Genomic DNA, 267557 nt, shown 5'->3' with positions numbered 1-267557 from the left:
TGAGATGGGCTGCTCAGAGATGGCACTGAGTTCTTTGCAGGATACGGTAGCAGGGCCGCTCCTTCCCCCGGTGGAGGGCCGGGGGAGAATCCTTGGTTTTCCCACTCCCGCTGCTCGTCCCAGGACGGGCAGCACCCTAATGTGGTTAAAGAAAGAACTCACTTCCCCATCTCTGAGCACACAGAGTTCTCGGATGACAGTGCGCACCGCTCTCGAACCTCGCCACTCTCGTCCCCCTCTGTCGCCGGACCCCTGCCAGAGCACGCCCCTGTGGGACGTTGGTCCTCCCCTGGCCTCCTCTGGCAGGATGCGGCTAATGACCGTGCCCCCGCACCGGGCCGCTATGCCACCCACGCCTGGGCCGGTCATTCCGCCTCGCTGCACCACCGAGGGTACGTCTGTGGTCCACATGACCCCGCTGGTACAGTTCCTGGAAGCCTGGTTAGAGCTTCCCAGGCTGTCCCGCTGGGTTGCGAGGACCATCAGGCTCGGCTACGCGATTCAGTTCGCGCGGTCTCCTCCCCGCTTCAGGGGAGTCCGCTTCACTATGGTCGGTGGCAATGCCCCTGTTATGAGAGCGGAGGTCGCCACCCTACTGGCGAAGGGTGCGATCGAGACTGTCCCTCCAGCCGAAATGAAGTCCGTCTTCTACAGCCCCTAATTCATTGTACCCAAGAAATCCAGTGGGTTACGACCAATCCTCGACCTGCACGTCTTGAACCGCTCCCTTCACAGGATGCCGTTCAAGATGCTCACAGCCAAACGCATTTTCGAATGTGTGCAGTCACAGGATTGGTTTGCAGCGATTGACCTGAAGGATGCCTACTTTCATGTCTCCATTCTACCTCGACACAGGCTGTTCCTATGGTTTGCTTTCGAGGGGTGGGCATACCAGTACGCGGTTCTAGCCCTGTCTCACTTTAGGGAAGTCAAATTACTCACCGTCCGTCTTACAACCAAAATGACTCGCTGTGGACTGCAGTTTGTGGACACTGCGCAATGCCCCTAGACGATTTTTGGGGGGCGCGGCGACACCCCTTCCGGCAAGGGCCCGTCCCCAAGGGCCCCTGTGAGGTGGTCCCAAGACCCCAGACCTCCCCAGGGGACCCATGGGAGGGCCCCGAATTTCCCTCCCCAAAATCGCAGTTTGGGCCTCAGCCATAAGGTGGCTCACCCACGTCCCACCCGCACAAATGGGGGGTGGGCGTCCACGGAGAGCCTATTTGTCCCTTGACAGCCTAAATGAAGCCAGGGGGCGGGGATTGATCCCGGACACGCCCCCTGTCCACGGACAGCCTATCCGTTCCCCTTACAGCCTATTTCACTCCTACCCGCTCCACGCCATTGGCCGAAGTCGCAGGGTGGGCGGGGCCGTCCACGGAGAGCCTATTTGTCCCCTTCCAGCCTAAATGAAGCAAGGGGGGCGGGGATCGATCCCGGACACGCCCCCTGTCCACGGACCGCTATCAGCTCTATCAGGCAACACTGAGTGTTTCAAAATCCACAGATGCATGAGGGGATTTACAAATGCACAAGAAGAGATTCACAAATGCATGCAGCGATTTACAAATGCACAAAAAAGCGGTTCACAAATAAATGCCAGCCAGAGTTTGTGACATAAAACACATTTGTTAATTTTTTTATTATCTATTTGCAAATCTCATTTTATTTATTTGTGAGTTTTATACATTTTTGTGAAACTCTTACATTTATTTGTGGATCTTAATCTATTTACTTGTGAATTTGATATTTTTTTGTGAATCTCTTCACATTTGTTTGTGAATCTCAATCTATTTATTTGGAATAATACAACAATATCCTAACCCAGTATATCTCCCCTTACCAGGTATGAGATGAGTAAATTGTTGTGGAAATACATTTTGTATAAGACAAGGCTGTGAAAAATGGCAAATGTCATTCTTTGAAGTGTATTAATTGTTCGTATAGAGATGTCTAAAAGTTCGGTTCAAGTTAACCATGTGTGTATCACGTGTTGTACTGTCCTCAACATGGTTTAAACGTTTGACAGTCAGATAAACTCCCTTCCCTCACACGACTCTGAAGACAAGAAGTTCGTTTGCCCACAGGTTTAATGTTCTTGGGTACGGAGTGAAACTACAAATAAACAAATAAACATATTTCAATAATAACGTCCTGGGATTAACAATAATTACAGCATCATACCAACATCCACATTAATATAGTATTCTGAGATATGAAGCTAAAGCACAATGTGGCTAATGCAATAGCCTGATAGAAAATTATGAATAACTATCTTTACATATAACAGTTCACATTTATATGCAAGTATTATGAACATCAATGTAAAACTATAAATACTTACAAGCGATGCTGTTGCAAGGTTAAAGATTACCGACATAAATGGCGATTAAAGAGAGCCATCTTTAGCTGCCGCATGGATCACTCACTAGTTCCTGATTCACGCGAAAACCGGAAAATTACAGAATTAAAGCAACGTCAAACTTGCCACTAGGTGGAGCTCTAAACCATAAATAAAGTGAATAGGAATATTAAAGCCATGAATGACATTAAAGAATTAAATATGTTATCAAATTAAACTAAATATGAAAACATTGTTCCAGCACACTCCCCGTCTGGCATGGAACACGCCACTAACCAAAAGTCATTTGGATTAACCTAATCAAGTTTCTCAGGAGTGAGGAGAAGGATTGTCTTAGTGATAGGCCGTATGAAGACCTTTGGGCCTTCCTTTTTGAAGACCTTGACTTCCACCTTACGGACTTTGTTGTCTTTGCTTGGGAAGACTTGAGTAACAAGCCCCATAGGCCATTCATTCCTTTTTTGCTGTTCATCCTTCAAGAGCACAATGCTTCCTAGTTCAAGGTCAGGCTTACTAGCGTGCCACTTTCTCTTTGGTTGCAAAAGAGTCAGGTACTGCTTTTTCCATTTATCCCAAAAAGTCTGTGCCAAGTGCTGAACCCGGCGCCATTGCCGATTATGAAGGTCTTTGACCCAATCACCAGCTGGGGCAGGAGCAATTGTGACCTTTTGAGTTAGGAGTGCATTAGGTGTGAGTATGAATGGGTCATCTGGGTCGGTTGACACTGGGACAAGAGGTCTGGCATTGATTATAGCTGCAACTTCTGCCATTAGAGTGGAGAGTGTCTCATGTGTTAGTGCTGAAGGTCCAAGCTGTTGGAACATTGCATCTAGTATCCTTCTAGCAAGTCCAATCATCCTCTCCCAGGACCCACCCATATGAGACGCATGAGGCGGGTTAAACTGCCAGATACAGCCCTGGTCCACGAGAAATTTTGTAACAGAGGTATTGTCAACATTAGAGGAAATGTTAAGCTCCTTGCAAGCACCTACAAAATTTGTTCCTCTGTCCGAGCGGATGTGCTTCACAGGCCCTCGAATAGCAAGAAAACGCCGCAGGGCATTAATGAAGCTAGATGTATCTAAAGACTCAATAAGCTCAATGTGCACAGCTCTCACACTCATGCAGGTGAATATCACTGCCCACCTCTTGCTTTGCGCGTGACCACCTCTGGTACGTCGTGCCGCCACACTCCATGGGCCGAAAACATCTAGACCCACATTCGTAAATGGAGGGTCAGTGGATACACGATCTGCTGGAAGATCCGCCATTTTTTGAGTCTGTGGTTCTCTCCTAAGTCTTCGGCATGTAACACATTCATTAATGACGCTGCAAACGCGTCTCTTTCCACCAACTATCCAATAGCCAGCAGCACGCACTGCACCCTCTGTGTAATGTCGTCCCTGGTGTTGCACTTTATCATGATGATGTTTGACTAAAAGTGTTGCAATGTGATGTTTCCCAGGGATAATAAGGGGCTTTTTTACACCAAGCTCAATCTGTGCTTCTGTTAATCGTCCTTCTATTCTTAGCAGGCCGTCTGCATCTATGAACGGGTCTAAGGCTTTAAGCGTACTTTTTCTTGAGAGCTTATCCCCGGTTCCCAAACTCTTATATTCTTGGTCATATGTCTCCTGTTGGACTGCTTTGATGATTATTTTTTCAGCACATACGAGTTCTTCAACTGTTGGAGCATTTGAACAGTAATGCCAGCCCTTGCAACCTGATGTTTCTGTTGTTGAGCTTTTATGAAACTGACAAGATATATGAAGAAGACGTGCAATAGCTTGAGTGATGGACTTCCAAGTGGAAAATCTGGAAAAGCGTTGTGCTCCAAGACTCTTACCCATCATTGTGGTCTTCAATGTGGAGACTTGAGGACGTACTTCTGCATCTGAAGAAGGATTCACAAGCTCATGTGTTTTATCTTCAGGTAGAATTTGAGGGTTGTTTATCAGAAACTTTGGTCCCTGAAGCCAATTGGTGTCTTGGAGATGAGCAGCAGTGACAGACCTTGTTGCTATGTCTGCTGGGTTTACATCTGTGCGCACATACTTCCACTGATTTGGATGTGAAGACTTGCGAATTCGGAGGACTCGATTGCTGACATACACATAGAAGCGTCGCGTCTCATTATATATGTAGCCCAGCACAACCTTACTATCCGTAAAGTAAGTAGTGTCATCCAAGGGTATGTCAATTTCTGAAGTGATGAACTCTGCCAGTTCTACTGCCAGAACCGCAGCACACAACTCGAGACGGGGCACTGTTTGCTCAGGGCTGAGTTTTGCTTTACCCATGATGAAGACGACATGGTTGATTCCACATGAATCTGTCAATCTAAGGTAGGCCACTGCAGCTATTGCTTTTGTTGATGCATCACAGAAGACAAATAACTCCTTTCGTGTAGCTGTAGAAGGTGATATGTTTGTGTAGCATCTTGGAATGTGGAGTTTACTTAATTCCTTAAGTGAAAGTCGCCACATGTCCCATTTTTCCTCCATTTCTTTGGGAAGAGGGGAGTCCCAGTCATGATTCTGTTTATTAAGTTCTCTCATGATTGATTTTCCCTCAATTGTAACTGGAGCAACAAAGCCAAGGGGGTCAAAGATGCTATTAATGGTGGATAAGACACCTCGACGAGTAAAGGGTTTTGCTTCAGTAGCTATCTCGAAAGTAAAGGTGTCAGACTTCAGACTCCAACTCAGTCCCAGACTGCGCTGCGTAGGAAGCATGTCAGATCCAAGATCCAAGTCTTTGAGATCACTGGCATGATCCTCAGGTGGGAAGGCCTTTAGAACCTCTTTGTTGTTTGAAGCGATCTTGTGAAGCCGTAAGTTGGAACCAGCAAGAGTCCTCTGTGTGTTTTTGAGCAGGTCCACTGCCGCCTTAACTGTAGGAAGAGACTTCAGACCATCGTCAACATAGAAGTCACGGTTCACAAAGTTCTTCACCTCAGGATCGCCATCCTTGACCGACTGCCGGAGACAATAGATGGCTACAGCAGGAGATGGACTGTTGCCAAAAACATGGACCCGCATACGGTACTCAATGATGTTTTCAGATGGGTCATTATTTCGGAACCACAGGAACCTTAGGAAATTGCGGTCTTCCTCTCTTACTAAGAAACAGTAGAACATTTGTTCAATGTCAGCTGTTATGGCCACAGCTTCCTTGCGAAATCGCATTAGCACCCCAAGAAGGGTGTTGTTCAGGTCTGGTCCAGATAAAAGAACATCATTCAGTGCGACATCCTCATGACGGGCACTGGAATCAAAGACGACTCTTATTTTCCCAGGTTTTCTTGGGTGATATACCCCAAAGAGAGGCAAATACCAGCACTCTTCTCCTTCCATGAGAGGGGGAGCTTCTTCAGCATGGTTGTTACTAAAAACTTTGCCCATAAAGGTAAAGAAGTGCTGTTTCATCTCTGGGTTTCTCTCTAGATTACGTCTCAGGGCTGACAACCTTTTCATGGCTTGACATCTGTTGTTAGGGAGTCTGCACCTTGGAGCTTTGAAAGGCAATGGTGCTACCCAGCTGCTTCTTTCGTCTTTTTCCAGCTCTTGCTCCATAATGTGAAGGAATGACAGGTCATTGATAGATGGGGCCACTTTGTTGTCATCACAGGTTACCTTAAACACTTCTTGACCAAACTGAACACCCTTGTGATTGTAAACAAGTTGCTCTACAGAACACATCCCATTGTAATTTCTCCAATCACTACTGTTTCTCTCTTTCACATGAAAAACATTTGGACATGGATCAAAGATGGATGGGCGTTGTTCTTTTGTGTTAGTGAAGAATGTACTCACAGTGGTAGACTTGTGAATGCCGTTCAGACAAACATTGCCAACTATCACCCATCCCAGGTCAAGCTTCTGTGCATAAGGAGCATCATGAGGACCATTTACCTGTCTGCGAACCTTATGGACTCTGATAATGTCACGACCCAGAAGAATCATGATAGGAACATCTTGTTCTAACTCTGGTATGAATGGAGCTATAGGCTTCAAGTGAGAGTGATAGAGAGCAGCACTGGGTGTGGGAATCTCTGCCCTATTGTCCGGAATGTTGTTACACTCTAGCAAACTTGGTAGGGTGAGGATTACATTTCCATCTACAGACTCGATTTGGTAGCCAGATGCTTTACGGCCGACGGTCTCTGTCACTCCAGAACAAGTTCTAAGGGTATACGGAGAAGCTGGGCCATCTTCTTTGAAGGCATCAAAGAATTCAGAACGAGCTAATGACCTATTACTCTGCTCGTCAAGGATCACATAGACTTTCAGTGCTTTCTCAGGCTGGCCTTTGGGATAGATTTTCACCAAGCTGATCTTTGAACATGACTTATTAATAAGGTCACCTCTGCAAACTTCAGTGCAATGCGCTTCCACTTCTGTCGGTGGCGTGGAAACTTCCTCCCCGCCATGCTGGGATGAGGAGGCTGCTTCTTGAGCTTTTGGAGCTTGGCCTGGGTGTAGTGCAGAAATGTGTTTCTCACTTCCACACTCAGAACATTTGGTTACAAATTTGCAGTTCTTAGCTGTGTGTGTTGTGGCTAAGCAACACTTGAAACAGATTCTCTTTTCTTTCAAAAATGCAAAACGTTCCTCCAAAGGTTTCTCACGGAAGGAACGACATTTTCTTAGTAAGTGAGGTCTTTTGTGAATGGGACAAAGTCTCTCTGCATCTTCAGTTTTCCATTCATCTTTATCTGTATCAAAATGAACAGGGGAAGACACATTTATCTTGTTAACTGAGACTTCTCTTGATTTGCTTGGCTTCCAGCTAACTTTGTCTGCTTTATGAAGTGAATCCGTTTGAGTAGTAAGATTGAACCCAGGGTCATTCCTTATTCTAGCTTGCTGACTTATGAAGTCAACCAAGACCTCAAAGGGAGGAAATGAAACACCATACCTCTCTTTGTAACCAGATCCATGTGACAGCCACTTTTCTTGTAGATTAAATGGCAACTTCTGAACTATGGGATTGATGCCCCTAGCTGTGTCCAGGTATGACAGGCCTGGAAGGTATCCATCAGCTTTAGCTGACTCTATTTCCATAAGAAGATCGCTCAATTCGTGAAGCTTTGAGTAATCTCTGCTTGAAATTCTCGGAAAATTTTCAACACGCTTGAAAAGTGCTCTTTCGATTACCTCTGGAGCACCATAACACTCTTCCAGTCTAGTCCATATTCTGTCAAGACCCTCCATTGGCTGATTAATGTGTACTGACCTCATGCGTTTAGCGTGTTCAGCTGATTCTTTTCCCAACCATTTGACTAACAAGTCTATTTCCTCACTAGGTGTCAAATTCAAACCACTTACAGCATTTTGAAAGGATCGCTGCCAGGCTCTGAAACTTTCCGGTTGATCATTGAACTGTATTAAACCCGTGTTAACAAGTTCACGGCGAGCAAAATATCTGACAAAATCTGAAATGTCTGTCTTGTCTTGTTGGAAAGATTGAGGTGTGCTACTTTGGGCAAAACGTGTGTATTTTCTGCGCTGGTTATTTTCTGCTGTGTTACCAGAAGGATGATATGTGCCTTTAGTGAATCGTGATGGTTGAGCAGAATCTTTTCTTGATTGCATATGATCAAGTTCAGCGTCGTCTGAGCAACTCTCTGCCTTTAGACGTGTAGCAGAAACAGAATTTCTTACCGATAACTCTGTGTGGGGCTGTATTGTCTCATCTGGAGAGAGTGGCTCTGCTTTTAATGCTGATTCTGTGACTGCATGTAGATTCATCTGTTCAACGTACTCACATGTCCGCTGCATAACATCAACAGGAGCTGTTTCCAGTGGAGGATCATGTCTACTATGGACGCTGGTGTCAACAGCTGCTTCTAGAGCCTCTGCTTCGGCTACGGCTGCAGCAGTTTCTCGCTCTAACACCATTTTATCCATTTTTGCCTCCAATTTGGCTTTCTCCACCTTTATTTTTTCTTCCTCATCTGCATACATTAAACGTGCCTTGGCTGCTTCAGCTTTTGCTCTGGCCATTGCAGCTGCAGCATTTGTAGAGGAGCGGCCCGATCGTGAACACGATAAATGGGATCTGGTTTTTAGTGAGGATGTGGACTCCATTGCGCACACAATACTCGTTCAATCTACTTGAATCTTCACAATCTACTGCTGTAACTTTTCTTGCAGCCGCTTTTTCACTGTACTGTCCTCAACATGGTTTAAACGTTTGACAGTCAGATAAACTCCCTTCCCTCACACGACTCTGAAGACAAGAAGTTCGTTTGCCCACAGGTTTAATGTTCTTGGGTACGGAGTGAAACTACAAATAAACAAATAAACATATTTCAATAATAACGTCCTGGGATTAACAATAATTACAGCATCATACCAACATCCACATTAATATAGTATTCTGAGATATGAAGCTAAAGCACAATGTGGCTAATGCAATAGCCTGATAGAAAATTATGAATAACTATCTTTACATATAACAGTTCACATTTATATGCAAGTATTATGAACATCAATGTAAAACTATAAATACTTACAAGCGATGCTGTTGCAAGGTTAAAGATTACCGACATAAATGGCGATTAAAGAGAGCCATCTTTAGCTGCCGCATGGATCACTCACTAGTTCCTGATTCACGCGAAAACCGGAAAATTACAGAATTAAAGCAACGTCAAACTTGCCACTAGGTGGAGCTCTAAACCATAAATAAAGTGAATAGGAATATTAAAGCCATGAATGACATTAAAGAATTAAATATGTTATCAAATTAAACTAAATATGAAAACATTGTTCCAGCACACGTGTGCAACTGGTGAATGCTAAACTGATGGCAGAGACCATGAGGTTACAGAAATGTGAAAACTAAGTGAATTTATACAATATTATTTGTGTTTTTGATAACTAATGTAACAGTTAAGAGTCAGAAGTTGCAGGTGACAGTACTTAAAAAGGAATCTGTTGTTTCATAAGAGAAAGTGTAATGAACATGTTCATGCTAATGGTGTGTAAAGAGAGATAATTATTTTTGCTGACACATGCTATAATTCCAGAGCTAATTTAAGAAGTTTAAGAGGGTTGAAGACATATGCAATATACAGTACATAGTATTATTAATGTGCATGTAATCCAAGTGTCTATTGAAATTATTTGTTTAATTTGTGGAAACAGTACCTGATGAGAAGCTGTATGTGAGTAATTCTGTATTTTTTTGTAGATAATCTGTTGTTATATGTTTATTGATATGAGAATGCAGAAATATTTGCATTAAAGGATAACTGTCGCCAAAATGCAACCTATGGTCTTTTTGTTAATCTACCCAAGGCAAACTTTAGAATCGAAACGCCACTTTTAAGTTTGACCATATTTTCGTTTTTGGTCAAATTGCCTTTTGAATGGGAGTGCTTGGGGCACTTCTATGATAGCATAAAAAAATCACTATTTTTAAAACACTAAGAAGGCTCGGCACAACATGAAACTTTGCTCAAAGTATCACCAGGGGCTCTACACATGAACTCCAGCATTGAGAACATTGTTTGTGTACACAGAGTTTACTAAAAAGAAAGATTTTGAACATCTCACTGTAGCTGTGTGTCCGCCGGCATTTTGACAGTCAAAAATAGTCGAGATCATCGCCCCCTAGAGGCCAACCATTGAAATTTCAAAACATTTCGAAACAAGTGACGTAATGAAGCCTTGTTTACTCAGATTACATGACTTTAGCAGTTTGATACAATTGGATTGATCTAGACCAAATATAGATCAATCCAAGATTAATGTTTTATGGTAAATACATTGAAGAGTAGACTGTAGACACACTTCATAAACATTAAGATTTCATAGACATGAATTCATAAAGTGATCAGCTGTTTCCTGCCAACCTGCATAAAATTATACTGCAGAATATCTTTTCAAGACAATGAAATTACCTCACATCAGTTTACTGATGGCAAATGTTTCTCAATGAAAGCAATTGGACATGCAACATTGTCGGTTTGCAGCTGAGAGCATCTTTATGATCATACTCTAAAATACGGCAACATAATCATCCATAAACCAATCACCACCAACAAATCTGCAAGATTTATGAACTTTCAGGAATCTGCCAATGTATACAGTGTTCAGTTGAGATCCAGGGGAATGCAAAGTGTTTAAATACAAATACCAACAATGTGTTAATCTTCTAAAAACAGCTTGCTCCATTTCGCAAGTCCTTCTGTAAAAGGATAAGGTAAATCCTATTTTCATGCCCTCAAACCATGCCAACTTGGCTTGACAACTAGGGAACAGTTTGACCGAACAGGAGTTTTTAGCATTGATGTCACAAATTCTTGTCATTTTAAAATAATTTGGTGCATGGAATGTGCTGTCAAGATAAGCAGTAAAAAATATTGTTTGGCAACATCAACCTTTAAAAACAAGCCCTAGGCTAACCTTTAAAGGAGTTTACGAGCATTTCAGCGACTGAAATAGTTCAGTACACAATCAATAACAGATATAATGCAGAAAATTGCACTGTTGCTCAGGGATGGTAACACAAACCTTGCAGGTTTACTCCTTAGAAGGAGGGACTCATGATCTGGCAAGATAAGATAAACTTAACACCCTTCGGCCTCAAGAGGATTTTCACTGTAATTAATGTCACATAATCTTCTGAATGACTAAAGTTGCAATGAAACGGAAGTAGCAGCAGGTCTTTTCTTCTGTGTTGTGACGTACATCCTAATGTAACAGATCACAGAAAATGGTCCTGAAAAAACATATTCACCGTTTTGCTCCTCACGTCAAAAATTAATTGAAGACAAATTTTATCTAGTGAAAACTTTTGGTACTGCAGCCAAACAAAATCTTACTGAAAACATTTTTGAGATATCAGCCTCAAATTTGGAACACAAATTGTTTATATTTATGGCTTTTTGATTTTTGTTTTTGAAAATATATATTTCATATAAAAAAAATATTGTGTTTTTGTGCATTTTTCATAACAATAAACGTAAAATTCTGTAACTTTTTTGTTCACTTTTTTAAAAACTTTTTTCACTTCAGCAATAATCTGCCAAGAGTTGTCTTTGAAAAGAGATCAAACTGCAGTCTGTGCTCTAAAGCATTCAATATTTACGACAGTTTGCTATGCTCGAAAAGTGATTAAATGGATTATAAATACAGCGTAAATTATATTTACGCTGTATTTTTAGAAAAGATTCTGTTCATTTTTGACTGACATGCGAAGAGCACCAGAGGGTTAATGTCACATAATCTTCTACATGACTAAGTTTCATTGAAATGGAAGTAGCGGCAGGTCTTTTCTTCTGTGGTGTGACGTACATCCGAGTGTAACGGATCATAGAAATAGAAAAATGTGGGGTGGGGACTTGGTTCTGTGCATCGGTTGTTGATGTGGGCGTTGTTGCACTCAAAAATGGAGGCAAATGATCACTGTTATAGTCTATGAGGAAGAAGATGAGGGGAAGCGAAACGGATATCATTTGCAGCGTATTTTTATTAAGGCGAGACCTTTATAGGACTTTATCTATTCGTGTAGGCTATGTATATTTCAATTACAGTATATCTTTAAAGGCTGTTTTCTCAAAATGAGGTTTTTTTTCCTACTCTGAATCACTTACATACACCAAACTTGTATTCCTATCTATATTCTTTAGGTTTTTACAGACGGGTTTGGTCATATGTAATTTTCCAGATTTTTATTCAGGAATAAAACATTTTCTTCCTAAAAAAATGGTGAATTTTTTTTTTTTTTTTTTTTTGGGCTGTTGAAAAAAGAGATCCGAAATCCCCTCTGTAAAATCCTTTGAAACTGATATGTTTAGATTGTTGTTCTAGAAATGTTTGCAAATTAGTGCATATTTAATTAGATAATGCCTCGTTTGCATATTTAAACATAACTTTTCAGAAAACTTGTAATTCTTTTTTATTTTATTCTTTGCCATTAATGTACTGGGAAAGTACAGTGATATCTATTAGTTAATCTTTTTACCCTGCTCACCTGGGGTGTCTTGCCTTAAACAAAACAAAAGATCCAAAAATAATTTTTGGTTGAAGTATTTCTTTAATATATCAGTGTATCCTCGTAAACTGCAACGAGATTAAATGGAGAGCAAACAAAGAGCTTAGCTTAAGTTTCCCGCTTCTAGTCTAGAGTTTCATAAAAGATCGTAAGTAAGAATGAAGTTTTCTGTGCAATGAAAGTCCAACCTCCAAACCCATCTTACATATACATTTCAGGAAGTAGGAGATTAACGACATAAATCTCCCCCATGTCACAACAACATACAATAGGGTGAATTCAGGTTAATTGGGACTCTTTTTGCTATTGAGATGACTAGGATGCCCCAAATTTGTAAAATAAATACAAATCCTGTACAGATACAAGTCTTTATCACAAGCTCTATTGTCTTGAAAAAGAGCTTCGGAGAATTGCAGGGAGGTAAAAGCAACTCACATGACGTCAATATAGTCATGCACTGTTTAGACAGTGAGCTCCACATTAGTGCAATACTCCCAACTAAGCCTTACTTAAACCTGCTTAATGTTCCCTGGGGTTTGACCCACAAGTCACCCTGCAAAACAGGAGAGAGGTCAGAAAGGGTTTGAGATATTTCAGACATGTTTGACAGGTATGCACGCTAAACTTTCACTGATGTTCTGCAACGACACGGAGACGTTGTGGTTTATGGGTTTGAAGTGGTGTTCCTCAGAGGCTGTTTATGAAGTATGTCAGGAGACGTGTCTTGTTTTAGGTCACCCGCCATTTTTAGAACACAGTTTTGACCTTAAATTCACGTTATGAGAATGTCTTGCCTCGCTGAACTGCTGGCATACTTTTTCGTCTTTCCTCATTTCAAATAAAAGGGAAGGATACAAAGTGAGCATGGCTTTATGTGGCAAAGACAAAGACTATACTTCAAGGAGTCTAAAGACACCTAAATAAAAACCATCCATGCAACCAAACCAAAAGTACAGTTGCTATGAGGACGTTTAAAGCACGATAACCCAGACAGCAACATAGTGTCGGCCCAGATCCGGTTCACATCTGGTACACGTGGAATGTGTACCAGATGTGGGCCGAATCTGGGCCGTCATGGGAAAGTATATATCGTCACTGTCGTATCTCCATATTTCGTCTTCCCCCCCCCTATAAATCCTTACTAGTGGTAGACACCCTATATGTCTGTGTTAGTTTTACAAATAATGAATCCATTAAAAGTATGAAAAAGAGCTTGTGATTAAACCTAATAACTCAATTGGATCCTCAAACTGTCAGTCAAACCTCATAACTCTGCCCACCTCTATGGTGAATGAAGATAAGCTCCAGTTTGGCATAAAGAGCTCCTTTGAATAAGTACAGCGTTTTCATCGCTCAAAAAAAATCTATATTGGCAATATAAAGGCTGATAGTTTATGTATTGAGAAGCAGAGAAGAGTGTCTTAGTCTAGCATTTCTTGTCAAGTAGCCAATACTGTCTTAAATAGCCTGTGCAAACTCACGTGATTTCAGTAAATGAAGCATTATGTCATAACTGTTTCCAAATGTTTCCAAATTTTAATGGTTCGCCTCTAGGGGGCGATCTGTGAATCCTTGAACCAGTGTCTATGTTTTTTTTGCCTGCTCTCAGATTAGTTTTATAAATCTGTAGACATTTATTGACACATTTGTATAATACAAAAAGTTGCAGCTTAAAGTCTCTTGTTGGTCTGATTAAGCAAGCTCTCCTTAAAACAAACAAACAAGCCCTAAACCAGAGTGACGTTTCTAGCGCTTTTAAACAGTGAATCAAGCAAGTCCCCCTGTAGTCAATCATTTTATCCCTTAAAACTCACCTTTGATCACCAAAATTATTATTTTAACGTTTTTATTCTGTAAAAAAAATGTTTTGTCTTGCCTTAAAATAGCTTGAATGTAACTCTTCATCCTTGCCTCATTTAGTATACGTGGTTCTATGAATATGCAAATGAGCCCCACCTCCACTCACTCACTCAGCTCAGAGATCCACTCATTGACGATCACACAAATTTGTACATGGTTTGTCTTAAAGCATATTAAAAACACCACATAGACATATAAACTACATTAAAAGCTGGATTTTCACCACACGGGGACTTAAACTGATTCAAACGCTGTGCCCAAAATCAAATATATCCCTACTGTATAGTATTTGAATAATAGTTTGTCCGAATTTATCGTATTTGAAAAACAGTAGACAAAAGTCCCTTGATGATCTACTACTTCCGGCGAGATTCTGAAGAAGCGAAGCAACTGACTCTGGTTGGTCACATGACAGTAACAACATGGCAGATGTAGTACATTCAAATTTCATATTAAAAATTTCACTTTATAGAGTGTATTTTTTAAAGGCACAATATGTAACTTTTTTGCTTTAAAAATAGCAAAAATCACTATATATGTTATATATTTTTTTTAGTTGTGTACTTACATTATCCCGACTGTTTCCAACAACTTTCAAACCAGGAGAAATTTGTAATTTAATTCGAAGACACGTCACGTTTCTTTATTTCCGTTTTGTCGCCGTCAATGGCGTCATATCCGCGTTGTCCCTGGTTTCCGCTCGTACTGCCATAGCAACCAGCAACTGCCATAGCAACTCTGATAGTAACCAAGGCGACAGACGTGGACAACTGTGTAGTTCGCAATGTCTATTTGCACGCTGTTGTTGTTTCGTTCAAACATTACGGACCATGGCAAGCAGACTTTGGATAAAAAAGGAGAACTAAAACGAGAATCAATATCAGCGCGGTGTTTTCGAGATGCCGAGAGCTCCCATAGACAGTATATAAACGAGAGCTCCACGTCCTAGACTTCGACCGCTCCTACATGTACTTTATTAAACAGGTGAGCACATTTACATAAAACTAATCAATGTTATATAGTTCAACAATGATAAAATGTTAGAATATGATCTGTATGTTATTCTAATGTTGATCTAGCTTACTGCTAGTCTCATACAGACAAACTAACACATTAATTTCAACACATTCAAATGCAGTTTAGTGTGATAGTGTAATGTTAGACCAAGTGAAACAGCGCTGCGTTACCTCACAAGTTTAATTTGTCTAATAAACTGACCTGTGAGTTGTAATTCTGCACTTGCGTGTAGTTCGGTAGAATGAATTGTCTATATTCCTATTATATCCGTGGGACTCGCGTCGCGTGTGGAGCTGATAGCTGTCTCTTAGCAATCCCGACCTGCTTCATATCACAGTCATGATAAAAACATCGATGTATTCAGTCATCCATAAACAATATTAGATCGGTCGGCTTGATGTTGACGACAAGATCCATAATTCTTAGCAAATGTTGTGTCATCAAACTACGTCTTTGTTATTGTAAATAGGTTAGCGACCCCTAGTGGCGAAAAATTCCATACTGTACGTTTAACGGTCGCAAAATAAATTCAAATTCAAAAGTATACCTACCCAGACAGTGTGCGATTTCGGACGCAGCGATATAAAAAAACTTTGTTTTTCCCAGCGCTAGTTCTAAATACTCATGAAAAGTAATTAGTTTGAACAATTTTTTTAAATTTAAGTTTGCCCTACTCAAACCAATTAATTATTTTGAATGTTAGGGTGAACATGGACCAATGAAACGACAAGACTTCTAACAAAATATCAGAACCAATTAGAAAATGACACATGAAGCAAGGGAAACAATGAAAACAATTAACTGGGGAAGCAGAGATCACATGACATGAAACGCAAGACTCAATTTTTAATTAAACTTTAAATTACTTATACTTAAGTGTACATACTGTAACACTGTGTATTCATATTTTATTTCTCAATTTCTGTCTTATTTCTATTGTATTTTATATCTCTATAGGTTGTCTGATCCAGTCTGTATGGCCAGATTAGTAAAATCTGTCCTGTTGTAAAACCCAGAAAAAGAAATCTCTAGAGTCAGCAGACGTGACTGTATATAACTAACCTATTTTGAAGATGCTTACACTGCATCCATCTATAAAACGATCTATAAATATATATATACTGTGTACAATTAAATGGGCCTTAAAATAGAAAATAAGCTCTAAAAAACTTTTGATATGTGCAATTCACTTTTTAACAGTAATTTTTAAGAAACCAAAAAATTAAAAGCAAATTAGGTTCAAGCATGTTTTTGACTATGATATTCTCAAAAGGCACAAAATTATCTTTAAGCCCTTATTGGGATCAAATCCAAGTGTAACATTTGTTTGACCTTGTATTTGTTTGTCATCTTGAGAAACCAGGTGTGTCCTTGAGCCTGGAAAAATTAACACAACAATAATTTAATAAATTCTAAGCCAGTAATATCATGAGAGGGACAGAAAACAATAACAAGGCATTATACATTTAAGAACATAATAACTTGCTGTTTCAGAGACTCAAAAGTCAAAAGTTATGAACACTCAGTTTACAGAAACAGTTTTATATACGTATATATTAAAACTGTTAATGAAAACCTGATCATCTGATCAACCGTTGAACTTTCTACATATTACAAAGTGGAAATTGCTTTTATTAGAACCTCGAGGAAGACAAAGTTTCGTCTTCATTATCCACGAGTTATACGATACTTTATTTCCCCTCTGAATGAACTATGTGCTATAATTGTCCTCTTCTTTATCTTCCCCCACAATCTGTCAGATTGCTATTCTCACTTTACACTTTCACCCTCTGTCGAGCGCATGGAAGTGAAAATATAAGAACAAGATTTATTCTTTACAGTCCCAGTATTCAGACGAAGAGTGGAGGATATGCTTTCCCTGATGGGGAAAAAAGCTTCTGACTTATATTTTCAGCTAAAACCATCCTGCTAGTAGACCTTCATCTTTCACGTGATTACAGTGTTGTCAACTCCAATTAATATCTTGTATGTTCTCCCGCAGGCATGCATATGATCAGAGGAAACATATGCTGCATACTGAAGTAACTTCAGGAGAACCTTAAATGTTAATGAACAACAGCGAATAATGAACCTAAAACCCTTTTGCATTACTGTGGATTAACATGTTTTTAACATGTTTTTAAAGCCATAGGTTTGCAAATGCACACTTGAATAGAGTTCCTAATCCATCTGTTCATACTTTATCTTACTTTGGGCACCAGAATTTAGAAATTATTAAACTAGAGATCAAGGAATACTTCACATAGTTCAATTGATGTTGTTATCATTAACTCATCCTCATGCCATCCAACCCTTCTGAAAAAGAAGTAGACTTTTTACTTTTAAAAAGAGTACAAAAAATAATAATTGTGTGAACTGAATGTAGTGTTAATTGCATGTTATTTGCAATTCAATGAAAAAGTAGCCTATTATAGTTTAAATTTATATTAAATGTAATTAGTCTCCCTGTAGTCAATAATTGTATCCCTTAAAACTCATCTCTGATCACCAAAATCACATATTTAATCTTTTTTTCCTTGAAAAATATGTATTTATGCCTTAAAATAGCTTGAATGTAACTCGACACTCTTGCCTCATTTAGGCGGTTCTATGAATATGCAAATGAGCCCCGCCTCCACTCACTCACTCAGCTCAGAGATCCACTGGTTGACGATCACACGTTGATCTGATTGGTTACAAGGTAGTTTGTGACGTCAGAAACACCAGCGATTTCAAAGCGTGTTTTTGAGACTGTCTTTGGTTCACTGCAGTTTTAAGGAGGAAATACTCAGCAATGGTGTCGACTTATGAATTTAAACATGGTTTGTCTTAAAGCATATTAAAAACACCACATAGACATATAAACAACATTAAAAGCTGGATTTTCACTGCCAGTGTCTCATATTAGGGAGTAACACAATATTATATAACACATTGCTTTAAAAGTAACTTTTCCCTACATTTTCTTTTATATTTTTATATAACGACTTATATTTTATTTACGACTTTTTATCTCACAATTCTGACTTTTTTTCTCGGAATTTCCTGATATAAAGTCGTAATTGTGAGTTAGGCCTGATAAATTATGAATTGCGTGATATAAAGTCGCAATTGTGTTCCTTAGAATTGGACTTTTTAAGTTTACATCTCACAATTCTGAGAAAATATGTCAGAATTGCGATGTATAAACTAGCAATTGTGAGATAAAAAGTCGTAATTATCTTGTAAAATGTTTTATTCTGCGGAGAAAACAAGCTTTCATACCTCTATAGCCAACATGCCTACAAATAAAGTGGGTGTTGATATTTCCCACTGTAAGCAGCGCCACTGACTGATCGCCTGCAACTGAGTCTCTATTGGTTGCGTGTATAAATACTGCTTTTTCCAACCTCGAAAACTTTCATTGACAGCAGTTTACATCACATGAAGAGCAGCGCGCGACTTTCCCAGATTATCCGACTGTGTTATTTAAAGAGAGACAGCAGATTGACCAACATACTCAGACTCGGAGCTGCTGATACAGTAGATGGCTCGTCTTCTGACTAACACAAGATGAACAGAGATGGACCAAAGCGGACAGGACAACATGAGACATTTATGAAAAGTTCCCCAGAAGAAAAAGCCGTTCTCGCTCGGATCAGGAACGATGTCTGTGAACAACACCTCGAGCTCGAACATCAGCTCTCTTCAACCCGAGGTCTTTACGCACAATGTTCCGGCTCTCGTGTTCGGGGTTTCGCTCATTATTGTGATCATTTGTGGAAATGTGCTCGTCTGCCTTAGTGTTTACAAGGAAAAAGCCCTGAAGACAACGACTAACTATTTCATTGTGAGTTTGGCTGTGGCAGATCTGCTGCTGGCAGTTTTGGTTTTACCCCTGTTTGTCTATGCAGAGGTAAGTCATGCGTTTGCGTTTATAGAAGTTCATTTTGTAACGCGTTTTGTTGAAGTCCACATGATCCAAACATGGTTCCGCGTTAAAACTGTTTTCTTAGGTATAGGCTACTACTTTAGTCTACACTTTTAGTACAACCATTTATCACCATATTTGTAAGGTCTGTTGTATTAGGTTGATGTAGTATGATCACTGAAATCAGTTTTAAATTGTGCAGTGTGAAAGACTAATAATTGAAGATGTGATTGTATTATAATTCATTATATTAATTATTTATTAATTAACTAATTACTTTTTTGAGTAACTTACCCAACACTGTGTATAAATCTATATATGTAGGCCTATATTAGTGTTAAAACGATTAATTGTGAATAATCACATCTAACATAAAAGTTATATAATATATAGCTTATATATACATAGGAGAGGGTTACATTAAAAACATACATTTTAATATTAGACTTTACATTTTATGCATTATGTCTATGCAGGGTTTAATGCAATTACATCATAAGTAACTCTAATTAAATTAAAGAAAAATTAATAGTAATCCCTTACTTTTTAATGGAAAATCAATTAAATTACTGTAATTACTGAGTAATGCATTACACCCAAATATATTTACACACACACACACACACACACACACACACACACACACACACACACACACACACACACACACACATACAGTATATACATGTATTTGAAAAGAGTTACTACATAGGCTTCTATAGGTAACTTCCTCTTTGATTCTCTTTCTCTTTTAGTCCACTGATCTTGTTACCCTCAAGTTGCCCCCACGTTAAATCGGTCTAGTTGTTAGGCTCATTAGATTAGTTTGACTCGTTTAGAGAATCAAGGGCAGTCCGAATGTCATGTGTCTCAATACAATTGCTTTCCTGTTTGAAATGAATTGCAGGAATGAAGATGTAAGGAAGTTTGCAATTGTTTTCCTTAATGTATGCTAAATGCTCATTAATACTCTTTTTGGCATCTGTCTTTCCAGTTTCAAGGTGGTGTCTGGTCACTGGATATGGCTCTTTGCGATGGACTAATGACCATGGATGTGATGCTCTGTACAGCGTCTATATTTAACCTCTGTGCGATCAGTGTTGACAGGTTTGAATTTCCCATCATATTGCATAGCATTGCTTTTCCAGAGGAAAGAGAAAAGTTGCTTTGGGAGCCTTGAGGCATTTTCTCAAGAAAGAATGTGAATTGCATAATCAGTTTTTAGCAAATTATTTTGACCTAATCAGGGTTGCTGACACAGGTCATGCTGGTTCATTCATAAGTTCATTCTTATAGTGCGTAAGACCATGTTTCAGCAAATCAGTGAGTGACTTTATTAAAGAAAGTTGAGATTAGCATTATTCTCTAAACCAGTGGTTGTCAACTGGTGAGTCGTGACCCAAGAACGGACCACAGGTCTGATCTGATAGCAGAAAAATATCAATTCTAAATTTAAATAATAAAATGCATCTAACATAGGATAACAGAACAAATAAGCTTAACATCAAACACAAATTCATTGGCTATTTAGTAGAAGCTAGCCAAATTAGGCAGATGCTAAACCATGGTTGCAAGTTAAAAATTCTAATTTATTTATGTAATTAAAGGGTTAGTTCACCCAAAAATGTAAATTCTGTCAGTAATTACTCTCCCTCATGTTGTTCCAACCCCGTAAGACTTTCGTTCATCTTCGGAACACAAATTAAAATATTTTTTATTAAATCTGAGGTATTTAAATCTGCGCTGTTCACGTAGTTTAACTGCGCAACGTCAGAACGTAGTGAGCCTACGTTCTGACGTTCAACCCAGAAGCGCTGCGCTGTTACACTACGTGAACTCACTCAGAGAAACACAGAAGAAAATCAATAGTTGAATTAAGTGGGTTTTTTTTTTTTTTTTGCACAAAAAGTATTCTCGTCGCTTGATAAACTTAAGGTTGAGCCACTGTAGTCACTTGGACTATATTAACAATGTCTTTACTAACTTTCTGGGCCGGCAAGTTTCAGTTACAGAGAAACCTATGGAGGAGTGAGACAGCTCTCAGATTTCATCAAAAATATCTTAATTTGTGTTAAGAAGATGAACGAAAGTCTTATGGGGTTGGAACAACATGAGGGAGAGTGATTACTGACAGAACTTTCATTTTTGGGTGAACTAACCCTTTAAACCTTTTAAGTTGCAAACATTGTTTGGTGTTGTTAGGTTTATATAATAATGTTGATCATAACATTAACTTAATTTTGTGTGCAATTTAAACTGAAATGTATGTAAATCGGTTTAAAGTTGCAGTTACTTGATGAAATTGTCTTGATAACTTTGGAAAGGACTGGGATCTGAACTGGGTAGTGAGAATAAATGTTGAAATTAAGTGTCATTTTATTAGTTTTTAGTGAAGGGAAAGACCTTCTAGTGTTTAATGCTGTTATGTTTGACATTAAGGGTGTCTTCACACATATATTTCGGTTCTCTTGGTTCTTTTGGTCCGGACCTAAAAAAGAAAATGATACATTTAGTCCTGGTTTGCTTAGCATTCACACGGTCATTTTTAACACCGCACCTAAAAAAAAAAAAAAAAAAAAAAAAAAACTAGAAAAAAAACCTAAATGGCTTTTATGGCACATATTTTGCAAAAACAAACATTCAAACCAATGCTGTGTGCTGGACCAAAAACGTATGTGTGTACATATGATGGTATTTTGACTAGATGAGAACTCGTGAAGAGCTTATGAAATGTGTAACAGAGTCAAAACAGCAGCAAGAATCACTCCATCCTTTTTAGGGTCGCATCTTGTGACATCCTGTTTTTGGTTCGTTTAGATGTGGTCCCTGCTGCATTCATATTTCAGTCAAACCGCACCAGAGTTTGTTTAAAAGTTTAGAGTTTGTTTTAATCCAACCAAACATGCAAGTGTGAACACACCCTTAAAAGTGTGACTTCATGAAGATAAACACTACATTGACTCTATAAGCAATGACTGAGCTAATGCCAGTTGACAAGTAATATCCTAAATTTTACTATGATAGCTGTGGATTTGAACTGAATCTGAAATACATAATTGGATCCAGTGCTACAACTCAAGTAGTTAGTGTGACTTATATTTTTGAGTGATCAACTTAAAAATTTGTGTTTATGTTACAAATGCTTAAGTTCCTCTAGCTCAATGTAGTTTGTTGTTTGAAGTACATAATTTCATTCGAAGCTGTCATGACTCAAAAAGATTGATGCAAACGAACGGTTGCATTATTTTTTTTTTTTGAGCCAACACGTTATTTTTAGAGTGTGGGTCTTAAAGGGATACTCCACTTTTTTTGGAAATAGGCTCATTTTACAACTCCCCCAGAGTTAAACAGTTGAGTTTTACCGTTTTCGAATCCATTCAGCCGATCTCCGGGTCTGGCGGTACCACTTTTAGCATAGCTTAGCATAGATCATGGAATCGGACATGACCATTTGCATCTCTCTCAAAAAAATGACCAAAGAGTTTAGATATTTTTCCTATTTAAAACTTGACTCTTCTGTAGTTACATCGTGTACTAAAACCGACGGAAAATGAAAAGTTGCGATTTTCTAGGCTGATATGGCTAGGAACTATACTCTCATTCCTGCGTAATAATCAAGAAACTTTGCTGCCGTACCATGAGTCCAGCAGGCGTAATGATATGACGCAGCGCCTGAAAATAGTCCCCAGCTCAGTAACTTCCAACGTGACCGGAACTAAGTTTGTCTAACCTATTAGACCTATTTTCAGGCGCTGCGTCATATCATTACGCCTGCTGGACTCATGGTACGGCAGCAAAGTTTCTTGATTATTACGCAGGAATGAGAGTATAGTTCCTAGCCATATCAGCCTAGAAAATCGCAACTTTTCATTTTCCGTCGGTCTTAGTACACAATGTAACTACAGAAGAGTCAAGTTTTAAATAGGAAAAATATCGAAACTCTTTGGTCATTTTTTTGAGAGAGATGCTAATGGTCTTGTCCCATTCAATGCTCTATGCTAAGCTATGCTAAAAGTGGTACTACCAGACCCGGAGATCGGCTGAATGGATTTGAAAACGGTAAAACTCAACTGTTTAACTCTGGGGGAGTTGTAAAATGAGCCTATTTCCAAAAAAAGTGGAGTATCCCTTTAAAGCAAAAACAGTTGAGAACCACTGACTACAGCGTTTGGCTTTGCTGTGATTATGGGTCTTCGGGTATGTTTATACGACAACGATATGCTTAAAACGGAGAAGTTTTCGACGTTTTTCTATTGTCAAAACAATCCCCATTGAACCCATTTTCAAAACCCAAAACGCCGTTGTCGTGTAAACGAACGGCCAAAACGCATAAAAACTTTTACGATTTTAGTTGAAAACGGTGTCGTGTAAACAGCCCCTTAGAAGTCTTTATTTATTTTACATCTTTAAAAATATCTTTACGTCCAGATGGTAAAGTTGAATATGCATCATTTTAACAGGTTCATAGCCGTGTCCATACCGCTTAACTACAACAGAAAGCACGTTGACTATCGGCAAATGGTCTTGCTCTCTGCGACGTGGCTCTTGGCGCTGGCTGTGGCTTCTCCCGTCATCTTCGGGATAAACAATGTTCCTCAAAGAGATCCCAGAGAATGCAAACTGGAAGACGACAATTACGTGGTATATTCGTCCGTCTGCTCCTTTTTCATCCCGTGCCCCATCATGCTCCTACTGTATTTTGGGATCTTCCATGGTTTGCGCAAGTGGGAAGAAGCACGCAAAGCCAAACTGAGGAACAGTATTCATGCTTGCCGTAGTTTACAGCATGCAGCAGTTGCTGCCGCTCTCCCACAATTGGGATCTCTAACAATGTCTCTGCCCCGGGTCATTGAGAGAGATCTGGCCCAGTCCAGTCTTGAGGAGCTTGATGACTTCAAACCGCCCGTTTGCCCTTTCCCACCGGAGTATAAAAACAGCCCCATTCAAACCGTGGCCTACACTGCCATTAAACACGGCCAGCCAACTCAGCGAAAGAAAAGGGCTAAGATCAATGGAAGGGAGAGAAAAGCCATGAGGGTTTTACCTGTTGTTGTGGGTAAGTGTTGAAATAATACTTCTGTGAGTGTTTGTTTGTCTGTCCTGTTGAAGTTTAAAGTACTTACTGTATAATTCATGCGATGTGAGGATAGACTGCAAAAATATGGATGTGACGACAATGACGTCACCCGTAGGTTTCTGAAGAGCATTTTTGAAGCCCAAATTGGGCGGAGCCGGTCGTCGCCATCTTGGCAGCGCGTCATTAATGAAAATGGGCAAAGAGGCGGGATTAGCTGAGGTGACGTGACGCTAACAGACAGTAGGCAAGTGGCAACCTTCCAGTCTCTCTCTTGAATCCAACATGGAAGTGACTTAAACTGCAATCCATCGACTGGCCACTAGAGACCGGCTCCAGAAGAGAGTCAATCCCATAGACCCCCATGTTAAAATGCCCAACTTTACTGCATAAATAAATTTGTTTACAGCCTGGTACAAAAAGTGGTTTTGGTCTATATAGCTAATTTTGCCCTTCATGACAACTGTGAGGGGGGTGAATTTTTTTATAACTCATCCGTTTAAATTATATTAAGTCTTAAAGTTCTGCATAATTAAGGGTGTGGCCACTTGAGTGACAGGTGGATTGCCGCTGATGTCACTACTAGCCGTTTGTCTGCTGTCTGTTAGCATCACGCCACCTCAGCTAATCCGCCTTTTTGCCCATTTCTGGTTATCCGGGAGTGACGGGCTGCCAAGATGGCGACAGCCGGCTCCGCCCACTTTGGGCTTCAATAATGCTCTTCAGAAACACTACGTCCATATTTCTTTACAGTCTATGCAGCAGACAAACGGCTAATAGTGACAGCAGCGGCAATCCACCCGTCACTCAAATGGCCCCGCCCCTAATTATGCAGAATTTAAAGCTTAATATGATTTAAACGGATGAGTAAAAAAAAAAAAAATCACCCCCTCACAGTTTTCATGAAGGGCAAAATTAGCTATATAGACCAAAACCACTTTTTGCACCAGGCTGTAAACATATTTTTTCTGCCCTAAAGTTGGGCAAACTAACATGGGGGTCTATGGGATTGACTCTCTTCTGGAGCCGGTCTCTAGTGGCCAGTCGATGAATTGCAGTTTAAGTCGCTTCCGTGTTGGATTCAAGAGAGACACCGGAAGTTTGCCGCTTGGATGTGAGCAGAATGAAAGATGTCTTTAAAATACAACTTTTGAGCTTTTATCACCAAAGCAGTCTAATTAGTTTGTGGATGTAATTATAAATGTCTAAGCTTTGCATGAAATTGCCACAGAAGTTGAATTTCCCTGGACCGGCGCACAGATAAAACCAACTACAGGCAAATCCCTCTATCCAATTATGATGTCATGGTTCACCTGGTGCCTTGACCTCATTTCTGGGACACCATTCGTTAACATAGATACATTCAGCAAAGACTAGAGTTGCATTTTACAAATCTATTGTTGTTGTTGTTGAAAATTGGTTCACTATATCACGTATTCTGAATATGGAGCGCATTAGTGCCGTTGATTCTGGAAGATTCAGAGACTGACATGTTTTGCTTGTCAAAAATGTTACATTCAGCTGTCGCAAATTCTTGTTTATTTTGAAATTCATAAAAATGCAGATCCTATTGTAAATAATAGTAAAAAAATAAAACTGCTGTTCCATTATTACCCCTTAGCAGATTTTGACTCGTATACAAATATTTACGTATTTTAAGAGCGCAAAAAGATCGTCATTCGCAGTGCTTCATAGGAGTGGGCGGAGCTAAAGAGCTCTTTTGGTGTGTTTTGCCTGTTTCGACTCTCTGATTGGTGGAATTTTCTGTACAGCATCTTGGGTAATGTTGTTTTTCACCACAAATTCCACTATCAAACACAATTGTTTTAAGAATAAGTTGAAATAATGCGGGCTGATGGCATCAACAGAAGAAAATACCATTGATTAACAACTTAGGGCTGTCTTTAAAGGTTCATAAGTTAACTTTAAAAATCAATTTCCCAATGGAGAAAATAAATTGAGTTTTTACTTCTGGAACTGTGTCACTCTATTCTGAATATTAAACCACAGCTGATTCCTATCAAGGGATAAGTATATTTCTATTTCTATAATCACAAATATGATTATATATTATTGTATTAGGCCTATATTATATTACATAGGCTTTCTTTGTTCATAGCAGACATCCTTGAAATATAATTTTACTTAGTTGACCTCATTTTTACTTGATTAGAAGAAAACCTAAATTGATACTTTACTCAAAAATGAAAATTCTGTCATGATTTACTCCAAACCCACATGACTTTCTTTTTCTATTCTGCAGAACATATTTTGATGAATGTTAGCCAACATTGGACCCTATTTACTTAAAAAGAAAAAAAAAGAAAAAAGAAAGTCAAACAAGTTTGGAATGACATAAACGTGAGTACATAATGATGGAGTTTTCAATTTTGTGGGAACTATCTCTTTAAATAAAAAGTGGCACAGCTTACCCTGCTATATTTCTAGGACATCCTGAAATGTTTGTTGTGTTCTGTTAGTCATCAGACAATATATATCATATTCAGACAATGTAAAAAAAACAAGTAATAAAAACTCAGTGAGTGTTTTAGCGCAATTTTCTGACGTCATGGGATCACAACACTAAGAGATAGTAAATCTTTGTATGTTTTTTTTTTTTTTTTTTTTTTGTGCGTTCCCGAGATTAGACCTTCCTTAACATAATGCCGAAAACCCGAAGTCTCTAGGTGGTCTGGTTGAGGAGGAGATAGAAGTGCAAGATTGGTGCGCACAGACAGAACAGAAATCATGAGTTAACAATCGCAATTTTGTCCGTTGGAAAATTGCGCTAAAAAAAGTGCTTTATGTGGTAAAATCCTAATGAACAGTTCCAAGCCGAATTTGGAATGTTATGGAATGTTGGAATGTACACGGTACAAAAAACATGGAGAAACAAGCGATAAAAGCATTGCTAATACATGCTGTAATCTTATTAAAAAACACAATTTTCTCAACTTAAAAAAAAAAAAAAAAAAAATGCAGGGAAAGAGTTAATATCATGTCTGAATATGACCCGGTTACTGGTTACATCAACATGTCAGAAATTATTCCTTTAAGTAACAAGACATTTTCCATATTTTCCGTGTACAGTAGAGGAATGTGTAGGTTTTCACCTCCTCATGAGGATTTAAGGGTTGGGGGAAGTGATAACTTTTCCAAAGATGTAAACATTTCTTGCGTCACAGAAACATGCAGTTATGCTGATGATCTGAAACTTATTTTAACTCCATTACTGGGTATTTATAGAAATACCATTAATATACTTGAATAATTCAGCAGAGCAGAGGCCACTGGAGGAGCACATTAATATCCATAACATACATAGGTTGATTTATATGTGCAGCGTTTGTCCCGCGTTCTTCATAACATTTTACTTAGTTTGGTCGCTTTCGCAAGAGATTCTTATTGCATAATGCAGAATGAATGAGCGTGATTTTGCAGGTTTCTGGGTTATCCTAAGCTTCCCAGAGCTCTTAAAGTCATTCATTCTTGAATGTTTTGAGTCCTGGCTGCTCATTTTTCTTGCTTTATCAGAAAAGAAGCAGGACTCTGACCACAACGTTCATGTTGTCGTCTAACACAGAAAATTATTTTCAATTCCTTCAAGCTTGTAAAAACAAACAAAAAACCCATTTAGAGTAATGGACAAAAGGCATTCCAGTGGGTTTAAAAGCAAAACTGTGCAACACTTTATCTTAAGGTGTCTGTATTACAGTGTAATTATACATTTGAGTACTGAGTATATAATGAATAATGAACTGAGTATATAATGAGTAGTGAATAATGAACTACAAGTACTTACTATAGGGTTATGGGCTGTGGTTTAGTGTTATTTGCATGTAATTATGCACAATTTATAGTTATTGCTACACTGAGGAAAAAATGGTCTAGGATTTAACTTTTTTTTTTAGTGTATAGTAACTACAAGTAACATTTTACAATATACGTAAAATATATTTGTATACACTTTATGTAATGCTAAAAAATGCACCAAATGTCTTGTTTCTTAATTCGACTGATGATAAATATGTAATGCAGTTTTATTTTAGTTTTATTATTATGAATTAGCTTTTATTTTTGTATTTTTAGTTGTCATGTTAATTATAGTTTAATTTTGTGTAATTTCGTGATGTGCTTTTTTCATTTTATACATTTTTTCAGGTTTAATTTCTTTTTATTTCAATTTCACGTGTTTGATTCAGATTCAGTCAGATGGTCAGTTTACACCCAGACGGTGCAACTTACCCATTGACTTGGATCAACTTACCCCTAACCTGGGGTAAATTGAGCCACATAAACACTTTTTTTTATAGGAAAATATAGATGTACTCTGATCATTTAAAAATAATAGGAAACATCCTGAAATTTCTTTAGATACTCTCATTGTACTTATGCCTAATTGTCTCTTATCTTGAGGACTTGAAGTAAAAGATGGCTCATCTTACCCCACTCTCCCCCAACTTTAAATCCTTTTAGTGGGCTCCTCCCATGGGCGGAGTCATGTTTTATATTACAAAATTTACTACACTATTTTATAATCCAAACAAAACACATATTGTCGGAAAGGTCTGAAACTCAAGGTTCCATATTTGGCGACTATTTTGTCATAGAAGTGAGGATGTGACAGAAATTGATTCATTTGTGACAGGACAATGCATCAAAAGAATGTGTGCTTCACCTAGTGGCTATTTTACTTCAGTTTTTGTGACATCAACTTCAAATTTTGAACACAATTTAGTTAGACATGTGGCTTTAATTTTATAGCAATATTAGAGTCTTCACTATTTTATAAAATATATATTGTATTTAAAAAAAAATGTTTAGTACAGTGCATTTGCTTTACAGTAAATTTCAACTTCTTTTCACTTCAGCAATAATCTGCTGAGTGTTTTCTGTCAAAAGAGACCAACCTTTGGGTAGTGCATTTTCACATCAGTGCTCAAAAAGCGACCTGACAGTTAACAGGTTTATATATTTCATTTTATTTCAGCTTTATTTCAAATACCAGAAATGTTTCTAGTAGATTTAGTCTTTAGTTAAAGATAATAACCCTTATGTGATGTGTGATCTCCACCTGCAGGTGTCTTCCTCTTCTGCTGGACACCGTTCTTCGTCGTTCACACGACTCGAGCCCGGTGTGAGTCCTGCCACATCTCTCCAGAGCTGATGAGCACCGTGACGTGGCTGGGTTACGTCAACAGTGCTCTCAACCCAATCATCTACACGGTCTTCAACACCGAATTCAGGAAGTTCTTCCGAGGATTTCTCCCCCACTGCTGCTGACATCCACCAAGCGCTTCATAATGCCATCATTTATGCTAAAGACATTTGTTCTTGAGTGGAACTGTTTTATTTTGTTGTTTTGTGTTAATCCTGCCAGTACTTTCTTTGTGCCTACCATGTACTACATCCATATTTTATACATAGTGGACTTATTTTCAGTAGTGCCTGGAACATTTGTGCATCATTTTATAATGTGCCATTCTCTGTTAAAATATGCCTCAGTCTGAATTAAGCTAAGATTAATGGTATAAAATATATAATGCATTGCATATTTTAGATCTGTGACGTGTTTTAAATAAAAAAAAAAACACAATGTACAAGCCCTCATTCGGCACTGCATATTTTGGTACATTTGATTTTTGGTAAAGCCTTTCAAATATTCTGTAGATACCGTAGAGCTTTGAGTTTGGATTTCATTCATTTGAACTTGGAGCTGAACATTACTATAAACAGAAATGTGTGATAAAACCAAGGTTTGAAACGGGTTAAAGCTTCTCTGTGAAGGTTCAAAAACATCATTAGAAAGTGTCTAATGAAGTTCCAGAAAAGCCCTAAGGATTTTACCATTGGTTTCTAACCTTGTAATCTTCGAGCTCATCATCTGTGCGCAGTGAAAGAAGGATCAGACACCTAGGCAGAATTCTCACTTGTGTCTCTTTTTTTCCCTCTCTTATTGAATTATAAATAAAATGTCTGCATGATCAAGTGCAGCTTCTCCAGTATGCCTGACGCTGGCATTTCTTAGAGAATTAAGAATCACCAAGATCTTGTCCCTTACCAGCCCTGTTGACCTGTATCTTCCACACACACACAAAACACTTTTATTGAGTAAATGTACATGTATAGATTAGACAGAAAACTTGAGATTAGCTGAGTGTCTATCCATCATGGAGCTCTCCTTCCTAACCAAAACCAGTCTATGGTCTTTACTTTTAAAATAAAGCTTCCAAAAAGCAAGGGTCTGAAAGCATGAGAACGTTCATAAGTTCCTTAATTTGCTGTGATGCCATTGTAAAACCTTTCTAAGTTCTAGGGTTCTTTAAGGCCGTGACACACCATCCGACGTCGAAGAACTAGTGGCGACGAAAGCTGAGTGTGTTATCTTTTGAACACATCGCAAAGACTATAGCCCGACTGCCAACTAGCACATGCGTTCGGCGCCTGATGTAAGGAAATAACTGTCTATATCAGCAGGTGTCAATAGTCTATATTTGTTATTCAAAAAGGAACACCGATACTAGGGCTGCAGATATACAAAGCAGCTCTTGCTTACCATTATGAATATCAATAACTCATGTTATGAAAATATTCATGCATTTGAAAATTTTAATGCTCAGCTAAGATGACTTAAAATTAGAACAGCCTTCTATGTCATCTTGACTTTGCTCGCTTTCATCACTTTCGCTTTTTTTCTCATCGCTAAACTGAACTGCCAAACAGAGTTCTCTCTCACACTGACGTCCCGATGCTGATTCAACATGCCAGCCAAATCGGGTGAACTGTTAAGCCAGGGCTTATATGCAGACGCTATTTTTGAGCGTCGGCAGACTTAGTTTTTTCGGTGTGTTCTGCTCTGTTGGATCGAGTCTAGTCGGACTGTTGTTTTTTTTTTTTTTTTTTTTTTTGGCCGATTCAACATGTAGAATCGCTGTCGGTGTGAGAGATAACTCTGATTGGCTGTTCGGTTTAGCGAAAGAGTTAGTTCACGAGAATAAGGGCTGCATTTCCATTACAGATTTGAGCAAAACTTTTGCGATATTTTCTAAATGTCGCTAAAAAACTATTGCGAAATGACGGCGTTTCCATTAACCGATGTTATGTGACTAAAACATCATTTATTTTTCTCGCGACAAGTCATTAAAAATATCATGGCAACAGATATTAGTAAGTTTATGTATATCGCAGCCACCACACTATAGCTATTATTATTAATGGAAGGAGGCGTAGGCGTGTTATTCAAGCATTAATGGCAAGGAAAGACCCTTATACTCATGAGCGGCTCATATGAGGTGTTTCTCTCTCATTTCTGCTTCAAGATCTTAATTGTGGCATTTCTTTATTGTTTAGAATCCAGTATTCCCGTAATTCCTTTGTCTTTTATGAGTTTAATAAAGAACTCCAAACACACCGCGCCTTCTAGAATGATCGACTGTTACGTACGTCAGGTGACCTGTAAATGCGAAAAAACTGTCTCCATTGCAGTTTTGCGAAATATTAATTTTTCAAATTGCCTGAAAAACCACCTCATACGAGCGTAAAAACATTTTTGCGCTATATGGGAGTTTTTGCAAAATTGACGTATTTCCATTGGGCGTATTTTCAATGCGCAATTTGAAGGGTAATGGAAACGCGGCTAGTGATGAAAGCGAGCAAAGAAGTCAAGATGGCACAGACAGAAGGCTGTTATAATTTTACATGAACTTACCTAAGCATTCCAATGCGCAAATATTTTCATAACATGAGCGGAGTGGAATTAAAAACATGATCGGCATAAATGATATTCAAAACGGCAAGTCTAAGTATCGTCTTCCCTTTTTGAATACGAGTACAGATGAAGATATCTGCTTAAATAGACGACTGTCAGCTTGGTGTGTCGGCCCTTACGGCCCCGATATAGGCCTACTCACTGTGAAGTTTCATTTTCGCTCTTCCCTTAGGGGAAAGATAAAGTTTGAAATAAGTAACCAGCGGTTTACTGTTAGCAAACATCCCAGCACCACCTACTCCGCAGAGAGTGCCATTTAGATACGTATGTAAACGTGCCACGCGCTTTCCTTTCCACAACAAAAATGCACACACAACTAAAATGACAGTGGTGAGAAAACAGCAGTTAAGAAAGCATCTGATGTGGATACGTTTGCATGAGCTCTGCGATTCAGCTCTCCAGTCAAGTCAAGTCATCTTCATTTATACAGCGCTTTTCACGAGTTCACACTTACAAACGGTCAGAGAATAAATAGTTATGCATATTTGGCGTGCTGAGTTCGGAAATTGGGCCCGAACCCAGAGTACTCCCCCCGTGTCTCTTGGTTAGGAAGATAACCAGGCAAGTGTGAGGAGATGGGGTGGTGGAGGGATGCTGAAAACTGTTGAGGAATATGGTTGAGTCGACTGTGTGTATTTATAGGCCTTTAATCATGGGTTGAGTCCCAATTCGCCTACTTATACTATGACCTAAAAGTATGTACTTTTTTTGTGATGAAAAAGTACATACTTTTGAGTGTGTAGCAAAAAAGTATGCACGTTCTGGGACATACTTCGATGACGTCATGCAACGTGAACTTGAACGTGGTTGCCTAGTTACGCACAACGCGACTGTTAACAAAACATTTAACATTTCATCCATTCTTATATATCCAATATAATTTTACTTACTATTACCATCTTTTTTTCCACAATACATTTACAATGTGTTTACCAAATTGAGGAGTGAAGCAGGGCGTCGTCGTAGATCAACCAAACGCAGGTCGTTTGTGAGGCGGCTGGTTCTGACGTTCATGTGCAAATGTGTGTAACGAAAGCTAGCGCTACTTATTTTCTGAGTTAAAATATTTAAAGTTTATAGTGTAACTATTGTTTAACGTATTTTATACTTAATCTTATACTTATGTATAATACTTAAAAATACCCCGATGAAAATGAACCATGCTTTTACTATAGTAAAAGTGTAGTAACCATGTTTCTTTGGTTGGACTGATAAAGTTAACATATGTACAGCCACAGTATTACTACAAATAAGTCAGACAGAAACATCAAAAGAAATACATAAAAAAAGACACTTGCATGACACTGTACTAGAGCTTTTTTATTTATTGTTTTGTAGCCTGCAATGAGGCGCTCGGTATCTTCATCGGACCCTACAAGATAAACACGGTACTTTTTTGGCACAACATAAACCCTTTAATATTACGAGACAATAAAATATAACTTTAATTAGGGTTAAACATTTGAATTCTTACACTTAAAAACTGAGGGCGCATCTCCGTTGCTGCATCCGACTGCCAGGTTTACATCACCATCATCACCGCAAAGCTCCTCCCTCCCGCACGCAATGGGTTGTGGGCAATATTAGCCGTTAGAGTGTGCATTGATCTGCACTTCGAATTCTAACCGGAAATAGTAGACATCCGGGTATCTTTGGAATACTCATTTCAACATGCTACGATTTGGGACGTACTAATTCTAGTTTCGCATACTATTTAGGACGGATAGTATGCGAATTGGGACTCAGCAATGCTGATTGAGTGGACCTGTTGATTACTGATTGCTGACAGCTGGTGGAATGACTTTATTATTTGATCATTAGAACGTGTTCCTTCCTTTTTGTTCCAAAGCGGCTTTACATTGATAATAGGAAATTAAAGTAACAGAGATTGTTTGGGCTTTATAGCAGCTCTAGAATAAAGTTATTGTCCAGCTAAAGTTAGTTTTGATTGATTCACTTCCGTCGCAACGATCATTAGTTATTAACTTAGGGGCCGCTAACACGACACCGTTCTAACAGAAAACTCTTAAGTTCTTTCTGCGCAAACTTTAAAAACGCGAACCTGTGAGAACGCTGATGCCGTGCACATGCGTATTACGAGTTCAGTCTATAAGGATGTGCGTTTGAATATAAAACTACTTGTCTGGCCTTAAAATTTATAATACAGAATTGTTATCACTTCAACGTAGCCACACGAACCGGAATTATCCTGACAACGCTTGATCTGAAGAGAGGTAAAGGGAGGGAGGCCTCCACAGGGGAGAGACTAGTTGACACTTCAGGACTGCGTTGTCGTCGTGTTCAGGCGCAGGTCCTTCATCAGATCTGGATACGGCCTGAATCCGGCGTGCTGCGGTAAACCTCGGGATAAACAGAGAGACTAATATTAGCGTAGACGCCATTCTTCTTATGATGTAACGAGTACATCAGGATTTATGGGAAGTGTTCCTAATTCCAGCTGACCTAATCTATGCAGCCTAACATTGAATTATAGAAGTCTATAATGTGTATGTGTTTGCTAGGTCAAAGAGATGTGTCTTTAATCTGGCTTTGAACTGACAGAGTGTGTCTGCTTCCCGGACAATGGTAGGAAGACTGTTCCAAAGTTTTGGTGCTAAATAGGAAAAGGATCTACCGCCAGCAGTAGACTTTGATATTCTAGGTATTATCAACTCTCCAGTCAAGTCACGTGATGTTTATTTATAAATCACTTTATACAGTGTATTGCTTTAAAGCAGCAGATGTACAGTATTAAACATGAAAAACGGTGTCAGTGTCTCTTTCAATAAGAATTACAGCGTGTTTTTACTATAAAGCGTCTCTCCAGTGTGTTCAAGTTTTACTCTCGTCTGACCTCGACAGTCTGAACAGAAGAAATGAATCAGAGAAGATTTCCATGTCAAAGAGGCGGAGCCTCAGAGCCACACCCATCTATTACATCATCACAATGGACCAATCATAGTTCGAAGTTGTTTGCCAGGTGAAGTGAAGTTTTCTGAAAAGTTTTGCATGCTACTTTGAACTCCCAAAACAAACTCCAACTCGAACTTCATTTAGGCCTGATTTTGTTAATTGACGTCACACCACTTCGCTCTTTGATTTTGCCAGAAGTATATCAGGGCCTTTAGAAAAACATCTGTGTACCTGCACTTCTGGAGGGCGATGACAAATGGAACCAACAGATGTTAACTGAAAAGCTTTTTTCATCTCCAAAGAATTATATATAGTAGACAACTCAAGATCCCGATATATAATGTTATACTACAGTTTGTGTGTGGGATAATCATGTTTTGCACCACATTATGACAATAGTCATTCAGGCCCTACTGCTTCATTTGGAAAATAAGGCCATTCTTCAACACTAAGCTATTAAGCTCTTTTGTTCGGGCCACAGCAATCTCATGGCTTTCCTCCATGACAGCCAACCTGCAATTTATACGTGCCCGTAAGTGCATCCAAAATACTGCTGCTCGACTTTTGTTTAACCTCTAGAAGTCCTGTTATATCATCATTATATTATATATATATCTGCTCCGGTCTCTTCACTGCCATCATGTCAGATGATTTTCTTCCTGAAACATGGATTTTTGTTTCTTGGCATCTTGAATTGTCGGATAATTGAGGGCATTGTTTTGCTTCAGACCTTGTATAGTACCGAGCAACAGACCGAACTGAATTAGCTAGACGTAGTGTTTGTCACTTACTTGGCATTCTCAGACATTGACACAATGAACTGAGCAGTTCACCTTCGAAACAGACGAAACAGACAAACAATGAGTCCTCGGCTTCTGAAAAAGTCATTGTCAGCCTCCAACTATTTTACTAATTGTGTGTCAATTCATGGTCGTTTCTGAATGCGACAACCACAGAGCTTTTCTTTTTCCTTCAATCAAGCGTTGTCAAAACCGTCATGCAAGGCGTTACATGTCAAACCAAGCTCGCTAGACATTTATATTTTTACTGCAGAAGTGACACATCTAAATGTGGGCAAGGCCAGTAACTTGAGCTGTGATATTAAAGGGACTATGTGTAGCTTTTTAGGTATTTTATTATCTAAAATCAATATTTTTATTAATAAATATGCCCTCAATGGTGTACAAATACCTATGCCAATGATCAGACTAATCCTCGTAAACGAAGAATTTAGTATCTTTATATACATGGGACGGGTAGGTCCACGGAGGCTTCCATGTAGTTCCGCCATCTTGAAAAACTATAATAGGAGAGAGGGACAAAAAGTACTAGGCCAACGCGTTTCCACAGCGCGTTTCGTTCAGAGCCAGTGTCACGTGACTGAAACCAGCAGAAGCAGAGCAGAGAGAGGCGCTTGTCACTGCCGCGGCAAGTTTAAAAGGATGCACACTGCACGGTTATTTATACACCGTTCATTCATACATATGCTGAGTCACAGGATAAGGAGTCCTCGTCGTCGAAAAAGTATACCGTAAATATACCGTAAATATACCGTAAAAGGAAACGTGACCGGAGATTACAAAAAACAGGGTTAATGTCGGGATAGCTAATGCAGGAGAAAGCTTTCAAAAGAGACCCTGAAGTTGCCTGCTTTCTTCTCGACAGGTAAGTCAATGTTACGGTCTTATTACAAGTTTTTTTTTTCATTGCTTGGTTGTGTACTTTATTATATAGACAGTAGAACATTTATAGTTAAAAGTTAAACAGGCTCTTTGATGAATAGCAGCTATTGAGTAAAGTAATGTTAGAGAAGGCTCTGATGATGATGATATCTAACAATGCACGTACTTCAAAAAATATAACGAGTAAAGAAGGCATTACTACTAATTACCATAGTTAATGTTTTTCACAGTCAGTAATTGATAACTGTAACATTCTTTTTTTCGTTGTTTCAAGTTTCAGTTTGTTTTAAATAACAAACCTGTTCACCCGAAGGAAAACTCGAAGTGCTATTATAAGACATCCTGTCATAGCTTTTTGGTACATAACGGCTACCGTAGATGCAACGCGCATTTGAAAAAGCGAGGCGCTGTAGAGCACTATTCGATTGAATGCAAAATACAATTTCACCACTAGATGGGAGAAATTCCTACACACAGTCCCTTTAAGATAAAGTAAATCAACATCAAGAATGGTTAAAATACTGGAAAATTTACAGGGCAAAGTATGTGAGTACATTGAATAATATTTGGACACTTAAATGTATGAATGACAATACATTAGACAAGGGAACATATCAAACCAATTGTGTCTTTAATCCAATGATGATAGAGCCATTTCTGGAGTTGCCAACTGGTATCAAAGTGGTTTTTAGTGGATGTTTTTATGACTGCATCCAAACTCACAGACTGCGCAATCCTTTAAGATCATTACAAATCACACTGTACAACATGGATCTAATAAACTTGAACGACATGTGTGTAGACTGTACGATGATGACACCTACCAGGCTAGTCTGTCCTTTACAGCCTTGTATTAACCCGTGTAAAATTCATGCCCTGACTAGTGTCTATTGTCAGCTACATTATTATTGTATTTATAATTTTAAACAGTGCTTGTGAATTTTTACATTGCTTACAGTATGTAGAGTATATACTTAACCCTTAAACTCATACTTCGGGTCTTTATTGACTGGGATGCCATTCACTCACTCCTAAAGTTAGATATCAACCTTAGTATTCCTCAATCAATTCATTATAAACAACATAATTTTTGTGTCATTATTTTTTGTTTAAAAAAGTCGATATAGGAGGTATGTAAAAGTGTAAGTATATTTTTTGCCCTACAAAAATTCAATCCCAGACTCAGTAAGAGCAATTCACCTTTATTCCTCAAGGTGGCGATGTCTGATACACAATGATGAGCCAAATGCTGAATGTCAGATACACATATCATGCAGATTCATTTAAAACATTCACGCATTTATGGGTTAATTAGTACACCTAGTCAACAAATGAAACCCACTCCCACATGTGCACTTCTGCTCACTACTGAGAAAGAGTTCAACGAAGGGGTCGACGAACAATCAATCCCATTCTCCGTGTCAAGATGAAATTTGGTTCTTCACTCCTCCTTGTTTACTGAAGCCTATCGAGAAGGACAGAAAAAAACTTCAGATGTTAAGCTTTAAGCTGTTTTGTCAATTGGACTAGTCTTTAAAATTAAGGACATGAAGAACATTCTGGCAAATAATATACAGTCAAACCAAAATTTATTCAGACACCTTCAACATTTCTCACATTATCACAGTTTATTCGCTATACTTTAGAAAATGGTAATATAATATGACAAGGACTGTCAACTGTCAGTTGATATTTGACTGGTTTTGTCCATCCTTCTGTTAGACGGTCTCACACATGAGTTATGTTCAATATCTGTCAGCTGTTTAATTTAACTACACTATTAGATAATACCAATTTAGCTCAACCAATCACCAAGCAATGCTTCATTTTGTTCAGTCTGTGGTGTAAAAAGGTCACATTAGCAATTAAATAAAAAACACTTCAGCAAAACATGTTCATGTCAAAGTGTCTGAATAATTTTAAGTCTCAAAATTGTATAATTTTACTGGTAATCACTGTATGAAGGATTTTTGGGTATAATATGTCACAGTTTACTTGTTTACTTGTTTAGTGTCCTGCACACATTAGTAAAAAAATATATAAAAAATTAGATCTGGTGTCTGAATAATTGGTAACACTTTACAATAAGGTTCATTAGTTAACATTAGTTAGTGTATTAACTAACATGAACTAACAATGAGCAATACATTTGTTACAGTATTTATTCATCTTTGTTAATGTTAGTTAATAATAATACAGCTGTTCATGTTAGTTCATGTTAGTTCACAGTGCATTAACTAATGTTAACAAATACAACCTTTAATTTGAATAACGTATTAGTAAATGTTGAAATTAACATTAACTAAGATTAATAAATGCTGTAGAAGTATTGTTCATTCTTAGTTCATGTTAACTAAGGATGCTAACTGATGAACCTTATTGTAAAGTGTTACCGAATAATTTTTGGGTTTGACTGTATATGAAAGATGACAGCGAGAGGAGCATAAAACATTTATTCCTCCATTATAGAATATAAAATTCCATGAATGTTCAGCTGAGCACAGTTATGATATGATTTATATATGTAAGAACAGAGATTGATTATAACTCACCTTGTCTCCGCCAGCATTCATTAGGGTTTCTAACTCCTGCTTCCAGCCAAGGAGCTCCACCAGTTTTTTTACCCCACTAACTACGTCTCCCAGCTCGGCCACATCAGTGTGACGGGACCCCCAGGAAAACGGCCCCACAAGGTCTCGATTTATTAAAAGCCGTGACACAGAACCACGTACGGCACCGGCCAAGCTGGCGAACGGCTCCACCTAACAATTCACATGAACAGGCCTGTATAAAAGCAGTCACCAGATTAATCAACAGTGACATCTGCTGGTGATGTGTTTCCTTAAAGTCCCCCTGTGGTGTAAATCCAGCTTTTAATGTTGTTTATGTGTCTATGTGGTGTTTTTAATCTGCTTTAAGACAAACCATGTGTAAATTCATAAGTCGACACCATTGCTGAGTATTTCCTCCTTAAAACTGCAGTGAACCAAAGACAGTCTCAAAAACACGCTTTGAAATCGCTGGTGTTTCTGACGTCACAAACTACCTTGCAACCAATCAGATCAACTAATTTTTGCATATTTAAACTTTTTTTCCTTGAAAACAATGTCTTCATGACATAAAATAGCTTTGAATGTAACTCTACACCCTCGCCTCATTTAGTATACGGGGATCTATGAATATGCAAATGAGCCCCGCCTCCACTCACTCACTCAGCTCAGAGATCCACTGGTTGACGTTCACTGACGATGATTGGTTACAAGGTAGTTTGTGACGTCAGAAACACCAGCGATTTCAAAGCGTGTTTTTGAGACTGTCTTTGGTTCACTGCAGTTTTAAGGAGGAAATACTCAGCAATGGTGTCGACTTATGAATTTACACATGGTTTGTCTTATAGACATAGACATATAAACAACATTAAAAGCTTGATTTTCCCCACAGGGGGACATTATTTATTGAATTTGAGTACTTAACTTTGACTTTATATGTCATAATTTTGACTCACTATGTAATAATATTGACTTTTCGTTTAAAAATTGTGACTTAGTATGTCATAAGTTCAACTTTTTATATCCTAATGATTTACCAGAGCATGATTCTGTTCTTGTGTGGCAGAAATGGGCTCCCATACGATCCAGACACGGCCCACAGACACATAAAACACTGATTTTATATGTAAAGTTTGGTCTCGGTCTCACACTGCAGTTCATTCAGAGAGTAATAATCTTTCCAAAGAGCTCATGAACAGACGCCACAGCTTCTCCTCACCTCTAGAGATGTTCCCATGACTATGAGTAGATCTGCTATTGGGAAGTCTCTCAGGTAACTGAAGAACGTCTGAGGAAGCTCCTCGCCGAAGAACACAATGTCAGGCTTGATGACTCCTTTACAAGTGGAGCATTTGGGTATTTTTCCTTCCATGATATCATTCTATTGGGAGACAACCATACGTCAGGAGTAGCTTCACAACCATACCATAATCAAAAATACATTTCCAAATCACAACAAAATATTCAGGTTGTGACTATCTATCTATCTGTGCTGCTAGCAACATGTTAAAACGTGTTAGCAATGTGTTAAATCACGTTACCAACATGCTAGCAATGTACTAAATCATGCTAGCAACATGCTTAAACATTTTATCAACATGCTAAATCATGCTAGCAACATGATAAAACATAGCAATATGCTAAATAATGTTAAAACATGCTAGAAAGGTGTTAAATCATGCTAACAACATGGTAAAACCATAGAGAGAGATATAGAAATAGATATAGATATATACATAGATGCCTCATTAGCGGTTGTTTCTATGGGTCGTTATATGTTAGCCGTCTGCCATATTGGAACAGTCAAAGCCGGTCCGTAAACATTCGAGAGCAAGTTGACTGAGCGTCTGCAACTGTAGTTAGACGCATGTATGAATAGCAGAAGATTTTGTTAAACTAACATAATACAAGATGAAGGTGTCAGCTAACACGGCAGTGTAAGTTACCATAATAAAAATAAAAACATTAAAAAGTACCATAGTAAACGTGTAATATTGAGTTAAAATATATAAAATCGAAACATGCTAGAAATGTGCTAAATAATGTTAGTAGCTTGTCAAAACATGTTACAATGTGCTAAATCATGCTAGCAAACATGATAAAACTATCAATGTGCTGAAACATAGTAGCAACATGCCAAATCATGTTAGCAAAATGCTAAAACAGCAATTAAATCATGCTACAAACATGCTAGCTATGTGCTAATCACGTTAGAAACATGCTAACAAATGGGCTAAATCATGCTAACATGTTAAAACATGCTAGCAACGTGCTAAATCATGCTAACATGTTAAAACATGCTAGCAATGTGTTAAACAATGCTAAAACATGCTAGCTGTGTGCTAATCACACCAGAAACATGCTAGCAAATGTGCTAAATCATGTTTACATGTTTAAACATTCTAGCAATGTGCTAAATAATGCTAACATGTTAAAACATGCAAGCAAAGTGTTAAATAATGCTAAAACATGCTAGCTATGTGCTAATCACGCTAGAAACATGCTAGCAAATGTGCTATATCATGTTAAATAATAATAAAACATGCTAGCTATATGCTAATCACGTTAGAAACATGCTAACAAATGGGCTAAATCATTCTAACATGTTAAAACATGCTAGCAACGTGCTAAATCATGCTAACATGTTAAAACATGCTAGCAATGTGTTAAACAATGCTAAAACATGCTAGCTGTGTGCTAATCACACCAGAAACATGCTAGCAAATGTGCTAAATCATGTTTACATGTTTAAACATTCTAGCAATGTGCTAAATAATGCTAACATGTTAAAACATGCAAGCAATGTGTTAAATAATGCTAAAACATGCTAGCTATGTGCTAATCACGCTAGAAACATGCTAGCAAACGTGCTATATCATGTTAAATAATAATAAAACATGCTAGCTATATGCTAATCACGCTAGAAACATGCTAGCAAACGTGCTTAATCATGCTAAAACATGTTAACAACTTTCTAGCGTTTTAGTAAGTTGACGGTATATTTGAACACATTGTTGACATGTAACAATGTTAAAATATGCTAACAACTTGATAAAAAAATTAAACAATAGGTTAAATCATGCTAGCAACATACTAGCAACGTGTTAAATCATGCTAGCAAATCTTGCTAAAACATGTAAGCAATGTGCTAAATCATGCTAACAACATGATGAAACATTCTATTGATGTGCTGAAACACTAACATGCCAAATCATGTTAGCAACATGGTAAAACAGCAATGTGATAAATCACGCTACAAACATGCTAGCAACATGCTAAATAATGCAAAAATGTTAAAACATGCTAAGAATGTGTTAAATTATGCTAAAACATGCTAGCTATGTGTTAATCACGTTAGAAACATGCTAGCAAACGTGCTAAATCATGCTAAAACATGTTAACAACTTGCTAAAAAATGTAACGTGTTAAAATATGCTCGCAACTTTCTAAAATATAAGCAATGTATTAGAACATGTTAATAACATTTTATTGACAAAATCTCAAAATTCTTTGAAAAAGTTACTTCAAACTTTCAGACAAGGATTTGTCGAGCCAACATCAAAGTTAGTCATCAAACTTTACTAATCTAGTTTAAAAAAGTGCAGTTCCAGGGATAAAATATTCAATACCATAGATCAATGTAGATAAAAAATAAAAATTTGGCAGTCTTGTATCACCCTGAAGAGGTTTCTTCTGCATAACTATCTACTGACTGTACACTGTACATGCCCGCCTTTTAATAACCACTGCCATAGTTCTGCGAAAAATACTTACCCGGAGTTCCTCTCCCTTGTAATCCTTTCGGCAAACTGTGCATGTGGCCGTGGCAAATGTTCCATGTGCCTCCACCAACATGTTTGGGGGAATGCCAGCCACTGAAATCAATGAAAGGTAAATAACATTTATAAATGATTTACACCGATTCCAGGCATGCACATGTGGACGTCGGTGTCACTCACTTCGTTCCAGTCCATCAATGTTTTGCGTGTACATCCTGAGCAGTTGCCCCTTATCGTGAAGCAGGCGAATGAAGTAGTGTGTCAGATTGGGTTGGTAATTACCAGGATAAAGCTCTTTGGCTAGAGCGAAAAAAGGGTTTGGATTGTGATGGAAGTAATTTATTTCAAATATGGCCTCTGCATAGGGCAGATCGTACTGTTGAAGGTTGTCATAAAGGCCGCTGCCAGGCGATCTGTGGGAGAAATACGATTAGAGAAAAGTCGCAACCATCTCAAAGGTGGATTAGGGGTGTAACGGTACACAGAAGTCACGGTTCGGTACGTAACCTCGGTTTTGGGGTCACGGTTTGATATGAGTTCAGTACAATAGATGAGATAAGATGAGCTACATTATCATTATCACATATATCATTACATTATAGCCTATGTAATAATAATACTCTTGCATACAGAGTTGTGTACAGTCATAATAAAAAAATAAACTAAAAAAAAACAGGATGCAGCTTTCCATGAAGTTTAAATTTAAATAAAAATTTAAAAATGAATCGAAACACAGTGTATAGGCTACTTAAATTAGTAACTAAATTAGTAACTAGTTAATAAATAACTAATTCGTTTACTGGATTTACTCAATTGTGCGGACGATTTACAATTTTTTTCCCTTGATTTATAAATTGTGGGCACGATATAACAATTCAAGGGAAAGAAATAGTAAATTGTGCGCATGATTTAGTAAATCGAGGGAACGAATTAGTAAATCATGCACTTGATTTACTTTTTTTTTCTTGTCATGGGCGGGGAACTCGTTTTGAGTTTGAGCATAGATTATCTCTTCTTCTGCTCTTTTTCCTGTTGTGGCGGTTAGCAAACAGCGTTGCATTATCGCGCACGCCCCCCTCTGGATTGGAGTGTGGATTGCCTGTCACTGATTCTATACGTCACTTCACCCACCGCTTCCTCAAATTCGGACGTGGGAGGCCAACCAGCGTTTGTTTTCCGGCTTTCCGGACAAAAGAAAAAGTCAGAAGTAAGCCTATGTCTAAACGGCGTGTACAAGTTTGGTAGAGGCTACATTCTTGCAAGTAAATAAAACGTGATTAGATGGACAAAATCATCTTTTAGGCTAAGTAGCCTAATGACTGCAGGCTGATAGTCATGTTTGTTTATTTATTTTTCTGGTGAAAGTGTCTTGCCTCAGGCTATAATGCAAATCGATTTTTCAACTTTGCAGATTCATCTATGGTAGGCTTGATATTATAATATTGACGATATATGGCTATTACCTACCACACAAACATTGAATTGAAGTAGCATTCTGTAAAAGAGTAGCCAATAGGCTACTATAATGATGCTGGCTTGTAAACGTGAGCTACGCGATCTTTTGGCGTTTGAAAAAAATAAAACCCATGAAATTATATTCATATGACATGCTGAAATATATGCCACTTTACCTGGGATGAAGACATTACACACACCACGCGTGTGACCCCGAGAGCAAAAGTTACCTTGTGTTGCTTTAAAGCAACACTATGGAACTTTTCCTCTGCGGTCCCCCTACAGGTTGGAATTGTCCATTACCACTGTCGTAAATCATTTAGCTACCGCAGTCTACTGTCGCACGCACGCCCACTGTTTAACCAGCACCGGCTTTGGAATGAACGATGTCCACAGACAAGGTAGAGTATTATGCATGATTTTATGGACGTGTGATGTATTGCTACATCAGATACGAAGAAAAACTAAATAATGACTATTGTAACGCTTGCCGTAAAGCAAGTCAAATTTGTAGTTTTCTTATGTCTCATTAGAACTACAGAAACGCTACCCGATCTGGCATCACCATATCAGTTATCAGTGTGGTAATAGCAGATACAGGACCGCAAAGCGGAGGCATAAGTGCCTTTCCCTGTTACGACTTGATGAACCACTGAAACGATTTTGGAAACATTATTTTAAGGTAAAATTTTTTACATAGTGTTGCTTTAATGCACCGAACTGTGACAGTTTGGATTTAATACATGTACCGTTACACCCCAAATTAGGGGACAACAGTCTTTTGAGTCCTACTTTACCTGAAGTCTGGGATCCCACTGGGAGTGCTAATGCCCGCTCCTGCCATCACCACAACTCTTTTGAACTTGCGTTCTCTGACGTTTTCTGCAATATCCTCCAGGGTCTGCTGGTGAACATTGTCACGGCTTCCTCCAAACAGCCCTCGTGTTCCCCCACATGCAGCTCTATCAGGTCAAAATGTTTCAAAAATTCACTTTCACTGAGAAATTTCTGGAAAGAAAGAAAGAAAGAAAACAATACTCACGGACAATAAATGAATTGTGAAAGAAATCCAGCATTCTTCTGTGCATGAGGGAAATGTGTCAAAATCTTTTGATGGGGAAGGTTTGTCCTTGACAGATCTGAGGAAAAGTATTATTGTAAGACTCTGGGTAAAATAAATAAATAACAGCATTACAGACCAACCACCTACAATACTGTGTGTGCACACTACAAAAAATAGCAGTTTTGCTGCTTCTCCGGTAGGTTTACCTCGTTTTAATGATGTTTTTACTCGAAGATAAAGACTAGTGCAGAAATAATCGCAATGTTCTCTATAAATGTGCACGACTGTTACTAATGACATTGCTATTTGAAACATGACTGTACAGCAAAAACATAATGACTTTTAATAACAAGAAAATACTTTGTGTAGTTGACAGTCCTCTTCTCGACAAGAGTTTCTCTGTAAAACAGCATCTGCACACTTTTAAAAGGGAAGGTTTATAATACAGCATAATTGACAGTGGCGAAGCTCGTTGTTTGTCAAAAGGCGTACATTATTTCGGCGAATTTGTAGTAGTAAATATACACATGCAGGAATGGCCAGCGGGTTGCCAGGTCTGCACAACAAAACCCGCCCAATTGCTAAGAAAAACAATCCCAATCACGGCAACAGTGTATAAGTAGCTCGATTAATTCCGTAGGAAAACCACGGACTTGGCAACACTGACGTCAGACTGGTGACGCACTTATTACCGTAACAGATATATCGAGATTCCATCAAATTATGTGTCGGTCGAATAACACATATTGTCCATTCATTGACTTTTATGTATACACTAAAATAAATTCTATCGATAAAACGTGGTTATTTTATGGCTACTGCAGGCATTTAAATAAGCTTAATGTTTGACTGATTTATGTCAAGATTTAAAGTTCGTAAATACTACAGTACTTACGACTGGGAGTTTTTTTTGTATTATTCTTGTTGATGGGATATTGCAATTATGATAAAATGTAAACAAATAAACATTTAAATAGATGAATTGTCAAAAATATTAAATCAAATCATTTTTCATTAAATGCCAATATGTTTGTAGGCTCCCAGCAAACACAGAACGTTCCCCTAACGTTCCCGTTTGGTTCCCATTTGGTTATTTTTTTGGGAACCAAACAAGAACGTTCTGGGAACGTTCCCTGTAGGTTATTTTTAGGATCTTTGTTTATAACATTAAGGGAACGTTCCCAGAACGTTCCCTGTAGGTTATTTTTAGGTTTAAATTTATAACCTAAAGAGAACGTTCTGGGAACATTCCCTGTAGGTTATTTTTTGGATATATTTTTATAACTTTAAGGGAACGTTCCCAGAACGTTCCCTGTAGGTTATTTTTAGGTTTAAATTTATAACCTAAAGAGAACGTTCTGGGAACATTCCCTGTAGGTTATTTTTAGGATCTATTTTTATAACTTTAAGGGAACGTTCCCAGAACGTTCCCTGTAGGTTATTTTTAGGTTTAAATTTATAACCTAAAGAGAACGTTCTGGGAACGTTCCCTGCAGGTTGTTATTTAATAACCTAAAGAGAACCTTCCCAGAACGTTCCCTGCAGGTTATTTTTAGGTTTAATTTTTATAACCTAAAGAGAACCTTCCCAGAACGTTTCCTTGCAGGTTTTAGGTTTTATTTGTATAACCTAAAGAGAACGTTCTGGGAACGTTCTCTGCAGGTTATTATTTTAATATCACTTAGCCTACTATTAACAGGCAGATTACCAACTGACAACGTCGTCAGTACGGTCCCCTAAGGTTATAAGATAACCAACAACGTTCAGATCTATTCGCAATAACTTTTTATTAATGATATTTTAAATTATGTTATATTTTAATTCTATATGTTTATTTAAATGCTGCATGACTTTGAAGTGTTTTAATGCGCATGCGCGTGATCAAACACTGGAGCACGTGCGCTGCTCGAGAGCAGATGGAAACGTCATCGACAACTGACAAACAACAAAACTCCCGTCTCTCGCTGTTGGTTTCACTGCTTTCAGGTAAGTTTAGACAACAAAATCTCACAAATAATACACACAAACGCCCCTGACACATTTCTTACGTGTAATTGACACGCTTCTGTTAAATATTTATTTTAAAGAAATGGTTTTATGTCTTTGAAAAAGTCCGTTAGCATCTACGCTAGCTAACCGGTTTCAAAAGACAACGTTAGGCCTAAGTTACGTTAAGTTGAGGTCTTATTTATGAAAGTTTGGGTTTTTAAACACATATTTAGTGTAGATAACAGTTTTTGATAGTTTTGCTGGTAATTTGTCAATGGGAAGTAAGCTAATTTATTTAGGCTAACCAAAAAGAATGCACTGTATTGTTAACTTAATCAGTGACGTTACTTACCAATATTGCTAAAATGTGATTTCAGAATAGCGAGAGAAAAAATAAAACTCTACAACAAGGGGTGAGTTATTGTTTAATCATGATGATAATTCCATATGCATTTATTTACCCTTAATATATTATCTTAAGATATTATCTTAAGATTTGTATATATTTATCTTTTCTGCATTTCACCTCTGTTCTAGCTTGGTTCCTTGTAATAAACCTATCACATGTAATATTTTTGGCTCTGTGACAAACAGCATGTTATGTTCCTAGATCATCATGCTGTGATGGCCTGCTGCACTCCCTGTCCAAGAAAATCTCTATGAACCATATGACTAGTAAGCAAAACCACCTCAAACATGCAGTGCACTGCTGTCCAAAGGTTTGGGGTCTGTAAGATTTATGCTTTTGAAATAAGTCTCACATTTTAAAATCATTAACCCCAAGTTTTTTCAGTGAGATTGTCCTTGAGAAGCCTGTAAGCTAAATAATCAGCTAAATAATAGGCGACTAATACAATATTATAATGGTCATAGTTATAATAATTCATTTAACTATTATGATAACATGATATCCTGATCATTTAGTATATTTTATTTTATTTCTTTAGGTCTGTTTTGAATTATGTTGGCCAATGAGACTGACAACATACTGTCCAACTCAAAGGTATTTATGTATTTTTTTATTTTTTTTTATTGATCAATACTGAAATTCTTTGTACTTTTAAATGCGGTTCAGGGGGTCGACAACTTTAGGCAGTTATTTTTCACAGATTTATTTATTTAATGTTTATTTGACAGGGACAAATGCATAGAACATTGCTTTATAAAAAATACAAAGTAGATGCCATGCATACAGGTTTATAGCCATGACTAATTTGCAACCCCTAGATATCTTGGGCAGCTGTGGCTCATACTCTTAGCCTTTAAAAATGTTTGAATTGATATCCCCAATGCAATATCAGGGGGTAAATATATCATTAGAGTTCTTAAAGTTATGGCTTTGCTCTTGTTACCAGATGAGATAAAATCCCTATTGTTTGGCCCTGTATTCTTCAGGACAAGACCTTGATGCCATCCACAGTCAGTAGATGAAGAAGGTGAGTTTAGCCGAATTCAGTTCTCTTTCACTTTTTTTTTTTAGCTTAAACAGACACGTGCACGCAAAATGAAGTCAAAATGGCGAGTTTCCTCTTGTCTTGTGTTTTAAACAGAAAGAAAACGGATGCGTGTCATTTATATTAGTTCTGCGCATTCGTCTTAAAGGGACAGCAGCCTAACGTACCCGCAGCTGCTTGTGTCGCCAATGGTGATCAAACATCAAAAGAGAGAATGACTTGTAGCTTTAGCAAAGATACATTAATTTTATAGTTATTTTATTTTTACACTGAAGACTTATTTTACATTTTGATAAATCAATTTCTGTACCTGATAAGTTAGATTTAACTGAAAAACATAATGCACTGCTTATTTCAACTGTGTTTTTCTTCTATTGTATTTATCTATGCTTGTTATCTATTGTAATTTTCTATGCAGGTTCACTCTACAAAATCCCCCCAATAGAGGTTATGCGGAGCGCCCAGCGGTTGAACCGGAAAGAGGTCTAAGCATTTCCGCTTTTCACTTCCGTACACATCTGCAGCGGTAGGTGATCTCTGAGTTTACTGTTAATTTTTGCTTATTACACTAAAATTCTTACTTCTGTTTTAATTAAAATGTCACGAAGGCTAAAATATCAGAAAAGGGAACATCCGAACAGCAGTTTTTGTTGTGTGCCGGTCTGCTCTATGTCGGGGGAAAATGAGTAGTACAAATAGGTTCTGTACTCATAAAGTGACGTCAACATCAGCAGTAGCATTCGCCGTCAGGCAAGTGTTATTTAAATAAACCCCTGATGTACTTACAAACTTTCCAATGCCTCGTTTAATGAGTACAGAACCTATTTGTACTACTGTAGTAGTTTGGTACCATTCTGGGCATTATTAGTGGGGTAATTTACCAGATACAAACCTGGAGCCGTTAGCGCATGCACTAAACCATACGGCTGATATCTCTAAATAAACTCTAAATTTTTCAATATTGTGCAGCACTAATATTGAGCATATCTTAAAGTGAACCTGGAATGATAATTTGTGATACCAGATGAGATGTATGTATGATAGATTTTGAACTGTACTATTTTTTTATTTCAGGTTTTCTGGGATCCCAGCGGAAGGCATCAAGGCATCAGATGTTGGCCTGGACAGATGCACCTGTAAACTACACCGACCTTTGCTTTTGCATGGATGGCTGATTATTACCATGTTCTGTGAGGGTTTCATTATAGCAAAACTGAGCACCTGTGACAGTGGAATTTGTAGGTGTAAAGTCACAGAGATTAAAAAAAAAAAATTGATAGCAGTTTCAAACTTTTTTTCACTTTCTTTCTCATAAACAACACAGCAGTTACAGGTTTTCAAATTCTTCATTGGAGGTGAGACTTATACATAAAAGGTAGAGCGAATTCGCAGGTCAGAGTTCACTAGACTTAAATATTATTTTCTCTGTTTTTTATTTGACTTCAGAGAGAGAGGCTTAATATGGGTATCCTTACCCCTATATAAAACATTCCTTTTTTGATTTGTAGTCTGAAATAATAAATAGTGCAATATAAATAAATGCAATGTAGTGTTTTGAAATATATAAATTTTTCTATACACATTGATGCTGAAATATCTGAATAAATACATGATACCAGCAGCGCTCGTGCTCATATCTCCTACAGCTTGTGATCCCAATTGTGATCCACAATCCCACCTCACTCTTTTCATTTGCTCCAGATGAATATTAATGCCATTACAGGGCTTGAATTTTGGCATGGGATTGTGTGTCCATGTAACGCGTTGTCTTTTAATTTTCTTGTTAAATTTGCAGATGGTGTTGGGAGTTTAAATGTTTTGAGCGGAGTGAAGATTGGCACATTCATGTATATTGTATATAAATGAATACTTTTTCAACTTTATAGCCAAAGTTATAGGCTACAGTTTGCAAAAAGATCGTTTTAATTAAAATGTTTGTGCAGTTTTATTTGAAATATTTTCATGTTTGAAATATTAAATGTAAATTACTGTTCCTGAATACATTTTGCTAACGCTGTTTTTAATGACTTATTTTAGGTTGATAATTAAACAATGAATAAACAAAAACATGGATTGTGTGCTGATTTATTTATTTAATACAAACTGATTGATTTACTTATTAGTGATAGTTTCTGTAAATTCAATTTATTGTAGTAATATATTCATAGGATTCTTAAGTGTTTGAACAATAAACAATGTAGAATATGTTGTTTGTAGACCTACAATTTGTGTACAGGCATATCAGGATGTGTAGACGTTAGGAGAACGTTCCGGGAACGTTCTGGGAACCTTTCGGCAACGTTCCGGGAACGTTCCCCTAACCTTCCGGGAACGTTACGAGAACCTTGCGGGAACCTTTCGGGAACGTTCTGGGAACCTTTCGGGAACGTTCCGGGAACGTTCCCCTAACCTATAGGGAACGTTCTATTAACGTAAAGAAAACTTTCCTGGCTAACCAATAGGGAACGTTCTTGGGAACGTTCTGGGAACCAAAAACTAACGTTCCCAGAACGTTCCCAGAACGTTAAATTGTTAGCTGGGCTAGTATGTGTTTTTTAAGTAGTAGTTGTAGGTCACAGTCCATATTCTAAAAGTTAAATATTTGTTTTTCACCAAAAACATGCGCCCTTTGGTACCCTTGTAGTTGTAGTTGTAGATCATTATTCCTTATGCTTAATGCGATTTTGGCTATATTATCAGCTGAGTAAAAGTCGGACTTTAATTTTGCTTTTTGGGACGCTTGTGCTGTGACGTCACTACGGATGCTCCGCGGACGGTTGGTTGGTTCATCAGTCTGAGGAAGAAAGCGAGGTGAGTATTTTTCAGTGTTTCCAAGTGCATAAATCGACAGAAAACGTTTAAACGTGGTTTAAACTTTTTACAAATGTGCTCCAGCAACACGGCAAAATTAATGAAGCTTTTTTGCTTTTGTAATGTGAAATCAATGTGGAAGTAATATTGCATTGCCAAAGACTAAAAACATTGATGCCTTATAAATAATAACTAGCTCTTTTATTTTTCTTGTATTACCTATTTTCATCAACAATATGGTTTAATTAAAATAATTTAATTATTGTCCATGCGGAGGCTATTCCATTTTATTTATCCGTGGGACTTCTTTTATAAAGAAAGTTGGGCAATTTAATTTTAAAACTTACACTGGTTAAAACTAGGCTACTGTACTGTATATGTTGGATTTATGTTTAAGTGCTTGGGACATGGCTTTTAATGAGGACACTTTTGTTTTTGTAATCAGGCTCTCAAAAATTATATAAACATTTGGATTTAGATTTATCAGCCAATATATTGGTTATCATCTTTCAAATATAAAGAGTTATCGGCCAAAATGTTCATGTCGATGCGTCCCTACATTATTTATTAAATGGATTTCCACTGTAATCAAAAATGAAATAACAAACACAATAATAAATGTAACAATTTAAAATATTTATAAAATATATATTATAGTTTTTGTAGCAAGGGGGCCACCATCTAGCTAGCCTGTGATGTCACGGGGTTGGCTGGCTCTGTTGGATTAATGGAGGTTATTATTTTGATTCTGGCAGTTTATTTTTTTAAATAGGAGTACCATACTCATAGAAACTCCCACATTTACATATCAGCTGCTCTTAGACCTCTGAAACCCATGATGAGCCGCATAAGTGCTTGGATTTCATGTCATTAGTCGCTTTTATGCACCAGTTTTGAGGCCCACGGAGGAGCTCCTGAAGGATAAAAAGAGGAGTGGCGACAGTGGAAGATGAAAGCCTTCCCGCCTTTTTCTTCCCTAAACTTGAACTTTATTACAGCAGTGCCGAAACCCGAGAAGAAGAAGGCGGGAACCAGGATCGCTCCATTCCCACAGCTCTCAGCCCCGCCCTGCTTGCCACAATTACTGTGACAAACAAGTTGGCATACCCACAGGTATTGAAACTTCTCACTGAGGGTTCATGTGTCTCGCTGACACATCTGTTGCTTTTTCTCTCTGTAAAGTCTACATGGCAGCTATCTGCTATTTGCTATCTGCATGCCATGTGGTATTTGAAGTTGGTAAGGGTACAGGACATCCAGTAGTGATTCCTGCGGGAGGTACACAGCATACACTAGGGCTGGTCCGAATACCGTTTTTTGAGCTTCGAAGCTTCGGTCGTAATGAACATCGAATATTCGAAGCTTCGGAGAGAGGGGGCTGAACATATTCTTCTCTCTAATAAAGGCATGAATCTGTGTCTGTATGTCCGTTTGCATTTTGATTATTTCGAGAACCGTTCATCCAATCGACTTCACAGGGAGTGCAGTGTCACATTTGGTGCAATATAGATGGACACGCGAGACGCACACGTTCAGAATTAATAAACTTTTAGTAAACTACAGAACAGCGCGAGCGGGAAGCGGCGCGCCTCACGCGGGCAGGGCTTATGCTCTGAGAACAGACACTGCACTAGTGATATAAAACGCACACACAGGTCTGTTAACTTAAGCAATACTTTTAAGGTTGTCTAAACGAGAAAACGAGATAAAAAAGCGAATACATTTTGTTTCTATTATTATATTTTCCACAATGTCAAAGCAACGCGGCTTAACCCAAAACACAAGCTCAGGCATGCACTTCTGTCCACACACACTCCGCTGTTCTGCGCTCTAGCCAGAGAAGACTCCTGTTGCTGGAACACTTTTAGGCGTCGGTTCTATTTCTAGCATGTACGCGTTTTCCGCGTGGCTCGAGTCGCGCCTGAGACGCGTGTCTCACGCAGGCAGTGTACAAACTCCAACCTGTTAACATGGGAGCCGAAATAAAAACGGACATGCCACGCAGCCATTGTGTCGCCAGCCTTATTCAAGCGCGAATGAGAACCATTTCGCGGGGGAACCCAGGTGTGCAAAAAAAAAAAAAAAAACACGAATATTCGAATGTCAAATTTTCAAATCGAATACCACCCCACCGAACGAATATTCGGGTCCAGCCCTAGCATACACCCTAAGTGTCGTAAGTACATTTACATTACATTTAATTACATTGCATTTCAAGGTACACATTTACATTCTTATCAGTTCTTGCTTTCCCTGGGAATCAAACCCATGACCTTGGCGTTGCAAGCGCCAACACTCTACAGTAACAATGTCATTTGTATGTGACTGCATGTTAACAGTTGGCAGTATAAAATAGGAATTAGTTATTTTTTTCCACAGGTCTGATCCTGTAGTCCTCCATGCCACACAGCAAACACAATATGGAGTGAAGCAACTCCCAGTCCCACCGCAGTTCGCCAATAAATGCTGGAAGTATTCCCTCCAAAGGGGCCAATTTGGTTCAAGCCAGCAAGAATCAAGTCTGGTGTAAAAACACATTCTACGTGACACTGTCCTAAAGATGGAATTTGTTAAAGAGATTGGAGAGATCAATAATGCTGAATCATGCGAAATGAATGATCAAGATGTTGAAGAACAAAGAGGTTGGTGTCCATTTATGATTGCTTAGTAATCACTACTGTGGAGCCATTAATGCCTCGTTCAGACTGTCAGTCCAAATCCGATTTTTGTGCATATCCGATTGAAATCAGATCATATTTACCAAGTGTGAACGGCAAAAAATCTCATGAAATGTGATTTTTACAAGTCCGTTTCGAGCTACATTTACATGTGGTTTACAAATCGCATTTCTGGAAATCCTTTTCAGTCTGACTACTTTGATTGGATTTTGCTTAAATGTGACTTTCTCGTGCCACATAAAACATAAAGGTCAGATGCTGTTATAGGAAACATACTGAAAGTCTCTGCAGGAACAATGCTGCATTGTCAATCATTTAGATCAGTTTCAAATTGGATACACAAATAATCGGATTTGGACTGAGTGTGAACGTAGCCTAATGCTGGGTACACACCAAAAGATAATCGGGCTGATTTTGGGCCGATTTCCCCCATTTCGACAATCCTAGCTATGTCCCTATTATCTTGATGGTTCTACAGTTTATTTTATCAGATTTTCCCTTGGTGTGAGGTGTCCTCCAATCCTCCAATCCAATCCAAATCCTGATGTGTGGGGGGAACTCCGAGGACAAACGCGTGCACATTCTGGAGATTAACACGTGAAACGAAACAATATCCAATCAGAAAGCGAGATGATGGAAGACGGAAGCATAACAAACACAGTCATGGCGCAGCACAAAGTGAAATTGATGTGGACAGCAGAGATGGAGGATCAGCTTGTTGATTTGTGGCAACAGCACAAATGTTTATACAACGTGTTCTGTGAAAATCATTCAAAACACTATCATCGCAGTTTCTTCCTGCATATCGTCCGCCATGCTTATTCAGAGGTCTTGCGAGATTTTGCGAGATTTCCTGTGTTCACAGTCGAGACTCTGGTTGAAAATCTGTTCGTGTGTGGTGTGCTGTCTTTGTCACATCATGGCACACCACACACTATAGGAGCAAAACGCTTAAATCTAGGATTTTTTGTCCTCATGTTTGTGGTCTATCACATTTTGAAAATCTTATAAGATGTAAAAAAAATCTTTTGGTGTGTACCCAGCATAAGGCATGTCTCTAACACTCCTCCTTCATTGTGAAGCTCAGTCAGCACTAAAAAACCTGGCTGGGAGTTTCTTGTAATCCTGAAGACCTTGATTAGCTGGTTCAGGTGTGTTTAATTAGGGTTGGAGCTAATTAGGGTTCTCTTCCAGGAATTGTTTGACAACCTTGCATTAAGGTAACAAAGTTTCAGGCAGTTTACCAGATTTGGTGACTTTAGTTATAAGAACTGTATTACTTGAGCTGCATCAGTTGAATATGTGTTTTTGTTTATTGCTAATAAACTTCCTTTAATTTAGCATTTGTCCTTCTTGAATTGATTATTGATATGAATACTATATTTATTTTAGAACCGATGGAATCGAACGAGGAAAATCAGGCAGAGGAACACTTTCATAAATGGAGAACTCTCTTTTAGTTGTTCACAAACTGAGGTGGGTTTCAATCAAGAAAGCACAGAAGCCACAAATTCTTTCGCATGCTACCATTGTGGAAGGACTTTCTCCCAAAAAGGACACCTGAATTATCACATAAGGATCCACACCGGTGAGAGGCCTTACAAATGCTCTCAGTGTGATAAGACTTTCACACAAAAAGGCCACGTTAGGGCTCATATAATAACACACACCGGTGAGAGGCCATTCACATGCCCTCGGTGTGGAAAGGGTTTCATGAGTAAAGGAAACCTTAACGTTCACATTAAAATTCATACCCGAGAGAGGCCTTCCATGTGCCCGCAGTGTGGAAAGACTTACACATCTAAAGGACACCTTAAGGAACACTTAGAAACTCACAATGGTGAGAGGCCTTTCACATGCCCCCAATGTGGAAAGAGTTTCACACGGAAAGGAAACCTTAATATTCACATTAGAAGTCACACCAAAGAGAGGCTTTACACTTGCCCTCAGTGTGGAAAGCGTTTCATATCTAAAGCACACCTTAGGGAACACATAGGAATTCACACAGGTGAGAGTCCTTTTGCATGTCCTCAATGTGGAAAGTGTTTCACACGTAAAGGAAGTCTTAATATTCACATAAAAGGTCACACTAGTGATAGTCCTTACACTTGCCCTCAGTGTGGGAAGACTTTCCCAACTAAAGGACATCTTGATGGTCACATAAGACTTCACACTGGAGAGAAGCCGTTCACATGCCCTCAATGTGGGAAGAGCTTTACTCAACGAGGACATCTAAAGCATCACATAAGAATTCACACAGGGTCCTTTCTCATGCCATCTGTGTGGTAAAGGTTTCACCCAGGTGCAAAGTCTCAAATTTCACCTGCAGTTTCACTCTGGAGAAAAGTCATTAGGCTGTGGGGAGTGTGGTCAAAAATTTGTTTTGGATTCACTGCTGAAAAGACACCTGAAAACGCACTCAAATGAGCAGCCTTATTTGTGCTTTATATGCGGGAAAATATTCCTATTTCTTGACTATTGTAAACAGCACCAGATAATTCATAGCAGTGTGAAGTCTTGTGTGCTCTGAGTGTGGAAATTCCTTCATGAGAGCCAAAGACTTTGAGCGGCACAAAAGAATCCATACTGTAGAAAAACCTTTCAAATGCTCACACGTAAAGGGGTTCTCTGAGTCTGGAAACCTGAAAAAACATAAAAGAGTTGCACAAAGGAGAGAAGCCGTATCACTGCCTTTCATGTTGGAGGCGATTTAGACATTCGTGTAGTCCACAGGCTCGTATAAAAAAAAAAAACCACTGTCCGGAGGTGGTCACAGTGACCAACTTTCACATTGTGGGAAATTCAGATGAATGGAAAACGTAAAATAGTAGGAATTCAGCCTGTTCACACCAATTCAGATGTTCGGTGTTATAAACATTTCAATTTTAATGAATGGCTGTTAATGCATCTGTTGTAGTCTTTCTACAAATGCCCTGCTTGCTCATTCTCTCTCCGCACCCATCATGAGCGGATACGCCCCCTATTTGAGCATCATGAGCGGATACGCCCCCTATTTGAGCATCATGAGCGTATACGCCCCCTATTTGAGCATCATGAGCGGATACGCCCCCTATTTGAGCATCATGAGCGGATACGCCCCTGATTTGAGCATCATGAGCGGATACGCCCCCTATTTGAGCATCATGTGCGGATACGCCCCCCTATTTGAGCATCATGAGCGTATACGCGCCCTATTTGAGCATGAGCGTATACGCCCCCTATTTGAGCATTATGAGCGTATACGCCCCCATTTGAGCATCATGAGCGGATACGCCCCCTATTTGAGCATCATGAGCGTATACGCCCTCTCTTTGAGCATCATGAGTGGATACGCCCCCTGCGAATACGCCCCCTATTTGAGCATCATGAGCGGATACGCCCCCTATTTGAGCATCATGAGCGGATACGCCCCCTATTTGAGCATCATGAGCGTATACGCCCCCTATTTGAGCATCATGAGCGGATACGCCCCCTATTTGAGCATCATGAGCGGATACGCCCCTGATTTGAGCATCATGAGCGGATACGCCCCCTATTTGACCATCATGTGCGGATACGCCCCCCTATTTGAGCATCATGTGCGGATACGCCCCCTATTTTAGCATCATGAGCGTATACGCCCCCTATTTGAGCATCATGAGCGTATACGCGCCCTATTTGAGCATGAGCGTATACGCCCCCTATTTGAGCATTATGAGCGTATACGCCCCCATTTGAGCATCATGAGCGGATACGCCCCCTATTTGAGCATCATGAGCGTATACGCCCTCTCTTTGAGCATCATGAGTGGATACGCCCCCTGCGAATACGCCCCCTATTTGAGCATCATGAGCGGATACGCCCCTGATTTGAGCATCATGAGCAAATACACGCCCTATTTGAGCATCATGAGCGAACACACCCCCTATTTGAGCATCATGAGCGGATACACCCCCTATTTGAGCATCATGAGCGGATACGCCCCTATTTGAACATCATGAGGGTGTACGCTCCCTATTTGAGCATGAGCGTATACGCCCCCTATTTGAGCATCATGAGCTTATACGCCCCCATTTGAGCATCATGAGCGGATACGCCCCCTATTTGAGCATCATGAGCATATACGCCCTCTATTTGAGCATCATGAGCGGATACACCCCTTATTTGAGTATCATGAGCAGATACGCCCCTGATTTGAGCATCATGAGCAAATACACCCCCTATTTGAGCATCATGAGCGAATATGCCCCCTATTTGAGCATCATGAGCGGATACGCCCCCTATTTGAGCATCATGAGCAGATACGCCCCTATTTGAACATCATGAGGGTGTACGCTCCCTATTTCAGCCTCATGAGCGGATACGTCCCCTATTTGAGCATCATGAGCGTATACGCCCACTATTTGAGCATCATGAGCGGATACGCCCCCGATTTGAGCATCATGAGCAAATACACCCCCTATTTGAGCATCATGAGCGAATACGCCCTCTATTAGAGCATCATGAGCGGATACGCCCCTATTTGAACATCATGAGGGGGTACCCTCCCTATTTCAGCATCATGAGCGGATACGCCCCCGATTTGAGCATCATGAGCAAATACACCCCCTATTTGAGCATCATGAGCGGATATGCCAACTATTTGAGCATCATGAGCGTATACGCCCTCTATTTGAGCATCATGAGCGTATACGCCCCCATTTGAGCATCATGAGCGGATACACCCCTTATTTGAGTATCATGAGCGGATACGCCCCTGATTTGAGCATTATGAGCGAATACGCCTCCTATTTGAGCATCATGAGCGGATACGCCCCCTATTTAAGCATCATGAGAGGATACGTCCCCTATTTGAGCATCATGAGCATATACGCCCCCATTTGAGCATCATGAGCGGATACGCCCCCTATTTGAGCATCATGAGCGGATACGCCCCCTGCGAATACGCCCCCTATTTGAGCATCATGAGCGGATACGCCTCCTGCGAATACGCCCCCTATTTGAGCATCATGAGCGGATACACCCCTTATTTCAGCATCATGAGTGGATACGTCCCCTATTTGAGCATCATGAGCGTATACGCCCACTATTTGAGCATCATGAGCGGATACGCCCCCGATTTGAGCATCATGAGCGAATACGCCCCCTATTTGAGCATCATGAGCGGATACGCCCCCTATTTGAGCATCATGAGCGGATACGCCCCTATTTGAACATCATGAGGTGGTACGCTCCCTATTTAAGGATCATGAGCGGACACGTCCCCTATTTGAGCATCATGAGCGGATACGTCCCCTATTTGAGCATCATGAGCGTATACGCCCACTATTTGAGCATCATGAGTGTATACGCCCCCTATTTGAGCATCATGAGCGGATACGCCCCCTATTTGAGCATCATGAGCGGATACGCCCCTATTTGAACATCATGAGGTGGTACGCTCCCTATTTAAGGATCATGAGCGGACACGTCCCCTATTTGAGCATCATGAGCGGATACGTCCCCTATTTGAGCATCATGAGCGTATACGCCCACTATTTGAGCATCATGAGTGTATACGCCCACTATTTGAGCATCATGAGCGGATACGCCCCCGATTTGAGCATCATGAGCAAATACACCCCCTATTTGAGCATCATGAGCGAATACGCCCCCCTATTTGAGCATCATGAGCAGATACGCCCCTATTTGAACATCATGAGGGGGTACGCTCCCTATTTCAGCATCATGAGCGGATACGTCCCCTATTTGAGCATCATGAGCAGATACGCCCACTATTTGAGCATCATGAGCGTATACGCCCACTATTTGAGCATCATGAGCGGATACGCCCCCTATTTCAGCATCATGAGCGGATACGCTCCCGATTTGAGCATCATGAGCAAATACACCCCCTATTTGAGCATCATGAGCAGATACGCCCCCTATTTGAACATCATGAGGGGGTACGCCCACTATTTGAGCATCATGAGCTTTTTTCGCCCCTATTTGAGCATCATGAGCTTTTTTCGGCCCTATTTCAGCCTCATGAGCGGATACGTCCCCTATTTGAGCATCATGAGCGTATACGCCCACTATTTGAGCATCATGAGCGGATACGCCCCCGATTTGAGCATCATGAGCAAATACACCCCCTATTTGAGCATCATGAGCGAATACGCCCTCTATTTGAGCATCATGAGCGGATACGCCCCTATTTGAACATCATGAGGGGGTACCCTCCCTATTTCAGCATCATGAGCGGATACGCCCCCGATTTGAGCATCATGAGCAAATACACCCCCTATTTGAGCATCATGAGCGGATATGCCAACTATTTGAGCATCATGAGCGTATACGCCCTCTATTTGAGCATCATGAGCGTATACGCCCCCATTTGAGCATCATGAGCGGATACACCCCTTATTTGAGTATCATGAGCGGATACGCCCCTGATTTGAGCATTATGAGCGAATACGCCTCCTATTTGAGCATCATGAGCGGATACGCCCCCTATTTAAGCATCATGAGCGGATACGTCCCCTATTTGAGCATCATGAGCGTATACGCCCCCATTTGAGCATCATGAGCGGATACGCCCCCTGCGAATACGCCCCCTATTTGAGCATCATGAGTGGATACGCCTCCTGCGAATACGTCCCCTATTTGAGCATCATGAGCGAATACGCCCCCTATTTGAGCATCATGAGCGGATACGCCCCCTATTTGAGCATCATGAGCGGATACGCCCCTATTTGAACATCATGAGGTGGTACGCTCCCTATTTAAGGATCATGAGCGGACACGTCCCCTATTTGAGCATCATGAGCGGATACGCCCACTATTTGAGCATCATGAGCGGATACGTCCCCTATTTGAGCATCATGAAGCGTATACGCCCACTATTTGAGCATCATGAGTGTATACGCCCACTATTTGAGCATCATGAGCGGATACGCCCCCGATTTGAGCATCATGAGCAAATACACCCCCTATTTGAGCATCATGAGCGAATACGCCCCCCTATTTGAGCATCATGAGCAGATACGCCCCTATTTGAACATCATGAGGGGGTACGCTCCCTATTTCAGCATCATGAGCGGATACGTCCCCTATTTGAGCATCATGAGCAGATACGCCCACTATTTGAGCATCATGAGCGTATACGCCCACTATTTGAGCATCATGAGCGGATACGCCCCCTATTTCAGCATCATGAGCGGATACGCTCCCGATTTGAGCATCATGAGCAAATACACCCCCTATTTGAGCATCATGAGCGGATATGCCAACTATTTGAACATCATGAGGGGGTACGCCCACTATTTGAGCATCATGAGCTTTTTTCGCCCCTATTTGAGCATCATGAGCTTTTTTCGGCCCTATTTGAGCATCATGAGCGTATACCCTTTTGAGCATCATGAGCGTATTCGCCCCTATTTGAGCATCATGAGCATATTCGCCACTTTTTTGAGCATTATTAGCAGATATTCACAAAATTGTTTGTTTAGGTGATGATAGAATTTTCAACTGCGCTTCTTAGAATTTGCTTTCTGCACCTTTAAGATTGCACTTTTGGTCACATTACCAGAGCCACCGCTATTAAATCAATAAATATTTTTTTAAAAATATATTTGTTTCAGTGCAATGTACATAATTGTCCAAATAAAAGACAATCATTGAAATGTGATGGGCTGTGCTGGACTATTTTGTGTTGTATATCATTGAGAAAACTGTGATAAATATTTGATTATTTCGCCCAACCCCCGTTAGTGGCCTCAAAACCAAGGCCACTAATGTGTAGTATCAATTTACTCAGTGAAGAAAACAAATATATTCAGTGGAGAGTTTCAGTAGTGTATAAACATTGTATTCAGCATGGTCAAGATAACCATGTAGTAATATTCTTGAGGATTTCGGGGCAGTTTCAAATGCTGTCCCCATATAACCTGTTATAGTTTATTACAACATAGCAAACTGGAGCCTGTAAGTCCCTTCTGCAACACCAGGTGGAGCAACTGCAGATTTTCATTGTGTTTTTGCTTAAAGGGATAGTTCACCTAAATATGAAAAATCTTAATTTATTCTCATGCCCTTCTAAACTTGTATGACAGTGTTTTCTTCTGTTAAAAAAAAAAACATACTCTGAGAAAGGTTATTCATCCATACAGTGGATGTCAATAGTCAACAAAACTGTCAACAAAAAGTCCATGTAACTACATGCAGGTGAGGAAATGATTGCAGATTTCTGGCTGAACTATCCCTAAGTCTTTTGATTACTTTTCAGGATTTATCTGGTTGTTTTTAGGTTATTATCAATTTTCTTATCAACCCCGGATTTGAATTATAGCTATCATTTTAATAAACCAATACAAATTCAAATTTGGTCTGTAAGCCTGATCCATTACAAACCAAGACTGACTTGAAATTTAAACCATTTGTTTTATTCACATTCAGAAAGAATTTGAGAAAGAATTTCGGATTCTGATTATTCATGTTCAATTGGTCTGTATGCCAAGAATTTCCACTAACTTAGGAGACTTTTTTTGTTTTTACTTGTTTGATAAATATCTACCAAATGGTCATTATCAAGCTACATATTGATATTTTCAGTTTCTAATGACAAAGATTACTGCCAAGCCCTCTGAGTCCATTTGCCTGCATGTCAGATATTTTATCAGTCATCTGAGCCATTGAGTGTTTGTTGCAAAGTCTCATCCATGTGAAAGCTCTCCCAATCGTAGAAGTCAAGTGAGGCAAGAATACATTGATTGAAAGCCCAATGTCAAATAATCAGATATTTTGTTCTCACACAAACGGCCTACATTGCCAGTCAACAAGTCAAAATGGCATTTTAGAGGCTGTTTAATAATCTTATTTTTAGTGCTGTTTCGGCATATGCATATAACATTTCAATATTGGTTCCCATGAGCATAAATTTGAAGCTGATCCCAGATGCGTATAATCTTTCTTTGTCTGATGAAGGTGAAAGTATCTTTGAAACAAAAAAAGTTATCTGTCTACAGAAAAAAAGTGCCCTACTTCATTTTTTTATATACTAATTTTTCTTAAAAATGACACCCTAGAATACCAGTAAATGAGGTTAAGTCATAACTGTGCATGTCACAGTTTATCCAGCTTTTTTATATTTAATCTAAAATGTATATAAATAAGATATATATAAAAAAAAAAATCATTGAACAAAACAAAATAATAGGGTAACACTTTATTTTACAGTGTCCTTGTTACATATGTTACGTGTGCTTACCATAAGAGTAAATTATGCATTATTACATGCAATTAACCCTATAGTAAGTACATGTTGTTACTAAATGTATAATTACACTGTAACAATGACACCTTAAAGTAAAAGTGTAACTGAAAACAGTCCTCTCTCTCATCAGGGGTTCGCTTTAACTTGGGTTATGCCTGCCAAATGTTACATCGGATCTTTTTATGCAATTATGCACCGGTTATTGCATTTCAAATGCCATGAGATTCTATAATACACTTGCATTTCTAATGTAATATTTGGTGAAGGGCTGAAAAACTAATTCCATTATGCTGTTATCTAGAGAGTGTCATAGGGGGAAATGGATAATTAGGCAAGCCATTGTATGCATATGAGTTTCTTCGCCTCTATCCCTTTAAGAAGAACGAGGATAGCATGAGTGGGGGAGGGGAACGGGTTGGGGTGGAACAGTCCTGTAATGAGCATATTGTACAGACACTCAGCATCATATGGCTTCAGACCATCATGGATACACACCTTTAAAATATGCACATGAACATGGAGGAGAGGACCAAAGAGCAGGACTAAACTGATTTTTGACGCTTTTATCCAGTCTTCCAGGAAAGAAGCTTCACCTCTACACCGCAGAAGGGAAAAAGAGAGCGAGAGCCATTTGGGAAGATCCAGTGGCAGATTGATCTTATTTAACACATAAGCGAGGAAATGCTGTCGAAAACATGATCTAGAGGGAAGGCCGTGACAGCATCCGTGCTTCGAGTCTTCAGATATGCTCTCTCGTATTCCTGTATTTCTGAGAGCGGTGTGTTTGGGGGCCGTGTGATGTCTGATTGAGTGTATCAATGCTGATGCTGCTGTGTGGATCTTTTCGGCTGTGGAAAATAACTAGGCCTTGTTTGCCTGCTGATCTCCACGATCGAGGCTGTGTGTCTCAGCCTGTTGGGAACGAGCGGAGAAGAAGGGAGAAGCTCGCCATCTGCTTTCCCGTTAGCATGCACAATAAAGACGTCCATTACCAAAGGCCGTGCACAAACCGGCAGGAGCTATAACATTAGGATGGTATAGCCTAAAATCTGCTTTTTAACCCCTTTAAAAACGCATGAACTGCTTTTTTTCCGATGCACACAGAATCTACTTGAGGAATATTGGTGCAACACTTCCTGCCAGGTTCATCTAAGTCTTCCTTTTTTCTTTTTTCGTGCATCTTTCCACAAGATTTGGCTAAACCTGTTTCATGCATGTCCACTGGAGGCAGGTTTGACTTTGATGATGGGGGGTCGTACTGTGGAGGGTGGGAGCAGGGCAAGGCTCACGGTCGAGGGGTTTGCACGGGCCCACAGGGACAGGGGGAATACGCCGGAGCCTGGAGCCATGGGTTCGAAGTTCTCGGAGTTTACACTTGGCCCAGTGGGAACAGTTACAGAGGAACCTGGGCTCAGGGAAAGAGGCATGGCATTGGCGTGGAGAGCAAAGGGAGGTGGGAGTATAAGGGCGAATGGACACAAGGGTTCAAGGGAAGGTATGGGAAGTTGGAAAGCACTAGTGGTTCCCGATACGAAGGCACCTGGAGCAATGGATTACAAGATGGATATGGATCGGAGACCTACTCGGATGGAGGTGAGAATCCAATGGCATCCTCTACACTAACCACATATCGGTGCATACAAACAAATAGGCTGTGATTCCTATAAGTTGATCTGAAAGGCTGTGCTTCCAATCACATTCATTTGATAGTTCAATTATTTCTAGCGGTGCTGAGTTGTGGAAACCAACCATATATATCATTTCGCCTTTGGAAAAATAGACATAATAGACATTTTATCATTCAAACATTCAAAAGACAGCTGAAAACTCATCTCTTCTTTTCTTTAATAACGCCCTTGTCTGGCTTAAGCAATATCTGAAACTTTGTATTTTGAGCACTTCTTGCGCTGTTTGCCTCTTCATGATGAATCGCTTGCTGTAAGTCGCTTTGGATAAAGGCGTCTGCTAAATGAAAAAAAAAAAAAAAAAAAAAAGGGTTATACACTATGATTCCTATAAGTTGATCTGAAAGGCCGTGCATCCAATCACATTCATTTGATAGTTAAATTAAGCAGATGCCTGAAGCAAAAGACTAAACTGGGAAGGGTCACAGCACTTATATATTGTTGTCCTATTGTTAGTTTAACTGCTATTGCTCTCCTCATTTGTAAGTCACTTTGAATTAAAGCGTCTGCTAAATGATTAAATGTAATTATATGATCTGTGAGTTGATAATAAACATCTACAAAGTCAGAAGAGAAAACAGCAGTTCAGTATTAGTCAAGTATGAGTTGTCATATGACGGCTTTGGTAATTAATATTCTACAGCATGCTTAAATAACATGCTTTAAAGGATAACATTTCACCATATGAACTGTAATGTACAGCACACACGCCTCTGTACAGTATATTACCATGGAAACCGACCGACAGCGGGTCATTGTGTCACTAGAGACTATTTTCTGTGCTCGCTGATTGGCTGTTTCACATTCTTGTGTAATCATTCCTGACGTGCGACGGAGATCAATGCGGGAAATAGTGGGATACTGTGATTTGGGCATGAATCATGTCGTTTATACACGCGGAAACATAAATAAACATCATGTTTGCATCACACGACAGGCGTCCTCTTTATTTTAAAAGATCGGCTTAGACTACCATCCGAAGCTGAATGCGATCGATGCTGTCCTTAACCATGTCACTCGTTAAACGATCAGGACTCGTAGGCTGTCGGACTTATCAAACAACAGCGAGATAGCGCGCGCCAAACACTTCAGCACCATGGACAGTTCCTGTCGCTCAGAATCCATTAACTGTCATTGTAAGAACACACACACACACACACACACACACACTTCACATTCGTTCGAAAACGGAATCTCACCTTTTCTCGAACGTTCTAAATTATCGTGAACGGTTCAAGCGTTCATTACTGAGCATGAGCTCATTGATTCTGCCTTAAATTGTTACATTGTTTAAGTTAATACATTTTTAGCTAACTGTGATTTTGTATATTTACATTTCTGAGACAGTCTCCTCTGATAACAGATCACGCTAAATTGTAATGTGGACTCATTTTCTGTAAAGCTGCTTTGAAACGGTGTGTATGGTGAAAAGCGTTATACAAATAAATGTGAATTGAATTGAATGAACACAAGTCACTTCTTATATTACACTGATCAATAGAAATGTGTATTAAGGAGTGTGAGTAATTGCAAATGTTAATTAGTTGCTATGGCGATTTTAAGATACTAACTACTGTAATATAAAATAAAAATTCGCCCATTAAAATTTCCATTTTAAACAGAAAATGATATCAAATTAATATTTTTTTTACTTGTTTATTTATGAAGGTTATTTATTATTTATATTATTTTAAAAGGTTAACAATGAACTCATTGGATCATTTTTGTTGATGCAACGAGGTTAAAGTGAAAATTAGCCAATGATTTACTCACCGTCAAGCCATATATGACTTTCTTCTTTCAGCCAAACACAATCGGAGTTATTTAAAAAAATATCTTGGCTCGTCCAAGCTTATGGATGCACTTTTTTGGGGGCTTCAAAATCTAAGGTACCATTCACTCCCATTATAAAGCTAGGAAGAGCCAGGATATCGAGAAACTCGAAAAAAATTGAATGTCGTGCAAAAGTTCATTTATTTCAGTAATTCAACTTAAAAGATGAAATTAATGTATTATATAGACTCATTACATGCAAAGTGAGATATTTAAAGCCTTTATTTGTTATAATTTTGATGATTATGGTTTAATATGGTTTATGTAAGCCATAATCATCAAAATTGTAACAAATAAAGGCTTGAAATGTCTCACCTTGCATGTAATGAGTCTATATAATACATTAATTTCATCTTTTAAGTTGAATTACTGAAATGAACTTTTGCACAATATTCTAATTTTTCGAGTTTCACCTGTAATTCTGATTGTGTCTGGCTGAAAGAAGAAAGTCATATACACCTAGGATAAATGATGGGATCATTTTTATTTTTGGGTGAACTAACCCTTTAAGCCTCCCTTAAAAAATGAACAAATGTAAATAAAATATAGCAACCAGAATCACAGGCACAAAAAAGTTGCAATTAAGTAAATATCTATTCATGGTATCCTATTTCCTATTAACTTCTGGCATTTATCAATATAACACCATCATTTTCACACATTTTCACAATAAAACACTATAAAAAACACCAAATTTTCAAGTAGTTGTATCTCGGCCAAATATTGTCCTATCCTAACAAACCATACATCAATGGAATGGCATCATTTATTGATTGTTCAGATGATGTATAAAAATCGATTGACCCATGTGACTGGTTTTCTGGTCCAGGGTCACATATGTCCTTTGCTCTCTGTTGCTATGTGCATTTGCAATGTTTTAAAACTTGATTGCATGTTAAATCAAATGAGCTTCAATGACCACATGAACCAGGAGGATTTTGCAGTGCAGATAAGTCTTTAGGACAGCACAGTGGTGTTGTTGTCATTTAGTGTTTTCGTGGATGAAAAGGGGCTTGTACAAGTGATATGAGTAATGCTATGATCTTTGCTCTCTGTTGCTTTCGCAGGCACGTACCAGGGCCAGTGGTTGAGCGGGATGCGTCACGGTTATGGAGTGAGACAGAGTGTGCCTTATGGCATGGCAGCCATCATCTTCTCCCCGATGTGCACCTCCATAAACTCCCTACGATCCGATCACAGCGAAGGAGCCCCGACTCCAGAAGATGGCTCCGGTGTCAGTGGCGTATCTGGCAGTCCGGTGGGGCGAAGTGGCTTCGTACTCTGTGCTCACAGTGAAGCCGACAGGCACAGGAAGAGGAAAGGCCGATTTCGACAGTCTATTCTCAGTGGTTTAAAGTTGCGAAGGTCCGAGTCCAAAAGCTCTCTGGCGAGCCAGTTAAGCAAGCAGAGCTCGTTCTGTAGCGAGGCCGGTATGAGCACCGTCAGCTCCGCCGCCTCAGATATTAACTCTAACATCAGTTTAGGTGAAGCAGAGGCAGGGGGAAGTGTAGACGCCACTGTCACCGAAACATACGCTGGCGAGTGGAGGAACGACATGCGATCGGGTTGGGGTGTAAGTCATCGCTCGGATGGGCTTCACTATGAAGGTGAGTGGTTTGGGAACAAGCGGCACGGATATGGATGCACCACCTTTCCTGATGGAACGAAGGAAGAGGGGAAATACAAGCAGAATGTTCTGGTGAGTGGCAAGCGGAAAAACCTTATCCCGCTCCGGACCAGCAAAATCCGGGAAAAGGTGGATCGTGCCGTGGAAGCGTCCGAGAAAGCTGCGGATATAGCCAAGCAGAAGGCAGAGATTGCATTGTCCAGGTAAGAGTCTCTGACAAACAGTCTCTCAAATTTGTGATGATCCAGAACGAGTTACTGAGATTATCATTTGAGCAAGACACATCTGTATAAATCCCAGTCCGAGCTTGCTTATGGTTATAATGGTAACACTTTACAATAAGGTTCACTAGTTAACATGAACTAAGAATGAACAATCCTTCTACAGCATTTATTAATCTTAGTTAATATTAATTTCAACATTTATAAGTATGTTATTAAAATCAAATGTTGTATTTGTTAACATTAGTTAATGCACTGTGGACTAACATGAACATATTAACTAACATTAACAAAGATTAATACAATTAAGAGATTAATAAATACTGTAACAAATGTTTTGTTCATGTTAGTTAATTAGTTAGTTAGTCTCTTGAATCCAACTCGGAAGTGACTTAAACTGCAATTCATCGACGGGCCACTGGAGACCGGCTCCAGAAGAGAGTCAATCCCATAGACCCCCATGTTAAAATACCCAACTTTACAGCAGAAGAAAAAATGTGTTTACAGTCTTGTCCAAAAAGTGGTTTTGGTCAATATAGGTAATTTTGCCCTTCATGACAACTGTGAGGGGGGTAATTTTTTTTATAACTAATCCGTTTAAATTATATTAAGCCTTAAAGTCCTGCATAATTAAGGGCGTGGCCATTTGAGTGACAGGTGGATTGCCGTTGATGTCACTTCTAGCCGTTTGTCTGCTGTCTGTTATCGTCACGTCACCTCAGCTAATCCGCCTCTTTGCCCATTTTCGTTTATCCGGGAGTGACGGGCTGCCAAGATGGCGACGGCCGGCTCAAAAATGCTCTTCAGACCACCCACGGGTGAAGTCACGCACACTACGTCCAATGTTTTTTTTTTTTTACAGTCTATGGTTAATACATTAACTAATGTTAACTAATGAACCTTATTGTAAAGTGTTACCGTTAAATCTACCTTGGAGGAATGGATGTTCCAAAGTGGAGCATCAAAGTGAAATCAAATGCTATTGATCCAGACTTTCTTGCTCTGTTTGCAGGATGAGCCACGCCCGAGGAAAGGCCGAGGCTGGAGAGGGAGTCGCACTGAGAGCCCTGGAGGAGTGTCGACTGGCCCGGGCTATAGCCAAAGAACTGTCCCCCTCTTTCCATCACTATGGGAACGGTCAGTCAAAAAAATCAATAAAAAAAATCAATAAATAAGAAATCCATTCTGTAACATATGGTACTGCCACATACAGTACAAGACATCATTGAGCACTGCATCTGTAATGCACATAAGAATGTGACGCTTACTATATTACATTATACTCAGGGCCTTAACTCTTTCCCCACCAGCGTTTTTGGAAAAAAGTTTCCAGCCATCATTTTCACAACAGTTTCATGGCCCCCTGAATATTTTGTTGTATGAATATCTGAACATGCAATATATCAAAAGAAAGAACAGATACTCTGCCTTTAAACAAAAATCTGTTTTATTCTAACTTCATGCATTCTTTTTTAGCAACACTTGAATGTGGGTAAGTTTAATAAAAAATCAACATTTTGAGCAAAAAGCTGATAAAATCGCATTTCTGTCAAAAACTACGTCTGGATGGGATTCAGAACGATGATCAGAATATAGATGGAGTCCATCAACATCCCAAAGCTTCACAGTCCTAAAGCTCGTCCTGTGTCGACATTTCATTCAGTAATATTAAGCAGTTTTGATTTATATGCTGTTTAATGTTAATGATCACATTATCTTACATGCATCTACATATGCTATCACTTGTTTCTGCTTTTTCTTCACATGTCTTTGATCTGGAGATTATGTACTCTTTCAGAATTTGTGTAATAGCACCCTCCTCCACTCTGTATAACAGTGAAAACACGTAAAGCCACAAAATTAAGTCAATGGCGGGGAAATAGTTAATTACAACAAATGCGAGTAAAAATCGGTTTGGCGAGTATATGAAACGGTGTCAATCGCCAGTAACATTTTTATGAATTCTAGCATTGCATTGTTGTGAGAACATGAATGTGAACAAACATGAACGAGGCTCGGGAAAGGGAGCTCAATTCATTATTCGTGAGCTTTAAATATCCGAAGCGCACCCCCAGAAAGCCGTGTCTCAGACAGTGCGCAAATCCTAAACTGAGCTCTCTTTCATTCCTTCCTGCACTTAAACGGACAAATGAACACAAATTATGTCAAAAATGCCCATCTCTGCGATTAGTCGGTTGTGTGTTATGAACATAAACAGTAAAAAAAGTATCATTATATTGGATGTGTGCATTCGGTCTTAAAGTGACAGCAGCCTAATATTCCTGCCGCTGTCTGTGTTTTTAATGTTAAAACATCACTCACTGCTCTTAACTGAATAACATTTGTAACTTTATAAGGATTAATTTATGTTTAATTTATACAGTGAAGACTATGCAGTGCTATTTTACTTTTGATTAGCCTACTTTATTCAATCTCTGTACCTGAAAAGCACTGTTTATTTCATCTGTATCAATGTATTTATTTATTTATGCTATTGCTTATAATTTGATTACTTGTTCAAAATTCTGTGTGAGGGCAATCTAACTTTGCCAAAACACCTCTGTTGATCGAGATATTATATGAGAATGCATTACTTAATTTGACCATGTCCTATATTTCCGTTTACTAGGACTGGAGTGCCAGAGACCGAAGCATCAGGACCGGAAAGAGAAAGACCTGGAGGGGGTCTCCACTGGGACAGACAGTCTTGAGCTCTGCACACCAGACACAACACCCCCGGCCCAAACGCCTGACCTGAGCCCGGTTCTGAGCAGCCCCTCCTCCCCCCCCTGCAGTCCACCTACTCATCGCACTAGGAACGCTTGTTTCATGCGGCAAAGTGCTGTGGACGAACAAGGAGGGGCAGAGATTCAGGTTCTAGTTGAAGGTAGAGGCATGGACACCATGAGGGCTGGGGCCAACAACTGGACTGCTGAGATGTATCCTCACAGAAGAGGGAGCAAAGGAGAAAGCAGTCGCTCCACAACGCCATCCCTTCTGGAAGAGGAGATCGGCCACATAAATGGACATGAGAACTCCTCAGCTCATCACCCATGGGAGAACGGCTCCTCGAATCACAAGCCCATTGAGCATATGGCCCCTGAGAAGGTCTGGGATCAAATGTCCTCCGGTCAAAAGCCCTGGAAGAAGCATGTTTCCTTAAATCAAAAATCCAAGGAACATACAATTTCCAGGAAACAAGAACGGGAGCATAAACCATCCAATCACAAGTCTGTTGATTGCGACTCTTCCAAGTTCAAACCACAGGTGCACATTTATTCCAATCACAAGTCCGCGGGTCATAATTTATCCAATCACAAGACCAATGAGCATGCTTCCTCCAATCACAAACCAAAGGAGTTTATTTCTGCACACGAAAAACCACACGTTTCTTACCATTATAACCCCCAAGAGCATGTTTCCTCCTATCACAAACAACACGAGCATGTCCACTCCAACCACAAGCCAAGAAAGTCCTTTACTAATCATACGATTGGTGAGTCTAGCTTGAATGCCTACCAGCTGTCAGATCGTGAAGCCAACAACTCCACTCTGGAATGGACTGTTGAAAACAATTCCAAGTGGATCTCTTCCCATTCACATCTGCAGGAGAAAGAAGGGGAAAATGATTATCGGGTTGACATGAGGTTCCAGCCCCTAGACTCCGTTTCCCAACAGAACTTTGGCTCTGGCACGAAATGCTCGGGTCCCCAAGGGCACAATTTGCAGAGACTACGTCAACGAAACCACGAAGGCAAAGAGTGGGGTCTTGCAGCCAGGGAAGGTTCGATGGACTCTGTGCAGATGCTCGACACCTTGAATGTTGGGGTTGACGTGGAGGAATGGCCTTTGCACAGGGACATTACTCTTTCACCCCCTTTAACGTCTTCTCCAGAACCACTGGACCAAGAACTAGAGCATCTGAACCTGATAAAGGCAAACTCAGTAAGTAAACAGACCTCTGGGAACGAAAGGTGACGATGTTCTGTATGCCTTGTACTGTATACCAGTGGCCCAACGCTATCTCACGACCAATTCGTACAAAGTCGTACGATTGATTAAAAGGTGACTAATTCGTACGAATTTGTACGATTTGTCTAAACCCATGTGATGGGTAGGCTTAGGGGCGGGGTCAGGGGTAGGTAATTTGTACAAATTCATATGAATTAGCCTCCTCGTAAAATTTGTACGAATTGCCGTGAAATCAGGTTTGGTGGTCTTAAACTCATCTCTTAGAGGGCCACTGTCCTGCAGATTTTTGCTCCAACCCTAATTTAACACACCTGAACCAGCTAATCAAGGTCATCAAAAAAGTTGTAAAAAATTTAATTGAAAAAAGTTACAAGATTGTATGTTTATTGTTATTAAAAATGGACAAAAATAATATTTAAATTTTTTATATGAAATATATATTTTCAAAAACAATCAAAGCCATAAATCTAAACAATTTGTGTTCCAAATTTGAGCTTGATATCTCAAAAAATGAGCTCTCAGTAAGATTTTGTTTGGCCGCAGTACCAAAAGTTTTCACTAGATGAAATTCCTCTCCTATTCATTTCCAATGCGACCATTTAAACTTTTCAAATGATGTCCATGATTTTTTTTATGTTCACACAGCAAGTGCCAAAACATTTACCAAGTTTACCATTCCGATCAAGTAAAATAATAATAATAAATAAATAACGTTCAAAAAGATTCGTACAAAAACTGAATGAAAAGCACCAAAGGGTTTAGTAGCACATAACATTCAGGTTCTGATAGTAAAAATCACATTCATTTTCCACATAAACCTTTCAAGCCAGACATACCATGAGCTCTGAGGCGTTTAAGTGATGATATATGCTTCTGTAGAAGCCATAATGCAAATGTGACTTAACTTTATTTTTCAAACAATTGTGTTTAGTTTCTGGTGCAGAACTACACTGCCCATAATTAAGAAGAGAGCTCCACCAATCAGAGTCCAGCATAGAAATGCAGTCACTCCAAATACACTCAGAAGTTACCGTTCGCTCCCATAAAGCACTGTAAATGACATAATTTAATCAGTCTGACTATCAAGCTACAATGGAGTTGAATATTTAACAATAATATTGTATTTTTGTATATAGCCTATTAACTGTCAGTGTCCCAGATTGTATTGTATCATTTGAAAGTTTAAACACTCAAAATTCATCCTGTGAAAACCTTTAATGCCTTTCAGTGGGCTAAATTTTAGTGAAGTCCGCTTTAAATTTGGAATACAACATAGTTTTTTTTAATTAGGCTATTTCTGAATATATTATTGTGGTTAATCAGATTTCAGAGCTGGTTGGTTTCGAACTCTGTATTATTATTATTTTTTTAATTCTATTTATTCTATTTGCAGTGTAACATGCATCTTACATGGATCTATGCTTCTAAACATTTTAGAAACTGATGTTTTGAAATGCTACATTTTGTAGTACAAGGAATAAATAAATAAAATGATACTTTTTAATGGTTTAAATTAGTGCTGGGCAACGATTCATTGTTATTAATCGCATGCAAAATTAAAGTTTGTGTTTACATAATACATTTGTGTGTACTGTAACTTTTATTTTGGATGCGATTAATCGTGATTAATCGTTGCCCAGCACTAGTTTAAATACGTTTAAGTTTAATAAATAAAATAAAAAGATACGTTTTAATGGTTTAAACATGTTTAAGCTGGTGATGTGATTAAAAGCCTTTGAATGTGCAATACCATATTTCTAATGGCAACATTTTACTCTCTCTCTCTACAGGGCTCCAGCTCTATCCTGGTGGTCTTGGTGATATTACTCAACATCGGTGTAGCCATTTTGTTCATTCATTTCTTTATTTAATCAAATGGCCTATAGAATGTCAATAACAGCATTGATCAAGAGTAAGATATGCACACAATGCACACTTTAGCACCACTTCTTAATATAAGGAACCCAAAAATTACAGTAGTAAATGTCTGTGTAAGTTGGGCAAGTCCATGTAAATTGTAAACTTCTTTTATGGTTCGATTTATTATATAATTCCATTATAATTGCTTACTTTTTTCCTCCAATCATTCACAATAAAGGTCCATTTACAATATTCCGTAGAACTGAAGTATTACGCACATTTAGGTTTTTAATATACGGCTCGTCTGATATGTTTTACCACAGTTGTTTCACTTTTTTTCCTTTTCAAATGCACTTCAGGCCCGAGACATTATTGAGTAGCGCGACTTTGACGATTAAAGACGGTCTTGTGGTTTTATGTACTATGATATAGTTGATGTAAGGTGCAGTTCACACTAATATATAACCACTCTCCCACTGTATTCCAGGGTACAGCCCTAAATGATCGCTGCACACACTCATTGCATCCTCCATATAAACAACTCTCTCATCTACACACCCAGATTTGACACACACATATAGGTCTGTGGTAACAGCTATCTTCAAGGGCTTCATCATTCTCATTCAACTCACACACTTTTAATCAGACAAGCCTGCAGAATACTTTCCAAACTCACAACAACAATCACTGAATTTCAGCACAATCCAGTCGTGTAGTTCGTTTCGATGCACCAAAAACACATTCACCATTGACACAATGCTATGCTAAAGCAACTTCTGTGTGTTTTCTCGTACACCACATGATGTCACATCTGCTATATGACATAAAAGTACAACAGAGGTGCAGCAGTGGTTGAGTAATCCGGCTAATACTCGATAAAGTTTGAGACTGTTTTCAATATATTATTCTATACTACTGAACATATTTTAACAAGTTTGCAAGATATCATTGATATGCTGAGTGCCTTTTTTAATTGAGAAACCATCCCAGCGAGCAGGTTATGTACAGGTGACCGCTCATACAGAGGTCACGTGACACGGTTTGTCTCTATCCCACCCAACCTTTGAACAAATCAAGTTGGCTTAAGAACTGAGCCTAAGCCTGTGGAGATTTTTACAGCATGTTTGTTAGCCTGTTCTCTTCTGCTGTTACTCTGTGTGATTTTCTGCCTGTCTCTCTGTCCAGCAACTTAGATAACAATTGGGACTGAAAGCAGTGTAAAAATACCAGCTTATGTTTCTCAGTGGGACCTGACTGACATTATCTAAATTAATGAATGATAAACTGCTATTGTATATTTTATACTACTCATCCAGTGATATCATGTTGTGAGATCATTGCATGCCTCAGCATGCCCTTTCTTACGCAATGATTTATGAGATTGTTTCCAAGTTATGTGGAAAATTAATAAAATGTTTGAGGTTATGTTGTGGCTTGTGGTTTTCGAAGAAAAAGTGCATGCAAAAAAACAAAAACAAAAATCAATGAGCGGGTTAATACCGATCCCACCAAAAAGACGAGCTACTTGTGAGTTACCTATATGAACATTTTTATGGAGGCTTAAGTTTCACCTAAGTTAAAGTGCCCTTGCATCAATAATGTTATCCCTTAAAACTCATCAAAATGACATATTTAAAAATAAATATGAAGAAAAAATTCTTCATGCTTTAAATTAGCTTGAATGTAACTCTACACCCTTGCTTCATTTAGTATACGCGGGCTCATGAATATGCAAATTAGCCCCGCCTCCACTCACTCACAGCTGCTCGGATTACCTGATCCACTCGCTCAACTTTAATGTAGTAAACGCTACACAGTGACAATATTGGTTTAATTCAGCCATATGCGTTTGAACCAGAAACTGATTCAGAAGAGGAAGAGTGAATTATACAGGATCGTCTACAAGTCGATGTATCAGAATGGTAAGAGTTTTATGTATCGCTCTCAATGATGTCGGTCACATAACGGTAATTGATATGATTAGTCTTTGGCTTGATTACATTATTTGCACATGATTTGAGTTGATGCTAAAACACCACCTTTCAATCCTTCCACCTTCAAGATGAAGCTTCCTCAGGGGAATTAGCAATATGGTCACCAAGTGGACTGACTGTTTTAAAAGGACTCAAATTCACCTCGCTAACAAATATACGTTCTAAGAATGTTTTGCTAATGTTCTCGTTAAGTTATGAAAACGTTATTTCTGAATGTTCTCAAAACGTCCAGGTTTAAAACCTTTTTTTTTCTTGGTTATGTGAATGTTGTGAATTTGTCCTTTTGCAAATATTATGGGAACGTTACTTTAGATAGATAGATAGATAGATAGATAGATAGATAGATAGATAGATAGATAGATAGATAGATAGATAGATAGATAGATAGATAGATAGATAGATAGATAGTAGGGGTGTAACGATACCCTCATGTCACGTTTCGATACATATCATGATACCAAACTCACGATACGATATTATTGCGATACTCCATGACATATGATAAAAGATTAACAAAAAAGTTACTGTTAATTAAAACGCTAAATGTGGTATTACAATGTGTGTGTAAATGAATAGGCTTGGACTTGGTGCTGAAACCCAAAGCACAGGACAATAGAGACACCAGAATAACAATATTCATGATTCTGAAGATGAAAATACAGAATTATTTTAGACGAATATGTTTACACTCTTTCACTGACTAGATATATTTAATATAATGTAGGCACTTTATACTGGTAACATTTGGCATTATCAGGACCCACAAATATTCCCCCATTGCATTATTATACATTATATTCAACATTATAGTAGTTTAATGTAGTACTGACACTAAAACTCTGAAAACTAGAATTTTTTTTTTTCACACACAGTAATTTTTATTTTGGGTGAACTATAGCCTACACTACACATATTGTCACTATCCACGATAAATATTGTTGCATTTTTGTATTTCGATATATTGTGACATGATATATTGTTACACCCTTAATAGATAGATAGATAGATAGATAGATAGATAGATAGATAGATAGATAGATAGATAGATAGATAGATAGATAGATAGATAGATAGATAGATAGATAGATAGATAGATAGATAGATAGAGGATCTACACACATGTAACGCTAATATATGTACAAGTACAACTGGAGGCGAACAAAAATATTGACAAAATATGTAGGTATATCTAAATTGCACGTGCTATTTACTCTAAACCAGTCCATAATATCTGCACGTTGCAACGCAATGGTGAGGAGACACACTTACTTCATGATCATTTGGTTATTTTAACATTATAAGGCTACTTTACAAGGTCAGACAGAGCGAGCTGGTATAAAATCAGTGATTTTCCATCGCGTTGATTCCGCCCATCTCTTCATCGAGGGGCTGGTCGTAGAGGTCCGATGCGTCACGTTTATTTGGGCCTTCTGCATGATCCCACTGGCAGGGAAGCGCCCGAATTTTTCCTCCCTGCCTTAAAACGTCCTGCACATATTTATTGCAAGTGTGGATCTTCGGGATAACAAGGTATCGAAGGGGAAACCGCGACGCAAAGTAGGTTAAAGCCCGCGAGGTGCGGCTGAGCCTCTTTTAACGCAATAGCTAACGTTACAGTTTAGCGTGCTGGTAAACACACACTTGCATGGGGCTTTGCGTATCATTTGCATGCATATCTGCAGACGCGTTATGAATTGTTGTAGATTACGTCTTTATTGCATGTGGTGTTTGTGATTCTCAGTAAATGTGGCGCTTGCAGAAGGTCAGATTGATAGAGGAGAGCATTAGCATCGCTGGCTAGCTCTGGCTGCATCGAGCAAAGGCTAGCTGAAGTTTTCTTTAACACAAACTGCGATTAAAAAGCGAGGTGGTTTAACGACATGTCTTACGGTATGGCTTTGCATATGGATCTCTGATATCAAAAGCATGGCTTATATTCTGCTCTGGCCGAAGAATTAAAACGATCAAAGGGAATTCCGGATTTCTCCCAATATTATTATTTTTTTCCCTCAGGCCAGCAGGCAGTCGGCTCTACAATTCGTGTATTTAATCTTCAGATTTACATTGTGTGTATTTCATGGCATGATTATTTGTGTTGTATTAATAATGCACTTAAAACAATATATTGATTTTTGTTGTTAAGAGTGTGTGAGCATGTTGTAATGGGAATCTATTTGAAGAATGGTGTATTAAATACTAGTAAGGGCGCCTAGTAAAGTCTTTTTCGAATCATTATTAACAGTATCAAGGGTTCTGTATTTAGAGTCATTGTAAACCTGGAAAGATTAGAGAAATTAATATAAACGTAAAAAGTAATGGAAAGTGTAGGCTATAAGGATTTTTTTTTTAGTTGCAGTTGGCTCATAATTTTATGAGCTTAGAATGATAAAAAGGGGGGAGTGTAATGTATATAAATATAATAACATATACACAAATATATAAGCAAAAACTGTTTTCTTAGATGAGATTAATCGAATTTGACAGCACTAATATATACACACACATACTAATATAGTAATTAACGCAACGACAAACTATTTCAGTGTTAAGTTGTGGATTTTTTCAGCAAAGTTTGCTTCGCACATTCAGTTCAACTGCATTAAAGAGTGCAAATTTTATCATGCAACTGAACTGTGTTTATGCATTTTAAAAGCGTTATGTTTTTCATCCATGCAATAAATGAATGTCCCTGAATGAGCGTGGTTTTAGCCAATTTAAAGGGATAGTTCTCCCAAAAATGTTAATTTGTCATCATTTACTTGCCCTTATGTTGTTCCAAACCCGTATGAATTTCTTTCTTCTGTTGAACACAAAAGAAGATATTTGGAAGAATGTCAGAAATCAAAAAGTTAATGAGCCTCATTGACTTCTATGGTATTAAATACTAGTAGTCAACAAGGCCCATAACTGTCTGGTTACCAACATTCTTTAATATATCATCTTTTGTGTTCAACAGAAGAAAGAAACTCATACAGGTTCGGAACAATTTAATTTAATCATTATTTTTAAAGATTTTATTTCAAATTCACCTTGTGCCGAGGTCCCCTGGTTGATAACCACTGATGCAATGTGATCGTACTCATGTTAGGATTTATACAATTCTTATCCAGTAATTGGACAATGCGTTTAAATTAATTTTTCCAAAAAATGCGGGCGTCTTGAGTAATTCTTGCATGAATGAGCTGCTTTATAATGACATTTACGCACTGTTTTTTTCTCTCTCATTACAGGTATGCAATTGGAGACAATTCTGTGTAGTTTGCAGGAGAAAAATTTCAGACGTTCCCCTCGGATTGGTATTTAACATTAAAAAGAATCCACCCCATTGAACCGTCACACAATGATGAACAAGTTCACCCAAAACTCCTCTACAAGCCCATTTTAGTATCATACATGACTTTTCCAAAGAACTGACCATCACCTGTTGGAACGTTTTTGGTGCATTTTGGTGCAAGTGCTGATTCCTGAAAGCAGAATTCATACATGTACAGTGGAAGAATGACCGAAGCATGGCAACAGCAACATGCAGTGGCCCCTCCTCCCGTCGGGCATCCTCTTCTACAAGGGGCTGAGAATGCATTGGGCACGGCCGCTTATGGGATAGTCCTACAAGCGGATCCTGCGTTACAACAGTCTCAACACGGCCAACATGCACAACAGCATCCGCCACCTCAACTACAGGTGGGCAGTGAAGGTGGCCACAAATGTGGAGCATGTGGCCATGATATTTCGCACTTGGCCAATCCTCACGAGCACCAATGCATGGTTAACCAGGACCGTTCTTTCCAGTGCACACAGTGCATGAAGATCTTTAATCAAGCCACGGATCTCCTAGAGCATCAGTGTGTCCAGGTCGAGCAGAAGCCGTTTGTGTGCGGCGTGTGCAAAATGGGATTCTCGCTTCTCACTTCCCTGGCGCAACATCATAACGAACACAGCACCGGAAACAATCCAATGAAGTGCTCGATCTGTGAAAAAACATACCGGCCAGATTCCTCGTCTAACCCTCAGCAACCTTCAACTGCGGAGACATCCAGCGACGGAGCAGCCATGGGTTCCTCGTCAACGACCGCTTTTCAAGACTCGGATCGTCCTTATAAATGCTCCGTGTGCAATAAGGCGTTTCGTCATCTTTCCGAACTCTCGCGTCACGAAAGAGTGCACACGGGGGAGAAACCCTACAAGTGTGACACCTGTGATAAGACGTTCAGTCAGGCTTCTCATCTGGCACACCACCAGCGCACTCACAGCGCCGATCGCCCTTATAAATGCGCCGTTTGCGAGAAGACCTTCAAGCACAGGCAGCATCTCGTACGCCACATGTACGCTCACTCCGGCGAGCATCTTTTCAAGTGTAATCTATGCGAGCTTCATTTCAAGGAGTCATCCGAGCTGTTGCACCATCAGTGCCAGCCGGTCGGAGAACGACCGTTTCGATGCACCGCGTGCGGGAAAAGCTTCAAACGCCCGTCGGATCTTCGGCAACACGAGCGCACGCACTCGGAAGAGCGGCCTTTCCAGTGTGAAGAGTGTCAGATGAGCTTCAAACAACAGTATGCGCTTGTGCGCCACCGCCGTACGCATAAAAACCCAGCCGATCGGCCTTTCAAGTGCAACCAATGCGACAAAGGTTTCCTTCAACCTTCCCATTTGCTGTATCACCAGCATGTCCATGGGATCGAGAGTCTGTTTAAATGCGCAGCTTGCCAAAAGGGCTTCAGACAATCTGGAGAGCTTCTGAGGCACAAGTGCACCGAGTCCAACTCCGGATCCAACGCCGTGGAGAAGCCCTACAAGTGCGACGTGTGCGGGAAGGGCTATAAAAAGTCCTCGACGTTGCAACGTCACCAGAACTCGCACTGCACCGAAAAGCCGCTCAAGTGTTCGCTCTGTGGCAGACGCTTCCAATCCTCGTCTGATTTCGTGCAGCACCGATGCGACCCGGCTCGCGAGAAACCCATGAAGTGCGCCGACTGCGAGAGGCGCTTTAAATACTCGTCCGAGTTGCAGAGACATCGGAGAGTCCATACCGGAGAGAAACCCTTCAAGTGTCCCACATGCGACAAGGGGTTTAAACAGCGCGAGCACTTGGCGAAGCATGGCATCGTTCACTCGCGTGAAGCCCAGTTCAAGTGTGTGTGGTGCGGAGAGTGTTTCGGAGAGCTTGGCGCCCTTCAGGAACACACAGTTCAACACACTGCAGAAGGAGGAGGTTATCCAGCGTCATCATGCATAGAGTAGTGACCGTCTGCTGTGAGCGAAAATACACACGCAATAGCGATATTTCTTACATGTATATTGTACGTTTTACGTATCCCATTGCAGTACTTGTTGGACTGGTGCATAAAGTGTCAGCTTGTTAAAGGGATAGTTCACCCAAAAATGAAAATTAGCCCATGATTTATTCACCCTCAAGTCATCCTACGTGTATATGACTTTCTTCTTTCAGACGAATACAATCGGGAGTTATATTATAAAATGTCTTGGCAGTGAATGGCCGTTTCTGTCTTGAAGTCCATAAAAGCGCATCTATCCATCATAAAAGTGCATCTGTCCATGTTAAAAGTGCATTTATCCATGATGAAAGTGCATCTATCCATGATAAAAGCGCATCTATCCATGATAAAAGTGCATCTATCCATCATAAAAGTGCATCTATCATCATAAAAGTGCATCTGTCCATCATAAAAGCGCATCTATCCATGATAAAAGTGCATCTATCCATCATAAAAGTGCATCTATCATCATAAAAGTGCATCTATCCATGATTAAAGTGCATCTATCCATCTTTAAAGTGCTCCACACTGCTCTGGGGGGTTTATAAAGGCCTTCTGAAGCGAAGCTATGTGTTTGTGTAAGAAATATATATAATGTATATTCATATTTAAAACTTTATAAAGTAAAATAACTAGCTTTCGGCCAAACGCAGTGTCTACTTGCGACTAATGACTTTTATGATGGACAGATGCACTTTTATGATGGATAGATGCTTCAAAACAGAAACAGCCATTCACTGCCATTATAAAGCTTGGAAGTGTCAGGACATTTTATAATATAACTCCGATTGTATTCGTCTGTAAAAGGAAGAAACTCATATACACCTAGGATGACTTGAGGGTGAGTAAATCATGGGCTAATTCTCATTTTTGGGTGAACTATCCCTTTAAAGTCTTGATGTACCTCTGTGTAGAGATTGGCAACATTGCATCTACTCTACAAGACTCTGCCTCATGTACCGACCGCCCCGACGAACAGAAACGAACACGTAAATGGGCGCAACTCATAAATAAGCTTGTAAAAAAAGAAACATTTTGTCTCGTGTGCAACTCATTATACTTAAGACTGGTGTTTCCAACAAAGAAATCATGTCGTTTGAGTTCTGCTTTGTATCTAAAATCCAGTATATCCAGTAAAACAAGAGGAGAATGTCAGTGACCTGCTTTTCCAGAATGACTTTGATTGGTACGCCATGAGATTGACCGCAACTTAGATGTTTCATTGTCTCTTTTTCTTTCTAATTATTTGGCCTTGTAACTTTCAAATTAACTGCCTTTCTTCCAGTGCTCTCCATATCATGCTTCCATGAACTTGAACACTGTGTGGCCATCTGGACAATATACAGTAGTGATTGTATGTATTCGTAATGTATATCTCCCATCACCTAACCCATGATGTAACAGGGTATATGTATGCATGATTAGCCTAAATAATTTATACAGTTTGTTGTAATCTGTCATGCTAATTTGTAGGCAAATGACTACAAAAAAAACACAAAAAAAAACACATATTAGCCATTCTTTTTCTCTTGTGCATTTTAAATCATCTCTAATGAGTTTGCAAGCAGTTACATTTACAGTAGTACAAAGATTTACAGTTACTTATGAACTGCCAGGCAACTGAGAAAAACAATGAAGTATTTTTGTTTGCAGATTGCAAACAGATGGTGTTGCGTTAGCTAAACAATGCTGTAGAATTTGTAAAGTTATATATACACATGGATGTTTTGTATCGCTTCGACACGAGTACGGTGCTAGGATTTAGTATCTGTTTGTGTTTCTTCATACTGTAGACTGCGTATGTGATAGTTTCCTCTTTGGAGGATACGTTGTTGTTTTTGTTTTAGTGGATTATTCTTTTGCCACGTACAACCTGTACAGTTTCTCTGCCACAGATTCTTTGTTTGCTTTCTGCTTTAGAAACAATATTTCATAAATCGGTTAGCATTTTATTTTGTGCTTGCCTAATTGGATCAGTTGACAATAGAACCTGTTTGGGTTTTTTTTTTTTATTAAACCGCAAAGAAAAATGCAGATTTGGACGCAAAATTACAATGCAGGCAATCAGCAGCTTTTGTAATTAATAATTTGAAACAAATTCAAGTGTACAAATACAGGTAATGTGTTTAAAAGTATCCAACACAGTATTAAGTAGTCGTCAAGTAGTAAAAACCTCCTACGATGCAGTGTCTAAATAGTAATTAAATCCATATTAATAATGATACGTTGTATGATCCTAACAGCTTGAATGTAAACATTGCAAACATTTATTTTTCCCTTTCGATGCCTCTGAAAGCCTTATTAACGTTAATGGCTTATGTGTCAGTATTGTTTGTTCTGTTACAGATATGTGTACTCTTATTTTCATGTGCATTAAATGCAGAGACTGAATGTTGTCGTTGCTTGTGAAGCAATGTTCTTGATGTTGAATCGAGTAAGTTATTTCTTTTTTGTATTTGAGCAAAAACAGGTTTTTCCACCATCTAGCACCTCCTGTATGTCCCTTTAAACGTCTGTGTTTTTAGATAAGGTAGTGAAGAGACTCGAGTTGTAAATATGCCATAATGTGCTGTTTCCCCTCCATTATCACAAAGGTGTGGCATGTCATAACTACAAGGCATTTACAAATTAAATGTTTGTAAACATAGATAACCCGTTGTAATTATTTGTGAACCAAATGGTGAAATGACTACAGGCCATGTGACGCTGATATAAAAGTGAGCAATATAGCGGGAATAATAATAATTCAGCTTAATTTTTAATATACACGTTTGTTTGTTTTTTATTTATTACTGAAGCAATTACATGGTACATTAACATTTGTTATTGTTACACCAATATGATGTACAAGTTTTGTAACAGGTTTTTTCCTCCCAAAATATAATCGAAACGTTCTAGTAATATGTAAAGGGTGTCCAACTCTGTATACGACATGCAGTACAGGTATATAGTATAACTTATGTAATGTGGCATTTGGTGTGTTAGTGCAATTTAGTGCTGTTAAATTGATTAGTCGTTATTAATTGCGTCTAACATAAAAGTTTGCTTACATATGTGTGTATGTATATATAATATGAATGTATATGTCTATATATGTGTGTATATACTGTTATATATGTTTATGTGAGTACACACACACATATACAGTATATAAAAACTTGTATGTTAGATGTGATTAATTGCGATTAATCATTTTGACAGCACTACTTACAATCAATACTAACAAATGATAGAATTAAAATATAATTGTTAAAGCAAAACTGCTGTTCAGAATTCCACATTTTAAACATTCGGTTGCTGTTGTTTAGTGTAAAGCGACACAGCAACAATTCGGGGGCTTTTATTTTGAAAAAGACACCGGAAGTCCACACAGTATTTCCGGTGACTCCATCTAAGAAGCGATAGCAAAATTCGCCAGGAGTGTTCGCTATCTTAGGGCTGATATCCGCCTACCTGTCAGCGGATCCCTCGATCACTTACTGGGTGTAATTGCTGGAGCACTGGGAGGAATTAAAACTCTCAATTTAAAGATTCATCGGATATCTGGAGACGCGCGTGTCGAGGTGGTAGTGGCCAATTAAAGCCATCCATCGATATCGCTAGCTTAGCGCCGTTATCCAGAGGGAACGGGTTTAAAGTGAAGCTGCTGAACCGCTGTAATGACTATTATAATAAACACTGATGATCAAACGCTGTTCGCACTCCAAGATAATCGATCAATTCGGCTGCTTCGCGCTGTTTATGTTCCGTTTAACCGCTTAGCTACATTGGGTGGGCTCGACAGGTATTGTTTTTAATTTTATTTAACGTTACAAACGGACACATCTGATTAGGCTGGTCATGAAATCCTTACTTTAGTTTTTTTTTAATAAACTGGCGGTCCATCAGAAAACAAACCGGTTTCTGCACCGTTTCGGACGCTCTCTGCTTTTTGCTTTGGCTTTTAGTGGCGCGAGCGTCAGCGCGAGGTCATGCGCGCCGCCGCTGAGCAGCTGTCAATCACAATTGCTCGCGAGAGATCGCATTGAACCGGCTTGCTACAGTGTTTTAGGGTACCACAATACTTTTTGCAGTGTTTCACGACTGAGACGGTCGACTTGCAGTCGTTTGGAGAGTCTCGTAGTTGTAGGTGGAGGGAAGAAGGCGTATCGACTGGCCAAGCCCGCCATGCCCGGTCCGGTGAGCAGTAAAGCACGGGTGTATGCTGATGCCAACACTGTGAAGAGCAAGGAATACTGGGACTATGAAGCACATGTGCCTAGCTGGAGGTACAGAGATGAGAGTGTGAATGCAATTTTGGAAAAAGTTAGGGATGCACGATATATCGGTATCGGCCGATATTATGTTCATCGTTATCGGCCCGATAAAATTTGGCCGTTATATTAAAGCTGATAAATAATTAAGCTAAAACACTTCAGATGCACCATCATGGTTTTGAATTGCTTTAAATATGATTGGAATCACTTCAAAAAAGGAAAGTGCAATATCGGTTACATAAAAACTATGATGAGAACATTATAATTGTGTGCTTGTGACATGGCTTTTAATGGTGAGACTTTTGTTTTTGTAATCAGGCTCTCTGAAATTAAATCAAAATTTGGATTTAGATTTATCCGCCAATATATCGGTTGTTAGATATAAAGATTTATCCGTTATCGGTATCGGCCAAAATGTTCATATCAGTGCATCCCTAGAAAAAGTGCTGTGGTGTTACTATTGCATGGTACTTGACTGACTACCATGTTCGTGTACCATAGTACATGCTGTTTTATTACCACAGCCACTTGAATGTATTTAGTCAGTATTCTTGATATCAAGAATTCAATTTCTAGTAAAAACAATATATAATCTATAATTATATTTTCACTAGTGAAATGTCACCATAGACAGCCATTCAAATTTAATTGTTGATATGAAAATTTGATTTATTACTAGTTGAAATTCCGATTTCACATTTCAGGAATATAATTCTTGCTAGTAAAAATCTTTAGATATCAATAATTACATGGTTACTGGTGAAAATGTCTGTTCTTATTATCAACGATTGAATTGCTACTAGGAAAAAGTTTAATTTTTGATATCAATAATTTCATTTGTCACTAGTCAAATTACACTCCTAATTACTGATATCAGAATTAACAATTGTTACATGTTGAAATACATTTACAGATATCAAAAGAATTAACATTTCAACTGAAAATTTAGTTCTTGATATCAGGAGTTTATATTTTTACTATTAACAAAGTAATTTATTTATATCAAAAATGATTTTTACCTGTAAAGAATTGTATTTCTGATTTGTGAAACTGGAATTTGAACTAGTAAGAATGAAATCAATTCTTGATATCAACAATTGAATTTGAATGGCAGCCTATGGTGACATTTAACTAGTGAAAATACAATTACAGATTTCAAGAATTATACTTTTTACGAGTTGAAATTTAATTCTTGATATCAAAATTGCTATTGTTGCTAGTAAGAATCCCATTCCTGATATCAAAAAGTATCATTTTAGCGAGTGAAAATTGAATTGTTCATATTAATCCTGGGAATGATTCAAAGTAAAATGGCTTGCCATGTCAACAAAAACATGAATGTGGTACGTCATGTCAAAAAGTCATGGTGTTACCCCACAGTGCTTGTTTAAAATGTGTGTGTAAGTCATTTTGCACAGTTTTATTGATATGTTGCTTACTCTGATTCAGCAATCAGGATGACTACCAGCTTGTACGGAAGCTCGGAAGAGGCAAATACAGTGAAGTGTTTGAGGCCATCAACATCAACAGCAACGACAGAGTAGTTGTTAAAATACTGAAGGTAAGAACGCCTGCTCTCTCGTCGTGTGACGTCTGAACATCAGGGAGAAGCAAAGGGATAGCTCACCCCAAAAATAAACATTTTGTTATCATATACTTATATATACATTATATACTCACTCTCAAGGTGTTCCAGACAACATCTATTTTTCTCCATCTATTGAAATTGTGTAATTAACACACATGCATAAAGCACTTCAAATATAAACAAAGTCAAATGTGTTTGCTTGGTGAACGAAAACCTTTGACGTTTGTTTTTGTGGGGCAAACATGCATAGCTGAGTTTACCCTATTTATGTGCTTTATGTATTTGAATATGTGAATAAAATACTATATTAAGTCTATTCTTCATATAAAGCGATCAGCCCCACAGTGGGAAATGAAACCATATCCGTACGGGCTGAACCGGATCAGAACGGGATGGAACGCTTAAGAAACGGATTGGCTTTTGATTAGATTGAAAATGTTGAATGCATAGATTTTCAGTGGATGGACAAAAATTATGAGAGAATTATTACAAATATCTTCATTCAGATGAGCGAAATTCATTTTTGGGGAATTGTTGTTTTTGTGTGTGCTAACCCTTGAATTTGCATTCTTTATCTTTGCAAGCCTGTTAAGAAGAAGAAGATTAAGCGTGAGATCAAAATTCTGGAGAACTTACGAGGAGGAACCAACATCATTCGTCTTGTAGACACAGTGAAGGATCCTGTGGTAAATTTGGCTATTTCTGTTTTTGCTAAATTAGTCCCATCTGTATAGTTTTTGCATCATTTTAATACATATATATAATATTATCAGCAGGCCCACACAGAAACTGTGTCTAGAAATGTTGATACAATCAAATTTTGTGACTCGATTTGCAAAGCGTTTTATTAACCCTCTGTTCTTGCTCATGCTCATACAGGGTTTCCCATACATTCATTAATTTGTGGCGGCCCGCCACATATCAACGCTGACCGCCACGGATTGATTCAGATTTTTTAACTATTTAATATGGGTAAAATTGTATTTTATTCGCGCTGCTTGCTCCCCCTCTCTCTCACAAACTGACAATGGAGGCACGACTAGCCCCTCCTTCTCTTACCGCACGATCTGAATCAAAACATGAGCATGTAGAGGGCGGATTGTTGCCGGTGCTTAATGCTTATTCCCCAGATTCCAGAATCAATCCGGAGTTGAATGGTTAGTATAATGAACACTGTTGCTCAACATAACTCTGAGAAGTTGTCTGGATGTTAAGCGCGGTCGCGTTTCATTACAGATTCGCGCAAAACTTTTGCGATTTTTTTTCTAAATATCAATTAACGTTACAACTATTGCGAAATGACGGCGTTTCCATTAACCGATGTTATGCGACTAAAACGTAATTTGTTCCTCTCGCGATCAGTCATTCCAAAAATCATTGCAACGGACGTTGGTAGGTTCATATCACAGCCACCAGACTAGACATGATATTATTATTATCTCCAGGTTCAGGTTGGTGTGTGTTGGTTTTTGTCCACCTCAATCTCCAGGTGTGCGTGTGTGTGTGTCTGAGTCTGTGTGTGTCCACCTCCAGGTCCAGTTTGGTGTGTGTGTGTGAGCCTGTGTGTGTCTGAGTCTGTGTTTGGGTCTGAGTGTGTGTGTGTGTGTGTCTGTGTTTGAATCTGTGTGTGTGAGTCTTTTTGAATGTGTGAGTGTGTGTGAGCCTGTGTTTGAGTGTGTCAGTAAGTTTGTGAGTTTGTGTGTGTGTGTGTGTGTCCAGTTCCAGGTTTGTGTGTGAGCAAAATTTGCAACAAAAAGTCTGTGGAGCAGTCATAGCATAGAATGTAGCAATGGCACAAAAAGTCTTTAAGTTATCTGACACTAAGTGTTGGCAATGGGAATGTGTACTTGTCAATAAAAATATATGATATATATAAACATTATATATATATATATTTAACTTAAACCCCTCCCCGGTCCCCGGTCCCCAAACACCACACCACCGCAAATAGAATCTAATTCTGTGGGAAACACTGCTCATAATTTCAATGAAATTAATGTACTATATTTTTAGTGCGATAATGTTTTTCATTTGACGTTTTTTATTTTTAGGGGATTTTATGGTACTAAATTATATTTATGGAAAATGTATGATCCATTTATGACCTGGTAATCACGTTTTGAGCAACTTAAACTGTCGTAAAGTCTCTTTTTAAAGATTACACTTGGGCAGATTATTTTGTAAAAGTTAAAAAAGTGAAACTAAACTAAATTTATAGAAGGTAAGGTAAAGTGAAAATATAGTGTAAGGCAGGGCTATTCAATTAGCTTCATTCGAGGGCCGGATTATCAAATCGAAAAGTTGAGGTGGGCCGGTGGGTTGGTTTGAGGGTTTAGCTTATTTATTGAAACATAACAGTTTTAATAAATAATTTAAAGTAACCCTAAAAAAGTGTGGTATTTACTTGGAAATGTGTACCCAACAGTATGCAGAAAAATAAAACCATAATAAAAACTTGATAATTTACTATTTTCCTTGGAACAAATAAATTAATTATACAAACTCATAAATGTTGGTGAGAAGTAATAATTATTTTATTTATAATTGTAATGCTTAAATGAAAATATTCTGACAGTGAGACTTGATAACCACAGGCTACTCACTCCCAATGTATAAAAAATGTCTAAACACAAGTTAAAAACTATATGCACCTTTACAAAGACACTGACATAATTTCATAACAAACATTAATTATATATTCCTCTACCCACCTAATAAATCTAATGCAATATAAATCACTATATTTACTATTATACTATATAATATATATATTTACTATATTTATTTATTACTGCATAGTATTCAATATAAATATTGCACATTTCTGCCCAACCCATGGTGAATTACTACAGTACATTCATGGTAAATGTTTGTAAGGGTGATTAGGAGATTTAAAGTTTAAAGTTTCTCAGGTCAATCGGAGCGAGTATCAAACTAAATTGGCCACACCGCCAGAAAAAGAGGAGGAGGAGGAGGGAGGTTGGTGCCGTCGGCCGGATGGAGATGATTGGTGGGCCGCCAATTGAATAGCCCTGGTGTGAGGTTATACTTTTGAAAAAATGCACTGAATTAAATTAAATTAATATTTTCCAAATCATGTTTTACTCTAAAACTGTGAGAAAATCAAAGGCATAAATCTAAACAAGTCCAAATTTGAGGTTGATATCTCAAAAAATGAGCTTTCAGTAAGATTTGTTTGTGTGCAGTACCAAACGCTTCCACTAGACGAAATTCGTCTTCCATTCATTTACAATGCGGCCGACCGCAAGCAATCGTAACTGTTTTTTTCAGGACCATTTAATCTTTTTGAATCATGTCCATGATTTTTTTTTTTTTTTTTTTTTTTTTCACATAGCGAAAAGTTTTGTACCTTTCCGATGAAGTAAAAAAAATCGAAAAAAAACTAAACATACAACGAACAGCACCAGAGGGTTAAATATTTTGCCAAATTCATAAGGCTTTTATCTACCAGTAAGTTTAGTATTCTCAGCTCTAACACATTATGAGTGTTATTTTTGCTCTATACTATGTCATTTTGTAGTATAAAGTGTGAATCGTGTGAATCGTGTCATACTAGACGATAGAGGTACATAGTGCATAATGTATATGTACTGTTGTATGATATTTAAATCCATTCCAGATTCGGCAGTCCAATCATAATATTAGGGTTGATTCATGTCAAAATGCTTAATCAAGGAAACCAACAGGCGGTGTCTATTTTTGAGTGTATGCGTTCCAGCTTAAAATTTGCATTGGTTATAATTTTTTTTTATCCTGTTTAAGTGTTTTTTTTTGTATTTCTGTTTTGGTATTCCACAGTCTAGAACGCCAGCCCTTGTGTTTGAGTACATCAATAACACGGATTTCAAGGTACCACTTTCAATTACTAAAACTATAAAACTTGTTAAACTGAGGATTTTCAACAACAAAAATTGGTCAGCTGAGCCACTTTGACCTGAAATTGTTGACTTAAGTTAATATTGCAAGAATTTAACAACACATTCACTGTTCTCTGATGTCAGTTAAAGGTCACATGACATGTGGGTAAACAAATAAAATAATAAGTTTGAGATATAGTAATTTAAAATGTTTATAGTTTAATTACCGTATTTTCTGGAAAATAAGTAGCACCGGGATAAAATTACAGTGTTGAGGAACAATAAATAATATTTATTATAAAGACTTTGCGTGCCTGATTAGCTTTAGTCTTCTTCATTTCATTAAATATACAATAATTAAATTAATTATTCATTATGCAAATTTGACGATTTAAAACTGTGGGGAAACGCAGCGCTGTTTTACTTGATCAAAACAATCATACTAAAAATACTTTTGAGTGTGTTGCAAGTTATGCTAATGTTACTCCGTGCGTTCGTTCAGTGGCTGTGATGAGGCACTTGTTGAACATCGCAGTAAGCTAGATTGAGAATCAGAATATCATATTAATAAAAGCTGGATGACTCGTGTTGCTCAATGGCATGCAACTCATTTTAAAACATTGAATGGTGAAGAAAATGCTGTATTACTGTAACTACAAATAAAGCTCTTTCTGATTATCTTGTTAGCAACAGAATAGTGTTTTTGGGTACAGACATGTTACTCGTGGTAAACCAATAAAACAAGAGATTCCAATAATAAGACTGACTGAGTTGAGCTATGTAACAGTGATTAGTTTTCTGTCAATAAATGCATCCATCCGTCTAAATGGGCCGTTTAATATCTCACATGATCTTGTTCTGCTTTTTTAGGATCTCTATCAGAGACTAACAGACTTTGATATCCGGTTTTACCTGTATGAACTTCTCAAGGTGAGCATGCTGAAATAAGATAAGATTACGCTCATGTGTTTTCAACAGGAGAGTGTGTTACGTATGTGCTTTGTCTCTTTGCAGGCGCTGGACTACTCTCATAGCATGGGCATCATGCATCGGGATGTCAAACCTCACAATGTCATGATAGACCATCAAATGAGAAAGGTGAAGTGTGATACCAGCATTGTGGGTTTGCTTTTGAATGTGTTGATCAGTGTTGGTGACCTGTTGTGTCTTTTTATTTGTACGTGGTGTAGTTGCGGCTTATAGATTGGGGTCTTGCTGAGTTCTACCACCCTGCACAGGATTACAACGTTAGGGTCGCCTCAAGATCATATAAGGGACCAGAGCTGCTGGTTGACTATCAGGTATGTTGTGTGCTTCGCTATGTTATATCAAATACTTAAAGTCCCCCTGAAGTCAATAATTGTATCCCTTAAAACTCATCTTTGATCACCAAAATGACATATTTAGACGTTTTTTTTTTTTCTCGAAACAATCGTCATACCTTAAAATAGCTTGAATGTAACTCGACACCCTTGCCTCATTTAGTATGCGCGGTTCTATGAATATGCAAATGAGCCCCGCCTCCACTCACTCACTGCATCTCGTTGATGATCAGACGTTGATCTGATTGGTTACAAGGTAGTTTGTGACGTCAGAAACACCAGCGATTTCAAAGCGTGTTTTTGAGACTGTCTTTGGTTCACTGCAGTTTTAAGGAGAAAATACTCAGCAATGCTGTCGACTTATGAATTTACACATGGTTTGTCTTAAAGCACCACATTAAAAACACCACATAGACATATAGACAACATTAAAAACTTGATTTACACCACAGGGGGACTTTAAGAATTACAAAGATGGTGCACTCATATTCTCCTCACTCATACTATGAATGGGAGAAAGTGCAACACGCAATATATTCCCACATTACCATCAAACATTGCAGTTAAATCTCCATGATTTGCAGATGTATGACTACAGTCTGGACATGTGGAGCTTGGGCTGTATGTTAGCCAGTATGATCTTCCAGAAAGAGCCATTTTTCCATGGTCAAGACAACTATGACCAGGTATGACTTATCATTCTTCTGTGAATACTATTGCAGTATGTAGTCTATGCTAACAGAATAATCTTTGCTGTAGTTGGTCAGAATTGCCAAGGTTCTGGGAACAGAAGAGCTGTTCAGCTACCTGAACAAGTATCGCATCGAGCTGGACACGCGCTTCAAAGATCTGCTTGGACAGTGAGTCTGTTAGTTATTTAGATTGGCCACATTTTGAGTTAGTGATGCACATATAGAAATTTTAGATTTCTGTGATAACCATTAATTTATCTGCTATGATCAGTAATCAGTCGGGTGGCTGATTTGATAAACTATCTTGTTTTTGCTTGCTTTAGAAAAAAATCTGTTCCAAAAAGCTCCAATCTAGATTTTGATTAAGTGAGCAACACATAATGTTTAATTTAAAGGTTTGTTCACACATTAGCTGAAAACTATGGAAGCTTGTTTCCGCCACAGAATAAAAAATTAAAAAGGTGCTTGTGACTTTTTAACTCACAATTGTGAGAATTTATAAAGTTCCAATTGTTATAAAGTCAGAATTGTGAGAAATAAATTCGCAATTCTGACTTCATATCATGCAATTCTGACTTTATAATTCCCAATTGTGTGTTATAAAGTCAGAATTGCGTGATATAAACATGCAATTCTGAGAAAAAAAGTCAGAATTGCGAGTTTATTTCTCATAATTCTGACTTTATAACACGCAATTGCGTTATAAGGTCAGAATTGTGACATAGGCTATAAACTGTCATTTTTGCTTAGAAATGGACTTAATAACTCGCAATTGAGTTTATATCCGATCACAATTGTGAGAAAAGATGTCAGACTTTGCGAGATATAAAGTCGCAATTGCGAGAGAGTCACTTTATAACACGCAATTGCAACTTTATATCACACAATTCTTGCAATTCTGACTTTATTTTTCAATTGTGGAATGTAAAGTCAGAATTGCGTGATATAAAGTCGGAATTGTGAGATTGCAATTACATTTTAAAATGTTTTATTCTGTGGCGGAAACAAGCTTACATAGAAAACAGCCTTGACTAAAAGATGAAGATCGATTATAAACGAGAAGCTGAGCTGTTTTAATTTTGTAATCGCCTACATCTTCAGGCAGACACGCAAGCGCTGGGAGAACTTTGTTCAGCCCGAGAATCAGCACTTGGTGAGCCCAGAAGCTCTGGATTTGCTGGATAAACTCCTGCGTTACGATCATCAACAGAGATTGACTGCCCAAGAAGCCATGGAGCACCCCTACTTTTGTGAGCCAACTTACATTCTTCACTATGATTTATTCATTTCTCAAGTTAATATATGTATAAATAGATATAGGTGCATCGATATTTGTTCAAGATCTTGTATTGTCAATGCAAGAGTCCAGCGCTCTGTAAAGTCTCCTCCAGAACATCCCAAAGACTTTCAATGAGTTAAAGGAGCCGATTCATGTGTGGAAATTACTCTTCATGCTCCTCACAACCATTCTTTCACAGTTTGAGCCTGATGAGTCTTGACATTATCATCCTGGAATATGGTTGTGATGTTCTTCATACATGGTTGCTTCTAACCCATCAATTAGGGCTAGAAGAACTGTTACAAACATATAACATGATAGAAACATAATAATCACTGCAATAATGATCCAATCATAGACTTAAGAATGATTTAAATCCAAACAAACACTTTTTTTTTTGGCCGGTCAGTGTATATAATCCTGCATCAAGTGAAATCACACATTGAAAACCACTAGGAAATTGTTTTTTCTGCATTTATTAGTCATATTAATCATGTTGAGACCATTTTTAAACATGCTACCAGCATATAAGGGTTGGACAATGAAAGTGAAACCACAATGATTTATTAGTATGTTGTAGGGCGTCCTTTTACAGCATTATTTCATCTTGGGAATGACAGATACAAGTCCTTCAACAGTGGCCAGAAGGATTTTGAGCCGTTCTTCTTCCGGAACAGCAGCCAAGTCATTACGTAATGCTGATGGAGGAACGTTTTCTGACTCACTCCTCCAAAATCCCCCAAAGCGGCTCAATAATATTCAGATCTGGTGACTGTGCAAGTCCATGGGAGATGTTCAACTTCACTTTCATGTTCATCAAACCATTCTGCCACAAGTCTTGCTGTGTATTGGTGCATTATCATGCTGGTACACGACACTCCCTTCAGGGTACAATGTTTGAACCATTAGGTGCACATGGTTCTCCAGAACGGCTCAGTAATCCTCGCCATTGACACGACCAAGCAAAATAGGGAGTGCCATGATATTGCAGCCCAAAACATCACTGATCCACCAACAATTTGTCCTCTTTTAAACTCATATATATTGTGTGGATTGCAATATTTTATGTACAGCTATGATGGAATGTAAAATCAGTGAAGATTGGCACATATATATCATGAAACCTCCAACAGTGTTTCATTTTCATTGTCCAACCGCTGTATATCACCTATATATCCCTAGTTTCAGTATTGTAGTCTCCTAAAGATGTTGACGTTCTTCTATAGATCCTGTGCTGAAGGGACAGCCTCTGTCAAACTCAGAAGGCGCTCTGGCAATAAGCAGCTCGACCACAACATGATGGGCTAAAAGCAGGTAAGAATGATGTAACATCCGGTTAGGGGTGTGCGATATTGAGACAAAATGATATCTCGAAATATTCAGAGATTTTCTTAATAATTGGACAATATTTTGCTGAGTGTGTTTATTGTGTTGGTAATCTGACTCCATATTCTGTGTGGTGGTCAGTTCATAGCAGTGACAGAAATCATCTTTTCCAATAGGTTTAAATTGATTTTTACCTTTAGAAAGCCATTTGTAACCTAATTAAATGGATCATCTTTTGTGTCAAATTCTTACATTTAATCAATAAATTAAGTTAGAATAATAAGACACTATTGAGCTGTTACAATCAAATGAAATCAGTATCAACAAAATGTATCTTTGTAGTGCAGAGGAAGCACTGAATGTGCATCTGAAGTGGCAATTTGATGCTTTTACACAGTTTAATGCAGATCAGAGGGACATGAATTCATTTGCACATGCATAAATAATGTTTTAAACATTTTAAATGTTGAATATTTTGAAATGAAATATACTTTAAATGTGAAATTAAAACTGCCAGTAGGTGGCATTGTCATTTGAGATTCATTCAAGCTTCTGATTCGTTCAAGAACGAAGCATTGTAGTGAGTCATTGAATCATTCATTCAAACGATTCGTTCATTCGGTAATGAAACAGCCGTGTTGCTCAGAGACACACATCAGTCCTGTGGTTTTGTTTGGAACTATTTTCGTTGGCAAAATGGAGAAAAAAACAGGCAATGTTGTGTCTAAAAAGTAAGTTGCTTAATTTAATATTGGTTATTGAAATGTTGTATAAAACCAATATCACATTTGTAATCATGCTGATATTTGGAGAAAAAACAGCACTCTTCGTGTGATATTGATTAACTATATAAAATGATTTAAATCTAAAATCCTTATCTTGAATATTGAGGGAATTAAAAATGCATTTTAATAGACTAAATCGTGTAGTGTACGCGTGCGCCAGGTGTGTTTTTGTAAAGTGTTGATAATGTCAGATCGCTGAAACAACACGATATTATCATACACTATAGATATCGCACACCCCTACATCTTATCTAAAATGTTTTTGTTTTTTTACTGATATCATTCATTAATTTAGAATCTTTCTTCTAGGAAAACCTTTTTACCTCAACATGTCGTGCAGAGACATGCTGCCTTTCAGGTGTGAAGCTTCAGTTTACTGGAGCAAGAAGTTATTAAGCAACACAAGACTTGTACAGAATGAACACAATGGGCTCTAGTCCTTCTCCTACATTCACTTTGTATTAGTGCTGCTTGCCATCGTTAACTAGGTACCAAACTGGTGTTTTTTTTTTTCTTCCCTATTCCCCCCCCTTTTGAGTTGGACATCTCCATTTCTTTTTTGGAACAACACTGAATTAAGCTATAATGTTATGAGAGGGAAAGAATGCCTGCTCTTTCCCCATGATTCTCAGGCTGTAGATGATTGATGGAGGCTCCCGATCCTGGTTGCATTATGTTCTGGAAGATTGTGTTGTTCAATGACTTGCCCTGCTGATATGAGCTCAGATTATAAACTATAGTATTGTCGGGTATGGAGGCTTCACTGCAATTTATTGAAAATAAGATATATTAAATGAAACTGTTTTTAATCAGTCTGACCTGTTTTTTTTTCATCATCAGCTGTGAATGACTACGTGAAAGGCAGTTATTCTCTATTTCAGTGTCAGTGTTTCTGAACTCTGTGAAACGCATCTATTGTAGTCTCGAGTTTTCTTCCGGAAACGAACACGTCACAATAGTCCTCATTATAATAATTAATACACAGAATAAAGGGGCGGGGCCTGGTTGAGTTAGTTAGTAGTGTGTTGAAACTGGCAGTTATGGTGAGGGGCGGGACAATTCCCAAACACACTCAAAGCGCTCGACCAATCACAACACACTGATCCAGCCGACCAATCAGAGCACAGTGTGCTTTTCAGAAGGAGGGGCTTCATAGATGAACTAAACAGGGGTGTGTTTCTGAAAGCATCGTTAGCCAACTAATGTCGCAAGTTCCATCGTTATCAGAATTTTTAAAACGAGTCAGTGTTTCCCGAAAAAATCGTTCCAACGAACATTCGCAAACAACATAGTCAAGTTGTGTGATTGGAACGACAGCTCTCGACCTGAGTTTGTTGTTTGCATGACGTGGACATTCAGTACAATATATATAATTTATTTCGAATACATATAAATGTCATTTATGTATTTTAGTTTGTCAAGAGATTTAAAGCACGTTTTTTTTAAGAATGCGTACGTGCTCTAGTACGAGCATATGATTGAATCTGGAAATAAAGTAAAGTAACTGGGAAAAAAAGTGAGAAATAATACTCAGATGCCATGTAAGTTTTTGCAAAAAAAATTGGCATTAATTCTATCTCAAACGGATTCATTAAAATCCCCCTGTGGTGTAAATCCGGATTTTAATATTGTTTATGTGTCTATGTGGTGTTTTTAATATGCTTTAAGACAAACCATGTGTAAGTTCATAAGTCGACAGCATTGCTGAGTATTTTCTCCTTAAAACTGCAGTGAACCAAAGACAGTCTCAAAAACACGCTTTGAAATCGCTGGTGTTTCTGACGTCACAAACTACCTTGTAACCAATCAGATCAATGTGTGATCGTCAACGAGTGGATCTCTGAGCTGAGTGAGTGAGTGGAGGCGGGGCTCATTTGCATATTCATAGAACCGCGCATACTAAATAAGGCAAGGGTGTCGAGTTACATTCGAGCTATTTTAAGGCATGAAGAATTTTTTTTTTTTAAAGCAAAAATCATTTAAATATGTAATTTTGGTGATCAAAGATGAGATTTAAGAGATAAAATTGATTATAGGGGGACAAATTTACGACTAGGGTTTTGGGAAACAGTTGTGACTATCGAGTTGATTTCTTCAATGATGCATTGTACGATGGTAGTTCAGCAGTGAGTTACGTCGTCGTACGGGAAACGCATCCCGGAGCATTACTGGGAAGAGCTGAACAATGTCAAATATATGAAAAATATTTTTTTTTTTAACGAATTCAAGCATGAGTTCCTATTCCAGTAGAGCCCAAAAACAAAACAAGACTTTGTAAAAGGGCATATCTTTAATATAGTGAAAAACTGAATATGTTGTACTTAAAATTCAGCACTCAGAAAATGATTCTAGGGTCTTCAGTGTATAATTTTAATAAGATAACAGCAACTTATTGTGAAATGTGCAATATTCGTGCAGTACTGACAATGATAATAAATACAAATGGATATGTAATTTCAAGCATATAACATGACACAACACATGAGTTTTGAACCCAAATAAGGCACATCCACATGACCTCCTACTTTTCTTCCTGAGTCCGTCACAATCTTAACATGCACAGTGTTGAAGCTGGCCAGCTGGACTGCGTTACACAGGTACGAAAGGCTGAGGTTACCTACGAAGGTGTCACGTCACATTAGCATGGGTAATGAAGACCACCAAGGGTGCTCTCAGAAGAACACTGATTATCTGTAAATACAATAGTAGCACTTCATAAGGCCTGATTAGAAATAAAAAAGTGACGACAAGAGGCCATTCCTTTTTATTCATAAGAGATTGTGGAACTGGTGACCTTATGAAGCTCCGCCCCTTTTTCCAGTATCACCTCATTGCAGTACATGAGATCCAGGGGGCGGAGTTGGCTCCAGATATAAGGGGTGGAGATTGGTAGGTTTAGGGGTGGGTTTAGGGATCAGGGGGTGGAGATGGGTAAGTTTAGGGGTGGGTTTAGGGATTAGGGGGTGGAGATGGGTAGGTTTAGGGGTGGGTTTAGGGATCAGGGGGTGGAGATGGGTAAGTTTAGGGGTGGGTTTAGGTATCAGGGGGTGGAGATGGGTAAGTTTAGGGGTGGGTTTAGGGATTAGGGGGTGGAGATGGGTAGGTTTAGGGGTGGGTTTAGGGATTAGGGGGTGGAGATGGGTAAGTTTAGGGGTGGGTTTAGGGATCAGGGGGTGGAGATGGGTAGGTTTAGGGATCAGGGGGTGGAGATGGGTAGGTTTAGGGGTGGGTTTAGGGATCGGGGTGGAGATCGGTAGGTTTAGGGGTGGGTTTAGGGATTAGGGGGTGGAGATGGGTAGGTTTAGGGGTGGGTTTAGGGATTAGGGGGTGGAGATGGGTAAGTTTAGGGGTGGGTTTAGGGATCAGGGGGTGGAGATGGGTAGGTTTAGGGATCAGGGGGTGGAGATGGGTAAGTTTAGGGGTGGGTTTAGGGATCAGGGGGTGGAGATGGGTAAGTTTAGGGGTGGGTTTAGGGATTAGGGGGTGGAGATGGGTGGGTTTAGGGATCGGGTGGAGATGGGTAGGTTTAGGGGTGGGTTTAGGGATCGGGTGGAGATGGGTAAGTTTAGGGGTGGGTTTAGGGATTAGGGGGTGGAGATGGGTAGGTTTAGGGGTGGGTTTAGGGATCGGGGTGGAGATCGGTAGGTTTAGGGGTGGGATTAGGGATCAGGGGGTGGAGATGGGTAGGTTTAGGGGTGGGTTTAGGGATCAGGGCGTGGAGATGGGTAGGTTTAGGGGTGGGTTTAGGGATCAGGGCGTGGAGATGGGTAGGTTTAGGGGTGGGTTTAGGGATCAGGGGGTGGAGATGGGTAGGTTTAGGGGTGGGTTTAGGGATCAGGGCGTGGAGATGGGTAGGTTTAGTGGTGGGTTTAGGGATCAGGGTGGAGATGGGTAGGTTTAGGTACATGTAAGGTGGGAGGAGTTGGATCTGGATCCAACTCCTCCCCCGGATTTCATGTTCTGCAGTGAGGACTTTCTCCCTTTTTCAGCGCTGCGCTCGTTGTCTTCCAGTTTGTAATTCCACAGCGTGAAGGTAAGATCTTACAAAATTTATAAATGAACCGCTCATTTTTTTAAATCTTCCCTCTCTACTGACATTCGTGACATCTGCTTTCAAACATTACAATACCCATGACAACTTTCCTTAACTCTACAATAAGTAAATCCACTTCACCAGCTAATTACTCTTCAACGGCGATGCCATAGAAATATTTCCACAAAAGCGGAAGTTCAAAGACAAAATTAAAAAAATCTTGTTTCTCTGGCGCATAAGGTCTATAGGCCTACTAAGTTGAAAAAAATGCATTTGCTACTGCGTATAAAGCTAATACCACAGACATTCAGTGCTTAACGTGAATACAAGAAGCAAATAATAAATACATAAATAATAGAGAAACTAAAAAGGAATTCACTAGTAGAAGAACCTCAATGAAGTGCTCATAGGTTCATGAGTGAATTCCTATATAAATACTGTCAGGGTGGATTATATGATTAAGTGCTGATATAGTTCCGCCTTGTGTGTAATATAAATACTAGCTAGCGTGATAGAATATGCCCATTACATTATAAATGCAATTAAAATGCTACATGACCATCTTTCAGCTTCTCACGAGTATGCCGGAGTTCGGAGTGGAATACTAGTGTATATTAAAACAGTATGCAATGCAATAGATGTTGCGTCCGATGATCTCTGCATTGTATGTTTTTAAATCGGCACATAACATCCCATTGAAATAATTAGGACTTTTAGCAGTTGCATTATCCTAATTTGTTCAATCTGATCAACTAATGAATCAAGAAAGAAACGACGGTCCCGTCATAACACTGAAAACCGGGTCAAGTCAAGCCCATTGCGTTACAGTACTGACTGTATACTGTACATTTTAGCTTAATGTACTTCATCCTTCATGTACAGTATTCCATGCATTCAGAAAATGTGCATACTGTGCACAGTAGAGCTGCACGATTAATCGTTAAAAGATCTTGATTCAAATGTCTATTAAACCTTTGACGGTATCCACACAGTATCATTATTTCTGTTTTACAATAATTAAAATTATCACAGATAAATGTTTATAGGTCGGATATAAACACTGATGCCGATGGTAGCGATCAAAATCAGTAACTTGACGCTTCAAATAAAAATTTTATCATTACATCGTTACACCAGTAGGTGGCGACAAGTGACCGTTAAAAAATGCGTTTGTCATTGAATCATTCATTCAAGAGATTCGTTCAAAAACACTGAATCATCCAGAAATGAAACAAGTGAGTGAGTCATTGAATCATTCACTCAACCCGATCAAAAATTAAAAAATTTATTAAATTTTTTATTTATAATTAACTGCATTCTAGTAAATTCCGTAATTTTTTTTAGTTGTCTATTCAGAATCGTGGGAGAATCGTAATCTCTATTTTAAACAAATAATTGTGAATATCAATTTATCCAGAATCATGCAGATCTAGTGCACAGTATACTACAAAAAATAGTGAGTATGGTAGTACGCTATTCCGAACATACCTTCGGTTTGCAAGAATCCAAACATGTCTTTCATGCCTGAGATTCATGTTGTTTTTACAAAACAGACAATCATTGTATTTGTAAACAGACTTGCTGAGTAATATGGCACTTGATGCAGCAAATTACTACATCAATCATTGGACACAACCATGCTGTATGTAATACTTTTTTATGGATGATCATCATGAATTACGTTTTCATGATAAACCATCCAAGATTATATCAATCGTACGTTTTAAAAATCCCAGTTTTGCAGACACTTTTTTTTTTTTGGCCTGGGAAAACCTGAAAAAATGGTTTGGTGGATTGTAAATGGTGTCCGATCCAGATCTTCATGGAATGAGCTCTTGAAGCTCCGCGTCACTCAGTTCATTCACTGTGACGATGTGGTCGAGGTGTTGAAGATAGCGCTCTTCATCCTGCATGAAGTGAGGAATCCTGGTTCTCTTTAGTACGGCCAAATGCCGAAGTCTCTCCACGTCTTCATAGGAAACCTAAAAACAGGAATTACAGAAAGTGGTATGTGTACACATTCTTAAAGGGATAGTTGGAGTATTGCATTAAAACAGTTAGCATTAATAGGACCTGCCTTTCCGAGAGCGGTTAATATCTTAAAATCAATGTTCCTCCTGTGGCGTAAAATCCTTAAAATTCCATCAAGGTAGACTTGATCTTTACTAAAGCAACCTGTACACACACATATGCAAAAACATATTAGTTACAAATATAGAGAGGCAATATGAAACCAGAGAGTAAAGTTTGACACACACACACAAAAATGTTTTGCATGTTTTTGCTAACATGTTTCTAGCATGGTTTATTACATTGCTACCATGTTTTTAACATGTTACAGCACAATGCTAACATGTCTAACATGTTGATAACATGCTGCTAATGGATAGATAGATAGATAGATAGATAGATAGATAGATAGATAGATAGATAGATAGATAGATAGATAGATAGATAGATAGATAGATAGATAGATAGATAGATAGATGGAACAATAGATGGAACAATAGATGGAACAATAGATGGAACAATAGATAGAACAATAGATAGATAGATAGATAGATAGATAGATAGATAGATAGATAGATAGATAGATGGAACAATAGATGGAACGATAGATGGAACGATAGATGGAACAATAGATGGAACAATAGATAGATAGATAGATAGATAGATAGATAGATAGATAGATAGATAGATAGATAGATAGATAGATAGATAGATGGAACAATAGATAGATAGATAGATAGATAGATAGATAGATAGATGGAACGATAGATAGATAGATAGATAGATAGATAGATAGATAGATAGATAGATAGATAGATAGATAGATAGATAGATAGATAGATAGATAAATAGATGGAACAATAGATGGAACAATAGATGGAACAATAGATGGAACAATAGATGGAAGAATAGATAGATAGATAGATAGACAGATAGACCGATCGATAGATAGATAGATAGATAGATAGATAGATAGATAGATAGATAGATAGATAGAGACCGATCAATAGATAGATAGATTAGATAGATAGATAGATAGATAGATAGATAGATAGATAGATAGATAGATAGATAGATAGATAGATAGATAGATAGATAGATAGATAGATAGACCGATCGATAGATAGACCGATCGATAGATAGATAGATTAGATAGATAGATAGATAGATAGATAGATAGATAGATAGATAGATAGATAGATAGATAGATAGATAGACCGATCGATAGATAGATAGACCGATCGATAGATAGATAGATTAGATAGATTAGATAGATAGATAGATAGATAGATAGATAGATAGATAGATAGATAGATAGATAGACCGATCGATAGATAGATAGACAGATCGATAGATAGATAGATAGATAGATAGATAGATAGATAGATAGATAGATAGATAGATAGATAGATAGATAGATAGATAGATAGATAGATGGAACGATAGATAGATAGATAGATAGATAGATAGATGGATAGATAGATAGATAGATAGATAGATAGATAGATAGATAGATAGATAGATAGATAGATGGAACGATAGATAGATAGATAGATAGATAGATGGAACGATAGATAGATAGATAGATAGATAGATAGATAGATAGATAGATAGATAGATAGATAGATAGATAGATAGATAGATAGATAGATAGATAGATGGAACGATAGATAGATAGATGGAACGATAGATAGATAGATGGAACAATAGATAGATAGATGGAACAATAGATAGATAGATGGAACAATAGATAGATAGATAGATAGATAGATAGATAGACAGACCTATAGAAAGATAGACCTATAGATGGATGGATGGATAGACAGTAGACTAGAATAGTAATAAAAAGCTTAAATAGTAGATCATAATGTTTGCTTTCTCGAGCAATAATCTTGCATTTCACACATCTCTCCTCAGTTCTATTCTTGGCGATTATCTCACCTGGTTTTGAGGTATCAGTCTGTCCTCGTTTGGCGCGCAGGCAGTATTCCCAGCGAACAGCGGGATCTTGGACGAAGCGAGCGATGTGTCTGAACAGTTGGCTGAAGCTCATGCTAGTGGCGTGATGTACAGTGTAGTACAGCAGCGCGGCGCGCCACAAGAAGGGCTGTTTCCGTAGCAACACACTGTGGAGACTCGCGAGACCCTCTTCGGTGGGATTCGCAGGTTTCAGGCCAAACTGCTTTCTCCCGACAGAAGTGGCCCACGGCTGCAAGCTGTTATTCACACCCCGCAAGTAATGTGTGCCTGCGAGGGAAAGGCATTCAATCGCTGGACCACGAAACCAGTCACAAGGGTATATTTCTTTAAATTGAGATTTATACATCATCTGAAAGCTGAATAAATAAGCTTTCCATTGATGTATGGTTTGTTAGGATAGGACAATATTTGGCCAAGATATGAAAATCTGGAATCTGAGGATGCAAAAAAATCAAAACATTGAGAAAATCTCCTTTAAAGTCCATTTATGTTGACGATTGTGCTGCATTCACTCACAAAAATAAATGTTTTATATATTGACGGTAGGAATTTTACAAAATATCTTCATGGAACATGATCTTTACTTAATATCCTCATGATTTTTGGCATAAAAGAAAAATCAATAATTTTGACCCATTCAATGTATTGTTGGCTATTGCCACAGATATACCCGTGCGACTCGAGACTGGTTTTGAGGTCCAGGGTCACATGTGATTAACACTGAAAAATGATCAATTACCAACTAGATCCTACTAGAAGAAAGTCAATACAATATTACAAAACAACAACAAAATAAAGTGTTTTAGTCAGTCCAAACCAGCTGTGACCCAACAGAAGCAAGCGTTGTCCGTCTAGACCGAAGGCTGAAATGCTGCGCAACGTGACAAAATGAAGCCGATTATAACTGATATTTCATATACTATATATTGCTGCTGTTATGGAGAATTATTGTTGGTCAAAACTTGGAAATGAATTGAGTTTTAGCACTTCTGCTTCCAATGAGCCAAAGCAGTGTGAATTTTGACAGCAAGTTTTGATTTACTTTTCGTCATATTTCAGTAATCTGAATTGCTCTAGTTTTAGTCTAGTTTTAGTCGAATGGGTTCGGTTAAATTGTAATGTAAACTTATTATATACTCCGGGAGAAAACATCTATTAACCTGTTAATATGAATGATAAGGAACATGCAATGAAGACAGATTTAGCCTAACTCCTGTGACATATAACATGTCATTATTTATCTTAAAATTAAATAAAGCCACTTCCCATAAAGAAACAAAAACATGGTCTTCTTTTTAATTAATGATATATGTATTCTTTATGACAACTTGCATACAACATTATTCATTCTTTCAAGCAGACATATTTATTTGCATACATTTCCAATAGATTAATTCTTATTAAAGCTGTTAAAAATATTTAGTCAAGAGCATTAAGTGATTTTCTCTTTTATTGTTGTTTGATTAACATTAATGACGATCATTTTCTAATTCTTAATTTGTCCTTGTGTCTGCTGTATGTTTTGTAGCACGCCTCAAAACTGCGCATCTAATGATGATGACCTTGCTTAATCAACCATCGATAAGTTTTATCAATTAAATTATGAATCAATCGCCGATTAATCGTTAGCATCCCTAGTTAAAGCAACACCAAAGATCTTTTCCTCTTCGGTCCCCCTACAGGTTAGAAGCGGAATTGTCCATTACCGCTGTCGTAAATAATTTAGTCTACCGTCGCACGCTCGCTGTTTATCCTTTAGAATGAACGATGTCCACAGACAAGGTAGAGTATGTTACATGATTTTATGAAAGTATGATGTATTGCGACATCAGTAACGAAGAAAAACTAAATAATGACTATTGTAACGCTTGCCGTAAAGCAAGTAAAATTTGTAGTTTTCTTATGTCTCATTCGAACTACAGAAACGTGACCCGATCTGGCAAACTTGCATAGTGTGGTCATTTGGGCCGCAAAGTGAATGCAGAAGTGCCTTTCACCCTGTTACGACTTGATGAACCACTGAAACCATTTTGGAAACATTATTTTAAGGTAAAAAATAATCTTTAGTGTTGCTTTAAAGGTATGCGACCGCGGTGTAGTTTGTTTATAGCCTACGTTTATCTGTTTACTTCTGGCGACTGAATTTAGGCTTCAAAATGTATAAATGTTGTGTTCATATGTGAAGATTATCATGATGAACAAAACATGTAAGAATATTTTCTGTTGCAATAATCCAAAAGCCAGTCGAAAAACCCAATTAGGATTTTGTCAAGGGACCCAAGATCATGCTAAATTCTGTGTTGGCCGACAAAAATACACCATGTGTATTAATTATGCTCTTAATTATGTCAATCAGGATTTTCGATCAAGTAGATTCCACTTGTTATGTTTACATGCACAACTTTTGTTTCAATCGGGCTGAATTCATTCTGATTGATGAATCTGAATGTAGTGTTTACATGAACGCTAAACGTGATCGGGTGGGTGTGCGCGTTTATGTCACAAGATTCAAATCGGGATATGTTTTTTGACATGCGCACACTGCACGAATATACAGAGTTCCCTGCTGTTTGTGCATAATAACTATTCTCCTACATTGGTTCTTTATTTGTTTTAAACAGCAGACTTAATACTTATCCATTTCTGGTCATAATTTGGATACTATGAGCGTTGTGCCGCTGCTTATATTTATCACGCAGTAAAAATGCCCAAAACCAGTCGTCTGTGGATGAGAATCCGAAACAAGGACTGGTGGGACGTTGTCCTGCTCCACTTCACAGTCTCTGAGGGAAATGAGAATTTTCCCGAATGACGGGATACTAATTAATATGACACCAGAGCCCGTCTACGGAGAGCCTGGCCACTCCCTATTAAGCTCTATTGTACCGAATTTTGGTTGTAGTTCCACCAGAGCTCCACTGGGGGCGATCGCCCATGAGTGCAAAATGAATGGGAGTCTATGGAGCTAGACGGCTAAATTTGTCTCTTTCACCCGATTGCCGTTGAGAAATCTCAGATTTGATTGTAGGTTTTGCAAGTTCAACATGGGTTATAGGTCGAAAGTTGAATGAACAAGTACTTATGTCCTTTCGATTTCTTACAGGTTAAGTTGTTGTTGCCCATAACGCGCTAGCATTCTGCTAATGAACGCTGATTGGTCAGTGAAGGACTGATTATGACCAGAGATACCGCTTGATGGTCTTTTAAAACAACAAAACAAAAACTCTTCCAGCACGTGTGTTTTGCCTGTGTCAGCTGTGTTGTCGATGCCTCGAGAGAAAAGAAAGTGCAGAGCGCGAAAGCACCAAAGTGACTGAAGGATCGCCGTAAAGCAGTATCTCTGGTCGTACGATGTGTATGACGTCATTGACATTTTAAAAGACTTTTTAAAGCAAATAAGTGACTCTAAAAAAATCTAACACCCAGCAATGTGTAATTTCTTTGCATCTCCTTTCGAATACAACATTCAAATTACTAGACAAAAAAATATATCCTGAGAAAAGTGGATTTTGAGGGGTATAGCGCCATAGACCTCCATTCATTCTGTACTCGTCCTGTGAGCGCCCTCATATGGAGCCAGAGTGGAACTGCAACCAGTTCAGAAGCCGGAAGTTTACTGAGAGTGGAAGTTCTCCCCTTATAAGACATTCTCTGATGACACTTTATTCAACAGGAAGAATGGCTCGTTCCGTGCATCAAACGTCATTACGCTAGTTTAACGCCATTGCACATGCGCAGTCCTTTCAGTTTCGGTTTTCAATCCGATCAAGTGTTCACATGTTCTCTCGATCGGATTAGAAAAGGAATAAACCACCCCTTTCAATCCGATCGAAATATCGTTCGGATCGAACTCAATCTGATCGATTAAGGCGTTTACATGAAGGCTTTTCAGTCCGATTGAGCCGTCGATCCGATTACTAACGGATTATTTGGGTTGAATGTAAACTAGAGCTGCACGATATTAATGAAAAATGCGAAATGCGATAACTCATTCAATAATGCAATATTCTATATGTCATACGATAATGCTTAAAGTGTGTAAAATAAACTTAAATTATCTAAAAAATATATTTACAATTATATAACCTACATTCTTTTTGTGACAAGAAAACATCCCTACAGCTTCTGAAGATTTTCAGATTGATGACGCAACATTTGCTAAGAATTATGGATCTTGTCGTCAACGTCAAGCCGACCGATCTAATAATGTTTATGGATGACTGAATACATCAATGTTTTTATCATGACTGTGATATGAAGCAGTTCGGGATTGCTAAGAGACAGCCATCAGCTCCACACGCGACGCGAGTCCGCGGATATAAAACGAATATGGACAATTCATTCTACCGAACTACACGCAGAATTACTACTCACAGGTCAGTTTATTAGTTATTAGAACCATTAGTTTATTAAACTTGTGAGGTAACGCAGCGCTGTTTCACTTGGTCTAACATTACACTATCACACTAAACTGCATTTGAATGTGTTGAAATGTACGTGTTAGTTTGTCTGTATGAGACTAGCAGTAAGCTAGATCAACATTAGAATAACATACAGATCATATTCTGACATTTTATCATTGTTGAACTATATAACATTGATTAGTTTTATGTAAATGTGCTCACCTGTTTAATAAAGTACATGTAGGAGCGGTCGAAGTCTCGGACGTGGAGCTCTCGTTTATATACTGTCTATGGGAGCTCTCGGCATCTCGAAAACACCGCGCTGATATTGATTCTCGTTTTAGTTCTCCTTTTTTTATCCAAAGTCTGCTTGCCATGGTCCATAATGTTTGAACGAAACAACAACAGCATGCAAATAGACATTGCGAACTACAAAGTTGTCCGCGTCAGTCGCTTTGGTTACTATCAGAGGGCTCTGGTTCATAGCTCTGGTTGCCATGGCAGCACGAGCGGAAACCAGGGACAACGCGGATATGACGCCATTGGCAGCGACAAAACGGAAATAAAGAAACGGGACGTTTCTCAAATTAAATTACAAATTTCTCCTGGTTTGAAAGTTTTTGGAAACATTCGGGATAATGTAAGTACACAACTAAAAAAAATATATAACATAGATATAGTGATTTTTGCTATTTTTAAAGCAAAAAAGTTACATATTGTGCCTTTAACATCAGTGTAAACCACGGGGTTCAGGTTATCCTACATTAGGGTTATTTAACAACAGAAACTGAATAATCAAATGTAATAATAAAACACTGCTTAGTTTTTCACTGTATGAATTAAATATATCCTGATTCTTATTAAAGCTATAAAAGTTATTCAGCCAAGAGCAGCGAGTGATTTTCTCTTTGTCTTTTGCTCATGACCCCAGTCGTTGCGATATGCATTTGTGATATTTTGATAATTTCAATATATTGTGCAGCCCTAATGTAAACGTAGCCAATGTGGTCGGGACTACCTAGAATGAAATGACTGACAACATGTCCTGTTGTTCGTCACAGTCAGACTGGTTAGGACATGACTTTCACAGTCAGTTTAGGTTAAAGTTCATACCAATCTCATGTCTAAGCATGCCCTCAAGCCAGTGCTGGCGAGCTCCTGACAAGTTAATAGTTAGTGTTGGTCGACAACTCTCCACCATCATCACCGCCTGGGACAGAAGCTCATCGGAGAGACTTACAACCACCTGTGGACAGAATCTGACATTACTATTCCTGTTATTTGGCAGGACACTAATACACAAGCACGTATTCTCAAATGATATCCACACACCTCACCGACACAGCCCTCCTTCTGTAGGTACTTGCGTGTGGCGGCCCAAACTTGACTCTTTGGTAGCAAGTTTCCCCCTGTGACCTCTTCGAAGTTTTCATAGGTCTCATACTTCCTCAACACACACTCCATAATCCCAACTGCCTAGAAAAAGGCATGAGGTAAGACCAATGGCAATAGTTTAAAGACTCTACCAGCATTATGGCTGCGTTCCAAAACCTAGCAAGCTGCCAACATATGCAACATTTTAAGACATAATTGACCCTTCGCTAAGCCCCGCCCTCCTTAGTTACTGTTGCTACGCCTGTCAAGCTTTTGCGCCTGGCACGTCTATTACAGTATGTATGCACTGGTTTCAGACATTCCCAAGGAGATAATTAGTAATTTTTGGCGAACAGGTGAAATATATGAGAGAGCAAGACTGCAGTATGCATTCGAGGGCTATATCCACGACATAATATGCAAATGATTAGAGAATAATTTCATCAAAATTGAAGCTAAAGCCTATAACGCTAGGTCCCAGCGCAAGCAGCAGCCGCCTCATACGCTGATCATTCAAATGGGAAACACACAAATTGAGGAACAGCTGTTCATGCACAGCCGGGTAAGTGAAATTTGAAAATATTCTAATATTTATAAATCAAACAGCTTATACATAAGTATTGCGGAATAAACACAAGACATTAGCCTGACCACTTTGCAATGATAACATTCTCCCGCTTATATTTTTAGTGCGCCAGGCTAACTTACTGCTCACACGTCGTGGGTCACATAAGTGACTACTGTTATGAACTGATTAAGTTTGCATACCAAACTTTTCCTTGCAGATCTCCGGCAAGCCCCCTAATTTTCCCTCCTTTTACTAACTACCTTTTACTTTTACTAGAACTTACACCGGGAGAGTCGCGATCGGATTGGGGTACTATAGTTTGGCCGTCGATTAACAAAATGCTGAAATATATTTTTAAGTAACGTTTTAAGTAACCGTCTTGCCTTTAATCACACTACTTGATCCACGAGCTGGACAATAACTTTATTCTAGAGCTGCTATAAAGCCAAAACACTTTACTTTTAATTTCCTATTATCAATGTAAAGCTGCTTTGGAACAATCTACATTGTTAAAAGCGCTATATAAATGAAGATGACGCCCGGCATTTCTCCCCTTGGGTTTTAGGTTCGGGAAGGGAACAAAATCCACCACCCCGCCCAAACTTTTAGGATACCGGGTATCAGATTTGCACAATCCATACGCCACAACGCTTCGGCATGTTTCCCTCGCTTGAAAGCTTGCCAGACCTCCCGCGCCTAGTTACGGTTGCTAAGCCACGATTGGCCTGTGGCGGTTTTCGGGCGTGGCTTAATGAAGGGTCAATTGCGTTTAGAAGAAGAAACGCATTCTTTTGAACGGTAAATTAAATTTAGAAAATTTTGAAAAAAATAAATACATTTGAACGGGACGCAATTGCTGTTAATTTACAACCGATTTTCACCACTAAACTACTGTATTATTTATGCATTATGGTTTTGTACTGTTGCTGGCAATGCATTGTGGGCTAGTCTAGTACATTCGAAGAAATATGAAAGCAGATCACCAAAATTAAACAGCATATAAATCAAAACTGCCTAATGTTACTGAATGAAATGTCAACCCAGGACGAGCTACAGGACTGTGAAGCTTTAGGGGTGTTGATGGACTCGATCGACTGCATCTGTGTTTTGATTGCATTTGAATCTGAACTTTTTTCATGAAACTTGCATTCAAATGTTGATAAAAACAGAATGCATGAAGCTAGAATAAAAGCAGAGGATCTATTCTATCTTCTGACAGCCATTTGGCGGCCATGAAACTTTTGTGAAAATTATCAAAAATGCTGGCGGGGACAGAGTTAATTTCCATTTTGGGGTTACCTTTTTGACCCAGGGCTGTGTAACCAAAATTAACCAAATCGGTTTATCTTTAATCCACCTTTTTTTTTTTTTCAGAGTGTATTGTAAATTGAAATAATTTCATTGTCCACAGTCCGACAAGTTGTATAGTGAATCTAGTGATGTATGAAACTCATGTGACCAACTTGAGCAAAATCTGGGAACATTTTCATCTTCACGCAAAACTCCCAAACACACATGGATTCCTATTGAAATGAATGGCGCATTAGAAGGCAATTGACCCTTCGCTAAGCCACGCCCAAAAACCGCCACAGGCCAATCGTGACTTAGCAACCGTAACTAGGCGCGGGAGGTCTGGCAAGCTTTCGAGCGAGGGAAACATGCCGAAGCGTTGTGCTTATGCAAATCTGATACCCGGTATCCTAAAAGTTTGGGGGGGCGGGGGGAGGGGTGGTGGTGGAATTTTTTCCCTTCCCGAAACCTAAAACCCAAGGGGAGGAATGCCTGGCGTGGATCAAGCAGTGTGGGACGCCCCATTCACAACTAAATGTCGACAGGATTAACAAAAACACCTACGTTTGCTCCACAACGTGTGAGCGGTAGCCTGGCGCGCTAAAAATATAAGCGGGAGAATGTTATCATTGCAAAGTCGTCAGGCTAATGTCCTGTGTTTATTCCACAAGATTTATGGATAAGCTGTTTGATTTATAATTATTACATTATTTTCAAATTTCACTTCCCCTGCTGTGCATGAACAGCTGTTCCTCAATTTGTGTGTTTCCCATTTGAATAGTCATCGTATGAGGCGGCTGCTGCTTGCGCTGGGACCTATAGACTTTAGCTTCAACTTTGATTAAATTATTCTCTAATCGGTTGTATATTATGTCGTGGATATATCCTTCACACGCATACTGCAGTCCCTTTTGTCTTGCTCTCGCAGATATTTCACCTGTTCCCCCAAAATGACTAATTATCTCCTTGGGAATGTCTGACACCGGTGCATACACACTGTAATAGACGTGCCAGGCGCGAAAGCTTGTCAGGCGTAGCAACAGTAACTAAGGAGGGCGGGGCTTAGCTTTTCGGGTCAATTGCTTAAGGAGGCAGTTCACAGTAAGGCGGCTCACTAGTTTTTGGAACAGATACCAATTAGTGTTATTTAGACTTAAAATATATACCTGGGACAGAAAGAGACCAGAGCCTTCTCTGTACTTCTCCAAAACACTGATGGGCTCTGGAGGGGCATATTCAAACTGAGGCTCATACTGATAGTCAGACTGAAAAAAGGTCTGACGCTCCTGTTCCAGGTTTGTGGGACGAAGAGCCACAAGGAGACACGGCCCACGAGGTGTTGAAGGCGAAGGAAGGGGTCCGATACCCCTGGCAATATGTGGCAAAGAGGTCGCAGGTCTCATTTGACCCCTGCCAGAACGCAAAGGCATCGTGGAGCTCACCGTACATGTGCTCTCACTCCGTCGAAGCCAGTTTCCCGGCCCTAAACTAAGACTTGTCAGGCTTCGCGTGGGTGGAGAAGGGCCACCGCTTCGCCACGGTGGTTGAATCACCTTCCTAACTGGCTGCGCTGCTCTAATTCGCTGTGGTTTTATTTCCAGACTAAGAGGCCTTCGACACGGTGGCTGTTTGGAAGGTTCCCCAGTTTCTCCTTTATTTCCACCGTCCGTCTTCTGGAGCCTTCGCTGAACCTGGGAGCCGCCGTCCCAAGAGGTACAAGGCTGCGTGTGTGGCCCATTGTGGGTCGATTTGTCTCTTTGGGTGATGCTGCCGGTCCTGGCTCGGACTGGTTTGGGTTTCTCCGTGCTGGGCTCTGGTTCTAACATCTCTGAGGCATTGTTTGCGAGCCCTCCTCCTCCATTAGCCTGCTCCATGCAGTTCTCCCCCAGATCCAGCACCATCGCTACATCCACGCCTCCGTCCAGCAATGCTGCACACCTGAAGAAGAAAACATACCTCCATTTTCTGATTTAACAGCATCAAGCCTGCAATATAAAAAAACAATGGGTTGTTTCATCCCATGTTTGGGTCAAATTTGGACAAACCCAACCATTGGGTTTAAAAATGTAAAGCAATTGTCCATATTTGACCCAAGCATGAGTTGAAACAACCCAGCATTTTTTAGAGTGCAGACACTGAGCGGGACAAGCCCCACCCCTAATATACACAACTGCCAAATTTTCTATGTATTGTTTTCATTATGATCACCACTTTAATGAGATCACTAGCAGATTTAACACAGCAATTACCATAAAATGACCAGAATGAAGAGAAAAACATACCTCCACTTTCTGATTCAACAGTTTCAAGGCTGCAATCTAAAAAATGCTGGGTTTTTTAACCCATGTTTGGGTCAAATTTGTACAAACCCAACCAGTGGGTTTAAAAATAGTCCAATTGTCCATATTTGACCCAAACATGAGTTAAAACAACCCAGCATTTACATTGAGCGGGCCAAGCCCCTATTGTCCATATTTGACCCAAACATGAGTTGAAACAACCCAGCATTTTTTAGAGTGGACATTGAGCGGGCCAAGCCCCTATTGTCCATATTTGACCCAAACATGAGTTAAAACAATCCAGCATTTACATTGAGTGGGCCAAGCAAGCCCCTATTGTCCATATTTGACCCAAACATGAGTTGAAACAACCCAGCATCTCGCTCAATATCTGCACTCTAAAAAATGCTGGGTTGTTTTAACTCATGTTTGGGTCAAATATGGACAAACCCAACCAGTGGGTTTAAAAATAGTCCAATTGTCCATATTTGACCCAAACATTAGTTAAAACAACCCAGCATTTACATTGAGCAGGCCAAGCCCCTATTGTCCATATTTGACCCAAACATCAGTTGAAACAACCCAGCATTTTTTAGAGTGTAGACATTGAGCGGGCCGAGCCCCTATTGTCCAAATTTGACCCAAACAAGAGTTAAAACAACCCAGCATTTACATTGAGCGGGCCAAGCCCCTATTGTCCATATTTGACCCAAACATGAGTTAAAACAACCCAGCATTTACATTGAGCGGGCCAAGCCCCTATTGTCCATATTTGACCCAAACATGAGTTGAAACAACCCAGCATTTTTTAGAGTGCAGACATTGAGCGGGCCAAGCCCCTATTGTCCATATTTGACCCAAACATGAGTTAAAACAACCCAGCATTTACATTGAGTGGGCCAAGCCCCTATTGTCCATATTTGACCCAAACATGAGTTGAAACAACCCAGCATCTCGCTCAATATCTGCACTCTAAAAAAATGCTGGGTTGTTTTAACTCATGTTTGGGTCAAATATGGACAAACCCAACCAGTGGGTTTAAAAATAGTCCAATTGTCCATATTTGACCCAAACATGAGTTAAAACAACCCAGCATTTACATAGAGCGGGCCAAGCCCCTATTGTCCATATTTGACCCAAACATGAGTTGAAACAACCCAGCATTTTTTAGAGTGTAGACATTGAGCGGGCCGAGCCCCTATTGTCCAAATTTGACCCAAACAAGAGTTAAAACAACCCAGCATTTACATTGAGCGGGCCAAGCCCCTATTGTCCATATTTGACCCAAACATGAGTTAAACAACCCAGCATTTACATTGAGCGGGCCAAGCCCCTATTGTCCATATTTGACCCAAACATGAGTTTAAACAACCCAGCATTTTTTAGAGTGCAGACATTGAGCGGGCCAAGCCCCTATTGTCCATATTTGACCCAAACATGAGTTAAAACAACCCAGCATTTACATTGAGTGGGCCAAGCCCCTATTGTCCATATTTGACCCAAACATGAGTTGAAACAACCCAGCATCTCGCTCAATATCTGCACTCTAAAAAAATGCTGGGTTGTTTTAACTCATATTTGGGTCAAATATGGACAAACCCAACCAGTGGGTTTAAAAATAGTCCAATTGTCCATATTTGACCCAAAAATGAGTTAAAACAACCCAGCATTTACATTGAGCGGGCCAAACCCCTATTGTCCATATTTGACCCAAACATGAGTTGAAACAACCCAGCATTTTTTAGAGTGTAGACATTGAGCGGGCCGAGCCCCTATTGTCCATATTTGACCCAAACAAGAGTTAAAACAACCCAGCATTTACATTGAGCGGGCCAAGCCCCTATTGTCCATATTTGACCCAAACATGAGTTAAAACAACCCAGCATTTACATTGAGTGGGCCAAGCCCCTATTGTCCATATTTGACCCAAACATAAGTTGAAACAACCCAGCATCTCGCTCAATATCTGCACTCTAAAAAATGCTGGGTTGTTTTAACTCATGTTTGGGTCAAATTTGGACAAACCCAACCATTGGGTTTAAAAATGTAAAGCAATTGTCCATATTTGACCCAAGCATGAGTTAAAACAACCCAGCAATTTTAGAGTGCAGACACTGAGCGGGACAAGCCCCACCCCTAATATACACAACTGCCAAATTTTCTATGTATTGTTATCATTACGATCACCACTTTAATGAGATCATTATCCCCTTTCACACAGCAATTACCATAAAATGAACAGAATGACTGGTAAATACACAAACATGCCGTTCACACAAGCAACAGCATTCTGGCTTTTTACCGTTAAGAGTAGGGTATCAAGTTCGATACTTTTTAGGCACCCTGACAAGTTAATCTCATCAATGTCAGAGAGCCAATGAGCATGCAGCGTGATTGGCTGTGGCGAGGCATCGAGGAAAAACACTATTTTACACCCAGAAACGTGTCTCACACGTAAGCGTCCCAAACCCCATAGATGGAAAAGATCAAAAGTGTGGCTACATTTCACCAGGCTCGATGCCAACAGCGCGATGCAATATTTGCGACAAGATAATTGCTGCCAAGACTGCACGGAATAACCTTAAAGGTGCATTGTGTAATATTTAGGAGGATCTATTGAAAGAAATCCAATATAATATACATTTTGCGCTGACATGTTTCTACAGAAGCCTTAAACGGACAAACTACTGCAGAGCGCGTTTTGTCACTATGATGTTCTTTATGCAAAGAAGCGAGCTAAAGTCAGCGAATAAGAACAATGATGAACAAGTAACAATAATATTTGCAATAACATATCGTTTTACTGAATAATTAAGTAAACATTATTTCTTCATTTATCTCGGTAAAGAAACCTCATTGCTAAACTGGCTACTGTCTCAGACAACGACATCACTTCCTGTCGGCCACCGTAACTTCTGTTGGTTGCACTTCGCAACCTCACCACTAGATGGCACTAAAAATCACACACTGCACCTTTAAGACCAGAAAGTTGCTCTGTCCTCGACTGCAAGAAGAACTGGAGCGCGTCACAAGTGAACCGAAACTCAGCGTATAGGATACTTGCCTGACAGACATGAGAAACAGGGCTATAGAAAGCTTGAAATGTCTACTTTTAAACGAATCAATTCAAATCGAAAACAAATACGCTCTGATTATGTAATCCAAAGGTGTGTGTTCCTTCACTTTACTGCGAAGGGTCTATTGTTTCTGCCTAAATTAATAGGGGTGAGTCGGGCAACTAACACTGGATAGTTGTAACACAAACGTTTTAAAACTTTTCACACATGTCAGCATGACGAAACTTAGTGTATTTACTAGTTGCCATATCAACACTATATAGAGAAAAAAAATAAAAAAATCTTTGGAAGATATCACTTAAAGGGATAGTTCAGGATTTTAGACATGAATCTCTATAGCTTCCCCATAAGCAGTGTGGTGCATTGACCATGACTTACCCCCGACAGCGTCCTGTGAGCCGAGCTCCGGTCCAGTTTTGGTCAAGATGAAATTAGTCCGGCAAGTTTGCTGGGGTCACGGCAATAAAGCTTTTTTCTTCTCAAATCAATATGTGTTCAAAAGAGTGATATATCCAGCCAGCTGGGAGCCGCGTACGTGTCACTTTGTTTACAGCTCGTAAAGAGAACGATAGTCGCCTCAGAGCAACATCTGCCACAGGAAATCTTTGAAATGTGTGAGGAGAAAGCGCCACATCTTTGTTTGTACAGTCCGGATAGTCACAAGTCCGCACCATTTTCTACAAAGCTTGTACAAACTGATTGCTCTTGGTGAGTAGCTATGTTAGCTCGTTCGTGTAGCTGTTCTGAGCACGTAAACACTGCTGTAAACACTGCCGAACAACTGAAAAAGTGGTGTGCGCCTGCGCAGCTCGCAGCTGGCTGTAGGTAGCGGCAGCGCGCAGTGATATGACATGGGAGAAAATAGTGCCAAGCCATTACGAGGTCTGACCTCTCCATAGACAACGTTTTAGTGACGCAAATATATCACTCTTTTGAACACATATTGATTTGAGAAGAAAAAAGCTTTATTGCCGTGACCCCAGCAAACTTGCCGGACTAATTTCATCTTGACCAAAACTGGACCGGAGCTCGGCTCACAGGATGCTGTCGGGGGTAAGTCATGGTCAATGCACCACACTGCTTATGGGGAAGCTATAGAGATTCATGTCTAAAATCCTGAACTATCCCTTTAACATTTATTTAACCATAGCAAAAGTAAATTTCTTATTTTCTTCCTTGTTAATTTTTCATCTCTGTTTTTTGTGTTTATTTAAAATTAGATATTAGAAATCTGATATTATTTTAATCTTATTATGTTAATGCTGATCTAACCAGCAGAAGACACTCGCCGGGTTTCACACTGCATTACAATGAGCCCCTGTTAGAACTATAATATTGTATTCTATTGTATTCTATTCTTTTATGAATTCTATTGAGAAACCATGAGAAAAAGGTGAATAAAGACCTAGAGTCAATGTTCAGAAATTATTTATCATTATTATGTTTTGAACTATGCTGTGTAGCTGTGTTTTGCGGTGTGTTTATCAAACTCCAAATGACTTTATTTTTAATTGTTAAAAAAAATGGCATTATTTTATATGAAAAAGTTAATAATTGTATTTTATTGAGAAAATATTTTAGTTCGTCTTGTGTATTTTTTTATTAGATCAGATAACATTTTAATTTGTCATATGATCATGTTATAATTTAACCCACCTATGGGGCATGTTGTCACATTTCACCTCCACTCTTTCGGGGTAAATCAAGAAACAAGGCTACGCTGATTTGATCAAAACCACATGATTTTACTAGACATGTGTGAAATTAATGTGGGGGGAAATAAATACTCTGAACCCTAAGGGAATTTACACAAACTAAGAAAGTCAAAAAGTGTTTCTTCGAACTGTACATTTCTGGACATTACTTGGACACAGTCACATCTGATAACATAATTACTCTGAATTGTAATGTAGAAACATGCATTTTCTGTATAGCCGCTTTGAAACGATGTGTTTTGTGAAAAGTGCTATACAAATAAATCTGAATTGAACTGAATATTTGATATTCTTGGTCTGTTTATTTTTAGGATGACAAAAAAACGTTAAAACTTCTTTAGGCTGTTCTGCCTCATCAAAGTCAAAATGATTGAGATAGCCAATCAAAGTGTAGTTTGATTTCAGCTACAAATCTTAATTAAACCTTGTGGGGGAACGTACGTACAACCCAATACAATAAATCAAAATAATCAACTAAACAATTACATATGCAGAAAGCACATGCTCTGTGCTCAAAATGAGCCTAAAATGCTAAATAAGAAGCCTAATAGTAAAGATCAATATCCAAAAGCACAAACATGAATAACATGTAAAAGATTTTTTGGTTACACTTAAGTACTGAGTAATATTAATGAACTACATGCACTTAATATAGTGTTAGGGTTTGGATTAGGGTGTGTTTATCATGTAATTATGCATAATTTATAGGCTAGTTATTACTACAGTAATGTAACGTGTAATAATGACACTAAAATAAAGTATTACACATTTTTTTAAAGTTGTAATTACGGGAAACAGTACAGTTTACCGTTTGTGGAAATAAAAGTGTTAAATACAATTAGATATTTAATACAATTAAATGTTGTTGTTTTTTTTCTATTAACTATTTTTTACAATGTGATTGTTGGTGACCTGTATTAAAACTAATTGAGTTAATACCAGTATCATAATAACTAATTGTAATAATTGTACAATAATTCATAATAACTTAATAATAATAACTTAATAATAATAAAGTTGTATTGTCCCTGTTATTTAACTCATAGATAATAACAATTGCTTATTAGAAACTTCAGAAATCTAAACAGCATTTGGCTGATTTTTATAATTATACATTGTTTTTTTTGTGCTTTTAAAAAAAACACAGCGCCATTTAAAGTACATTCAAAATGTTCAATAAAAACTGTACAAAAAAAACAGTGATCAGTTTAAAACATTGAGGGAAAAACCCTGGAGGAAAGTGAAAGATTGGAGCTAAAACAAATCCTTAAATCCCAGATAAAGTGAAATTAACAGTTTTTTCCCTAAATAAAAGTCTGATCTATCTCAGATCTACTGTTGGGACACCGTCTTGTTATTGGATAATTCAAATAAATTATAATGGGAACTTTTTATGCATTTTAAAATTCTGAGATTTTTATTTATTTATTTATTACATTTTTTTTTTCATTAGCACCGTTTATGTAAACAATACTGTGTTGTAAAAGGTCTCGTTTAGTGCATGATGGAAATAAAACAACAATAATAAAAGTATAACCTTGCGATAGAGATTCCTGTTTCTGGCTCATTTTAAAATGAAAACATCGATGGCTACAGCTTTGTCAGTGCATGACATCAACAGCTCTGACAATAACACTGTTTATCCACAGCGAAGGAGACATTTTTATAAAACAAATAAAGCAGTTTGTATATAAATAGACGCAACACGTACCGCGCAGCGCTTCTTTACAGGCAAACAAATAAAGTTCAGTTCATGTTGGACTTCCACCCATAATATCAGCGCTTCAACTTCAGTTCAGATATGGAGGAATAACGGTACAGGACGCCGGGAATACTGGGAGTTTGGGGTGGGATGGCTGGGATTGCGTTGCAGCAAATGACGCGCTGGCGCATCCGAATGACGTGTTCGCGTCGCGGTCAGTGTGCGTGAGCCTGTGACGTCAACGCGTAGGGGAGACTCGATCTGTCACCACACCGGGGCACCAAAGATTGTTGTTTAATTTGTGATTAATGACATTATATTATTGGCAAAATGCTTTAGACATAAATGTAGATTATTTAAATCTCCTCCTTTGTTTATTATAGTCAGAAATGAAATAAAATGCTTATCAGCTGCCAGAATCCAATAAAACCGTGTAATATGTTTGTATTTGATAATCGAATCTGTATTTTATAATCTAATTATTATTATTTAATTTGATGTATTATTATGTTTATTTTTTTTATTTTATTTTTCTTCTCTGTATAATTGACTGTTTATGCCGTTTTGTAGTATTCGTAAGTATTCAGATTTTGTATTCAATAATAAAAAAAGGTCCCATCGACCCTTCAATAAAAAGTCACCACACTGTGGCAAATTGTCAATAAAAGTGTCTCAAAGTAGATTTAGTTTACAACAGTGATTTATCTTTAAAATTTTGGTCTGATGTTAGTTCTTTTCTTTTTGCCCCGAGAAAGGTGAATTATAAATGATCTCTAAAAGATGTAGAAGCAAAATGTTGTGGTGAACTTCTACATCTTGCATGGTAAATATTACATCCATAAACAAAAATCTGCAAAACGCATACCTAAATGTAATTTATTCTTAATCGAGATGGAATCGCTAAAGTCGTTAAAGTTAATTAAAAATAAAAAGAATGAAATTTTGTTAAACTTTATGGAGAAATTCTTTATATTGTAATGTTAATATAACATGTTATACTATAACTATGTTAACTAAATTCTATGAATCTTGAATGTCTCAATAGGAAAAATCAATTTTAAATCAATGTTTTTTTTAGTCATTTGTTTCAATGAAAGAAAAAGAAAAAAAGTAGATTTAGTTTTTAAAGTCAGTTTAAAGACACACAAAAAGCTGTTGAACATTTCCACCGTTTTTGACCAAGAAAAAAACAGCTAATAAACAAGCCGGCTCAATAGCGGGGCATGTTGTCACAGTGGAAACCAGCTGGTTTAATGACAGTGATCTAACGTTATTTTAATCAATAATGAAACACAAAGAAATCAAAAACAGCATTGTTATTATTAACACAATTCAACCTTTCAGTTAAAATGTACCTTCATATTTAAAGTTGACTTTTTTTTATTGTTCATTTAGGCTATTTACCCAACATAATTTTACATCAATTATTTTAAAAGAATACATTATACAAAGAATACATTATACAAAGAATACATTATACAAAGAATAAATAAAAAATCTTGAGATTCTGTGAAAGAAAAAACAACAACATCCAAACCAAAATAGTAGTTTCTTATATTTATTTTTTGTATGTGTAGTCAAAATCTCAAAATGTAAAACATCATGATTATGAGTGCATCATAACACAACAGATGCGTCAACACATTAAAATGCCCAGATTTTTCTAATAAGTATTACAAATATGACATCTAAAAAAAAAAATCAAAATAGTCAAATAATAATCTATATTTGACAAGTTACTTCATTAAGACACCAAGATGAGTATAAATACTAAAATAACAATAGATATCAGTAAACATAAGAATTATTGATTAGTCACATTATTCAGTTGCTTATTGCTGGTATAATGTTGGTTATATAAGGCATAAATGACAGGCTGATATTATAATCTCAAGCACATTTCTCTTAAAACTTCCTTTATTCTGCTAACGATCCTTTGAACATGTGATTAGCGTTGTCTCGCTGTATCCTTCAGCTCTCCTTAGCTTTGGTCTGGTTGTCTGGAGGAAGAGGTTTTCCTAAATGATGAGCTGTGGAGATGCCGTGAGTGAGAGACACACACTTCTCTCTGACCTCCGGCCGAAGACGAAATCCTCCTTGGAAACTGAGGTCGAAGTATTCGGTGGGAGCGAAGGACAGGGGCTTTTCTGCAAACACGCCGTGGAGCCGTTCCCGCCACGCCTCCAACATCTGACTTCTCACGCTCGCTGGCGAGTGCGCCGGACACCAGAAGATCTGAGGAGCGAGGACCTGAAACCCACAGAAGCGCAGCACTCCATTCTGTGTGCAAGAAAACACAAAAACTCTTTGTAAGCGTCATTTTTCTTAATCATTGTTAAAAAAATTATAATAATAATCTCAAAGATGTCGTATCATATCCTCCCGGGACCCATGAATAGACTTTTGTCCACTGTAGTGGACGTTATATTTTAGTGCATTTCTCTGACACCATTCATGTTAGGGCTGGGTATTGACGCAAATTTCACAATTCGATTCGATTTCGATTCACAAGCTTGCAATTCGATTCGATTCCGATTCAGTATTGATTATTTTGGATATCAGGTACAGTACATGGCAAATTTTCTCAAGGAAAACAAATCTCTTTACTAATGCTGTAAACTATGGGAGTCAGTGTTAGCCTATAGGGTTCATTAGCCTACTATAATAATGAAGATAAAAATGAACTGATTTGTGTACAAACACTTAAATTACACTTATTTATTTATATAATAATAAAGTTATATGAAATATAAACATTTAAATGGTGGCTGTCATAAAAACCTGCCAGATTTATTCAAACATGCATTAAAAATTGAAGAACAATAAAAACTATAATGAATATGTAATATGGTGCATATATTTAGCAAAATGCTCCTCTCTAGAGTTCATTTTTCTAGCTGATTAACGAGTTAATGGTCACTGGATCTGGTTTTTCTGAGGTTAATGTGACGTTACATGACATTGTTTACTGATGTCTTTCCACGGTTGAAACACTGATTGAGCGACTCCATGTCACATGATACGGATTTCGATAAGTTGTACGGTCTTTTAACACACTTTCAGATGCTCATTCATGTTTATTTCAGTCGGTAACTGGTGTTATTAAGCCGGAAGAGAAGATCATGTGCTTCTCTTGAGCGATCTCACGCCACAGCGCCAAGTGTTATTTATGTGTTTGAATTTCATAAGAAAATGCAGGTAATTTGAAATCTGAGACTTTCATATCAATAGTAACAACGCACAAATATTATTGGGATTTATTGGATGGAATGCGCGCTACAATGTTCCATTCATTCATCAACTGAAAACAGGATGACTAGCGTAATCGATTCTTGGGATTTAAGAATCAATATCGGTTCGTAAAAATGAGAATCGATTAAAATCGAGAAATCAATATTTTTTACCCAGCCCAAATACATGTCACAGTTTTAAAGCATAACTGTCGCCAAAATGCAACCTAGGGTCTTTTTGTTAATCTTCCCGAGGCAAACTTTCGTTTAAAACCATAATTAGTATGGAAACGGCACTTTTAAGATTGACCGTATTTTCGTTTAAAGGAGAACTCCGGTCAATTTTAACATTGAGCTCATTTTTTTGTACATTTGGAGTGCTGTCAATACAGAGAACAACGACAAAAATCGGTGTTGCCTACACCGAGTTATTCTATTTTTAAAATTTGCACCCTGTTGACTTCAATGGGGCAAGCACTAAACCTGCTTTTAGCCTCTTAACATCCTTGATGTGTCATTACAAGTGCACAGACAATGTGAGTGATTCCTTCTGAGTGAACACGAGTGGATCTGACTGCAGTAGATGTGAAAGATATGTATAAAAATGATGTTATTTAAGCCAGCGCAAATACCTGTGTTTACATCCTGTTTTTCGGGTGAAGCCCAAAGTAGTCGATTGCCGAGTTCACGCGTGTGATCATAGGTAACTAAACCTATGCGCGTGAACTCGGCAATCGACTACTTTGGACTTCACCCGAAAACGTACTCGGTTACTAACGTAACCTCGGTTCTCTCTAGAAGAGGGAACGAGTACTGCGTAAGATATCTTACGCTAGGGGAAAATCCTTTTCCGCGAGATATTGAAGCCAAAAATTATCCTTAATTTTGTAATAATGCAAAACGCGTTGCAGCAGCAATGCAGACATAGGCGAGACAGCTCGCGCGCCTATTGGCTGCTCTGCGGCAACTGCAGCAGCCTATCGAGCGAGGCCTGGCGTGAAATCCCGCCGAAATGGGCGTGGTCTAGGCCTATAAATATTGCTCGCAGGCAGCTATTATCTGGTTTTTCATCATCGAAGCAACCAGAGCGTGTGCATGCACGGCAAGATACGCAGTACTCGTTCCCTCTTCTAGAGAGAACCGAGGTTACGTTAGTAACCGAGTACGTTCTCTTACGAGAGGTCTCTCGTACTGCGTAAGATATCTTACGCTAGGGGACCCAATGTAAAACGCCGTGTATGCTGAGATCTGACACCAAAGACCCAAGGGCGAAAGCCCGGGGTACATATAGTGCACAATCACTCAGTGAACTCACAGGGAGTCCGGGAAGAAGGAGGGGTGCAGCCTCACTTTTCCACATAAAGTAGCGTCGATGGGACGCGAATTTCATCATACAGACAGGGCGGGGTACGGCCTGAACTGATGGGGAAAAATGTGGGTCTTACACAGTTTGCCCAGCTTTATACTGTCGAACGCTGAGCTGTGCTCAGCAAACGCAGCATTCTGAGCTGAACGCATCAGGTCAGATAATACTGGTAGTTTAGACCGACAGCAGCCTGGCCTGCAGGGCGGGAACCTCTAGGTTATAAAACCTTATAAATGTAGACGGGGAGGCCCAGCCTGCCGGCATACAAATATCTTGCAAGGCAATCCCACTTGACCAGGCCCACGAAGAGGCCATGCCTCTCGTGGAGTGCGCTCTGACACCCAAAGGGCACTGCATGCCCTTGGAGGCGTACGCCAGCGCTATAGCATCAACTATCCATCTGGATAGGCTCTGTTTCGACGCGGCTAGTCCCTTAGAACGTCCGCTAAACGAAACAAATAGCTGCTCCGTCTGTCTGAAAACAGACGAGCAAGACACATAAGCTCGTAATGCCCTGACTGGGCAAAGGAGGCTCGCGTCTCTTTCCTCACCAGATACCGGCAGGGCTGACAGAGAGATAATCTGCGCCCTAAACGGTGTGTTGAGGGATTTTGGAACATAACCGTGCTTAGGTTTGAGTATAACTTTTGAGTCATTGGGCCCAAACTCCATGCACGCCGCGCTCACAGAGAGCGCGTGCAGATCCCCTATGCGCTTCACTGAAGCGAGAGCCAGCAAAAACACCGTTTTGAAAGACAGGTGTTTCAAATCGATTGACTGTAAAGGCTCAAATGGCGCACCTTTCATGGCTTCCAGAACCGTAGAAAGGTCCCATACGGGGACTGAGGGAGGTCTGGGAGGATTCAGTCTCCTAGCTCCTCTAAGGAAGCGGATGACTAAATCGTTCCTTCCTATTGACTGACCAAGCGTTGTTTCTGAGAACGCTGCTATAGCCGCCACATAAACTTTGAGCGTGGAGGGGGCCCTGCCCCCATCCAACAGCTCTTGTAGGAAGGAAAGCACCTCCGTCACATCACAGTTTGTGGGTGACACACCACGGGCTGTGCACCAGCCCGAAAACACTGACCATTTCGAAGAATAGAGTCGCCTTGTAGACGGAGCTCTAGCCTGCGTGATCGTGTTTAATACTCCTTTAGGGAGTCCAACATGTACCCGTTGATGGCCCAGACATGAAGGGACCATAGCTCCGGGTGAGGATGCCAGATCGAGCCGCGGGCCTGTGAGAGGAGATCTCTCCTCACTGGTACTGGCCACGGGGCAGTACTTGCTAACTGCATCACGGCTGGAAACCAAGGTTGGTTTTTCCAGAACGGTGCTACCAGCAGTACTGAGCATCCTTCTTCCCTGATCCGTTCTATCACCTGAGGCAGGAGAGAGACGGGGGGAAAAGCGTAGAGCGGGCGGCGGGGCCACACATGGGCCAGCGCGCTCCTGCTCTTGGAGAAAAATTCTTGACAGTGAGCGTTTTCTTGAGACGCAAACAGGTCCACTTCCGCTCTGCCGAATTTCTTCCACAGCAGTTGGACTGTCTGTGGGTGTAGAGACCATTCGCCGGCCGGAACATTGTTCCTGGACAGTCTGTCCGGTCCTAAATTCAAGATCCCTGGCACGTGCGCCGCTCTGAGCGAGCGCAGGTTGCACTGAGCCCATACCAGGAGGCGTTCTGCCAGCCTGTACAGTTTCTCGGATCTGATGCCGCCCTGGCGATTTATGTAGGACACCACAGACATGTTGTCCGAACGGACCAAGACGTGGTGACCTTTTATTTGGGGACAAAAACGCGTCAGCGCGTTGTCTACTGCCAGCATTTCGAGGCAGTTTATGTGCAGGAGCTTCTCCCGTTCTGACCACTGGCCGAAGAACGGTCTGCCCTCGAGCAGCGCTCCCCATCCCGAGGTGGACGCGTCCGTGGACACCACTTTCATCCTCGAGGGCGTCGGCGAAACTGCAGCGAATAGCCTCTTTCTATAATGTTCAGCACCCACTTCGAGACCCCGGGTAGCTTTGCCCATGCGTCTGCATGGATAGCTAGGGGTCGAATACGAAGCACGCTCCGCTCGCTCAGCGATGGAGAAGCTTCGGTGTGCTGCAACACGAGCGTGTCGCTCGTGACATTTGAGGCATGGGGCGCGCTGATGACAGCGGGCAGATTGCCTGCGCTCGACTCCTCTGCGGTGGTTAACCGCGAGGGGGAGGGCTGGGCGGTTCCCGTGGGAACTGTCATGTCTATGTGTGGATGTGGGCGCGGGACAGCGGGCACATTTATCACACCGAAAACATCGTTCGCTTGCGTGAAGCGAGTGCACGTTGGTTTCGTTTTTACAGAAACCGTGAGACATGCATAACGTGGTGTTAGTGGGCACTGGGTAGTGGGCACGTTCACCATGTTTGAAGCGCAACCGATCTGAGTCGGTTTTATGTGCGCGAGCCCTGTGTGACAGGCTGTGCTTATGTGTAGGGATGGGCACTGGGCAGTGGGCATTCTTACTACACACGAAACACCAACGGCCGTGGCCGGGACACCAGAAAATACACTCTCTTGGGGATTTATCTGGGTAGCCGTGAAAACGGCATTTGTGTGCAGGCAAGCGGGTGACAGAACCGACTTGTTGGCTGCAGAAAACACTGGAACAGTCACATTTTCTGGAACTGGACGAGCGAGTAGCTTTGGTGTGAGTCCGGCCGCAGCGGGACTGGAACACCGTCGTTTTCCTAGCTGTGCTAGGACGACTTCGGGGCCTCGGGCTTCACCGTGATCCTAGGTCGCGGGCCGCGTCCTACTGGGCGGCGACCGGATGAGCGGGAGCGCGGTCTCGCGCTTCTGGCCTGGCGGCGCTGTGAAGTGGAGGCAGTGGACGGTGGCTGTGGCTGTGAGCTCTGAGCAGACGGTTTTGCACGGCCTGCTGCAGAGCTGGAGCGCTTCAGGAGGAAGTGCTTCATAGCCTGAGACGCTTTCTGTACCTCTGCGAATCTCTCCGCGAAATCCTTGACGGAGGATCCAAAGAGGCCTGTAGCGGAAAGCGGGGCGTCGAGGAACGCGGTGCGTTCAGACTCGGCCATTTCCGAGAGCGTCAGCCAGAGGTGTCTCTCAGACACGGTGAGAGAAGCCATAGTCCGTCCAATGGCTTGTGCTGCGGACTTAGTAGCACGAAGAGCGAGGTCCGTGGCACTCCTTAAGTCCGGTACGCAGATCGCGTCAGGTCCTTCCTCGTCCAGCTTACGGAGGAGATCGGCCTGGAAGATCTGGAGCGTTGCCATGGTGTGCAACGCTGACGCAGCTTGCCCGGCGGCGGAGAAAGCGCGGTGGAGCAAGCTTGACGTCGTGCGGCAAGCTTTATAGGGTAGGGCCGGCTTAGCGCGCCGTCCAGCGGAGGGCGGGCATAAGTGGGCCGCTATCGCCTCTTCAACCGGCGGCAGCGAGAGGTATCCTTTGTTCTTGGCATCGTCAACGGTGGAGAATGCCAAAGAAACAGCAGGACGCACTCTAGCAGAATAGGGGGCGCTCCAGGACTTGGCCACTTCTTCGTGTAACTCAGGAAGAAAAGGCGCCGGTCTGGACACAGGCAAAGCGCGCTCCCCAGGCAGGAAAAATCCATCCAGCCGGTTGTGAGCGGGCTGCTCAGGCGAAGACCACTCGAGGCCGAGGCTCGCCGCGGCCTGTGCGAGTACTCGCGTGAGTTCCGTCTCGATGGAAGCTCTCTTGCCTGACGATGAGCGGGCAGGGGGTGCGGGGTCCTCGGAGCCCGCCCAATCCTCACTGCCTGACGCCAGGATAGAGCAGGGATCATCCTCTCCCAGCAGGGCTTCCTCATCCGCGATATCAACGGAAGCGGCGGCAGACGGCGGCCGCTGTCCGTCAGGAAGCGAAACAGAAGAAGCCGGGGAAGCAGGCGGGCGAACCGGCGAGCTTTGGCGGCTGGGGGAGGGTTCCGGGGCCCGCTGGGCACGGCGCTTTTTACGGCGCGACGCCGCGGCGGGCGGGGGAGCAGTCTCGGTGAAGAAGGCTAGGCGAGTCCTCAGAGTCGCCATTGCCATCAGCTCGCAGTGAGGGCATCCGCCGTCAGCGAGCGCGAGAGCTGCATGTTCCTTACCCAGGCAGGAAACGCAGATCAAGTGGCGGTCCCCGTCGCTGAGTGTGGCTCTGCACGAGCCGCAGGAAGGCATCTTAAAAAAGACGCTAGCTCTAAAAAAGACGCGGCGGCGACACACACACACAGAAATACAGTGTAATAAAGAGAAAGGATATGAGCGCCGGAAAGCGCAGCAGGAAGGCAGGAAGGCGGCGCGGCCAGCGACTTCAGTGACTCGTCCCGCTGAAGGTGCTCTCTCTCGACGGCGCGGCTTCTAATCCAGCTCCAGCGATGCGTGTGCTTCGCTTGAAGGATGAAAAAATCAGATAATAGCTGCCTGCGAGCGATATTTATAGGCCTAGACCACGCCCATTTCGGCGGGACGTGACGCAGCGGGCGCGAAGTGCCCTGATTGGGTCTGACGTCACGCCAGGCCTCGCTCGATAGGCTGCTGCAGTTGCCGCAGAGCAGCCAATAGGCGCGCGAGCTGTCTCGCCTATGTCTGCATTGCTGCTGCAACGCGTTTTGCATTATTACAAAATTAAGGATAATTTTTGGCTTCAATATCTCGCGGAAAAGGATTTTCCCCTAGCGTAAGATATCTTACGCAGTACGAGAGACCTCTCGTAAGAGAACAGGATGTAAACAGGTATTTGCGCTGGCTTAAATAACATCATTTTTATACATATCTTTCACATCTACTGCAGTCAGATTCACTCGTGATCACTCTGAAGGAATCACTCACATTTTCTGTGCACTTGTAATGACACATCAAGGATGTTAAGAGGCTAAAAGCAGGTTTAGTACTTGCCCCATTGAAGTCAACAGGGTGCAAATTTTAAAAATAGAATAACTCGGTGTAGGCAACACCGATTTTTGTCGTTGTTCTCTGTATTGACAGCACTCCAAATGTACAAAAAAATGAGCTCAATGTTAAAATTGACCGGAGTTCTCCTTTAAGGTCAAATGCCTTGTGAATGGGGCACGACTATGATAGCATCAAAATCACTATTTTTAAAACACTAAGAAGGCTCGACGCAACATGAAACTGTGCTGGAAGTCTCACCAGAGGCTCTACACATGAACTCCAGCATTGAAAATGTAAATGTAAATGTTTCATCTCTGTTTTTTGTTAAAATTAGACAAATCTGATATTATTTTATATCTGTTATTTAACAGTTCTTTAATGCTGATCTAACCAGCAGAAGACACTCGCCGGGTTTAAATCACAGTTGTGCAGGCGGGGCATGTTGTCACACTGCGTTACAATGAGCCCCTGTTAAAACTACGCTATTATGTTCTATTATTTTATGAATTCTATTGAGAAACCATGAGAAAAAGTTGAATAAAGACTGAGAGTCAATGTTCAGAAATGATTTATCATTATTATGTTTTGAACTATGCTGTATAGATGTGTTTTGCAGTGTGTTTGTTGTCAAACTCCAAAATTAGTTTATTTTTAATAATTAAATAAATGGCATTTTTTCATATGAAAAAGTTAACAATTGTATATTAATTGAGAAAATATTTTAGTTTGTCTTGTATATTTTTTGATTAGATCAGATAACATTTTAAATCCCACATTTCACTTCCCTTCTTTCAGGGTAAATTAAGAAAAAAGTATACACTGTATTAATTAAACAAAACCACATAATTGTACTGGACATGTGGGAAATGAATGTGAGGAAAAAAATAATAATAATACTCTGAACCCCAAGTGGATTTACACAAACTGAGAAAGTCAAAAAGCTCTCCCCTACAGGACGGTTGGCAATCCTAATGACCGACAAATTTGCACAAAGATTTGTTTTCGCAGCATAATTTGAATAAATGCTCTGTCTGGGAGGGATGTTTTAAGCTGTGAAACTAGTACACTGAACAGAAAGGTCAAACAAAAGTCATGATATGAGAAATGTATCTCACCTGTAAAGGCCAAAGGAGAACATTGATGTCTCCGTGAACGGCGTCGGCCAGAAACATGGACTCTGTCGCCCCAGTGGTGAATGAAAGTATGGCCTTCTTATCCTGGTGTGAATGGTGCACGACATTTTAACTAAATATGATCACCATTAGAATCACAAAAACATGAATCAACAATGTCAGGTGCACAAAACAAGCCTTTTTCAAACCTTAAAAATGCCGTTGTCGTACATCTTCTGCAGGGTGAAGGCGAATCCTTGAGTTAAGACTCGGTCTATCCAGCCCTTCATGATGGCAGGAACACTGAACCAGTAGAGAGGGAACTGTGGATATAATCAGATCATGTTATGGTTCTGAGATCGAGGTGAAATATACAGTACTGTGCAAAAGTCTTAGGCATGTTAACATGTATATGAGACGCTTGAAGAAACCTTCCTGCAAAGCTACTGTGAAAAGCACTGGCACTCGTGTTAAAATGCTGTAAAGTGAGAATGCTTTCAAAAATAAAATCACAAATTGAATTTATTTATGATTTAACTTCTATTAACTAATTCAAATCAATATATGGTGTCACGACCCTTTGCGTTTAAAACGTCTTTTGTCCAGGTACACTTGCGCATAGTGTTTCAGGGAGCTTTGCAGGAAGGTTTCTTCAAGCGTCTCGGAGACGTTCCTGCAGTTCTTCTGGTTTAGTCTGTCTCAGTTTCTTCATGTAATAACAGACGGACTCGATGGACACCGGCTGTTGTCCGACTCCTTGTGCAGACACAAATCTCACTGGATTATTACAATTAATGGCAAAAAGAATGTTTGGAAATGTAAACTGATATTTCCAACTGATACACTACAGCAAAAGATATAAATAACTGACTTAAAACTATTTTTTAGGGCGGGGTATTAACATGCCTAAGACTTTTGCACAGTACTGTATGACACTGTACTTTGACATGAGTATGGCAGTATTACCTGAAAGATCACCAGCTCTGCTTGCTCCAGCTTGTGTTGTTCTTCTGAAACGTCGTCACTCAATCGCCCGTCCTGCCATGCCGCCATCATCTCCTCATTGTACACAAAGTGCTCAGGGTTCTTCAGATCACCTGCGATAGTTACAGTAATATAATAATAAATTTATTCATTTATTAATATAATGTTCCTTTCCTGTAGCTCAAACAGTAGAGCATTTGCGCTTGCAACGCCATGGGCATGGGTTCGATTCCCAGGGAAAGCAAGACCTGATAAGAATGTAGATGTGACCCTGGACCACAAAACCAGTCACATGGGTCAGTTTTTTTAAAATTGAGATTTATACATCATCTGAAACCTGAATAAATAAGCTTTCCATTGATGTATGGTTTGTTATGATATGACAATATTTGGCTGAGATATGACTATTGAAAATCTGGAATCTGAGGATGCAAAAAAATCGAAACATTAAGAAAATCTCCTTTAAAGGTGTGCATTTATGTTCGCGAACGTGTTGCATTCACTCACAAAAATAAATGTTTTATATATTTACGGTTGTAAATTTACAAAATATCTTCATGGAACATGATCTTTACTTAATATCCTAATGATTTTTGGCATAAAAGAAAAATCAATAATTTTGACTCATGCAATGTATTGTTGGCTATTGCCACAAATATACCCGTGCGACTCGTGACTGGATTTGTGATCCAGGGTCACAAATGTGTACCTTGAAATGCAATGTAAGTCGCTTTGGATAAAAGAGTCTGCCAAATGCATAAATGTAAATGTAAATGTATTCATTTAGCATTTTATCCAAAGCGACTTACAAATGAGAACAACAGAAGCAGTTAGACAACAATGTGCAAGTGCTATGACCCTTCCCAGTTTAGTCTAACACAGTACATGTACTTTTTGTGTGTGTGTGTGTGTATGTGTGTGTGTGTGTGTGTGTGTGTGTGTGTGTGTGTGTGTGTGTGTGTGTGTGTGTGTGTGTGTGTACCTGTTTTTCTATCCCGGTGGGGACTTCAACCTGAATGCACACAGACTCATGGGGACTCGTGTCACAGTGGGGACCTAAATTGAGGTCCCCATGGGTAAACAAGCTTATAAATCATACAGAATTAGTTTTTTTGGAAATGTAAAAATGCAGAAAGTTTTCTGTGATGGGTAGGTTTAGGGGTAGGGTTAGTGTGAGGGGACAGAATATACAGTGTGTACAGTATAAAAACCATTTGTGTGTGTGTGTGTGTGTGTGTGTGTGTGTGTGTGTGTGTGTGTGTGCGTGTGCGTGTGTGTGTGTGTGTGTGTGTGTGTGTGAATAGATATAGAATAGAAGAGAAAGTGTTAGTATTAATTGATCAAGTGTTGCCGAAAAAGCTGCGTCTATACCATGGTCTGTCTGAATACTCGCTTCTGATTGGCTGGAAGGTGTGAATTAAGTTAGGGATAATCCACGGCTGGCTGTGCATTAAATTAAGTTTTATTTATTTAGGAGCATGTTCAGGTAAACAACCAATCAGAGCAAGAGGAAGCTGGTATATAGTGCATTGAAATGGTTTATTGTTACACAGCTAGCCGTGGATCATCCCGCTTATACCATGGTCATTTACCAGCATTGACAACTTAAACGAACACGCCACCATTTTTTTTTATCACTGCTACTTAGGCGCAGAGATAGCGAATTTCCAAGGGGGCAATCCATCAGCCGGAAACTGAAGCTTCCCCGGGCGCCGCCATTGATGAGCGGACCCCCACCTGCTGTTAGCATTCCATTGAATCCCATTCATTTTGGCGTCACTTTGACAGCGAATAACTTTACATTTGAGGCGTTTAAAGAAGCATAGTTGTAGCTTTTTAATATAAATGCAGTTTATATCTTCCTTACATTTGTACATAAAGTAGATATTTGAGGATGTTACATGACAGCAAATTCCTACCCTTGATATCATCTGCAGTAGCTGAGGATTTAAAGCTCATCGCATAGAGATCCGACACCAGGACTTTATAGCCTTGCTTCGTCAAAGCCTCGACAGCGACATCCCGCGCAGCAGCGTTGAATGAGACGGGACTCTGGTGGGCATAAACTATCAGTGCTGTCTTCTGTGCTGTTTACACACACACACACACACACACACACACACACACACACACACACACACACACACACACACACACACACACAGGGAGAGAGATTGATTTAAAGGAGTAGTTCACTTTAAAATGAGAATTAGCCCATGATTTACTCACCCTCAAGTCATCCTAGGTGTATATGATTTTCTTCTATCAGACGAATACAATCGGAGTTATATTAAAAAATGTCCTGACGCTTCCAAGCTTTATAATGGCAGTGAATTGCAAAAAAGTGCATCTGTCCATCATAAAAGTGCATCTATCCATCATAAAAGTGCATCTATCCATCATAAAAGTGCATCTATTCGTAGCAAATGAGAATTATTATTGAAAATTAAGAATATATTTTGAGATAAAGGTCTTGTTACTGATTTTCAGTTTTGTTCAAGGTAGTTGAAGCAGTTTTTCAATAACAGCAAAAGTGTGGTATTTGGGATAAAAGGCACAATAAATAACAAGTTAATAAATATCTGGCTAACTTTTCCATTTGTTGACATGAGTGCAGATTCAGATGGGAAATATCATATATTAAGTTGGGTTTTCAGCTTAGAGATAATCACCATATTTATAATGAAACCATCATATTTAAAAAAAAAATCTATATTAATCATATCATATGATGAAAATATATTAAATGAATTAATAATTAATTAATAATATTAAATTATTATGGGATCTCCTTCAATGCTCTTTACTTTTTAAAATAATTTTGTTTCTGTATTTTTAAAAGATATTTTTATATTAACATATTTTAATGATGGTATATTTATTGAAACAAAAAATTTATTTGATTTTTAAACAAAATAAACCACTTTTATGATTTATTTTCACACAAAATCTGTAGCTCCATCAATGTTCAATACAAACATATATTTGTTTTCTCCAATCACACACTATGGGAAGAGTGAAAAGCACATTTTTCCTAAGGTGTGCCTTTAGCCCCATTGTATCCTACACAAAATATTCTGGCAAATGCATAGGTTTCACATACTATTTTTAAATCGACTTTAGGTCATACAGTATTTAGATTGGTGCACAATATAGATATTAATATTTCATTCCAAACGTAGCCAAAGAATGTTGAAAACTTGGGAGGGAATTAACAAGCAAAGACTTTCCTTTGATATTTTTTTCTTCCTAATTACTTGGGATTTGCCTTGAGATTATCACTGACCTAGTTACTTCTCTCACTATCCAAACCTGTGTGATTTTCTTTGTTTTGTGAAACATTTTAAGAAATTAATGTTTTTTTGTTGCCAATACAATGTAAGTCAATGGTCACCAAAACTGTTTGTTTTCCAGCATTCATCAAAAACTTTTCTTTTGTGTAAGTATTTTTGTGTGAACTATAACCTTTAACAGATATGATACAAAAATGGTACAATGAATTAGTTATGGTCAAACACTAACTGACTAATCTAAAATAAAATGCATATATATATATATATATATATATATATATATATATGAGTACAGATTTCTCACCCATTTCTCGTTGCATGCAATCCTCAGTTCTGCACCAGTATGAAGAGAGAAAGGTCTTGGGCTTCTGAATGAGCTGGTCTTATAATCCTTCAACGCTCGCGTGCGAAGAAGTGTCCGATCCCGTCTCAGGTTTCAGGCTCTGTGAATGTGTAACCTGTGAGGGTAAGGAAAGGGTTTGACTGATTGGTCAAATGAACGGACATCTTGGTGACAATCTAGTTAAATATGTGAGTCAATGGAATGCAGCTCTGGCACTTTTGCTTCTTCAGGGAGTCATGCACCTTTTAATTGTTTTCTTACTTGCAGCTCTGTGTGAAATATAACACTAACACTTAGCAGTGTCAAATATACATATACATATACATATACATATAAATATACATATATAAATATACATACACATATATACATGCCGTTCAAAAGTTTGGCATCGGTACAATTTTTAATGTTTTAAAAATAAGTCTCTGATGCTCACCAAGTCAGCATTTATTTGATTTAAAAAATAAAAATAAAAACAGTAATATTGTTAAATATTATTACAATTTAAAATAACTGTTTTGTATTTAAAAATATTTTAAACTGTAATTTATTCCTGTGATGAAAGATGAATGTTCAGCATCATTACTCCAGTCTTCAGTGTCAAATGATCCTTCAGAAATCACTCTAATATCAGGATTTGATGCTCAAGAAACATTTATGATTATTATCAGTGTTGAAAACAATTATGTACAAAAAAACATATTTCAACAAATTTCAGGATTCTTCAAAAAGTTCAAAAAATCTTCTAGAAAGTTCAAAAGAACAGCATGAAATAGAAAGCCTTATGTAACATTATTACACTACCGTTCAAAGGTTTGGGGTCAGTAAGAATTATTATTTTGCTTGGAGAAATAAAAGAAATCATCACTTTTATTCAGCAAGGATGCATTCAGTTTATCAACAGTGACAGTAAAGACATTTATAATGTTACAAAAGATTCTAAAAAAATGAAATAGAACTTTCTATTCATCAAAGAATCCTGAAAAAAAATTGTCCACAACTGTTTTCAACATTGATAATAATCATAAATGTTTCTTGAGCATCAAATCATCATATTAGAGTGATTTCTGAAGGATCATGTGACACTGAAGACTGGAGTAATGATGCTGAACATTCAGCTTTGATCACAGGAATAAATTACATTTTCAAATATAATATAATCAAATTGAATTTTCTTTTTTGTTGTATTTTTAATCAAATAAATGCAGCCTTAGTGAGCATAAGAGACTTCTTTTAAAAACATAAAAAATCTTACCAATCCAAAACTCTTGAACGGCAGTGTGTATATATATATATATATATATATATATATATATATATATATATATATATATATATATATATATATATATATATATACAGTACCAGTCAAAAGTTTGGAAACATTACTATTTTTAATGTTTTTGAAAGAAGTCTCTTATGCTCATCAAGCCTGCAGTTGAAAAAAAAATATGAAATATTATTACAATTTAAAATAATGGTTCTCTTTTTTAATATATTTTAAAATGTAATTTATTTTTGTGATGCAAAGCTGAATTTTCATCAGCAAGTACTCCAGTCTTTGGTGTCTTATGATCCTTCAGAAATCATTCTAATATGATGATTTGATACTCCGTTATTATCAATGATGGAAACAGTTGTGCTGTTTAATATATTTTTTGGAATACTTTTTTCAGGATTCATTGATGAGTAAAACGTTAACAGCATTTATTCATAAAAACAGCATTTATTCAAAATAAAAACATTTCTAACAATATAAATCGTTACCATCACCTTTTATAAATTTAACGCATCCTTGTTGAATTAAAGTACTAATTCCTTTAAAAAAAAAAATAGTTATTGTTCCCAAACTTTTGAACGGTAGTGTATATTGTTACAAAAGATTTCTATTCTAAATAAATACAAAAAGTATCTCAGGTTATAAAAAAAATATTAAGCAGCACAACTGTTTCCAACATTGATCATAAATCATCATATTAGAATGATTTCTGAATGCTCATAAGACACCAAAGACTGGAGTACTTGCTGATGAAAATTCAGCTTTGCATCACAAAAATAAATTACATTTTAAATAGAGGTGGGCATAGATTAATTTTTTTAATCTAGATTAATCTAGATTAAAATGGCTAATTTGAATTCTGCCGAAGGCATTCAGAATATGTGTGCTACCCAAATAATGACTATAAAAGTAGGCTAAGTCTTTGAGAACGGGTTTCTCAAGCCAGGTGGCGCATTAGACCAGGGGCTCATCTCCTGTTTCCAAAATGCATCACAAACTGCTTGAGAAAGCTGTTCTACTCATAGACTGTAAAAGGTTACTTCTGTACTGTTACCATCCGTAGGCAACATAGGCCTATGTTATTATCAACTACTATAGGCTATCAATTAGGGATGGGCGATATGGCCTAAAATCCATATTGTGATATACATTGCAGCCTCTTGCGATAACGATATTATAATAAAACCATTTCAGAACAGGTTACACAGACCCTGCTAAACAACTGCTAAATGTTTTTTTTTTTTTGTGCAAAACTGTAAGTATACAACATAATTTTGCAGATAAATAAAATGTAAGTACACTAGCTGCAGAGACTTAAGTAGGTCTAAGGTTTATTATGGCTTGGAGCTTATGAAACCCCAAATTTAAAATTAGAATATTGTCTAACTGATGTCTTTTCAGTTAAAAAGAAACACAACAACGATTCTTAAAATCGGGCGCAGACAGAGATTATGTTCTACACCACTCAGATATATTGGGAATAATACGCGCGCGCTGGTATTCAGTGATATGTTTCGTTTTGAATTTGAGGTGGTAGAACGGATTAGTTCGTGTGTTAACTTACCGAACCGTTACCCCACACAGTCTACGTCGGACGGCTTAAATCCGAACCAAGTCCAAATAATGGATGTTGCACCGATCTTTTACACCAGCTTTCACTTTCAGCCGAGTTTACTTAAAGGGGGGGTACAATGGTGTTTCATGCATTCAGAGTTGTTTACAGTGTTAAAGAGATGGATTCTCATGCTTAACATGGCCAAAGTTTTTTACAAATATTTTGGACGAATAACGGAGAATTTCTGTGCCGAAAATCTTACTTCCGGGTTGGTACAAGTTTCGGCTGTTTTTTTTTGACCGTGGATCTAATGACGTAGACCAGAGTGGAACTCCTTATATGAGCATTTCTCCCGGAAAAGCGCGACCGCGCACCTCAACAGGAAATCATCGGCAGCGCTGCATAGTGTCTCCAAAGTGTTTTTGGTGAGGGAAAGCTTACCAAAGAACCCAGCGTTAGGAACAGTGGATGCAGAAACGAGTTGTGTAGACTGTTTGTTCCCTGCATTTCGACGATGAATGTTTTATAAACAAAGCCCAGATCGACGGATTCTCTCTATGGCTCTGGCTTCGCCCACACGGCCCGCCTCCAGACGCTCGTTTTTTTCCGGAAAGACTCGGTACAGCCTATCTTCTCTTATAAATATAATAAAACTAAAAGACTTTTTGGAGATATGAAGGATGCAATACTACTCTATAGGTACTCAAGATTAACAGGTGATTGAGTGAAAATGAGCCTTTCACCCCCCCTTTAAGATGACGACGAATATGATGCGTTGCAGACGGGTGTACCTCGCGGCCGCGGGTAGATTGCGTCATCATAGCTTGTGTAGCTTGAGCCAGCTCCCAACCCAACTTGGAGAATAGATTAACGGCGATAATTTTTTTATCGCGCGATAAGAGTCTCGCTGCGTTAACGCTGATAACGGCCCAGCACTAATTTTAAAGTATATTAAAAAAGAGATCCATTATTTTAAATTGTAATAATATTTCATAATATTACTGTTTTTTTTGTTTTGTTTTTTACTGCAGGCTTGATGAGCATAAGAGACTTCTTTCAAAAACATTAAAAATAGTAATGTTTCCAAACTTTTGACTGGTACTATATATATATATATATATATATATATATATATATATATATATATATATATATATATATATATATATATATATATATATATATATATATATATATATATATATAATTCTTTTGTATAGTTTTTGTTTCTGCTGGACAAACAAACAAACCCTTTTTGGCCTGAAATAAGCATGCAATAGAAAAAATATAGAAAAAATATATAATTCAAGAGCGCATCTGGTACTCAAAAAAACGAACAAAGAAAAAAAACCTGGGCGCTCCAGAAGGGGAACAAAACGCAAACAATAGTTGGTGGATCCTATTACATAGATCAAATTCCACATCCAGGAACTAGATAGATTTGTATGTTTTTATAAAGCCTTTATTTGCAGGGCAGGGCTACATATAATAATCATGCAATGTTCAAGTCCATTTGTCTCAAAAACCCTAGCAAGACATTTTTGCTTTTAGTGGCTCTGCATTTTAATTGTGGATGTATTGATATACGTCTCGCATAATGAGTTTCATCTGATTAAAGCAAGAAAGTTCCATTATGAGCTGTCAAATATATTCCAGCAAGGAGTGAACATAAGATTTAGATGTAATACTAAAACTACACACGGGTTTGTCAGAGGGCTTTGGGAGTCTTTAGTGCACAAGTGAGCTGAAGATCAGGTCGAGCAGGAAAGACAGACGCCAGATGTAATACTAAAATCAACACACTGGCTTGTCAAGAGGGAGTTATTTCTGAAGATCAGATAGAGCTGAAAAGGTCGACGCCAGGGACGCCGGGTTGTGGCACATTGGCTCACTGTAAATTGATCCTCAAGTGTACATGCATCTGAAATCAGTCCCACAAAGGGAAACAACAAGCGTCACATGAGCCAGAGCCTCATCACGTGATGACAGCGATATTCTGTTGTCATGACCGACAAAGAGAGAAGAGCATCTTTAGGTTTCAGCCTCTTCACTGCCTGCCATTCCTGAGAAAACTTGTTTTATCATTTCATATTTGTCTCACACAGCTGTCAATGCAATAGCCGTGCAATAAAGAATAATACAGGTGAAGATGCACTGTAAATCTATATAAAATTATTATGGGATCTCCTTTGATGCTCTTTAATTTTAAATATATTTTTATATTAACATATTTTACTGACAGTGTGTTAATTGAACAAAAAAAAAAATAGTACAAACTTTGCTAAGTGATTGTTTTGAACAAGTATAAATTTAGACATTATTAAAAGCATATTATTTATCTAATATCCAGTGTGTGGGTAAAAGGCCGTCCTCGCTACCCTTATACATTTATACGATTTTTAAACAAAATAAACCACTTTTATAATTTATTTTCACACAAAATCTGTTGCTCCATCAATGTTCAATACAAACATATATATATTTTTCTGCAATCTTACACTATGGGAAGAGTGAAAAGCACCAATATTCTGATGAAAATGCAAGAACTGCAATTTTTATTTTCAATAAAAATCTGTTTCTTTGTCTTGTTTTTACTATAAAATATCCTTGAAACAAGGTACATTTACTTGTGCATGATAATAATAGACTTTTAGAGGGTGAATACAGGCAAGGACAACTGCTAAAATGGGAAAGAAACAAGGACAATAAATGGCAAAAAATATGTGATATATTTCACATATTTCAAAATATTTACCTTTACCTGTAGGCCCAATCCCAAATTAAATGTATTGTTCTTTGTTTTTTTATTTGCACTTAAAACGAGAGAGAAAAATATGTTTGTTTGTTTTTTCTTTCTTTTTTTTAATATTATATTTAGATATCTACTCGAAAAACAGACATTAATTCATAATAATATTGGTGATCTTCAGTGTTTATTGACAACACACGAGTTGACTGATTTATAGGGATAGTTCACCGGGAAAAAATTTAAATAAAAATCTGTCATCATTTAGGCTACTCACCCTCAAGTTGTTTCAAACCTTTCTTTCTTCTACTGAACAGTGAACACAAAATATATTTTGAACAATATGGGTAACCAAAAAAAAAAAAAAAAAACAGACTATGAAAGTCAGTGAGGTCCATCAACTATTTATTGTTTACTGACAATCTCCTTTTGTGTTCAGCAGAAGAGAGAAACTCACGCAGGTTTGGAACTTGAGTCTGAACTGATGACAGAATTAACAATCCATTTTAATGCCGTACAATACAGAGGTGTTAAGGCAAAACGAACATAATCACATGAAATAAACATTCAAAGTGTAAATTAGTGAAAAGAGAATACATGTAAGCTGTTTGACCTTTGGATCTGGTTTGGACTGCGAGCATGCGCAAACCATGTTGTTTACTTACAGCTTTCATAAACTCCCAACAATAAAAAATGTCATGAACGAAAACTTCAAGAGAAAAACATTATTAAGATATAGCCTAGTATGATATACAAATAGCGATTCATGCATACGTTACCACGCATGCTTAAACATAGCGAAAAAATACATGCAACTATTAGCCTACCTAAAACAAGTATTTAACACTAACTGTGCATTAAGTTAATGCAAACACGCTTGCTTTTGCCTGGTCTCTGCTGTCAGCTCTGAAACCGCAGAGCAGATCGCGTGCGCGAGTAAATACATGCAACTATTGCTAAAACAGTGATTAAACACTTACTGTGATTTACGCAAAGTTGCAAACACCTCTGATATCCAGAGCCGGTTCTAGACATTAGGAGGCCCTAGGCAAAATTCATGTTGGAGGCCCCCCACCCCCAATAAAAAAACACTTGAAACAAATATGATTCCTAACCTTTTTATTTATACAACATTTAATTTTAAAAGCAGTATATTTTTACTTACACAGTACATAAGTTTGGACACATTACTATTTTTAATGTTTTTGAAAGAAGTCTCTTATGCTCATCAAGCCTGGATTTATTTGATCAAAAAAACAGAAAAATAATAAAGTGAAATATTATTAAAATTTAAAATAATGGTTTTCTATTTTACTATACTTTATATTTCTGTGATGCAAAGCTGAATTTAGTGCCACGTGATCATTCTGATTTATTATCAAATGTTAGAAATGGTGCTTAATATTTATTTTATAACCTGTGATACTTTTTTTCAGGATTTTTGATTATTAAAGAGTTGTTTTAAAAAAGTCTTCACTATCACTTTTTATATATTTAACACATATATTTTTTTTTCTGTATTTTTGATCAAATAAATGCAGGCTTGTAGAGCATAATAATAAACTTCTTTCAAAAACATTAAAAATAGTAATGGGTCCAGACTTTTACCGGTACTGTACATATTAATCAAACTTTATCTACGGTAATCTCTTTTTTGTTTAATGAAGATGTTATTGTTGTTGTTGTTATTTTGCTGTTTTATTCAATTTATTCACAGTTCCAGAATCCCACTTCAGTAGATGAGCATAAGTGCTTTTATATTGCATTGCTACCTTAAATATGCTATACACAAATCAAGTGGAAGAGAAAGACACGATCGCTACTGAGCAGAAAAAAATATATAAAGTGAAATTATTGGCGTAATGTCAGGAATCTAATCATCAGCAGAATTTAGAAGATAGACCCATATATATGAGATCCTTTAGACTATTTGAAACATTTAAAAATGTTGTAGTGTGTTGGCTTTTTAACTTAGAATACAGACGTCTTGTCTTTTAATTTTGTAGCTTTTTTACTAGTCAGCTCCCGACGCGATGTTATTCATTGTACGCGCAAATTCAAAGCGTCGCGTCTGGGCACGTTAATGACGCTCGCGCTCTTTTAAACTCGTAATAAAGCGGTGAATGATTTTTCCAGAAATGACGCTGATCTACAGTACAAGTTTATATTTAGAATACATTGCAATCACTCCAAAATAGATGACGACAACTCTCACACCTGCATTATGAGCTGTGCTTCTTTGTGTGCTTATTAGGCTTTAGCCTCGCAGCACCTGATGGATGCGTTCGTTACACATACTTTCAGATGCCGGCACACATTAATTGGTTTAACTGCAGTAATGTAACAGTCTATGGTTAAGATAAACATCGTCACTATTTATAGTGAATTAATAAATATTGAAATAAATTGTAGATAGGACATTTGTACTTTTTTTTTTTTTTTTGTCCCTCTGTCTGGGCCCCATCCCGCCAATCGGGCCCTAGGCACGTGCCTAGTTTGCCTTTGCGTTAATCCGGCTCTGCTGATATCTACTGTAGATTGTGTCTCTCTGTGTCACGGCTGACCGCATGCGGTCACTCTCCGCGCTGATTGGTCTAAACGCGGATTCTGCGTAACTGTTTTTTTCTAGACAAGGCAATGCAAGATAAGTTTTTTTTATACAGCACATATTTTATGCACTATGGCAATCCAAAATGCTTTACAAAAAAAATTATTAAAATTTCACACTATGGCAATTCAAAGTGCTTTGCATAGAACATAAGCACAAAATAAAAGCAAGGGAATTAATTAAAACAGTTATAAAAGGAATTAATTAGAGTAAATTGAATTAAAGCCAGTAAAAAGATGATACATAAACTTCTCATCTGGCAAAGCACAGGTGAATCTTATTTTGCATCTTTCAATTTCCCCAATTAAGTGTTTCTCTCTTACCCAATTCTCAGTGCCATGCCATTTGAGTTCAGTTTAGAATCAAAAGGAAGAATACAGGGCAGTCAGTCGGACGTACAGTGGATACAGTCTGAGATTTTCCCATGATGGTCAGTCTTCTCTGTGGTTTTTCCCTCGGCATGCCTAAATAACTCTCAATTTTCACCTCAATTGAAAAAGGTGAGCACTCACAACTTGCTCACAAATTTGATCATCCAGGCCCTCTGGGTTTCCCCCACTACAATATCGTGAATTAACTAAACCCACCAGACTAGTATCGCCATACTAGTCACCACAGTGTTCCTTTGACCATCATGAGTAAATCCCCCTTGTTGTATAACAAATTTATTAAATGTTTAATTTAGGTTTCCACTACAATAGTATATAAACTGAGAAAGTGATTATTGAGTTTACAGCAAGAGATTCCTGCCAGACCTGTTTTTCCTTTGTAAGTTAAATGAGTCAGATCACGGAGATGCTAACCTATTGTCTTTAATGGCTCTTGGAGCCAGAGCCACAGTCCAGATGTTGAATCGTTACGCTGATTGGATTAGCACATATGCGTTTGAATGGTTATGCTGATTGGATTGAGACTGGTAACACGCTGGAGTCTGGGGCGGGTTCCTTAACCTGTATACTCATTTACATGCTTTATTCAGAGTCTCCACCTCTATGTAATCCCTCCCCTCTTTGAAAAGTATAATTACAATGAATACTGTATTATGAGTTAGACTTGATGAACTACAGACTCGGAAGAATAAATCTCTTCTGCTTATAAGATCCATCTCAAGTCTCCTGGTTTTTGCTTCGATGAAGGAATAAAAGTTCCCAACACCCTCAGGCACCTTTTCACAATTTAGACAGTTATAATTAAAAGAGATAAATTGGCAAAACACAGCTGCTTGTTATACTGTGAGATTATCCCATGTGGATTGTACTGTGTCTGTGGTGATCTTTCAACGCGCCTAAAACAATCTATTTGACATCTCCAAGACCCGATTTTCAAGTCAAGTCACCTTTATTTATATAGCGCTTTTAACAATATAGATTGTTTCGAAGCATTACCCAGCCCCGGGGTCCCTGCCGTTTCACAAGAACATTTCTGTTAACCAGTTCTGCACTCGTCTGGTGTCTGACTGCCTTTGTTCTCTTATTTTCATTAAAACTGGCATTGTACCTGCATTCGCTCTTGGGTCATCTGTTCTCCTTGACCAAAAAAAGTATATTTAATAGGCTACTCGATCAAAAGAGATCACACATAACTACAACCCAAATATACTTTGAATACTTAATTATACTTTTAAGTATATCTCGATCAAAGGATTGAGTACAAGTATAGGCCAAATATTCTCTGACTTTTCTAAAGTACAAGTCAAGTACACTTAAGTGTAATTAAGTATATTTCTGAGAAGTACATAAAGTATATTTTTGAGAAGAATATAAAATGTAGACTGAAAGTATGCTTTCTTCTTTTTAGTTGAAAAGAAATATACTAATAGAACATTTGAATAAACTTATTTTTCGTAAGGGAATTATTATCGCTGTGTACAAGATCAGGTTCAGTTCCATGCTTATTTTATTTACTCTATAAGCTATTCCACCAGAAAGCTTGTTACTATATAAACTTGAACATGTTAGTTTATAAGAGAGTGTGTAATATTATGTTTAAAAAAAAAAGTATTTAATAAGCTACTCAATCAAAATAGTAAACACAAGTACAATCCAAGAATACTTAATTATACTTTTAAGTATATCTCGATCAACAAAGAATAGGCCAAATATACTTAGACTTTTCTGTCAGTATAAGTCAAGTATACTTAAGTGGAATTTGAAGTATATTTCTGAGAAGTACATAAAAAGTATACTTTCTTAATTTTAGTTTTAAAGAAGTATACTAATAGCACACTTGAATAAACTTCTTTTTCGTAAGGGTTGGTGGCTCGAGAACACAAAATTTGAAGGTTCCAAGGTGCAAGTGCTGAAAAATGTTGAAAACTTTATCAGCTCCGTGTAAACTTCAAAAACGTGAATCTGTGAAAACGCTGACGGCGTGCACATGCATATTACGTGCTAAGTCTATAGGTATGCACGTTTGAATACATATGTGCGCTGGCGCGTATTCTTTCTTTACAAATTGACCTCACCAAATTACTTGTCTGGCCTTAAAAAAGTCCAGGCGCAGGTCCTTCATCAGATCTGGATACGGCAGACTGCGGTAAACCTCGGGATAAACAGAGAGACTAATATTAGCATAGACGCCATTCTTCTTACGATGTAACGAGTACATAAGGTGTTATGGGAAGTGTTATTGTATTCCTATTCCCAGCTTTTAAACAAGTATAATATACCTGTCACTCCACGAGTTTGCTATTGTAATGGATGCCATTCCTTACTATAGAATAACTCTTCAATTCACGTTTATTTGTATAGCGCTTTTCACAATACACATAATTTCAAAGTAGCTTTACACCGAATGCATGAGTCCACATTACAATTTAGAGTGATCTGTTATTTAGAGGTGACTGTCTGAGTTATGTATTTCAGAAATGTACAAATACAAAGTCACAGTTAGCTAAAAATGAATTAATTTAATGCAGATACAATGAGCTCATTCAAGTAATAACAAATGATTATGACATTTAGAAAAAAAATAGCATTGGTGCATGTTGATTCAGAGTTTACGTCATCTTAAGTCTTCATAGGTGTTGGGCATCTTAAGTGTTCATAATGGGCTGGATCCAAACTGGACCTGACATATCCTCTAGTTACCTCAGGATGGGCATCCCAAGATAAAACAGAGAAGCAATTGGAAATTAATTAGCGTAGCTGCTGTTCATAACATCAAGAAAGAATAATCATGTGCATTTGATCTGATATAACTGTATAAAGTTAGGAGATTCATTATATGAATGCTAGGCTAAAGAGATGCGTCTGTAATCATGATTTAAACTGGGAGAGCGAGTCTGAGCCCCGAACATAATCAGGAAGGCTATTCCAGAGTTTAGGAGCCAAATGTGAAAACGCTCTCCCTCCTTTAGTGGACTTAGATATTCAAGATACTACCAAACGACCAGAGTTTTGTGACCTTAAAGAGTGTGATGGATTGTAAGGCGATGGAAGATTAGTTAAATACACAGGAGCTAAACCGTTTAGGGCCTTATAGGTCAGTATCAATACTTTGTAATTGATTCGGAACTTAATAGGTAACCATAATAACATTGGTGTTATATGATCATATTTACTTGACCTAGTAAGGACTCTAGCAGCTGCATTTTGGAGTAATTGTAGCTTGTTTATTGAGGATGTAGTAGGACAACCAACCTGTAATGCATTACAGTAATTTAATCTAGAGGTCATGAATGCATGAACTAACTTTTCTGCATCAGAAACAGATAGCATATTCCGGAGCTTAGCGATGTTTCTGAGGTGGAAAAAGGCTGTTTTTGTAACATTTTAAATATGATTTTCGAAGGATAAGTTGCTGTCTAATACAGTACAACATTACAGGTCATCCAATATTTTATATCTTTAACACATTCTGTCAACTTAGACAATTTAGAGAATTCATCTGGTCGTGAAGAAATATAACTGAGTATCATCGGCAGTGGAAATTAATTCCATGTTTTCTTATAATATTACAAAGTGGCAGCATATATATTGAAAATAGCAGAGGGCCTAACACAGAGCCTGTCCCTGAATACCAATGTAATTTTGTAATCGATCTAAGAGTATTTTATGATCTATAGTGACGAACGCAGCACTACTGCGTATTCGTAAAACCTCACAAAAGCTCACTGAGATGATACAGACGGAAAAATAAATAATAAAGTTATTGCGTAATTCTTCTGACAGGACAATTTTATTTAGCAAAATATCTCATCATTCATTGCGTCCAGGTCGCACTCACATACTTGGTTACTAACGTAACCTCGGTTCCTTGAGAGATGGCAAACGCATTGGGAAAACTCCTTTTCTCGAGAATATTGAAGCCTTTATTTTAAAACGCAGTGCAGCTGCACAGCGAGCTCAGTGCAGGCTATCTAAACATCGTGGTTGGCTGTGCTGGGGCAACTGATGTCCGGGGCGAGACCCGGGACTTATAACAGAGCTAGTCAGGAACCACCGGGGACCAGATGGGTCAGGCCCCTTAGATGGAATAGAGCTGTTCACAGAGCTAGTGATTATAATTCAGAGAGTATAAGGGATCCTCGAGGAAGCACATTGGTTTGGACCCACAGGGGCCAGTGCACTTTAAACAGAGAGGACCTCCAAATTATAAAACCTCACAAATGTGGATGGTGAGGACCACCCGGCCGCCACACAAATGTCTTTGATAGGAATCCCACTGGACCATGCCCTAGAAGAGGCCATGCCTCTTGTGGAATGAGCCCTGATGCCTATGAGGCAAGAAAGGCCCATAGAAACGTAGGCTAGAGAGATAGCGTCCACTATCCAACGTGACAGTCTTTGTTTCGTGACCGGAAGCCCCTTGGTGCGGCCACCGAAACATACAAAGAGCTGTTCTGACTGCCTGAACAGGGCAGAACGCTCTAGATATACTCTAGTAGACTTAAATCTCTATCGTCTTCCGACGGGGGAAGGGCTGATAGTGAAATAACCTTGGCTTAGAACGGAGTTGAGAGCACCTTGGGTACATAGCCATGTCTTGGTCTGAGGACGACTCTGGAGTCATTGGGCCCAAACTCAAGGCAAGACGTGCTCATGGAGAGCGCTTGCAAATCACATACTCTCTTAACCGATGCTAGTGCTAGCAGTAGTGCAGTTTTGAGCGAGAGAGGGTTTAGGTCAGCCGACTAAAACGGCTCGAAGGGGAGTCCCCAGAGGCCCCTAAGAACCATGGACAGGTCCCAGGCAGGGACAGAAGGTGGTCGAGGCAGGTTGAGCCTCCTGGCTCCTTTAAGGAAGCGAATGATAAGGCCGCTTTTTCCCAAGGATAGACCGGCCACCGGAGTGTGGAAGGCTGCTATGGCCGCCACGTATACTTTGAGCGTGGAGGGGGAACGACCCACATCCAACAGCTCTTGGAGAAACAAAAGCATGTGTGGTAATTCACATTTGTATGGGTCTAGGTTCTTAGCTAAACACCAGCTGCTGAACACTGACCACTTAAGATTGTAGAGGCGCCTAGTGGACGGAGCTCCATATGTCGGAACCATATCTTGGTCCGACAGAGGGGGGCTATTAGGAGGACTGCACACTTGGTGTCCCTGATCTGTTCGATGATCTGAGGGAGCATCGAGACCGGAGGCAAAGCGTAAAGAGGAAGGCTGGGCCATTCGTGGGCCAGTGCATCCTTGCTCTTTGAAAAGAAGATTGGGCAGAGAGAGTTGTCTTCTGAAGCGAAGAGGTCAACCTCTGCCTTGCCGAAGATGCTTCACAACAGAAGAACCGTCTGGGGGTGGAGAGACCATTCCTCGGGGGGAACGTTGTCTTGAGATAGCATATCTGCCCCCTGGTTCAATATCCCCAGCACGTGCGCCGCTCTGAGCGCTCCATGACCGGAGCTGTTTGGCCATGGTATACAGGTTGTATGACCTGAGACCGCCCTGGCGATTTATGTAGGATACCACTGCCATGTTGTCCGTTCGGACCAAGGTTTTTAGGGCTAGAAAAAACGCTCTCATTTCAAGGCAGTTGATATGTCAGTTGATAGCCAGCCGCTGAATCGAAAGAGCTCGGTCTGGCGTGGGCCAAGCTCTCATCTGAACAAAGTCGAGAACTGTTCCCAGGAACGTTATACGTTGGCTGGGGGACAGAATACTCTGGAAAAGTTCGAAATTCCGGGTTCGAATTCACTGTGAGACACCAATGTGTCCCTGAGCAAGACACTTAACCCCTAGTTGCTCCAGAGGCGTGCAACCTCTGACATGTATAGCAATTGTAAGTCGCTTTGGATAAAAGCGTCAGCTAAATGAATAAATGTAAATGTAATGTAAATGTGTTGACTATTGCGTGTAAACACAAGGGTCTGCGAGCTAACTGAAGCGAGTAGCCTTGCTTTATAGTATTAATTACCCAAGCTGACACTCTGGGGAGAGCTTGCCAGGCCTCGGCCCGAGTGGCTAGGGGTTGAATGAAGTCTTGGGGGCGGGTCGCCAATACTCAGAGACCCAACCTCCAAAGTATTTGGGCGAAATTTGCTTTATGCTTATGTGGGTCGCTGTTAAAACAGCGTTTTATTGCAGGGGTGCGAGAAGAGAGACGGGCCCGTGTTCTGCAATTAATACATCTCCAGCCGTCTGAACTGAAAAGGGAGCTGTGAGAAGCACTCGAGCGATCTTCGGGGGTTGTCTGACCACGGTGAGACATGGCCCCCTCCTTTTTCGTTGCCAAGAGTGTCTTCCCCTGCAAAAAAAATTAAAAATACTCCAGCACAGCCTGCTCTACTGTGTCCGCCACAGGAGGATGACAAGGTCCGTCTCAGCCGCTGTTAAGTGTTCGGTGAAACAATCACCCGAGACGGTTGACCCGGAGATGGGTGGAGCTGCTCTCTCCCAGTGGAGGGCCGGGAAACTAATCTTTTGAGTCAAAATTCTGTTCCACCACTGGAGTCACAGTGGTACACAAATTCTCAAAAAAAAAAAAAAAAATAGCAGTTCCTCTATCCCTGGGTCTGAAGAGGGCCTGGAGAGCAGTGGGAGGAGAGAATCCTCACCACTCTCATCTCCCTCTTCTATCACCAGCGTGCAGCAGCATGCAGTTCGAGAACGCAACCAAGCCTCCTCCTGCGCCTCCTGCCCCGTGGAACCAGGTAAGTGTTGCACAGCACACTCAAAACCCCGCTATGGGCCGCCTCCCAGAGAGAGCCTCCCGAGCTGCATCTTTGCATTCCACCTCGCTGCCCCACTGCGGGTACGCCTACGGTCCCTCTGGTCCCGCTTGTACAGTCTCTGTGAGCCTGGTTAGCGCTCCCCAGTCTGTCTCGCTGGTTCATTCGCACCATCAGGCTCGGCTATGCGATTCAGTTCGCCCGGCGTCCCCCCAAGTTTCGGCCCAACTACTCCACTACAGTGAGAGCAGCCGATGCCCATGTCTTGCGGGTGGAGATCGCAGTCCTACTGGCAAAGGACGTGATATAGCCGGTCCCTCCAGCCGATATGAGGTCAAGGTACTACAGTCCCTACTTCATTGTACCCAAGAAAGGCGGTGGGTTACGACCGATCTTGGACCTGCGAGTTTTGAATCGGAATCTGTTCAAGCTACCATTCAAAATGCTCACTCATAAACGCATTTTCGAATGAATCCATCCCTGAGATTGGTTTGCAGCGATCGACCTGAAGGACGCGTACTTTCATGTCTCGATTCTTCTTCGATACAGTCCGTTTCTGTGCTTTGTGTTAGAAGGTCGAGCATATCAGTACAAGGTCCTGCCCTTCGGGCTCTCCCTGTCTCCCCGTGTCTTCACGAAAGTCACAGAGGGGGCCCTTGTTCCCATGAGAGAACAGGGTGTTCGCATCCTCAACTGTCCCGATGACTGGCTCATACTAGCACAACTCTGGACTGATCGTTAGAATGAATTCGCTTACTCGATCATGGACTGAAAACATACCTGGAATTTAGCAGAGAACAGAGAAGCAAAATTGGGTTAAAGGGTTAGAATAGAAACTTCCACGTACCAGGGTTACAGGTGCTTGTAGAGGTTCAGTGTGATAAACTCCCAACTTCTAAGGCAATACATACTTTACCCAGACAGCATGGTAACATTGATTCAATGTTGAATTTTGATCCAAACCATCATTTTGGTTGACATCAAAATTTCAATGTTTAAGTGTGTAGGATCAGCATTGAAATTTTGATGAAAGGGAACAGCACACATGGTTGAAGACAGTGACATTGAACTAACAGTGAGTCTTAGTTTATGAGCACAAGATCTTTCAGGCATGTATCTGTGCAAAACACTACTGGGTGTTTCCCAATCAGTGGGGCGTTTCAGTTCATGGGCACTTTCAATGGTGTTACCTCATTTGCTCTAATACACTGGGGGTTTGGTTTAGGGCTGGGCCCTCATGATATTAGCAAGTCTTTTGAAAAATAGTTGAAAAACACCAATTGTAGTTTGAAAATTGGCACTAATTGGTATATGCCCATTTTGGTTTTGCATGTGGGCTTCTCAGTAGTTAATTGATGCTTCCTTATTAGAGAGAAAACACAAGGGGCATCCTATACGGAAGTCTTGTGTGATTGACATGCATGAACTGCATGAACATGTATTTCTGTTTTTAGCATGCTTTTCAATTGCATTTTATTTATTGTTACTAAATCTACTAAGATACATTAATTTTCAAAGTAAGTAAAGTGTTGAAATAATTCGCACAGGTAGCATGGGGACATTGATACAATGTTGAGTTTTGATCCAAACCATAATTTTGGTTGAGATTGACATTTCAATGTTTAAAGTGTGTTGGATCAGCATTGAAATTTTGATGAAAGACAACAGCACACGTGGGTGGAGACAGTGACATTGAACTAACAGTGATTTGTAGTTGATGAGCACAAGATCGCTCAGGCATGTATCTCTGCAGAACATCAGTGGGGCGTTTTCAAACCACAATGGGCATTTTCAACCGCTTTACCTGATTTGCTCTAATCCAGTGGGGGCTTGGTTTAGGGGTGGGGTGGTTTAGCAAGTCTGTTGAAAAATGGTTGAAAAACATTTATTGTAGTTTTGAAATTGGCCACTGATTGGTAAACGCCCATTTTGGTTTTGCATGCGCACTTCTCAGTAGTCTAATGGTGCGTTCACACCGGACGCGAACAGCGCGTCAGGCGCGAGTGATTTCAATGTTAAGTCAATGCAAAGACGCGTTACGCGCGTAAAAAATTCCTGCGGCGCGAATGAGGCGTTTAGCGCGGCGCGGTAGACGCGAATTCGCCTCATTCGCGCGAACTTGACGCGAATTGAGCGTCTGGTGCGTTAAGTGCGTTACGCGCGAATGATTTTATTAGTGCTTTTTGTGCATTCACGCGTTTGACGCGAATTCGCGTCTGCCGCCCGAGTTGAAAAATCTGAACTTCTGCGTCAATTCGCGCCGCGTTAACCAATCAGGAGCCTGCTTGCTGCATCACGTGGTGAACTGACAGTTTATAATGTTATTTTATGTTTGGCCTCAATACATTATTTTGTAATATGACTAAAATGCACAAAAAAGCAAATCTTTCACATAAAAACTCGATTTCAATATGAGAAATACTCATTTTTTTATTGAATGCTATTTATTCCATATCTATTCTAGATTATATGAAACTTTATTAATCTAATGTAAAGACAACAATCACAATTTAGTGTATAAAAACTAAAAAAAAAAAAATCACAGGACAGGTTTCACTTTTGGAGGCTGGCTCCATTTATTATCAAAACAAAAATAAATGACAGATTAGGTGGGTGCGGGCGAGGGTGAACCTCGCGCCGGGCTGTACAGCGCGGGCTCGTCAGGCAGTGACCACCACTCGAGGCCGAGGCTTATACGGCCTACGCTGTCCTCGTCAGCGTCCTCATCGTTAGGTCCACCAAACCTACCTCCTGGAGCAAATTGTGAAACTCCTGAAACCCTCCGGAGGGTTTGGTGGACCCGAGTACAGCCACGATGTCCCCTACGCTGCTGTTTCTGCTCTCCAGAGCATATACGAGCGGTGACTCTCTCGATTAATGCTAATGCTAATGCTCGATAAACATCTAAAAAAAGATGGCCGCCAACAGGTTTCGAACTGACGCGCGTGACGCGCGTAAATTTCGATTCAAACTTTTGATTTTACGCGCGTCAATTTCGCTCTTGACACGCGAATGCACACAAAGTGGTCAAGCGTATAACTAGATGCGGCAGGCGCGAATTTGACGCACTGTTCGCGTTCGGTGTGAACGCACAGTAATGCTTCCTCATTAAAGAGAAAACATAGCTGCGTCCTATACAGAAGTCTTGTTTGTTGAAGCACCTGACATACTTACATGACTTCTCTGGCACAGTTTCAAACATTGGTGCATCTACATTCTTAAAAAGTGCACATTGCTTTACTAAAGTTTATTACAAATTTCCTGAATAAAGTTCTAATGTCATTTAACACATTTCTTGAAGTACAGGAGACATGAACATGAGCAAGAAAGTTAGACTGCAAACATAGCCCATGCCTTGCATCCGTCAGTGCTTGCATGCAGAGCACATTGCTCCTTTAGTAGGAATGAAGGCAGACGAAGATGGACAATAAAAAAAAAGAAGCACCCTCCTGATAATGCTGACATTGATTATACACCAAGTTGTTGTCGACAGCATAATCACCTGACCTGGGACTTGATGATATCCTGTGCCTTATCACTGCTTAATCAGGTAATCATTCATATTCCTGAATCTTGACCGAAGATCATATTCCTTGACCATAGACCGAAGTTGTGGCGCCGCCCGAGTGGCAGCCTGTTGCAGCAGCTCCCGTTAAATTTGTGTTTTTAATGTATTTATTTTATAGTGTTATAGTGTTTAAACTGCAAAATGGACACCAACAAAGTCACAGAGTTTGCTCTGCTTTTTCTGCTCCTTTGGACTTTGTTTACAGTCGCGTTTGGAAATTCTGTTCACAGCTGCGGTCCTATTGTTTACACCAGGGATCAGCTGTTAGCATTCCGCAACACGCCGATGCTACTAGAAGGAAAAAAGGATATTCCCCGCGAGCTAAGAAGGAGAAGACGGGGGAACCGTGCTGGAGCTTTGTGTCGGAATAAAAGGAGACGTTACAGACCAACTTTTCCGTCCATCGTTATGGGAAATGTAAGATGTTTAACCAACAAGATGGACGAGCTAACGGCTCTTACACGGCATCAGAGGGAATTCCAGGAATGTAGCATCATGCTGTTCACGGAGTCATGGCTAACTAAGCTAACACCGGATACGGCCGTGGCTCTGGATGGATTTGATTTACTGCGCGCGGACAGAACGATGGAGAGTGGTAAGGGAAAGACTGGCAGTGTTTGTGAATAATAAATGGTGTAAAACTGGACACATCACTATTAAAGAACAGATTTGTTGTAAGGACATTGAGCTGTTAGCCGCTAGCATGAGGCCGTACTATCTGCCCAGGGAATTTTCGCATGTTATAGCCATTGCTGCGTATATTCCCCCCTCTGCTGATGGTGAATCGGCGTGTGATGTCCTGCATTATGTTGTTAACAGACTGTTAACACAGAGCTCAAATGCACTTCTCATTATCTCTGGAGATTTTAATCATGCCCCTACATCCTCCACTTTGCCCACATTTACTCAGTATGTTTCATGCCATACCAGAGACAATAAAATACTGGATTTATTTTATGCCAACTCAAAGGAGGCTTATACATCAGCACCCCTTCCCCCCTTGGGAAGATCGGATCACAACCTGGTTCATCTTCTACCTATGTACAAACCCCTTGTATGCAGGCAACCAGCTTCCATCCGCACAGTGACGACATGGTCGGATGAGACCAGTGAGGCTCTGAAAGACTGTTTTGAAACAACTGTGTGGGAGGAATTGTGTAGTCCACATGGGGAGGATATTGATAGTCTAACAGACTGTATTACGGACTACATTAACTTCTGTGTGGAGAATACTGTACCCACCAGGATTGTACGGTGTTTTCCCAACAATAAACCGTGGATTAACCGTGATATAAAGACTCTACTTAAAGAGAAGAAGAGGGTGTTTGGATCAGGAAACAATGAAGAGCTAAAAACTGTCCAGAGAGAACTGAGAAAGAAGATCAGGGTGGGAAAAGCATGCTACAAGAGGAGGATGGAGGATCAGCTACAGCAGAACAATGTCATCGGTGTGTGGAAGGGGCTCAAAACCATCACGGGTCATAAGGTGTCCAGTTTCCAGGCTGAGGGTGACCAGAAGTGGGTGAATGATCTCAATCTATTTTTTTAACAGATTCGATCAGCTACCCTCCCCTGCCCCATCCAGTCCCCCCTGCTGCAATCCCCACTCTCTGCCTCCACAGCAGGCAGCTCCAGCCCCACCTCTCTCTGCACAGCCATCAGCTCGCAGACAATACACAATACACCTAACTTCTCCCCCCTGTCGATTCCCTCTAGTCAACACTCCATCCAATACACTCTGCCCCTTACAGAAGCCCAGGTGAGAATGGAGCTCAGGAAGATTAAGGCGAGGAAGGCTGCAGGTCCAGACGGTATCAGCTCCAGGCTTCTTAAGACCTGTGCAGACCAGCTGTGCGGCATATTGCTGTACATATTTGACCTTAGCCTGAAGCTGGGAAAAGTGCCACAGATATGGAAAACATCCTGTGTGGTGCCTGTTCCGAAGACGTCGCGCCCAAAAGACTTCGGAGACTATCGACCAGTAGCACTGACCTCGCATCTGATGAAAACATTGGAGAGGCTGGTGCTTACTCATCTCCGACCTCTGGTGAGTCCATCAATGGATCCACTTCAGTTTGCCTATCAACCTGGCATTGGAGTGGAAGATGCAATCATCTTCCTCCTAAATCGGGCCTATTTCACACCTGGAAAAGGCTGGGAGCACTGTGAGAGTCATGTTCTTTGACTTCTCTAGTGCTTTTAACACTATCCAACCTGCGCTCCTGAGGGATAAGATGGTGTGCATGGGAGTGGACCATCATCTGTCTGCCTGGATTCTGGACTACCTCACAGACCGACCACAGTATGTGAGGACTCGTGGCTGTGAGTCTGACATGATTGTCTGTAACACTGGAGCCCCGCAGGGTACGGTTCTTGCCCCGTTTCTCTTCACCATCTATACAGCAGACTTCATGTTCAGCTCAGCAACCTGTCATCTACAGAAGTTCTCTGATGACTCTGCCATCGTGGGTCTGATTACGGATGATTATGACAGGGAGTACAGAGGACTTGTTCAGAGCTTTGTGGACTGGTGCCAACGAAGCTGCCTCCAGATAAATGCGGGGAAAACGAAAGAACTGGTAGTGGATTTCCGTAGGCACAAACAAACTTTATCACTAGTGAACATTCAGGGAAAGGACATTGGGAGAGTGGACTCTTACAAATACCTGGGTGTTCACCTAAACAACAAACTGGACTGGACAAACAACACAGAGGCAATTTATAAGAAAGGGCAGAGCAGACTCTTTCTGTTGAGGAGATTAAGGTCTTTTGGAGTGCAAGGAGAGCTACTGAAGACTTTTTTTGACTCTGTAGTGGCCTCAGCCATATTCTATGGAGTGGTCTGCTGGGGCAGCAGCATCTCTACTGCAGACAGGAAGAGACTAGACAAGTTGATCAGGAAGGCCAGCTCAGTCCTGGGGATTCCCCTGGATACTGTACAGGAGGTGGGAGAAAGGAGGATGGTAGCAAAACTATCGTCATTGCTGCAGAATGCCTCTCACCCCCTGTATGTAACCGTTACATCACTGAGCAGCTCCTTCAGTCACAGACTGATACATCCTAAGTGTCTGAAGGAGCGGTACAGAAAGTCTTTTCTCCCTGCTGCTGTTAGACTCTACAACCAAAACTGTTCTCAGTAGACCCAGTAGGGGGCTCTCCCCCCCCACCCCCCCTTTTTTGTATTTATACATTCTACTGTGTATATACTGTATATACTGTTATTATAGTATGTGTATATTCTCTTTTTTATTTATTTGTATTTATTTATTTTTATTTTTAAATTTTTTGCTGCTGTAACACTGAAATTTCCCCACTGTGGGACGAATAAAGGATTATCTTATCTTATCTTATCTTATCTTATCTTATCTTATCTTATCTTATCTTATCTTATCTTATCTGTATTAAATTTGAGAAATGTAACTGATTTCCATTCAGTTTAGCTTGTTTCCACTGAAACACAATAACAAAAACATCTTGTGTTTATTAAGAAAGTGACTGACATGGCTATTTTGTGATATTTAAAGAGATTACATAACGTGAATCTGCAGCTTCAGCCCGAAATGAAAATTCTGTCATCATTTATTCACCCTCAAGTTGTTCCAAACCTGCATGCATTTCTTTCTTCTGCTGAACACAAAAGAAGATAGAGTGAAGAATGTTGGCATCCAGACAGTTGATGGTAGCCATTGACTTCCATGGTATTTATTTTCTACTATGGAAATCCGTCAACTTTCTGGTTACCAACATTCTTTAAAATATCTTCTTTTGTGTTCAACAGAAGAAAGAAACTCATACAGGGTTGGAACAACTGGGTGAGTAAATGATGACAGAATTTTCATTTCGGGCTGAACCATCCCTTTAAAGAAATTTTCATTGAAAAATACCTAAGCTCTTTTATTCTACAAAATAAACTTGTTACTTGAATGCTATGTTGTTTCACAGAAAATGAACTGAGATATAGTTAATGGCTATAGCTCAGAGGTGTTTGTTCCTCTTCACGAAGAGTTTAGCTCCAACACCTGGCTGGAAGTGTTCATTGATCCTAATGACCTTGATTAGCTTGATTAGCTGCCTCAGGTGTGTTTAATTAGGGCTGGAGATAAAATCGGACAACCTTGCCATAGTGCTTGCTTTTGATATTGAAGCATTAATAGATTTTAGAAAAATAAATGAAATAAACAGATTTTAATGATACTTTAATCGTAGTTTGAATATTTTGTGTTCAGCAACTTTTTTTAAAGTGAATTATATTGTGTTTAGTTATTCTTGAATGTGGCAAGTGAATTGACTTGTTTTTGAGTAACATCATGCTTTCTTTTTCAGATTTCAGAGAACCCAAAGGAAAAGAGGCAGTAGTCTGATGTAAGACAGATTTTTAAAAACCTGAACCGTTGGACCACCTGTAGTTGACATCAGGGGCCGTATTCACAAAGAATTGTAAGGCTAAAAGTAGCTCCTAACTGGCGAATTTAGGAGCAACTCCTAAAAATAATGGGCGTGTCACTCGTAACTTTAGGACTCCTAATTTTTTTTCACTGAGTAATTCACGAAGCATTTTAGCCCTAAAAGTAGCACCTAAGTCTGGGACAGCTTAAAATAAGTCGAGAGGACACTAAGACCTATTCACAAAACGCTTTTTGTGGCATTTCACGTTGCGATGTTTTGCGGCGGTTACAGGAGCTTCCAATCGCGAGGGAACAATTTTGTGTTGTAGGCATAACAAGGGATGCAATAACGCCACCAACAACAACCAAAACTAGGCTACTCATTGCATGTAAACTAATTGTAATGTTTCATTGTGACTCAAATTAAAATGTTCTTCTCTTTGCAAACGTAGGCAGAGGCATATAGTGACAGATTAATTCAATAATGTTGCAAAGATATTGCATCAATCTGTTTCATTAGGCTATAGGCTATTTGTTTTGCCTTACTCTTTATTCATTTAGGCTATTTATTCAGTTATTCATCATCTTCCGTCCTTCGCATTACTTGTGTAGCGCACGCATTCTCAGACCTGTCACTCATCATCATAGGGGAGGTGTTTGGAATCATTCCTGCGTTACAATCATCAGCCAATCAAGGTGGTCACTTCAGTCAAGCTCGTGCATGAGTAATGACGTCATTCATAGCAACGAAGACTCACTCTTAGTTTAGGAGTTGTCATTTTTCTTTACTAAGAGTAGGTCTGAAAGGCGTTGTGAATAACTTTTAAGAGAAAACTCCTAGCTAAAATCTTTTAGTGTGATTTAGGAGTACTCCTAGACTAGTGGTAAGATAAAATGCTTTGTGAATACGGCCCCTGACTTCTGAAGCCAATTTTATTTTTAAAGGTTGAAATGCTTTTGTCCTATTTCTCCCCCTTTCTTTTTTAAAGAATGATTTTTTAATATATTTTTGTCATTGATTGATTGAATAAAATAAATTGACTCAACTGCTGGAAAGGTGTAATTTATATTTTAAGAGGTTTTTGCCAAATTTTTAAATGGTCAGGAATTTGTTGACGCATCATTGAAGTGTAGTTGAAATATTAATGTTGTTTCAACATTAACTTGGTACATTAGATGGCAACATTGGTTGACATTCCTTTTCAGTTTGGAGTGGAGTAGTATTTTTAGTGTTTCAACAAAATGTATTTAGAATCAACATCACATTGTAACATTGATCAAACCATATTACCAAAGATTATTTCTGTTAATTTCAGTGTTAATTCAACAGCAGTGATAGTTTCAACATCTTAGTGTAACGTTGATTCGATATTACCATTGATTATTTTAGTTAATTTCAGTATTGATTCAGCAATAATGTTGATGCAATAATGTAATGTTGATTTTTTATTCAACAGTTTCAACATTAACTGAGGATGCAAAAGTAATGTTGATAAAATATCACTTTGTAATGTTGAATCACTATTAACACCATTGATTTGTGATTGAAATCTGAACATTATTTCAATATTAACCGAGGGTGCAAGAGTGACGCTAAAGCAACATCACTTTCTAACGTCATTTCAATGTAATCAGCGTTGACACATCAATACTGACTCAACATTGCTTCAATGGTTACATGCTATCTGCGTATAGGGCAAGTGTGTTCTGAACACCTCTGAAGTAACCTAACCCTGAAACATGAGCTTCTCTGGAGCAGATAATGTTCTGAGAATAAGCTAGTATGGCTATTTACTTACCAGGAAGTTCCCTATGTGGCCTGCTTTCTGGAAAACCTGTCAGGCTGACTATATACAGCCTGACTTTATATATAAAAAACATGGTAGGCCTAATAATGTGTAATTTTTATCCTATTGTTTTAATATTGTATATTTATATGCTTGGTAAGTGTCATTATGGGTTTTGGTTCTTTTGCTGTGAGGACCTTTGAAATGACTGAAATCACTACTTTAGCTGTGTGTTTCCCTGAAAATAATTGCACTTAGAACGTTCATAAACCAATCAGATTCAAGCATTCGACAGCCGCGTAGTATAAGTGATTTTAAACAAGGAAGATATAGTGTGAGACACTGATAGTTGTAAATAGCTCTCTGATATGAACATCATTTTGAGAAGTTCATTTTGGCATCTATGGTTCCATGAAGTACCTTTAACATTAATGGAACCTTTTCAACCTATAAAAGTTTTATTTTTGTAATTTAAAAAAATATATATATACATGTTCTTCTTTTAAGAACTGAAAGGTTCTTTGGGGAACCAAAAATGGTTCTCCTACTACATCATCGCTGCTAAAATCCCCTTTTAGAACTTTTATTTTTAAGAGTGTAGTAGTTTTTATAACCATAAAATCAATTATGTATGTGTGTAAATGTATTGGTCAACAATTAGCATTAAATGGGAGTTTAACTTATTATCAAAGAGTTGAAAAACCAATGAAGAGTTCCTTTAAAAAAAATTATCTGTGGCATTTATTTACTTATTTACATGCATTTTTGACTTCACAACAACATGAACACAATATAAACTAAAATATAAACAGAGTGCAGCCATTGAAAGCTTTATTAATTCTATCACTTTCTTTCAAAACCATAGCAATACATTTTGTTTAACAAATATCTTAGCCCCTCTATGGCATCTTCTTTGCATACAGATTTTGCTCTATTTTTTGACTAGCTGACCTGGGCTGCGTTTCTCAAATGCATCGTTGGCCAACAATGATCTCTATACGATCAACTTGGATCACAATGCTTTTGAGAAACGCAGCCCAGGCCCTTGATTATGAAATAAGAATGTAGGAACAATGAGCTGTCATTTATGACAAAATATTGACAAGATGTTTTTTACTAAAATGGACATTATAGTTCTGTTCACATCCATTAAAAAATATTATAAACAAATACATGTAACAGCAACAACAGCAAAATACTGAAAAAAGTAGCCTAACTCATGTTAGTCTAGTTTAAGTTATTTACTTCTCTTTTTAGTCGTTTTTAATCATATTTAATTAATTTTGGTCTTAAATCATTTATTTGGCTGTTCCTCATATTAGATCTGACTTTCAATGAACCCAGGTTTTGTGTTTTTGGTGTTTCATTCATGACAAATGACCGACAAGCCTTGTTAGTCACATGTACAGTCAAACCAAAATGTATTCAGACATCTTCAACATATCTCACATCCATAAATTATCACAATTTATTCCCTAAGTTTTAGAAAATGGTAATAAAATATGACAAGAACTCAAAGTGATCAAATCACTTGATATTTCACTGGTTTTGTCCATCCTTCTGTTAGACTGTCTCACACATGAATTATGTTGAATATCTGTCAGCTGTTAAATTTAACTACACAATTAGATAATACCAGTTTAGCTCAACCAATCAAGCAATGCTTAATTTTGTTCAGTCTGTGTGTAAAAAGAGCATTAGCAATTAAAGAAAAAACACTTCAGCAAAACATGATCATATCAAAGTGAGTAGGCTAATTTTTGGTCCCAAATATTTCAACATTTTACTATCTGGTGTCTGAACACTTTGGTTTGACCAGGGCCGGAGTGGGGCCACTTTTCAGCCCAGGAGTTTCAGGCCCAAGACCGGCCCACTTTTTCCATGGTGGAATTCTAAATTACCACTTTTTCTAAATTGGATAAATGAAGCAACAGTTCAGCTCTTACTATTGTGTAGTTTGTATTAATAACAAATAATGTAAAGGTTAAATAATAATTAACTTAGACTTTATAAGCAATTGCGACTTTATTTCACACAATTCTGACTTTATAACACGACTTTATATCACAATTCTGACTCTATATCTTGCAGTTCTGACTTTATAAGCAACTGCAACTTTATTTCACGCAGTTCTGACTTTATATCTCGCAATTCTGACTTTATAACACACAATTGCGACTTTATATCACACAATTCTAACTATATATCTTGCAGTTCTGACTATAAGCAATTGCGACTTTATTTCACGCAGTTCTGACTTTATATCTCGCAATTCTGACTTTATAAGAAGCAACTGAGACTTTATTTCACACAATTCTGAATTTATATCTCGCAATTCTGACTTTATAACTCACAATTGCGACTATATCACGCAATTCTGACTTTATATCTCTCATTCTGACTTTATAACTCTCATTCTGACTTTATAACACGCAATTGCGACTTTATTTCACGCAATTTTGACTTTATATCTCGCAATTCTGAGAAATAAAGTCAGAATTGCGAGATGTAAACTCGCAATTGTGAGATAAAAAGTCGCAATTATCTTTTAAAATGTTTTATTCTGTGGCGGAAAAAAGCTTCCATACCTCCTGGCCTCTTCCTCCCATCCATCCTCCCTGACGCGTTACGGTAGGGCCGGCCCAGCTATCGGTAGGCGCCGGCGGTGCCGCGGTAGCCTACCTGAGAAAACGTTTTGAAAAAGACGGACTATGGACCCAACCAACTCTATAGGAGGGGAGGGGAGAACTCCCTCACATGGTACAACCCATGCAGAGGCTGCGCGCTGCGGTGTCAGAATGTGAAACGTGTGTAGCCTATGTAACTAACGTGACCATGGATATCATATAAAGGCTAGATGTCTTAAGGCGGAGTCACTTCCGGCATCACCGGCGGCCATCTTACCACAGGGCTCTGTGAATTAAGGTGAGTGATCAGCACGCACACAAATCCTCTTATCTCGCTGAAATCTGGACGGATTTACAAACGGTTTGGTTTCTTACAAACGTTATTAACGTGGCTATAATTCTGAATGCTTACACATTTTGAACATAATTATTCATATGTATGCAGTATAATAGCTACATCTCTGACGTTTATAACAAACCAAACTAGGGGTGTAAGAAAAAATCGATACACTTGAGTATCGCGATATTTTATTTTGCAATACTGTATCGATTTTCAAAAACGCAATATCGATTTTTTTTTTTTTTTTTTTTTTTTACGTCCAAAAATATTCATGGTAAGACCGTAAGACAGTGGTTCACGTTTATGTTGTTTAAATCCCTACCACTAGATAGCTATGCTGAGACGCACCACTAGTGTCCTCGCCAGGCTCGCCTATAACGGTGCGTGTCCACTGGACATTTTAGGATTGACAGCGGACCGGAGAAAGCGTTGAGAGCGACCGAGAGCGTCAAAAAGTTGGGCAGTTCCTTTATACAAATATCAAGCGAAAAACGCAGTCGGCAGCCAATTGCTGTGAGGTTCGGGATGTGACGTCTACCTTGAGAGTTTAAACATATGCAAATTGTGCCGGAGTTTATGCTGGATTTAGTGCGTAAATCATTTTGTTTACAAATTAGACGTTGTGCAGTTGTTATATAGCCTATATGTTAAATATTTCATTTTGGATGTGTTTATTGTGATTATATTGGCTGGTTTTATAAAAGTTTATACAACTGAAAGGATATCTTTGCTTGGTGCATTTGGAAACAAAGCTTGTCTATTTCTAAATGTAATCGCGTGCATCGTTCACACCAAACGCGCGAATAGAGCATCTGGCGCGAGTGATTGCAATGTTAAGTCAATGCAAAGACGCGTTTACGCGCGTCTGGGGGTCCTGCGGCACGAGGCGTTTAGTGCGGCGCGGTTCGCCTCATTCGCGCGTCCAGTTCTTTTAAAATCTTTTATCACATAAAACTTGATTTCAATATGACACATTTATTTTGTTCACTTTCATCCACTTTCATTCATTTTCGTCCAGTTCACGTTGTTGTTTTGTATTGTGACAGGGGCTATGTACCTATTTTCTTTTATTATGGCCTACTTGAGCATATAAACATTTGCTCACTAAGAACCTGTAAACCACAAGCCCAAACTGGCAGTTTGATTTTCTGTGTACTGATTTGTTTACCTAAAGTAAACTTCTTTGACTTTTATGCACATCATGTCTTTTTTTTAAATATTTTTAATATATTTTACTTTTAAAAAATCCCAATATATCGCCTTATGCACAGTATCGAAATATATTGCAATATATTGAATCGTGACTCATGTATCGTGATACGTATCGTATCGCCAGATTCTTGCCAATACACAGCCCTAAACCAAACCGTTTGAAAATCGGTAGAAAATTGAGCAAGTTATGGTTATTTAAAAGTACATGCACCATGTTATGAGTGAGCGAGCACCCTGTGGTAAGATGGCCGCCGTGTGCGGATGTCGAGCTCCATTGGCCAGCAGCGGGGACGAGACATCTAGCCTTTATATGATATCTATGAACGTGACATTGAAATGTGGAAAAAAAAAAAAAAAAACATTTCCTCGACCGGCCCAAAAGTGAAGCGGCCCACCGGGAATTCTCCCGATTCTCCCGATTACCCACTCCGGGCCTGGGTTTGACTGTAAGTCATGTAACCATTACACAAATTCAGCTTTTTTGTTGTTAGCAATAAGGACCAGGTGTCTGTAAGTCCCTCCAAAAGTCAACCTGGTTATTTAAGCTTCGTGTCGTTGTGGCGATGAGTTTCGAATAGCGACAACGGTTATAATCCACAGGGAATACATTGAATTGGCTTCCATCAGGTGGATCAGTCAAATCGATTCCTAAATGATTCATGCACAGGCCTACATACACATCCTCTATGTAAACCGGTTTGACAATTTGTGCTGCTTCAACAAGTTTTCCTGCCAAGTCCAGAGAAAACACATATCCTAAACCCAGAGCATAGGGAGGATAGAAAGCCGGGGAATAAACCGTTTTAGGGAGATACCATTTAGAATGAGGGTCTCTCAAAACCATTGCATTCCTGGCCACAAATCCAGTCATATAGTTCTGCTTTGGTGCCGGCAGAAGCATATTCACTAAGTTTTTCACATTGAGAAATATATCCGAGTCGATCTTCATCGCGTAGGACGCATTCTGACAATAAGCAGAAAGCCATTCTAGCATTACCACTGTCTTAATGGTGAGATTGTAGTAACTGTCCCAGAAATTACTTTGTAAAATGTCATGATATTTCTCGCTTTCCTGCAACAAATCCTCTTGAATCTTTTCGCTGTCTTGTGAAGTTGGCAGACCGATCAGAAATAGCAAACTTATCATCTTGTCCACGACTGACCTCTCCGTACCCCACGTTGAACGGACGGCGCCCCGAGCGGCCAGGTTTCCTGGAGCTACTGGTATTATTAACACCACGAAAGCATTTTCCTTCTGGCACTTCTCCGGCTCATTAATAACAAAACTATAATTGTTTGGGTAAGCCACATAATATGGTTCTGGAGGCTTCCACGGTGCAGCAGAAATCCCTCTAGATACCGTAGTCAGAGAAATGAGCCCTCTCGATACCGTAGTCAGAGAAATGAGCCCTCTCGATACCGTAGTCAGAGAAACGTTGGTTGTCTTATTGTGAAATGTCTCTGGAAGGAATAGTCTAACAGCATCTGTCCAGGTTTCTGAGTTTTTATAGACGATGGTGTAGTAACACAGCGACAGGATCAGCAAAATGGTGAACATAACATATGAACGATGAAATCTGCATCCGCCATTTCTCTGACTAAAAAGAGAAAACGAGTCTTTTGGCATGTCTATGTAACAATGCATTCAGATAAATTAACTTTTGTTATTATTAATACACAGGTATTCCTGATTAGGTTTCCAGTGAAAGCATCAAAAATTTAGATTTTAACGTTTTACAAGCTGTATAAATTTGTAACACTTTACAATAAGGTTTCATTTGTTTACATTAATGTATTAATTAACATGAACTAACAATGATCATTTGTTACTGTGTTTATTAATCTTTGTTAGCATTAGTTAATACAAATACAGCTGTTAGTTCATGTTAGTTCACAGTGCACTATATGTAACCTTATAAAGTGTTACCAACTAATTGTTCTTATCTAAATCCAAATGGCACTTCTGAAAATATTTCTTATTTTGCACATTGAATCATTAACAGTACATTTGCTACAATATGGATTATAACTGAAAGTATTTTATGCCTTCACAATTTCAATACACAAATTAAAACAATTAAACACATCAGTCTAATAATGTTTCTCTGGTACTTTACCGTCGTTCTTCACTGACTTCCATCATGTTTCTGCCGTTATTTCAGATGCATTTTCAGCTCTGCTATTCCACGACAAACTGGCTTGGCGAGTTTCAAGTATGTTTAAAGTCAAACCTTTTTCTTTGTTTTGCATATCCAGTTCCACCCCTTTGTCACATCACAGACAATAAGCGACCAACATTGACCATTCTGATGTGACAGAAGCAAAAAAGCTTGAACATTAGTAAACATATACACACATATACATATACACATACAAACAGGCTACATGTAAACATAGGTGTGTCTTTTGAAACCCCAATAGCTGGTCATTTTGTGCTTTACATAAACCCAACCATAGTACAATGACTGGGCTTGATTTATTAAGTTGGCTTGAGAAAGCCAATACTGAAATCCTATTTAAACTTATTAATGGTGCTTGCCAAAGGCAAGGCATCATTAGTGTTCTCTTGCATACTTATTAGTGGTGCTTGCTGAAAGCAAGGCATCACTATTGTTATTGCTCATACTTATTATTCTTTTTTTTATTGAAAAGCAAGGCATCACTATTGTTATTGCTCATACTTATTATTAGGGGCGGTGTGACCCAAAAAAGCGACCCAAAAAGTCCCAATGACTTAAAGGAGAACTCCGGTCAATTTTAACATTGAGCTCATTTATTTGTACATTTGGAGTGCTGTCAATACAGAGAACAACGACACAAATCGGTGTTGCCTACACCGAGTTATTCTATTTTTAAAATTTGCACCCTGTTGACTTCAATAGGGCAAGTACTAAACCTGCTTTTAGCCTCTTAACATCCTTGATGTGTCATTACAAGTGCACAGACAATGTGAGTGATTCCTTCTGAGTGAACACGAGTGAATCTGACTGCAGTAGATGTGAAAGATATGAATAAAAATGATGTTATTTAAGCCAGCGCAAATACCTGTTTACATCCTGTTTTTCGGTTGAAGTCCAAAGTAGTCGATTGCCGAGTTCACGCGCATAGGTTTAGTTACCTATGATCACGCGCGTGAACTCGGCAATCGACTACTTTGGACTTCAACCGAAAAACAGGATGTAAACAGGTATTTGCGCTGGCTTAAATAACATCATTTTTATACATATCTTTCACATCTACTGCAGTCAGATTCACTCGTGTTCACTCAGAAGGAATCACTCACATTTTCTGTGCACTTGTAATGACACATCAAGGATGTTAAGAGCCTAAAAGCAGGTTTAGTACTTGCCCTATTGAAGTCAACAGGGTGCAAATTTTAAAAATAGAATAACTCGGTGTAGGCAACACCGATTTGTGTCGTTGTTCTCTGTATTGACAGCACTCCAAATGTACAATAAAATGAGCTCAATGTTAAAATTGACCGGAGTTCTCCTTTAACATTGCGACGAACTTTGAGCACTCGGAGTGAGGATTTCGCAGAAACGTGTGATTTGCCCAGTGGCGGTTCTAGACCACAGTAACTGGGGGGGGCCAGGCAGGGGCCACTTGTGCTTTTAGGGGGCACACCTTTAACATTCATCTTAACCTATTTTCAGTATTATTTCAAGTCATTTTTCACCATGTCATGCATGACTGCAATCTCTAGAAAAAGCTAATAAATTATATTAGCTAAGCTAATAAAACAATTTCAATTCAAATTAAAGCTGCAAGCAGCATTTATCGGGGTTCAAGCATTTAAGGCCTTTAAGCACATAAGCATTTAAGACATTAAGTTTTATTTGTAAAGCTTTTAACCACTGAAATAATAGATGGAAAAGACCATTTACAGCCAAAACAGGCAATTTACCATAGGAAATATATGGTTTTCAAAGCTTTTTAACAGTTATAGCGCCACCTATCGTACGATCTTCATGAAATTTTACATGCTTGTTTAGACTGTTATGGTACATATGCTCACCAATTTTTGTGAAGTTCTGAGTTTTCGTTTAGGATTTATAGGCTTTTAAATGCATTTTGCCACGCCCATTTTCATTATGACCCAATATACCCATGCGAAAAATGCTAAAGTTGAACTTTTTTTTGATAATTATTGATCTAGAGAGTCCAGAGAATTACCCTAGACTGGTTTTGTTCCGATCGGGCAAAAAACCTAGGACTAGTTCGCAAAAGTAGGTTTTTAACATAATTGCGAATATTTAATGAACGGTTTGATTGACAGCAATGGTTCTTGAGGCAAAGTTGTTCAGCATGAGCAGATCTATCAAATGATATGCATTTTGTGACAATAAGTGTAACACCACGTGATTACAGAGCCATAAAACTCGTTAGCGCCAACTAGTGGCCGATTTCTTTCAAAATTCTTACAGACCTCTAGGGCCATGAGTTGAACATGCCCATCGAGTATCGTTCCGATCGGCCTCCGTTAACCTTGTCTAATAGGTGCTCAAATTTCATTGGTCGATGGCTGTCATGTTTTTCGAGGTACGCCAATGTCCTCATAGACATACATGGCACCTTGGACCAAGACACTGCATACCAATTTTCAAGTCAATCGGACAAACGGTCACGTGGTCATAGCCCTTTTCATGTTTTTTTCATGTTATAGCGCCACCATGTGATCAATCGTCGAAATTTTTTTACTATGACCCCAAATTGAACTCATACACATGTGTACCAAGTTTGGTGAAGATATCTCATTTCCTTTTCGAGTTATAGCCATTTTAGTAAAATAGGCTCCTCCTACAACATTAATTTATCACCCGCTAGCGACCAGGAATCGAAATTTCGACTTTTTTTCGATAATTATTGATCTTCAGACTCCAAAGAACATTTCTGCACTGGTTTGGTTCCGATCGGGCGAAAAACCAGGGACTAGTTCGCAAAAGTAGGTTTTTGACAAAATTCAAAATGGCGGAAAAATTTGCATACCTGAAATAAAATCGGAGATATACGTTTTGACCTTCAGGCGTCCAGCTTTCCAATGATATAGGACACTTGAGTCTACGACATACGGTCTAGGAGTTATGAGCAGTTTCGCGCTTTTGGTCGCTATAGCGCCACCTATGGGCCAATCTGGGTCATACTTTGATAGGTTCTCCCCAAATTGAGGACTACCATTTGGCCAAGTTTCAAGGTTCCAGCTCTTACGGTTTGGGCTGCACGATGCGTTTTAGGGGAGAATAATAATAATAATAATAATAATTAAAGCTGCAAGCAGCATTTATCGGGGTTCAAGCAGTTAAAGCCTTTTAAGCATTTAAGCACAAAAGCATCAAAAGTTAAGATTTATTTAGCAAGCATGTAACCACGGACATAATAGATGGAAAAGACCATTTACAGCCAATACAGGCAGTTTACCATGGGATATATATGGTTTTAAAGCTTTTTAACAGTTATAGCGCCACCTATGGTCCGATCTCCATAGAATTGTTTACTGTGACCTCAAATTGAACCCATACACATGTGTACTGAGTTTGGTGAAGATATCTCATTTACTTCTTGAGTTATAGCCATTTTAGTAAAATAGGCTCCTCCCACAACAATTTAGCACATTCTAGTATTATTTACTATGATTCTAGCATGATTTGCCATATTCTAGCATAATTTACCATGATATACTACATTCTAGTATGATTTACCATTGTTTACTGTGATTCTAGCATGATTACCATAGTTTATCATGATTTATCATAGTTTACCATGATTTACCCTGTTCTAGCATAGTTTACCATGATTTACCATGTTCTAGCATGATTTACCATGATATACCACATTCTAACATGATTTACCATAGTTTATTATGATTTATCATGGCTTACCATGATTTACCCTGTTCTAGCATAGTTTACCATGATTTACCATGTTCTAGCATGATGTACCATGATATACTATGTTCTAGAATGATGTACCAGGATTGTAGTATGATTTACCTTGATACACCACATTCTAGTATCATTTATTGATTTACCATGTTTTTAGTGTGATTTAACCATGATTTACCACATTGCTAGCAATTATGTGAAGTATCAGTAAAAATGAAGTGATAAACTCTGACAAAATATGATTGTGCTACAATAGTAATTGTTATATAAGTGATTTTTTAGTGTTTTATTGTTATATAAGTGATTTTTAGTGTCTAATGAATGCAAAAGCATATGTGGGTAGACATTAATAAGTAGAATGGCCAGCAGAGGGCAGTAGAAGACCACATATTGGCTCACTTTCACTTTAAACTTCTTGATTTTCACCATTTTTCTGCACTAAAGCAAACCAGTTTTTCCATTTTAAATCCATAATGCATGTTAACACACACACACACACACACACACACACACACACACACACACACACACACACACACACACACACACACACAAGACAAATGTTGTTTTTTCAATGCTATTGGGATATGTCATTATGAAAATATATTTGAATGGTCTATAAACATTTCACAAAGTCTTTGTAAGCTATTAATCAGATCATTCAGAATTTATTCAGAAACCTAAGACTACACACACACATTATATTGTAGATACAGACATTTGAAATATATGATGTGATCAAACTGTCAATACTAATAATTTAACAGATGGATTTTTGACTAAATGTAATTGTAAATGTTAAAATAGTGATTTTATAAAGTCTAAATATAAATTATAGAACAATATGACAACATGACTATTTTAAACAGCAGGGGGCAGTAAAATACCACTTCTTGGCTTAATATGTCATTATATTCATATCATTTTCACCTTTTTAACTGTTATAGAGGCAAATTTTGTCAGATCTGTCTGAAAATTTTCATGCATGTTCAGAGTGATATTTCACATGTTCTGACTTGTTTTTAAGAAGGTTTGAACATTCATTAAAGAGATATAGGCTTTCGGGGACACTTGGTAAAGGCCACATTTTGAAGTGAACCTATTATAGCTATCCAAATGAAGTAGTTCAACTTTTTCTGACAATTATTGTTCTAGTGAGTCCAGAGAATTGTATTGCACTAGTTTTTAACATTATGATATGAAAATTATATATTCAGAGATGGAAAAGACCATTTACAGTCAATACAGGCAGTTTACCATAGGAAATATATGGTTTTAAAGATTTTTAACAGTTATAGCGCCACCTATCGTCCGATCTCCATGAAATTTTGCATGCTTGTTAATGATGTTATGTCACATAAGTTCACCAATTTTTGTGAAGTTCTGGGTTTTTATTTAGGATTTATAGGCTTTTTAATGTATTTTTCCATGCCCATTTTATAAATGATCCTATTACAGCCATCCAAATGCAAAAGTTCAACTTTTTTTTGATAATTATTGATCTAGAGAGTCCAGAGAATTGTCCTAGACTGGTCTGGTTCCGATCGGGCAAAAAACCTAGGACTAGTTCGCAAAAGTAGGTTTTAGACATATTCATGAATATTTAATGAACGGTTTGATTGACAGAAATGGTTCTTGAGGCAAAGTTGTTCAGCATGAGCAGATATATCAAATGATATGCTTTTTGTGACGATAAGTGTAACACCACGTGATTACAGAGCCAAAAAACTCGTTAGCGCCAACTAGTGGCCGATTTCTTTCAAAATTCTTACAGACCTCTAGGGCCATGAGTCGAACATGCCCATCGAGTTTCGTTCCGATCGGCCTCCGTTAACCTTGTCTAATAGGTGCTCAACTTCATTGGCCAATGGCGGCCATGTTTTTTGAGATACGCCAATGTCCTCATAGACATACATGGCACCTTGGACCAAGACACTGCATACCAATTTTCAAGTCAATCGGACTAACGGTCAGGTGGTTATAGCCCTTTTCATGTTTTTTTCATGTTATAGCGCCACCTAGTGTTCAATCGTCGCGATTTTTTTACTGTGACCCCAGAATGAACCCATACACATGTGTACCGAGTTTGGTGAAGCTATCATATTTACTTTTTAAGTTATAGCCATTTTAGTAAAATAGGCTCCTCCCACAACGATTATTTTGCGCCCCCTAGCGTCCATGAATCGAAATTTCAACATTTTTTCGATAATTATTGATCTTCAGACTCCAGAGAACATTTCTGCACTGGTTTGGCTCCGATCGGGCAAAAAACCAGGGACTAGTTCGCAAAAGTAGATTTTCAACAAAATTCAAAATGGCGGAAAATCTATCATGACGGAAATGAAATCGGAGATATACGTTTTGTTCGTCAGGCGTCCAGCTTTCCAATGATATAAGACACTTGAGTCTGCGACATACGGTCTAGGAGTTATGAGCAGTTTCGCGCTTTTGGTTGCTATAGCGCCACCTATGGGCCAATCGGGGTCATAATCTCTGAACCTCTCCTCGATTTTTGTACTACCATCTGGCAAAGTTTCAATGCACTAGCCCTTACGGTTTGGGCTGCACGATGCGTTTTACGGCAGAAGAATAATAATAATAATAATTAAAGCTGCAAGCAGCATTTATCGGGGTTCAAGCAGTTAAGGCCTTTAAGGCATTTAAGCACAAAAGCATCAAAAGTTATTAAGATTTATTTAGCAAGCATGTAACCACTGACATAATAGATGGAAAAGACCATTTACAGCCAATACAGGCAATTTGCCATGGGATATATATGGTTTTAAAGCTTTTTAACAGTTATAGCGCCACCTATGGTCCGATCTCCATAAAATTGTTTACTGTGACCTCAAATTGAACCCATACACATGTGTACTGAGTTTGGTGAAGATATCTCATTTACTTCTTGAGTTATAGCCATTTGAGTAAAATAGGCTCCTCCCACGACGATTTGCCACATTCTAGAATTATTTAATATGATTCTAGCATGATTTACTATCATATACCATGTTCCAGAATGATTTATTAGGATTCTAGCATGATTTACCTTGATACACCTCATTTCAGTATTATTTACTATGATTTACAATGTTTCTAGCATGATTAACCACATTACTAGCAATTATGTGAAGTGTCAGTGCAAATGAGGTGATGAACACTGACAAAATATTATTGTGTTATAATAGTTAGTTATATACGTGATTTTTAGTGTGTGTCCAAGTATGAATGCAAAAGCACATGTAAAATATTTCATTATTAAGTTGAATGGCCAGCAGAGGGCACTAGAAGACCACTTATTGGCTCACTTTCACTTTAAACCAGTTTTCTGCACTAAAGCAAACCAGTTTTTCCATGTTAACTCAATGCATGCTTACACACACACACACACACACACACACACACACACACACACACACATACACACACAGCATAGTTAACCATGATTTACCATGATATACCACGTTCTAGTATTATTTACCAGGAGATAAACGACAATCTAGTATTATTTACTTTGATTTACCATGTTTCTAGCCTGATTTATCACATTACTAGCAATTATTTGAAGTGTCAGTGCAAATAAAGTGATTAACACTGACAAAATATGATTGTGTTATAATAGTTATTGCTATATAAGTGATTTTTAGTGTGTATTCAAGTATAAATGCAAGCACATGTGGAAAAATTTAATTAATAAGTAGAAGGGCCAGCAGAGGGCAGTAGAAGACCACTTATTGGCTCACTTTCACTTTAAACCTCATGATTTTGACCAGTTTTCTGCACTAAAGCAAACCAGTGTTTCCATGTTAACTCAATAATGCATACTTGCTACATATGCTACACACAATAATGCTACACACACACACACACACACACACACACACACACACACACACACACACACACAAATGTTTCAGTGATATTGGTGTCACATTCACCTTCATCACATTCACCTTCTGTCTTCATCACATTCACCATCTGTCGTCATCACCTGCACCTGCTCCTCATCACCCTCCTCATCATCACCTGCACCTCATCATCATAACCGTCACCTGTTGTCCTTGTCTTGATCTGTGTATTTAAGTTCCCCTCTCATCCATTATCATTGTCGGTTATTGTTTGTGCACTAGCACTCTGTTATGTTTGTTTTCATGTTGGAAAATAAAACCTTTGTTATATTTGTACCACACACACACACACACACACACACACACACACACACACACACACACACACACACACACACACACACACACACACACCATCATTTATCATGATTTACCATGGCTGATACCAATACCAATATGAGAAAATGACTATTTTAAACAGCAGGGGGCAGTAAAATACCACTTATTGGCTTAACATGCCATTAAATCATATCATTTTCACCTTTTTAACTGTTATAGAGGCAAATTTTGTCCGATCTGTCTGAAAATTTTCATGCTTGTTCAGGGTGATATTTCACACGTTCTGACTTGTTTTTAAGAAGGTCTGAGCATTGATTAAAGAGATATAGGCTTTCGGGGACACTTGGTAAAGGCCAGATTTTGAAGTGAACCTATTATAGCTATCCAAATGAAGTAGTTCAACTTTTTCTGACAATTATTGATCTAGTGAGTCCAGAGAATTGTATTGCACTAGTTTTGAACATTATGATATGAAAATTATATGATCAGACATGGAAAAGACCATTTACAGCCAATACAGGCAGTTTACCATAGGAAATATATGGTTTTAAAGCTTTTTAACAGTTATAGCGCCAACTATTGTCCAATCTCCATAAAATTTTGCAAGCTTGTTTGTGATGTTATGACACATATGCTCACCAATTTTTGTGAAGTTCTGAGTTTTCATTTAGGATTTATAGGCTTTTGAGTGTATTTTGCCACACCCATTTTATAAATGACCCTATTACAGCCATACAAATACAAAAGTTCAACTTTTTTTTGATAATTATTGATCTAGAGAGTCCATAGAATTGTCCTAGACTGGTCTGGTTCCGATCGGGCGAAAAACCAGGGACTAGTTCGCAAAAGTAGGTTTTTAACATATTCATGAATATTTAATGAACGGTTTGATTGACAGCAATGGTTCTAGAGGCAAAGTTGTTCAGCATGAGCAGATCTATCAAATGATATGCATTTTGTGACAATATATCTAACACCACGTGATTACAGAGCCATAAAACTCGTTAGCGCCAACTAGTGGCCGATTTCTTTCAAAATTCTTACAGACCTCTAGGGCCATGAGTCGAACATGCCCACCGAGTTTCGTTCCGATCGGCCTCCGTTAACCTTGTCTAATAGGTGCTCAACTTCATTGGCCAATGGCGGCCATGTTTTTTGAGATACACCAATGTCCTCATAGACATACATGGCACCTTGGACCAAGACACTGCATACCAATTTTCAAGTCAATCGGACTAACGGTCAGGTGGTTATAGCCTGTTTTATGTTTTTTTCATGTTATAGCGCCACCATGTGGCCAATCGCCGCGATTTTTTTACCGTGTCCTCAGATTGACCTCTTACATATGTGTACCAAGTTTGTTGAAAATACCTCATTTACTTCTGGAGTTATAGCCATTTTAGTAAAATAGGCTCCGCCCACAACGTTAATTTTGCGCCCCCTAGCGACCCTGAATCGAAATTTCAACTTTTTTTCGATAATTATTGATCTTCAGTCTCCAGAGAACAATTCTGCACTGGTTTGGTTCCGATCGAGCAAAAAACCAGGGACTAGTTCGCAAAAGTAGGTTTTCGACAAAATTCAAAATGGCGGAAAATCTATCATGACGGAAATGAAATCGGAGATATACGTTTTGTTCGTCAGACGACCAGCTTTCCAATGATATAAGACACTTGAGTCTATGACTTACGGTCTAGGAGTTATGAGCAGTTTCGCGCTTTTGGTTGCTATAGCGCCACCTATGGGCCAATCGGGGTCATAATTTGATAACCTCTCCTCGATTTTTGTACTACCATCTGGCAAAGTTTCAAAGCTCTAGCCCTTACGGTTTGGGCTGCACGATGCGTTTTACGGCAGAATAATAATAATAATAATAATTAAAGCTGCAAGCAGCATTTATCGGGGTTCAAGCATTTAAGGCCTTTAGGCACATAAGCATTTAAGACATTAAGATTTATTTAGAAAGCTTTTAACCACTGAAATAATAGATGGAAAAGTCCATTTACAGCCAATACAGGCAATTTACCATAGGAAATATGTGTTTTTTAAAGCTTTTTAACAGTTATAGCACCATCTATAGTCCGATCTCCATGAAATTTTGCATGCTTGTTAATGATGTTATGGCACATAAGCTCACCAATTTTCGTGAAGTTCTGAGTTTTTGTTTAGGATTTATAGGCTTTTGAGTGCATTTTGCCACGCCCATTTTCTTTATGACCCAATATACCCATGCGAAAAATGCAAAAGTTCAACTTTTTTTTGATAATTATTGATCTTGAGAGTCCATAGAATTGTCCTAGACTCGTTTGGTTCTGATCGGGCGAAAAACCTAGGACTAGTTCGCAAAAGTAGGTTTTTAACATAATTACGAATATTTAATGAACGGTTTGATTGACAGCAATGGTTCTTGAGGCAAAGTTGTTCAACAAGAGGAGATCTATCAAATGGTATGCATTTTGTGACAATAAGTGTAACACCACGTGATTACAGAGCCATAAAACTCGTTAGCGCCAACTAGTGGCCGATTTCTTTTAAAATTCTTACAGACCTCTAGGGCCATGAGTCGAACATGCCCACCGAGTTTCGTTCCGATAGGCCTCCGTTAACCTTGTCTAATAGGTGCTCAAACTTCATTGGCCGATGGCGGCCATGTTTTTTGAGATACACCAATGTCCTCATAGACATACATGGCACCTTGGACCAAGACACTGCATACCAATTTTCAAGTCAATCGGACTAACGGTCAGGTGGTTATAGCCTGTTTTATGTTTTTTTCATGTTATAGCGCCACCATGTGGCCAATCGCCGCGATTTTTTTACCGTGACCTCATATTGACATCTTACACATGTGTACCAGGTTTGGTTAAAATACCTCTTTTACTTCTGGAGTTATAGCCATTTTAGTAAAATAGGCTCCTCCCACAATGTTAATTTTGCACCCCCTAGCGACCGTGAATCGAAATTTCAACTTTTTTTTGATAATTATTGATATTCAGACTCCAGAGAACAATTCTGCACTGGTTTGGTTCCGATCGGGCAAAAAACCAGGGACTAGTTCGCAAAAGTAGATTTTCGACAAAATTCAAAATGGCGGAAAATCTATCATGGCGGAAATAAAATCGGAGATATACGTTTTGTTCGTCAGGCGTCCAGCTTTCCAATGATATAAGACACTTGAGTCTATGACTTACGGTCTAGGAGTTATGAGCAGTTTCGCGCTTTTGGTTGCTATAGCGCCACCTATGGGCCAATCGGGGTCATAATTTGATAACCTCTCCTCGATTTTTGTACTACCATATGGCAAAGTTTCAAAGCTCTAGCCCTTACGGTTTGGGCTGCACGATGCGTTTTACGGCAGAATAATAATAATAATAATAATAATAAAAATCAGCACAATTACAATAGGGTTTCAGCACTTCGTGCTTGAACCCCTAATAATTAAAGCTGCAAGCAGCATTTATCGGGGTTCAAGCATTTAAGGCCTTTAGGCACATAAGCATTTAAGACATTAAGATTTATTTAGAAAGCTTTTAACCACTGAAATAATAGATGGAAAAGTCCATTTACAGCCAATACAGGCAATTTACCATAGGAAATATGTGTTTTTTAAAGCTTTTTAACAGTTATAGCACCATCTATAGTCCGATCTCCATGAAATTTTGCATGCTTGTTAATGATGTTATGGCACATAAGCTCACCAATTTTCGTGAAGTTCTGAGTTTTTGTTTAGGATTTATAGGCTTTTGAGTGCATTTTGCCACGCCCATTTTCTTTATGACCCAATATACCCATGCGAAAAATGCAAAAGTTCAACTTTTTTTTGATAATTATTGATCTTGAGAGTCCATAGAATTGTCCTAGACTCGTTTGGTTCTGATCGGGCGAAAAACCTAGGACTAGTTCGCAAAAGTAGGTTTTTAACATAATTACGAATATTTAATGAACGGTTTGATTGACAGCAATGGTTCTTGAGGCAAAGTTGTTCAACAAGAGGAGATCTATCAAATGGTATGCATTTTGTGACAATAAGTGTAACACCACGTGATTACAGAGCCATAAAACTCGTTAGCGCCAACTAGTGGCCGATTTCTTTTAAAATTCTTACAGACCTCTAGGGCCATGAGTCGAACATGCCCACCGAGTTTCGTTCCGATAGGCCTCCGTTAACCTTGTCTAATAGGTGCTCAAACTTCATTGGCCGATGGCGGCCATGTTTTTTGAGATACACCAATGTCCTCATAGACATACATGGCACCTTGGACCAAGACACTGCATACCAATTTTCAAGTCAATCGGACTAACGGTCAGGTGGTTATAGCCTGTTTTATGTTTTTTTCATGTTATAGCGCCACCATGTGACCAATCGCCGCGATTTTTTTACCGTGACCTCATATTGACGTCTTACACATGTGTACCAGGTTTGGTTAAAATACCTCTTTTACTTCTGGAGTTATAGCCATTTTAGTAAAATAGGCTCCTCCCACAACGTTAATTTTGCACCCCCTAGCGACCGTGAATCGAAATTTCAACTTTTTTTTGATAATTATTGATATTCAGACTCCAGAGAACAATTCTGCACTGGTTTGGTTCCGATCGGGCAAAAAACCAGGGACTAGTTCGCAAAAGTAGATTTTCGACAAAATTCAAAATGGCGGAAAATCTATCATGGCGGAAATAAAATCGGAGATATACGTTTTGTTCGTCAGGCGTCCAGCTTTCCAATGATATAAGACACTTGAGTCTATGACTTACGGTCTAGGAGTTATGAGCAGTTTCGCGCTTTTGGTTGCTATAGCGCCACCTATGGGCCAATCGGGGTCATAATTTGATAACCTCTCCTCGATTTTTGTACTACCATATGGCAAAGTTTCAAAGCTCTAGCCCTTACGGTTTGGGCTGCACGATGCGTTTTACGGCAGAATAATAATAATAATAATAATAATAAAAATCAGCACAATTACAATAGGGTTTCAGCACTTCGTGCTTGAACCCCTAATAAAAATCAGCACAATTACAATAGGGTTTCAGCACTTCGTGCTTGAACCCCTAATTAAAGCTGCAAGCAGCATTTATCGGGGTTCAAGCAGTTAAGGCCTTTAAGGCATTTAAGCACAAAAGCATCAAAAGTTATTAAGATTTATTTAGCAAGCATGTAACCACTGACATAATAGATGGAAAAGACCATTTACAGCCAATACAGGCAATTTGCCATGGGATATATATGGTTTTAAAGCTTTTTAACAGTTATAGCGCCACCTATGCTCCGATCTCCATAGAATTGTTTACTGTGACCTCAAATTGAACCCATACACATGTGTACTGAGTTTGGTGAAGATATCTCATTTACTTCTTGAGTTATAGCCATTTGAGTAAAATAGGCTCCTCCCACAACGATTTGCCACATTCTAGAATTATTTAATATGATTCTAGCATGATTTACTATCATATACCATGTTCCAGAATGATTTATTAGGATTCTAGCATGATTTACCTTGATACACCTCATTTCAGTATTATTTACTATGATTTACAATGTTTCTAGCATGATTAACCACATTACTAGCAAATATGTGAAGTGTCAGTGCAAATGAGGTGATGAACACTGACAAAATATTATTGTGTTATAATAGTTAGTTATATACGTGATTTTTAGTGTGTGTCCAAGTATGAATGCAAAAGCACATGTAAAATATTTCATTATTAAGTAGAATGGCCAGCAGAGGGCAGTAGAAGACCACTTATTGGCTCACTTTCACTTTAAACCAGTTTTCTGCACTAAAGCAAACCAGTTTTTCCATGTTAACTCAATGCATGCTTACACACACACACACACACACACACACACACACACACACACACACACACACACACACACACAAACACACACACACACACACACACACACACACACACACACACACACACACACACACACACACACACACACACACACACACACATACACACACAGCATAGTTAACCATGATTTACCATGATATACCACGTTCTAGTATTATTTACCAAGAGATAAACGACAATCTAGGATTATTTACTTTGATTTACCATGTTTCTAGCCTGATTTATCACATTACTAGCAATTTTTTGAAGTGTCAGTGCAAATAAAGTGGTTAACACTGACAAAATATGATTGTGTTATAATAGTTATTGCTATATAAGTGATTTTTTTAGTGTGTATTCAAGTATGAATGCAAGCACATGTTGAAATATTTCATTAATAAGTAGAATGGCCAGCAGAGGGCAGTAGAAGACCACTTATTGGCTCACTTTCACTTTAAACCAGTTTTCTGCACTAAAGCAAACCAGTTTATCCATGTTAACTCAATGCATGCTTACACACACACACACACACACACACACACACACACACACACACACACACACACACACACACACACACACACACACAGCATAGTTAACCATGATTTACCATGATTTACCACATTACTAGCAATTATTTGAAGTGTCAGTGCAAATAAAGTGATTAACACTGACAAAATATGATTATGTTATAATAGTTATTGCTATATAAGTGATTTTTAGTGTGTATTCAAGTATAAATGCAAGCACATGTGGAAAAATTTAATTAATAAGTAGAATGGCCAGCAGAGGGCAGTAGAAGACCACTTATTGGCTCACTTTCACTTTAAACCTCATGATTTTGACCAGTTTTCTGCACTAAAGCAAACCAGTGTTTCCATGTTAACTCAATAATGCATACTTGCTACATATGCTACACACAATAATGCTACACACACACACACACACACACACACACACAAATGTTTCAGTGATATTGGTGTCACATTCACCTTCATCACATTCACCTTCTGTCTTCATCACATTCACCATCTGTCGTCATCACCTGCACCTGCTCCTCATCACCCTCCTCATCATCACCTGCTCCTCATCATCATAACCGTCACCTGTTGTCCTTGTCTTGATCTGTGTATTTAAGTTCCCCTCTCATCCATTATCATTGTCGGTTATTGTTTGTGCACTAGCACTCTGTTATGTTTGTTTTCATGTTGGAAAATAAAACCTTTGTTATATTTGTACCACACACACACACACACACACACACACACACACACACACACACACACATACACACACACACACACACACACACACACACCATCATTTATCATGATTTACCATGGCTGATACCAATACCAATATGAGAAAATGACTATTTTAAACAGCAGGGGGCAGTAAAATACCACTTATTGGCTTAACATGCCATTAATTCATATCATTTTCACCTTTTTAACTGTTATAGAGGCAAATTTTGTCCGATCTGTCTGAAAATTTTCATGCTTGTTCAGGGTGATATTTCACACGTTCTGACTTGTTTTTAAGAAGGTCTGAGCATTGATTAAAGAGATATAGGCTTTCGGGGACACTTGGTAAAGGCCAGATTTTGAAGTGAACCTATTATAGCTATCCAAATGAAGTAGTTCAACTTTTTCTGACAATTATTGATCTAGTGAGTCCAGAGAATTGTATTGCACTAGTTTTGAACATTATGATATGAAAATTATATGATCAGAGATGGAAAAGACCATTTACAGCCAATACAGGCAGTTTACCATAGGAAATATATGATTTTAAAGCTTTTTAACAGTTATAGCGCCACCTATCGTCCGATCTCCATAGAATTTTTCATGCTTGTTAATGATGTTATGTCACATATGCTGACCAATTTTTGTGAAGTTCTGAGTTTTTATTTAGGATTTATAGGCTTTTTAATATATTTTGACACACCCATTTTAAGAATGACCCTATTACAGCCATCCAAATGCAAAAGTTCAACTTTTTTTTGATAATTATTGATCTAGACAGTCCAGAGAATTGTCCTAGACTGGTCTGGTTCCGATCAGGCGAAAAACCTAGGACTAGTTCGCAAAAGTAGGTTTTTAACATATTAATGAATAATTAATGAACAGTTTGATTGACAGCAATGGTTCTTGAGGCAAAGTTGTTCAGGATGAGGAGATCTATAAAATGATATGCATATTGTGTGGATATTTGTAACACCACGTGATTACAGAGCCGTAAAACTCGTTAGCGCCAACTAGTGGCCGATTTCTTTCAAAATTCTTACAGACCTTTAGGGCCATGAGCCGAACATGCCCATTGAGTTTCGTTCCGATCGGCCTCCGATAACCTTGTCTAATAGGTGCTCAAACTTCGTTGGCCGATGGCGGCCATGTTTTTTTAGATACGCCAATGTCCTCATACACATACATGGCACCTTGGACCAAGACACTGCATACCAATTTTCAAGTCAATCGGACTAACGGTCAGGTGGTTATAGCCTGTTTTATGTTTTTTTCATTTTATAGCGCCACCATGAGGCCAATCGTCGCGATTTTTTTACTGTGACCCCAGAGTAAGCTCATACACATGTGTACCAAGTTTGGTGAAGATACCTCATTTACATCGGGAGTTATAGCCATTTTAGTAAAATAGGCCCCTCCCACAACGTACGTTTTGGCGCCCCTTAGCGACCGTGAATCGAAATTTCCACTTTTTTTCGATAATTATTGATATTCAGTCTCCAGAGAACATTTCTGCACTAGTTTGGTTCCAATCGGGCAAAAAACCAGGGACTAGTTCGCAAAAGTAGATTTTTGACAAAATTCAAAATGGCGGAAAATCTATCATGGCGGAAATGAAATCGGAGATATACGTTTTGTTCGTCAGGCGTCCAGCTTTCCAATGATATAAGACACTTGAGTCTACGACATACGGTCTAGGAGTTATGAGCAGTTTCGCGCTTTTGGTTGTTATAGCGCCACCTATGGGCCAATCGGGCTCATAATCTCTGAACCTTTCCTCGATTTTTGTACTACCATCTGTCAAAGTTTCAAAGTTCCAGCTCTTACGGTTTGGGCTGCACGATGCGTTTTACGGCAGAATAATAATAATTAAAGCTGCAAGCAGCATTTATCGGGGTTCAAGCATTTAAGGCCTTTAAGCACATAAGCATTTAAGACATTAAAATTTATTTAGAAAGCTTTTAACCACTGAAATAATAGATGGAAAAGTCCATTTACAGCCAATACAGGCAAGCTTTTTAACAGTTATAGCGCCACCTATAGTCCGATCTCCATGATATTTTGCATGCTTGTTAATGATGTTGTGGCACATATGCTCACCAATTTTCGTGAAGTTCTGAGTTTTCGTTTAGGATTTATAGGCTTTTGAGTGCATTTTGCCACGCCCATTTTCTTTATGACCCAATATACCCATGCGCAAAATGCAAAAGTTCAACTTTTTTTTGATAATTATTGATCTAGAGTGTCCAGAGAATTGTCATAGACTGGTCTGGTTTCGATCGGGCGATAAACCTAGGACTAGTTCGTAAAAGTAGGTTTTTAACATAATTACGAATATTTAATAAACGGTTTAATTGACAGCATTAGTTCTAGAGGCAAAGTTGTTCAGCATGAGCAGATCTATCAGATGATATGCATTTTGTGACGATAAGTGTAACACCACGTGATTACAGAGCCATAAAACTCGTTAGCGCCAACTAGTGGCCGATTTCTTTCAAAACTCTTACAGACCTCTAGGGCCATGAGTCGAACATGCCCATCGAGTTTCGTTCCGATCGGCCTCCGTTAACCTTGTTTAATAGGTGCTCAAACCTCATTGGCCAATGGCGGCCATGTTTTTCGAGATATGCCAATATCCTTTTAGACATACATGGCCCCTTGGGCCAAGACACTGCATACCAAATTTCAAGTCAATCGGACTAACGGTCAGGTGTCTACATGTTTTTTTTGTTTTATAGCGCCACCATGTGGCCAATCGACGCATTTTTTTTACTGTGACCTCAGATTGACCTTCTACACATGTTTACCAAGTTTGGTGAAGTTTACTGAATTACTTCTTGAGTTATAGCCATTTTAGTAAAATAGGCTCCTCCCACAACGTTAATTTTGCACCCCCTAGCGACCGTGAATCGAAATTTCAACTTTTTTTCGATAATTATTGATCTTCAGACTCCACAGAACAATTCTGCACTGGTTTGGTTCCGATCGGGCAAAAAACCAGGGACTAGTTCGCAAAAGTAGGTTTTCGACAAAATTCAAAATGGCGGAAAATCTATCATGACGGAAATAAAATCGGAGATATACGTTTTGTTCGTCAGGCGTCCAGCTTTCCAATGATATAAGACACTTGAGTCTATGACTTACGGTCTAGGAGTTATGAGCAGTTTCGCGCTTTTGGTTGCTATAGCGCCACCTATGGGCCAATCGGGGTCATAATTTGATAACCTCTCCTCGATTTTTGTACTACCATATGGCAAAGTTTCAAAGCTCTAGCCCTTACGGTTTGGGCTGCACGATGCGTTTTACGGCAGAATAATAATAATAATAATAATTAAAGCTGCAAGCAGCATTTATCGGGGTTCAAGCATTTAAGGCCTTTAAGCACATAAGCATTTAAGACATTAAGTTTTATTTGTAAAGCTTTTAACCACTGAAATAATAGATGGAAAAGACCATTTACAGCCAAAACAGGCAATTTACCATAGGAAATATATGGTTTTCAAAGCTTTTTAACAGTTATAGCGCCACCTATCGTACGATCTTCATGAAATTTTACATGCTTGTTTAGACTGTTATGGTACATATGCTCACCAATTTTTGTGAAGTTCTGAGTTTTCGTTTAGGATTTATAGGCTTTTAAATGCATTTTGCCACGCCCATTTTCATTATGACCCAATATACCCATGCGAAAAATGCTAAAGTTGAACTTTTTTTGATAATTATTGATCTAGAGAGTCCAGAGAATTACCCTAGACTGGTCTTGTTCCGATCGGGCAAAAAACCTAGGACTAGTTCGCAAAAGTAGGTTTTTAACATAATTGCGAATATTTAATGAACGGTTTGATTGACAGCAATGGTTCTTGAGGCAAAGTTGTTCAGCATGAGCAGATCTATCAAATGATATGCATTTTGTGACAATAAGTGTAACACCACGTGATTACAGAGCCATAAAACTCGTTAGCGCCAACTAGTGGCCGATTTCTTTCAAAATTCTTACAGACCTCTAGGGCCATGAGTTGAACATGCCCATCGAGTTTCGTTCCGATCGGCCTCCGTTAACCTTGTCTAATAGGTGCTCAAATTTCATTGGTCGATGGCGGCCATGTTTTTCGAGATACGCCAAAGTCCTCATAGACATACATGGCACCTTGGACCAAGACACTGCATACCAATTTTCAAGTCAATCGGACAAACGGTCACGTGGTCATAGCCCTTTTCATGTTTTTTTTCATGTTATAGCGCCACCTAGTGATCAATCGTCGACATTTTTTTACTGTGACCCCAGATTGAACTCTTACACATGTGTACCAAGTTTGGTGAAGATATCTCATTTCCTTTTCGAGTTATAGCCATTTTAGTAAAATAGGCTCCTCCCACAACATTAATTTATCACCCCCTAGCGACCAGGAATCGAAATTTCGACTTTTTTTCGATAATTATTGATCTTCAGACTCCAAAGAACATTTCTGCACTGCTTTGGTTCCGATCGGGTGAAAAACCAGGGACTAGTTCGCAAAAGTAGGTTTTTGACAAAATTCAAAATGGCGGAAAAATTTGCATACCTGAAATAAAATCGGAGATATACGTTTTGACCTTCAGGCGTCCAGCTTTCCAATGATATAGGACACTTGAGTCTACGACATACGGTCTAGGAGTTATGAGCAGTTCCGCGCTTTTGGTTGCTATAGCGCCACCTATGGGCCAATCTGGGTCATACTTTGATAGGTTCTCCCCAAATTGAGGACTACCATTTGGCCAAGTTTCAAGGTTCCAGCTCTTACGGTTTGGGCTGCACGATGCGTTTTAGGGGAGAATAATAATAATAATAATAATAAAAATTAAAGCTGCAAGCAGCATTTATCGGGGTTCAAGCATTTAAGGCCTTTAAGCACATAAGCATTTAAGACATTAAGTTTTATTTGTAAAGCTTTTAACCACTGAAATAATAGATGGAAAAGACCATTTACAGCCAAAACAGGCAATTTACCATAGGAAATATATGGTTTTCAAAGCTTTTTAACAGTTATAGCGCCACCTATCGTACGATCTTCATGAAATTTTACATGCTTGTTTAGACTGTTATGGTACATATGCTCACCAATTTTTGTGAAGTTCTGAGTTTTCGTTTAGGATTTATAGGCTTTTAAATGCATTTTGCCACGCCCATTTTCATTATGACCCAATATACCCATGCGAAAAATGCTAAAGTTGAACTTTTTTTGATAATTATTGATCTAGAGAGTCCAGAGAATTACCCTAGACTGGTCTTGTTCCGATCGGGCAAAAAACCTAGGACTAGTTCGCAAAAGTAGGTTTTTAACATAATTGCGAATATTTAATGAACGGTTTGATTGACAGCAATGGTTCTTGAGGCAAAGTTGTTCAGCATGAGCAGATCTATCAAATGATATGCATTTTGTGACAATAAGTGTAACACCACGTGATTACAGAGCCATAAAACTCGTTAGCGCCAACTAGTGGCCGATTTCTTTCAAAATTCTTACAGACCTCTAGGGCCATGAGTTGAACATGCCCATCGAGTTTCGTTCCGATCGGCCTCCGTTAACCTTGTCTAATAGGTGCTCAAATTTCATTGGTCGATGGCGGCCATGTTTTTCGAGATACGCCAAAGTCCTCATAGACATACATGGCACCTTGGACCAAGACACTGCATACCAATTTTCAAGTCAATCGGACAAACGGTCACGTGGTCATAGCCCTTTTCATGTTTTTTTTCATGTTATAGCGCCACCTAGTGATCAATCGTCGACATTTTTTTACTATGACCCCAGATTGAACTCTTACACATGTGTACCAAGTTTGGTGAAGATATCTCATTTCCTTTTCGAGTTATAGCCATTTTAGTAAAATAGGCTCCTCCCACAACATTAATTTATCACCCCCTAGCGACCAGGAATCGAAATTTCGACTTTTTTTCGATAATTATTGATCTTCAGACTCCAAAGAACATTTCTGCACTGCTTTGGTTCCGATCGGGTGAAAAACCAGGGACTAGTTCGCAAAAGTAGGTTTTTGACAAAATTCAAAATGGCGGAAAAATTTGCATACCTGAAATAAAATCGGAGATATACGTTTTGACCTTCAGGCGTCCAGCTTTCCAATGATATAGGACACTTGAGTCTACGACATACGGTCTAGGAGTTATGAGCAGTTCCGCGCTTTTGGTTGCTATAGCGCCACCTATGGGCCAATCTGGGTCATACTTTGATAGGTTCTCCCCAAATTGAGGACTACCATTTGGCCAAGTTTCAAGGTTCCAGCTCTTACGGTTTGGGCTGCACGATGCGTTTTAGGGGAGAATAATAATAATAATAATAATAAAAATCAGTACAATTACAATAGGGTTTCAGCACTTCGTGCTTGAACCCCTAATCAGTACAATTACAATAGGGTTTCAGCACTTCGTGCTTGAACCCCTAATAATAAAAATCAGCACAATTACAATAGGGTTTCAGCACTTCGTGCTTGAACCCCTAATAATTAAAGCTGCAAGCAGCATTTATCGGGGTTCAAGCAGTTAAGGCCTTTAAGCACAAAAGCATCAAAAGTGATTAAGTTTTATTTAGCAAGCATGTAACTACTGACATAATAGATGGAAAAGACCATTTACAGGAAATACCATAGGAAATATATGGTTTTAAAGCTTTTTAGCAGTTATAGCGCCACCTATGGTCCGATCTCCATAAAAATTGGCATGCTTGTTAATGATGTTATGTCACATATGCTCACCAATTTTTGTGAAGTTCTGAGTTTTCATTTAGGATTTATAGGCTTTTTAGTGTTTTTTTGCCATGCCCCTTTTCTAAATGACCCTATTACAGCCATCTACATGCAAAAGTTCAACTTTTTTTTGATAATTATTGATCTAGAGTGTCCAGAGAATTGTCCTAGACTGGTCTGGTTTCGATCGGGCGAAAAACCTAGGACTAGTTTGCAAAAGTAGGTTTTTAACATAATTACGAATATTTAATAAACGGTTTAATTGACAGCATTAGTTCTTGAGGCAAAGTTGTTCAGCATGAGCAGATCTATCAGATGATATGCATTTTGTCACGATAAGTGTAACACCACGTGATTACAGAGCCATAAAACTCGTTAGCGCCAACTAGTGGCCGATTTCTTTCAAAACTCTTAGAGACCTCTAGGGCCATGAGTCGAACATGCCCATCGAGTTTCGTTCCGATCGGCCTCCGTTAACCTTGTCTAATAGGTGCTCAAATTTCATTGGTCGATGGCGGCCATGTTTTTCGAGATACGCCAATGTCCTCATAGACATACATGGTACCTTGGACCAAGACACTGCATACCAATTTTCAAGTCAATCGGACTAACGGTCACGTGGTCATAGCCGTTTTCATGTTTTTTTCATGTTATAGCGCCACCTAGTAATCAATCGTCGCGATTTTTTTACTGTGACCCCAGATTGAACTCATACACATGTGCACCAAGTTTGGTGAAGATATCTAATTTCATTCTCGAGTTATAGCCATTTTAGTAAAATAGGCTCCTCCCACAACATTAATTTATCACCCCCCGGCGATCAGGAATCGAAATTTCGACTTTTTTTCGATAATTATTGATATTCAGACTCCAGAGAACATTTCTGCACTGTTTTGGATCCAATTGGACAAAAAACCTAGGACTAGTTCGCAAAAGTAGGTTTTTAACTAAATTCAAAATGGCGGACAATTTGCATACAGGAAATGAAATCGGAGATATACGTTTTGACCTTCAGGTGTCCAGCTTTCCAGTGATATAAGACACTTGAGTCTACGTCATACGGTCTAGGAGTTATGAGCAGTTTCGCGCTTTTGGTTGCTATAGCGCCACCTATGGGCCAATCGGGGTCATAATTTGATAACCTCTCCTCGATTTTTGTACTACCATATGGCAAAGTTTCAAAGCTCTAGCCCTTACGGTTTGGGCTGCACGATGCGTTTTACGGCAGAATAATAATAATAATTAAAGCTGCAAGCAGCATTTATCGGGGTTCAAGCATTTAAGGCCTTTAGGCACATAAGCATTTAAGACATTAAGATTTATTTAGAAAGCTTTTAACCACTGAAATAATAGATGGAAAAGTCCATTTACAGCCAATACAGGCAATTTACCATAGGAAATATGTGTTTTTTAAAGCTTTTTAACAGTTATAGCACCATCTATAGTCCGATCTCCATGAAATTTTGCATGCTTGTTAATGATGTTATGGCACATAAGCTCACCAATTTTCGTGAAGTTCTGAGTTTTTGTTTAGGATTTATAGGCTTTTGAGTGCATTTTGCCACGCCCATTTTCTTTATGACCCAATATACCCATGCGAAAAATGCAAAAGTTCAACTTTTTTTTGATAATTATTGATCTTGAGAGTCCATAGAATTGTCCTAGACTCGTTTGGTTCTGATCGGGCGAAAAACCTAGGACTAGTTCGCAAAAGTAGGTTTTTAACATAATTACGAATATTTAATGAACGGTTTGATTGACAGCAATGGTTCTTGAGGCAAAGTTGTTCAACAAGAGGAGATCTATCAAATGGTATGCATTTTGTGACAATAAGTGTAACACCACGTGATTACAGAGCCATAAAACTCGTTAGCGCCAACTAGTGGCCGATTTCTTTTAAAATTCTTACAGACCTCTAGGGCCATGAGTCGAACATGCCCACCGAGTTTCGTTCCGATAGGCCTCCGTTAACCTTGTCTAATAGGTGCTCAAACTTCATTGGCCGATGGCGGCCATGTTTTTTGAGATACACCAATGTCCTCATAGACATACATGGCACCTTGGACCAAGACACTGCATACCAATTTTCAAGTCAATCGGACTAACGGTCAGGTGGTTATAGCCTGTTTTATGTTTTTTTCATGTTATAGCGCCACCATGTGACCAATCGCCGCGATTTTTTTACCGTGACCTCATATTGACGTCTTACACATGTGTACCAGGTTTGGTTAAAATACCTCTTTTACTTCTGGAGTTATAGCCATTTTAGTAAAATAGGCTCCTCCCACAACGTTAATTTTGCACCCCCTAGCGACCGTGAATCGAAATTTCAACTTTTTTTTGATAATTATTGATATTCAGACTCCAGAGAACAATTCTGCACTGGTTTGGTTCCGATCGGGCAAAAAACCAGGGACTAGTTCGCAAAAGTAGATTTTCGACAAAATTCAAAATGGCGGAAAATCTATCATGGCGGAAATAAAATCGGAGATATACGTTTTGTTCGTCAGGCGTCCAGCTTTCCAATGATATAAGACACTTGAGTCTATGACTTACGGTCTAGGAGTTATGAGCAGTTTCGCGCTTTTGGTTGCTATAGCGCCACCTATGGGCCAATCGGGGTCATAATTTGATAACCTCTCCTCGATTTTTGTACTACCATATGGCAAAGTTTCAAAGCTCTAGCCCTTACGGTTTGGGCTGCACGATGCGTTTTACGGCAGAATAATAATAATAATAATTAAAGCTGCAAGCAGCATTTATCGGGGTTCAAGCAGTTAAGGCCGTTAAGGACTTTAAGCACAAAAGCATCAAAAGTTATAAAGTTTTATTTAGCAAGCATGACATCATAGATGGAAAAGACCATGTTCTAGCATGATTTACCATGATATGCCACATTCTAGCATGATTTACCATAGTTTATCATGATTTACCATGGTTTACCATGATTTACCCTGTTCTAGCATAGTTTACCATGAATTTATCTCAGTTTACCTTGATTTACCATGTTCTAGCATGATTTACCATGATATACCACATTCTAGCAAGATTTACCATAGTTTATCATGATTTACCCTGTTCTAGCATAGTTTACCATGAATTTATCTTAGTTTACCTTAATTTACCATGTTCTAGCATGATTTACCATGATATACCACATTCTAGCATGATTTACCATAGTTTATCATGATTTACCATGGTTTACCATGATTTACCCTGTTCTAGCATGATTTACCATGATATATCACATTCTAGAATGATTTACCAGGATTCTAGCATGATTTACCTTGATACACCACATTCTAGTATGATTTACTATGATTTACCATGTTTCTAGCGTGATTTACCATGATTTACCACATTACTAGCAATTATGTGAAGTGTCAGTGCAAATGAAGTGATAAACACTGTCAAAATATGATTTTGTTATAATAGTTATTGTTATATAAGTGATTTGCACAAAGCACATGTGAAAAGACTTCATAAGTAGAATGGCCAGCAGAGGGCACTAGAAGACCACTTATTGGCTCAGTTTCACTTTAAATTTCATTATTTTTACCAGTTTTCTGCACTAAATCAAATCAGTTTTTCCATGTTAACTCAATAATGCATGCTTACACACACACACACACACACACACACACACACACACACACACACACACACACACACACACACACACACACACACAAAGACAAATGTTGTTGTTGTTTTTTCAATGCTATTGGGATATGTCATAATGAAAATATATTTGAATGGTCTATAAACATTTCACAAAGTCTTTGTAAGCTATTAATCAGAAGATTCAGAATTTATTCAGAAACCTAAGACTACACAAACACATTATGTTGTAGATACAGACATTTGAACTATATGATGTGATCAAACTGTCAATACTAATACTTTAACGGATGGATTTTGACTAAATGTAATTGTAATTGTAAATGTTAAAATAGTGATTTTATAAATTTTAAACAGCAGGGGGCAGTAAAATACAACTTATTGGCTTAATATGCCATTATATTCATATAATTTTCACCTTTTTAACTGTTATAGAGGCAAATTTTGTCCGATCGGTCTGAAAATTTTCATGCATGTTCAGAGTGATATTTCACTGGCTTTTTAAGAAGGTCTGAGTCATTCATTAAAGAGATATAGGCTTTCGGGGACACTTGGTAAAGGCTACATTTTGAAGTGAACCTATTATAACTATCCAAATGAAGTAGTTCAACTTTTTCTGACAATTATTGACCTAGTGAGTCCAGAGAATTGTATTGCACTAGTTTTGAACATTATGATATGAAAATTATATGATCAGAGATGGAAAAGACCTTTTACAGCCAATACAGGCAGTTTACCATAGGAAATATATGGTTTTAAAGCTTTTTAACAGTTATAGCGCCACCTATGGTCCGATCTCCATAAAATTTGGCATGCTTGTTAATGATGTTATGTCACATATGCTCACCGATTTTTGTGAAGTTCTGAGTTTTTATTTAGGATTTATAGGATATTTAATGTATTTTGCCACGCCCATTTTATAAATGACCCTATTAGAGCCATCCAAATGCAAAATTTCAACTTTTTTTTGATAGTTTTTGATCTAGAGAGTCCAGAGAATTGTCCTAGACTGGTCTGGTTCCGATCGGGTGAAAAACCTAGGACTAGTTCGCAAAAGTAGGTTTTTAACATGTTTGCGAATATTTAATGAATGGTTTGATTGACAGCAATGGTTCTTGAGGCAAAGTTGTTCAGGATGAGGAGATCTATCAAATGATATACATATTGTGTGGATATTTGTAACACCACGTGATTACAGAGCCGTAAAACTCGTTAGCGCCAACTAGTGGCCGATTTCTTTCAAAATTCTTACAGACCTCTAGGGCCTTGAGTCGAACATGCCCATCGAGTTTCGTTCCGATCGGTCTCCGTTAACCTTGTCTAATAGGTGCTCAAACTTCATTGGCCGATGGCGGCCATGTTTTTTGAGATACGCCAATGTCCTCATACACATACATGGCACCTTGGACCAAGACACTGCATACCAATTTTCAAGTCAATCGGACTAACGGTCAGGTGGTTATAGCCTGTTTTATGTTTTTTTCATGTTATAGCGCCACCATGAGGCCAATCGTCGCGATTTTTTTACTGTGACCTCAGATTGACCTCTTACACATGTGTACCAAGTTTGGTGAAGATACCTCATTTACTTCTGGAGTTATAGCCATTTTAGTAAAATAGGCCCCGCCCACAACGTACGTTTTGGCGGCCCTTAGCGTCCGTGAATCGAAATTTCAACTTTTTTTCGATAGTTTTTGATATTCAGACTCTAGAGAACATTTCTGCACTGGTTTGGTTCCGATCGGGCGAAAAACCTAGGACTAGTTCGCAAAAGTATGTTTTTGACAAAATTCAAAATGGCGGAAAATCTATCATGGCGGAAATGAAATCGGAGATATACGTTTTGTTCGTCAGGCGTCCAGCTTTCCAATGATATAAGACACTTGAGTCTACGTCATACGGTCTAGTAGTTATGAGCAGTTTTGCGCTTTTGGTTGCTATAGCGCCACCTATGGGCCAATCGGGGTCATACTTTTATAGGTTCTCCCCAAATTGAGGACTACCATTTGGCCAAGTTTCAAGGTTCCAGCTCTTACGGTTTGGTCTGCACAATGCGTTTTAGGGGAAAATAATAATAATAATAATAATAATAATAATAATTAAAGCTGCAAGCAGCATTTATCGGGGTTCAAGCATTTAAGGCCTTTAAGCACATAAGCATTTAAGACATTAAGTTTTATTTGTAAAGCTTTTAACCACTGAAATAATAGATGGAAAAGACCATTTACAGCCAAAACAGGCAATTTACCATAGGAAATATATGGTTTTCAAAGCTTTTTAACAGTTATAGCGCCACCTATCGTACGATCTTCATGAAATTTTACATGCTTGTTTAGACTGTTATGGTACATATGCTCACCAATTTTTGTGAAGTTCTGAGTTTTCGTTTAGGATTTATAGGCTTTTAAATGCATTTTGCCACGCCCATTTTCATTATGACCCAATATACCCATGCGAAAAATGCTAAAGTTGAACTTTTTTTGATAATTATTGATCTAGAGAGTCCAGAGAATTACCCTAGACTGGTCTTGTTCCGATCGGGCAAAAAACCTAGGACTAGTTCGCAAAAGTAGGTTTTTAACATAATTGCGAATATTTAATGAACGGTTTGATTGACAGCAATGGTTCTTGAGGCAAAGTTGTTCAGCATGAGCAGATCTATCAAATGATATGCATTTTGTGACAATAAGTGTAACACCACGTGATTACAGAGCCATAAAACTCGTTAGCGCCAACTAGTGGCCGATTTCTTTCAAAATTCTTACAGACCTCTAGGGCCATGAGTTGAACATGCCCATCGAGTTTCGTTCCGATCGGCCTCCGTTAACCTTGTCTAATAGGTGCTCAAATTTCATTGGTCGATGGCGGCCATGTTTTTCGAGATACGCCAAAGTCCTCATAGACATACATGGCACCTTGGACCAAGACACTGCATACCAATTTTCAAGTCAATCGGACAAACGGTCACGTGGTCATAGCCCTTTTCATGTTTTTTTTCATGTTATAGCGCCACCTAGTGATCAATCGTCGACATTTTTTTACTATGACCCCAGATTGAACTCTTACACATGTGTACCAAGTTTGGTGAAGATATCTCATTTCCTTTTCGAGTTATAGCCATTTTAGTAAAATAGGCTCCTCCCACAACATTAATTTATCACCCCCTAGCGACCAGGAATCGAAATTTCGACTTTTTTTCGATAATTATTGATCTTCAGACTCCAAAGAACATTTCTGCACTGCTTTGGTTCCGATCGGGTGAAAAACCAGGGACTAGTTCGCAAAAGTAGGTTTTTGACAAAATTCAAAATGGCGGAAAAATTTGCATACCTGAAATAAAATCGGAGATATACGTTTTGACCTTCAGGCGTCCAGCTTTCCAATGATATAGGACACTTGAGTCTACGACATACGGTCTAGGAGTTATGAGCAGTTCCGCGCTTTTGGTTGCTATAGCGCCACCTATGGGCCAATCTGGGTCATACTTTGATAGGTTCTCCCCAAATTGAGGACTACCATTTGGCCAAGTTTCAAGGTTCCAGCTCTTACGGTTTGGGCTGCACGATGCGTTTTAGGGGAGAATAATAATAATAATAATAATAAAAATCAGTACAATTACAATAGGGTTTCAGCACTTCGTGCTTGAACCCCTAAAAATCAGTACAATTACAATAGGGTTTCAGCACTTCGTGCTTGAACCCCTAATAATAATAAAAATCAGCACAATTACAATAGGGTTTCAGCACTTCGTGCTTGAACCCCTAATAAAAATCAGTACAATTACAATAGGGTTTCAGCACTTCGTGCTTGAACCCCTAATTAAAGCTGCAAGCAGCATTTATCGGGGTTCAAGCATTTAAGGCCTTTAAGCACATAAGCATTTAAGACATTAAGTTTTATTTAGAAAGCTTTTAACCACTGAAATTATAGATGGAAAAGTCCATTTACAGCCAATACAGGCAATTTACCATAGGAAATATATGGTTTTAAAGCCTTTTGACTGTTATAGTGCTATCTTTGGTCCGATCTCCATAAAATTTTGCATGCTTGTTAATGATGTTATGTCACATATGCTCACCAATTTTTGTGAAGTTCTGAGTTTTCATTTAGGGTTTATAGGCTTTTTAGTGCATTTTGCCACGCCCCTTTTATAAATAACCCTATTACAGCCATCCTAATGCAAAAGTTTAACTTTTTTTTTGATAATTATTGATCTAGAGTGTCCAGAGAATTGTCCTAGACTGGTCTGGTTCCGATCGGGCAAAAAACCTAGGACTAGTTCGCAAAAGTAGGTTTTTAACATATTCGTAAATATTTATTGAACGGTTTGATTGACATTAATGGTTCTTGAGGCAAAGTTGTTCAACATGAGGAGGTCTATCAAATGATATGCATTTTGTGATGAAATTTGTTACACCACGTGATTACCGAGCCTTAAAACTCGTTAGCGCCAACTAGTGGCCGATTTCTTTCAAAATTCTTACAGACCTCTAGGGGCTTGAGCCGAACATGCCCACCGAGTTTCGTTCCGATCGCACTTCGTTAACCTTCTTTTAATAGGTGCTCAAAACTCATTGGCCAATGGCGGCCATGTTTTTCGAGATACGCCAATATCCTTTTAGACATACATGGCCCCTTGGGCCAAGACACTGCATACCAAATTTCAAGTCAATCGGACTAACGGGCAGGTGTCTATACGTTTTTTTTGTTTTATAGCGCCACCATGTGGCCAATCGACGCAATTTTTTTACTGTGACCTCAAATTGACCTCTTACACACGTTTAGCAAGTTTGGTGAAGTTTACTGAATTACTTCTTGAGTTATAGCCATTTTAGTAAAATAGGCTCCTCCCACAACGTTAATTTTGCACCCCCTAGCGACCGTGAATCGAAATTTCAACTTTTTTTCGATAATTATTGATCTTCAGACTCCACAGAACAATTCTGCACTGGTTTGGTTCCGATCGGGCAAAAAACCAGGGACTAGTTCGCAAAAGTAGGTTTTCGACAAAATTCAAAATGGCGGAAAATCTATCATGGCGGAAATAAAATCGGAGATATACGTTTTGTTCGTCAGGCGTCCAGCTTTCCAATGATATAAGACACTTGAGTCTATGACTTACGGTCTAGGAGTTATGAGCAGTTTCGCGCTTTTGGTTGCTATAGCGCCACCTATGGGCCAATCGGGCTCATAATTTGATAACCTCTCCTCGATTTTTGTACTACCATCTGGCAAAGTTTCAAAGCTCCAGCTCTTACGGTTTGGGCTGCACGATGCGTTTTAGCGGAGAAGAAAAATAATAATAATAATAATTAAAGCTGCAAGCAGCATTTATCGGGGTTCAAGCATTTAAGGCCTTTAGGCACATAAGCATTTAAGACATTAAGATTTATTTAGAAAGCTTTTAACCACTGAAATAATAGATGGAAAAGTCCATTTACAGCCAATACAGGCAATTTACCATAGGAAATATGTGTTTTTTAAAGCTTTTTAACAGTTATAGCACCATCTATAGTCCGATCTCCATGAAATTTTGCATGCTTGTTAATGATGTTATGGCACATAAGCTCACCAATTTTCGTGAAGTTCTGAGTTTTTGTTTAGGATTTATAGGCTTTTGAGTGCATTTTGCCACGCCCATTTTCTTTATGACCCAATATACCCATGCGAAAAATGCAAAAGTTCAACTTTTTTTTGATAATTATTGATCTTGAGAGTCCATAGAATTGTCCTAGACTCGTTTGGTTCTGATCGGGCGAAAAACCTAGGACTAGTTCGCAAAAGTAGGTTTTTAACATAATTACGAATATTTAATGAACGGTTTGATTGACAGCAATGGTTCTTGAGGCAAAGTTGTTCAACAAGAGGAGATCTATCAAATGGTATGCATTTTGTGACAATAAGTGTAACACCACGTGATTACAGAGCCATAAAACTCGTTAGCGCCAACTAGTGGCCGATTTCTTTTAAAATTCTTACAGACCTCTAGGGCCATGAGTCGAACATGCCCACCGAGTTTCGTTCCGATAGGCCTCCGTTAACCTTGTCTAATAGGTGCTCAAACTTCATTGGCCGATGGCGGCCATGTTTTTTGAGATACACCAATGTCCTCATAGACATACATGGCACCTTGGACCAAGACACTGCATACCAATTTTCAAGTCAATCGGACTAACGGTCAGGTGGTTATAGCCTGTTTTATGTTTTTTTCATGTTATAGCGCCACCATGTGACCAATCGCCGCGATTTTTTTACCGTGACCTCATATTGACGTCTTACACATGTGTACCAGGTTTGGTTAAAATACCTCTTTTACTTCTGGAGTTATAGCCATTTTAGTAAAATAGGCTCCTCCCACAACGTTAATTTTGCACCCCCTAGCGACCGTGAATCGAAATTTCAACGTTTTTTTGATAATTATTGATATTCAGACTCCAGAGAACAATTCTGCACTGGTTTGGTTCCGATCGGGCAAAAAACCAGGGACTAGTTCGCAAAAGTAGATTTTCGACAAAATTCAAAATGGCGGAAAATCTATCATGGCGGAAATAAAATCGGAGATATACGTTTTGTTCGTCAGGCGTCCAGCTTTCCAATGATATAAGACACTTGAGTCTATGACTTACGGTCTAGGAGTTATGAGCAGTTTCGCGCTTTTGGTTGCTATAGCGCCACCTATGGGCCAATCGGGGTCATAATTTGATAACCTCTCCTCGATTTTTGTACTACCATATGGCAAAGTTTCAAAGCTCTAGCCCTTACGGTTTGGGCTGCACGATGCGTTTTACGGCAGAATAATAATAATAATAATAATTAAAGCTGCAAGCAGCATTTATCGGGGTTCAAGCAGTTAAGGCCTTTAAGGCATTTAAGCACAAAAGCATCAAAAGTTATTAAGATTTATTTAGCAAGCATGTAACCACTGACATAATAGATGGAAAAGACCATTTACAGCCAATACAGGCAATTTGCCATGGGATATATATGGTTTTAAAGCTTTTTAACAGTTATAGCGCCACCTATGGTCCGATCTCCATAAAATTGTTTACTGTGACCTCAAATTGAACCCATACACATGTGTACTGAGTTTGGTGAAGATATCTCATTTACTTCTTGAGTTATAGCCATTTGAGTAAAATAGGCTCCTCCCACGACGATTTGCCACATTCTAGAATTATTTAATATGATTCTAGCATGATTTACTATCATATACCATGTTCCAGAATGATTTATTAGGATTCTAGCATGATTTACCTTGATACACCTCATTTCAGTATTATTTACTATGATTTACAATGTTTCTAGCATGATTAACCACATTACTAGCAATTATGTGAAGTGTCAGTGCAAATGAGGTGATGAACACTGACAAAATATTATTGTGTTATAATAGTTAGTTATATACGTGATTTTTAGTGTGTGTCCAAGTATGAATGCAAAAGCACATGTAAAATATTTCATTATTAAGTTGAATGGCCAGCAGAGGGCACTAGAAGACCACTTATTGGCTCACTTTCACTTTAAACCAGTTTTCTGCACTAAAGCAAACCAGTTTTTCCATGTTAACTCAATGCATGCTTACACACACACACACACACACACACACACACACACACACACATACACACACAGCATAGTTAACCATGATTTACCATGATATACCACGTTCTAGTATTATTTACCAGGAGATAAACGACAATCTAGTATTATTTACTTTGATTTACCATGTTTCTAGCCTGATTTATCACATTACTAGCAATTATTTGAAGTGTCAGTGCAAATAAAGTGATTAACACTGACAAAATATGATTGTGTTATAATAGTTATTGCTATATAAGTGATTTTTAGTGTGTATTCAAGTATAAATGCAAGCACATGTGGAAAAATTTAATTAATAAGTAGAAGGGCCAGCAGAGGGCAGTAGAAGACCACTTATTGGCTCACTTTCACTTTAAACCTCATGATTTTGACCAGTTTTCTGCACTAAAGCAAACCAGTGTTTCCATGTTAACTCAATAATGCATACTTGCTACATATGCTACACACAATAATGCTACACACACACACACACACACACACACACACACACACACACACACACACACACACACACACACAAATGTTTCAGTGATATTGGTGTCACATTCACCTTCATCACATTCACCTTCTGTCTTCATCACATTCACCATCTGTCGTCATCACCTGCACCTGCTCCTCATCACCCTCCTCATCATCACCTGCACCTCATCATCATAACCGTCACCTGTTGTCCTTGTCTTGATCTGTGTATTTAAGTTCCCCTCTCATCCATTATCATTGTCGGTTATTGTTTGTGCACTAGCACTCTGTTATGTTTGTTTTCATGTTGGAAAATAAAACCTTTGTTATATTTGTACCACACACACACACACACACACACACACACACACACACACACACACACACACACACACACCATCATTTATCATGATTTACCATGGCTGATACCAATACCAATATGAGAAAATGACTATTTTAAACAGCAGGGGGCAGTAAAATACCACTTATTGGCTTAACATGCCATTAAATCATATCATTTTCACCTTTTTAACTGTTATAGAGGCAAATTTTGTCCGATCTGTCTGAAAATTTTCATGCTTGTTCAGGGTGATATTTCACACGTTCTGACTTGTTTTTAAGAAGGTCTGAGCATTGATTAAAGAGATATAGGCTTTCGGGGACACTTGGTAAAGGCCAGATTTTGAAGTGAACCTATTATAGCTATCCAAATGAAGTAGTTCAACTTTTTCTGACAATTATTGATCTAGTGAGTCCAGAGAATTGTATTGCACTAGTTTTGAACATTATGATATGAAAATTATATGATCAGACATGGAAAAGACCATTTACAGCCAATACAGGCAGTTTACCATAGGAAATATATGGTTTTAAAGCTTTTTAACAGTTATAGCGCCAACTATTGTCCAATCTCCATCAAATTTTGCAAGCTTGTTTGTGATGTTATGACACATATGCTCACCAATTTTTGTGAAGTTCTGAGTTTTCATTTAGGATTTATAGGCTTTTGAGTGTATTTTGCCACACCCATTTTATAAATGACCCTATTACAGCCATACAAATACAAAAGTTCAACTTTTTTTTGATAATTATTGATCTAGAGAGTCCATAGAATTGTCCTAGACTGGTCTGGTTCCGATCGGGCGAAAAACCAGGGACTAGTTCGCAAAAGTAGGTTTTTAACATATTCATGAATATTTAATGAACGGTTTGATTGACAGCAATGGTTCTAGAGGCAAAGTTGTTCAGCATGAGCAGATCTATCAAATGATATGCATTTTGTGACAATATATCTAACACCACGTGATTACAGAGCCATAAAACTCGTTAGCGCCAACTAGTGGCCGATTTCTTTCAAAATTCTTACAGACCTCTAGGGCCATGAGTCGAACATGCCCACCGAGTTTCGTTCCGATCGGCCTCCGTTAACCTTGTCTAATAGGTGCTCAACTTCATTGGCCAATGGCGGCCATGTTTTTTGAGATACACCAATGTCCTCATAGACATACATGGCACCTTGGACCAAGACACTGCATACCAATTTTCAAGTCAATCGGACTAACGGTCAGGTGGTTATAGCCTGTTTTATGTTTTTTTCATGTTATAGCGCCACCATGTGGCCAATCGCCGCGATTTTTTTACCGTGTCCTCAGATTGACCTCTTACATACGTGTACCAAGTTTGGTGAAAATACCTCATTTACTTCTGGAGTTATAGCCATTTTAGTAAAATAGGCTCCGCCCACAACGTTAATTTTGCGCCCCCTAGCGACCCTGAATCGAAATTTCAACTTTTTTTCGATAATTATTGATCTTCAGTCTCCAGAGAACAATTCTGCACTGGTTTGGTTCCGATCGAGCAAAAAACCAGGGACTAGTTCGCAAAAGTAGGTTTTCGACAAAATTCAAAATGGCGGAAAATCTATCATGACGGAAATGAAATCGGAGATATACGTTTTGTTCGTCAGACGACCAGCTTTCCAATGATATAAGACACTTGTGTCTACGACATACGGTCCAGGAGTTATGACCACTTTCGCGCTTTTGGTTGTTATAGCGCCACCTATGGGCCAATTGAGGTCATAATTTGATAACCTCTCCTCGATTTTTGTACTACCATCTGGCAAAGTTTCAAAGCTCTAGCCCTTACGGTTTGGGCTGCACGATGCGTTTTACGGCAGAATAATAATAATAATAATAATAATAAAAATCAGTACAATTACAATAGGGTTTCAGCACTTCGTGCTTGAACCCCTAATTAAAGCTGCAAGCAGCATTTAGCGGGGTTCAAGCATTTAGGGTCTTTAAGCACATAAGGCAGTCTAGTGAGTTGTCTGAGTTTTTGTTTAGGATTTACAGGCTTTTGAGTGTTTTTTGCCATACCCATTTTCTAAATGATCCTGTTATGGCTACCCAATGGGTAAAGTTAAAGTTTTTTATATAATTAATAATCTAGAGCTTCCAGAGAATTGTACTGCACTGGTATATTTCCGATCGGGCGAAAAACCTAGGACTAGTTCGCAAAAGTAGGTTTTTAACATAATAGCAAGTATTTAATGAACAAATTGATTGACAGCAGTAGTTCTTGAGGCAAAGTTGTTCAGTATGAGGAGATCTATCAAATGATATGCATCACGTGATTACATAGCCGTAAAACCTGTTAGCGTCAACTAGTGGCTGATTTTTCAAAATTCTTACAGACCTCTAGGGCCACGAGTCGAACATGCCCATCGAGTTTCGTTCTGATCGGCCTCCGTTAAGAGCAAACTAACAGCTTTGAATTAAAATGGTGAGGTATCCTGTTGTAAACATCAACCATGCCTGTTGACAGTTTTGTGGGAAGGGAATGAAAAGTTCTCAAATCCACAGCACAGCCTCAGACATAACATTTATATCCATGATCTGCCATTTTCACTATTGTCCTTGCTTGCTTCTTCACAATACCTGCAGATCTTCTGATGATTCGGCTGTGCAGGTCCACATTAACACTGCCTGGCCTAGAACATGGACTGGAAAATGCAAATTTGGGGGGTATAAATATTAATGATCCTGACTCCAACGTCACAGTCGGTGTTATGGTGGGATTCACTCATTTTTCAGCGGTCTTTTGCAAACAGGAGATTTACACAAGAAGGAGGAAACAATGGTGTTTGAGGCTCACGGTATGTCAGTTCCATGTCCAGAACTCTTATCATTCAACTATGCCAAGATAAATACAGTTTTCAATTGTATGGCACCTGTAAAATAGATGATTAGTAATATAATGCTTACTTGGAGTCTGAAATGGCTTTAACAAAAGAAGAAAAATAGTCTTAGATTTCTGTTCATTCTAATCATGTACAAATAAAGTAGCACAGTAAGATTACATTTATTTGAATGCATTAGTGAGTGTGTGATTGTGCTGTGTGTGCAGCGTGTCAATACTAAAAGTGAAGGTGTAGTTGATATCTTTGGTGATAATATCTGTAGTAATCATAAAAAAAAACACTTAAGAAATAAAGAATTAAAATTACAAATAATATTCTATTAAGATATGAGTTACAATAACATGATTTGCAATAGTAATAATATCAATAATATATGCACAATACACACAGATTAGACTATCAGGTCTGTGTTTTACAAAAACATTAGTATTGCAGCCAATGTGAGTCTGTGGGATTTATAAACAGACAAAATATGATTTGAAATGTTATTTTAATGATTTTATTAAGTTTAAACAATATTTCAAATGGAAAAAAAAATTAAAAATAATATTTTAGTGAGCAGAATGAACCAATGAGTGTTCTTCTTCTGGTGGTTAAAATGTAAATGAAAACAATAATACTTAAACAATAATACTTAATACACTAACCATGCTTGAACACACACATGCACACACATTTTGTTGTAGATGGAGATATTTAAAATAAAAGATAGGTAACAAAATGATAATTGCAAATCTCCTCTGTATAACACCATTTTCAGATTTCAAATTAATCACTGAGAGGCAGAATTGTTCAAACTGAGAGCTCAGTAAAAATGAAGTGATAAACTTTGACAAAACATGACTGTGTTATAATAGGTGATTTTCATGCAAGTAATTTGATATAGTCCAAAAACTAATGCAAAAGCACAGATGAAAATATTTTATTAAGTAGAATGTCCTGCAGAGGGCAGTAGAAGACCACTAATTGACTCACTTTCATTTGAAATACTTTTTTATCCACCAGTAAAACAAAGCAGTTTCTTCATGTTCTTTCCATTAAGCATGCTTACACACACACAGACACACACACAAACCCACACACACACACACACACACACACACACACACACACACACACACACACACACACACAAAGACAAATATGTTTTCAATGTTTTTAGGATGTGATATTGTGAAAATATCTTCATCTCCTCATCTTGAACAACTTTGCCTCAAGAATCACTAATGTCAATCAAACCGTTCATAATCATAATAAAAAAAAATAAAATATATACAAATATCATAATAATAAAAAAAACATCATAATAAAAAAGATTGCTTCTTAAAGCATTTGTTTATTTCCAATACTGAAGCGAATTAAAAGATCATGCGTAATCCTGCTGCTCCCTCTAGTGGACAACAGTGGTATTATAGCTTACATTTTACAGTTGAAGTGTTTGAATGAATGGGAATTTGTTTTTTTACTTATATCTCAGGAACCAAAAGGCGAAAAATTCTGAAACTCAGAGCATAGATAGTGCTTGAGGAGCCCTGTTGAATGAGACCATCAATGTGTTTTTGGGCGATTGGGGCTGGGAGTTATGACTGTTATAAGGCATATCTGTTCGGGCTATTATCTCTGGAATGCCCAGGGCAAATAACACCACATTTGAATCGAAGCTAGCCAAGGACGCGCCCTTTCCAACGAGCTCTCACACAATGTTCGGGGTGGTCTGGGTCGGGAGTAATGGCCGTTCAAAATCGGGGGTCCCGCGGATTCGCGATGCGCGGGGGGCGCGCTCCCGAGGCCCGCGACGACACGTTTCGATCAAGAGCCCGGAGAGGTCCTCACCATCAAAATTTGAGCGCGCAACGACTTTCCGTTTTCGAGTTATGAATGGATTTGTATTCGGGGGCGTGGCTTAAATGCCGTTATACTTTCGTTTCATTTCATTCATTTACTTTCGTCCATTTCCATATCTCAGTGTAACACAATTGTCAATAGTAATACTCAATAGATGAGTTTTGACAAAATGTGATTGTAAATGTTAAAATAATGATTTTAAAAAGTCTAAATATGAATTTTATAACAATATTAGGGAGTAGTATGATGAAATGACAGCAGGGGGCAGTAAAATACCACTTATTGGCTTAATATGTCATTATATTCATATAAAATCACCTTTTGAAGAAGTTAAACTTTTTTTCTGATAATTATTGATCTAGAGAGTTCAGAGAATTGTGCTGCACTGGTTTTGAACATTATGATATGAACATTATATGATAAAAGATAGAAGACATCATTTACAGCAAATACAGGCAATTTACCATAGGAAATATATGGTTTTAAAGCGTTTTAACAGTTATAGCGCCAACTATCGTCCGATCTCCATAGAATTTTTCATGCTTGTTAATGATGTTATGTCACATATGCTGACCAATTTTTGTGAAGTTCTGAGTTTTTATTTAGGATTTATAGGCTTTTTAATGTATTTTGACACGCCCGTTTTATAAATGACCCTATTACAGCCATCCAAATGCAAAAGTTCAACTTTTTTTTGATAATTATTGATCTAGAGAGTCCAGAGAATTGTCCTACACTGGTCTGGTTCCGATCGGGCAAAAAACCTAGGACTAGTTCGCAAAAGTAGGTTTTTAACATATTAATGAATAATTAATGAACAGTTTGATTGACAGCAATGGTTCTTGAGGCAAAGTTGTTCAGGATGAGGAGATCTATCAAATGATATGCATATTGTGTGGATATTTGTAACACCACGTGATTACAGAGCCGTAAAACTCGTTAGCGCCAACTAGTGGCCGATTTCTTTCAAAATTCTTACAGACCTTTAGGGCCATGAGCCGAACATGCCCATTGAGTTTCGTTCCGATCGGCCTCCGTTAACCTTGTCTAATAGGTGCTCAAACTTCGTTGGCCGATGGCGGCCATGTTTTTTGAGATACGCCAATGTCCTCATACACATACATGGCACCTTGGACCAAGACACTGCATACCAATTTTCAAGTCAATCGGACTAACGGTCAGGTGGTTATAGCCTGTTTTATGTTTTTTTCATTTTATAGCGCCACCATGAGGCCAATCGTCGCGATTTTTTTACTGTGACCCCAGAGTAAGCTCATACACATGTGTACCAAGTTTGGTGAAGATACCTCATTTACATCGGGAGTTATAGCCATTTTAGTAAAATAGGCCCCTCCCACAACGTACGTTTTGGCGCCCCTTAGCGACCGTGAATCGAAATTTCCACTTTTTTTCGATAATTATTGATATTCAGTCTCCAGAGAACATTTCTGCACTAGTTTGGTTCCAATCGGGCAAAAAACCAGGGACTAGTTCGCAAAAGTAGATTTTTGACAAAATTCAAAATGGCGGAAAATCTATCATGGCGGAAATAAAATCGGAGATATACGTTTTGTTCGTCAGGCATCCAGCTTTCCAATGATATAAGACACTTGAGTCTACGCCATACGGTCTAGGAGTTATGAGCAGTTTCGCGCTTTTGGTTGTTATAGCGCCACCTATGGGCCAATCGGGGTCATAATCTCTGAACCTTTCCTCGATTTTTGTACTACCATCTGTCAAAGTTTCAAAGTTCCAGCTCTTACGGTTTGGGCTGCACGATGCGTTTTACGGCAGAATAATAATAATAATAATAATAATTAAAGCTGCAAGCAGCATTTATCGGGGTTCAAGCATTTAAGGCCTTTAAGCACATAAGCATTTAAGACATTAAGTTTTATTTGTAAAGCTTTTAACCACTGAAATAATAGATGGAAAAGACCATTTACAGCCAAAACAGGCAATTTACCATAGGAAATATATGGTTTTCAAAGCTTTTTAACAGTTATAGCGCCACCTATCGTACGATCTTCATGAAATTTTACATGCTTGTTTAGACTGTTATGGTACATATGCTCACCAATTTTTGTGAAGTTCTGAGTTTTCGTTTAGGATTTATAGGCTTTTAAATGCATTTTGCCACGCCCATTTTCATTATGACCCAATATACCCATGCGAAAAATGCTAAAGTTGAACTTTTTTTGATAATTATTGATCTAGAGAGTCCAGAGAATTACCCTAGACTGGTCTTGTTCCGATCGGGCAAAAAACCTAGGACTAGTTCGCAAAAGTAGGTTTTTAACATAATTGCGAATATTTAATGAACGGTTTGATTGACAGCAATGGTTCTTGAGGCAAAGTTGTTCAGCATGAGCAGATCTATCAAATGATATGCATTTTGTGACAATAAGTGTAACACCACGTGATTACAGAGCCATAAAACTCGTTAGCGCCAACTAGTGGCCGATTTCTTTCAAAATTCTTACAGACCTCTAGGGCCATGAGTTGAACATGCCCATCGAGTTTCGTTCCGATCGGCCTCCGTTAACCTTGTCTAATAGGTGCTCAAATTTCATTGGTCGATGGCGGCCATGTTTTTCGAGATACGCCAAAGTCCTCATAGACATACATGGCACCTTGGACCAAGACACTGCATACCAATTTTCAAGTCAATCGGACAAACGGTCACGTGGTCATAGCCCTTTTCATGTTTTTTTTCATGTTATAGCGCCACCTAGTGATCAATCGTCGACATTTTTTTACTATGACCCCAGATTGAACTCTTACACATGTGTACCAAGTTTGGTGAAGATATCTCATTTCCTTTTCGAGTTATAGCCATTTTAGTAAAATAGGCTCCTCCCACAACATTAATTTATCACCCCCTAGCGACCAGGAATCGAAATTTCGACTTTTTTTCGATAATTATTGATCTTCAGACTCCAAAGAACATTTCTGCACTGCTTTGGTTCCGATCGGGTGAAAAACCAGGGACTAGTTCGCAAAAGTAGGTTTTTGACAAAATTCAAAATGGCGGAAAAATTTGCATACCTGAAATAAAATCGGAGATATACGTTTTGACCTTCAGGCGTCCAGCTTTCCAATGATATAGGACACTTGAGTCTACGACATACGGTCTAGGAGTTATGAGCAGTTCCGCGCTTTTGGTTGCTATAGCGCCACCTATGGGCCAATCTGGGTCATACTTTGATAGGTTCTCCCCAAATTGAGGACTACCATTTGGCCAAGTTTCAAGGTTCCAGCTCTTACGGTTTGGGCTGCACGATGCGTTTTAGGGGAGAATAATAATAATAATAATAATAAAAATCAGTACAATTACAATAGGGTTTCAGCACTTCGTGCTTGAACCCCTAATAAAAATCAGCACAATTACAATAGGGTTTCAGCACTTCGTGCTTGAACCCCTAATAATTAAAGCTGCAAGCAGCATTTATCGGGGTTCAAGCATTTAAGGCCTTTAGGCACATAAGCATTTAAGACATTAAGATTTATTTAGAAAGCTTTTAACCACTGAAATAATAGATGGAAAAGTCCATTTACAGCCAATACAGGCAATTTACCATAGGAAATATGTGTTTTTTAAAGCTTTTTAACAGTTATAGCACCATCTATAGTCCGATCTCCATGAAATTTTGCATGCTTGTTAATGATGTTATGGCACATAAGCTCACCAATTTTCGTGAAGTTCTGAGTTTTTGTTTAGGATTTATAGGCTTTTGAGTGCATTTTGCCACGCCCATTTTCTTTATGACCCAATATACCCATGCGAAAAATGCAAAAGTTCAACTTTTTTTTGATAATTATTGATCTTGAGAGTCCATAGAATTGTCCTAGACTCGTTTGGTTCTGATCGGGCGAAAAACCTAGGACTAGTTCGCAAAAGTAGGTTTTTAACATAATTACGAATATTTAATGAACGGTTTGATTGACAGCAATGGTTCTTGAGGCAAAGTTGTTCAACAAGAGGAGATCTATCAAATGGTATGCATTTTGTGACAATAAGTGTAACACCACGTGATTACAGAGCCATAAAACTCGTTAGCGCCAACTAGTGGCCGATTTCTTTTAAAATTCTTACAGACCTCTAGGGCCATGAGTCGAACATGCCCACCGAGTTTCGTTCCGATAGGCCTCCGTTAACCTTGTCTAATAGGTGCTCAAACTTCATTGGCCGATGGCGGCCATGTTTTTTGAGATACACCAATGTCCTCATAGACATACATGGCACCTTGGACCAAGACACTGCATACCAATTTTCAAGTCAATCGGACTAACGGTCAGGTGGTTATAGCCTGTTTTATGTTTTTTTCATGTTATAGCGCCACCATGTGACCAATCGCCGCGATTTTTTTACCGTGACCTCATATTGACGTCTTACACATGTGTACCAGGTTTGGTTAAAATACCTCTTTTACTTCTGGAGTTATAGCCATTTTAGTAAAATAGGCTCCTCCCAAAACGTTAATTTTGCACCCCCTAGCGACCGTGAATCGAAATTTCAACTTTTTTTTGATAATTATTGATATTCAGACTCCAGAGAACAATTCTGCACTGGTTTGGTTCCGATCGGGCAAAAAACCAGGGACTAGTTCGCAAAAGTAGATTTTCGACAAAATTCAAAATGGCGGAAAATCTATCATGGCGGAAATAAAATCGGAGATATACGTTTTGTTCGTAAGGCGTCCAGCTTTCCAATGATATAAGACACTTGAGTCTATGACTTACGGTCTAGGAGTTATGAGCAGTTTCGCGCTTTTGGTTGCTATAGCGCCACCTATGGGCCAATCGGGGTCATAATTTGATAACCTCTCCTCGATTTTTGTACTACCATATGGCAAAGTTTCAAAGCTCTAGCCCTTACGGTTTGGGCTGCACGATGCGTTTTACGGCAGAATAATAATAATAATAATAATAATAAAAATCAGCACAATTACAATAGGGTTTCAGCACTTCGTGCTTGAACCCCTAATTAAAGCTGCAAGCAGCATTTATCGGGGTTCAAGCATTTAAGGCCTTTAGGCACATAAGCATTTAAGACATTAAGATTTATTTAGAAAGCTTTTAACCACTGAAATAATAGATGGAAAAGTCCATTTACAGCCAATACAGGCAATTTACCATAGGAAATATGTGTTTTTTAAAGCTTTTTAACAGTTATAGCACCATCTATAGTCCGATCTCCATGAAATTTTGCATGCTTGTTAATGATGTTATGGCACATAAGCTCACCAATTTTCGTGAAGTTCTGAGTTTTTGTTTAGGATTTATAGGCTTTTGAGTGCATTTTGCCACGCCCATTTTCTTTATGACCCAATATACCCATGCGAAAAATGCAAAAGTTCAACTTTTTTTTGATAATTATTGATCTTGAGAGTCCATAGAATTGTCCTAGACTCGTTTGGTTCTGATCGGGCGAAAAACCTAGGACTAGTTCGCAAAAGTAGGTTTTTAACATAATTACGAATATTTAATGAACGGTTTGATTGACAGCAATGGTTCTTGAGGCAAAGTTGTTCAACAAGAGGAGATCTATCAAATGGTATGCATTTTGTGACAATAAGTGTAACACCACGTGATTACAGAGCCATAAAACTCGTTAGCGCCAACTAGTGGCCGATTTCTTTTAAAATTCTTACAGACCTCTAGGGCCATGAGTCGAACATGCCCACCGAGTTTCGTTCCGATAGGCCTCCGTTAACCTTGTCTAATAGGTGCTCAAACTTCATTGGCCGATGGCGGCCATGTTTTTTGAGATACACCAATGTCCTCATAGACATACATGGCACCTTGGACCAAGACACTGCATACCAATTTTCAAGTCAATCGGACTAACGGTCAGGTGGTTATAGCCTGTTTTATGTTTTTTTCATGTTATAGCGCCACCATGTGACCAATCGCCGCGATTTTTTTACCGTGACCTCATATTGACGTCTTACACATGTGTACCAGGTTTGGTTAAAATACCTCTTTTACTTCTGGAGTTATAGCCATTTTAGTAAAATAGGCTCCTCCCACAACGTTAATTTTGCACCCCCTAGCGACCGTGAATCGAAATTTCAACTTTTTTTTGATAATTATTGATATTCAGACTCCAGAGAACAATTCTGCACTGGTTTGGTTCCGATCGGGCAAAAAACCAGGGACTAGTTCGCAAAAGTAGATTTTCGACAAAATTCAAAATGGCGGAAAATCTATCATGGCGGAAATAAAATCGGAGATATACGTTTTGTTCGTCAGGCGTCCAGCTTTCCAATGATATAAGACACTTGAGTCTATGACTTACGGTCTAGGAGTTATGAGCAGTTTCGCGCTTTTGGTTGCTATAGCGCCACCTATGGGCCAATCGGGGTCATAATTTGATAACCTCTCCTCGATTTTTGTACTACCATATGGCAAAGTTTCAAAGCTCTAGCCCTTACGGTTTGGGCTGCACGATGCGTTTTACGGCAGAATAATAATAATAATAATTAAAGCTGCAAGCAGCATTTATCGGGGTTCAAGCATTTAAGGCCTTTAAGCACATAAGCATTTAAGACATTAAGTTTTATTTGTAAAGCTTTTAACCACTGAAATAATAGATGGAAAAGACCATTTACAGCCAAAACAGGCAATTTACCATAGGAAATATATGGTTTTCAAAGCTTTTTAACAGTTATAGCGCCACCTATCGTACGATCTTCATGAAATTTTACATGCTTGTTTAGACTGTTATGGTACATATGCTCACCAATTTTTGTGAAGTTCTGAGTTTTCGTTTAGGATTTATAGGCTTTTAAATGCATTTTGCCACGCCCATTTTCATTATGACCCAATATACCCATGCGAAAAATGCTAAAGTTGAACTTTTTTTTGATAATTATTGATCTAGAGAGTCCAGAGAATTACCCTAGACTGGTTTTGTTCCGATCGGGCAAAAAACCTAGGACTAGTTCGCAAAAGTAGGTTTTTAACATAATTGCGAATATTTAATGAACGGTTTGATTGACAGCAATGGTTCTTGAGGCAAAGTTGTTCAGCATGAGCAGATCTATCAAATGATATGCATTTTGTGACAATAAGTGTAACACCACGTGATTACAGAGCCATAAAACTCGTTAGCGCCAACTAGTGGCCGATTTCTTTCAAAATTCTTACAGACCTCTAGGGCCATGAGTTGAACATGCCCATCGAGTATCGTTCCGATCGGCCTCCGTTAACCTTGTCTAATAGGTGCTCAAATTTCATTGGTCGATGGCTGTCATGTTTTTCGAGGTACGCCAATGTCCTCATAGACATACATGGCACCTTGGACCAAGACACTGCATACCAATTTTCAAGTCAATCGGACAAACGGTCACGTGGTCATAGCCCTTTTCATGTTTTTTTCATGTTATAGCGCCACCATGTGATCAATCGTCGAAATTTTTTTACTATGACCCCAAATTGAACTCATACACATGTGTACCAAGTTTGGTGAAGATATCTCATTTCCTTTTCGAGTTATAGCCATTTTAGTAAAATAGGCTCCTCCCACAACATTAATTTATCACCCGCTAGCGACCAGGAATCGAAATTTCGACTTTTTTTCGATAATTATTGATCTTCAGACTCCAAAGAACATTTCTGCACTGGTTTGGTTCCGATCGGGCGAAAAACCAGGGACTAGTTCGCAAAAGTAGGTTTTTGACAAAATTCAAAATGGCGGAAAAATTTGCATACCTGAAATAAAATCGGAGATATACGTTTTGACCTTCAGGCGTCCAGCTTTCCAATGATATAGGACACTTGAGTCTACGACATACGGTCTAGGAGTTATGAGCAGTTTCGCGCTTTTGGTCGCTATAGCGCCACCTATGGGCCAATCTGGGTCATACTTTGATAGGTTCTCCCCAAATTGAGGACTACCATTTGGCCAAGTTTCAAGGTTCCAGCTCTTACGGTTTGGGCTGCACGATGCGTTTTAGGGGAGAATAATAATAATAATAATAATAAAAATCAGTACAATTACAATAGGGTTTCAGCACTTCGTGCTTGAACCCCTAATTAAAGCTGCAAGCAGCATTTATCGGGGTTCAAGCATTTAAGGCCTTTAGGCACATAAGCATTTAAGACATTAAGATTTATTTAGAAAGCTTTTAACCACTGAAATAATAGATGGAAAAGTCCATTTACAGCCAATACAGGCAATTTACCATAGGAAATATGTGTTTTTTAAAGCTTTTTAACAGTTATAGCACCATCTATAGTCCGATCTCCATGAAATTTTGCATGCTTGTTAATGATGTTATGGCACATAAGCTCACCAATTTTCGTGAAGTTCTGAGTTTTTGTTTAGGATTTATAGGCTTTTGAGTGCATTTTGCCACGCCCATTTTCTTTATGACCCAATATACCCATGCGAAAAATGCAAAAGTTCAACTTTTTTTTGATAATTATTGATCTTGAGAGTCCATAGAATTGTCCTAGACTCGTTTGGTTCTGATCGGGCGAAAAACCTAGGACTAGTTCGCAAAAGTAGGTTTTTAACATAATTACGAATATTTAATGAACGGTTTGATTGACAGCAATGGTTCTTGAGGCAAAGTTGTTCAACAAGAGGAGATCTATCAAATGGTATGCATTTTGTGACAATAAGTGTAACACCACGTGATTACAGAGCCATAAAACTCGTTAGCGCCAACTAGTGGCCGATTTCTTTTAAAATTCTTACAGACCTCTAGGGCCATGAGTCGAACATGCCCACCGAGTTTCGTTCCGATAGGCCTCCGTTAACCTTGTCTAATAGGTGCTCAAACTTCATTGGCCGATGGCGGCCATGTTTTTTGAGATACACCAATGTCCTCATAGACATACATGGCACCTTGGACCAAGACACTGCATACCAATTTTCAAGTCAATCGGACTAACGGTCAGGTGGTTATAGCCTGTTTTATGTTTTTTTCATGTTATAGCGCCACCATGTGACCAATCGCCGCGATTTTTTTACCGTGACCTCATATTGACGTCTTACACATGTGTACCAGGTTTGGTTAAAATACCTCTTTTACTTCTGGAGTTATAGCCATTTTAGTAAAATAGGCTCCTCCCACAACGTTAATTTTGCACCCCCTAGCGACCGTGAATCGAAATTTCAACTTTTTTTTGATAATTATTGATATTCAGACTCCAGAGAACAATTCTGCACTGGTTTGGTTCCGATCGGGCAAAAAACCAGGGACTAGTTCGCAAAAGTAGATTTTCGACAAAATTCAAAATGGCGGAAAATCTATCATGGCGGAAATAAAATCGGAGATATACGTTTTGTTCGTCAGGCGTCCAGCTTTCCAATGATATAAGACACTTGAGTCTATGACTTACGGTCTAGGAGTTATGAGCAGTTTCGCGCTTTTGGTTGCTATAGCGCCACCTATGGGCCAATCGGGGTCATAATTTGATAACCTCTCCTCGATTTTTGTACTACCATATGGCAAAGTTTCAAAGCTCTAGCCCTTACGGTTTGGGCTGCACGATGCGTTTTACGGCAGAATAATAATAATAATAATAATAATAAAAATCAGCACAATTACAATAGGGTTTCAGCACTTCGTGCTTGAACCCCTAATAATTAAAGCTGCAAGCAGCATTTATCGGGGTTCAAGCAGTTAAGGCCTTTAAGGCCTTAAAGCACAAAAGCTTTAAAATCTATTAAGTTTTATTTAGCAAGCATGTAACCACTGACATAATAGATGGAAAAGACCATTTACAGCCAATACAGGCAATGTAACATAGGAAATACATGGTTTTAAAGCTGTTTAACATTTATAGGATTTCTATACATTTCTGCACTGGTTTGGTTCCGATCGGGCGAAAAACCTAGGACTAGTTAGTAAAAGTACGTTGTTGACAAAATTCAAAATGGTGGAAAATTTATCATGGCGGAAATTAACATTATCTAAATCTCGAAGATCGGATCAGATCGGATCGAATAATGATAATCGATTCAAGATCTTGAGAATCGGAATCGAATCGATTCTTGAAATTTGAATCGAAACCCAGCCCTACACAACACTGTGTAGCATGTAGTGCACAACTTGACTTGATGTGCTACACCTAGATATAGTATTCGGTAGGGCATAATTAAATCAGAAGCAAGGATCATCTACTGGAGGGAGGAAATGGTGCAACAGGAGAGCAAATAGTTGACAATTTTGTTCTGATTCAAAGAGAAAATGATATTGATAAATTAAAAAGTTCTCTTTGTAGTTTGTTTCAGAAAGATGAGTGACAAATAAGAACAATAGAGAGTTAGTAAATGAAAACAGACATCACCGACTTGTTTCTTTTTAATGATTCAACAGCCTAAAAGCTTCGATTAAATTAGGTGAAGTTCGAAAGTGGAGCTTAAAGTTAAAAATAATTACCACCTAGTTTCATCACATCTATCTTTTTAACGAATCAGTGTTTTTGAACATGTTTGTACATGTGCGGTTTAATGACTCAAAGACAATCCGTTGCTGTAACAATGTGATTGTGCACTGAGTGACAGCCTTTCAATGCGCAGAGACGCTGTTTAGTTTTCGCTACATTCGTTACAAAAAATGTCCTTGATTTTTGTGCATGCTATACACATCGTAACACTTATTTATATAGCAACACATAAATATAAAAAACAAAAACAAACAAAAGAAAATTGTAGTTATCCTACCAGTTGATGGTTTCAAATTACAGTTCAAATGGGAAACAGGTCCATGGGCACTGGTTAGCATTTGTGCATGTAATTGCATCCACTAGGCAGGCGATTCACCTTCACAGGATTATTTATGGCACAAAACAGGATACACTTGCCGATCACGTTCACATAGGGAAAAAAAATAGAGAACAAGAAAACGCAGCCTTGGAAAACACAAGGCAAACGTACAATAATTAATTTCTGACTCAACATTTCAGTAACAAATGACATGCACAGCTCAAATGACACATTAATCCAAATTTATTTAACACATCGATTCGACACTCATAAAACAGTCACTGTCACAACTCATGATACAAAGATGTTAGCTACACGCGGTAGCTTTAGCACACGGCTAACTAGTTCAGCTCGCGCTGTGACTGCGGCCTAGTCAACTCAGCTCATATCAAATCATTTCTGAAATAGATATCTGTCATAAGATAACATATGACAAAAAAAAGTCACTCACCAAAACAAGACTGCATCACATATTCAATTAAAGAAGATTGTTCAATAAAGATTATCACACTATAAATCTTTACTCCGATTTCACCTTTTACACCTTTCTCTGACGACAAGTTGATGCATCCAAAGTTTCCAAGTGCACACAATCACAGTTCCCGATAGATTATGATGATCATTTAGTACAAGGAGTTTCTGAAGAAAGTTTCCGTGCTGCTGTCTCATCTGATCTATTCTGTTCTCTCATCATTCTGACAGCAGCAGCGCCTGCGCGAACAGTGGGCGGGCCTTAAGAATATGCCACTACTGTTGGCTCTCAGGGGTGGCAGTCACTGCAGCACAATCAGTGATTGGACGAATCGCGTGTTTTTGCCCAGTGGTTTTTACCAGTGCATCAAGTAAATAAAAAAAAAAATGGATGTAATTGAAAAAATAAATTTGTCCAGAACAGAGCGACAGGACTGAATTTAAACTGTTATAGAAGAGCTAATATACTGAGAATGAACTGGTGAAGGATTGTCTCTCTGCTTTATTTTATAAGAAATATTTCTGTGTCTAGAGTTCCTAATGCGCTGTACTCTCAACTTTTGTATAATAGTACTAGTCATATTTTTTTACACCAGGCATGAATAAAAGGAATGTTTTTTATTTCCTGTTTCGAAAACCACTGGAAACCAACGGACAGTAATGTATAGAGGAATGAAAATATGGAATCATTTACTATTGATATCACACATTTTTACAAGAAAAATTAGTTTTAAAAAAATATTCAAAGGAATATTTAATGGCAAAATATATTAAATTGTTGATTTTGATATTTGGAATGGATGATGGGTTAGTGCGTTTCATTGACTTGACTTTTTATTGTTGTTGATTAAATGTAGTTTTGTATGATTTACTTTTTGGGACCCCAGGAAGAGTAGCCACTGCCTAGAAAGAGGCTAATGGGGATCCAAATAAACAAATAAACTTATAACATTGATGGAAAATACCATTTACAGCCAATACAGGCAATTTACTGAGGAAAGTTTTTTTGACAGTTATAGCACCACATCTTGCCTGATCTCCACCACTTCAAGTGTCCTCAAAGTGTGCCCATGCATGTCTGTCAAATTTGTTGTAAATATCTCATTTTGTTTTGAAGTTTAGACACTTCTGTTTATGAGAGAATAAAAATGATCCATGGGTGACAATGATTTAAAAATTTTATTTGTTTATTTATTTTTGTCAGTTCCTATCTTAATTGTGACATTTGGGCGTTATTGTTTAGCTATTGATCTATGTTTTCAAATTTCAAGAAATTTGGACTATCGGTTTCGAAGATAATTGCAAGTTTTTTAAGTGCTTAATGACAATGATACACAAACTATAAGGAGAAACCTGGCATATTTGGTATTGTTGGACTCGGGAAGGATTGAGGATTTCAAAGGACTAACGGTTGGGTGCGTTTATAGCCATTTTCATAAATTTTTTTCCATGTTGTAGCGCCACCAAGTGGCCAATCGTCGCGATTTTTTTCAAGTAATCTCAGATTGAGCTCATAAACACGTTTCCCAAGATTAGCGAAAATATCTCTTTCCATTCACGAGTTATAATTGTTTTAGTAAAAGTGGCCCTGGTGCCATCAAACATTTTGATTTCCCTTAGCGACCGTTAATTTAAATTAAGAATTTTTTTGATGATTATTGATAGTCTCTGTCCAGAGAATATTTCTGCATTGGTTTGGTTTCGATCGGGCAAAAAATCTAGGAGTAATTCGCAAAAGTAGGTTTTTCAAAAAACCTCAATTTACTCAAAATTGGCGCACGAAGGGCAAGCAAATCTGAGGCATGCATCTGGTCCGCCTCGAGCCAAGGATTCCAGCGATATAAGACACTTGAGCCTACGCCTCACGGTTGATGAGTTATGAGCCGTTTCGTACTTTTGCCCGCTGTAGCGCCCCCGTCAGGCCGATCGGGGCGGGCCTTGGTGACGCTGTAGGCGGTGTGAGTACTATCAGCCCCCAAAGTTTCAAGTCTCCACGACTTACGGTTTGGTCTGCCCGATCAGTTTTATGTCTGAATGTTGCATCATGGGAAAATTAACAATTACAATAGGTGTTCAGCACTGAAGTGCTTGAACCCCTAATAAGTGGCTAAAAAAGGGCCACAAAAAGGCCTCTAAAAAAAAAACTATAGGGTCTAGGCGCTTGCCGTCTGCGCTGCTGCGTTCCAAAAACTTTATCCAGCCTTCTAACATGTGCCTCGGAGAGGAAAAAGAACGTTTGTTGCCCTTTTAGCTCATTTATCATGGAAATGTGGTGCATTTTTTTTTTTACCTTTTAAACTGTGACACCCCCACTGATGGCCCGATCTCCATAAAAGTTTGCACGCTTCTTTAGAATAATATGGCGCATGTGCTCAGCTAATTTGGTGAAGCTCTGCTCTTTTCCCCCCATTTTTCAGTCATTTAAATGTCATTTTGCATAGGGTAATACAGAGGCCTTCTCACCTTTATGACAGTTAAAGCGCCACCAATGGCCCGACGTCCATGAAAGTTTTCAAGCTTCTTCAGGATCACGTGACGCATGCGCATGCCCGATTTTGTGAGCTTGTATGCAAATCAGACAGCAAGATGGCCGCTTTCAGCCATTTCATGTGTTTTTTCCATAGAAATACATCATTTTGACACCCTTTTAACAGTTATAGCGCCACCAAGTGGCCAGTCGCTGCGCCCTTTTTCACGTGACCACAGAATGAGCTCGTACATGCGTGTGCTGAGTTTGGTGCAAAAATCTCGTTCCGTTCACGAGTTATAGCCAATTAAGCAAAATGGGCTCCTCCCACTTCGAACATTTTGGCGGCCCTTAGGGACCGTGAAGCGAAATTTACACTTTTTTTTGATAATTATTGACAATCAGACTCCAGAGAATCTTGCCGCACTGGTTTGGTTCCGGTCGGGCCAAAAACCTAGGACTAGTTCGCGAAAGTATGTTTTTGGAAAAACCCCAAATACCCTAAAATTTTCCCAGGGTGACGAGCAAATCCGAGGCATGCATCTGGTCCGCCTCGAGCCAAGGATTCCAGCGATATAAGACACTTGAGCCTACGCCTCACGGTTGATGAGTTATGAGCCGTTTCGTACTTTTGCCCGCTGTAGCGCCCCCGTCAGGCCGATCGGGGCGGGCCTTGGTGACGCTGTAGGCGGTGTGAGTACTATCAGCCCCCAAAGTTTCAAGTCTCCACGACTTACGGTTTGGTCTGCCCGATCAGTTTTATGTCTGAATGTTGCATCATGGGAAAATTAACAATTACAATAGGTGTTCAGCACTGAAGTGCTTGAACCCCTAATAAGTGGCTAAAAAAGGGCCACAAAAAGGCCTCTAAAAAAAAAACTATAGGGTCTAGGCGCTTGCCGTCTGCGCTGCTGCGTTCCAAAAACTTTATCCAGCCTTCTAACATGTGCCTCGGAGAGGAAAAAGAACGTTTGTTGCCCTTTTAGCTCATTTATCATGGAAATGTGGTGCATTTTTTTTTTTACCTTTTAAACTGTGACACCCCCACTGATGGCCCGATCTCCATAAAAGTTTGCACGCTTCTTTAGAATAATATGGCGCATGTGCTCAGCTAATTTGGTGAAGCTCTGCTCTTTTCCCCCCATTTTTCAGTCATTTAAATGTCATTTTGCATAGGGTAATACAGAGGCCTTCTCACCTTTATGACAGTTAAAGCGCCACCAATGGCCCGACGTCCATGAAAGTTTTCAAGCTTCTTCAGGATCACGTGACGCATGCGCATGCCCGATTTTGTGAGCTTGTATGCAAATCAGACAGCAAGATGGCCGCTTTCAGCCATTTCATGTGTTTTTTCCATAGAAATACATCATTTTGACACCCTTTTAACAGTTATAGCGCCACCAAGTGGCCAGTCGCTGCGCCCTTTTTCACGTGACCACAGAATGAGCTCGTACATGCGTGTGCTGAGTTTGGTGCAAAAATCTCGTTCCGTTCACGAGTTATAGCCAATTAAGCAAAATGGGCTCCTCCCACTTCGAACATTTTGGCGGCCCTTAGGGACCGTGAAGCGAAATTTACACTTTTTTTTGATAATTATTGACAATCAGACTCCAGAGAATCTTGCCGCACTGGTTTGGTTCCGGTCGGGCCAAAAACCTAGGACTAGTTCGCGAAAGTAGGTTTTTGAAAAAACCCCAAATACCCTAAAATTTTCCCGGGTGACGAGCAAATCCGAGGCATGCATCTGGTCCGCCTCGAGCCAAGGATTCCAGCGATATAAGACACTTGAGCCTACGCCTCACGGTTGATGAGTTATGAGCCGTTTCGTACTTTTGCCCGCTGTAGCGCCCCCGTCAGGCCGATCGGGGCGGGCCTTGGTGACGCTGTAGGCGGTGTGAGTACTATCAGCCCCCAAAGTTTCAAGTCTCCACGACTTACGGTTTGGTCTGCCCGATCAGTTTTATGTCTGAATGTTGCATCATGGGAAAATTAACAATTACAATAGGTGTTCAGCACTGAAGTGCTTGAACCCCTAATAAGTGGCTAAAAAAGGGCCACAAAAAGGCCTCTAAAAAAAAAACTATAGGGTCTAGGCGCTTGCCGTCTGCGCTGCTGCGTTCCAAAAACTTTATCCAGCCTTCTAACATGTGCCTCGGAGAGGAAAAAGAACGTTTGTTGCCCTTTTAGCTCATTTATCATGGAAATGTGGTGCATTTTTTTTTTACCTTTTAAACTGTGACACCCCCACTGATGGCCCGATCTCCATAAAAGTTTGCACGCTTCTTTAGAATAATATGGCGCATGTGCTCAGCTAATTTGGTGAAGCTCTGCTCTTTTCCCCCCATTTTTCAGTCATTTAAATGTCATTTTGCATAGGGTAATACAGAGGCCTTCTCACCTTTATGACAGTTAACCCTTTCGCACGTACGATCACACCGGTGTGATCAGTCTAGGCTGGTCCCTGGAGCGTACGATCACACCGGTGTGATTAGAACGGTCAGCGCATCACGTGATCAACTGCTAAATTCAAATGTGCGTTCGCGCGCGTTGGCTGGCGCTGAGCCAGAGACAGACGCACTCAGAGCTGTCATATATCACAACTTTTCAGTGTTTTCAACCACATAATGTTTATTTTAGGTTTCAGACATATAAGTACTAAAAAAACAATACATTTAGAGTTTGTAAAATACACACTGATGTCAAAGGAAGAGGCAATAATAATCCTTGCTATTATAATTTTTATTCATATCAGATACACATTGTGTAAGTAACTTTAAAGTTTACTCTATTCTTCTCCCAGTTCACCAGCCACTTACTTTTATGTATTTCGGGAGTCGTGGATGAATTCACGTGTTGTAAACAATCCAACAGATCCGATTCTCTGAACTGCGTCTGCGGCACAAACTAAGATGGCGGCGCCCATCGCGCATACAGCTCAACTAACGCGATCGTTATAAAGGTGTTTAAACAACAAAACACTTCCACTTGCATATATTTGACAATCGGAATATCAGATATTGCATGCCATATCTAACAAATTTGTGAATATTTTGAATAAAAAGGAAAAATGACATAAAAGCAGATCATCATTCATTCAGCTCTGTTGTTGCTGCGGTGTGTCACGTGACAAGCAATGACGCGTCACCATGGACACCATAAAGTGACACATTCTAAATAACGGTCGCCTTGAAAAACTCACGCTGGGGGGTCAGCCAGAATATTTTGAACTTACGTGTGAAAGGGTTAAAGCGCCACCAATGGCCCGACGTCCATGAAAGTTTTCAAGCTTCTTCAGGATCACGTGACGCATGCGCATGCCCGATTTTGTGAGCTTGTATGCAAATCAGACAGCAAGATGGCTGCTTTCAGCCATTTCATGTGTTTTTTCCATAGAAATACATCATTTTGACACCCTTTTAACAGTTATAGCGCCACCAAGTGGCCAGTCGCTGCGCCCTTTTTTCACGTGACCACAGAATGAGCTCGTACATGCGTGTGCTGAGTTTGGTGCAAAAATCTCGTTCCGTTCACGAGTTATAGCCAATTAAGCAAAATGGGCTCCTCCCACTTCGAACATTTTGGCGGCCCTTAGGGACCGTGAAGCGAAATTTACACTTTTTTTTGATAATTATTGACAATCAGACTCCAGAGAATCTTGCCGCACTGGTTTGGTTCCGGTCGGGCCAAAAACCTAGGACTAGTTCGCGAAAGTATGTTTTTGGAAAAACCCCAAATACCCTAAAATTTTCCCAGGGTGACGAGCAAATCCGAGGCATGCATCTGGTCCGCCTCGAGCCAAGGATTCCAGCGATATAAGACACTTGAGCCTACGCCTCACGGTTGATGAGTTATGAGCCGTTTCGTACTTTTGCCCGCTGTAGCGCCCCCGTCAGGCCGATCGGGGCGGGCCTTGGTGACGCTGTAGGCGGTGTGAGTACTATCAGCCCCCAAAGTTTCAAGTCTCCACGACTTACGGTTTGGTCTGCCCGATCAGTTTTATGTCTGAATGTTGCATCATGGGAAAATTAACAATTACAATAGGTGTTCAGCACTGAAGTGCTTGAACCCCTAATAAGTGGCTAAAAAAGGGCCACAAAAAGGCCTCTAAAAAAAAAACTATAGGGTCTAGGCGCTTGCCGTCTGCGCTGCTGCGTTCCAAAAACTTTATCCAGCCTTCTAACATGTGCCTCGGAGAGGAAAAAGAACGTTTGTTGCCCTTTTAGCTCATTTATCATGGAAATGTGGTGCATTTTTTTTTTTACCTTTTAAACTGTGACACCCCCACTGATGGCCCGATCTCCATAAAAGTTTGCACGCTTCTTTAGAATAATATGGCGCATGTGCTCAGCTAATTTGGTGAAGCTCTGCTCTTTTCCCCCCATTTTTCAGTCATTTAAATGTCATTTTGCATAGGGTAATACAGAGGCCTTCTCACCTTTATGACAGTTAAAGCGCCACCAATGGCCCGACGTCCATGAAAGTTTTCAAGCTTCTTCAGGATCACGTGACGCATGGGCATGCCCGATTTTGTGAGCTTGTATGCAAATCAGACAGCAAGATGGCCGCTTTCAGCCATTTCATGTGTTTTTTCCATAGAAATACATCATTTTGACACCCTTTTAACAGTTATAGCGCCACCAAGTGGCCAGTCGCTGCGCCCTTTTTCACGTGACCACAGAATGAGCTCGTACATGCGTGTGCTGAGTTTGGTGCAAAAATCTCGTTCCGTTCACGAGTTATAGCCAATTAAGCAAAATGGGCTCCTCCCACTTCGAACATTTTGGCGGCCCTTAGGGACCGTGAAGCGAAATTTACACTTTTTTTTGATAATTATTGACAATCAGACTCCAGAGAATCTTGCCGCACTGGTTTGGTTCCGGTCGGGCCAAAAACCTAGGACTAGTTCGCGAAAGTAGGTTTTTGAAAAAAACCCAAATACCCTAAAATTTTCCCAGGGTGACGAGCAAATCCGAGGCATGCATCTGGTCCGCCTCGAGCCAAGGATTCCAGCGATATAAGACACTTGAGCCTACGCCTCACGGTTGATGAGTTATGAGCCGTTTCGTACTTTTGCCCGCTGTAGCGCCCCCGTCAGGCCGATCGGGGCGGGCCTTGGTGACGCTGTAGGCGGTGTGAGTACTATCAGCCCCCAAAGTTTCAAGTCTCCACGACTTACGGTTTGGTCTGCCCGATCAGTTTTATGTCTGAATGTTGCATCATGGGAAAATTAACAATTACAATAGGTGTTCAGCACTGAAGTGCTTGAACCCCTAATAAGTGGCTAAAAAAGGGCCACAAAAAGGCCTCTAAAAAAAAAACTATAGGGTCTAGGCGCTTGCCGTCTGCGCTGCTGCGTTCCAAAAACTTTATCCAGCCTTCTAACATGTGCCTCGGAGAGGAAAAAGAACGTTTGTTGCCCTTTTAGCTCATTTATCATGGAAATGTGGTGCATTTTTTTTTTTACCTTTTAAACTGTGACACCCCCACTGATGGCCCGATCTCCATAAAAGTTTGCACGCTTCTTTAGAATAATATGGCGCATGTGCTCAGCTAATTTGGTGAAGCTCTGCTCTTTTCCCCCCATTTTTCAGTCATTTAAATGTCATTTTGCATAGGGTAATACAGAGGCCTTCTCACCTTTATGACAGTTAAAGCGCCACCAATGGCCCGACGTCCATGAAAGTTTTCAAGCTTCTTCAGGATCACGTGACGCATGCGCATGCCCGATTTTGTGAGCTTGTATGCAAATCAGACAGCAAGATGGCCGCTTTCAGCCATTTCATGTGTTTTTTCCATAGAAATACATCATTTTGACACCCTTTTAACAGTTATAGCGCCACCAAGTGGCCAGTCGCTGTGCCCTTTTTCACGTGACCACAGAATGAGCTCGTACATGCGTGTGCTGAGTTTGGTGCAAAAATCTCGTTCCGTTCACGAGTTATAGCCAATTAAGCAAAATGGGCTCCTCCCACTTCGAACATTTTGGCGGCCCTTAGGGACCGTGAAGCGAAATTTACACTTTTTTTGATAATTATTGACAATCAGACTCCAGAGAATCTTGCCGCACTGGTTTGGTTCCGGTCGGGCCAAAAACCTAGGACTAGTTCGCGAAAGTATGTTTTTGGAAAAACCCCAAATACCCTAAAATTTTCCCAGGGTGACGAGCAAATCCGAGGCATGCATCTGGTCCGCCTCGAGCCAAGGATTCCAGCGATATAAGACACTTGAGCCTACGCCTCACGGTTGATGAGTTATGAGCCGTTTCGTACTTTTGCCCGCTGTAGCGCCCCCGTCAGGCCGATCGGGGCGGGCCTTGGTGACGCTGTAGGCGGTGTGAGTACTATCAGCCCCCAAAGTTTCAAGTCTCCACGACTTACGGTTTGGTCTGCCCGATCAGTTTTATGTCTGAATGTTGCATCATGGGAAAATTAACAATTACAATAGGTGTTCAGCACTGAAGTGCTTGAACCCCTAATAAGTGGCTAAAAAAGGGCCACAAAAAGGCCTCTAAAAAAAAAACTATAGGGTCTAGGCGCTTGCCGTCTGCGCTGCTGCGTTCCAAAAACTTTATCCAGCCTTCTAACATGTGCCTCGGAGAGGAAAAAGAACGTTTGTTGCCCTTTTAGCTCATTTATCATGGAAATGTGGTGCATTTTTTTTTTTACCTTTTAAACTGTGACACCCCCACTGATGGCCCGATCTCCATAAAAGTTTGCACGCTTCTTTAGAATAATATGGCGCATGTGCTCAGCTAATTTGGTGAAGCTCTGCTCTTTTCCCCCCATTTTTCAGTCATTTAAATGTCATTTTGCATAGGGTAATACAGAGGCCTTCTCACCTTTATGACAGTTAACCCTTTCGCACGTACGATCACACCGGTGTGATCAGTCTAGGCTGGTCCCTGGAGCGTACGATCACACCGGTGTGATTAGAACGGTCAGCGCATCACGTGATCAACTGCTAAATTCAAATGTGCGTTCGCGCGCGTTGGCTGGCGCTGAGCCAGAGACAGACGCACTCAGAGCTGTCATATATCACAACTTTTCAGTGTTTTCAACCACATAATGTTTATTTTAGGTTTCAGACATATAAGTACTAAAAAAACAATACATTTAGAGTTTGTAAAATACACACTGATGTCAAAGGAAGAGGCAATAATAATCCTTGCCATTATAATTTTTATTCATATCAGATACACATTGTGTAAGTAACTTTAAAGTTTACTCTATTCTTCTCCCAGTTCACCAGCCACTTACTTTTATGTATTTCGGGAGTCGTGGATGAATTCACGTGTTGTAAACAATCCAACAGATCCGATTCTCTGAACTGCGTCTGCGGCACAAACTAAGATGGCGGCGCCCATCGCGCATACAGCTCAACTAACGCGATCGTTATAAAGGTGTTTAAACAACAAAACACTTCCACTTGCATATATTTGACAATCGGAATATCAGATATTGCATGCCATATCTAACAAATTTGTGAATATTTTGAATAAAAAGGAAAAATGACATAAAAGCAGATCATCATTCATTCAGCTCTGTTGTTGCTGCGGTGTGTCACGTGACAAGCAATGACGCGTCACCATGGACACCATAAAGTGACACATTCTAAATAACGGTCGCCTTGAAAAACTCACGCTGGGGGGTCAGCCAGAATATTTTGAACTTACGTGTGAAAGGGTTAAAGCGCCACCAATGGCCCGACGTCCATGAAAGTTTTCAAGCTTCTTCAGGATCACGTGACGCATGCGCATGCCCGATTTTGTGAGCTTGTATGCAAATCAGACAGCAAGATGGCTGCTTTCAGCCATTTCATGTGTTTTTTCCATAGAAATACATCATTTTGACACCCTTTTAACAGTTATAGCGCCACCAAGTGGCCAGTCGCTGCGCCCTTTTTTCACGTGACCACAGAATGAGCTCGTACATGCGTGTGCTGAGTTTGGTGCAAAAATCTCGTTCCGTTCACGAGTTATAGCCAATTAAGCAAAATGGGCTCCTCCCACTTCGAACATTTTGGCGGCCCTTAGGGACCGTGAAGCGAAATTTACACTTTTTTTTGATAATTATTGACAATCAGACTCCAGAGAATCTTGCCGCACTGGTTTGGTTCCGGTCGGGCCAAAAACCTAGGACTAGTTCGCGAAAGTATGTTTTTGGAAAAACCCCAAATACCCTAAAATTTTCCCAGGGTGACGAGCAAATCCGAGGCATGCATCTGGTCCGCCTCGAGCCAAGGATTCCAGCGATATAAGACACTTGAGCCTACGCCTCACGGTTGATGAGTTATGAGCCGTTTCGTACTTTTGCCCGCTGTAGCGCCCCCGTCAGGCCGATCGGGGCGGGCCTTGGTGACGCTGTAGGCGGTGTGAGTACTATCAGCCCCCAAAGTTTCAAGTCTCCACGACTTACGGTTTGGTCTGCCCGATCAGTTTTATGTCTGAATGTTGCATCATGGGAAAATTAACAATTACAATAGGTGTTCAGCACTGAAGTGCTTGAACCCCTAATAAGTGGCTAAAAAAGGGCCACAAAAAGGCCTCTAAAAAAAAAACTATAGGGTCTAGGCGCTTGCCGTCTGCGCTGCTGCGTTCCAAAAACTTTATCCAGCCTTCTAACATGTGCCTCGGAGAGGAAAAAGAACGTTTGTTGCCCTTTTAGCTCATTTATCATGGAAATGTGGTGCATTTTTTTTTTTACCTTTTAAACTGTGACACCCCCACTGATGGCCCGATCTCCATAAAAGTTTGCACGCTTCTTTAGAATAATATGGCGCATGTGCTCAGCTAATTTGGTGAAGCTCTGCTCTTTTCCCCCCATTTTTCAGTCATTTAAATGTCATTTTGCATAGGGTAATACAGAGGCCTTCTCACCTTTATGACAGTTAAAGCGCCACCAATGGCCCGACGTCCATGAAAGTTTTCAAGCTTCTTCAGGATCACGTGACGCATGGGCATGCCCGATTTTGTGAGCTTGTATGCAAATCAGACAGCAAGATGGCCGCTTTCAGCCATTTCATGTGTTTTTTCCATAGAAATACATCATTTTGACACCCTTTTAACAGTTATAGCGCCACCAAGTGGCCAGTCGCTGCGCCCTTTTTCACGTGACCACAGAATGAGCTCGTACATGCGTGTGCTGAGTTTGGTGCAAAAATCTCGTTCCGTTCACGAGTTATAGCCAATTAAGCAAAATGGGCTCCTCCCACTTCGAACATTTTGGCGGCCCTTAGGGACCGTGAAGCGAAATTTACACTTTTTTTTGATAATTATTGACAATCAGACTCCAGAGAATCTTGCCGCACTGGTTTGGTTCCGGTCGGGCCAAAAACCTAGGACTAGTTCGCGAAAGTAGGTTTTTGAAAAAAACCCAAATACCCTAAAATTTTCCCAGGGTGACGAGCAAATCCGAGGCATGCATCTGGTCCGCCTCGAGCCAAGGATTCCAGCGATATAAGACACTTGAGCCTACGCCTCACGGTTGATGAGTTATGAGCCGTTTCGTACTTTTGCCCGCTGTAGCGCCCCCGTCAGGCCGATCGGGGCGGGCCTTGGTGACGCTGTAGGCGGTGTGAGTACTATCAGCCCCCAAAGTTTCAAGTCTCCACGACTTACGGTTTGGTCTGCCCGATCAGTTTTATGTCTGAATGTTGCATCATGGGAAAATTAACAATTACAATAGGTGTTCAGCACTGAAGTGCTTGAACCCCTAATAAGTGGCTAAAAAAGGGCCACAAAAAGGCCTCTAAAAAAAAAACTATAGGGTCTAGGCGCTTGCCGTCTGCGCTGCTGCGTTCCAAAAACTTTATCCAGCCTTCTAACATGTGCCTCGGAGAGGAAAAAGAACGTTTGTTGCCCTTTTAGCTCATTTATCATGGAAATGTGGTGCATTTTTTTTTTTACCTTTTAAACTGTGACACCCCCACTGATGGCCCGATCTCCATAAAAGTTTGCACGCTTCTTTAGAATAATATGGCGCATGTGCTCAGCTAATTTGGTGAAGCTCTGCTCTTTTCCCCCCATTTTTCAGTCATTTAAATGTCATTTTGCATAGGGTAATACAGAGGCCTTCTCACCTTTATGACAGTTAAAGCGCCACCAATGGCCCGACGTCCATGAAAGTTTTCAAGCTTCTTCAGGATCACGTGACGCATGCGCATGCCCGATTTTGTGAGCTTGTATGCAAATCAGACAGCAAGATGGCCGCTTTCAGCCATTTCATGTGTTTTTTCCATAGAAATACATCATTTTGACACCCTTTTAACAGTTATAGCGCCACCAAGTGGCCAGTCGCTGTGCCCTTTTTCACGTGACCACAGAATGAGCTCGTACATGCGTGTGCTGAGTTTGGTGCAAAAATCTCGTTCCGTTCACGAGTTATAGCCAATTAAGCAAAATGGGCTCCTCCCACTTCGAACATTTTGGCGGCCCTTAGGGACCGTGAAGCGAAATTTACACTTTTTTTGATAATTATTGACAATCAGACTCCAGAGAATCTTGCCGCACTGGTTTGGTTCCGGTCGGGCCAAAAACCTAGGACTAGTTCGCGAAAGTATGTTTTTGGAAAAACCCCAAATACCCTAAAATTTTCCCAGGGTGACGAGCAAATCCGAGGCATGCATCTGGTCCGCCTCGAGCCAAGGATTCCAGCGATATAAGACACTTGAGCCTACGCCTCACGGTTGATGAGTTATGAGCCGTTTCGTACTTTTGCCCGCTGTAGCGCCCCCGTCAGGCCGATCGGGGCGGGCCTTGGTGACGCTGTAGGCGGTGTGAGTACTATCAGCCCCCAAAGTTTCAAGTCTCCACGACTTACGGTTTGGTCTGCCCGATCAGTTTTATGTCTGAATGTTGCATCATGGGAAAATTAACAATTACAATAGGTGTTCAGCACTGAAGTGCTTGAACCCCTAATAAGTGGCTAAAAAAGGGCCACAAAAAGGCCTCTAAAAAAAAAACTATAGGGTCTAGGCGCTTGCCGTCTGCGCTGCTGCGTTCCAAAAACTTTATCCAGCCTTCTAACATGTGCCTCGGAGAGGAAAAAGAACGTTTGTTGCCCTTTTAGCTCATTTATCATGGAAATGTGGTGCATTTTTTTTTTTACCTTTTAAACTGTGACACCCCCACTGATGGCCCGATCTCCATAAAAGTTTGCACGCTTCTTTAGAATAATATGGCGCATGTGCTCAGCTAATTTGGTGAAGCTCTGCTCTTTTCCCCCCATTTTTCAGTCATTTAAATGTCATTTTGCATAGGGTAATACAGAGGCCTTCTCACCTTTATGACAGTTAAAGCGCCACCAATGGCCCGACGTCCATGAAAGTTTTCAAGCTTCTTCAGGATCACGTGACGCATGCGCATGCCCGATTTTGTGAGCTTGTATGCAAATCAGACAGCAAGATGGCCGCTTTCAGCCATTTCATGTGTTTTTTCCATAGAAATACATCATTTTGACACCCTTTTAACAGTTATAGCGCCACCAAGTGGCCAGTCGCTACGCCCTTTTTCACGTGACCACAGAATGAGCTCGTACATGCGTGTGCTGAGTTTGGTGCAAAAATCTCGTTCCGTTCACGAGTTATAGCCAATTAAGCAAAATGGGCTCCTCCCACTTCGAACATTTTGGCGGCCCTTAGGGACCGTGAAGCGAAATTTACACTTTTTTTTGATAATTATTGACAATCAGACTCCAGAGAATCTTGCCGCACTGGTTTGGTTCCGGTCGGGCCAAAAACCTAGGACTAGTTCGCGAAAGTATGTTTTTGGAAAAACCCCAAATACCCTAAAATTTTCCCAGGGTGACGAGCAAATCCGAGGCATGCATCTGGTCCGCCTCGAGCCAAGGATTCCAGCGATATAAGACACTTGAGCCTACGCCTCACGGTTGATGAGTTATGAGCCGTTTCGTACTTTTGCCCGCTGTAGCGCCCCCGTCAGGCCGATCGGGGCGGGCCTTGGTGACGCTGTAGGCGGTGTGAGTACTATCAGCCCCCAAAGTTTCAAGTCTCCACGACTTACGGTTTGGTCTGCCCGATCAGTTTTATGTCTGAATGTTGCATCATGGGAAAATTAACAATTACAATAGGTGTTCAGCACTGAAGTGCTTGAACCCCTAATAAAAATCAGCACAATTACAATAGGGTTTCAGCACTTCGTGCTTGAACCCCTAATAATAAAAATCAGCACAATTACAATAGGGTTTCAGCACTTCGTGCTTGAACCCCTAATAAGAAGAGACGTTTTGGACAGTTATAGCGCCACCTATGGTCCGATCTTCACGAAACTTGGCATGCTTCTTCACCATGGTCTGACACACCTGCTCATCGATTTTTGTGAAGTTTGGGGTTTTCCCTTAGGTTGTATAGGCTTTTGAGTGTTTTTTTTGTCCCGCCCCTTCCCTAAATGACCCTGTTACAGCCAGGCCAATGCAAAAGTTCAACTTTTTTTCAATAATTATTGATCTAGAGACTCCAGAGAATTGTGCTAGACTGGTCTGGTCTGGATTGGGCCAAAAACCTAGGACTAGTTCGCAAAAGTAGGTTTTGGACAAAATTGCCCATAACAAATTTTTTTTGCTCGGATCGTGATTTGGAGATAGCCATTTTGTCCGTCTGGAGCCAGGGATCACAGTGATGCTAAAATTGAGACTCTAGGACAAACTGTCTAGGAGTTATGAGCAATTTAGTAAATTTGGTCATTATAGCGCCACCTATGGGCCAATCGGGGTCATATTTTGATAGGTTCTCCCCAAATTGAGGACTACCATTTGGCCAAGTTTCAAGGTTCCAGCTCTTACGGTTTGGGCTGCACAATGCGTTTTAGGGCGGAATAATAATAATAATAATAATAATTAAAGCTGCAAGCAGCATTTATCGGGGTTCAAGCAGTTAAGGCCTTAAAGCACAAAAGCTTTAAAATCTATTAAGTTTTATTTAGCAAGCATGTAACCACTGACATAATAGATGGAAAAGACCATTTACAGCCAATAAAGGCAATGTAACATAGGAAATACATGGTTTTAAAGCTGTTTAACATTTATAGGATTTCTATACATTTCTGCACTGGTTTGGTTCCGATCGGGCGAAAAACCTAGGACTAGTTAGTAAAAGTACGTTGTTGACAAAATTCAAAATGGTGGAAAATTTATCATGGCGGAAATTAACATTATCTAAATCTCGAAGATCGGATCAGATCGGATCGAATAATGATAATCGATTCAAGATCTTGAGAATCGGAATCGAATCGATTCTTGAAATTTGAATCGAAACCCAGCCCTACACAACACTGTGTAGCATGTAGTGCGCAACTTGACTTGATGTGCTACACCTAGATATAGTATTCGGTAGGGCATAATTAAATCAGAAGCAAGGATCATCTACTGGAGGGAGGAAATGGTGCAACAGGAGAGCAAATAGTTGACAATTTTGTTCTGATTCAAAGAGAAAATTATATTGATAAATTAAAAAGTTCTCTTTGTAGTTTGTTTCAGAAAGATGAGTGACAAATAAGAACAATAGAGAGTTAGTAAATGAAAACAGACATCACCGACTTGTTTCTTTTTAATGATTCAACAGCCTAAAAGCTTCGATTAAATTAGGTGAAGTTCGAAAGTGGAGCTTAAAGTTAAAAATAATTACCACCTAGTTTCATCACATCTATCTTTTTAACGAATCAGTGTTTTTGAACATGTTTGTACATGTACGGTTTAATGACTCAAAGACAATCCGTTGCTGTAACAATGTGATTGTGCACTGAGTGACAGCCTTTCAATGCGCAGAGACGCTGTTTAGTTTTCGCTACATTCGTTACAAAAAATGTCCTTGATTTTTGTGCATGCTATACACATCGTAACACTTATTTATATAGCAACACATAAATATAAAAAACAAAAACAAACAAAAGAAAATTGTAGTTATCCTACCAGTTGATGGTTTCAAATTACAGTTCAAATGGGAAACAGGTCCATGGGCACTGGTTAGCATTTGTGCATGTAATTGCATCCACTAGGCAGGCGATTCACCTTCACAGGATTATTTATGGCACAAAACAGGATACACTTGCCGATCACGTTCACATAGGGAAAAAAAATAGAGAACAAGAAAACGCAGCCTTGGAAAACACAAGGCAAACGTACAATAATTAATTTCTGACTCAACATTTCAGTAACAAATGACATGCACAGCTCAAATGACACATTAATCCAAATTTATTTAACACATCGATTCGACACTCATAAAACAGTCACTGTCACAACTCATGATACAAAGATGTTAGCTACACGCGGTAGCTTTAGCACACGGCTAACTAGTTCAGCTCGCGCTGTGACTGCGGCCTAGTCAACTCAGCTCATATCAAATCATTTCTGAAATAGATATCTGTCATAAGATAACATATGACAAAAAAAAGTCACTCACCAAAACGAGACTGCATCACATATTCAATTAAAGAAGATTGTTCAATAAAGATTATCACACTATAAATCTTTACTCCGATTTCACCTTTTACACCTTTCTCTGACGACAAGTTGATGCATCCAAAGTTTCCAAGTGCACACAATCACAGTTCCCGATAGATTATGATGATCATTTAGTACAAGGAGTTTCTGAAGAAAGTTTCCGTGCTGCTGTCTCATCTGATCTATTCTGTTCTCTCATCATGCTGACAGCAGCAGCGCCTGCGCGAACAGTGGGCGGGCCTTAAGAATATGCCGCTACTGTTGGCTCTCAGGGGTGGCAGTCACTGCAGCACAATCAGTGATTGGACGAATCGCGTGTTTTTGCCCAGTGGTTTTTACCAGTGCATCAAGTAAATAAAAAAAAATGGATGTAATTGAAAAAATAAATTTGTCCAGAACAGAGCGACAGGACTGAATTTAAACTGTTATAGAAGAGCTAATATACTGAGAATGAACTGGTGAAGGATTGTCTCTCTGCTTTATTTTATAAGAAATATTTCTGTGTCTAGAGTTCCTAATGCGCTGTACTCTCAACTTTTGTATAATAGTACTAGTCATATTTTTTTACACCAGGCATGAATAAAAGGAATGTTTTTTATTTCCTGTTTCGAAAACCACTGGAAACCAACGGACAGTAATGTATAGAGGAATGAAAATATGGAATCATTTACTATTGATATCACACATTTTTACAAGAAAAATTAGTTTTAAAAAAATATTCAAAGGAATATTTAATGGCAAAATATATTAAATTGTTGATTTTGATATTTGGAATGGATGATGGGTTAGTGCGTTTCATTGACTTGACTTTTTATTGTTGTTGATTAAATGTAGTTTTGTATGATTTACTTTTTGGGACCCCAGGAAGAGTAGCCACTGCCTAGAAAGAGGCTAATGGGGATCCAAATAAACAAATAAACTTATAACATTGATGGAAAATACCATTTACAGCCAATACAGGCAATTTACTGAGGAAAGTTTTTTTGACAGTTATAGCACCACATCTTGCCTGATCTCCACCACTTCAAGTGTCCTCAAAGTGTGCCCATGCATGTCTGTCAAATTTGTTGTAAATATCTCATTTTGTTTTGAAGTTTAGACAGTTCTGTTTATGAGAGAATAAAAATGATCCATGGGTGACAATGATTTAAAATTTTTATTTGTTTATTTATTTTTGTCAGTTCCTATCTTAATTGTGACATTTGGGCGTTATTGTTTAGCTATTGATCTATGTTTTCAAATTTCAAGAAATTTGGACTATCGGTTTCGAAGATAATTGCAAGTTTTTTAAGTGCTTAATGACAATGATACACAAACTATAAGGAGAAACCTGGCATATTTGGTATTGTTGGACTCGGGAAGGATTGAGGATTTCAAAGGACTAACGGTTGGGTGCGTTTATAGCCATTTTCATAAATTTTTTTCCATGTTGTAGCGCCACCAAGTGGCCAATCGTCGCGATTTTTTTCAAGTAATCTCAGATTGAGCTCATAAACACGTTTCCCAAGATTAGCGAAAATATCTCTTTCCATTCACGAGTTATAATTGTTTTAGTAAAAGTGGCCCTGGTGCCATCAAACATTTTGATTTCCCTTAGCGACCGTGAATTTAAATTAAGAATTTTTTTGATGATTATTGATAGTCTCTGTCCAGAGAATATTTCTGCATTGGTTTGGTTTCGATCGGGCAAAAAATCTAGGAGTAATTCGCAAAAGTAGTTTTTTCAAAAAACCTCAATTTACTCAAAATTGGCGCCCGAAGGGCAAGCAAATCTGAGGCATGCATCTGGTCGGCCTCAAGCCAAGGATTCCAGCGATATAAGACACTTGAGCCTACGCCTCACGGTTGATGAGTTATGAGCCGTTTCATACTTTTGCCCGCTGTAGCGCCCCCGTCAGGCCGATCGGGGCGGGCCTTGGTGACGCTGTAGGCGGTGTGAGTACTATCAGCCCCCAAAGTTTCAAGTCTCCACGACTTACGGTTTGGTCTGCCCGATCAGTTTTATGTCTGAATGTTGCATCATGGGAAAATTAACAATTACAATAGGTGTTCAGCACTGAAGTGCTTGAACCCCTAATAAGTGGCTAAAAAAGGGCCACAAAAAGGCCTCTAAAAAAAAAACTATAGGGTCTAGGCGCTTGCCGTCTGCGCTGCTGCGTTCCAAAAACTTTATCCAGCCTTCTAACATGTGCCTCGGAGAGGAAAAAGAACGTTTGTTGCCCTTTTAGCTCATTTATCATGGAAATGTGGTGCATTTTTTTTTTTACCTTTTAAACTGTGACACCCCCACTGATGGCCCGATCTCCATAAAAGTTTGCACGCTTCTTTAGAATAATATGGCGCATGTGCTCAGCTAATTTGGTGAAGCTCTGCTCTTTTCCCCCCATTTTTCAGTCATTTAAATGTCATTTTGCATAGGGTAATACAGAGGCCTTCTCACCTTTATGACAGTTAAAGCGCCACCAATGGCCCGACGTCCATGAAAGTTTTCAAGCTTCTTCAGGATCACGTGACGCATGCGCATGCCCGATTTTGTGAGCTTGTATGCAAATCAGACAGCAAGATGGCCGCTTTCAGCCATTTCATGTGTTTTTTCCATAGAAATACATCATTTTGACACCCTTTTAACAGTTATAGCGCCACCAAGTGGCCAGTCGCTGCGCCCTTTTTCACGTGACCACAGAATGAGCTCGTACATGCGTGTGCTGAGTTTGGTGCAAAAATCTCGTTCCGTTCACGAGTTATAGCCAATTAAGCAAAATGGGCTCCTCCCACTTCGAACATTTTGGCGGCCCTTAGGGACCGTGAAGCGAAATTTACACTTTTTTTTGATAATTATTGACAATCAGACTCCAGAGAATCTTGCCGCACTGGTTTGGTTCCGGTCGGGCCAAAAACCTAGGACTAGTTCGCGAAAGTAGGTTTTTGGAAAAACCCCAAATACCCTAAAATTTTCCCAGGGTGACGAGCAAATCCGAGGCATGCATCTGGTCCGCCTCGAGCCAAGGATTCCAGCGATATAAGACACTTGAGCCTACGCCTCACGGTTGATGAGTTATGAGCCGTTTCGTACTTTTGCCCGCTGTAGCGCCCCCGTCAGGCCGATCGGGGCGGGCCTTGGTGACGCTGTAGGCGGTGTGAGTACTATCAGCCCCCAAAGTTTCAAGTCTCCACGACTTACGGTTTGGTCTGCCCGATCAGTTTTATGTCTGAATGTTGCATCATGGGAAAATTAACAATTACAATAGGTGTTCAGCACTGAAGTGCTTGAACCCCTAATAAGTGGCTAAAAAAGGGCCACAAAAAGGCCTCTAAAAAAAAACTATAGGGTCTAGGCGCTTGCCGTCTGCGCTGCTGCGTTCCAAAAACTTTATCCAGCCTTCTAACATGTGCCTCGGAGAGGAAAAAGAACGTTTGTTGCCCTTTTAGCTCATTTATCATGGAAATGTGGTGCATTTTTTTTTTTACCTTTTAAACTGTGACACCCCCACTGATGGCCCGATCTCCATAAAAGTTTGCACGCTTCTTTAGAATAATATGGCGCATGTGCTCAGCTAATTTGGTGAAGCTCTGCTCTTTTCCCCCCATTTTTCAGTCATTTAAATGTCATTTTGCATAGGGTAATACAGAGGCCTTCTCACCTTTATGACAGTTAAAGCGCCACCAATGGCCCGACGTCCATGAAAGTTTTCAAGCTTCTTCAGGATCACGTGACGCATGCGCATGCCCGATTTTGTGAGCTTGTATGCAAATCAGACAGCAAGATGGCCGCTTTCAGCCATTTCATGTGTTTTTTCCATAGAAATACATCATTTTGACACCCTTTTAACAGTTATAGCGCCACCAAGTGGCCAGTCGCTGCGCCCTTTTTCACGTGACCACAGAATGAGCTCGTACATGCGTGTGCTGAGTTTGGTGCAAAAATCTCGTTCCGTTCACGAGTTATAGCCAATTAAGCAAAATGGGCTCCTCCCACTTCGAACATTTTGGCGGCCCTTAGGGACCGTGAAGCGAAATTTACACTTTTTTTTGATAATTATTGACAATCAGACTCCAGAGAATCTTGCCGCACTGGTTTGGTTCCGGTCGGGCCAAAAACCTAGGACTAGTTCGCGAAAGTAGGTTTTTGGAAAAACCCCAAATACCCTAAAATTTTCCCAGGGTGACGAGCAAATCCGAGGCATGCATCTGGTCCGCCTCGAGCCAAGGATTCCAGCGATATAAGACACTTGAGCCTACGCCTCACGGTTGATGAGTTATGAGCCGTTTCGTACTTTTGCCCGCTGTAGCGCCCCCGTCAGGCCGATCGGGGCGGGCCTTGGTGACGCTGTAGGCGGTGTGAGTACTATCAGCCCCCAAAGTTTCAAGTCTCCACGACTTACGGTTTGGTCTGCCCGATCAGTTTTATGTCTGAATGTTGCATCATGGGAAAATTAACAATTACAATAGGTGTTCAGCACTGAAGTGCTTGAACCCCTAATAAGTGGCTAAAAAAGGGCCACAAAAAGGCCTCTAAAAAAAAAACTATAGGGTCTAGGTGCTTGCCGTCTGCGCTGCTGCGTTCCAAAAACTTTATCCAGCCTTCTAACATGTGCCTCGGAGAGGAAAAAGAACGTTTGTTGCCCTTTTAGCTCATTTATCATGGAAATGTGGTGCATTTTTTTTTTTACCTTTTAAACTGTGACACCCCCACTGATGGCCCGATCTCCATAAAAGTTTGCACGCTTCTTTAGAATAATATGGCGCATGTGCTCAGCTAATTTGGTGAAGCTCTGCTCTTTTCCCCCCATTTTTCAGTCATTTAAATGTCATTTTGCATAGGGTAATACAGAGGCCTTCTCACCTTTATGACAGTTAAAGCGCCACCAATGGCCCGACGTCCATGAAAGTTTTCAAGCTTCTTCAGGATCACGTGACGCATGCGCATGCCCGATTTTGTGAGCTTGTATGCAAATCAGACAGCAAGATGGCCGCTTTCAGCCATTTCATGTGTTTTTTCCATAGAAATACATCATTTTGACACCCTTTTAACAGTTATAGCGCCACCAAGTGGCCAGTCGCTGCGCCCTTTTTCACGTGACCACAGAATGAGCTCGTACATGCGTGTGCTGAGTTTGGTGCAAAAATCTCGTTCCGTTCACGAGTTATAGCCAATTAAGCAAAATGGGCTCCTCCCACTTCGAACATTTTGGCGGCCCTTAGGGACCGTGAAGCGAAATTTACACTTTTTTTTGATAATTATTGACAATCAGACTCCAGAGAATCTTGCCGCACTGGTTTGGTTCCGGTCGGGCCAAAAACCTAGGACTAGTTCGCGAAAGTAGGTTTTTGGAAAAACCCCAAATACCCTAAAATTTTCCCAGGGTGACGAGCAAATCCGAGGCATGCATCTGGTCCGCCTCGAGCCAAGGATTCCAGCGATATAAGACACTTGAGCCTACGCCTCACGGTTGATGAGTTATGAGCCGTTTCGTACTTTTGCCCGCTGTAGCGCCCCCGTCAGGCCGATCGGGGCGGGCCTTGGTGACGCTGTAGGCGGTGTGAGTACTATCAGCCCCCAAAGTTTCAAGTCTCCACGACTTACGGTTTGGTCTGCCCGATCAGTTTTATGTCTGAATGTTGCATCATGGGAAAATTAACAATTACAATAGGTGTTCAGCACTGAAGTGCTTGAACCCCTAATAAGTGGCTAAAAAAGGGCCACAAAAAGGCCTCTAAAAAAAAAACTATAGGGTCTAGGCGCTTGCCGTCTGCGCTGCTGCGTTCCAAAAACTTTATCCAGCCTTCTAACATGTGCCTCGGAGAGGAAAAAGAACGTTTGTTGCCCTTTTAGCTCATTTATCATGGAAATGTGGTGCATTTTTTTTTTTACCTTTTAAACTGTGACACCCCCACTGATGGCCCGATCTCCATAAAAGTTTGCACGCTTCTTTAGAATAATATGGCGCATGTGCTCAGCTAATTTGGTGAAGCTCTGCTCTTTTCCCCCCATTTTTCAGTCATTTAAATGTCATTTTGCATAGGGTAATACAGAGGCCTTCTCACCTTTATGACAGTTAAAGCGCCACCAATGGCCCGACGTCCATGAAAGTTTTCAAGCTTCTTCAGGATCACGTGACGCATGCGCATGCCCGATTTTGTGAGCTTGTATGCAAATCAGACAGCAAGATGGCCGCTTTCAGCCATTTCATGTGTTTTTTCCATAGAAATACATCATTTTGACACCCTTTTAACAGTTATAGCGCCACCAAGTGGCCAGTCGCTGCGCCCTTTTTCACGTGACCACAGAATGAGCTCGTACATGCGTGTGCTGAGTTTGGTGCAAAAATCTCGTTCCGTTCACGAGTTATAGCCAATTAAGCAAAATGGGCTCCTCCCACTTCGAACATTTTGGCGGCCCTTAGGGACCGTGAAGCGAAATTTACACTTTTTTTTGATAATTATTGACAATCAGACTCCAGAGAATCTTGCCGCACTGGTTTGGTTCCGGTCGGGCCAAAAACCTAGGACTAGTTCGCGAAAGTAGGTTTTTGGAAAAACCCCAAATACCCTAAAATTTTCCCAGGGTGACGAGCAAATCCGAGGCATGCATCTGGTCCGCCTCGAGCCAAGGATTCCAGCGATATAAGACACTTGAGCCTACGCCTCACGGTTGATGAGTTATGAGCCGTTTCGTACTTTTGCCCGCTGTAGCGCCCCCGTCAGGCCGATCGGGGCGGGCCTTGGTGACGCTGTAGGCGGTGTGAGTACTATCAGCCCCCAAAGTTTCAAGTCTCCACGACTTACGGTTTGGTCTGCCCGATCAGTTTTATGTCTGAATGTTGCATCATGGGAAAATTAACAATTACAATAGGTGTTCAGCACTGAAGTGCTTGAACCCCTAATAAGTGGCTAAAAAAGGGCCACAAAAAGGCCTCTAAAAAAAAAACTATAGGGTCTAGGCGCTTGCCGTCTGCGCTGCTGCGTTCCAAAAACTTTATCCAGCCTTCTAACATGTGCCTCGGAGAGGAAAAAGAACGTTTGTTGCCCTTTTAGCTCATTTATCATGGAAATGTGGTGCATTTTTTTTTTTACCTTTTAAACTGTGACACCCCCACTGATGGCCCGATCTCCATAAAAGTTTGCACGCTTCTTTAGAATAATATGGCGCATGTGCTCAGCTAATTTGGTGAAGCTCTGCTCTTTTCCCCCCATTTTTCAGTCATTTAAATGTCATTTTGCATAGGGTAATACAGAGGCCTTCTCACCTTTATGACAGTTAAAGCGCCACCAATGGCCCGACGTCCATGAAAGTTTTCAAGCTTCTTCAGGATCACGTGACGCATGCGCATGCCCGATTTTGTGAGCTTGTATGCAAATCAGACAGCAAGATGGCCGCTTTCAGCCATTTCATGTGTTTTTTCCATAGAAATACATCATTTTGACACCCTTTTAACAGTTATAGCGCCACCAAGTGGCCAGTCGCTGCGCCCTTTTTCACGTGACCACAGAATGAGCTCGTACATGCGTGTGCTGAGTTTGGTGCAAAAATCTCGTTCCGTTCACGAGTTATAGCCAATTAAGCAAAATGGGCTCCTCCCACTTCGAACATTTTGGCGGCCCTTAGGGACCGTGAAGCGAAATTTACACTTTTTTTTGATAATTATTGACAATCAGACTCCAGAGAATCTTGCCGCACTGGTTTGGTTCCGGTCGGGCCAAAAACCTAGGACTAGTTCGCGAAAGTAGGTTTTTGGAAAAACCCCAAATACCCTAAAATTTTCCCAGGGTGACGAGCAAATCCGAGGCATGCATCTGGTCCGCCTCGAGACAAGGATTCCAGCGATATAAGACACTTGAGCCTACGCCTCACGGTTGATGAGTTATGAGCCGTTTCGTACTTTTGCCCGCTGTAGCGCCCCCGTCAGGCCGATCGGGGCGGGCCTTGGTGACGCTGTAGGCGGTGTGAGTACTATCAGCCCCCAAAGTTTCAAGTCTCCACGACTTACGGTTTGGTCTGCCCGATCAGTTTTATGTCTGAATGTTGCATCATGGGAAAATTAACAATTACAATAGGTGTTCAGCACTGAAGTGCTTGAACCCCTAATAAGTGGCTAAAAAAGGGCCACAAAAAGGCCTCTAAAAAAAAAACTATAGGGTCTAGGCGCTTGCCGTCTGCGCTGCTGCGTTCCAAAAACTTTATCCAGCCTTCTAACATGTGCCTCGAAGAGGAAAAAGAACGTTTGTTGCCCTTTTAGCTCATTTATCATGGAAATGTGGTGCATTTTTTTTTTTACCTTTTAAACTGTGACACCCCTACTGATGGCCCGATCTCCATAAAAGTTTGCACGCTTCTTTAGAATAATATGGCGCATGTGCTCAGCTAATTTGGTGAAGCTCTGCTCTTTTCCCCCCATTTTTCAGTCATTTAAATGTCATTTTGCATAGGGTAATACAGAGGCCTTCTCACCTTTATGACAGTTAAAGCGCCACCAATGGCCCGACGTCCATGAAAGTTTTCAAGCTTCTTCAGGATCACGTGACGCATGCGCATGCCCGATTTTGTGAGCTTGTATGCAAATCAGACAGCAAGATGGCCGCTTTCAGCCATTTCATGTGTTTTTTCCATAGAAATACATCATTTTGACACCCTTTTAACAGTTATAGCGCCACCAAGTGGCCAGTCGCTGCGCCCTTTTTCACGTGACCACAGAATGAGCTCGTACATGCGTGTGCTGAGTTTGGTGCAAAAATCTCGTTCCGTTCACGAGTTATAGCCAATTAAGCAAAATGGGCTCCTCCCACTTCGAACATTTTGGCGGCCCTTAGGGACCGTGAAGCGAAATTTACACTTTTTTTTGATAATTATTGACAATCAGACTCCAGAGAATCTTGCCGCACTGGTTTGGTTCCGGTCGGGCCAAAAACCTAGGACTAGTTCGCGAAAGTAGGTTTTTGGAAAAACCCCAAATACCCTAAAATTTTCCCAGGGTGACGAGCAAATCCGAGGCATGCATCTGGTCCGCCTCGAGCCAAGGATTCCAGCGATATAAGACACTTGAGCCTACGCCTCACGGTTGATGAGTTATGAGCCGTTTCGTACTTTTGCCCGCTGTAGCGCCCCCGTCAGGCCGATCGGGGCGGGCCTTGGTGACGCTGTAGGCGGTGTGAGTACTATCAGCCCCCAAAGTTTCAAGTCTCCACGACTTACGGTTTGGTCTGCCCGATCAGTTTTATGTCTGAATGTTGCATCATGGGAAAATTAACAATTACAATAGGTGTTCAGCACTGAAGTGCTTGAACCCCTAATAAGTGGCTAAAAAAGGGCCACAAAAAGGCCTCTAAAAAAAAAACTATAGGGTCTAGGCGCTTGCCGTCTGCGCTGCTGCGTTCCAAAAACTTTATCCAGCCTTCTAACATGTGCCTCGGAGAGGAAAAAGAACGTTTGTTGCCCTTTTAGCTCATTTATCATGGAAATGTGGTGCATTTTTTTTTTTACCTTTTAAACTGTGACACCCCCACTGATGGCCCGATCTCCATAAAAGTTTGCACGCTTCTTTAGAATAATATGGCGCATGTGCTCAGCTAATTTGGTGAAGCTCTGCTCTTTTCCCCCCATTTTTCAGTCATTTAAATGTCATTTTGCATAGGGTAATACAGAGGCCTTCTCACCTTTATGACAGTTAAAGCGCCACCAATGGCCCGACGTCCATGAAAGTTTTCAAGCTTCTTCAGGATCACGTGACGCATGCGCATGCCCGATTTTGTGAGCTTGTATGCAAATCAGACAGCAAGATGGCCGCTTTCAGCCATTTCATGTGTTTTTTCCATAGAAATACATCATTTTGACACCCTTTTAACAGTTATAGCGCCACCAAGTGGCCAGTCGCTGCGCCCTTTTTCACGTGACCACAGAATGAGCTCGTACATGCGTGTGCTGAGTTTGGTGCAAAAATCTCGTTCCGTTCACGAGTTATAGCCAATTAAGCAAAATGGGCTCCTCCCACTTCGAACATTTTGGCGGCCCTTAGGGACCGTGAAGCGAAATTTACACTTTTTTTTGATAATTATTGACAATCAGACTCCAGAGAATCTTGCCGCACTGGTTTGGTTCCGGTCGGGCCAAAAACCTAGGACTAGTTCGCGAAAGTAGGTTTTTGGAAAAACCCCAAATACCCTAAAATTTTCCCAGGGTGACGAGCAAATCCGAGGCATGCATCTGGTCCGCCTCGAGCCAAGGATTCCAGCGATATAAGACACTTGAGCCTACGCCTCACGGTTGATGAGTTATGAGCCGTTTCGTACTTTTGCCCGCTGTAGCGCCCCCGTCAGGCCGATCGGGGCGGGCCTTGGTGACGCTGTAGGCGGTGTGAGTACTATCAGCCCCCAAAGTTTCAAGTCTCCACGACTTACGGTTTGGTCTGCCCGATCAGTTTTATGTCTGAATGTTGCATCATGGGAAAATTAACAATTACAATAGGTGTTCAGCACTGAAGTGCTTGAACCCCTAATAATTAAAGCTGCAAGCAGCATTTAGCGGGGTTCAAGCATTTAGGGTCTTTAAGCACATAAGGCAGTCTAGTGAGTTGTCTGAGTTTTTGTTTAGGATTTACAGGCTTTTGAGTGTTTTTTGCCATACCCATTTTCTAAATGATCCTGTTATGGCTACCCAATGGGTAAAGTTAAAGTTTTTTATATAATTAATAATCTAGAGCTTCCAGAGAATTGTACTGCACTGGTATATTTCCGATCGGGCGAAAAACCTAGGACTAGTTCGCAAAAGTAGGTTTTTAACATAATAGCAAGTATTTAATGAACAAATTGATTGACAGCAGTAGTTCTTGAGGCAAAGTTGTTCAGTATGAGGAGATCTATCAAATGATATGCATCACGTGATTACATAGCCGTAAAACCTGTTAGCGTCAACTAGTGGCTGATTTTTCAAAATTCTTACAGACCTCTAGGGCCACGAGTCGAACATGCCCATCGAGTTTCGTTCTGATCGGCCTCCGTTAAGAGCAAACTAACAGCTTTGAATTAAAATGGTGAGGTATCCTGTTGTAAACATCAACCATGCCTGTTGACAGTTTTGTGGGAAGGGAATGAAAAGTTCTCAAATCCACAGCACAGCCTCAGACATAACATTTATATCCATGATCTGCCATTTTCACTATTGTCCTTGCTTGCTTCTTCACAATACCTGCAGATCTTCTGATGATTCGGCTGTGCAGGTCCACATTAACACTGCCTGGCCTAGAACATGGACTGGAAAATGCAAATTTGGGGGGTATAAATATTAATGATCCTGACTCCAACGTCACAGTCGGTGTTATGGTGGGATTCACTCATTTTTCAGCGGTCTTTTGCAAACAGGAGATTTACACAAGAAGGAGGAAACAATGGTGTTTGAGGCTCACGGTATGTCAGTTCCATGTCCAGAACTCTTATCATTCAACTATGCCAAGATAAATACAGTTTTCAATTGTATGGCACCTGTAAAATAGATGATTAGTAATATAATGCTTACTTGGAGTCTGAAATGGCTTTAACAAAAGAAGAAAAATAGTCTTAGATTTCTGTTCATTCTAATCATGTACAAATAAAGTAGCACAGTAAGATTACATTTATTTGAATGCATTAGTGAGTGTGTGATTGTGCTGTGTGTGCAGCGTGTCAATACTAAAAGTGAAGGTGTAGTTGATATCTTTGGTGATAATATCTGTAGTAATCATAAAAAAAAACACTTAAGAAATAAAGAATTAAAATTACAAATAATATTCTATTAAGATATGAGTTACAATAACATGATTTGCAATAGTAATAATATCAATAATATATGCACAATACACACAGATTAGACTATCAGGTCTGTGTTTTACAAAAACATTAGTATTGCAGCCAATGTGAGTCTGTGGGATTTATAAACAGACAAAATATGATTTGAAATGTTATTTTAATGATTTTATTAAGTTTAAACAATATTTCAAATGGAAAAAAAAATTAAAAATAATATTTTAGTGAGCAGAATGAACCAATGAGTGTTCTTCTTCTGGTGGTTAAAATGTAAATGAAAACAATAATACTTAAACAATAATACTTAATACACTAACCATGCTTGAACACACACATGCACACACATTTTGTTGTAGATGGAGATATTTAAAATAAAAGATAGGTAACAAAATGATAATTGCAAATCTCCTCTGTATAACACCATTTTCAGATTTCAAATTAATCACTGAGAGGCAGAATTGTTCAAACTGAGAGCTCAGTAAAAATGAAGTGATAAACTTTGACAAAACATGACTGTGTTATAATAGGTGATTTTCATGCAAGTAATTTGATATAGTCCAAAAACTAATGCAAAAGCACAGATGAAAATATTTTATTAAGTAGAATGTCCTGCAGAGGGCAGTAGAAGACCACTAATTGACTCACTTTCATTTGAAATACTTTTTTATCCACCAGTAAAACAAAGCAGTTTCTTCATGTTCTTTCCATTAAGCATGCTTACACACACACAGACACACACACAAAGACAAATATGTTTTCAATGTTTTTAGGATGTGATATTGTGAAAATATCTTCATCTCCTCATCTTGAACAACTTTGCCTCAAGAATCACTAATGTCAATCAAACCGTTCATAATCATAATAAAAAAAAAAAAAATATATACAAATATCATAATAATAAAAAAAACATCATAATAAAAAAGATTGCTTCTTAAAGCATTTGTTTATTTCCAATACTGAAGCGAATTAAAAGATCATGCGTAATCCTGCTGCTCCCTCTAGTGGACAACAGTGGTATTATAGCTTACATTTTACAGTTGAAGTGTTTGAATGAATGGGAATTTGTTTTTTTACTTATATCTCAGGAACCAAAAGGCGAAAAATTCTGAAACTCAGAGCATAGATAGTGCTTGAGGAGCCCTGTTGAATGAGACCATCAATGTGTTTTTGGGCGATTGGGGCTGGGAGTTATGACTGTTATAAGGCATATCTGTTCGGGCTATTATCTCTGGAATGCCCAGGGCAAATAACACCACATTTGAATCGAAGCTAGCCAAGGACGCGCCCTTTCCAACGAGCTCTCACACAATGTTCGGGGTGGTCTGGGTCGGGAGTAATGGCCGTTCAAAATCGGGGGTCCCGCGGATTCGCGATGCGCGGGGGGCGCGCTCCCGAGGCCCGCGACGACACGTTTCGATCAAGAGCCCGGAGAGGTCCTCACCATCAAAATTTGAGCGCGCAACGACTTTCCGTTTTCGAGTTATGAATGGATTTGTATTCGGGGGCGTGGCTTAAATGCCGTTATACTTTCGTTTCATTTCATTCATTTACTTTCGTCCATTTCCATATCTCAGTGTAACACAATTGTCAATAGTAATACTCAATAGATGAGTTTTGACAAAATGTGATTGTAAATGTTAAAATAATGATTTTAAAAAGTCTAAATATGAATTTTATAACAATATTAGGGAGTAGTATGATGAAATGACAGCAGGGGGCAGTAAAATACCACTTATTGGCTTAATATGTCATTATATTCATATAAAATCACCTTTTGAAGAAGTTAAACTTTTTTTCTGATAATTATTGATCTAGAGAGTTCAGAGAATTGTGCTGCACTGGTTTTGAACATTATGATATGAACATTATATGATAAAAGATAGAAGACATCATTTACAGCAAATACAGGCAATTTACCATAGGAAATATATGGTTTTAAAGCGTTTTAACAGTTATAGCGCCAACTATCGTCCGATCTCCATAGAATTTTTCATGCTTGTTAATGATGTTATGTCACATATGCTGACCAATTTTTGTGAAGTTCTGAGTTTTTATTTAGGATTTATAGGCTTTTTAATGTATTTTGACACGCCCGTTTTATAAATGACCCTATTACAGCCATCCAAATGCAAAAGTCCAAGACACTGCATACCAATTTTCAAGTCAATCGGACTAACGGTCAGGTGGTTATAGCCTGTTTTATGTTTTTTTCATGTTATAGCGCCACCATGTGACCAATCGCCGCGATTTTTTTACCGTGACCTCATATTGACGTCTTACACATGTGTACCAGGTTTGGTTAAAATACCTCTTTTACTTCTGGAGTTATAGCCATTTTAGTAAAATAGGCTCCTCCCACAACGTTAATTTTGCACCCCCTAGCGACCGTGAATCGAAATTTCAACTTTTTTTTGATAATTATTGATATTCAGACTCCAGAGAACAATTCTGCACTGGTTTGGTTCCGATCGGGCAAAAAACCAGGGACTAGTTCGCAAAAGTAGATTTTCGACAAAATTCAAAATGGCGGAAAATCTATCATGGCGGAAATAAAATCGGAGATATACGTTTTGTTCGTCAGGCGTCCAGCTTTCCAATGATATAAGACACTTGAGTCTATGACTTACGGTCTAGGAGTTATGAGCAGTTTCGCGCTTTTGGTTGCTATAGCGCCACCTATGGGCCAATCGGGGTCATAATTTGATAACCTCTCCTCGATTTTTGTACTACCATATGGCAAAGTTTCAAAGCTCTAGCCCTTACGGTTTGGGCTGCACGATGCGTTTTACGGCAGAATAATAATAATAATAATAATAATAAAAATCAGCACAATTACAATAGGGTTTCAGCACTTCGTGCTTGAACCCCTAATAATAAAAATCAGCACAATTACAATAGGGTTTCAGCACTTCGTGCTTGAACCCCTAATAAGAAGAGACGTTTTGGACAGTTATAGCGCCACCTATGGTCCGATCTTCACGAAACTTGGCATGCTTCTTCACCATGGTCTGACACACCTGCTCATCGATTTTTGTGAAGTTTGGGGTTTTCCCTTAGGTTGTATAGGCTTTTGAGTGTTTTTTTTGTCCCGCCCCTTCCCTAAATGACCCTGTTACAGCCAGGCCAATGCAAAAGTTCAACTTTTTTTCAATAATTATTGATCTAGAGACTCCAGAGAATTGTGCTAGACTGGTCTGGTCTGGATTGGGCCAAAAACCTAGGACTAGTTCGCAAAAGTAGGTTTTGGACAAAATTGCCCATAACAAATTTTTTTTGCTCGGATCGTGATTTGGAGATAGCCATTTTGTCCGTCTGGAGCCAGGGATCACAGTGATGCTAAAATTGAGACTCTAGGACAAACTGTCTAGGAGTTATGAGCAATTTAGTAAATTTGGTCATTATAGCGCCACCTATGGGCCAATCGGGGTCATATTTTGATAGGTTCTCCCCAAATTGAGGACTACCATTTGGCCAAGTTTCAAGGTTCCAGCTCTTACGGTTTGGGCTGCACAATGCGTTTTAGGGCGGAATAATAATAATAATAATAATAATAATAAAAATCAGCACAATTACAATAGGGTTTCAGCACTTCGTGCTTGAACCCCTAATAAGAAGAGACGTTTTGGACAGTTATAGCGCCACCTATGGTCCGATCTTCACGAAACTTGGCATGCTTCTTCACCATGGTCTGACACACCTGCTCATCGATTTGTGTGAAGTTTGGGGTTTTCCCTTAGGTTGTATAGGCTTTTGAGTGTTTTTTTTGTCCCGCCCCTTCCCTAAATGACCCTGTTACAGCCAGGCCAATGCAAAAGTTCAACTTTTTTTCAATAATTATTGATCTAGAGACTCCAGAGAATTGTGCTAGACTGGTCTGGTCTGGATTGGGCCAAAAACCTAGGACTAGTTCGCAAAAGTAGGTTTTGGACAAAATTGCCCATAACAAATTTTTTTTGCTCGGATCGTGATTTGGAGATAGCCATTTTGTCCGTCTGGAGCCAGGGATCACAGTGATGCTAAAATTGAGACTCTAGGACAAACTGTCTAGGAGTTATGAGCAATTTAGTAAATTTGGTCATTATAGCGCCACCTATGGGCCAATCGGGGTCATATTTTGATAGGTTCTCCCCAAATTGAGGACTACCATTTGGCCAAGTTTCAAGGTTCCAGCTCTTACGGTTTGGGCTGCACAATGCGTTTTAGGGCGGAATAATAATAATAATAATAATAATAATAAAAATTAAAGCTGCAAGCAGCATTTATCGGGGTTCAAGCAGTTAAGGCCTTTAAGGCATTTAAGCACAAAAGCATCAAAAGTTATTAAGATTTATTTAGCAAGCATGTAACCACTGACATAATAGATGGAAAAGACCATTTACAGCCAATACAGGCAATTTGCCATGGGATATATATGGTTTTAAAGCTTTTTAACAGTTATAGCGCCACCTATGCTCCGATCTCCATAGAATTGTTTACTGTGACCTCAAATTGAACCCATACACATGTGTACTGAGTTTGGTGAAGATATCTCATTTACTTCTTGAGTTATAGCCATTTGAGTAAAATAGGCTCCTCCCACAACGATTTGCCACATTCTAGAATTATTTAATATGATTCTAGCATGATTTACTATCATATACCATGTTCCAGAATGATTTATTAGGATTCTAGCATGATTTACCTTGATACACCTCATTTCAGTATTATTTACTATGATTTACAATGTTTCTAGCATGATTAACCACATTACTAGCAAATATGTGAAGTGTCAGTGCAAATGAGGTGATGAACACTGACAAAATATTATTGTGTTATAATAGTTAGTTATATACGTGATTTTTAGTGTGTGTCCAAGTATGAATGCAAAAGCACATGTAAAATATTTCATTATTAAGTAGAATGGCCAGCAGAGGGCAGTAGAAGACCACTTATTGGCTCACTTTCACTTTAAACCAGTTTTCTGCACTAAAGCAAACCAGTTTTTCCATGTTAACTCAATGCATGCTTACACACACACACACACACACACACACACACACACACACACACACACACACACACACACACACACACACACACACACACACACACACACACACACACACACACACACACACATACACACACAGCATAGTTAACCATGATTTACCATGATATACCACGTTCTAGTATTATTTACCAGGAGATAAACGACAATCTAGGATTATTTACTTTGATTTACCATGTTTCTAGCCTGATTTATCACATTACTAGCAATTATTTGAAGTGTCAGTGCAAATAAAGTGGTTAACACTGACAAAATATGATTTTGTTATAATAGTTATTGCTATATAAGTGATTTTTTTAGTGTGTATTCAAGTATGAATGCAAGCACATGTTGAAATATTTCATTAATAAGTAGAATGGCCAGCAGAGGGCAGTAGAAGACCACTTATTGGCTCACTTTCACTTTAAACCAGTTTTCTGCACTAAAGCAAACCAGTTTATCCATGTTAACTCAATGCATGCTTACACACACACACACACACACACACACACACACACACACACACACACACACACACACACACACACACACACACACACACACACACACACACACACACACACACACACACAGCATAGTTAACCATGATTTACCATGATTTACCACATTACTAGCAATTATTTGAAGTGTCAGTGCACATAAAGTGATTAACACTGACAAAATATGATTATGTTATAATAGTTATTGCTATATAAGTGATTTTTAGTGTGTATTCAAGTATAAATGCAAGCACATGTGGAAAAATTTAATTAAGTAGAATGGCCAGCAGAGGGCAGTAGAAGACCACTTATTGGCTCACTTTCACTTTAAACCTCATGATTTTGACCAGTTTTCTGCACTAAAGCAAACCAGTGTTTCCATGTTAACTCAATAATGCATACTTGCTACATATGCTACACACAATAATGCTACACACACACACACACACACACACACACACACACACACACACACACACACACACACACACACACACACACACAAACACACACACACAAATGTTTCAGTGATATTGGTGTCACATTCACCTTCATCACATTCACCTTCTGTCTTCATCACATTCACCATCTGTCGTCATCACCTGCACCTGCTCCTCATCACCGTCCTCATCATCACCTGCTCCTCATCATCATAACCGTCACCTGTTGTCCTTGTCTTGATCTGTGTATTTAAGTTCCCCTCTCATCCATTATCATTGTCGGTTATTGTTTGTGCACTAGCACTCTGTTATGTTTGTTTTCATGTTGGAAAATAAAACCTTTGTTATATTTGTACCACACACACACACACACACACACACACACACACACACACACACACACACCATCATTTATCATGATTTACCATGACTGATACCAATACCAATATGAGAAAATGACTATTTTAAACAGCAGGGGGCAGTAAAATACCACTTATTGGCTTAACATGCCATTAATTCATATCATTTTCACCTTTTTAACTGTTATAGAGGCAAATTTTGTCCGATCTGTCTGAAAATTTTCATGCTTGTTCAGGGTGATATTTCACACGTTCTGACTTGTTTTTAAGAAGGTCTGAGCATTGATTAAAGAGATATAGGCTTTCGGGGACACTTGGTAAAGGCCAGATTTTGAAGTGAACCTATTATAGCTATCCAAATGAAGTAGTTCAACTTTTTCTGACAATTATTGATCTAGTGAGTCCAGAGAATTGTATTGCACTAGTTTTGAACATTATGATATGAAAATTATATGATCAGAGATGGAAAAGACCATTTACAGCCAATACAGGCAGTTTACCATAGGAAATATATGATTTTAAAGCTTTTTAACAGTTATAGCGCCACCTATCGTCCGATCTCCATAGAATTTTTCATGCTTGTTAATGATGTTATGTCACATATGCTGACCAATTTTTGTGAAGTTCTGAGTTTTTATTTAGGATTTATAGGCTTTTTAATGTATTTTGACACGCCCGTTTTATAAATGACCCTATTACAGCCATCCAAATGCAAAAGTTCAACTTTTTTTTGATAATTATTGATCTAGAGAGTCCAGAGAATTGTCCTACACTGGTCTGGTTCCGATCGGGCAAAAAACCTAGGACTAGTTCGCAAAAGTAGGTTTTTAACATATTAATGAATAATTAATGAACAGTTTGATTGACAGCAATGGTTCTTGAGGCAAAGTTGTTCAGGATGAGGAGATCTATCAAATGATATGCATATTGTGTGGATATTTGTAACACCACGTGATTACAGAGCCGTAAAACTCGTTAGCGCCAACTAGTGGCCGATTTCTTTCAAAATTCTTACAGACCTTTAGGGCCATGAGCCGAACATGCCCATTGAGTTTCGTTCCGATCGGCCTCCGTTAACCTTGTCTAATAGGTGCTCAAACTTCGTTGGCCGATGGCGGCCATGTTTTTTGAGATACGCCAATGTCCTCATACACATACATGGCACCTTGGACCAAGACACTGCATACCAATTTTCAAGTCAATCGGACTAACGGTCAGGTGGTTATAGCCTGTTTTATGTTTTTTTCATTTTATAGCGCCACCATGAGGCCAATCGTCGCGATTTTTTTACTGTGACCCCAGAGTAAGCTCATACACATGTGTACCAAGTTTGGTGAAGATACCTCATTTACATCGGGAGTTATAGCCATTTTAGTAAAATAGGCCCCTCCCACAACGTACGTTTTGGCGCCCCTTAGCGACCGTGAATCGAAATTTCCACTTTTTTTCGATAATTATTGATATTCAGTCTCCAGAGAACATTTCTGCACTAGTTTGGTTCCAATCGGGCAAAAAACCAGGGACTAGTTCGCAAAAGTAGATTTTTGACAAAATTCAAAATGGCGGAAAATCTATCATGGCGGAAATGAAATCGGAGATATACGTTTTGTTCGTCAGGCATCCAGCTTTCCAATGATATAAGACACTTGAGTCTACGACATACGGTCTAGGAGTTATGAGCAGTTTCGCGCTTTTGGTTGTTATAGCGCCACCTATGGGCCAATCGGGGTCATAATCTCTGAACCTTTCCTCGATTTTTGTACTACCATCTGTCAAAGTTTCAAAGTTCCAGCTCTTACGGTTTGGGCTGCACGATGCGTTTTACGGCAGAATAATAATAATAATAATAATAATAATTAAAGCTGCAAGCAGCATTTATCGGGGTTCAAGCAGTTAAGGCCTTTAAGGCCTTAAAGCACAAAAGCTTTAAAATCTATTAAGTTTTATTTAGCAAGCATGTAACCACTGACATAATAGATGGAAAAGACCATTTACAGCCAATACAGGCAATGTAACATAGGAAATACATGGTTTTAAAGCTGTTTAACATTTATAGGATTTCTATACATTTCTGCACTGGTTTGGTTCCGATCGGGCGAAAAACCTAGGACTAGTTAGTAAAAGTACGTTGTTGACAAAATTCAAAATGGTGGAAAATTTATCATGGCGGAAATTAACATTATCTAAATCTCGAAGATCGGATCAGATCGGATCGAATAATGATAATCGATTCAAGATCTTGAGAATCGGAATCGAATCGATTCTTGAAATTTGAATCGAAACCCAGCCCTACACAACACTGTGTAGCATGTAGTGCGCAACTTGAATTGATGTGCTACACCTAGATATAGTATTCGGTAGGGCATAATTAAATCAGAAGCAAGGATCATCTACTGGAGGGAGGAAATGGTGCAACAGGAGAGCAAATAGTTGACAATTTTGTTCTGATTCAAAGAGAAAATTATATTGATAAATTAAAAAGTTCTCTTTGTAGTTTGTTTCAGAAAGATGAGTGACAAATAAGAACAATAGAGAGTTAGTAAATGAAAACAGACATCACCGACTTGTTTCTTTTTAATGATTCAACAGCCTAAAAGCTTCGATTAAATTAGGTGAAGTTCGAAAGTGGAGCTTAAAGTTAAAAATAATTACCACCTAGTTTCATCACATCTATCTTTTTAACGAATCAGTGTTTTTGAACATGTTTGTACATGTACGGTTTAATGACTCAAAGACAATCCGTTGCTGTAACAATGTGATTGTGCACTGAGTGACAGCCTTTCAATGCGCAGAGACGCTGTTTAGTTTTCGCTACATTCGTTACAAAAAATGTCCTTGATTTTTGTGCATGCTATACACATCGTAACACTTATTTATATAGCAACACATATATATAAAAAACAAAAACAAACAAAAGAAAATTGTAGTTATCCTACCAGTTGATGGTATCAAATTACAGTTCAAATGGGAAACAGGTCCATGGGCACTGGTTAGCATTTGTGCATGTAATTGCATCCACTAGGCAGGCGATTCACCTTCACAGGATTATTTATGGCACAAAACAGGATACACTTGCCGATCACGTTCACATAGGGAAAAAAAATAGAGAACAAGAAAACGCAGCCTTGGAAAACACAAGGCAAACGTACCATAATTAATTTCTGACTCAACATTTCAGTAACAAATGACATGCACAGCTCAAATGACACATTAATCCAAATTTATTTAACACATCGATTCGACACTCATAAAACAGTCACTGTCACAACTCATGATACAAAGATGTTAGCTACACGCGGTAGCTTTAGCACACGGCTAACTAGTTCAGCTCGCGCTGTGACTGCGGCCTAGTCAACTCAGCTCATATCAAATCATTTCTGAAATAGATATCTGTCATAAGATAACATATGACAAAAAAAAGTCACTCACCAAAACGAGACTGCATCACATATTCAATTAAAGAAGATTGTTCAATAAAAATTATCACACTATAAATCTTTACTCCGATTTCACCTTTTACACCTTTCTCTGACGACAAGTTGATGCATCCAAAGTTTCCAAGTGCACACAATCACAGTTCCCGATAGATTATGATGATCATTTAGTACAAGGAGTTTCTGAAGAAAGTTTCCGTGCTGCTGTCTCATCTGATCTATTCTGTTCTCTCATCATGCTGACAGCAGCAGCGCCTGCGCGAACAGTGGGCGGGCCTTAAGAATATGCCGCTACTGTTGGCTCTCAGGGGTGGCAGTCACTGCAGCACAATCAGTGATTGGACGAATCGCGTGTTTTTGCCCAGTGGTTTTTACCAGTGCATCAAGTAAATAAAAAAAAATGGATGTAATTGAAAAAATAAATTTGTCCAGAACAGAGCGACAGGACTGAATTTAAACTGTTATAGAAGAGCTAATATACTGAGAATGAACTGGTGAAGGATTGTCTCTCTGCTTTATTTTATAAGAAATATTTCTGTGTCTAGAGTTCCTAATGCGCTGTACTCTCAACTTTTGTATAATAGTACTAGTCATATTTTTTTACACCAGGCATGAATAAAAGGAATGTTTTTTATTTCCTGTTTCGAAAACCACTGGAAACCAACGGACAGTAATGTATAGAGGAATGAAAATATGGAATCATTTACTATTGATATCACACATTTTTACAAGAAAAATTAGTTTAAAAAAAATATTTAAAGGAATATTTAATGGCAAAATATATTAAATTGTTGATTTTGATATTTGGAATGGATGATGGGTTAGTGCGTTTCATTGACTTGACTTTTTATTGTTGTTGATTAAATGTAGTTTTGTATGATTTACTTTTTGGGACCCCAGGAAGAGTAGCCACTGCCTAGAAAGAGGCTAATGGGGATCCAAATAAACAAATAAACTTATAACATTGATGGAAAATACCATTTACAGCCAATACAGGCAATTTACTGAGGAAAGTTTTTTTGACAGTTATAGCACCACATCTTGCCTGATCTCCACCACTTCAAGTGTCCTCAAAGTGTGCCCATGCATGTCTGTCAAATTTGTTGTAAATATCTCATTTTGTTTTGAAGTTTAGACACTTCTGTTTATGAGAGAATAAAAATGATCCATGGGTGACAATGATTTAAAAATTTTATTTGTTTATTTATTTTTGTCAGTTCCTATCTTAATTGTGACATTTGGGCGTTATTGTTTAGCTATTGATCTATGTTTTCAAATTTCAAGAAATTTGGACTATCGGTTTCGAAGATAATTGCAAGTTTTTTAAGTGCTTAATGACAATGATACACAAACTATAAGGAGAAACCTGGCATATTTGGTATTGTTGGACTCGGGAAGGATTGAGGATTTCAAAGGACTAACGGTTGGGTGCGTTTATAGCCATTTTCATAAATTTTTTTCCATGTTGTAGCGCCACCAAGTGGCCAATCGTCGCGATTTTTTTCAAGTAATCTCAGATTGAGCTCATAAACACGTTTCCCAAGATTAGCGAAAATATCTCTTTCCATTCACGAGTTATAATTGTTTTAGTAAAAGTGGCCCTGGTGCCATCAAACATTTTGATTTCCCTTAGCGACCGTGAATTTAAATTAAGAATTTTTTTGATGATTTTTGATAGTCTCTGTCCAGAGAATATTTCTGCATTGGTTTGGTTTCAATCGGGCAAAAAATCTAGGAGTAATTCGCAAAAGTAGGTTTTTCAAAAAACCTCAATTTACTCAAAATTGGCGCCTGAAGGGCAAGCAAATCTGAGGCATGCATCTGGTCCGCCTCGAGCCAAGGATTCCAGCGATATAAGACACTTGAGCCTACGCCTCACGGTTGATGAGTTATGAGCCGTTTCGTACTTTTGCCCGCTGTAGCGCCCCCGTCAGGCCGATCGGGGCGGGCCTTGGTGACGCTGTAGGCGGTGTGAGTACTATCAGCCCCCAAAGTTTCAAGTCTCCACGACTTACGGTTTGGTCTGCCCGATCAGTTTTATGTCTGAATGTTGCATCATGGGAAAATTAACAATTACAATAGGTGTTCAGCACTGAAGTGCTTGAACCCCTAATAAGTGGCTAAAAAAGGGCCACAAAAAGGCCTCTAAAAAAAAAACTATAGGGTCTAGGCGCTTGCCGTCTGCGCTGCTGCGTTCCAAAAACTTTATCCAGCCTTCTAACATGTGCCTCGGAGAGGAAAAAGAACGTTTGTTGCCCTTTTAGCTCATTTATCATGGAAATCTGGTGCATTTTTTTTTTTTACCTTTTAAACTGTGACACCCCCACTGATGGCCCGATCTCCATAAAAGTTTGCACGCTTCTTTAGAATAATATGGCGCATGTGCTCAGCTAATTTGGTGAAGCTCTGCTCTTTTCCCCCCATTTTTCAGTCATTTAAATGTCATTTTGCATAGGGTAATACAGAGGCCTTCTCACCTTTATGACAGTTAAAGCGCCACCAATGGCCCGACGTCCATGAAAGTTTTCAAGCTTCTTCAGGATCACGTGACGCATGCGCATGCCCGATTTTGTGAGCTTGTATGCAAATCAGACAGCAAGATGGCCGCTTTCAGCCATTTCATGTGTTTTTTCCATAGAAATACATCATTTTGACACCCTTTTAACAGTTATAGCGCCACCAAGTGGCCAGTCGCTGCGCCCTTTTTCACGTGACCACAGAATGAGCTCGTACATGCGTGTGCTGAGTTTGGTGCAAAAATCTCGTTCCGTTCACGAGTTATAGCCAATTAAGCAAAATGGGCTCCTCCCACTTCGAACATTTTGGCGGCCCTTAGGGACCGTGAAGCGAAATTTACACTTTTTTTTGATAATTATTGACAATCAGACTCCAGAGAATCTTGCCGCACTGGTTTGGTTCCGGTCGGGCCAAAAACCTAGGACTAGTTCGCGAAAGTAGGTTTTTGGAAAAACCCCAAATACCCTAAAATTTTCCCAGGGTGACGAGCAAATCCGAGGCATGCTTCTGGTCCGCCTCGAGCCAAGGATTCCAGCGATATAAGACACTTGAGCCTACGCCTCACGGTTGATGAGTTATGAGCCGTTTCGTACTTTTGCCCGCTGTAGCGCCCCCGTCAGGCCGATCGGGGCGGGCCTTGGTGACGCTGTAGGCGGTGTGAGTACTATCAGCCCCCAAAGTTTCAAGTCTCCACGACTTACGGTTTGGTCTGCCCGATCAGTTTTATGTCTGAATGTTGCATCATGGGAAAATTAACAATTACAATAGGTGTTCAGCACTGAAGTGCTTGAACCCCTAATAAGTGGCTAAAAAAGGGCCACAAAAAGGCCTCTAAAAAAAAAACTATAGGGTCTAGGCGCTTGCCGTCTGCGCTGCTGCGTTCCAAAAACTTTATCCAGCCTTCTAACATGTGCCTCGGAGAGGAAAAAGAACGTTTGTTGCCCTTTTAGCTCATTTATCATGGAAATGTGGTGCATTTTTTTTTTTTACCTTTTAAACTGTGACACCCCCACTGATGGCCCGATCTCCATAAAAGTTTGCACGCTTCTTTAGAATAATATGGCGCATGTGCTCAGCTAATTTGGTGAAGCTCTGCTCTTTTCCCCCCATTTTTCAGTCATTTAAATGTCATTTTGCATAGGGTAATACAGAGGCCTTCTCACCTTTATGACAGTTAAAGCGCCACCAATGGCCCGACGTCCATGAAAGTTTTCAAGCTTCTTCAGGATCACGTGACGCATGCGCATGCCCGATTTTGTGAGCTTGTATGCAAATCAGACAGCAAGATGGCCGCTTTCAGCCATTTCATGTGTTTTTTCCATAGAAATACATCATTTTGACACCCTTTTAACAGTTATAGCGCCACCAAGTGGCCAGTCGCTGCGCCCTTTTTCACGTGACCACAGAATGAGCTCGTACATGCGTGTGCTGAGTTTGGTGCAAAAATCTCGTTCCGTTCACGAGTTATAGCCAATTAAGCAAAATGGGCTCCTCCCACTTCGAACATTTTGGCGGCCCTTAGGGACCGTGAAGCGAAATTTACACTTTTTTTTGATAATTATTGACAATCAGACTCCAGAGAATCTTGCCGCACTGGTTTGGTTCCGGTCGGGCCAAAAACCTAGGACTAGTTCGCGAAAGTAGGTTTTTGGAAAAACCCCAAATACCCTAAAATTTTCCCAGGGTGACGAGCAAATCCGAGGCATGCTTCTGGTCCGCCTCGAGCCAAGGATTCCAGCGATATAAGACACTTGAGCCTACGCCTCACGGTTGATGAGTTATGAGCCGTTTCGTACTTTTGCCCGCTGTAGCGCCCCCGTCAGGCCGATCGGGGCGGGCCTTGGTGACGCTGTAGGCGGTGTGAGTACTATCAGCCCCCAAAGTTTCAAGTCTCCACGACTTACGGTTTGGTCTGCCCGATCAGTTTTATGTCTGAATGTTGCATCATGGGAAAATTAACAATTACAATAGGTGTTCAGCACTGAAGTGCTTGAACCCCTAATAAGTGGCTAAAAAAGGGCCACAAAAAGGCCTCTAAAAAAAAAACTATAGGGTCTAGGCGCTTGCCGTCTGCGCTGCTGCGTTCCAAAAACTTTATCCAGCCTTCTAACATGTGCCTCGGAGAGGAAAAAGAACGTTTGTTGCCCTTTTAGCTCATTTATCATGGAAATGTGGTGCATTTTTTTTTTTTACCTTTTAAACTGTGACACCCCCACTGATGGCCCGATCTCCATAAAAGTTTGCACGCTTCTTTAGAATAATATGGCGCATGTGCTCAGCTAATTTGGTGAAGCTCTGCTCTTTTCCCCCCATTTTTCAGTCATTTAAATGTCATTTTGCATAGGGTAATACAGAGGCCTTCTCACCTTTATGACAGTTAAAGCGCCACCAATGGCCCGACGTCCATGAAAGTTTTCAAGCTTCTTCAGGATCACGTGACGCATGCGCATGCCCGATTTTGTGAGCTTGTATGCAAATCAGACAGCAAGATGGCCGCTTTCAGCCATTTCATGTGTTTTTTCCATAGAAATACATCATTTTGACACCCTTTTAACAGTTATAGCGCCACCAAGTGGCCAGTCGCTGCGCCCTTTTTCACGTGACCACAGAATGAGCTCGTACATGCGTGTGCTGAGTTTGGTGCAAAAATCTCGTTCCGTTCACGAGTTATAGCCAATTAAGCAAAATGGGCTCCTCCCACTTCGAACATTTTGGCGGCCCTTAGGGACCGTGAAGCGAAATTTACACTTTTTTTTGATAATTATTGACAATCAGACTCCAGAGAATCTTGCCGCACTGGTTTGGTTCCGGTCGGGCCAAAAACCTAGGACTAGTTCGCGAAAGTAGGTTTTTGGAAAAACCCCAAATACCCTAAAATTTTCCCAGGGTGACGAGCAAATCCGAGGCATGCATCTGGTCCGCCTCGAGCCAAGGATTCCAGCGATATAAGACACTTGAGCCTACGCCTCACGGTTGATGAGTTATGAGCCGTTTCGTACTTTTGCCCGCTGTAGCGCCCCCGTCAGGCCGATCGGGGCGGGCCTTGGTGACGCTGTAGGCGGTGTGAGTACTATCAGCCCCCAAAGTTTCAAGTCTCCACGACTTACGGTTTGGTCTGCCCGATCAGTTTTATGTCTGAATGTTGCATCATGGGAAAATTAACAATTACAATAGGTGTTCAGCACTGAAGTGCTTGAACCCCTAATAAGTGGCTAAAAAAGGGCCACAAAAAGGCCTCTAAAAAAAAAACTATAGGGTCTAGGCGCTTGCCGTCTGCGCTGCTGCGTTCCAAAAACTTTATCCAGCCTTCTAACATGTGCCTCGGAGAGGAAAAAGAACGTTTGTTGCCCTTTTAGCTCATTTATCATGGAAATGTGGTGCATTTTTTTTTTTTACCTTTTAAACTGTGACACCCCCACTGATGGCCCGATCTCCATAAAAGTTTGCACGCTTCTTTAGAATAATATGGCGCATGTGCTCAGCTAATTTGGTGAAGCTCTGCTCTTTTCCCCCCATTTTTCAGTCATTTAAATGTCATTTTGCATAGGGTAATACAGAGGCCTTCTCACCTTTATGACAGTTAAAGCGCCACCAATGGCCCGACGTCCATGAAAGTTTTCAAGCTTCTTCAGGATCACGTGACGCATGCGCATGCCCGATTTTGTGAGCTTGTATGCAAATCAGACAGCAAGATGGCCGCTTTCAGCCATTTCATGTGTTTTTTCCATAGAAATACATCATTTTGACACCCTTTTAACAGTTATAGCGCCACCAAGTGGCCAGTCGCTGCGCCCTTTTTCACGTGACCACAGAATGAGCTCGTACATGCGTGTGCTGAGTTTGGTGCAAAAATCTCGTTCCGTTCACGAGTTATAGCCAATTAAGCAAAATGGGCTCCTCCCACTTCGAACATTTTGGCGGCCCTTAGGGACCGTGAAGCGAAATTTACACTTTTTTTTGATAATTATTGACAATCAGACTCCAGAGAATCTTGCCGCACTGGTTTGGTTCCGGTCGGGCCAAAAACCTAGGACTAGTTCGCGAAAGTAGGTTTTTGGAAAAACCCCAAATACCCTAAAATTTTCCCAGGGTGACGAGCAAATCCGAGGCATGCATCTGGTCCGCCTCGAGCCAAGGATTCCAGCGATATAAGACACTTGAGCCTACGCCTCACGGTTGATGAGTTATGAGCCGTTTCGTACTTTTGCCCGCTGTAGCGCCCCCGTCAGGCCGATCGGGGCGGGCCTTGGTGACGCTGTAGGCGGTGTGAGTACTATCAGCCCCCAAAGTTTCAAGTCTCCACGACTTACGGTTTGGTCTGCCCGATCAGTTTTATGTCTGAATGTTGCATCATGGGAAAATTAACAATTACAATAGGTGTTCAGCACTGAAGTGCTTGAACCCCTAATAAGTGGCTAAAAAAGGGCCACAAAAAGGCCTCTAAAAAAAAAACTATAGGGTCTAGGCGCTTGCCGTCTGCGCTGCTGCGTTCCAAAAACTTTATCCAGCCTTCTAACATGTGCCTCGGAGAGGAAAAAGAACGTTTGTTGCCCTTTTAGCTCATTTATCATGGAAATGTGGTGCATTTTTTTTTTTTACCTTTTAAACTGTGACACCCCCACTGATGGCCCGATCTCCATAAAAGTTTGCACGCTTCTTTAGAATAATATGGCGCATGTGCTCAGCTAATTTGGTGAAGCTCTGCTCTTTTCCCCCCATTTTTCAGTCATTTAAATGTCATTTTGCATAGGGTAATACAGAGGCCTTCTCACCTTTATGACAGTTAAAGCGCCACCAATGGCCCGACGTCCATGAAAGTTTTCAAGCTTCTTCAGGATCACGTGACGCATGCGCATGCCCGATTTTGTGAGCTTGTATGCAAATCAGACAGCAAGATGGCCGCTTTCAGCCATTTCATGTGTTTTTTCCATAGAAATACATCATTTTGACACCCTTTTAACAGTTATAGCGCCACCAAGTGGCCAGTCGCTGCGCCCTTTTTCACGTGACCACAGAATGAGCTCGTACATGCGTGTGCTGAGTTTGGTGCAAAAATCTCGTTCCGTTCACGAGTTATAGCCAATTAAGCAAAATGGGCTCCTCCCACTTCGAACATTTTGGCGGCCCTTAGGGACCGTGAAGCGAAATTTACACTTTTTTTTGATAATTATTGACAATCAGACTCCAGAGAATCTTGCCGCACTGGTTTGGTTCCGGTCGGGCCAAAAACCTAGGACTAGTTCGCGAAAGTAGGTTTTTGGAAAAACCCCAAATACCCTAAAATTTTCCCAGGGTGACGAGCAAATCCGAGGCATGCATCTGGTCCGCCTCGAGCCAAGGATTCCAGCGATATAAGACACTTGAGCCTACGCCTCACGGTTGATGAGTTATGAGCCGTTTCGTACTTTTGCCCGCTGTAGCGCCCCCGTCAGGCCGATCGGGGCGGGCCTTGGTGACGCTGTAGGCGGTGTGAGTACTATCAGCCCCCAAAGTTTCAAGTCTCCACGACTTACGGTTTGGTCTGCCCGATCAGTTTTATGTCTGAATGTTGCATCATGGGAAAATTAACAATTACAATAGGTGTTCAGCACTGAAGTGCTTGAACCCCTAATAAGTGGCTAAAAAAGGGCCACAAAAAGGCCTCTAAAAAAAAAACTATAGGGTCTAGGCGCTTGCCGTCTGCGCTGCTGCGTTCCAAAAACTTTATCCAGCCTTCTAACATGTGCCTCGGAGAGGAAAAAGAACGTTTGTTGCCCTTTTAGCTCATTTATCATGGAAATGTGGTGCATTTTTTTTTTTTACCTTTTAAACTGTGACACCCCCACTGATGGCCCGATCTCCATAAAAGTTTGCACGCTTCTTTAGAATAATATGGCGCATGTGCTCAGCTAATTTGGTGAAGCTCTGCTCTTTTCCCCCCATTTTTCAGTCATTTAAATGTCATTTTGCATAGGGTAATACAGAGGCCTTCTCACCTTTATGACAGTTAAAGCGCCACCAATGGCCCGACGTCCATGAAAGTTTTCAAGCTTCTTCAGGATCACGTGACGCATGCGCATGCCCGATTTTGTGAGCTTGTATGCAAATCAGACAGCAAGATGGCCGCTTTCAGCCATTTCATGTGTTTTTTCCATAGAAATACATCATTTTGACACCCTTTTAACAGTTATAGCGCCACCAAGTGGCCAGTCGCTGCGCCCTTTTTCACGTGACCACAGAATGAGCTCGTACATGCGTGTGCTGAGTTTGGTGCAAAAATCTCGTTCCGTTCACGAGTTATAGCCAATTAAGCAAAATGGGCTCCTCCCACTTCGAACATTTTGGCGGCCCTTAGGGACCGTGAAGCGAAATTTACACTTTTTTTTGATAATTATTGACAATCAGACTCCAGAGAATCTTGCCGCACTGGTTTGGTTCCGGTCGGGCCAAAAACCTAGGACTAGTTCGCGAAAGTAGGTTTTTGGAAAAACCCCAAATACCCTAAAATTTTCCCAGGGTGACGAGCAAATCCGAGGCATGCATCTGGTCCGCCTCGAGCCAAGGATTCCAGCGATATAAGACACTTGAGCCTACGCCTCACGGTTGATGAGTTATGAGCCGTTTCGTACTTTTGCCCGCTGTAGCGCCCCCGTCAGGCCGATCGGGGCGGGCCTTGGTGACGCTGTAGGCGGTGTGAGTACTATCAGCCCCCAAAGTTTCAAGTCTCCACGACTTACGGTTTGGTCTGCCCGATCAGTTTTATGTCTGAATGTTGCATCATGGGAAAATTAACAATTACAATAGGTGTTCAGCACTGAAGTGCTTGAACCCCTAATAAGTGGCTAAAAAAGGGCCACAAAAAGGCCTCTAAAAAAAAAACTATAGGGTCTAGGCGCTTGCCGTCTGCGCTGCTGCGTTCCAAAAACTTTATCCAGCCTTCTAACATGTGCCTCGGAGAGGAAAAAGAACGTTTGTTGCCCTTTTAGCTCATTTATCATGGAAATGTGGTGCATTTTTTTTTTTTACCTTTTAAACTGTGACACCCCCACTGATGGCCCGATCTCCATAAAAGTTTGCACGCTTCTTTAGAATAATATGGCGCATGTGCTCAGCTAATTTGGTGAAGCTCTGCTCTTTTCCCCCCATTTTTCAGTCATTTAAATGTCATTTTGCATAGGGTAATACAGAGGCCTTCTCACCTTTATGACAGTTAAAGCGCCACCAATGGCCCGACGTCCATGAAAGTTTTCAAGCTTCTTCAGGATCACGTGACGCATGCGCATGCCCGATTTTGTGAGCTTGTATGCAAATCAGACAGCAAGATGGCCGCTTTCAGCCATTTCATGTGTTTTTTCCATAGAAATACATCATTTTGACACCCTTTTAACAGTTATAGCGCCACCAAGTGGCCAGTCGCTGCGCCCTTTTTCACGTGACCACAGAATGAGCTCGTACATGCGTGTGCTGAGTTTGGTGCAAAAATCTCGTTCCGTTCACGAGTTATAGCCAATTAAGCAAAATGGGCTCCTCCCACTTCGAACATTTTGGCGGCCCTTAGGGACCGTGAAGCGAAATTTACACTTTTTTTTGATAATTATTGACAATCAGACTCCAGAGAATCTTGCCGCACTGGTTTGGTTCCGGTCGGGCCAAAAACCTAGGACTAGTTCGCGAAAGTAGGTTTTTGGAAAAACCCCAAATACCCTAAAATTTTCCCAGGGTGACGAGCAAATCCGAGGCATGCATCTGGTCCGCCTCGAGCCAAGGATTCCAGCGATATAAGACACTTGAGCCTACGCCTCACGGTTGATGAGTTATGAGCCGTTTCGTACTTTTGCCCGCTGTAGCGCCCCCGTCAGGCCGATCGGGGCGGGCCTTGGTGACGCTGTAGGCGGTGTGAGTACTATCAGCCCCCAAAGTTTCAAGTCTCCACGACTTACGGTTTGGTCTGCCCGATCAGTTTTATGTCTGAATGTTGCATCATGGGAAAATTAACAATTACAATAGGTGTTCAGCACTGAAGTGCTTGAACCCCTAAAAATCAGCACAATTACAATAGGGTTTCAGCACTTCGTGCTTGAACCCCTAAAAATCAGCACAATTACAATAGGGTTTCAGCACTTCGTGCTTGAACCCCTAATAAAGCTGCAAGCAGCATTTATCGGGGTTCAAGCATTTAAGGCCTTTAGGCACATAAGCATTTAAGACATTAAGATTTATTTAGAAAGCTTTTAACCACTGAAATAATAGATGGAAAAGTCCATTTACAGCCAATACAGGCAATTTACCATAGGAAATATGTGTTTTTTAAAGCTTTTTAACAGTTATAGCACCATCTATAGTCCGATCTCCATGAAATTTTGCATGCTTGTTAATGATGTTATGGCACATAAGCTCACCAATTTTCGTGAAGTTCTGAGTTTTTGTTTAGGATTTATAGGCTTTTGAGTGCATTTTGCCACGCCCATTTTCTTTATGACCCAATATACCCATGCGAAAAATGCAAAAGTTCAACTTTTTTTTGATAATTATTGATCTTGAGAGTCCATAGAATTGTCCTAGACTCGTTTGGTTCTGATCGGGCGAAAAACCTAGGACTAGTTCGCAAAAGTAGGTTTTTAACATAATTACGAATATTTAATGAACGGTTTGATTGACAGCAATGGTTCTTGAGGCAAAGTTGTTCAACAAGAGGAGATCTATCAAATGGTATGCATTTTGTGAC

The 267557-nt window shown here is 39.5% G+C and overlaps 8 protein-coding genes and 1 long non-coding RNA gene across 18 annotated transcripts; 5 read left to right on the top strand and 4 right to left on the bottom strand.

The window, feature by feature from the left end:
* The first annotated feature begins 18577 nt into the window (after window positions 1-18577).
* drd4b (dopamine receptor D4b) lies at window positions 18578-29804 on the top strand. Of its 2 annotated transcripts, XR_014028984.1 has the most exons (5): window positions 18578-19139; window positions 20149-20261; window positions 23615-24210; window positions 29100-29193; window positions 29309-29804. XR_014028984.1 is itself a non-coding variant. In XM_081349727.1 (4 exons), exons 1-4 carry the CDS (start codon window positions 18891-18893, stop codon window positions 29509-29511), a joined length of 1161 nt encoding a protein of 386 aa, XP_081205853.1. In that variant the 5' UTR covers window positions 18578-18890; the 3' UTR covers window positions 29512-29804. The 2 variants fall into 2 exon arrangements, 1 of the variants encoding a protein (XP_081205853.1); XM_081349727.1 differs by lacking the exon at window positions 29100-29193.
* A 7973-nt stretch (window positions 29805-37777) lies between these two features.
* Window positions 37778-46083, bottom strand: sirt3 (sirtuin 3). Of its 5 annotated transcripts, XM_081359625.1 has the most exons (9): window positions 45930-46054; window positions 45798-45836; window positions 45417-45513; window positions 45172-45336; window positions 43100-43332; window positions 42915-43015; window positions 40360-40521; window positions 39144-39353; window positions 37778-38056 (listed from the first exon to the last, which is right to left on the bottom strand). In XM_081359625.1, exons 4-9 carry the CDS (start codon window positions 45216-45218, stop codon window positions 38033-38035), a joined length of 777 nt encoding a protein of 258 aa, XP_081215751.1. In that variant the 5' UTR covers window positions 45219-45336; window positions 45417-45513; window positions 45798-45836; window positions 45930-46054; the 3' UTR covers window positions 37778-38032. The 5 variants fall into 5 exon arrangements, 3 of the variants coding, with proteins under 3 accessions (XP_081215751.1, XP_081215749.1, XP_081215750.1); XR_014029721.1 differs by having other exon boundaries at window positions 39144-39375; window positions 45798-46009; XR_014029722.1 differs by having other exon boundaries at window positions 39144-39375; window positions 45644-45974.
* Window positions 46084-47705: 1622 nt separating this feature from the next.
* On the top strand, window positions 47706-50501 carry LOC308687255. 2 transcript variants are annotated; one of them, XR_014029719.1, is made up of 6 exons: window positions 47706-47839; window positions 48037-48101; window positions 48374-48429; window positions 48822-48862; window positions 49299-49406; window positions 49955-50501. It is a non-coding gene; the product is annotated as an uncharacterized lncRNA (long non-coding RNA). The 2 variants fall into 2 exon arrangements; XR_014029720.1 differs by having other exon boundaries at window positions 48782-48862; window positions 49955-50092.
* Window positions 50502-64815: 14314 nt separating this feature from the next.
* On the top strand, window positions 64816-74810 carry jph3a (junctophilin 3a; the record flags this gene model as incomplete). Its single annotated transcript, XM_081359965.1, has 5 exons — window positions 64816-65194; window positions 68187-68949; window positions 69980-70104; window positions 71597-72912; window positions 74730-74810. The coding sequence occupies 5 exons, from the start codon at window positions 64816-64818 to the stop codon at window positions 74808-74810; spliced, it is 2664 nt and encodes an 887-aa protein (XP_081216091.1).
* Window positions 74811-78158: 3348 nt separating this feature from the next.
* znf319a (zinc finger protein 319a) lies at window positions 78159-82173 on the top strand. The gene is made up of 2 exons (XM_081359618.1): window positions 78159-78350; window positions 80024-82173. Exon 2 carries the CDS (start codon window positions 80277-80279, stop codon window positions 82032-82034), a length of 1758 nt encoding a protein of 585 aa, XP_081215744.1. The 5' UTR covers window positions 78159-78350; window positions 80024-80276; the 3' UTR covers window positions 82035-82173.
* A 3265-nt stretch (window positions 82174-85438) lies between these two features.
* Window positions 85439-114585, top strand: csnk2a2a (casein kinase 2, alpha prime polypeptide a). 2 transcript variants are annotated; one of them, XM_081359622.1, is made up of 12 exons: window positions 85439-86337; window positions 87775-87886; window positions 88498-88599; window positions 91733-91783; window positions 92662-92721; window positions 92806-92889; window positions 92982-93092; window positions 93698-93799; window positions 93873-93973; window positions 94907-95055; window positions 96311-96398; window positions 114455-114585. In XM_081359622.1, exons 1-11 carry the CDS (start codon window positions 86237-86239, stop codon window positions 96382-96384), a joined length of 1047 nt encoding a protein of 348 aa, XP_081215748.1. In that variant the 5' UTR covers window positions 85439-86236; the 3' UTR covers window positions 96385-96398; window positions 114455-114585. The 2 variants fall into 2 exon arrangements, with proteins under 2 accessions (XP_081215748.1, XP_081215747.1); XM_081359621.1 differs by lacking the exon at window positions 114455-114585 and adding an exon at window positions 97505-99626.
* kiaa0895l lies at window positions 102934-121769 on the bottom strand. Of its 2 annotated transcripts, XM_081359619.1 has the most exons (7): window positions 121636-121769; window positions 114020-114791; window positions 110954-111097; window positions 110735-110867; window positions 105180-105485; window positions 103306-103403; window positions 102934-103210 (listed from the first exon to the last, which is right to left on the bottom strand). In XM_081359619.1, exons 2-7 carry the CDS (start codon window positions 114752-114754, stop codon window positions 103049-103051), a joined length of 1578 nt encoding a protein of 525 aa, XP_081215745.1. In that variant the 5' UTR covers window positions 114755-114791; window positions 121636-121769; the 3' UTR covers window positions 102934-103048. The 2 variants fall into 2 exon arrangements, with proteins under 2 accessions (XP_081215745.1, XP_081215746.1); XM_081359620.1 differs by lacking the exon at window positions 121636-121769 and having other exon boundaries at window positions 114020-114882.
* Window positions 121770-123170: 1401 nt separating this feature from the next.
* nqo1 (NAD(P)H dehydrogenase, quinone 1) lies at window positions 123171-164625 on the bottom strand. 2 transcript variants are annotated; one of them, XM_081355875.1, is made up of 8 exons: window positions 164480-164597; window positions 147506-147582; window positions 136815-136968; window positions 135137-135304; window positions 133200-133330; window positions 132443-132556; window positions 132237-132338; window positions 123171-123906 (listed from the first exon to the last, which is right to left on the bottom strand). In XM_081355875.1, exons 3-8 carry the CDS (start codon window positions 136828-136830, stop codon window positions 123598-123600), a joined length of 840 nt encoding a protein of 279 aa, XP_081212001.1. In that variant the 5' UTR covers window positions 136831-136968; window positions 147506-147582; window positions 164480-164597; the 3' UTR covers window positions 123171-123597. The 2 variants fall into 2 exon arrangements, with proteins under 2 accessions (XP_081212001.1, XP_081212002.1); XM_081355876.1 differs by lacking the exon at window positions 147506-147582 and having other exon boundaries at window positions 164480-164625.
* Window positions 164626-166557: 1932 nt separating this feature from the next.
* On the bottom strand, window positions 166558-167628 carry LOC308686055 (beta-1,3-galactosyltransferase 2; the record flags this gene model as incomplete). The annotated part of the gene is made up of 1 exon (XM_081358326.1): window positions 166558-167628. One exon carries the CDS (start codon window positions 167626-167628, stop codon window positions 166558-166560), a length of 1071 nt encoding a protein of 356 aa, XP_081214452.1.
* Window positions 167629-267557: the final 99929 nt, after the last annotated feature.

This window comes from Scardinius erythrophthalmus, assembly GCF_964197995.2.
Source record: "Scardinius erythrophthalmus genome assembly, chromosome: 2".
NCBI classification, from domain to species: Eukaryota; Metazoa; Chordata; class Actinopteri; order Cypriniformes; family Leuciscidae; genus Scardinius; species Scardinius erythrophthalmus.
The sequence above is the reverse complement of the archived record's forward strand: the minus strand, read 5'-3'. Positions and strand labels throughout refer to the sequence as shown.

Bases quoted from the DNA above. Each gene is read 5' to 3' on its own strand.
- sirt3 (XM_081359623.1), bottom strand. From the start codon at position 45,752: ATGTTTCAAATAGCAATGTCATTAGTAACAGTCGTGCACATTTATAGA. The intron at 45,514-45,643 runs GTAAACCTACCG...ACTTTTCCTCAG, and splicing joins AAAAACATCATTAAAACGAG to ATCTGTCAAGGACAAACCTT. The intron at 40,522-42,914 runs GTAAGTATTTTT...GTCTCCCAATAG, and splicing joins ACAAGGGAGAGGAACTCCGG to AATGATATCATGGAAGGAAA.
- znf319a (XM_081359618.1), top strand. From the start codon at position 80,277: ATGTACAGTGGAAGAATGACCGAAGCATGGCAACAGCAACATGCAGTG.
- drd4b (XM_081349727.1), top strand. From the start codon at position 18,891: ATGTCTGTGAACAACACCTCGAGCTCGAACATCAGCTCTCTTCAACCC. The intron at 19,140-20,148 runs GTAAGTCATGCG...CTGTCTTTCCAG, and splicing joins CCCTGTTTGTCTATGCAGAG to TTTCAAGGTGGTGTCTGGTC. The intron at 20,262-23,614 runs GTTTGAATTTCC...TCATTTTAACAG, and splicing joins TGTGCGATCAGTGTTGACAG to GTTCATAGCCGTGTCCATAC.
- csnk2a2a (XM_081359622.1), top strand. From the start codon at position 86,237: ATGCCCGGTCCGGTGAGCAGTAAAGCACGGGTGTATGCTGATGCCAAC. The intron at 88,600-91,732 runs GTAAATTTGGCT...GGTATTCCACAG, and splicing joins ACACAGTGAAGGATCCTGTG to TCTAGAACGCCAGCCCTTGT. The intron at 93,974-94,906 runs GTGAGTCTGTTA...CTACATCTTCAG, and splicing joins TTCAAAGATCTGCTTGGACA to GCAGACACGCAAGCGCTGGG.
- nqo1 (XM_081355876.1), bottom strand. The intron at 132,339-132,442 runs GTTTGAAAAAGG...CATTCACACCAG, and splicing joins ACGACAACGGCATTTTTAAG to GATAAGAAGGCCATACTTTC. The intron at 123,907-132,236 runs GTGAGATACATT...TCTTGCACACAG, and splicing joins TTCTCCTTTGGCCTTTACAG to AATGGAGTGCTGCGCTTCTG.
- kiaa0895l (XM_081359619.1), bottom strand. From the start codon at position 114,754: ATGGTGCTGGATCTGGGGGAGAACTGCATGGAGCAGGCTAATGGAGGA. The intron at 110,868-110,953 runs GTGTGTGGATAT...TTCTGTCCACAG, and splicing joins AGGAGGGCTGTGTCGGTGAG to GTGGTTGTAAGTCTCTCCGA. The intron at 105,486-110,734 runs GTATGAACTTTA...TTTCCCTCGCAG, and splicing joins CATGCTTAGACATGAGATTG to GCACACATTACTTGCGGGGT.